The following is a 288,358-nucleotide window of genomic DNA, read 5'->3' as shown; positions in this document are numbered from 1 at the left end:
TCCGAGTGAGCAGAGCACCCATCACTTGAGTACTCCTCACTTAAAGAAAAAAAAAAAAATCAGTCTGAAAAAGCCCTTAACATGTCTTCAAAGGGATTCAGCTTTTGTATAATCTAAAATATGTGAATTCAGGGATTGTCAGTAATAAAATACAAGTGGAAACATCTTTATTTAAAACATTGTATGTACATTAATGTCAATTCAAGCCTAAAATGTTGAGCATTTCTTGGAATATGGTTTGGGATTTGAGAGGCACAAAGGTACCTGCAAGATGACTTTGGTGTTGTTATAAATAGAAGTAAAATAACAGTTGCATCTTCAGTTATAATGAATCTTATATTGTGGCTTCAAAGCTGCAAAAGAGAATGGATGCCAAAATCTGTCTTTCATTAACATATGCCTTAAATGACAGGGAAGAGGTGTTGAAGACAAAATTACTTTTTCCTCCGAGTATGAATCAGCAACATGCAGTAACAAGTAATAATAGTTCTGTGTATGAGTGCAGGCAGAGGGTAAGAAAAACAGCATCAAATTGAAAATGCAAGTGCACCTGCTGGAGAGGCCCAGGAGGCTGCAGAACACAGCTCCCCAGAGCACCATTCTGAAGTGTCTCAGAGCACAGTGACCCTAACACTGGCAAGCCAGGTTGGCATGAGATGGATGGAGCACAGTAAAACCTGCAGGTGGTCAAAGAGAGCCCCCCGCCTCTTCCCCTGGAACTACAAGGCACCACTACTTGTTCAAGAGCTTGAAACAGCTGCTTTGGATTCTCTAGTGCATGTGGTTTCACAACCACTTAACCTTTAGTAAGGAACAGCTAGAGGCAGGTGAATGAATAAAAATACATGTTAACATTTCATAAGGAGAAAAAAAATCAATACTTTAGGAGCACATGGACTTCAGAGAGTCACAAAAAGCGTCCAGTTAGCTGTGTCCCTGGCTTCCCAGGGATTTGCATCTTTATCTTTGATTTTCTCCAGCAGGTAGGCACCAAGTTGAGCCTGGGCCCCAGAAAATACATGTTTTTCTATCAGATGTTGCCTATCAAATGAAGTGAGCCATTGATTGCCTCCTTAAAAGCCCAAGCACCATCTCTCCTACTTGGGCTGATGGGTTTGGTCCAGGAAAACTGTAAGTTTTGTTAGGCTTATACAAGTTTTTTGGCAGTTTTTTCAATCCATTGCTCCCTTATGTGACACTTCCTAGCTCCTTGCACAAAGAGCAGAAATGAATTTTCTTTCTCTGTTAATCTTTATGTATTGATTATTGGTTGTTTCAGAATCATTGAGGAATGGCAATCACACTTCAAGTCTTTCAGCCTTTTTCATTGGGAAAAAGAGCCAAAACTGTGTGACTTCATAAAATTAATGATGAGATGCCTTTGAGGTTTTTTGGGGTTTTTGTTGTTGTTCTGTTTTGTTTTAATGCTATGTACTTACCACAGTCAACGCTATGCAATTGCTGCCTCATTTCTCTTACCTGTCTCCCAAGGGTGACTTATCTTCCTCCTGAGGCTATCCTACCGAACAGAATGTTTGGCGTAAAGAATGTGATAGCTCTCCATACATCTTTAGTTATGCCCCAGTCCCTCAGGTAACTGAGACCGAGTCCCCTCAAGCAGCACTTGGAACTCACACTGAAAAGCACCTGAAAGAGAATGGCTGAAATTGCCAGCATCACATGCTGCATTGAAGCAAGGAAATTTCTGTCTCCAAGGATAATTGCTTTTTTCATTGCTCATACTTCTTCCTTCACAGCCCTCATTTATTTTAATGTATATATTCCACTTTGACTCTCTAGAAGATATTTTTAAAGTTTTTAAAAGATCCAAATGAAGGATGCAATTCGAGATCCAGAAAAGCATTTATTCTATTTATCCTTTCCCTGAATATATTCTTAATCAACCAGTCTTTCTGAGTGTCTCTTCATTTGCAGCTTTGTTTCCTAATAGAACACTTGGGCTCTGGAGATTAGTGAGACAAAGCTTCATTATAACCATCCTTGTTTTACTCCCATGTCTTATATGGTTTCTCATCCTAACTCACTCTCCAGGTGCTTCTTTCTCTTGCCAAATAGTGCAAGGAAATACTTTTGCAGATCTTTTGTTTACTTTAGAAAAAACACTGATCCAGTCTTTCCCATTCGGGAGTGCTGCTCATTTCCTGACTGGCCTTTAAAGTTTGGCTCAGTAGCAACTTGGAGATTTGTTTTCTACCCAGAGTGGAAGGATCCTGGTGCCCAGCAGCCCCATGCTGGAATGGGAATTAAGTTCTGCTCATTCCCTGGATACATAAGCTGATGTTTTCCTCATAGATTTTACCCCCATTCCTCAAAGTTTTAATGTTTATAGTCATTTAGCTCTGACTTTTTAAAAGGCATTTTAATAGGGTTGTCTCTCCTCCAAGTGCACGCAGAAGCTGATCATGTACACAGGGAAACTTTCAAGAATAATGAATTCCCTGTTTGCTGGTTTTTACCTACAATACAGTGTGCTGCACAACATTTGCCCCTGCTCTGGTTCCATCGCCAGTTGCCTGGGCTGGTATAGAAGGACCTGCAACACCAGAGGAATTTGGCTTGGGCTGCCTCACTTTCTGGGTCCCCAAGACTGCTAAGTTAATGAAGCTTTGGTTATTATCCAGTTGGACATTTTCTTTTAATGTTTATTTATTTCAAGAGCGAGTGAGCAGGGGAGGAGCAGAGAGAGGGAGAGAGAGAATCCCAAGCAGGCTCCATGCTCAGTGAAGAACAAGACGTGGGGCTTGAACTCACAAACTGTAAGATTATGTATGACCTGAGCCAAAACCAAGAGTCGGCCACTCACCCAACGGAGCCACCCAGGTGCCTCTGGACATTTTCTTATTTCAAGTTTTATGCTTTTTTTTTTTTTTTTTTTTTTTTTTTTGGTGCTTTCTTCTCTTTGGCACATTTACATTAAATCTTATTCTACTTATGCAACTGTATCTATACTTAATTATGTTTATATATGAATATAAGTTACTTTTGGTTCATCCTACCTTGGGGAATTTATTTATAGTTCTATGAGGTCAGTAACTTTCCAAAGCGACCACTTTCCAAACCTGAAGCCTATGCTTTTCTATATTAATGCATTTTTACATTAAAATATGTTTGGACTAGCAAAGTTGAATGATAAAAATAGAAAACACTGACAAAGAACTACATCAAGGGGGTGGGTACTGTCTTTTCTTTTTTTAAGTGTATTTATTTATTTTGAGAGCGAGCACAAGCATGGAAGGGGCAGAGAGAGAAGGACAGAGACAGAGAATCCCAAGCAGGCTCCAGGCTGTCATCGCAGAGCCCGATGTGGGGCTCAAACTCATGAACCATGAGCCAAAACCAAGAGTCAGACACTTGGACTAAGCCACTCAGGCACCCCTAAGGACTTAATCTGTAATACAAAGTAATAAGGCCATAATTGGGGGGTGGGGAAAAGAAATACAAAGCCATGAGCATAAATAGGGTCTAGTTGACAGAGTCAATATGGTGACAAGGAATCTAGGGTCAGTCATTTCTTAACCTCAGCCAGGCGTAGCTAGTCATCACTAGGAAGGGCTACCAGAAGAAGCAAGCCACACTCTGGCTTAAAGAAAGTAGGCAGTGTTCACAGGCAGATTAACCAAATACTGCTCCAGTGACCCAAAGAAAAATGCAAGGTCAGAGAAAATTATAGCAAGAGTGACTTGTAACTGAATCTCAGAGAAATGGACTGTAAACTTAAATGCCCCCTGGCCTAGCTCAGAAAGAGCCAAAAAAGAGCCCTAAGTTGGCCTTGGAAATGGAAAGGCTGGAGAGGCCATGAGCTTTTTTCTGTTTACCTGAATTATACCATAGAAACAGCTAGTAAGACATTTTGTTCTTGATACCTTTTGGAAGAGCAAAGACTCCCTTTTATCTGATTCTTCCTTTTGATTCCAGGACCCTTATGTTTTCCATCATGATGTGTCACAAAGTATGAGTTTATTGATCTTCAAAAACCTGGAAAGATGGGACACAGCTTTAGGAGAAACACACCCAGAGAAGTGCAGGCAGAAGGGGACGTTGACTGAGCCAGAAGATTGCCCTCATTCACCAGTATGACAGAGGAAGATACAGATTACATATGATCTTCTGACCCTCTGCGAGAAGATTAATGGAAGGCACGTGAAGAATGCAGGCCAGCATAGCCTAGAGAGACAAGGCCTCAATGTATAGTCACCACCATTTAGTTAGGTTTGAGAGAAGCCCCCAAAATATCTCTGTGTTCCTGCCCAAACTTCAAACCAGCTGAGAGAAGCTGATACTGGAGAAAAATGGCCCAGGGTACATGGGAAAAATTGGCTTCCTACTACTCAATCCAAGAATCAAGACCCACAGATTGACTGTGCTCATGGGGGTCTGCCCCTGTACAGCCTCTTACAGAGTAGCCAGTTTCCGAGAGAGAGAGAGGAGGAGGACTAGGTTAAGCATGCCTAATTCGTTTCCCAAATTCACCTGTATAAGGTACTCTACCTCTCTCAGGAATGAAGAAAGCAGGATTAAAGAAACCAGGTGGGTCCCTCCACATGGCAAGAAACAACAGGAGTGGGCATTACCTGAAATGTTTAGAAGTGCCTAGTAAACCTATGCCACATCTACTGAGGCTAGAGCAATGTGGAGTGGACTCTACTATGCCCTTTGTGACTTGCTGAGTAGTAGGCTTAGAGAGCTACACCTTCACTAGTTGTTCAGCATTTACCTATAATCCTGCGGCAGTGGACGAGGTCTATGAGCACCTGCCTTGGTGATAGATGGAATCTTCAGGGTATGCACTGACACATGTAGACGGTTGGAATGCTGGGAACTAAAAATGAGTTTCCAAAGGTATTACCAGTGAATTATTCTGGGAACCCTACTACACTTAAATCTTTACTAGACTGCTAAATAAATGGTCAGGAGATCTAACAACTCTGCCAAGCACCGCTTCTATATTGACTTGCAAAACAAATAACTGGCTCTAACCCAGCACTTCTCAAACTATCTGAGGTAAAGGATGAGTTGTTGCCTTTTGTTTTGTTTTGCCTATTTGCAACTTGTCATAGACCAATACTTTTCAAAGATAAATTACTAGGAAAAAAAAAAAGACGTCCTCCAGTTCCTGGCATTGTGTTTCCTAGTCTCTGCCCTCTCCCCAGCAATCTCTCCTTATTATCTCCCAGGCAGCCAGTGTATACCAGCTACATGTCAAGCGCTGCTCTAGTGTTTGGAAATAAAGGGATGAACAGGAAAAAATAAAGATAGGTAATATACAAGTCCAAGATTTTTATTAGATTCAACAGACGTAAATTTATTCAGTTTCTCTACTTACCTTGACACAGGCTGGCAATAAAACAGACTAGCATCTGCCCACAGCCCACACCTTGAGCTGCCCTACTCTAGACCACGGGAGACGACTAAACCCACATCACAGTATTTGTTCTGCTTCACCTCCTGAACCCTGTGTCCCTTCACCTTTGGGTGTATGGCACCAGGACCCGGCTTGTGCACCTAGAAAATGTGTAGTTCAGGTGCTCAGTGCTGTTGCCTGGTATGCTTTTTACACACTTGGTTGATTTAAGCACCCAAAACCACACCACACCATCCAGCTCTCACCAGGATTTCTGGTGATTATTGTTCCTTTTACTTGTTCATTTTTTAAAAAATAGCTTTTTGTGAATATGTGAATAGGTGCTTAATAGTTTCTATCCCGATTTAAAATGGAAGGGAGAGGATTCTATTATTCTTGTGTTGAAGTCAAAACTTGTGATTTTTTTTCCCCCACTGAATGGTGTTTTAAAGACAGAGTTGATGCCAAACTCAAAGAACGTGGGGAACTTGGGGAAGGCCAGAGATAGATAAGATTATTAATAGTTTATTTATAAGGCTGTGTTTAGAAGCTAAAGAAAATGTTTATTTGTCCTAGAAGAAGAGCACACTAGACGATGAGAATGATAGTTCCCAGGGAGGAACAGGTAAAAACGGTTCTCAGAGAAGAAACACAGAACCTATCTGGGTATCTTAGCCTCAGTGTCCTAAACTATAAATTGGAGACAATATTGCTTACCTGAAGATTGTTGCAAATACAAAATACAAAGCACATCAAATGTAAGGCATGGTGCCTGGAGATGATTGGTGCTTAGTAAGTGATAATTATTAATCTATCACTAATAGTTTTTTTTTTTTTTTTAACAAAGGATGGTGATCAAGTCTTTGTCTCTTTTGGGGAGAGGAGGAGAAATGGACTCTTTCTGCAATATAAATAAGTTAGCCATAAGAAACTGTTCCTAACTATGAAGAGTTGAGTTTTTTATTTCAGAAAGTCATTTCTGTTTCCTTGGCTTAGATTCAATTCCGTTCAAACATTTACTAAGCACCCACTGTGTTCCAGAAACTGTGTTGGACACTGACAATACTAGGGTAAATAAGTCCTGGGCCCTTGCTTCTTAGATGCCTGCAACTTAGGCCGGATGCCCATTCGTCTGAGATGTGACAACTATCTCTCATGTAAATTGCCTAGCTCCAGGCACCTACTTAAACCTCTTGGCTCCACTGGCCAGCACTGCCACAGTCTACCCTACTGTACCATATCAGTTGGCATCCTCATGTTTGAGACCCTTTCCAAGGCCCTCCATGAACAAATCTAGTCGTGTGATACCTAGTGAAAGACAAACAAAGCATGTGAAAAAAAGTCCTCAAGATGTAGCCCCTGTACCATATACCCTCTGTTGTCCAAGATCACTTTTAATAATACTACCCATAACTCTACACAGACCACCTTCTTCACAGCATTTAGGGCTTCCACTCACAGTATCTCTCAGCACCATTCAGCATCACCACAATCCATCTAACTGGTCATGACTGAGATGATATCTGGGCTGCCTTCAAGAGATCTACAAGACTCTCCCTAATAGTGCTACAAAGCCCCACTCTTTGCACGTACACCATTCACCTGATCATCCAAGCAGGGAACCCGGTCTGGCTTACCTTTGGTCACATTTATCACCTGAGTCTCACATAAACTCAAAAATTAGCCCCTGTGGAGCCCAGAAATAAACCTTGCATATATATGATCAAATGATTTTTTTAAAGGGTGCCAACACCATTCAATAGGGAAAGGACAATCTTCTCAATAAATTATGTTGGGAAAACTGAATATCCACTTGCAAAAGGATTAAGTTGGACCCTTCATTTGTAAAACATAGAAAAATGAACTCAAAATGGATTTAAAAAAAACTTAATGTAAGCCCTAATACTATAAAACTCTTAGAAGAAAACAAGAGAAAAGCTTCATAACACAAGTTTTACAGTGATTACTTGGAAAATGACACCAAAAGCACAAACAACAAAAGAATCTTTTTGTAATCCAAAAAGATCAACTGGGCTACATCAAAATAAAAAAATCTGTACATCAAAGGACACACTCAACATAGTGAAAGGGTGATCCACAGAATGGGAGAAAATGTTCACAAATTATGTATTTGATAAGGGGTTGATATCCAGAATATATAAAGAACTCCTACAACTCAACAACAAAAACCAAAACTACCCTATTATAAAATAAGCAGAGGACTTAAATAGACATTTCTTTGGAGAAGGCACTCAGATGGCAGGTAGGTGTTGGACATCACTAATTAAAAAAGCAGTGGGATGGCACCTCACACCTATTAGGATGAAGACCACCAAGAAGCAGAAAATAAATGTTGGCAAGGATATGGAGAAATTAGAATGCTTATACACTATTGATGGGAAGGTAAAATGGTGCAGCACTTATGGAAACATTATGGTGGATGGTGGTGTCTCAAAAAATTAAAGATAGAATTACCATATGACCAGAAATCCCACCTCTTGTTATATACCCAAAATAATTGAAAGCAGGGACCCAAAAAGATATTTGTACATCCATGTGTATAGCAGCATTATTTGCAAAAGATGGAAACAACCCAAGTGTCCATCAACAGATGAATGGGTAAACAAAACATGATATATACACACAAAGGAATATTATTAAGCCTTAGGAAGAAGGGTGTCTCATTCAGTTGAGAGTCTGACTCTTGATTTCGGCTCAGGTCACGATATAAGTGTCATAGGATCTTGCCCCACTTCAGGCTCCATGAGTATGGAGCCTGCTGAAGATTCTTTTTCTCTCTCCCTCTGTCCTTCTCCCCTGTTCATGTTCTCTCTCTCAAATTAAAAAAAAAAAAAATTAACAATTAAAAAAAATTCTGACACATGCTACAACATGGGTGAACCTTGAGGGCATTATGCTAAGTAAAATCGGCCAATCACGAAAGGACAAATATGGTATGATTCCACCCCACCTCCATTTGAGGTACCTGGAATGGTCAAATTCATAGAGACAGAAAGTCGAATTGTGGTTGCAAGGGACTGGGAAAATGGGGAGTTAGCATTTAATGGTTAAGTCGTAGTTTTGCAAGATGAAAAGAGTTCTGTGGATGGCTGGTAGTGATGGTAACACAACAGCGTGAATGAATGCACTTAATATCACTGAGCTACATACTAAAAATGTTTAAGATGGTAAATTTTGTGTTAGGTATATTTTACCACAATTTTTAAAAAGGAAAAAGAAAATCAGCCCTTATGTTCAGCTCAGCCTTCCCAAATCTTGAACTTGCCGCCTTCTGGCTCTAGCTCTTGGCCCTTCCCACCTGCTTTCCACACACACCACCCTGCCTCCTGCTATTCCTCACTATGCCCGCCCGCTTGGACTTGGCCTGGCAGTTTCCGTACACATTCATTGCCCGGTCCAGGAGAGAGGACTTGAGGACGGGAGATGCTGGGCTTCCCCCACTGCATGACTTTCTCATAAGCTTCCACCCCTAAGTATGGATCATCAAAACCCTTTACCAAGCAAACATGGGAACCTTTCAGGCCTTCCACAAATCCTCATGGTTGGAAGTGACGGTTAAGTGGAGAGGGCCTGAAGCAAAGCTGTTAACATTTGACTTCCCCACACAGCGTGCTGGCATGACATAAAAGAACTCCAGCATTTGTTGAGGGCCTTTGTTTGGAATTTTAGGCACTACGTTTCTTCCAACCTCCAGCCTCCTGCCTTCTGACCAGAGTATTCATTTTCCTTTTTCTGACCTTGCATCTCCCTTCAGAGTTCACACTTATCTTTTTTTTAATAGAAGTGTTTATTTATTTATTTTGAAAGAGCGTGGGGGAGGGGCAGAAACATAGGGAGAGAGAGAATGCCGAGGAGGCTCTGTGCTGATGAGGGGCTCGATCTCACAAAATCAAGACTCGGATGCTTAGCCAACTGAGCCATCCAGGCACCCCTCATTCTTTTGCATTTTTGAGAGAGAGAGAAAGTGCATTTGCACATGTGCTAGGTGGGGAGAGGGAGAGAGAGAATCCCAGGCAGGCTCCATGCTTAGTGTCAGATCCTATGACCCTGAAATCATGACCTGAGCCAAAAACAACAGTCTGACACTCAACCGACTGAGCCACCCGGGCACCCCTGTTTTGCCCTTTTTTTTTTTAAGTTTATTTATTTTGAGAGAGAGAGAGACAGCCGCACACAGGAAGGGCAGAGAGAGAGAGAATCCCAAGCAGGCTCTGCACTGTCAGCACAGAGCCTGACGTGGGGCTTGAATTCACAAACTGTGAGATCATGACCTGAGCTAAAATCAAGAGTCAGATGCTCAACCAACTGAGCCATTCAAGCACCCCAGTGTTCTAGAAAATTTCTATCTGCTCCCATTGGAGCAAATTGATCTCTACCTTAGCTGTTCATTAGAAATATCTGGGAGCTCTTAAAATTACTGATCCCAAGGTTCCACCACCAGATTCTGATTTCATGCATCTGCATTGATTCGTTGTTGTGGGTTTTTTGAAAGATTTTATTTTTTTAATGTTTATTTTATTTTTGACAGAGAAGGAGACTGAGTGGGGGAGGGGCAGAGAAAGAGGGGAACAGAGGATCCAAAGTAGGCTCCTGCCGACAGCAGAGAGCCAGATGTGGGGCTTGAACTCACGAACTGAGAGATCATGACCTGAGCTGAAGTCGTACACTTAACCAACTAAGCCACCCAGGCACCCCAAAAGATTTCATTTTTAAGTAATCTCTGCACCTAATGTGGGGTTCCAACTCATAACCCAGAGATCAAGAGTTACTCACTCTACTGACTGAGCCAGCCAGGCAACCTGGATGGTTGTTTTTTATTCTCTCAGAGATTTTGTTATTTAGCCAGAGTTGAGAACCACTGGGTTAGAGTGTAACTGAAAGAAAAATATCCCAGAGAATTCCATGAATTTTCAACTGGCTTAGAGTTGTAAAAAAGCAAAGTAAAATTGTTAAATTTGAATAGATTTCTTAACATAAATATGTGAATATTAACTTGAAACTACAGATTGTATGTATAAGCAGTTTCTCCTTAAAAGTCTTCCTCTCTTGAGGCGCCTGGGTAGCTCAGTCGGTTGGGCATCTGACTCCGGCTCAGGTCATGATCTCACAGTTCGTAAGTTCAAGCCCCACATCCGGTTCTGTGCTGACAGCTCAGAGCCTTGGAGCCTGCTTCAGATTTTGTGTCTCCTCTGGCCCTCTCTTGCTCATGCTCTCTCTCTCTCAAAAGTAAATAAACATTAAAAAAAAAAAAAGTTCCTTTTTTGGGGGTCCTGGGTGGCTCAAGTTGGTTAAGCATCTGATTCTTGATTTCAGCTCAGGTCATGATCTCCAGGTGTTGAGATCAAGCTAAGAGTCCAGCTCCACACTCAGCATGGAGCCTGCTTGGAATTCTCTCTCTGCCCCTTCCCTGCTCGAACATGCACAGGCTCTTTCTTTTTTTCTCTCTCTCTAGCTCTCAAAATAAATACTAAAAAAAAAAAAAAAAAGTCTTCCTTTCTTATTCCTTAGTTTTCTCTATTTTCTCTTTCCTTAGACCTTAAAGGGGTCTCAACAGCTCTCTTAACCTCTGTTAAATGGCATCCAGGGTTTTCCACCAAACTCAGTGAGAAGGCCTCCCTCCAGTCCCAGTCCCCAAAGCCAGTGCTGGTTCCTACTGCTGCTGAGGCTCAGGGACAGGGTACTGGTGGGAGCAGCCATCACTGTCACTGGCGTTATTGGGTCGATGCCCCAGAGCTCACTGTGCTATAAGCCAGTCCATCTAAACAGGTTTGAATCCCATTAGTGAACACACCGTAGCCTCAAGATTTCCTTTCCCAATCGGCCTTGTGGGCTTCGTATAAACCACAGAGGCCGCTTTTAGGCAAATAAGCTTGAGCAATGGAAGGTAGCAAGGGCCACAGCAACCCCCTGGCTGACTACAGACAAGCCCATCAGGGGACCCACCCCAAAGTATCCATAGGCCCTACCTGCCAATGGGCTACTTACAACCAGGTACAGTTACCAAAAAAGGGGAAGATTCCATTTGTCCCTATACCTCCTCATCTTCCACCTCTAAAAACAGCCCCCGCCCAGGGCTCCTTGTCGATAGCCTCTCCTCTGTTGGCCTGCCCACCACTCCTTGCGGTGCGTTCAATAAACTTCCATCTCCTTTGTTTCACCTCAGATGAATTCTTTCACCGCCTGCACCACCAGCTTCCACCCAATCACCGCCCCACATTTGGCAGCCCCCATCCAAATGATACCACGTAAACCACATCCCATTTAGATACCTCGTAAACCACACCCACCCCCAAACTAGAACAACTTTAGTATCCCCCACACCAGTCTGCAACTTCCAAATTTTCTTTAGGCTTTTCCCGTGTTTATTGTTTTCCACGTGCCCTTTCAAAGAGCTCAGCCAAAATCTATCATAATCTAAATGGGTTTAAGAGTAAAAAGCTTCACCTGACAGATGGGTCGCTTCCTGAAGACATACTTTCCTTCTGTGGTCGCAGGTGAGTAGATGAGGGCCTCTCAGCAAGTCTTAGTAAACATTTATATATTCACTCATATTCTTCATTTCCATCCCAGAAACTAGTTTTGAAGAGGTTTGGATAGATTTTTTTAGTCAGTGTTGAAAAAAAAACTTTGTTTTAATGTTTGAAAGTGAAATTCAATTTAATTGATTTATCAATCTCAATTGAATTCCTGCTGTTACCATCACAAGAGAATGACTAGCAGCTTTCCCATTGTTACTGAAATACTCATCTTCTTTATAAATATTTTGACATTTTTTAAATGCCAAAAATATGCATGATGTGTACTGTATAGTCAAGAATTAGACAGGGATCTTGCTTTGGCATAAAGCTTGTTTTAGGTGGGGAAAGGAAGCAGCTGATAGTGTAGTAAGAAAGTAAAGTTAGATAAAAATCGTCTTTTTTTTATTGACATGATATATTTCAAGATAGGGTACTCACAATTTAATTCTCATTGAAAATTGTACCCTAAATATACACAAGGCTGATTTGCATTTTTGGGTTGTAAGTTCTGGCTCCAAATTCAATATGTGTCATTGAGTAAGTCAGTCTTTTCCTGCCTCAGAATATTTAGCTGCAAAATTAGGAAGTTGTACCAAGAGTTTGATAAGGTCCCTTCCAGCTCTAAAAGTCAATGATTCTTTGAATTCTCAGCTAAATTATGCATTATCAAAGGGCAAAAACATCATCTTTTATTTTTTCCCAACTTTGGGCTTTGCCAACATATGGAAAACAACAGAAATAAAGGCAATTAAAATTAGATTAAAAAATGGATCTAAGAGGCGCCAGGGTGGCTCAGTGGGTTGGGCATCCAACTTCATCTCAGGTCATGATCTTATGGTTTCTGGGTTTGAGCCCTACATCAAGCCTGGAGCCTGCTTTGGATTCTGTGCCTCCCTCTCCCTCTGCCCCTCCCCTACTTATACTCTCTCTCTCTTTCAAAAATAAATAAACATGATTAAATGGATTTAAGGTGCCATCCTAACATCTTAATTATTATCATTTTATGTTCCATTCTGGTCCTTGAACATATGTATACATAATTTTACATAGTTGTAACCATAAAATAGGTAAAATTTTATATCTGGCTCACTTTATTTGATATTACATAACATTTTTATTTTACCATTATGGCTCATAATTATAGTTTAAATGGCTGCATAATATCCCATTTCATTAATGTACCATAGTTTACCTAAGTTATTTCTTGTATTTGGACATTTAGATTGCTTTCAATATTTGATAACCGAGAATGCTGCAGCAAACTTTCTATGCGCATGACTGTCATTTGAATAACTTTCTAAGAATAAATTTTTAGGTGTATCATAACTGAGTTAGGGAGCCTCTTTATGGTTGTTTGAAAGTGTTGACAAATGGCTTTCCTAAAAGCTTGCACTGATTTACATGGTTGCCACCATATCTGAGAGTGACAGCTTAACCACAGCCTCACCAAAAATGAGGTATGAAATTACACTTAATGTCTTAATGCACATTTCTCTGATTACTGGAAATCTTGAATATTTTTCCATTTGTGATCGCAGTTTATCTTCTGTGAATTGTCCCATTTTTCCTTCTGCCATCTATCTGGCTGTGTAACGATGGGTGAGTCACTCAACCTGTCTGTGGCTCCATTTTCTCATCCGTACACAGGATAATAATAGTACCTGCCTATAGAGTTGTTGTAAGGATTAAATAGATATTTTTTTATTTTTTTTTAACGTTTATTTATTTTTGAGACAGAGAGAGACAGAGCATGAACGGGGGAGGGGCAGAGAGAGAGGGAGACACAGAATCGGAAGCAGGCTCCAGGTTCTGAGCCATCAGCCCAGAGCCCGACGCGGGGCTCGAACTCACGGACCGCGAGATCGTGACCTGAGCTGAAGTCGGCCGCTTAACCGACTGAGCCACCCAGGCGCCCCAGGATTAAATAGATTTCTAAATGTAAAGCATGTAGAACAGGATCTGGCACATGGAAAATCTTCAAAAAATGTTGGTATTAGCGTTAGTAGCATCGATATTAGTTATACAATAGGATAGTGGTGGTTTTCTTTACAGTTTATATGATTTCTTCTAGTTCTTGTATAAATACATACATATCTTTGATTAACTTTTATAAAAGAGCTCTTTATATAATATAGATGTGATCCCTTTGGTCTGCTGGGTTTGGTGAAGTATTTAATCCCAGATCATTGTTTCAATTTCCATATTAGTTTTGGGTGTGTGTGTACATAGGCACGCATGAGCATATGAGTATGTGTTTTCTCAGAAGTCCAGAAACACAGTGTCTATGCAAAAGGGGCAGCTCAAAACAAAAATGTTGGCCGTGGCCAGTTCTCAGAAGGGCACGCCCAGCTCTGCGGAAGAAATGGTTCAACCAAGTCATTTAGAAAAATAACAAATAAACAAAAGCAAAAGCAAAAGCAAACCGCACACATACACTCACCCACAAAACCCAAACCAAAAACAAACCATGTACCTACACGCACATTACAAACAAACAAAACGGTGGCTGTTTTAAGCCAGAAAAATGAAAGGGAGGCAGATGTAAACCATGGAAATTTCTCTTTAAGAGTAATTGATTCTTTGTGTGCAACTGTGCCCCGATTCCTGGCATGCTGAGGTCTAACTTAGACCACTGAAAAGAAAAACAAAAAGGTGGCATCAATAAACTGCCTTTGGGGGGCGCCTGGCTGGTTCCGTCAGAAGAGCATGCGGCTCTTAATCTCAGGGTCATGAGCTGGAGCCCCACACTGGGTGTAGAGATTACTTAAAATGAAGGACATTTTAAATAAATTGCCTTTGGGCGTAAAAGAACATCTTAGATTCTACAACATCATGGATGGAAGAGATCCTTAGGGAGGGAAGGAAGCAAAGCTCAGAATGGCAGAGTTAGTGATGCTCAAGACAAAAGTTAATCATCTATACAATGAGCAAATTGAAGGAAAAGGATAAAGAGCAATAAAAAAAAAAAATGTATATGAGTAATGGGAAGACTGAAGAAGTCCGCTGCCCAGATGAGGATTGGAAACTGTTTAAACTGGATATTACAGTATGTGTTTTGGCTCTGAGAAAACAGAAGTTGAACTTTTGAGTGGTAATCAAGGACTTGGTCTCAAAGTATTTGCAAATAGTGCTGGTATGGAGAACAGATGCTGACATTATTGCCAATGGGAATCGCAATATGATAGTTGGAGTGAGAGACCGAAAGAAACCACAGGGAATTTTTGTGGAAAGCTCAGCACTGAAAATGATTTATGGTTGATTTAAGGAGACAAGGAAAATAAGGCTACAGTGTATACCATCTGACTGTGGCAGACAAAGGATGTAAACAGCTGTAGCTTTCCAACCTCCTGGAAATCAGAGCTCTGCTCATACAGAAAGGCGCCAGAATGTTTGTCTGAGTTAAGTGCATACTTCTTTTTTAGTATCTAAGAATAGTGCCTCATCCTCCTTTTCTCTCCTGTTACTGTTTGGGTATCCTTCAAAAATCAACCTATTAAGCTGATATCACCAGCTTTTAAGCACTATGGAGTCACCTAAAGAGATCAGTAGGTACTTTACTTCCTAAAGAGCATCAGATGCTTCCTGAGGAGCATCATTTCCTACTATACTAAAGAGGAACTTCACTTGAGGCCCTGGGTTTGAAAGGTGGGAGCTCTATTTTGTTAATGTTATATGTGTGAAATGCTTTTATGCTAGGAAACAGAAGTCAGGGGATTCAGGAGAGTCAGATGAATCTTCCAAAGATATCTAACAACGTAAGTGGAGAAGGTAACGTGAGGCACGAAAGATGTGACCATTCCTTTGATGTCATTTAAGTTATATTCTCCGTTCAAAGGGCAGAGAACCACCAGTGTCTCTCAGACAAGAGATAAGAACTTCTTGAGCTGTCCTATAGGGAATCTGTGTTTTGAAATGGGAAGACGGACATAGACAGTAGAATTTTCATGTAAGAGAGACAGACTTTGGGAAGGTCACTTTTGGTCCTTAAATCCTCAGAACCACTAGAGAAACGAGGAGAAACATGCGTTCTCCTCACACATGTCTCACCAGCCCTTCAAAAACTCCTCATTCCAGAGCCTGTGCTGAGTCTGTGGAGATCTACCCAAATCCGGACCAGAATAACAAGGGAGACCCAAGGGTACCCTAGGTGGTCAGGATACCCATCTTTGGTGTAGAGGCAAAGAAGAGTTGACACAGCTAGAGAAGATGGAAAGGCAAGGATTCTTCCTCTGCTTGTATTGCCCTCTTCACTCTCATTTTCTTGGTGGAACCCTAATCAGCATGCAGGATCCACTCGTATTACAATTGTCTCCTCTCTCAGCACCACTGGTGTTTAGAAAGAGCTCTACTTCCATAGGATCTTGTTCATAGCACTAATTAAGCATTTACTACACTGTTTGGGGGTGATTTGCTTGTCCGTCATTCTTACTGGACCATCAACTCTGTGATATAGGGACAGTATCCTTCATCTCTATATATCGAGCCCTGACACGGTATCTAGAACTGGGGCTATTGAGCATTTGAAATGTGACTAGTTCAAATTGAGACAAGCTTTGAGTGTAAAATACAGAGTTTGACATAGCAATAAGAGAATGTAAAATATGTCATTGATAAAGTTTTATATTGATCACATTAATTAATTATACATTAAAATGATAAATACTTTGGATACACTGAGTTAAACCTTTTAAAATTCATTTTATCTTTTTTTTTTTTTTACTTACTAGAAAGTTTAAAATTATATATGTGACGCCCTTTATGTTTTTTATTGGAAAGGACTGGTTTCGAACATCGTGGAGGCTTGTCCAAGTCGGTGTCTTAGCAACAAAAAGAAAATCTACTCGGTTTAGACTTTGAAGAAATTTTAACAAAGGGAGGATTTATAGAAGTAGGGGCAGGAAATCCACAAAAGATGCTGAAGCATCAAGAGACTAGCAACAGAGGGGAGCAGTTAACACTCAGCCTAAATAAGGGAAGGAGATGATGTCACCAGAGCTGGTGAGCACTACAGGCACGTTAGAGGATCAGCTAGCAGGAGCTCTACTTATAGAGGGAGCCAGTCACCGCCAGAACTGTGGAGCCAAGCAGGGAGACCACCTGCCTTTCATCTTCTTCTGCACTCCACTGGCCGTGGAGAATCAAAAGCCAGAGGGCAAAGGATCCTGAATGATGCCGTCCTTAGAGGTCACCTCTCACCTTCCAGGGCACTAAGCAGTGTGGAGCAGAGTAGAGAATTGATCAGAGCAAGAAGGGGGCAGGAGATGAAGAATAACCAGCATAGGGCTCAGTAAATGTTGAATGACTGAATGAAACAAAACCAGCCAGTGGGAGAGAATGGCGGACAGTGATAATATTTTCCCACCTGGGATCTTTTTGCAACGGTGCTTTTCATACGATTCTGTGACACTGAGAGTTTAGTGAAATTATTTCAGGACTTCACAGACATTTCTTCCTGTGATTTTACATATCTATATATCTATATCTATATATTGTTTGAATATCTTAAATGTATCATTAATTAGGAAGATTTAGGTCTGCATTAGTCTTTTACGAAAATTCAGGTCTACACGTGTCCACTTACATAAAATTGTACACATTACTATGCCAGTGTAGCACATGTGCAGAGCTCAGTGAAATGCCAAGTTTCAGGCAGGTGTATCTGCCCATGTTCTCATGTCTAGTCATGTTATATCATTTTATATCATGTTTCTGTAAATATGATATATTTATCAAAGAATTACACAATTGCAGGGCCACCTGGGTAGCTCAGTCGGTTAAGTGGCCGACTTCGGCTCAGGTCATGATCTCATGGCTTCTGAGTTCCAGCCCCTGGTCGGGCTCTGTGCTGACCGCTGGGAGCCTGGAGCCTGCTTCAGATTCTGTGTGTCCCTCTCTCTGCCCCTCCCCCACTCTCACTCTGTCTCTCTCTCTCTCTCTCTCTCTCTCTTAAAATAAACAAACAAACATATATACATTAAAAAAAAAGAATTACACAATTACAAATATTGTTAGGAATTCCATTTGAAATGCACTTCTGGCCATTTGTGCATCCCATTCCCTATTCCTGGAAGGTTATTCCTTCAGTTCTCAGCAACGTTGAGATTAGGATATTTCTGGTCCTTTTCATCCTTTTTTCCTTTAGCTCTCTCAAATGTTTCCTCCTCAGGAAAGGATTCCTTAATCACCTAATATTTTAATTAGTTCCCCCTCCCCTCCATTCTCTATTTCAGCCCTGTTTTATTGTTCACATAGTACTTTTCACAATGTGTAACTGTTTTGTTTCATTTCCTCCTCATTTGGTTTTTGTGTGATTCCTTAGCAAAAATTTAAATCTCATCACTGCTAGGACGGGGTTCCTCCTTAGCATGAGTGGGGCTCTACTGTAGAGACATTTACCTATATTAATCCATCTGCTCATAAAATCCTTGTGAGGGTCCTTCTGAACCCCCTTTTAGAGATGAAGACACTGAGAGAGAGAGATGAGTAATCTAATGAAGGTCACGTAGCCATTACATGGGAGAACCAGGAGTCAAGACCAGAAATCTGGCTCCAGTTCTTCTACTCAGTGGGAACCCAGAGGTACAGCAGCACAGTTGATATTACAAGCTTCAGATTTCAGGGCCCAAACTGACGACAATAATACTGGCTGGGGTGCCTGGGTGGCTCCGTCGGTTAAGCATCCAACCCTGGCTTTCAGCTCAGGTCATGATCTCATGGTTTCATGAGTTCAAGCCCTGCGTCCAGCTCTGTGCAGACATGGAGAAGCCTGCTTGGGATTCTCTCTCTCTCTCTCTCTCTCTCTCTCTCTCTCTGCCCCTCCCCCACTTGTGCTGTCTCTGTCTCTCTCAAAATAAATAAGTAAAATAATACTGGCTAACATTTATTGAAAGCTTACTGTGGCACTTTCAATGGTGTTTCAGTGGTGTTACTATAGTGTTTTATAGGAATTCTTATTATTATTACAATAACCTTATAAGATAGGTACTACTATTATCCCCATTCTATAAAGGAGGAAATCGAAACCTAAGGAGATTAAGTACCTTTCCAAGGCTCATGCAGCCAAAAAATGGCAGAATAGGAATTTGAACCTAAGCTTGGAATCCTGCCTGGAATCCTGCCCAGAATCCTGATTCTGCCATGTGCCCCACCTCACCGTGTCTGGTACCATGTGTAATTGGGCATATATTTCTCAGCTGTACTTTGGAAGAATATGTACTTGCTGAGCTCATATGTGTTCTCCGGATGGAGAGCTGGAGGGCAGGTTTATATAGACGAGTTCATTCTGAGCAGAGGTCACCAGGAAACTTTGTGTTTAATCTGTGTCTTCATGTCCTCTCCAAATTGTGTTCATCTTGGGCTCCCCAAACTGATGTTTAACATTATCATTTCCCTATGGAAAATCTGGGAGACTCATAAATGTGTGGAAATTAAACAACCTGTGCCTAAATAACCAATAGGTCACGGAAGAAATGAGAAATAAGATGATGAAAATGAGGATACAGTATCCCAAAACTTAGGAGATGCAATTAGAGCCTCCTATGAACACATGTGCATGTTTATTTCTATCTTCTTCATTTGATTCACATTATTATTATTGTTATTATTTTATTTATTTATTTTAGAGAGATTAAGAACATGAACAGGGGAGAGGGGCAGAGGGAGAGAGAGAGAGAGAGAGAGAGAGAGAGAGAGAGAGAGAGTCTTAAGCAGGCTCCACACTCAGCACAGAGCCTGACTCAGGGCTCAATCCCACGATTGATCATGATCTGAGCTGAATCAAGAGTTGGATGCTTGGGGAGCACCTGGGTGGCTCAGTCAGTTAAGTGTCCAACTCTTGATTTTGGCTCAGGTCATGATCTTACAGTTTGTGAGATCCAGCCTTTTGTCAGGCTCTTCACTGCCAGCACAGAGCCTACTTAGGATTCTCTCTCTCTCTGTCCCTCCCCTACTTGTTCTCTCTCTCTCAAAATAAATAAGCATTAAAAAAAAAAAAAGAAGAGTTGGACAGTCAACCAACTGAGCCACCCAGGTGCCCCTTGATTCACTTTCTTATCTATTTAACCAACACTTACTGAAGGTCAATTCTGGGCCGGGTGCGGTGCTTAGGTTTGGGGATACGACAACCAGAACACCATCACAGCTCCATAGGGATTAGCTAGGCAGATAGAGTACATAAACTGATGACACCAATTGGTTAAACCTTGCTTACACTGGGATTCTAAATTTTTTTTTTCTAACGTTTTATTTATTTTTGAGACAGGGAGAGACAGAGCATGAACAGGGGAGGGTCAGAGAGAGGGAGACAGAGAATCTGAAACAGGCTCCAGGCCCTGAGCTGTCAGCACAGAGCCCGACGCGGGGCTCGAACTCACGGACTGAGAGATCATGACCTGAGCCGAAGTCGGCCACTTAACCAACTGAGCCACCCAGGCGCCCCGCTTACACTGGGATTCTAATCAGCAAGACTGGAAAAAGGGTGCTATTCTTTTGGTCTGTTACTATCTGATTTTGTCTTTTATTTTACTCTCCTCCAGCTTTCCTTCTCTCTGGGGGACTACCTTTTCTAGCTGTCTTGTGTCCACTTTTTTCCCCTGTGTGTTATTATTTATAAATAATTACAGCTAATTCAAGATGATCTCTTGTGGATTTTGTGCAATTAATGTTTGAACCCAAATAGTGGAATCTGGATTTAAACTTCCCCTCCAGATTCCCACCTCCTGCCCCCAGCTAATGAATACTCAGGGATTAGTTGTAACATTAGCCTGAGGAAAGTTGAATTAGACAATCATTAGTTCTTCACTCTTCCCTATTCCCCCCTATGGGCCACAAAATTTAGGATCTCTTCCAAAGCCACATAGAAATTTATATATATATAAAATCTTTTTTTGGTATTTTCTTAGTTCTCTGCTCCACTTCCACTGACACACATATTTACAAATAGATGTCTTCTGACTTCTTTTCTGCTGTCCCTAGAGTTATGGAATGTTGTTTTGAAATTCTGCTTTGGGTTTTTGTAGCCCAATTTATATCTCCAATTCCTTGCATACTGCCTGGTACATAATAGATGTCCAATAAGTATATGTGAAAATAAATCCAAAGTGAAAAAAAGAGAAAAAAAATCAGTATATCATTTTTGCATGAACAGTGTTGCTGTATTTAAATTGAGGGGGTTACGTATAGGTTTTATTCCTAAATTACCTGGTCCTCAAGAATAGGGACGAGTCTTGGGGCACCTGGGTGGTTCAGTGGGTTAAGCGCCCAACTGCGGCTCAGGTCATGATCTCCCGGTTTGTGAGTTTGAGCCCTGCATCGGGCTCTGTGCTGAGAGAGCAGAGCCCACTTCAGATCCTCTGTCTCCCCGTCTCTCTGTCCCTCCCCTGCTCATGTGCTCTCTCTCCTTCTCAAAAATAAATAAACGTTAAGACAAAAAAAAAAAAAAAAAAAAGAATAGGGACTGGTCTTTGTTCTTCTTTGTATCATCTGCTACCTCGTGCCTAACACAATATCTGGTACAGAACAGATCTTAATTTATATTGTTGAATAAAGAATGAATAAATATCATTAAATAAATATCAGTAAATATCTGTGGATGATATAGATGAGGATTTATATTAATAATATTACCTGGAATATTCCCTGGAACAAGGTATAAGTAACCTAGGTAAATAAACTATAAATAGTATTAGAAGAATGTCTATGGAGATGAGACTACATTGGTGTAACTCCTGCTCTGGGAACCCATCCCTTAGAATGGGTGTGCCTACTTCTGTTTCTTTTCCTCCCAAAGAAACTGGAGCCGAACTTCGGAGATGGCTTTGCACATGAAATGGGAGTACAAGAGTGTGAACATGTGGCTGTGGGGTTTTTGTTAATGTAGTCATTTCCTTCCAAACACTTGAAAAATATTTTTCTTTTGTATTTTCCATCCTATTGCCATTGCCTCTGTGCTTTCTCCTCATTTTACATTTAAATTCTGTAAACTGTCCAGTTAATGTGGACATGCATAATAAGTGGGCCCAGATCTTATTCTAAATGGAAGCCAGAACCAGCGTCCAGACACTAGGAAAGCATAATTATCCCAAGAACAGAGTTAGGTTTTCTGGAAGGGCTTTTATCAGTGTGTGTGGAGCCCCAGATGAATGTTTCAGCATTAGACAAGGAAAAAGATTTATGAAATACATATGTCCTCTTTCCTGGGGAGGAAAAAAAACCTCTTTTGCAAAAAGACTTAGGGTGTGAGTCCCTTCTGACCCTTAAGGGAAAGAAAGAAAATTATATCAAATCTATGCATGCTAAAATAATATTCACTCAAAATAGGGAATGATTGATTTTTTCCATATGTTCTTATCCTATTTCAATTTAAATTAATTTTGCAGGAGTCATTAACCATCTCTGCAAAATATGCTGGGTTTGCTTCTGATGCTGGCTTTGGCACACCTGCAGCCAGTGCGTGTCTTTATGGTTAATGTGTAGGAACCAAAATTAATTTCAGTGAAACAGCCAAATGGTCCTCCGGAGTCCTTGCTCATATGTCTGGTTAGTATTCACCGGGGGCAGAAAACAGCCTGACAAGGGTGATAGAAATGTTTCAAAGGATCTTTTCTAAGTTCTCTCACTATCTTTTTTTTTTATTTGCAGGTGCAAAAATTCCATTTGTAATTCTTTAATTCCAAGGGCAATGGGTGTCTTGGGGTCTCAGAATTCAGGACAAGTGGCCAGCTGGGACACGATATTATGTTTGCAAGTCATGGCAGGTGCAGAAGGAGGGCAAGCAGTTAAGAGTTTGGCCCACTCGCCTCTTTTTCTCTTTTTGTGCTTCCTTTTACTCTTTTAGGCGGGTGTACAATTACACGAGCTGAATTCGTTATCTCCCAAAGCTGTGCTGTTGTACATCCAGGAAAAGGACTTGATTACTCAACCCATGTTTCCAGGAGCCTTATTTGGGTTCTTTTGTGCAGCAGAAGCAAAAGTGCTGAGTGCACCCTCTATTTGTTTTGCGATTTGCCTGCTGGGCACATTACTTGCTATCACTCTGGTTTCAATAGATGGTCTTTCCACTGAGGTTTTAGCATGTCTATATTTAGAAAACAATAAAAGATGTATAAGATGGAAAAATTAGAGGAGAGCAAAAGTGCACGGAGGAGGAGCGAGAAGGGCAAGAGCTAGTCACAGATCCTTTTCAATGATAAGAGATGCCCCTGGCACCCAGGCTTGATTTCTTTCTTGCATTGCCAAGTATTTCACTGTACAATGCGGAGTTATTAAGTGCGGAGATGAGGAATGGAACAATAGCCAAAGAAAACATGGATCCACTACTCCATGGCGTCCTCAGAGTTAGCTTTGCCAGGGCATACGACAGAAACGGTGTGAGAATACAGGGGCCGATGCGCCAGCTACAAATGGTATGTCTGTGTGCTATGATAACCACGTATATAATCTCCCCTTTTGTGCCTTTGTCAGCACATGAGCTTCTGAGGAGGCCAATGACTTCCTTCCCCACCAGGAGTAGTTTGTATGGTTCTTCTGCAAGCTGTGGCGAGAAACTTCAGTTTGGGGATTCCAGAGATGAATGTAACCAGAATATGCTCTGGTTTGTCTCCCTGGAGTCTGATGCTTTGATAAGATTAATGGGCAAAATACTTGGAGATTAAAACAAGAAGGAGAAGAAGAAGAAAAGAGGAAAGATAAACAAAGCAAGGAAGAAATGACATTGAGATGAGCTATTGCCTTGACTGTAGCTATAAAAACCTCATTGTTCATTATATCAGATAATAATAGATTTATTTGGTTGTCTGTGGGCTTGATATATGTTTGCCTATTTTTACATGGCCTCTTTAATGCTATATGGAATATTGTACACATTTACTTATTTATGTATATATTTACTTACTGACTTTATACTATACCCAGCATTGGGTCATACCCAGTTGGGCACTTAACAAATAGATATAGGAGTTGCCATAGCCTCTAACTTACATTAACAGTAGGATACGCATAGACATTTTCTTTGGTGTTGAAAATAAAATGAAAGAAAGAGAAGACAGTTGGTAAAGCACCCAGCTCTTGATTTTCACTCAGGTCATGATCTCATGGTTTGTGAGTTTAAGCCCCGCATCAGGCTCTGTGCTGACAGCATGGAGCCTGCTTGGGACTCTCTCTCTCTCTCTCTCTCTCTCTCTGACCCTCCCCTGCTATCGTGCTTGCACTCTCTCTCTCAAAAGAAATAAATAGTTTAAAAAAGAGTAGAAAAAAGTTATTTGGCCAAAACATATATATAAGAGCTGTGTATAACCTTAAGATGTTTAATTGAATACACATCTCTTCCTTGACAAGTTCAAGGCCCACGACTATTTAAAATGATATGATTGGGACACCTGGCTGGCTCAGTAAGTAGAGCATGGGACTCTTGATCTTAGGGTTGTGAGTTCAAGCCCCACGCTGGGTGTAGAGATTACTTAAAATCTTGAGAAAAAATAATGTTATGATTAAGAGGAAAAAACAATCGCATGATGAAGTAGCTACTGTCGGGTTGCAGCTGCCTGGTTGGACATCACCACAAGACTTAGCCCTATCTGAAAACATCAGATTCTGGTATAATCAAAAGTAACCCTAAAATTGCCACCCATCTACTGGGGAACATCACTTTCTTCCAACATTAGGATGCCTGTTGGTGTTTTAGGCAGAAAGTCTTGGATGTACCTCTAGGCCAGGCTCCCTGGATTTTCCTGGGGAAAGGAAGTGGACCACAACCTGCCCCTGCCTTATGGCCTCTCTGTGGAATGGCCAACAGGAAATACTGCTAGGAAACCGGACCCTTGAGTCCTAGTGCTGGCCCAGCCACCCTTGTGAGCTGGAAGCAAATTAACTTCATCTCCCATAACCGCAGTTCCTCATGGGTGTGAAAAGATGTACTACTTTCTCTGGATGATTCAAAAGACCATTTTCCGGGGTAGCAGGCAATGTTATGGAAAGAGCGGAAAGCTTTGGAGTCATCCAACCTCAACATTTCCTCAACAGATATTTATTTAGCATCTACTCTATGCCACGTACTATTCTAGGCAGTAGAGAGGCACTTGGTGTGGAGGGGATCACTATTAGTCTGTCATTGGCAAATCATTTAGCTCATCTCAGCTTATTTTTTCCAGCTATAAAGTGGGAATTATCATAATTCAAGATCTGTTAGCATTTGACACAATGGTATGTAAATCACTTATTATACAGTAGGGGTTCAATTAACGCTATGTAAATAATATTATATAACATGTGGGAAAATGCTTTTATGCTTGCATAATGCTATCCAGATATGTGAATTAGTTTTTCATCTCTTCTCTGTACCGTATGGCTTTAAAGCCACAGACCATCACAAAATTATACCATAGAGTTCATAACTTCCCTTTATTTCTTTAAAAGGGACTTCATTTATTAAAGAAATGCTTTTTGAGTACCTACTATGTATTAAATACCAGGCTGGCGCTAGGGATATAGAAATAAATGAGACTCTCCAGGCCTTACTTAGGATCATAACAATAAATACTTGGATTTCAGCAGGGTTCTTGCTTTGGAGGGCTTATTCTTCTAGAGTTTATGTTGGCTCTTTACTGTTTAGAAAAAAGAAAACAGCCCTTGGCAAGTGAGTTAAGCTAAAGTTTTACTAGAGAGACTGAAAGCTCTTTCTATAAGACCCCTGGCAATTTCACTCTATTCAAGATGAAACAGACAATAGAGGACATGTTTCCTGTAGCTGCCCCAGCGGTAAATGGTCCATCTATCAATATCCTTTACAACAAGAGAAAATCGATCAAATTATTTACTGTAGCCAGCCATGTGGCCAGTGTTGTTACAGATATTTCAGAGGATATAAATAAAAGAGGATATTGAGGGGATAGAGATCAGTGTAAGATGTGACACCAGCCCTGGAGGCAAGAGGTGGAATCATTTGTTAATTTACTCATTCACTCATTCAAGAAAAATCTGTTTAGTAATCATGGCCTTGAAGGAATTGCACTGAGTCCTGGGTCTACAAATGAGAGAACCAACAAAGCAGAAGAATATTTACTGAACATCTATTACGTACCAGACACGATCTATCACTTTACCTACATCATCTCAATTTATTCTCTCATCAACCCTAAAAATTAAGTTGTAATCTTTGACCTCAAAGAGTTAGCTGGGGTATGACAGGACAGAAAACAACCATACACAGTGTGAGAAGCAATGTCAGGAAGGAACAGGCCCAGGGCTGGTAAGCTCAGTACAGGGGGGAATAGTTTAGGTGTCCTGAAAGAGTGGGTGCAGAGGTGACGGCATTCTAGTTTTAAAGCAGAAATCAAAGACGTCAAAGAGATACTACTGAGCAGGCAGGGATACAGACAACAGACAGACAGACAGGGGTTGATAGCATGGACTATAAGTGCTGCAGAAGCTAGGGAAACTCCAGGCTCTCAGAGCACCGAGTTAGCCCTCCCTTCCTATGGGTTCACCTAGAGTTGTTGCCTCAACTGAGAAAATTGATTTCCCTGAGAGAATGATGCTGGGACACAGATTTCTAGCCCAATTCATGGTGCACATGGGGCCTTTTTTGTAATTCATGCTCCATTTTGTGAAGGAAGTAGGTCTCTTCTGCTCTGTGCTCTGTTTTAGAGTCAGGAACTGATCTTTGCGCCGATGCCATGCTGGATCGTGATTTATTTTATGTTGACGACACTTAGAAATAAGAAATGGGAAGCAAACTGATCTTCTCTATGTCCCACTCTTTGGTTTTGATGGATAAAATGGCCTTCTTTAAGCTTTTCTTCTTTTAGTTGGAAGGTATTATAAGACACAAGTTAAATGCTGAAGTGTGGAGCCAGGTAGACCTAAGTTCAAATCCTATTATCTGCCCCTTATTAGCCGGGTGATGTTGGACATGGAATCTCTTCCACTTTGGATCACAAGATCGAATCAAACTCTGAGAAGTGGAGATACAGTTCTAAATTTGGAGCCCACCAAAGAAAAATTCAAAGAGAGCTCCTTTATCCTTCTATGAATAAATAGGTGCAACTCAGTGGCCACACCTGCAGCATTAAAGCCATCGAGAAAGAGAAAAAGCAGCCAGAGGCTGGTCTCTAACTAGTTTGCTCTAAATACCTGATCCTCAAGAAAATTGTTAGGGTTTTTTGCAATAAGTAGTGTCTTCGGGTCCTGCTGAGTCTTGGAGGGCTGTGATTATATTCAGAAAATAGTCTTTATTGAAATAACTGAACGAGTAAATAGGTAGGAGGCTAGAACTTTTAACCTGCAATAATAATAATAATAATAATAATAATAATAACAGATTAATCTGAGGGTGCTTACTATACACCGGGCATTGTGTTAAGCACTTTATTATGAGTTAACTAATTTAGTCTTACAATTACCCTATATGTAGGTGCTATCTTTCATATCTATTTTAAGGTAAGGAAATTGAGGCACAGAAAGGGACAGTGGCTTGCCTGCCTGGCAGAACCAGGATTTACATTCATAGATGGGCTTCAAGGCCCATGTAATGAACCACTCTCCAGCCCTATAAGCCAACTTCTTTAAAAATAATTATAATAATAACATTGTATGTGTTCTAATTATAAAAGTAAGTCATGGTAGAAAATTTTGAGAACAGAGGAGTAAAGAAGCCAAAATTATTCATATTTTTATCACCCAGGGATAAGGTTTATTAATATTTGGGTCTATTTCCTTTAAGAAATTAAATTACATATATAATACTCATTTCAAATAGCATAATGCTGCATATAAATTTTTAAATTTAATGTTAAAATTTGAGCATCTTCCCATGTTACTAAATGTTCTTAGGAACATAGATGCCTGCAAATATTCCAATTATCTGGAGGTATCATGATTTACTTTTAAAATCTCATACCACTGGACCGTTAGGTTGTTTCCAATGTTCCTGGGACTTCTCTGAGACTTCTCTGTTGGTTTGTTAAGGATTCCTTAGCCTCACATTTTCAAGAGCTGCCTGGGCTATTGGATGAGCAGCTTATCTTCCAATGAAGGGAATGTGCTCACATACTTCTCCCAGGTAAGAACGTCCTTGAACCATTGAAAACAGGTGAGAATTGAGAGCATCCAAATTCTCAATAAGAGTCCAGAATTTCATTCAATTAAAAAAACACTCTGTGTAATTTCTTCCTAGTTTTGGAAATAAAACATATATCTTTTGAAGAAAGTAGAATGTGCACATGAGTAAACAAGGAAGAAAAGATCTAAAATCTCACCACTCGGTTTGATGAATATTTCTCTTTCTGCACTATACACTATCTTGTAACCTGCTTATTTTATTAAGTAGCATATTACATTTTTCATAATGTATACATATATGAAGTCATCACGATGTACACTTTAAATATCTTACAATTTGATTTGTGAATAATACCTCAATAAAGCTGGAAAAAACAAACAGCTACCAAATAGTAACTGCTTTCTTCTCAAACCTCGTCCAACCCAGAGGGCTGATCCCTACAGAAAATCACTTTTTTTTTTTTTTTTAATTTTTTTTTCAACGTTTATTTATTTTTGGGACAGAGAGAGACAGAGCATGAACGGGGGAGGGGCAGAGAGAGAGGGAGACACAGAATCAGAAACAGGCTCCAGGCTCCGAGCCATCAGCCCAGAGCCCGACGCGGGGCTCGAACTCACGGACCGCGAGATCGTGACCTGGCTGAAGTCGGACGCTTAACCGACTGCGCCACCCAGGCACCCCAGAAAATCACTTTTTAACTCATTTATTTTTATATAAATTTGAAGCCTTTTTTTTCTCCTTCTTCATTTTGCCAAACCTACCATGAAGCAGTACTTTTAGAGTGCTCTACTTTTAGAGTGGGGCCCCTACCATCAAGGAGTCAGCCTTCTGCTTGCGGAAGTAAGACCCACATTCTCGGAAAACAGACAAAAAGATAAGGCTATAAAAAAGTGATCTAAAGTGGTGCTTCCAATGAGGACATATGTGGGAATAAGGAAAATACAGATCATTTTACAAATCCAGACCCTCTCTCTATCTTTTTGAGAAAGAGAGGGCACAAGTGAGCAAGGGGCAGAGAGAGAAAGAATCCCAGGAGGGGCAGAGGGAGAGAGAGAGAGAGAGAAAAGTGGGGCTCACCCCAAATGAGACTTGAGCTTACCCCAAATGGGACTCATGCTCACCCCTAGTGGGGCTCCTGCTCACCCCAAGCAGGGCTCGAGCTTATCCAATATGGGTCTCAAACTCACAAACTGTGAGATCACGACCTGAGCCAAAGTCAGATGCTTAACAACTGAGCCACCCAGGCACCCTTCCTCTATCCTATCTTTAACCCAGAATATTGTGTCCAATTTTCCCCTCCATCTTTCCATTGCCTCAAGTTGCTTGAAAAAGAGTGTAGTTAGCTGTGCCATGTACAATCCCCCTGACCAAATGTCTGCCTCTAGTTTTTTAAAGAGATATTTCTACCTCCCTTTCTTAATTTATTCAAGAAAGAAAGAAAGAAAGAAAGAGCGTTTGTACTAGAAATTAAGCCTATGTTTAGTTTTTAAATGAGTTGAAATCAATGAAGAAAGGACTCTGAGCTGCCCCAGTTTTCCCACACAGACTTTATTAAAAGGGAGAACACTTTATTTTTTATTTATTAAAAGAGACTTTATTCCCAGAGGAACTGTGAGCCTAGGGATCACTAAGGGTATGAAGTGGTAAAAAGATCATATGAAATGTAGTCATCTTACTTTGTGATAAAACTCATGCTGAAAGAGCTTAGAAATGGCTTTTTTGGTAAGCTGACAGAATAAGCAAGCAGATTTATTTAAAATTCCTATATCTCTTGCTATTTCATAGCTTCAGGTCATTCCCATAGCATCACTCTGAACTCACTTTTATTGTAATTATTTACCATAACCTGTTATGTTTACTTTAAATAATCAATTATATTTTAAAGAGATGTTTAAAAAGAACAGCCGGAAACAGTCTTTTATATCCTCCCATAGAGTTACCATTACTGGTGGTCTTGTTTCCTTTGTGCAATCCTGATTTTCAACTGGTATAATTTTCCTTCTTCCTGAATGTCCTTTAGCATTTCTTGTAGTACAGATCCACTGGTGCAAATCTTTTCAGCTTTTGTATACCTGAAGAAATCTTTATTTGTCCTTTCACTTTGAAAGTTGTTTTCAGTGGGTATAAAATTCTAGGATGACAGGGTTTTTTTGTTTGCTTTTTGGTCGTTTTTTGTTTTCTTTCAGTACTTTTTTTTATAAATTTATTTATTTTGAGAGAGAAAGAGAGGGTGCATGTGCATGCAAGGGAGGGAAGGGCAGAGAGAGAGGAAGAGAGAGAGAATCCCAAGCAGGCTCCATGCTGTCAGCACAGAGCCTGACTCAGGGCTCGATTTCACAAACTGTGAGATCATGACCTGAGCCAAAATCAAAAGTCCTATGCTTAATGGACTGAGCCACCCAGGAGCCCCCTGTCAGTACTTTAAACATGTTGCTTCATTGTCTTCTTGTTTGCATTTTTTCAGACAAGAACTTTACTGGTTTACTGTCATTCTTATCTTTGTTTTTCTGGCAGTTTCTAAGATTTTTCTCTTTTTGCTGGTTTTGAACAAGTTGATTCAGATGTGTACTTTGGTGTACTTCTCTCTTGTTTCTTACACTTGGGTTTGTTGAGCTTCTTAGATCTATGGGTTTAGGATTTTCATTAAATTTGGAAAGTTTTCAGCCATTATTTCTTCAAAATGTCTTGTATTCCCATCTCTTTTTCTCTGTCTCTTTTTTTTAAGTTTATTTATTTACTTTGAGAGAGAGAGAGAGAGAGGAGAGCACAAGTGGGGGAGGGGCAGATAAAGAGGAAGAAAGAGAACCCCAAGCAGGATCCGTGCTGTCAGCACAGAGCCCAATGTGGGGCTGGATCTCATGAACCGTGAAATCATGACCTGAGTCAAAATCAAGAGTCAGACACTTAACCAACTGAGCCACCCAGGCGCCCCACCCATCTCTTTCTTCTGTTATTGCCTGAATTGTCCCTTCAAAATTCATATGAAGCTCTAACTCCGATGTGACTGTATTTGGAAATAGGGCATTTAGGAAGATAATTAAGGTTAAGTGATGTCATAAGGGTGAGGCCATAGCATGTGTCCTTGTAGGAAGAGGAAGAGACACCAGAGATCAATCTCTCTCCACATGCATGCACAGAGGAAAGTCCAAGTGAGGACACAGTAAGAAGGCAGCTGTCTACAAGCCAAAAAAAGATCTCACTAGAAACCAACCCTGAAGGCACCATGCTCTTAGACTTCCTGCCTCCAGAGCTGTGAGAAAATAAGTTTCTGTGGTTTAAGCCCCCAATCTATGGTATTTTGTTATAACTATAGAAGACTAATATAATAGTATAAAAAGTTCTCATATTAACCATGGCACTCACTCCCACCTGACATCCAGTTTCCCCTATTATAAACATCTTACATCAGTATGGTATTTTTGTTATAATTAATGAACCAATATTGATACAATATTGATATATTATTATCAGCTAAAGTTTATTCAGATTCCTTTAACCTTCCCATAATATACTTTTTTTTCAGGATTCTCCTAGTATATCAAATTAAATTTATTTGTTATGTCTCCTTAGGCTCCTCTTGGCTGACAGTTTTTAGAATTTCCTTGTTTTGGATGACCTTTGAGGTTTTCAGAGACACTGGTTAAGTTATAACAGGATGCTCCTTTATTAGATTTCCTGACTTTTTAAATGATTAGATTAGGATTTTGAGTTTGGCCATACAAATACCAATACCCTTGGGGCGCCTGGGTGGTGCAGTCGGTTAGGCGTCCGACTTCAGCCAGGTCACGATCTCACGGTCCGTGAGTTCGAGCCCCGCGTCGGGCTCTGGGCTGATGGCTCAGAGCCTGGAGCCTGTTTCCGATTCTGTGTCTCCCTCTCTCTCTGCCCCTCGCCCGTTCATGCTCTGTCTCTCTCGGACCCAAAAATAAATAAACGTTGAAAAAAAAATTAAAAAACAAACAAACAAACAACAAAAAAAAAAACAAATACCAATACCCTTATGAGCATTCTTCTTGATGACCAGTGTAGCACAAGATTTGTCCACTCAGGGTCCACTCAGGGTGCTGGGAACATACATTATTCCAGGCCCTGTGTGAAGTCTGATGATTGTGTGCTCCTTTCCAGTGGGTCTTTTCCCTTATTTGGGTACATTCTTCATTCACATGTCCAGTTAGTTCTTGCCTGAAGACTAAAAAGGAACCACAGTTTTCTGAAGCCCTTGCTCTCTCTCTCTCTGTGCAGCTCTCTCTTCTCTGGCCCTACCCTGTGAATTCTGTATACCTTGGTTCCTCCAAATCCACAACCCTGGCTACTCAACTCAGGGAGATTTCTGGGCTCTGTTTGGGATTTTCCTCCCTGTGCTATAGCCTGGAAACTCTGTAGGCATTAAACTAGCTATCGTAGGGCTCACCTCATCTATTTCTTTTCTCTGAGGGATTATTGTCCTAGGTTTTGAGTGTCCGGTATCTAAAAACCATTGCTTCACATTTTGACTTGTTTCTTAATTTTATTTTAGAGAGAAAAAGCGGGGGGGCAGGGGAAGGGGCAGAGGGAGGAGGGAGAGAGAGAAAGAATTCCAAGCAGACTCCATGCTCAGCATGGAACCTGACATAGGACTGACTCCCATGACCCCAGGATCATGACCTGAGCCAAAACCAAGAGTCGGATGCTCAACTGACTGAGCCACGCAGGTGCCCCTTAATTTTTCTTTTTAATGGAATGCTTCGTGAATTTGGGTGTCATCCCTGCAAATGCGGCCATGCTAATCTTCTCTGTATCATTCCAATTTTTGTGTATGTGCTGCTGAAGCAAACACTTGCTTCTCAATTTTAAGTGGAGAGTAAATCCAGTTTCCCAGTATTATGGCCACACACTGAAGTCAGAATTACATTTTTGTTTTATCATAGTAAAATATGCATATCATAAAACTTACATTTAACTGTTTCAAGTGTACAGTTCAGTGGCATTAAGTAAATCTACATTGTTGTGCCACCATCACCATCATCCTCCTCCACAACTTTTCCATCATCCCAAACTGAAATCCAGTACCCATCAAACAGTAACTCCCATTTCCCCTTCTCCTCAGTCCTTGAAAACTACTGTTCTGCTCTCTGTCTCCATGAATTTGACTATTCTAGGTACCTCATGTATGTAGAATCATATATGTATCCTATTGTGCCTGACTTATTTCACTTAGCGTCATAGCCTCAAGCCTCATCCGTGTTGTAGCACGTGTCAGAATATCTGTCTTCTTGAAGGCTGAATAATATTCCATTGTAGGTATATGTCACATTTTGATTATCCCTTCACCTATCAATGGACATTTAAATGTTTCCACCTTTTGTCTATGATTAGTGCTGCTCTGAATATTGGTATATGTTATGGACTAAATTGTGTCTCCATAAAATTCATGTTAAAGCTCTGGCCTGCATTATGGTTATATTTAGAGATAGAGCCTTTAGCGAGATAATTAAAGTTAAATGACATCATAAGTGTGGGACCCTAATCTGATACGACTGACGTCCTTAAGAGAAGAGCAAAGACACCAGAGATTGATTTGTCTGCATGCACAGGGAAGAGGCTAGGTGAGGACACAAGAAGGCAGCTGTCTACAAGCTAGGAAGACAGACCTCATCAGAAACACACCCTGATACCACATTGGTCTTGGACTTCTCCAAAACTGTGAGAAAATAAATTTATGTTGTGTAAGGCACCCAGTCTGTGGTATTTTTTATGGCAGTTTGAACTAATACTGTATAAAGATATCTGTTCGAGTCCCTGCTTTCAGTTCCAGAAGTGGAACTTCTTTGAATTTTTTGAGGAACTTCTCTACTGTTTTCTGCTGTGCATAATTACTTGTTAATCATCTATTTCTCTGCCAGAAAGTAAGATCTGGGAAGGCAGATTAAATATCTTGTAAACCTTGTACGTAGAACTTTGTAAATGCTCAATAAATATATGTTAACTTCATGAGTGAACACATGAGTTTTTGCAGCTGAAAATTAATTATTAGTAGTAATAACTATTAGAGGCAGCGTTATATTGCAGAAAAAGCACGAAACTAGAATTTTAGTCATGCCTTGGCTACCAACTTACTTGTGACCTTGGATAAAGTATTAAATCTCTTGGGGCCTCAGTGTCCTCATCTGAAGATGAAAGAGTTGTATTGAATGATTTCAAGGTCCTTTCAGCACTCATATGTCTTGGTTCTCTGGTTCTCAGTGCTGGGATACCTAGTGTCACTAGCTGTGCCTCCTTGCAAATACTGCTGCTTGCTAAGTTGCCTGCTGTTAGGGCTTAGGCAAAGCAGGGAACCAGGTTAAGGTCCCTGGTGAGCTGAACTGGGTTGGCTGTTTCCCAGAATTACCAATGGTTGAGAACACACCAAAGATTAGGTCGTTAAAAGCAATACCAGTCACCAAAACTAAAAGTCAGGTACAAAGGCCTGTAGTAGGAGCCAACCATACCAGGAAGAGGTCAGGAAACGGGCTGCAAAGCTAGACTGCACAGCTGAATGGTGGTTGGCTTCATGACGGTGGCTATGGATAGTGCTGGGTCTCCAGCGTTCTGTGACAGGATTCTTTGTGTCTCTGTCTTTCAGGATTTTAATTAGGGTGTTAATTGCTACTTTTTCTACCACTTAGGCTAGAGACGAATGGAAATAAAAACTTCAAAAAGAACTAGGCCTTGGGGCACCTGTGTGGCTCAGTTGGTTAAATGTCCAACTCTTGATTTCGGCTCAGATCATAATCTCACGGTTCATGAGTTCACGCCCTGAGTCAGTCTCTGTGCTGACAGCAAGGAATCTCTGTCTCTGTCTCCCTCTCTCTCTGCTCCTCCCCCACATATGCATGTTTTTTCTCTCTCTCTCTCTCTCTTTCAAAAATAAATAAATTAACACTAAAAAAAGAACTAGACCATAATTTCTCTATGAAATATTTAAAAAATTAAATGTAAAATGCATTTAAGTTAGGGTAAAATGTAAACATTGGTGAATTTAAATAAAGAGTATTTAGGAGTTCCTTGTATTTTTTCTTTCAGCTTTTCTGTAAGTTTGAAATTATGTAAAACTTAAAAGCTACCAAGAAAAAGAGAAAAAATGTATTTTAAGGAGATTAAGAGAAAACCCAGAAGAGGACACACAGGAGCTTGCCTACCTAAGTGTCCTTTATCTCCCTCCCTTCCTAGAGTATAGTCTACTTTTCCTGTAAGCATTAGAGCTGCCATAATTTAAATCCATCCCCACGGTGGGGAATATTTACTTCAGTCTGGAAGCATTTTATATGGGAATTTACCTACAGCTCCTTTAGAACTGATTTTGTATGCATAGATGAACTGCTTCAAGGGCAAAGCATCCAAATCATCTTTTTATAGAGGTCTTTCGACATTGTTCCTAAGTCTACATCAAAGTATCAGTGTGTTAATATATAGAACTCTAATTTGACATTAGAAATTCAAGAAGCCACAATTTTATTTATTTATTTTGAGAGAGAGAGAGTGCAAGCATGAGTGTGGAGGGGTGGGTGTCAGAGAGAGGAAGAGGGAGAATCCCAAGTAGGCTCCACATTGTCAGCATGGAGCCCAGTGCAGGGCTCAAACCCACAAACCTTGAGATCATGACCTGACCTGAAACCAAGTCAAATGCTTAACCAAGTAGTCACCCAGGCGCCCCAAGTAGCTGCAATTTTAGGTTTACCAACTTATCAGAAATCCTCTGGTTTTTGGCTAACCTACATCATTCTTTTGGAAGAAAGTATTTCTAAAACATAAATCTGATAAAGCTCTTATATCCAAAAGAACTCTTAAACCTCAGTACCAAGGAGATAACCTGATTTATTTTTTAAGACAAAAGATTTGAGGGGCGCCTGGGTGGCTCAGCTGGTTGAGCTTCTGACTCTTGGTTCCAGCTCAGGTCATGATCTCATAATTTGTGAGATTGAGCCCCACGTCAGGCTCTGTGCTGATGCTCTGAGCTGTACCCTACTCCCTCTCTCTGAAAATAAATAAATAGATATTATTAAAAAATACATAAAATAAAGGCAAAAGATTTGAGGACATGTCACCAAAGAAGAACATAGCAAGTGCATAAAAAGATGTTTAATATCATTAGTCATTAGGGAAGTGCAAATTAAAATGGCAATAAAATACCACTACACAGGCAGTAAAATGGCTAAAATTCAAAAACACTGACAATACCAAGTGTTGACAAGAATGTGGAACAGACACAATGTTTGTACATTGCCAGTGGGAATGCAAAATTGTGCATCCACTATAGAAAACAATGTGGCTATTTCTTATAAAATGAAACATGCACTTACCATACGATCCAGCAGTCTCACTAGTAGACAGTCACCCAAGAGAAATGAAAATATACTTCACTCGTACTTGAATATTCCTAACAACTTTATTGATAATCGTCAAAAACTGGAATCACCTGAATGTTCACCAACTGATGACTGAATAGACAATGTCTGCCATGTCCATACAGTGGAATACTCCTTAGCAATAAAAAGGAACATACTACTCATATACACAACACCATGGATGAATCCGAAAGTCTTATGCTAAGTAAAAGAAGGCAGAAATGAAAGACCACACAGTGTGTGATTTCGTTTATGTAACATACTGGAAAAGTCAAACTAGAGTTACTGAAAGCAGATTAGTGGTTCCTTGGTGCCAAAGATAGGAAGAGAATTGCAAAGGGGCAGAAGGGAATCTTTTAGTTTGACAGAAATGTTCTATACCATAACTGTGAAGGCTGTTAAGCAAATATACGCACTTATGAGAATTCATTAATTGTACACTTAACTTTTGTGAATTTTACTGTAGTCAGTTATTGCTCAATATTGCTGATTAAAAAAAAAAACTTTAAAATTAAGTTATTCTTTTTATTGCCCCAATATTTTTATCCTAGTGGGTATCTGATATTAGGACCACAGTAACTGCTATTGGAAATTAATAATAAACAGCATCAATGGGCAAATGTTTAGCATAGGATGCTTAGAATGACCTAAACTACCAGCTTCACATTTTTCAGGATAAATTAAAAATAAGAGAGAGGGGGTGGTTAACATAATGGAATTTGCTTTGACAGAAGGCTGCTATGGTGTTTTATTTGATGTGAAATGGAAAGGTGACAAATATGGGGATCATTTTAGTTCAGATGTATCAAATATCCTTATTATTCTAGAGCAAATATTAGTGGATTGAATGAATCTCAAGCTGTAGACACTTCTCAGGTCTATTTTTAAACTCAAACTGGCTCTTTCCCAGAAAGAAGAGAAACAAAAATTTACTGGCAGTAAAGCCTTTACCTTTTTTCATTGAATTTTCTGAGGAGATTTAAAAAAAAAAGCTTCTGAAAAATCAGAACAGATGGAACATTATGAAGAGCACTGCAAAACAGAATACTTTTCAGAGTACTTCGGAGAAAATAAAGTACTCAAAAAGACCTTGTCTTTTTAGAAAATCAGTTGACTAGAGACAAAGTATCAGATGTAGTAAATATTTGTCTTTCTTTGAAGGAACTGAAAACAATAAAAGCCCAGTCACATTAAATTGTTCTCAAGGTTGGTCTATAAGGCACCCGTCCAAAGGATTTCCATCTGAAAAGGATTTGTAGAATTCTTCTTAGAAATAAGATAGTTGAATAGTTTGGGTAAAGCCTGAGAGAACTGATAAAAATGTTGCTCAGTAACATTCACTCTCTCTTTTTCCTTACCATAACACTATCCCTTACCATAAAACTTTTCCCTATCAGAAAAGTTAAATTTTAAACTTTCCAAGGGGAAAACGTAGCAGAGAAAATCCCATACATAGCAGCCATGCTTTGCGCTCATAAAAGTTTCACTATCTCCACTTGTAGACAGTTGAATTGGTATTAGAGTAAGTTGCCTGGCTCTTCGCAACAGGTAAAGGATGAGAAGTGGCTTATACAAGGGCTGAGGGACAGTGTGGAGAGTTCCAGGTGTTAAATCTATTTTCCAGTTCACCAGAACTCATTCATCGCAGACATCGCTACCAAACCATTGGGAATGAGACAGTGTAAGGGAACATGTTAACAGCAGCCAGTGAAATAGACCAAAAAACTGTCAGTCCCAGGAAATGTACTAGAGAGGAGAATCGCAAATGCAGCAGTGAATCTTTGCCAAACAGATACAGTTGGTTTGTTGGTTTTTTTTTTTTTTAAACATCACACTTGACAAATCCACCCTGAGTTTCAAAGGGAAGAAGACAAATAAGCTTCCATTTTGTTATCAGTAAAGGTAGCAAGTTGTAAAAAGCTTAAATGCTGTTTTAAGAATAAACTATAGAGAGAACATGGCAAGCTATCATAAAGTAAGAAAAAAATAAAGAAAAAGAAGTGCAGTGAAAACAATAAAAACAAAACTTTCCTTGAAGGGAAACTGGCAATACATTTCCTTGGCTGAACACCCAGTGTGAATAAAAGAGAAAAAAAATAACATCTTGATAAGGCCAAATGAAAGGGTAAACCAACCTTCAGTACTGATGAGATTGTCAAGAAGCCTGTAGGGGCACCTGGGTGGCTCAGTCGGTTGAGCGTCCAACTTCAGCTCAGGTCATGATCTTGTGGTCCATGAATTTGAGCCCCGCAACGGGTTCTGTGCCAACAAATCAGAGCCTGGAGCCTGCTTTGGATTCTGTGTCTTCTCTCTCTGTACCTCCCCTGCTCATGCTCTTTCTCTCTCAAAAATAAATAAACATTAAAAAAAAAAAAGCCTTTAGATGAGTGATTTGGAGTGCTGGTCTTTTGACACCTGAAGGTGTTTACTAAGTTTAAGGAAATACCCAAAGTCTCAAAAAATGCTTTCGAAATTACTTCATTCTGATTCTCTTTTGTTTGAGAAAATCAAATAGATGCCGATAGCTCTTAGATGAGCAGGGATTAAAAGCATAAATGAGGTGTTGTAATGAGCTCAAAGTATTTGGAAACCATTGTGTCTGTGTTTTTGAATGATTGGAATTGCAAGATGTTTACAAAGATGATGATCTAAAAGCAGATGGTCAGGCCTGGCCTCAAATGGCTGCCTGAATGAAAATGAGGATGTTAGGAACCCATTAAGGACCTCTCTGAGCTCCAGAAACCAGCATGGTTTAATGTCACTGCCTCTAAGAGAGAGCAGGTAACCTATTGCTTTGATCATTTGATAAGCATACCTCCTCCAGGGACAGAGTGTGATCCAAGATGGCAGGTCCATTCTAGGTCCTGGATCTGATGTCTAGAATCTCAAGAAGCCTGGGAATCTTAAGAAGGCTGGGGAATGGACCTGGGATCTCATGGGGGAAGGACTTCTTAAGGAAACTGTTTTTCTTCTTGGCTAAAAAGGCACTCAGGAGGAAGTGTGTCTTCTTTTGCTGCCATTGGATAAATAGATATCATTCATCCATTCATCCATCCACCCATCCATCCGTCATCTATCTATTTATTATATTCAACAAATATTTTCTCAGTATCTACTATGTGCCAGGCACTGTGGGTGCTGAAGATAGAACAGTTAAAGAGACCTTCATGGAGTTTACATTCTAATGGAGAAGTCCCAAAATAAACAAGAACACAAATAAATATTATACTTAAATATTGTAAATGAGCCCTGAGGAAAATAAACAGGGTGATAAGAGAGTGAACAAAAAGGTCACTAAAGTGAATAAAATTCACTATAATTAGTGGTTAGGTCACATAGAGCCAAGTCTTGATGGATGAGAAGGAGCTAGCCATATGTAAACAACACCAGGGAAGCAAAGAATGTCTCAGGCAGAGGTAACAGCAAGTACAAAGGCCATAAAGTAGAAAAGAAGGAGCATACATCTGGTGTAGTATGATGAGTCAAGGGAAGAGTGACATTAGATGAGGTTGGAGAGACAAGAAGTTAAGATCTTATTCTGAGTGCACTGGGAAATTGATGGCTTTCAAGCAAGAGAAAAAAATTTGACATTTTAGTAAGATCACTTTGTGATATTGGAAAGTGTATTGGAATGGAACAAAATGGAAGCAGGGAGACCAGTTAGGAGGTGCAAGGGAATGGTAACTTGTATGAGGGATAGATAGATATATCCCACTAAGAAGCAGGATCTACATCCCTTTCTCCTGAGTTTGGGCAGGCTTGTGACTACTTCTACCAATAGAGTAACACTGGAGTTGACCCTGGGACTTCTGCCTTTAGACCACAGAAGGCCATACCTTCTCTGCGGGAACTTTGCTTGATCCACCATGTCAGAAGTCCACCTATCCTGAGGCTTCCCTAGGCTATGAAGGAGCCTGGGCACATAAATCGTCCCTGTGTAAATTTTCTGGTCAACAGCCCCAGCTGAGGTCCTAGTCGACAGCCAGCATCAACGGTCAGATGTGTGATAGAAGATGTCTCCAGATAACTCTAGCCCCTCATTATTAGGTCACCCCCCAGTCCTGGAGTCTCTCCAGCTGAAGACCCAAGATATCTTGATGCAGAGATAAATCATTCCCGATATGCCCTGTCTGAATTCCTGACCTATTAAGATTTGAAGTGGTTTGTCACACAGCAAATAGTAACTGGACCACTAGAAGAGGAACATCTTTGAAGGGAGAAATGAAGAGATGCCAGTGAAAACTGAGGGCATAAAAGTGAAGCAATTGAGTAGAGAGATCAAGTAGTTTGTTGGACACATGAGCGTAAGCAGACAACTGAGCCGGAGACATGCTAATCGGCAAACAGCATATGGATCCTATCTACTTTCCTGGGACTGGGTGAGTTCACTCAGGGCAGGGGGTAAGCAGAGTTTAGTTCAAAACCTCATTCTGAAGAAGGTCAGTATTTAGGTAGGTAAGAGGAGAAAGAGTCAGAAAAGGGAACTGAGACCGAGTGAGTGCCCAGTGAGGCAAGAAAAAACCTGAGAGGATGGTTTGTCACAAAAGAAGAGAGAGAAAATTATTTCCAGAATGAGGAGACAGCCAACTTTGTGGAAAACTTTTGAGAGTCAAAAAGATTAAAGTGGCCAATAGATCTGGCAGCAAAGAGATCACTTGTGACCTTGAAAAAGAGCAATTTCAGTGGGGGAGAGGGGGTGGGGATGGGTCAGAAACATAATGGGGTTTTGATCTGTCAAGAAATGAAGACCAGTACATTATTTCAGAAAAAGTTAGATCAGCATGCCATATGCAGCTGGCTTGAGTGCTCCCCAAACTACACAATTTACCTGCGAGGAGAATAGCATCATGTGGTAAACAACACGAATTTCTGGCATCAGAACCAGGTTGAAGTAGCCGTAGGCAAATTATTTAAACCTGTACAGAATGGGCGGAGGTGGTGCAAGGAAGGTGGTAAGGGGTGAGGCCAGGCTGGTGAGAAGGAATAGGAGGATGCAGAGCCTCCTTTGTCGTGCAGAGAAGTTTAGATCTTATCCTGAAGGGATAAGGAGCCACTGAAGGCAGAAGGAAGTGACAAAACCATTCTTAGGCATGGAAGGTGGACTGAGTTTCCCCAGTTTTGTAAAATGCCTTGGCCTTTGCACTTAAAATAAAAGGTATCTCTCTAAAAAAAATAAAAAAAATTAAAAATGGTGTCTCTGACCAATGCTTGGGAGGACATGTGCTATAATTTGTTTTTCCAACTGTGACACCGGACTCTCTTCATTTTTGTAGGGCGGAACTCATGGACCAACTGATCCAGAAAGAGACTATGTGAGAGGAAAGACTAATTTAACTTTCTATCCTTTCCATGGAGGATAATGTCAATGCCATGTGAAGTAGTGATCAAAGAGCAATGTTTATAGCAGCACTCTCAACAATAGCCAAATTATGGAAAGAGCCTAAATGTCCATCAACTGATGAATGGATAAAGAAATTGTGGTTTATATACACAATGGAGTACTACGTGGCAATGAGAAAGAATGAAATATGGCCCTTTGTAGCAACGTGGATGGAACTGGAGAGTGTGATGCTAAGTGAAATAAGCCATACAGAGAAAGACAGATACCATTGTGTTCACTCTTATGTGGATCCTGAGAAACTTAACAGGAACCCATGGGGGAGGGGTAGGAAAAAAAAAAAGAGGTTAGGGTGGGAGAGAGCCAAAGCATAAGAGACTCTTAAAAACTGAGAACAGGGGCGCCTGGGTGGCTCAGTCAGTTGAGCGTCCGACTTCAGCTCAGGTCACGATCTCTCGGTCCGTGAGTTCGAGCCCCACGTCAGGCTCTGGGCTGATGGCTCAGAGCCTGGAGCCTGCTTCCAATTCTGTGTCTCCCTCTCTCTGCCCCTCCCCCGTTCATGCTCTGTCTCTCTCTGTCTCAAAAATAAATAAACGTTAAAAAAAAATTAAAAAAAAAACCAAAAAACTGAGAACAAACTGAGGGCTGATGGGGGGTGGGAGGCAGGGGAGGATGGGTGATGGGTATTGAGGAGGGCACCTGTTGGGATGAGAACTGGGTGTTGTATGGAAACCAATTTGACAATAAGTTTCATATATTTAAAAAAAAAAGAGCATGTAGCAAAATAAAAACAAAAACAAAAAAGTAGGCAAAGAGTATTAAAGAGATGTGATACATTTAATAGTGATATGAGAGGATAGTATTACCTAGATTTTATGACATGTGGTATTTATAGTTTTATAGATTTGTGATTTGATATGCTTTCTTTCTCATCTTAAACTCTACATTTTTTTTTTTGTATCAATGATTTTGCCTTCTTTTTCTTAAAGGTTTTAAAAATTGAGTATGCCTTAGACACAAAATCACACAAAACCTGTATAAACCATTGAGTACTGCATTATCCTTTATTGGTTTCCCTAAACCTGCTTGCAATTTTGTAAATACTTATTTTATTCAACTCTACGGTGACTTCCCCGTTTGAGCATGTCATCTGTTTGCAGTACCATGGCTCTTCATGTTAGTCATAATCTTTGTCCATTATTTATACATTATATATATTTGTCAAGAAATTGACAACCATAAAAAGGATATAGGAGATATCTGTATATCTACCTAGTGCTCTGTGTGCTCTGCGTATGTGTGTGTATACACGTATGCACACAATGTATACATCAATATCCGGTACAGATTATGTATAGATTAAGTCATTGTTAACAAGGCTCCATGGAAGAGACAGGAGAACAAGGGACAGAGATTAGATGAGAAACTACTTTCATTGTAGTCTCCTTTTTTATTGTTGAATATTTTTCACATTTGTGTATTTATTTCTCAATTGAATTACGTTTTGGGTTCGTTTCTGTTCAAACTAATTCACTAGGTACTTTTCGAAGGGGAACAAAATGTAGAGTTGAGTTTTACTGAAGGTTGAACAATATGGTTTATTTTAATGTTTTATGTCCATCCACAGTTTTCCTGTACTCAGTAGATTTCTGGGACTGATGACTAGGCCTTAAAGAATGGAATAGCTTAATGTTGCCCATCAAGTAACAGAGATAAAAGTAACACTTTTCACTTTATTCCGATCTTACCATCTTACCTTTGAAAATATTCTCTGAGGTGCTTCCTCTGAGGAGAACTTACATTACTGAAATAATATTTTTATTTTTATTCATTTTTGAGGCTCTCCCTAGAGTTCCATAGTCATTTTCAGGCATAATACGAAATCCCCACACTACTTTTCACACATATCCCCAGCCATGGAACTGACCCTCAGTTCTGTAGTCTCATGAAGCAAGAACCCATATCCTGGGGGCCTGGGCATGCAAAATGCATCCCAGCCCCATCCAGCTGATTGGGACCAAAGCCCAATTCCCTGTCAGGAAAACTTGCCAGGAGTAGGGTCTGCAGTCCTGACTCCCCTTCGAGGATCCCTCTGACACACTCCACATGGGCAGAAGACTAGAAAACATGCTAGAATCATCCTGAAGGAATAGAGTTTGTTGGGTGGGGAGTCCTTTGGACACCCACACATCACATTGCAGAGTAGTCTGCCTATTGACATGCTGAGATAGAGATCCTGGAGACTGGGAAGCAGCTGAGGCTTGGGAAATTTTGCTAAGCAAGGGAGGAAAGGGCCACCCCTTGCTATGCAGACATATCCCCACAAATCCAGAAAAGAAAGAATGGAGAAGTATGGCCTATAAAGTTGAACCTGTCTGCTTTTTTTTTTTTTTTTTTTTTTTTTGATCCTTACTATCTTCTGCTAGCAATTTATCTGCTCCAGTCACTGAATGCCTCAGGAAAGCTAATGATCTGTGGAATATGGTAGATGATGGTACTTTGAATGTTTCTTCCCTACACGAATGATTTCATCATGGCCGGGGAAGTATGCAACCATGTGACTTCACCCCACCCCACCCCCACCAACCAAAATACTTTCCATTCTCCCCATGCCTCAAATTCTCTTAATAAGACAAAGCCTTTTATTCCATAGTTAGAGATAAGGCAAACTACCCTAGGAGGTAGAGCATATTGGCTTAAATACACAGAAAAGGTTGTTAAGGGATCCCCTCAGGAAAATCTCCACCATGGGGCCTGAAGACCCTCTGACACCTCATTGTACAAATTCTTTCTTCTCTTGGAAAGCAGATGGAATTAACAGGCTGTGACATTTGTCTATTGTTCTCAAGCAAGGCACATATGAATCTTTTTGTCCTTTCTCACAAGATAGGCTTTATATCTGCATCAAGGGACAAGAACATCTACAAATATACTACTTTGTTTAGGAATGATGTTCACTCTTTATGTTTCTATAAAATAAAACAAAGAAACCTGCCTGCAGTGACTTGAATGAGATAAGAGAATTGTGATCGGAAGACCCTAAGAGACCTTAATTTCTGCCTTGAAGAGAGAAATACAAAAGCTCAACACTATGGCCCCCCACCCCTTCCTATCACCTTGGATGGCTTGTAGAGACATGGCTGTAAGAGAACAGACAAAACTCCACAAAAGAACTACCAGTTTGGGGCTTGAACCATTATGATGATTAAAAATCCCAGCTTCAAAGAGCTAAGAGGTCAAACACGGTATGGGCAATGCCTAACACTGATTTTTTCATAACTGATATTTATTATTTTTATACTTCATTTTTTATTAGGTATAGTTGACATAAAATAAATAACATATGCTTGATGTGCACAATTTGACATGAATACACCCATGAAATCATCACCACAATCAAGATAGTTTAAATATCCATAACCTCCAAAAGTTTCCTCATGCTCTTTTGTGATCTCTTCCTCTTGTACCTTCCCATCTCCTCATCCACCAGGAAACCACTGATCTACATTAGTTTGAATTTAGTATGAATTTTCTAGAATGTTATATAAGTGAACTCATACATTAGTATGAATTTTCTAGAATGTTATATAAGTGAACTCATACAGTATGTAGTCTTTTTTGTCTGGTTCTTTTGCTCAGCATAATTATTTGGGGATTCATCCATGTGTCAATAGTAGATTCCTTTTTATTGCCAGGGAGTATTCCATTGGGTACATATACCACAGTTTAGCCACTCATCTATAGATGGACATTTGGGTTGTTTTCAGTTTGGAGTCATTACACATGAAGATGCTATTAACATTCATGCATACATTTTTGTGGATGTATGTTTTGTTTTCTCTTTGGTAAATACCTAGGAATGAATGTCTGGATCATATGGTAGGTGTATGTTCAACTTTTTAGGATCTGACAAACTGTTTTCCAAAGTGGTTGTACGATTTTATTTTCCCACCAACACTTGGTATGGTCAGTCTTTCTAATTTTAGCCATTCAGTAAGTGTATACTGATATTTAATTGTGTTTTTTAAATGTTTTATTTACTTTTGAGAGAGAGAGAAAGAGCAAAAGCAGGGGAGGGGGGGATAGAGAGGATCAGAAGAGAATCAGAAGTGGGTTCTGCCCTGACAGCAGTGAGCCGGATGTGGGACTCGAGCTCATGAAACATGAGATCATGAACTGAGCCAAAGTCAGATACTCAACTGACTGAGTCACCCAGGTATCCCTAAATGTGGTTTTAATTAGAATTTTCCTAATAACTAATGATGCTGACTGTCTGTTCATATGCTTATTTGCCATCCATGTCTTTTCAAATCTGTTGCCCATTTTTTTTTAATTGGGTTATTTTCTTATTGTTGAGCTTTGAAGTCTTTTTAAAAATATATTCTAGATGCAAGTCCTTTATCAGATATAAGCCTTGCAAATCCCATTTGCAAGACTCTATTTCCGAATAAGGATAATAAACCAGTATTGGGTTTCATTGATTTTCTATTTCATTGATTTCCACTCTTATCTTCATTATTCCCATTTTTCTTCCTGCTTTGAGTTTCATTTGCTCTTCTTTTCCTAGTTTCTCTTTTTAAATTTTTAAAAAAATTTTTTAATTGTTTATTTTTGAGAGACAGAGAGACAAAGCGCAAGCAAGGGAAGGGCAGAGAGAGAGGGAGACACAGAATCCAAAGGAGGCTCCAGGCTCTGAGCCCCATTCTTTTCCTAGTTTCTTAAGGTGGAAAGTGAAGTTATTAATTTGGGTCTTTTTTTTCTCTTCTAATATAGGCATTTGGATCCATAAATTGTCTTCTAAGTACATCTTTAACAGCACTGTACAAATTTTGATGTGTTGTATTTACATCCAAGTCAAAATGCTAATTTCTCTTTTGACTCTTTTTTTTTCTGACCCATGGGTTACTTAGAGGTGGTTATTTAATTTCCAGATATTTGGGAACTTTTTGATTTCTACTATAATTTCCCTGTGGTCAGAGAAAATATATTTAAATTATTAAATTCATTGAGACCTGTTATATAGATGTATACCGAGGTCTTTCTTGGTAAATATTTTGTATGAAATTAAAAAGAATGTTATTTTGCTGATGGTTGTTGAACCAGTTAAGTCTTGGATGCTAGTATTGCTCTATCAATTATTGAAAGGATACTATCGAAATCTCTGGACGTAATTGTTGATTTCTCCTCGCAGCTCATCATTTTGGTCTGTTGATGAATTGATCCCTTTATCATTATGAAATAATCTTTATCTTTGGCAATATTCTTTGTTCTGAAATTTTCTTTTACATTTATTTATACAGGCTCTCCAGCTTTTTTTCACTAGGGCTAATAAGGTATATACTTTCCCCTCCTTTTTCTTTTAACCTATTTGTGTCCATTATATGTAATATGGATTCCTTTTAGGCAGCATAAAGGAAGGTCTTGCCTTTTTATCCAACCTGACAATCTCTGACTTTTCATTAGGGTGTTTAGTCCATCATATTTAATGTGATTATTGCCTGGTTAGGTTTAAATCTATCATTGCGCCACTTGTTTTCTATTTGACCCCTATATTCTTTTTTTTTTTTTTTTTTTTAATTTTTTTTTTTTCAACGTTTATTTATTTTTGGGACAGAGAGAGACAGAGGATGAACGGGGAAGGGGCAGAGAGAGAGGGAGACACAGAATCGGAAACAGGCTCCAGGCTCTGAGCCATCAGCCCAGAGCCCGACGCGGGGCTAGAACTCACGGACCGCGAGATCGTGACCTGGCTGAAGTCGGACGCTTAACCGACTGCGCCACCCAGGCGCCTCTGACCCCTATATTCTTGATTCCTCTTTTTTTTGGTCTCCTTTTGGATTGAGTGTATTTTGATTTCATTTTATCTCCTTTGTTGACTTATTAGCTATAACTTTTTGTTTTGTTATTTTAGTGGCTGTTTTAGGGCTGTCAGCATGTGTTTAACGTATCTCAGTCTTCTTTTCTTAAAGTTTTATTTTAATTCCACTTAGTTAACATACAGTGTTATATTAATTTCAGATATATGTTATAGTGATTCAGAACTTCTATACAATACCTATTGCTCATCACAACTAATACACTCCTTAATCCCCTTCACCTATTTCACCCATCCCCCACCCACCACCCGTCCAGCCAACATCTGTTTGTTCTCTATAGTTAAGAATCTGTTTTTTGTTTTTATTTATTTATTTATTTATTTATTTATTTATTGAGAGAGAGCAGGGAAGGGGCAGAGGGAGAGGGAGAGAGAGAATCTTGAGAAGGCTCCACACCCAGCACAGAGCCCAACTCGGGGCTTGATCTCATGACCCTGGGATTATGACCTGAGCTGCAATCAAGAGTTGGATACAGCCGGTTGAACATCTGACTTTGGCTCAGGTCATGATCTTGTGGTTCGTGGGTTTGAGCCCCACACTGGGCTCACTGCTGTCAGCCTATCCCTTTCTCTCTGCCGCTCTCCATTTGTACTTTCCCCCAGATAAATAAGTATTTAAAAAAAAAAGTGTTGGACATTTAACTAACTGAGCCACGCAGGCATCCCAAGAGTCTGTTTTATGGTCTCTCTTTTTTTTCCCTTGTTCATGTTTTGTTTCTTAAATTCCACATATGAGTGAAATCATATGGTGTTTGTCTTTCTCTGACTGACTTATTTCATTTATTATACTCTCTAGCCCCATCCATATCACTGCAAATAGCAAGATTTCATTCTTTTTTATGGCTGAATAATATTCCATATATATGACATCCATCCATCCATATCCATCATGATATGATGAATATCTATTCATCAACCAATGGACACTTGGTCCATATCTTGGCTACTGTAAATAATGGTGCTATAAACATAGGAGTGCATGTCTCCCTTTGAAATAGTGTTTTTATATTCTTTGGGTAAATAGCTAGAAGTGTGATTGCTGGATTGTTGGGAAGTTCTATTTTTAACTTTTTTGAGGAACCTCCATACTGTTTTCCACAGTGGCTGCACCAGTTTACATTCCCACCAACAGTGCAAGAGAATTCCTTTTTCTCCAGTTCCTCACCAACAACTGTTGTTTTTTGTGTTGTTGATTTTAGCCATTTTGAAAGATAGGAGGTGTATCACAGTTGACTTTCAAGTGATGTTATACCACTTCACATATGCTTTAAGAATTTTATAATGGTATACTTCCAAGTCTCCCTCCCAACACTTATGCTATTGTTTTCATGTTTTACACATGCATATGTTATAATTCCCCACAATACACTGAATTATTTTTGTCTTTTAAAGATATTCAAATCATTAAAAAATAATCTTATGGGGCACCTTGCTGGCTCAGTACGTACAGCATGCAACTCTTGATCTTGGGGTCCTGAGTTCAAGCTCCATGCTGAACATTGAGCTTACTAAAAAAAAAAAAAAATGCAAATTTTACATATCTGCTCATGTAGTTGCCATTTTTGTTGCTCTGCATTCTTATGTATGTCCATAATTCCGTTTGATGTTATTTTCCCTCTGCCTGAATGGTTTCCTTTAAAATTTATTATAGTGATAATTTATTGTCCATTAGTGATAAAGTCTTTCAGTTTTTGTATATATGAACAAGTGTTTGTTCTACTTTCCTCTTTGAAAAATATTTTCCCTGGGTATAAATGTCTAAGTCATGGTTTAGTGGGTTTTTTTCCACAGTTTAAAGATTTTGCTCCACTATCTTATCCTTGTATTGTTTCCCATGAGGTTTCTGTCATTCTTCTCTTTGAGTTTATTTTTTTTTTAAGTTTTATTTATTTATTTTGAGAGAGAGAGAGTGGGGGAGGGGAAGAGAGAGAAGGAGAGAGTGAGAATCTCAGTCAGGCTTTGTGCTATCAGCATAGAGCCTGATGTGGGGCTTGATCTCATGAACCATGAGATCATGACCTGACCTGAAATCAAGAGTTGGACGCTTAACCAGCTGAGCCACCCAGGCACCCCATCTTTGAGTTTCTATATAAAATGTATCTTTTCCTCTCTGGCTGCTATTAAGATTTTCTTTTTGTTGCTAATTTTGAGCAATTTGGTTCTGAGGTGTCTTCGTGTAGTTTTCTTCATGTTTCTTGGGCTTAGAATTCAATGAATTTCTTGGATCTACTGGGTTTATAGTTTTTGAATAAACTGGAATATTTTCTGCTATCATTTCTTCAAATAGTTTTTCTGTCCCTCCCCCACTTGGGAACACTGATTACAGGTATACGAGGAAGCTTGAAGTTGTCTCACTGATTCTCTTGCCACTTTTTTTAATAATCCTCTTTTCTCTGTTTCGTTTCTATTGCTGTGTCTCAAGTTCATTAATCTTTTCTTCTGCCACTAATCCCATCAGTGTAATTTTCATCTCAGATATTATAGTCTTTATCTCTAGAAATTTCATTTTCCCCCCATGTATCTGCTTAACTTCTTGAACATCTGGAATATAATAATAACTGTTTTAATGTCCTTATCACTAATTCCTATATCTGTGTCAATTTTGTATCAGTTTCAATTGGTTGATTTTTCTCCTTATCAGGGGCTGTATTTTCCTGCTTCTTTGTATGCCTAGTAGGTTTTAACTATTTAACAACAGATGCAAATATTGTGATTTTTACTCTATTAGGTGCTGGATATTTTTGTATTCTTATAAATATTTTTGAGCTTTGTCCTGGGATACAGTTAAATTACTTGGAAACAGATTCAACATTTTTTATCTTGCTTTTAAGTTTTGTTAGGTGAGACCAGTTCCCCACTAAGACCTTACTGCATACTCTCCTAAATGCCCTGTGAACTTTGAGGTTTACCAGTATAGCTGGTGGGAGCAGGCAGTATTCCTGAGCCTGTGTTACCAATTGGCACTGTTCTTTCAAATCATTAAGACTGCTCTTTCTCCGGCCTGGGACACTTCTCTTGCTCATCTGGGCTGACAAGTACTCTGCTTAGTGCTCGAGTGGTGCTCTTTGCAGATTGCCAGAGTCCTCTGGCTGTGGAGCTCTTTCGTCCCTGGAATACTAGACTTCTTGATCACCCAGGACTCTCAGCTGGCCATCCTCAACACCAAGAGTGGGCCAGAGTCCTCCCAGGGCCCCCTTCCTGCACTGTTACCTAGAAACTCTCCCAAGGCAGTAAGCTAGGTAGATTATAGGGCTCATCTTGTATCTTACAATGCCTGACGTCCAGTTTTTGAAACCTACTGTTTTATATATTTCATGTGGGGTTTTGTGGTTTGAGGTTTTGTTTGTTGTCATCGTTGCTGTTGTTTTTGTTTTGGTGGAGGGGTAGATTTGGTTGTTCTGGGCACAAAGGCAAAGCTGGTCTGTTAGTTACCCTACCTTGGCTAAAAGTGGAAACTCACCTGACATGGGATTTTAAAGAGGTCCTCTGATTTTTTTTCCCTTTCTAGTTATTCCCAAATGTCCATGTTGTTTTGATCAAAAAGAATCAAAGTAAATTCTGGCCCAGAATGAGGGGGAAAATCCTAATTCCAAAGTGGGAAAGACTGATAGCAGCTCATCTCCGGTGAAGAGAATTTAGAAAGGACAGGAAGGAGAGACAACAAGCGTGTCATGCCACTGCTGAGGGGTTCCTAATCACCGAGTCCCCATTTCATTCCATTTCTCATTTTGTCAAGAGCAATCTCTGGATCCACGAAGACTTGTCCTATCGGGATGCCACATGGGGATACTTCCCAAAGAGAGCAGGAACTCATTGAAGAGGTAACAATTGTCAGGGGAAATGACAAGGGAAGCGAGTGAAGGGAAGCAATGTGAAGGGAAGGGAAACAAGTCATTTTAACACTATGTGCTGCTATTGGATAGTATCATAAGGTATTTAGGGGATTCCCCGCATTATGAGTTCCCTACACCCCTCATTGCAAAAACCAGACACTTGTCTCAGCCTCCCTTGCAGCTGTGGGCAACATAGACATGTGATCTGGAATACACTAATCAGATCTACCCGTACCAGACTTTAAATATTTATTTATTTAAAGCTTGTTTGTTTGTTCATTTATTTAAGTAATCTCCACACCCAGGGGCGCCTGGGTGGCTCAGTCGGAGGAGCGTCTGACTTCGGCTCACGTCATGATCTCACAGCTCGTGGGTTCGAGCCCCGTGTCGGGCTCTGTGCTGACAGCTCAGAACCTGGAGCCCGCTTGGGATTCTGTGTCTCCCTCTCTTTCTGCCCCTAACCCACTCGCATTCTGTCTCGGTCTCTCTCAAAAATAAATAAACATTAAAAAAAAAAAAAAGTAATCTCCACACCCAATGTGGGGCTCAGACTCATGACTCCAAGATCAAGAGTCACATGTTCCTCTGACTTAGCCAGCCAGGTACCCCCACTCACACCAGACTTTAAATCAAATGTCTGTGGGCCAGTAGCAGGCACTGGCTGCATCTGTTTTGATGAGGTGCTAAGAGCAACATTCCAGTTCGCAGAGGCGGTGCTGCCGAGGATCCTAGAGTTCTGTCCAGTGCCTGGGTTTGGAAGTATTAGCAGTACCTTGGGGTGGTGGAAATGGAGTCTCCCTGAACAAGTTTACAGTGTGATTTTGTGAATTTCCTGGCTGTGTTGACACCAACAGTGTGTAGCATGATACTCTGGCCCTCTTGGACAATCCGTGTGTGTCCTGGTATCATTTAATACAGGGATTAGCAAAAACTTTTCTGTAAAGGGATAGTTTACAGAATGGGCTATGGACTGAATTATGTCTCCCCACCCCCAAATTCATATGTTGAGGCCCTAACCCCCAATGTGATGATATTTCAAATTGGGAATTGGGGAGGTAATTATGTTTAGATGAGGTGGTGAGAGTGGGGCCCATATCAGTGCCCTTATAATCAGAGACAGCAGAGAGCTTGCTCTTTTTTTCTTTCTTTCTATGCGTGGACCAGCAAGAAGGCAGCCATCTACAATCCAAGGAGAAAGCACGCCTCAGAAACCAACCGTGCTGGCACCTTGATCTTGGACTTCTAGTGTCCAGAATGTGAGGAGATAAATTCCTGTTATTAAGACAGTCAGTCTGTGGTATTTTGTTATGGCAGCCAAACTGGCTAAGACATTAGTAAATATTTTGGGCTTTATGGGACATACAGTCTTCGTCACAACTATTCAGCTTTGCCACGATAGCATGAGAGCAGCTATAGATACACAAATGAGTGTGGCTGTTTTCCAGTAACAATTTCCTTGTGGCATTAAAGTTTGAATTTCATATCATTTTCACGGGTCATGAAATACTCTTCAAAAATTTTTTAATTATTCTTGGTTTGCGGGCCATACGGAAAGAAATGGCACGTCACGTTTGTTGACCTCTGTAAAAACATTCCTTTTCCGCTTAAACAACCTACCATTAGTTTCTCATTTGCAACTGAGAACACTGACTAATACATTTAGTCTATGCTTGCTTTAAGAGAAGCTTATTCTGAAGCCACTGAGATAGACAAATACCCACTCTGCTTTTCTTCAGCTGCCAAAGAAGAATTTTCTACATAAACCTCCGTAGGTCACCTGCTGCAATTTTTAGCAACCCATAGACTCCTTGCACTGTCTAATATATTTCCAGAGTCTCCTCATGAGGAAGGATTTTAAATAGCTTTTTGTTTCCCTCTCCTATAGATTACTCTGCTCTGGAGAGCCCTCGCTCATCTGAGTGAGCTATTTCTTTCGTTGTCACCTGAACCACATGACTGTGGATAGACAGAGCTCAGCAGCCATAGCCGTAGCTCAGCCTTTCTGTAGCTGACAGGAAAGATATGTGAAATAAGACATACAGAGATGGCAATAAAACAAAGTAGGCTGCAAGATGAAAGCAGGTCATTCCCTGGACTCGTTTGTAAGGTGGATTTAGGAAACTGTACCACGCCATTCTGGAAGCCCAACTGACCAAAGTCATTGACATTTAGTCCTTTTTTTTTTTTTTCCAGGCACCTCACTACAAAACCCAGACTCTGTTTGCATTTTCAAATAGAGTAACTTGTCTAATAAAAATATGACGCTTAGCAACAGAAATGGATTACAACTATATTTAGCTAGACCAAAGCTGTATAAAAATCTACTGGACAGTATGATTGACACAATTGGCAATTCCTCTTGTCCTTTACTGACAAGTATCGCCTGGTTCATATTCTGATGTGAGAAGAGTCTCATCAGTCTGGGGTGATTTGATTTGTCAGGGGAACAATGAGAAGACAAAGGCTCAGACAAAAAAGCCTCTCCCTGCCTTCTCCTCGGGTGCAGGTCTGGAATTTATAGACTTCCTGCCTGCATTAGGGACTCTCTCTACCTTTGAATATTAGATCTTCAATTTTACTTTCTAAATTACAATAATTAAGTAATCAGGAGAGAAATCAAGTCAGTGTTATTTGGGGGCCTGGAAAAAAGTACCAAAGCGTGGGAGAAAGAGTAGGCCTTCCCTAACATTTAACATGAGAAGTCATGTTAATAGCATGTACCCTTGATGTGACCGGATGAGAATTTCACTTTACCTCTGTGGTCTTCCTCCCCCAAACCCATAACCCCAGTCTCATCGTGAGAGAAACATGAGACAAATCTCACTCAAGGAACATTCTATGAAATACCTGACCAGTACTCCTCAAAAGGTGATCAAAAGCAAGGAAAGGGTGAGGGACTCTCAGAGCCAAGAGCCTAAGGAGACATGACAATTAAGTATGTGGTGTCCTAGATGGGATCCTAGAACAGGAAAAAGGACATTAGGGAAAAACTGAGGAAGTCTGAGTAAACTATGGACTTTAGTTCACAATAATATGTCAATATTGGGTCATTAATTGTAACAAATGTACTAACATAAAATGTTAGCACGAGGAGAAACTATGCCGGGGGGGGGGGGGGGGGTGGGATATGGGAACTCTTAGTACCTTCTTCACAACAATTCTGTACATGTAAAACTGTTCTAAAATAAAAAGCTTATTCAAAAGAAAACAGTAGGCTTTCCCTTTCGCCAGACTTCTTCCCGGGCCCTGCAGCCACAAGCAGAGACAGCAGTTGTATTGACGTGGCGTTCAATCTGCCGTTCATCATCTGCAGCTAGATAATAGACGATATAAATGAGCAGCCGTACATTTTTAAACTACATCTAGACAAAAACCGGAATTAGAGCAGTGTACACAAAAGAATAACTTCCCAAACCATTTTGTTATGTGTCAGTGTGAATAGAACATCATCTGTGAGAAACTCCAAGATGGAATCCGACCTTTTATTTTTAACACAACAGCTGAACTCTCAGTGGTTGTCTGCAATAACTACAACCATTGCCTGTAGACAGCACCTCTTCCAAATTAAGGAACGTTCCTTGAAATTCTCATTAAATGCACATTACCGTTTGGGGGTTGATATCCTGGGAGCGATGAGTGTTCACGTTACCCTGTACAGAGTTGAGTTTTATATAAAGCAGAAGCATTAGGTGGGAACCGAAATGTATTCTTCAGAGTAGGTTTGTTTTAAATATGTTATGCGGTACAGATATCTCCTTTGGGAATTGTGCGAGAGAAAATTCTGATTGCTACTCCATGGCTGTGTTTTTTAGAAGTGATTGCTCCACTTAACATAACTTTACAGAGGGTCATTCTTAAACAGAGAGAACTGATGATTGATTATCTTGAGACTGTCCTCCACCAATTGGTCACAGTCTGCATCACCCGGCCGCAGAGAAAGGAGGAATCTCTGGATTTGCCTCTTTAGTGGCAAAATGAGTGAGGGACTTGCAATCCCCTTTCTGCTGCCTTCGGGTCCTGGTTTCAGAGTTTGGGGGCTGCCTTGACAGAAGGAGCTACCTCAAGTTATCAGCTACCTCCAGATATGCTGATCTTCATCTTTCTGCTCTTTATATGAATTGAGTTCTGATACTGCACCTTTCTCTTTGCTTTTCTTTTGCTTTCACAATAAAGATTATGAAAGTGGGGTGCTTGGGTGATTCAGTCAGTTCAGTGTCGGACTTCGGCTCAGGTCATGACCTGAGTTTGTGAGTTGTGAGTTTGTGAGTTGGGGTCCCGCATTGGGTTCTGCACTGACAGCACGGGTACTCAATCTCTCCCCCTCTCTCTGCCCCTCTCCCACCTGCACTTTCTCTCTCTCTCAAAATAAATAAAAACTTTTAAAAAAGATTATGAAAGAAAGAAAGAAAGAAAGAAAGAAAGAAAGAAAGAAAGAAAGAGAAAAGAGGATCTAAGACTGGATTTCAGCATTCTCAGGTTTGCTATTAAATGGGCTTTTTTACTTGGGCAGAGCACTTGATTCTCTGTGCCTCAGTTTCCAAAGCTGTAAAGTTGCATTCACAATATGTGCCCCAATTAGTCACCATGAGGGTCAATGATCATAATAGATGTTGCCATTTTTTTTAAGGTTAAAATTCAGGACAAAGTTATATTTAAATACAGGAAAACCTTGGTTTGTGAGCATTATCCATTCCAGAAACATGCTTATAATCCAAAGCACTTGTGTATCATAGTGAATTTCAAGACCCATTGGCTCAGTTGTGATCACGTGCCTTTGGCATCATGTACTAGTGGTTATTGCAAGGCATCACTTGTTTACCAAGTTAAAATTTATCAGAAATGTTTGCTTGTCTTTCAGAACATTCGCAGAACAAGTTACTCTCAATCCAAGGTTCTACTGTACTTAAAGAGACTACTCAAAATTTCAAAGTGCCCTTCAAGCCCGCTAAAATAACAATTTACTTGTGACCAAGCTGCCAGAGCTGCAATTTGGTCACACATGTCACACGACAGAAATTAATTCTGGCTGATTTAAGCAAAAAACAATTTGTTTTTTTAAGAAAGCGCGACAGAAAAAAGTAATTGGAAACAATTTTGAGTAACTCCTACAATTTCCAGGCTTGAAAAATGGGTAAGAACAAGGAGGGCACAAAGCAGCCGGGACCGTGGCCAAAACCATGTCACCCAACACTGCCCCCGTCTCGGTGGTGCTGTAACCAAACTAACGTGGGTTGGCTCCTTGGTGAGTCAGAAACTGTACCAGGTTGAGCTGTGACACAAAGAAAACTTGTATTGAAAACAATAAGGAGATCACAGAGAATGGCTTCCAAAGCCATGACTCCCTGAGAGAGGGTGAGTGGATGAGTTGCTTTTGTTTAGGGTTAAGGCAAATATTTTATTTATTTATTTATTTATACTTTTTATTTATTTATTTTTGAGAGAGAGAGAGAGAGGGAGGGGCAGAGAGAGAGGGAGACAGAGAATCCCAAGCAGACTCCACACTGTCAGTGCAGAGCCTGATGTTGGACTCAAACCCATGAAGCACAAGATCACGACTGGAGCTGAAATCAAGAGACGGAGCCACTCAGGCACCCCAGGGCGACTATTTAGATAGGGAAGTCTTGTCATCCTATGTGGAGGCAGGCATAATGTCGCATATGCACCTTAAGGAAATATGCCTCTGTACATACATTGTATGTTATGTAAATGAGGCTTGTGCTCCTCCTTGGGCAGAGATTTTAGTACTATAATCAGGTAAAGGTAATTCAAGGGCATCCCAGAGGTCACTTCGTGGTCTATCTGCACAGGCACTAGTTTAGGCACCCATCTGGGAGGTCTAGGCCGGCCAGAGATTTTTGTTAGAGCACTTGCCATCATCTGGGGGTGGTTTCGGGTTTCATTTGCCTGAGTTAAAGAGGAAAGTGGGAAAGAAGAGTTTAGGGGAAAATGTAAGACAAAGGTTAGCAAGTACAAGCAGGTGGATTGTAAAAGCCAGGTCTTGGGGTCTAGGTGGTGACACTGTCACTCTCTAACCCCCAACACACACACACACACACACACACACACACACACACACACACACAAAGATTCTCTGCAATATGTATGTTCTCCACCACTGATTCAAAGTATAAGGTATTTCTCATTGGCTTTGCCCACTTTGTGACACAGTCTTCCGGTATGGAAGCTGGGACGTGAGCATCTGGAATTTTCTGCCTCTAAAGTGAGAAGTAGGCACTGTTTCCCTCTAAGACTCACAAAAGGACATTCAATCCCCAAATATAGGAGGGGGTGTCCGATGCTGAGTAGCACCCTAACGATAGTAAATATCTCCTATGTAGAGTCTTTAAGGAGGATTGACTACCTAGTGTTGGACAAACTACAAGCAGACATCCGAAGGATCGGCTTCTAACCTGGGTATGTTCCCAGTGTGCCTATCTGTGAGCCCTTATCCTTTACGTAGCCTATTTTTATTTTCATTTTTATTAGCTTTACTTTTCTCCAACTTTGGACTTGTCTGACTCCCAACAAGGTCACAACTGTTTGCCCCCATAAGTCACAAGTTAGGGCACAACCCAGAATTGAGACTATAAAAGAAACAATAAGCTACACAGCAATATAGACCTTTAATGTATTCCATAATATTAGCACATAGCTCATTTTTCAGCTAGAATATAAATGGCCCAAATAATTAGGATGGGGTATAATTTTATATGAACTTTTAACATTATTTTTTCAAACTTTGGAAATGTTTGTTATTTTCATGATCAGAAATGTTCCCTAAGCAGTTTGTGAAGGCATTTTCCTGATGGTGCCTACGAGTGCCAATTAAATTTTTTAAAGTTTGTTTTCACATTTTTATTTGACGAATATAAAATGTAAGCCCTAATCTGATGATGAGAAACAATTTATCATATCAAAGTTTTTAAAGAACTTTTCCCCAAATTATGGTTATGCTCACCAGGGCGATGAGACTAAGTGACTAGAGGAATATTCAGAATCAAGGCAGCAGGGAACTGGAAAAACTTCTTATCCCCCAGTGGATTTGCCAGCCCTCTCTTTGCTTTTACGTAGCAAGAAGAGACCATGAGGTATGTGTTACAAAAGTTATTTTCAGAGCTATTGGGATGTAATCACTTCACTATTTTCAACCAGAGGAACCTATTATTACTTTTACCACATTGAAACAAACGTTTAAGAGGAAAGCTCAGACAGTCCCTGACTTAGAATAATGAACTCAGAGTGCTTCCTTCCTCCTTCCCCACTCGTGTGTAGTTACTTCCCTTTGACAGGCAGCACACAGATGACTTCTCTCACTTATTCACTCTTCAAGTGCTTACTAAGGACCTATTTTGTGCCTGGCACTGTGCTAGGCAGAGGAGAATTTGATATGAAGCCCAAAAAGCTTGATCTTCAGGGACTTGCTATTTCATGTGGGACCTAGCAATATATTCATGTGGTCATAGGTTTTTACAGAATTTGCAAAAGTGAAATATTTTAACCACAATTGATTAGGGCTGTTATCTCTTCCAAGTCTGACATACCCTCTATCACAATTTTCCCTTTTGTCTGGTGGCCTTGGATAAAGTCCGTGGTCACTTTAAGGACCCATCTAAGGGAAGTTAAGTTAGGAATACATTTCGTTTGGGTTCAGTGGGATATGTTTATGTGGTTGGCAGTCATTTCTGTGAATAGTTCAGTTGTTGCTGGCCATCCCAGCTCAGGAATGCCTTGTAGGAATACTCCTACCTTTCACTATGCCAACTCACCATTGTTGTGACGTGAAGGTGCGGGGCCATTGATGATACATCCACTGGTAAATGAGAGTATGGTCAATTCAAACAATATTTAAGATTAGTCAGTATACAGGGTGCCTGGGTGGCTCAGTCAGTTAAGCGTCTGACTCTTGATTTCAGCTCAGATCGTGATCTCATGATTCTTAGGTTCGAGCCACTCATTGGGCTCTGTGCTGACAGATGACAGCGTAGAGCTTGCTTGGTGTTCTGTCTCCCTCTCTCTCTGCCCCTCCCCTGCTTGCTCTCTAAGTCTGTCTCAAAATGAAAATAGACTTTAAAAAACAAAAAAGATTAGTGACTGCAAAACAAAACTTGAAGTGCCCTGAAATATCAGCCTATATATGAGAGAAACCTGGTTAAGAGGTTTTCCCAAAGTAGACAACATTCCTAGAAATGTACATGACTTGTCAGTAGTGAGTTGGGAAACTGAAAGATACTTTTTTAAACAACCAGTAATAGAGGGGTGCCTGGGTGGCTCAGTCAGTTAAGCATCCAGCTTCAACTCAGGTCATGATCTCATGTTGGTGGGTTCAAGCGTCATGTCAGGCTCTGTGCTGACAGCTCAGAGCCTGGAGCCTGCTTCAGATTCTGTGTCTCCCTCTCTCTCTGCCCCTTGCCCACTCATACTCTCTCTCTCTCTCTCAAAAATAAGGAAATGTTAAAAAAAATTTTAATAATAAAATAAAATAAAATTACCAGTAATAGAAACTTATTGATCAACTATTTTGGAGAAAAGCATGAACTATCTTTCTAATCCCTATAGAAAATGAACTTCTAACTTGGTGTCATACGTTGCAATCAAAAAGTATGAATCAAAAAAGTAGGAAAAAATATTATAGAGCAGTCAGGCAGTAATGAAAATATTTCATTTTTATAAATTTTGTGGTAATTTATCAGCTCTTAATATTTGTAATTTGTTGTGATTTCTTCCCACCGAATTTTGCATTCTTTTGAAAACCCTCCCCTCCCCAAACCATGTAAGCCTTAAGCCACAGAACTCAGATTTGCCCCTGATGTGTGGCTTTTGGAACACAGATGCATGAAGGCCCAACTGACTCATCCAAGTGCTCACCTGTCAGTAGGTCAGATAAAGAAACAAGCAGTTTGATACAGTGTTATAAGTGCTGCAATGTAGCATCATCTGACCAACTGGGAAACAATGGAGTGGTTTATAAACAAGGGAAATTGATTTATCACAGTTCTGGAGGCTGGAAGTCTGGGGTCAGGGCACCAGCACCAAGTTCTGGTGAGAACCCTCTTCCAGGATGCAGACTTCGGACTTCTCTTTGTATCCCCACATGGCTAAAAGAGACTAAAAGAGGCTAAAAGGGACTCTGGTCCCTTCATCCTCTTAAAAGACACTAATCCCATTCATGAGGGTAGCACCCTCGTGACCTAATTATCTCCCAAAGACCCCATTTCCATTTCCAAATACCATCACACTGGGGGTTAGGACTTCAATGTATGAATTTCTCATGGGCGCAAACATTTATCCCATAATAGATCCTAACCTTGCATACACCATGTGTGTTTTTTTCAGACACCAACCATGTGGTTTCTTTCACAACAAATGCCTTATTCCAACACCAGTTCTCCAATTTTCTCACACCAATTGAGGGTCCTGAAATTCTATTCAATTCCATCACCACCTAGAGGGCTGGGCCCCACAAGACTACATGCTTCAAATGTCAGTCAAACGTCCTAGATCCTTAGGCTACGTGCACTCCTGTCCAACTTGGCTACGAATTTAGGGGCTTCCATGACCCTCCTTCAGGTGTAATAATTCTCTAGCACAATTCATAGAACCTAGAAAAGAGCTTTACTTATGTTTACCGGTGTATTATAAAGCATCCAACTCAGGAATGGCCATGTGTGGGAGATACTGGAGGTGGGAGTGGGTGTCAGTGCCAAGCCCCCATGCCATCCTTCCCGGCACATTGATGTCACTGACCCAAAAGCTCTCTGAATCTCATTGTTCAAGAGTTTTTATTGAAGTTTCATTAAGTAGACATGACTGATGAAATCAGTGGCCATTGGTGATTGAACTCCATCTCCTCTCCACCACCCCCTCACTGGAAAAGGAAACTGAAAATTCCAAGGCTGTAATCACCTGTTTGGTCGTTCTGGTGACCAGCCCCCATACTGAAACTATCTACGGGCCCCACCTTGGGTCATTTCACTAGCATATATGTTGATATCTTTGAAAGTGGCTCCTTAGGACCAAAAAAAGACACTCCAATCACTCAGGAAATTCCAAGCATTTTAAGAGATCTGTAGCAGGAACTGGGGGCAAAGACCAAATATATATGTTTATTTTACCTCAATCTAACACCATTAATTTCAGATATAACGCTAGGAAATTAGACAATAAAACAAACTTTCCTAAACCATGTACCCAAAACTCTCCCCCAAATATTCCCCAAAGTTACCTTCCCAAGAAGCTTTCTCAAAATCCCTAGAAATTGTTTACAGTTTCTTGGCTCAAGGTGTAATGATCCTTCCATTTTTGCTTTGCCACAGTAAAAATAAGGAACAAATTATGAAAAATATTAAAAAAGACTTTTTATAGTGTGTTCGTATGTTCTTATCATGAAAATGGAAGTTGTGTGTGATGAATTAGTATTTGGATTACATATATTTTTGAAAACTATACACTATTCAGCATTAAATACATGATTTATGGACTGTGGAGTATAAGGTTGCTATTCTATATTTGTAAAACAGAAGAGATGGAGTCTCTGGTTGATTTTTAAAATTCCTTCCAGCTTCTCACTTCTTTCATTGTAATGAATTCCTAGCATTCATTAAATCATGGGCTCCAGGCCCTTCGTCAGATGCTTCATCGCCTTCCTATGGCCTCCAAGGGGAAAATCAGATTCAGCTTACATCATTTTTATCGATAGCATCATTTTTAAGCAGATAAATCAAGTGAGGTGTATGGACCCACCCCTATACCTTTATCATGCATAACTTATTTTTAAATGGTTCTATTCTGTTAAGAAGTGTTTAAAGTATTTTTATTGGGCAAAAAAGTCTCTTTGAAGATGCAGGTTGGCAACCGCAGATTGTCAGACTGCAGGATTTAGCAAAGAAGTCACTTAAGCTAATTGAGAAGTAATAGAAGAGGAAGTTAATTAAGTGAATTAGTAACTTGGTTACTAGAGTAAATTTTTCCTGGTTTAAAGGAAACAAACTGGTTAGACACACTTTGGACAGTGGTAGAAGAAAAAAAACAAGGAGAGTGAAGGTGTTCAGAACATGCCATCCCAAAATATACCACTCTGGCATATGGATTATTTTGAGCAGAAGGGAATCAAGACCCAGAAGTCTCAGGAGAAGCTTTTTATCTCCCTCTTAACTGCCTAAAAGTAGTTAGATTTGTTGGATAGATCTACATTTATAAAAGAAAGTTCCACTAGAAAGGGTACCTGGACCAAGGGAGTGAGCTACTACCAGAGAGAACTTGCTTCACCAGAGAGAATTATCTGCATAACAAGGTATCTGTTATTTACCAGGCACCTAGAAAACCCAAACCCTTCTCTTTAGCTGAGCTTCCTTTGGTATACAAGTCTCAGTCACCTGGCTGCCTGCTGAGTCGCAGATCTTTGTGAAGCTCCCATGCCCATAATTAAGAAAAATTTTCCCCTTCTGTTAATCTGTTTTATGTCAACTTAATTCTTAGACCAGCCACAGAACCTAGAAGTGTAGAAGGGAAACATTTTCCTCGCCTATAAGAACATGATTTTTTTTTTTCTAAACAGGAACAAGAAGGGGTAAGGAAAGAAGACATAAGAGCAACAGTGATGTCATTAAAGACATGGAAAACTTACTATTCAAAATTCTGAATTAACATACACAAAAGGAGACACCCCGTAACGTCTACTATGACTTGTAAATTCATACTATGACTTCATTCATAGCATGCCATAGGCCTGGAAGCTTTAAAACTGAGGGTGGAGGGGGAAAGGAAGGTTTTCTGAAAAGCGGAAGAGAAAAATCAAGATTTTGTTAAGGAGTGGCTGTTAATGCTGTAGTTAGTAACAATGATTTGTATCTAAATCTGCTTGACTACCTTTAAAGTTTGCTTGATTTTGTAGAGCATCTGAAATATGCTTACAAATTTGTAATCAGTGTTTCAGTTTAGTAAAGTGTTTAAGAAAAAAAATCTTCAAAGACAAGACTGGATTTGATTTAATATAGGCAACCCAAATCCTCAGAGTCTCAGTTGCTTCCTTTATAAGCGCCATAATAATTGATACTGGGTGGCTGAGAAGATTAAATTATGAAAGCCTTGATGATGGCTGGTCAGTCAGATACCCAAAAAAGAATCGGTTAATGCTGGAGCCTTTGAGTTGATAAACATCATCAAGCAGCTCTCTGTAAGACTGATGTTAGAGGATAGCGGTCCCTTTGTCCCATCAAGTGCCATGGACTCATAGACAGTCTAGAGGTCACCTCATCCATTCTTCCCACCAAAGTAAGAACCTGTTTTACAATGTCTATTACTTGTGCTTGAACCTGTCTACTTTGGAGAAGTCACTACTTAGTACAGTAGCCTATCTTGTTTTAGAGTAACACTATTTGGAAATTTTACCTTATATTCAGCCAAAACCTGCCCTTCACTTCTACCCTTGGGTCTTTGTTCTGCAAGTCCCTTCCTTATTTCAATCTGCAGATAGGCCCTGCCCCCCCCCCCACCATAGGCCCCCTCTTTTCTAATCTCTCTTCCTAGAGCCAGTCCCACTGCTGCATTTTGGTGTCCATGAATAGAAGGAAAAGCCTCACAGAGAGAGCACTTCTGACCATAGCAATTTGAAGAGAGGATCTTTTGCAAATCCTTGTTTAGGGTCAGGATGGAGGGCATAATTTAAATTCACACAATGACTGTTCACTGTATCAATCATCTGTTACATAGTAAAATCAGAACAGAGCATCTCCCTCCTCTAAGAAAATGTCAGCCAAAGAGGATAGCGACTCCTGTTGCCACTGACCCAGCCTTCATTATAGAAATCGAAGAATCATGGGTTCTTCAGTCAAGTAGAGCCTAATCAGGAGCATGGGAAAATAGAGCAGAAACTGGCCACTTGGTTACTGAGGGAATGACAAGACACTTGATGAATGGGGCCTATAGTATCTCTCTGTCTCTTTATCTGCCTGTCTCTCCTCTCTCCTCTAGCCTCTCTTTGTTTTACCCACTCTTTTGGTAGAGGAAAGTGTCAAGAGCCCATGAGGGTTTGAGTTTGCAAATAATTTAGCCTTGTCTTCTTTTATAACCTCTGGTGGTTGTATTTTCCAGGGTCTCATTTTAATAATAATTGCTACTGAAGGGAAGCAGAATTTTGTCACCCCCAAATACGTCTCTTTGGCATATTGATTATTTTAAGCTCTTTTTTTTTTTTTTAATAATGGATATGGGAGAAGCTCTAAAAACCAAGTAGAAGTCACCCTTTTGTAAAAGACATTTACACGTATAAGGAGCTCTCCATTTGTAAGGATGTCTTCCTTGCTGTACTAGCAAGAGGCGAATGACCAAATCTCAAGAAACTCTTATCAGTGGAGACGGCACGGGGACAAATCTGCAGAGCAACCATACCCTTGTTTACTGTGCCTTCCTGGTCACCTCCCATAAGTGGCTCCTCAACTCCATCATCTTTCTTTCTTCTTCAGCTGAAGATGGTATTTAAGGTGATGGCCTGGGCCACTTCAGAGAGTTACTCAGTTTTCTTGAGTCTCTCTCCCATGTTTATGGGGAGTACGTGTGTTATTAAACTTTTGTTTGTTTTTCTCCTGTTAATCTGACTTTTTATTACTGGGATGTCTCAGCCCAGAATCTGGAAGGGTAGAGCAAAAATTCTTTTTCCTCCCCCACACTACTTACTATGAGGCATGGAATTGTTCTAAGCAATTGAGCATATCAACTCCCTCAATCCTCATACCAACCATTTAGGGAGATACTATTATCATCAGTTTATAGATGAAAGAAATAGGGAAGGGAATGGTTAAGTATCCTGCATAGCTAGTAAAAGGCCAAATGAAGATTCAAACTCAGTCTACCCAACTCCAGATCCTGCACTCTGTCCATTACATAGTGTTAAAGAAAAAAAAAAAAAAAAAGATTCAACTGAGTAAATTTGAAGATCTAATTGTTTTATTCAACAGTTCACAAGTTATCAATTTCCCATCTAGCAGATAGAAAGGAGTTCCAAGGAGTTGTACAAAATTCCTATAGACTTTTATATGCAGAAGAAGACAGGGCAAGGAAGTTACTGTAGCAAACAGTGGATTATTTCAGGCAAGGTCACCTTCCTTTGGGGGGAAGAAAGCAGTCTATCAGGTAAATTACTTCACCAGTGCTGACCAGGTAATTCCAGGTTAAGATTATTCCTAGGAGAGGCTGAAACTGCAATTAGGTTAGATATTAAGTCTTGGTTTGTTGATGGGGCGAGCTTAGCACCAGTGACTCCATTTTGGACCTGTTGTCTTTTTTTAAATAATTACTCCCTTTTCATCAGACTCTCAGCTTAATTGAGAGATGTGATCAAAATTTAAGGCATCAGCACTACTCCCAGCTACCACTCTGAAGTTTTTGCAGTTTTTGCTGATACTCTGTGTGGTGTTCACAGGTCATGACTTCACATTCACTTGTGTTTTTTTGTTTTTTTGTTTTTTTTTTAAGTCAGGGGTTCTCTTCATTTCTTTTCTGATGTTCCAGTCTTAGGGAGATCATTTGCTTGGTGGTTAGCAGCTGCAAACATACATTTAAAACTTCTGAGAAAATACAGCTTACCAGAGGATCTACGATGATTATTATAAGCAGGATAATTCACAATGTCTAGAGGATACTTCAAAGTCATGGTCCCAAGACTCAAATCAATCAAAACTCAAATGAGTCAGGGACGCCTGGCTGGCTCAGTCAGTGAAGCATGAGACTCTTGATCTCAGGGTCGTAAGTTTGAGCCCCACATTGGGTGTAGAGATTACTTAAAAATAAAAATAATCTTTAAAGAAAAATCAAATAGGTCAAAGAAAGACCTTGTTGGAAGAGTCACCTTTTTAAGCCATGTGGCTTGCTCAGTGATCTTATACAACTGAGGCTCAACTTCCCCAGAAGTGTTAATCCAGCAGTAGAAAGTAGTGCTGATCACATCACAGACACCCTCTTCTTGGCTAAAAGAAAATCAAGGCTTATCCTATCATCCGGAACAACTTTGGGCAGAGAGTCTGAGGATTTTTATCGGGCAGCTATTACTTTAGTAGCAGATTCTGCACTATCTTCAAAAGTTAAGGAGGGGTTCCTGATCATTGCCTCATATACATTTGTTCTTAACAAAAGATATAGGGCCCTGGCAAAGGAGATAAGTCCTGAATCATGAGGGTTTCCTGCTAGGTCTTTTCTAACCTGACAGTGTCAATTCAGGGGACTTGACAAAAGAACTGTCTTTGTGTGTGAATAGTTAGGAGCACAGTTAGGTTACCTAGGAGGCATTGCCCACTTATGCACCAGCCATCTAGTCATTTACAGGCCCAAGGAGAATGATAACCACCACAGGCAAAGATAAATCCTGTCAGAGCACAAATCACTCCCACTAAGGTGACATTTTTTTTTTTAATTTTTTTTTCAACATTTATTTATTTTTGGGACAGAGAGAGACAGAGCATGAACAGGGGAGGGGCAGAGACAGAGGGAGACACAGAATCGGAAACAGGCTCCAGGCTCTGAGCCATCAGCCCAGAGCCTGACGCGGGGCTCGAACTCACGGACCGCGAGATCGTGACCTGGCTGAAGTCGGACGCTGAACTGACTGCGCCACCCAGGCGCCCCAAGGTGACATTGTTAATGGAAAGATCAGAGTTTCTGAAGACAAATCCAGCAGTCTGGGGGTTACCTCCCTTAGCAATGGTCTGGGAGATACAGATGATGGTATTATCTTTCCAGGCCAATGCCAGAGTAAAGGGAGGAAAGAGAAGAAGAGACGGTTTATGTTTAGTTAGGGTATAAAGTCTTGCCCCAGCACCCTGTGTAGAAGCGGGCTACATTGATGTCACTTACTTCTCTTCCTAGTCAATGTGATTCAGAGTTCTCCAGTGTCTGCACAGGACTAGATGTTGGGTGGAGCTTTTTTTAGCTGTGAGATGTGTACCCAAGGTTCAAGTCCCTGAAGTTGGCTGCTATCTGGCTAGTGAAGACACCTGATACAGTCCTGTCCCAGGAGATTCAAAGGCCGTCATTGTTTGTAGTAATTCCAAATTGGAAGGATAGGGGAAAATTGCAGTTTGGAGAAATGTAGCTAGATATTTGAGGAAACTAAAAGTTAGGATCCAGTCCATTTTACATGCAGAAAACAAAACCTCAAAGACAATTAACAGAACTAAAATCTGATATCCACAAGTATTTATTATAGTTTCTACTGAAACATAATTATTCCCTCTAAAACCACCCTCATTTCTACCAGAGATAGCCAAATTAGGACAAATTTGTTTACAAAATAAACTTGTCCTGGTTATTTAAGTAAGTGCAACAAGAATAGTGATTGGCCGTATAGACTTATTTATTTGTTTTTAAGTAGTCTCTATACCCAACATGGGGCTTGAACTCACGACCCTAAGATCAAGAATCACATGCTCTACCAACTAAGCCAGCCAGGCACTCCCATATAGATTCTTTTAAATATGCTTTGCTGGAACTTTTTATAAGGAATCTCAAAATTGGTCTTTTAAAAGCCTCTTGAGGCTAGGAAGCCAAGCCACAGACTTGTTATCAGATTTTGCCTGCAATACCTATAGTTTGAGTGAATTCCTCTCTTGCCAAGATCTCCTAAATATCCTGGGGTTCTTGTATCTGTCAGGAAGTGACCTTCCTTTTCTTTTCTTTTTTTTTTAAATTAATTTGTTTATTTTGAGAGAGAGAGAGAGATAGCACGAGTGGGGGAGGGGCAGAGAGAGAGGGAGAGAGAAAGAGAGAATCCCAAGCAGACTTTGCACTGTTAGCTCAGATCCCCTTGCAGGGCTCAAGCTCATGAACTGTGAGATCATTACCTGAGCTGAAATCAAGAGTTGGACGCTTAATTGACTGAGCCACCCAGGTGCCCCAGGAAGTGACCTTTCTTACTCACCTGGTAAAGCTGTCAGGAACCCTCTAAGCAAGATACCAGGATGTTTTACCAAGAGGCTTTATTGACTCCATAAAGTCAACCTTAGTTTATTTAAATCGTTTGGTCATATCTGATTTTATGTACATCATTTTCAAATATGACATTCCATCAAAAGCCTTAGTAATATAACCAATGTTTCCAACTGTGTCCCATTACAAGAAGAACAGATTCTTATTGATTTATGCAAATAACTATATTGACATGAAAAATAGGAATACTCATTAAGATCTTAGTTTCCAAATTCTGGAGGGATCAGGTGTGGAGAAAAAGTAAATGTTTCATTTTTGTTCACAAAGGTATACTTTATCAAATTGCTGTAGGTCACAGACAGGTTAAGAGAAAGAGAAAAACGTTTCCTGAAATCTGGAAAAACAAAACATTAAAGGACCAGTGGTGCGTCAAACGAAAAGTCATAACAAATTACAATCATCCTCATCAGTTCATTCAATCCCATGTTATTAACTCTTGTTCTCCGTTGGCAGTTTTATGAATCAAGTTTTCCCTTAGAGTTCTATAACTTCTTATTCAGCTCAGTGGTATGATCTTAAAATTATAAGAAGTGTGTAATTTGTCAGAGTCCTTTCTATGAATCTATCTGAAGATGAAACACATCTGCAAAAACATCACACTAAAACAAGTAGCTTCTATAAATGACAAAGATTTAAAAATGGTCACAGTTAAAGATCTGATTAGAGTTCATTATAACACAATTGACAGAGGCATTTGGTTATTTCTGTGTCATAAAACATTACAAGATACTACTAAAATTATGGCTAAAAACATTATACCAGGACATATCAGATTTCTAGAGTTTCATACAATTTCTGGGACACTTATATATCTACACAAATATAATCTAAAGGTTAGCATTATTTAATTGACAGTGCTTTTTATGTAATTTAACATATCAACTAGGCCAGTTTGTTTAGCACCTCTCTCTCTTTTTGCTTTTGGAGAGAGAAACTGCATTCATGAGCAGGAGAGATGGAAGGGCAAAGGGCAAGAGAGAGAGAATCTGAAGTAGGCTACACACCCAGCACGGAGCACAGAGCCCAACACAGGGCTCAATCTCATGACCATGAGATCATCACCTGAGCCGAAATCAAGAGTCTGGCACTTAATCGACTGAGCCACCCAGGCACCCAAACACCTCTCTTTTATAAAGAGGGAGAACACATCTTTTGAGATGTTCCAGGACCCTCTTTAAAATCCCATTTAGTTTGAGGTCAAAAAGACTTCATTTAGAATTTGAATTTGGGAACTTTGTCCAAAATATCAAAAGGTTTTGGACATATGACTAATTAGGATTGCAAATCATTATGAAACAATATTTAATCATCTATTTGACCAAAGTGACAATAAAAGGTTTCAAAGGCAAATAAAGAAGGTTACATAGTTGTGAGCAAAACACATCGGACCTGATAAAGTATAGGAAATTATTTGACAAAACACAAAATCTTTGTTTTCTAGGCAAATTACTTAAAAGGCAAAGAAAAACCTTTCACAATCTCTTATTAGGAACAGCTCAGTAGTCAGAAAAACAAAAAACAAAAAAACAAAACAGAAAAAACCCCCAATCCTTTTAGCAGATTAAAGAAAATCAAGTTTTAGGGGGATCTGGCTGGCTCAGTTGGAGCAGCATGCAATTCTTGATCTGAGGGTTGTGAGTTCAAGCCCCACATTGGGCATAGAGATTACTTAAAAATAAAATCTAAAAAGAAAGAAGAAAGAAAGAGGGAGGTAGGGAGGGAGGAAGAAAGAAAATCAAGTTTTAGTTTTGTGTAAGTACACTATTAATATTAAAGCTTATATTTTAAGCCCTTATAATAAAAATTCCAGTTTTATCCAACTTGGCTACACAAGGTAAAATTCTCTCTCTTCCCAATTTTCTTTTTTTCAACGTTTTTTTTTTTTTTATATTTATTTTTGGGACAGAGAGAGACAGAGCATGAACGGGGGAGGGGCAGAGAGAGAGGGAGACACAGAATCGGAAACAGGCTCCAGGCTCTGAGCCATCAGCTTAGAGCCTGACGCGGGGCACGAACCCACGGACCGCAAGATCGTGACCTGGCTGAAGTCGGACGCCCAACCGACTGCGCCACCCAGGCGCCCCTCTCTTCCCAATTTTCTATACCATTTTGTATTTTATTCTTCTCCTTCCTGTTCTGAAACAACCAGTTTTACTTTAGGACAAATTTACATTTTTCCCCTTGGCAAAACACGTCTCCGTTTCTCATCCCTTCATTTACTGAAAACACACATCCTTGCACATATAGAGATATTTACCCTAATACTTCTAGTAGCCTTAGTTGCATATCCTAGAATTTTTAACCCCTAAAAACTTTATTTTCTAGTGGAAATTAAGAAGAAAACAACTGTGAGCTAGCTCTTACATTAGCTGTCTGTGGATTGGCAGACTTGTACATTCTTTTTATAATTTTAAAAATGCATACTTTCTCTTGGGGCGCCTGGGTGGCGCAGTCGGTTGAGCGTCCGACTTCAGCCAGGTCACGATCTCGCGGTCCGTGAGTTCAAGCCCCGCGTCGGGCTCTGGGCTGATGGCTCAGAGCCTGGAGCCTGTTTCCGATTCTGTGTCTCCCTCTCTCTCTGCCCCTCGCCCGTTCATGCTCTGTCTCTCTCTGTCCCAAAAATAAATAAAAAAAAAAAAATGCATACTTTCTCATAGTACCTTTTCCAGTATTCATATATTAGACATGTTTCCTAATACACATTATTTTTAGTTTTCTCTGTGGAAGAAAACCAAAATAGAAAACCTATGTTCAGTAATTAAGGTTTCAGTATTTTATCTTATTTGGAAATTATGTAGATATTTAATAGCTCTCTGTCATTTAATTTAACTTAGAAAACTTTAAAGTTTTAGGTTACAAAAAGATTTGGGAACTTTTTAAAAGTACACCTATCATAAAGACCAAGTTGTTTTTCTTGCTGTCAAATTTCATAAAAGGGATAACATGAACTTATTTGACTTATAAATTCCAGGTAGGATAAACATTGTATGTCTGCATTACATTCAATGTTAGTGATTCTAAAGACATTTCTATTTTAATTAAACCAACAAATTAAAAACAAAATTTTTTAACTTTATTTATTTACTTTGAGAGAAAGAGAGAGCAATCAGGGGAGGGGCAAATACAGAGGAAGAGAGAGAATCCCAAGCAGGCTCTGCCCTGCCAGCACAGAGCCTGATGCAGGGTTCAAACCCACGAACCTCAAGATCATGACCTGAGCCAAAACCAAGAGTCAGACACTGAACCAGCTAAACCACCCAGGCACCCCCCAACAAATTTAAATTAGCCTGAATGCCAAATATTTCCAATATCACATGAACCTGAAAAGCATTTGGGTGACTTTCTATTATATTTTTGAGAATTTTATGAATATTCAATTATATAAGTGCTTAGTTTTCTTTAAGCCAATTAAATAGAACTCTTTTACAAATTAATTTTAACAACACAATCCCTAGTAGAAAATCCCACACACTTACAACACTTATATAGAGATACATGTAAACACACACATAAAAACAGAGACCTTATAGTTTTCATTTTGAAGTTCTAGCCATAAGACATGTATGATCATGCAAAACTCATTAGCTTAAAAAAAGAACAGTTAGGGGGCGCCTGGGTGGCTCAGTCAGTTGGGCGTCCGACTTCAGCTCAGGTCATGATCTCACAGCTGGTGGATTCGAGCCCCACATGGGGCTCTGTGCTGACGGCTCAGAGCCTGGAGCCTGCTTAGGATTCTGTATCTCCCTCTCTTTCTCTGCCCTTTCCCCACTCACTCTCTGTTTCTCCATCTCTTAAAGATCAATAAACATTAAAGAAATTAAAAAAAAAAAAAAAAAAAAGAACAGTGAGAATAAATTAACCTGCTCTGATGGCTAAAACTTTTTCTATTATATGAAGAATCTTCAGATTCTTCATTTATATAACCTTCCCCTGTTGTTTTTCTTCTAATAAGAATTATCTCTCTGAAGTTGGTATTTCAAAGAGATGACCTGGATAACAGTTACTGGAGAAGACCAGGCAGAACATTCACATCTCAAAGGCACAGGGAAAGAAAGCCAGTTCCTTGAGGAAGGATTTTTGTTTCCTAAGGCCAGAATTTTTACCATACTCGCAAGCCTTTTGAGATAAGTGGCGGAGGTTTTGGCATTGGTAAAGAAGATAGGTAGACTTTAAATTATGTCTGCAGCTGAACTGTTGGTTTTGCAAAGATTTGTAAGTTGAGGAGAGTTGCTTTCTGTTCCTCCAGGAATTGGGTTTCGATTTAAATCACATCACAGGTTGATCCACCCATCTGATTACATTATCCTCAATTTGCTTCTTTGTATCAGAGAGACGATTTCCAACTAAGATGGAAATCAAAAGACTTCTGTGTTCTGTATTTAGAGCTATTTGTCTTTGAAATGTTTTAGCAAATTCTTCCATAAAGGCTTCAGGTTTTCTCTCTCTCTGGGTACATGGTTTCAATTTAGCTTATGGGAGAAAACCTTAAAAAAATTCCTATCAGGTTCTGATATTTTTGATATTTAACTATTTTAAATATTTTTTCTTTTGCCAATTGACACAATATCAAGGTTTCACAGCAGGGACTGCTGGAGAGACACTGCAGGAAAAAGTTGTTTTCCCTCCTAGTCCCTCTGTGCCTTGCAGCAGGCTCCTGGAGTATATATAGGTGGTAACTCTGGCAACCAGCAATACGGGAGTTTTCTCCAGAACTAGACCACTGCAGGGTCAGGTGTCAGCAATACCCCACCCCACTCATGTGGTTCTGTAGTGGAATGCTTCCAGCGAGATACCTCTTCCTTCACAACTTTTCTTAGCAGGGTGTATTTCCAGGAAGTTGCACTAACATAGCACTACAGAGACTTCTCTGCCTTCCAGTGAGCTGCCTGTCCCTCCCACTCCAACAAGGTCTGGCTCTAAACCTAGAAAGACTGGGAGATGCTTCCACAGTTACTCTATTTCAGCCGTAGGGTAGGGGCTGCTCCATTGTAGCTGCTATTCCTGTGTTACTTAGAGCTCCCTTTACTTCTTACTATCCATTCCCTCATTATTCTGATTCTCTGTTATGGTTAATATTTCTTTATATTAAACTTCCTCTGTTCAAATTACTATTTGGCATCTACCTCCTGATTGAATCTTGATGGATACAGTTCCTCTATTGTACAATGGATCCTCCTCAACTGTAGTTTAGCTAACTATACTTTAGGTAATTAAAGACTCTGTTTAATCAGGACTCTTCTTGTTGCAGTTAAGAGAAATCTAATTCAAATTAGCTTAAACAAAAAAGAATTCATTGGTTCAAATCACCAAGTCTTAAAAGGGGCAGAAATGAGGGGTTCAAGGAATTAAATGCTACTATATATCTGTTTCTGTCCTTTCTTTCTCCCTTTCTCCATTCCATATCTTGCTTCTGTTTTTTGTTTTTTGTTTTTTTTCCTTTTTCTTCTGCATATTCTCTCATTGTTTCAGGCCAGCTACAACTATGCATCCAGAATTATGGCTGCATTTGTGTGTAGGCTTTATAATTCTGTTTGAATCCTACCCCAACTCTCAAAAAATGATTATTTTCTTTCATCTCCAGTTAGATAAATCTTTAGAAGGACACTTGACCTAGTCTGGGCCATGCGCCCATCACAGACCAATCACTGTGGCCAGAGAGATGAATATATTTGACCATCCTGAATCAGATGCTCAGCTCTATGGTTAGGGAAGGAGGTATAGTGATTAGCAATGCAAAAGATTCACTTGTTTGGAGTGGTGAAAATTTTGATTTTCAAAAAAAAAAAATGTGGAGATGCTTTTTGAGCAGAAAAAACTAAATACTATTTTAAGATATAGGCTCAAGCTTCATGAACTAAAAAAGATAAAATATTTGTGGCCAAAACCAAAATGTCATTCATAGCGCTTTGGTAGTTAAATAGTGATACTCCTCCTCCTTCAAACAATTGACCAAGCTAATAATTGTTAGCACATTTCCCTTGTCTAACAGGACTTAAGTGTTACAAATACTGTTAGTTGCCTATCAACAGCCAGTTCATCCCATATTGCTTACCAACAGAACTGTGATTTGGTTCACCCTTATCATGGCCATGTGCTCAGTGAAGGAGCCCTTCTCTAGCTCCAAAGAGTAAGTCACCATTAGGAAGATTCATTGTGGAAATTCCACTTTTCTTGCCATTGATTGTTCAGGAATGAATGTATGAGGTAATACTAGCAAACAAGACTTGAAAGAAAATTTTCTGTGACAGGGTCTGGGAGAGACTTTTCTGTGATTATGAGGGAAAACTGCCACTTTTGATCTCTCAACATAGCAGCCATCTTGGAACCATGATAAGAAAAACACGAGGGCAAAACCGAACACATTGGAGATGGGAACAAGAAAACATGGAAAGAGCCATGTTTTTCATGGAAAAAGTCTGTGATGGCACTACTGGACTCTTAAATTAACCAACCATTCTATCTCCAGAATGCCTACATGGAAAAATTAAATCCTTACTGTTTAAGCCACTTTTAGTTGGGTTTTCTATTATATACAGCCAAAAACCATTAGAATTAAAATCCAGGACATCATTTATCATCAACTTTACATCAGGAAATATCATATTTACTTGCAAAATCATATCCCTTTGTCTTATGAAGAAATAAGAATGAGAATATTAGGGGTAATCAGCTAGAGTATCTCTGCTTTCAGAATCACCCACTATCATTGGGTTAACTGCCACACACAATTTGATATCTGCACAGATCCAATCAATATAAGGCAGATGTGCTTCTCTTTAAAAATGGACATAGGCTTCAAAAGACAAAGAAAAAAGTTCACCTTTCAAAGCAATGTCATTTGCCAGAGAGACAGTCATAGATGTTGGAAAACCATTATGCCTTCACAGTCCACGTGGGCATTCTCTCATTTGGAATGCCATCTAGTGAACTCGTCCAAACATACTCAACAGGTAAATCTATCTGTGAGGAATGCATTCAACTGACATGCAGCTATTTGGTTTCTCTCAAAAGGAATAAATATATATGTATATAAATAATATATAAATAAATATATAGATATATAAATATTTATTATATATTTAATGTATAAATATATATATTTAACATATAATATATAAATATATAAATTATATATATATATACACACACCCCGCACTGATATCTTCCTTTTATAGTTTTCTCTATACTACACGTTTTAGCCCTTAAATGTATTCTGATTCTTTAGTTTTCACCTTTTAAACATGTCTCTTCCTGTTATAAAGATTACAATTTCCTAGGAAGTAGCATAGCAGGGAAAGTAGGTGCTTTGGTCTCAGAATCGTAACTTAAAATCTCACTTCTTTCAATTATAGTCTTTGTAATTTTGGGCAAGTTACTTAACTTCTTTTACTTTTTTAAGATTTTATTTTTAGTTTTAGTTTTTAAAGGTTATTTATTTTGAGAGAGAGAGAGTGCACACACACGTGAGTGGGGGAGGGGTAGAGAGAGAGGAAGAGAGAGAATCCCAAGCAGGCTCTGCACTGTCAGCACAGAGCCTGTTGCAGAGCTCAAACTCATGAACCGTGAGATCATAACCTGAGCCAAAATCAAGAGTCAGACACTTAACTGACTGAGCCACCCAGGCACCCCAAGATTTTATTTAAAATTTTTTTTAATGTTTATTTATTTTTGAGAGAGACAGAGACAGAATGTTAGTGGGTTAGGGGCAGAGCGAGAGGGAGACACAGAATCTGAAGCAGGCTCCAGGCTTTGAGCTGTCAGCACAGAGCCCAACACGGGGCTCGAACTCATGAGCTGTGAGATCATGACCTGAGCTGAAGTCCGATGCTCAACCGACTGAGCCACCCAGGTGCTCCCCAAGATTTTTTTTTAAATAATCTCTGCACCCAGTGTGGGACTCAGACTCAGGATCAAGAGTCACACATTCTACCAAATGAGCCAGCCAGGTACCCCAAGTTACCTAACTTCTGAGCCTCAGTTCCTCCTCTGTGAAATGTGAATAATAACATGTTCTTTAACAATAGCATTACTTACTTTTATGCATTTTTGTCTATATTTTTAAATTACAGTGATATTAAGTCAGATGGGGATTTTGTGTGAAAGAGAATACTATTTTCTTGATTCTCAATGCCAAGTTCTCAGTGGAAAGCAGCTGACTCTTCATTGCTTCTTCATGATCTCACATAAGAGTAAAGATGATTCCAGATTCATCAATATTGACAACAGCTGATGAAGCACCTTTTTCCACTAGAAACACATAGAAATGCTGGAGAGAAATATTACTAAGTTGTCGTTTAATGGAAGAAATGAATAAAGAAAAAAGTGTGAGAAAATGAACTACTGGGACCTCATCAAGATAAAAAGCTTCTGCACAGCGAAGGAAACAATCAGCAAAACTAAAAGGCAGCTGACAGAATGGGAGAAGATATTTGCAAATGACATATCAGATAAAGGGTTACTATCCAAAATCTATAAAGAACTTATCAAACTCAACACCCAAAAAACAAATAATCCAGTGAAGAAATGGGCAAAAGACATGATGTCTCCAAAGAAGACATCCAGATGGCCAACCGACACATGAAAAAATGCTTAACATCACTCATCATCAGGGAAATACAAATCAAAACCTTACACCTGTCAGAATGGCTAACATTAACAGCTCAGGCAACAACAGATGTTGGCAAGAATGCAGAGAAAGGGGATCTCTTGCACTGCTGGTGGGAATGCAAACTGGTGCAGACACTCTGGAAAACAGTATGGAGGTTCCTCAAAAAATTAAAAATAGAACTACCCTATGACCTACTAGGTATTTATCTAAGGGATACAGCTGTGCTGCTCTGAAGGGACACATGCACCCCATGTTTATAGTAGCAATATCAACAATAGCCAAAGTATGGAAAGAGCCCAAAAGTCTATTGATGGATGAATGGATAAAGAAGATGTGGTATATATATATGTACAATGGAGTATCACTCAGCAATCAAAAAGAATGAAATCTTGCCATTTGCAATGACGTGGATGGAACTAGAGGGTATTATACTAAGCGAAATTAGTCAGAGAAAGACAAATATCATATGACTTCACTCATATGAGGACTTTAAGATGCAGAACGGATGAACATAAGGGAAGGGAAGCGAAAATAATATAAAAACAGGGAGGGGGACAAAACATAAGAGACTCATAAATATGGAGAACAAACAGAGGGTTACTGGAGGGATTATGGGAGGGGGGATGGGCTAAATGGGTAAGGGGCATTAAGGAATCTTAGCGTGCACTACACGCGAACTAATTTTGGATGTAAATTAAAAACATAAAATTTAAAAAAAAGTGTGAGAAGAAAACAATTAAGTCTGGAAATGAAGCAAAAACTCAAAGCTAGAGTAGTAAGATCCAAAAGTTGCCAGTTGCTCAGGGTAAGACCAAACCAGGATATTGGCCCTAGGGTATAAGTGCTGAGTGATCTTGGGACCCTATAAGATTTCCAAATAGGAATCTACCTAGAAACATCATGATGGAATATTAGAACACTAAAGACAAGGGGAAACATCTTTAAAAACAAGGAGGATGGAAAGACAGGTTGCTGACACTGAATCAGCAATTGGATAGACAACACAATAGAGATCAGAGGCAAAAGCAATGAATGTTGTAAAAGCACTAAGAGAAAGTAACTACCATTTTCATATATACCTGATAACCAAGCCAAAATATAAGTAGTAAAAACGAACAGGATCACAAGAAAATTCTACAAATCTGAAATCGTAGTGGAAAATTTTAATACATCTATCCAAAACTAATAAGTCAAATAGTCAAAAAAATCAGTAAGCCTCTAGAAGACTTGAACCACAAAATTATCAGCTTCATACAAAAACAGTACTCTATCATCAAAATTATAATATGCCCATTATTTTCAAACACACATAAACTCTTTCAAAAACAAATCATATATTAGACCATAAAAGAAGAGAAATCCCCAAAAATGGATATATTTTCCATGAAAAGAATGTAATAAAATTCAAAGTGAATTGTTAAAAAGATGGTAAATAATGAATGAACAAAAGCCTCATGTATTATAGTAAATAAAAAGTACATTTTAAAATAACTTACTTTTCAACAAAAAAATTAAGATAGAAATAAAAAAATATGTAGAACTAAATGACAATGAAACTATTACTTATTAAAATTTGGGTACACCTGGGAGAGTATAGCCTTAAATATATGTGTATAAGATAACAGAAATATTAAAATCTTTGACTCCATGTTCAGTTCAATAAGTTGGAAAAAGAGAAGCAGAGTAAATTCAAAGGTATCAAGAAGAAATTTTTTAAAAAGTAGAATTCATAAAATAAAAAATGAAAAAAATTGTATTTTGAAAGACTAATAAAATAAAGAAATGTTTAGTGATAACACTAAAAATATCCAAGGGTACAATAATGTTATTAAGAGTGAATAGAGCTTATAATTGCAGAGAAAGAAGAAAATTTTAAAGCCACAAGAAATTAGTCAAGTCATATAAAATTGCCAATATTCAAACTTTTGACCTTATAAAACCACAATTTCATGTTGTTATAAACAACCTTAAGGCCAAATATTTGAAATCATAAATTGGATAATTTTCTAGACAAATGTAAATGACTGAAGTCAACTAAAAAAGGAAATTTAAAAATTTTAGTATACTTATAATCATTAAAGAAATTGAAATATAGTGAAAAAAAAATCTATCCCCCAAACAGAATGAGGCCCAGACAGTTTATAACCTAATGTTAGCAAACCTTTAAGAAACAACACCTAATATTTACCTATTCTCTTCAACGGAATAGAAATATAAATGGGGGGGGGGGGACTATTGGTTCCACTTCAGGGTATTCACCCTAAAAAAAATTCTCACACGAGTATATATATATATATATATATGGGTAGGAAAAGGGCGCCTGGATAGCTCAGTCAGTTAAGCCACCCAACTTTGGCTCAGGTCATGATCTCACAGTTTGTGGGTTTAAGCCCCACATCGGACTTTGTGCTGACAGCTCAGAACCTGGAGCCTGCTTCAGATTCTGTGTCTCCCTCTCTCTCTGCCCCTCCCCTGCTCATTCTCTGTCTCAAAAATAAATAAGTGTTAAAAAGAAAAAAATTTTTTGAAGGATAGGAAGATACATCCTGGGATGATCATGGCCATAAAGTTTATAATACCCCAAACCATAAAAGACTAAATCTCTTTGAACTGAAGACTGGATAAATAAATTGTGGGATATTCATACCATAGTCAAAATAGATAAATCAAACTACATGTATCAGCATAAATAAATCTTAAAATATTAAGGTTCAGTGAAAAGACAAGTTGCAAAAGAAAATGTACTGTGTGATATCATTTACAGAAATCTTTTAGTCTAATAAAGGTAGTGTCTATATAAACAACTGCATATTCTTTGTGCATACAAAGGTAGTAAAAATACTAGAATGTACATGGCAGTGATGCTTAGGATAGCTGTTACATCTGGGGATGAAGCAAAATAGATAGAAGGATTTTGGGGAGGGAATTTCAATGATATCTGCACCTTTTAATATGTAAGGGTTAAAGTAAATAGTTGTACTGGGTTGAATGGTGGCCTCCATAAGAATATGTTCCATCAAAAGCCCGTGAATATCACCCTATTTGGTAAAAGAGTCTTTGCAGATGTAATTAAGTTAAGGATCTACAGATGAGATCATCCTGAATCAGGGTGGGTCCTAAATCAATGACAACTATCCTTCCAAAGAGGAGAGAAGGGGAAAAAATACACAGAGGAATGCCAAGCATTGCTGGCAGCCACCAGAAGCTAGGAGAGAGGGATGGAGACGATTCTTCCTCAAAACCTCCAGAAGGAATCAATCATGGTGACATCTTGATTTTGGACTTCTGGCAATTAGAACTTTGACAGAATAAATTTTTGTTGTTTTAAGCCATCAAGTTTGTGGTAATGTGTTATGGCAGCCCTAGGAAATTAATGTACTGGTGCAAAAAGTCAAAATATGTCACTTGAAGTTTTATGGGTATTATTCTCTGTATTTTTCTATATAGTACAAATAACTCATCATTTAAAAGTGTATATTTGCTATATATATAGGAAGGGGAGGTCCACTGAGCCTATGATAAAATGCTCTTTCATGTCTCTCAGCTGCTTCTGACTCCAGATATACTTGCAGACTTGATAGTGAAGAATAAAGTCAGTCCTCTGCTTCATTTCTCCTTTGCCTGATTCCAGCCATTTGACCAAAAAAGTTTTTATAGTCCTTGATTTTGGTGTTCTCCATAGAATAATTTAAAAATTCTTGCATCAAGCCCAGAACCAACATTTTTGAGAATGATTACACAAAGTCTTTCATTATTTCTCTATTATGTATGCAAATCAATGAAGTGCTAATGTGTTTTGTGTCAGTTAATGGATAAAGAGTTGGATGGTGAGCTTTTGGAAGCATATAATAATTTTTCATATTAATTATTATAAAAACAATCAAACTTTATCAGCCTTTAGTACTGTTAAGTTGCATTTTCCTAGAACACAAATTTGACCTGCAACATGAACTACTAAACAGAGGTGGCACTTTACTAACATGGGTGGAACCTAAGGAAAGGCAAGAAGAACATCAAAGCCTTTTGCACTGTAGAATGGGCAGCTTTATGTACAGTCAGAAAGCCTCTTTCTCTCTCTAGCTCATCAATCGACTTCCTCCACTAGCTAACTCATCATGCTTCTGATCCAAGATGGCACCGGATACCTGTTGAGGTACAATTTTAGAAAACATTTAGAGTTGTCTGTATTCTCAGGTGGAAACAATTAACTGAACCAGGAGCAGTTTCATTACTATGAAAGTAATTCTTTTAATGCTGCCCCCTCCAACTTAGTTATGCAAACAACTAAGGGCAGAAACAGGACTAATACTAGCACTGATATAATCAGATTTCAAGTTCATTATTTTTGAGGTTTGATGGGTGCATCCTTTTGTACCAAGAAAGCCCCTAAGAGTCTTGGGGGAAGTCCCCACAGAGGGGATGTTGGGAAAGAACATGTGAGAATTTAAGTAACTCTTTGGAAAAATGAAAGATTTAAGACCATATTTTTCCTTAAGCTGGGAAAGTGTGTCTTACAAGTAACACATATGCTATTTCAGCTCAAAAATCTACCACTGAGTAGAACTTCCTTCTGTGTCTCATATTTAAATTCTCAAGGGACTAGATATAATTACCTTGCCCAGGTCAGGTGTCTGTTTTTGGCCTATACAGCTAGGACCTCAGAAGGATGAAGGCCAGTCAAAAGGGGTAAGAAGGGAGGTATTGAGACAAAGGTCAATATAGACATAAGAAAAGACACAAGCAATGTTTCTTAGAAGAGCACAGACTTTGGGTCAGAAAGATATGAGCTTAAATGCAGGAGAGGTCACTTATAAGCTAAATCACCTGAGGATTTCAACTCCCTCATCTATAATTTGGGCATAATAAATATGTAAATAATAAATATCACAACTAATAAAATAGTTGTTAATATTAAATAAGGTAAAGTTACAAAATGGCTTGTGCAGTTTTTGGTGTATACTATTCTCAGGAAAAGGTCAATGTTATTCATAACTCTACTAACAAGAGTTACGTGTTCTTCCAAGGTGCCTTGTATACTCCAGGGTATTATTCTCCAAGGTTTGTAAATGGCTTTGAGATTCTTTGGGAAAATGTACTATACTGGGAAGAAATTTTATTTGAAATTTTATTATTTGTTTTGTGTTTCTGGTTCAATGACTAGGTCATAGAGATAAGACCAAGGAAGACTATAGTATTTTTTTCTGGCTCTTTGTCCTGTGATAGTGAGAGCATTAGTCAAAACTCTTATGGTGGCAAATGAAAAAAAAATCCACTGGCTTAAACCATAAAAGGAAATTTACTGACTCATGTAAATGAAACAGTCTAAGGCATGGTGGCTTCAAGATTATTTGGATCCATGTACACAAAAAATGAAGCCAGGAATCTCTTGGTTCTGCTTTCCTCAGTAGGTCTGCATTGTCTGACAGGCTCTCCTGAAGTGGCAGCCAAGATTCCAAAAACAACTTCAGGCTTTCATTCTATCTTAAGAGTTCTAGCACAAAACTGGAATAAGACTCTCATTGGTCCAAGCTGGATCACATGTCCATCTCAATGAATTATGAGGGCAAGAGATATATTATTCTGACTGGCAAGGTTTGGGTCATACACTCATCACTTAGAGCCTGGGGATGGGAGTGGGGATCAGCTCTACCTGAAGCACATGGAGGGTTGGTAGGGACCCTCAAAGTATTGTACATTTTTACTAAAAGAAAGAGGATGGGGATGGTATGTGGGAGAAGAAAACAAACAGTCCTTTACAGAAGGATCTGCAGGTGTAGAGGAAAATTAGGACAAAATGACTACCCTCTGGTTTTCTGCTGCTACAAAATAATTATAGGGGCACCTGACTGGCTTAGTCAGTTGAGCATCCGAATCTTGTTTTCGGCTCACGTCATGATCTCACGGTTCATGAGTTCAAGTCCCGCATTGGGATCTGAGCTGACAGTGCAAGGCCTGCTTGGGGTTCTCTCTCTTTCTCTCTCTGTGCCCCTCCCCTGCTTGCTCTCTCTGGCTTTCTCAAAATAAATAAATTAATTTTTAAAAAATTTTAAAAAACAAACAAAATCCCTAAGTAATTATAGATCTATGTCACCATGTCGACTGAAATATATTTTCTAACCTATTTGAGAGAAATTCTGTAAGTATGACCAATAATGTATTCCTGGATGAGAAAAATGAGGCCAACTTTATGAAGATTGACTTATCGGAAGTTGCAGGTAAATTACTTTACATAAGAGTCGTTCACTCTTATCTAGATGACTTGTGTGTGACCACTATCCTAACCAGCTCATCCTATAACAAAGGAAATTGCCATCTGTCACTTTGCTTCTATGAAATATTTCTGGAGGTGGCTTGCCAACTTCAGCCAGAATTATAGAACTAATGAGTTTTTAGCTACCATATGCACAGAGTGTAATAATAGCAGGTTCTAGGCAAATGTTGTCTACTTGCTTCTGGGAGTGCTTTCCCTCCATGATAGGAGCAGATGCCCAAGGCTCTATTAAGAATTCTGTTTTCTTCATAAATCTGTACAGTGACATGGAGTCCTCATATTCTAGTGAAGTGACTTTTATATGGAAAACATACCCTTGTTACTCTGTTTCTCTTGGGGTTTTAACCTCTGTTGTATAGAGACTGACCCTCATTGTATCCGAATCAAATACCAGATGCCTTCTAGAAAATTTGGCCAGTTTTAAATCTCTAATAGGTCTTCTGCTCTGTTGATATCTTACTGATTTATGTGAAAGCGAACAAGATATTAATTTTCTAGGATTTCTTGCCACTTATATGAAAATGACTGTTTGTACCTAGCCCAGTGCCTTGTGCATAATTACTATAACAGATTAGGTTAGATTCTGTGGTTGCAACAAATGACCCCAAATTTCAATGGCCTATAATAACAAAAGCTTATCTCTTATTCTCACTGTATGTTCCAACATGCTCTATAGATTACCAGGCAATTTATTTCCTTGGGGCTCCAGGATGTGGGACCCCACCAAGGGAAATCCATAAGTACTCACAGGAGACTACTGGGGAAGGGTAAGTGTGAATGAGTGGGTGAATGTCTTGTAAGTTTATAAATTAGGATGCTTTATTTTTAAAAACTACCAGAAAACCCAGCTTTTTCCACTGACAGTGCCTAGAAACAGTGATACCCTGTATGTACATAAGCAGTTTTATACATGCATATATACATAGGGATTTTTGTCATTGTTTTATAAAAATGAGACCATATTACATATACTTTTCTTTTGCTCTCAACATCTTTAATAAATTTACTTTCAGAAAAATCATTTCATTCTTTGTCTTTGGACAAACCTTTTTTAAAGTACCTTTATAAGCTTTCGTTAGATATTAATGTCTAAAACGTGTTCAGAGGGCTTTTTCTACAGTCTGACAGTGGTGTCCTCTCAATTATCCAAGCCCTCATGATCAAGTTTGGGGTTGTACTTCTCCCTCCTGCTGTCTGCTTTTCATACCTTTCTCCGTTTATTAGTACGTCCACCAGAGGGGGGCAAGAAAATGGAAAAGAGGTGAAGCATTGCTCAAAAATAGATCAGTGGAACAAGAGGGCCCAGAAACAAAATCTTAACACAGGCATTTTTACTTGTGTTGGGCATGGTTGGAAGACACTTTGGTGGCTAATGTTTATTAAGTCATCGGTGGATTTGAAAGGAGGAATGGAATTCACTGCCTATTCTTGATTTTTAAAACTTGGTGTGCCATTTCTAGGTAATTGTGGCAAAGAGTGGTCCTTTAGTAAATGTTAGAAGAATTCAATCAACAAACATTTATTAAGCACCTACAATGCACTGGGAATCATGCCAGGCAGGCTCTGAATGAATGAACAACTCAGATGTTTGCCTTTTGTCCTACCGAGTGGATCTGCTCTTCTGTAACATTCCTGTGAAAGTTAGGAGGGAGACATGGGGAAAATGGAGAAAACAAATGCATCCATTCTGGATTAGTTTCCTAGGGCTGCCATAACAAGCTACCCAAATCTGGGTGTCTTAAAATGATAAATGTTTGTCTCCATAGTTCTGGAGGTTAGATGTTAAAAATCCGGGTGTCGGGGCAAGGCCACATTCCCTCGGAACTCTAAAGGAGAATCCTGTCTTGCCTCTTCCTGGCTTCTGATGGTTTGTGATAGTCTTTGGCATTCCTTGGCTTGTAACTGCCTAACCCCACTATCTACCTCTGTAGTCGCTTGGTGTTATCTCTGTGTGTCTCTGTCTTGACATGGCCTTCTTAAAAGGACACTACTCATATTGGATTAAGGGCCCACTCTACTTCAGTATGAAGGAACTAATTATATCTGCCATTACCCTATTTCTAAAGAAGTTCACATCCTGGAATACCGAGGGTTAAGACTTCAACATATCTTTTTGGCAGGGGTGGGGCGGGGCACAATTCAACCCTTAACAGATTCTTATTATCAAATGGTTCAATAAAACATTTGAACTATGGATTTAATTATTTTAGAAGGTTGTTGTTCCCTGTCTGGAAAAAAAAAAAAAAAAAAGGCAGCATAGAATGCAACTGTGAGGCCAGAGTTGGTTTTAATTCGATTTTTACTTCTTACTAACATGTGACCTTGGACAAATTAATTAATTCCTTGTGACTTAGTTTATTTGTCTGAAAAATGGAAATAGTAATAGTATTTATGGGACTATTGTAAGGATTAGATGAATTAATGCAAGGCAAGTCCTTATGATAACTTGACACATATTAGCTTTTGTATTAAAAATAAGCAACCATACACTGACTATTCTTATTTTTTTATAGCTTTTATTTTTTTCTTTTCTTTTCTTTTATTATATTTATTTGAGAGAGAATGCATCAGAGTTGGGGGAGGGACAGAGAGAGAGGGAGAGAGAGACTCTTAAGCAGACTCCACTCCCAATGCAGAGCCTGAGTGGGGTTTGATCCCAAGGCCGTGGGACCATGACCCGAGCTGAAATCTAGAGTCAGACACTCAATCAACTGAGTCACCCAGGCGCCCCTGAAGATTTTATTTTTAAGTAATCTCTACACCCAGCATGGGGCTCAAATTTATAACCCCAGGATCAACAGTCCCATGCTCTACTGACTGAGCCAGTCAGGTACACCGAACTGACTATTCTTATCATTAATTCCCACTAGAAAGGTGTGGTGTTGGGTATGTTGTAAAAAGGCCTAGGAGAATAAAGCATTCCACTGTATGAATGCACCTATCAGAGCTTCCTTCTAAGAGAAACTGGACCTGGAGTGAGGGGCAGGGACCCAATGTACTCCTCACTCCCAATGCTGCCAAGTGATCACTCCTGACTGCTTGCAGACCATAAAGCCGATAGACTTCTGACAGTCCTGGAGAAGCATTTCTCCTTTCTTTTGGACAGTCAGCCTCTGAAGAACAATTGATTGAAATGTTTCCACAGAAAATACATCACTGTTAGGAAAGCCTACATACATATAATTTAAATTTTCTTCGTTTCCTTTGGGATTCCTTTGTTTCCTTTAAGATGACCTGAGGGCAATACTTCACTGTGGTACCTGTCTTGGACATTCTTAAAAGCAAATTGCAACATTTGCTGGGCCTGGCATGACCTCCCTCCAGCCCCAGAAAAGTCAGAATGTAGATCTGATCTCCTTCAAGAGATGCCTGAGGTGAATAAAAGATTCTCATCACGACTGACGAGACTTGTAGGAGAGCACACTGTTCTGTATTCATGCAGGAAACTAAACCACACTGTGCCACCCCTGGTCCCTAGGACACTGAGTGTTAGAGTCTTCAGGTGGGTGGGGTGGAGGGGATCCCGGGAAGAATTGAAAGAGGATATGATTGTAGCAGGAGCCAGGCATCAATTATTGAACTCATTGTCTTGCTTCACTTAAACATCATAAAATTTTTTAGATGGAAGGTCCTTGAGAGGTCGCTAACTCAGCAGTTGAGCCAAAAATGTAGAAAGTAATATATTATAAGTGAGTGCAGTTTGTGAATGACTGACTTGGTGGATTACTATATTCTTGTGGATTCAAAGTTCTTCTTCTACATTCGTTCTTTTTTTTTAATGTTTATTTATTTTTGAAAGAGAGAGCACAATCAGGAGAGGAGCAGAGAGAGGGAGACAGAGAATCTGAAGCAGGCAACTGAGCCACCCAGGCACCCTTCCCATGATAGTTCTTTAAGTATGGTTCCAGGACCACCAGCAGCAGCTGCATTTGATCATTTGCATTTAACAGAAATGCAAATTTTCAAGTCCAATCCCAGACCTACCGAATCAGGGGCAATGTGTGATCACAAAGTGCTGGAGTTTATTCTGATGCCCACTCCAGTGTGAGAACCATTGTTAAAGCAGCATTAATTTCATTCACCTGGCACCCAGATGTGCTCTATCAAGGGAGAGCGAAAGGGATGAAGAAATATGCTACATCTACTGTCTAGGGAATGGGGCATAGAGAGATATGCATGTGCACATGTAATGCCCATGTTAAAAAAATATATTCATGACACTTGCTAAAAGGAAGATTTTACTCCCGGAGACTACCACAATGGGGTTTATAACAGGGAATAAAAATCTGGCTCAACTCTGAATACAAGGACAAGTGGAGATTTATAGCCAAAGAGCAGAGTGGGGATCAGCATATGGAAAATTACTAAGATAAAACATCAAAGCTAATGGGATTCTTGCTAGACTGACTGAACAAGATTCTTGCTGAAGGCAGGCCAGAGCGATAAGATATGGAAGGAGGGAAATGAAGAATTTGATCAGATATCAAGGGGGGGGGGGGAGGGAGGATTTTCCATTAAATTGACCCAACAGGATTCTTGCTAAAACTGGACTAATGGCTCAAGGACAGAGCCCAAGGTCAGGGCCTTGAGAGTTTAGAGGAGCCAGAATAGAATTAGGTCAAGGAGAAAGTCTTTGTCACTCATTAGGATAAAAAGTGACCACTACAGGGAAGCAAAATTTACCACCCCAAAAATATATCTCTTTGGCATATGGCTTATTTCGGGCTGATTATTTTTAAGAAAAACAAGGCTCAAGAAGAACCTTTAACCTTCCCGTAGCTGCCTAAAAGGTTTAGGGGGAGGATCTGCTCCCAGAAGGAAGCTATCACCATACATGCGACAGTATAATATGAACTAGGTGTGGTAGAGAGGAATTTAACAAAATTTTTTCATACAAATTCCTGTGTCCTCTTGTGTCCATATAGTCCAGCGAACATTTACCAATTATTTACTCTTTTTCCTCTTCCTGTGAATTGCATTTCTTCCTTTTGAAGTCCCAGACCCTACCCCCTTCTCCTTAGTTCGAGATGACTTACATACCTTGTTTTGCCTGTCTTTGGGATCTCTCATGTTTATGTGGATTCTTGGGAAGTATGTAATTAAATTTGCTTTACTCCTGCTAATCTGTCTTATGTCATTTTAAGCATTCAACAGCCAAAAGAACTAAGAGGGAAGGAAGAAATTTTTCCCTCCCCAACACCTCTCTTGACCCCATTTTACAGATAAGGAGCCTGAGGCGCAAAAGGATTAAAGGACTTACCCATACCACATGGACACGACAGTGCTGACATGAGGCCCTGGTCTGCTCACAGACCACCAGCTTAGAATGTTCTAAAACCACAACCACAGAGTCTGGAAGAGGATGATGGCTGCTGGAGGCAGGATGCAAACCCTTTCTCAAGAGGGATATGGTCCAGTCCAGAGCTTAGACTTGGAATTCAACCATTAGCAAAATCTTTTGGAGTAAAAAAAATTTTTTAAGTGAAAATTTTTCATTTCGCTGAGTACAATTTTAGAAAGTAGCATCTGCTATGACCATAATTTCATAAAAGAAGTGTCATTTTTACACCAAAATAAAATATTAGGTATAATCTTTTTTCAAGTTTATTGATTTATTTTTGAGAGAGAGAGAGAATGAACCTGAGTGGGGCAGAGGCAGGGAGAGAAGGAGAGAGAGAATCTCAAGCAGGCTCCATGCCATCAGCACAGAGCCCGATGTGGGGCTCAATTTCATGAACCATGAGATCATGACCTGAGCTGAAATCATGAGTCAGATGTTTAACCAACTGAGCCACCCAGGCACCCTTGTGTATCTTAAAATAAAAGATAGATCTTTTAAAACACTAAATAAATTTGGCTGTTTTTTCTGGAAAAAATGGTTTTTTACTGTGTGTTTTTCTCTTATTCCCCCCAAAAGCAGGAAAACTTTGTGAACAAATGCTCACAGGAGGCTCAAATGCTCTGCCTTAGAAACTAACAGGGGCCTTGACTACCTGCCTCACCATGCAAGGTGCCATCACCAAGTGGGCATTTGATAAATGTTTTTTGATGATAAAAGTGATGAGGACAGAATGGATTTATAATATTTATTACAGTTGGGAAACTACATGCTAGAAGAACAGAGGACTTAAATTGCTTTTCCAAGGTCACATAACCAGTTATAAAAAGAGCTGGTGCTGGAATTGAAATCGTCTATCTCCTGGTTCCAAATCCTTCACCTTTAGACCACACTGATGTTGATAAAGGAAGTCTAATAGGATGTCTCTTATGTGCTTGAGGCAACATATTAACTTACCCAGGCAAGAACGATATGATAAAATCAAACGTCAGGACTTATTACAAGATATAAAGATAATATCAACCCAAGAGATCTCAGGAAATTTGGGGATTCTAGGTTCAAGTGGCAAAAAGGCAGCATAAGGAAAGGAGGACTGGAGTTTGCAGGAGGGAGCCAGAAATGTTTTGCATGATAAAATGCAACCTCTGGCGTGGCCAGGCTGCACTTATGCAGATACCAATCAATTTCTGGAGTTCCAAACTGGCAAGTCTTGTTAGACAGGCTTTAAACCAAGAGGAAAGGGGGAAAGAGCATCCATTTAACTCATATATCACCAGATATATTTGTGATGTGGAATACTGGACTAAGAGTGGTCAGTGGATAACAGTATTGAAAATTTAAACTTCGGTGTGCACATCAGCAAAATATCTTTATTTGTTATACATCTGTGTTAAAATATGGGGTAACCACACCGTGGCATCTTAAATGAGTTTAACTACGCGAAAAAAGGAAGAGGAAGTGAATTTGCCATGACAAACAGTTTGAAATAATCTGTGGTGAACACCAAAAGGCTTCTTACAACCAAAATCTGTTACAGAAAATGAGCCAGGTAAGAAATAAAACAATACTTTAAATTTCTGTTGCACAAAAGGTTCTGTGACAGTATGTGCCGTGTTGCAGGCGCTGACAATTGTGTAAGATTTGAATTCTCTGGATTGTTGAACATCTGTCTTCAGAGCACTTTTTGGTTTCTAAGAATGTAACATGGGGCAGGAAGTAGAGAAATCAACCAGAAGTAAGGTTTTCATGAGCCCAAAGGAGGTCACCGCAAAGATCTTATGAGATAGACTTGTCTTTAGAAGTGCCTTTGGGACTGTCTGGTCATAACTGCTCTCCCGGGTATGCGCAGCTGTATATATCTGCTGGGTGAAGTTACTCAACAGCCTCTGGGATGCATTCAGGTTCAAATGCAGCTTCCTTTCTCCTGCTGGTAAGTCAGAAAAACTATTTCCTGTTAGCAGGTCCTAGCTTCCCTCTTTACATCTCACAGCATTGTCAGTGAATTAACCTTGCCCTCGCTTAATTAGCCAGCAAGTTCTTCCTTGTAAAGCATCCTAGGTTTAGTCACTAGATGGTTCTGATATAAGGATGTTGCAATACAATGGAAGAAATTTGAAAGTCCAAACTATCCCTGAGCTTTAACACTGCCCTTTCGGTTTCGTTTGTTTTGTTTTGCTTTGCTCTTTTTGCATAGGGAGACTGTCTTTGCTGATGTGGTGTTCAGACCATTAGACAGGCTCATTATGGAGATTTTTCTGATTATTTCTGGGATTGAAATATCTGCCTGTCCCACATACTTTCCTAGGTGTGGTCTCTGGGAGAACTGGTGTTAAAGCTGGAAAAACAGCAGTCACAATGAGGTCTGGGAGGTGGCGAGAGGGATGGAGTGGAGCAGCCCAGCCAGGACTGTTCCACACAAAGGGAACAATATTGACCATGAAGGTATGGGTGGCGTTATAACCGTATTCCTTCTTCAGGGGAGCACTATAAATATACCACACTCAAGCACAGCTTTATTCATCTAAGAATAATCAATTGGTTCACAGATCATGGCAGTGGAAAGATATTCAAATTCAGAAGAGCCATAATAGAACTATTTAATACAAAGAAAATGAAAAGAAATGCAAATTAGGGCACAATATCATATTTTGACTTAAGTAGCTAGTAGAAGGCACGAAACAGGCATCATCATACGTCACCAATGGGTACAAGCTCCTAAACCTTTTGAGAATGTGGATCACAGTGTATTAGTTTGCTAGGGCTGCTATAGCAAAGTACCACAGACCAGGTATCTTAAACCAACAGAAATTTATTTTTTCATAATTGTGGAGGCTAGAAGTCTAAGATCAAGGTGTATGTAGGTAAGGTTGGTTTCTTCTGAGGCCTCTTGCCTTGGCTTATAGATGCTCATCTTGTCTGTCTTCACATGGTCTTCCCTTTGTATATATCTGTGTCCAAATGTTCTCTTCTTGTCAGGGCATCAGGCATATTGGATTAGGGCCCACTCTAACGACCTCATTTTAACTTAGTTAGCTCTTTGAAGAGCCTGCCTCCAAATATAGTCACATTCTGAGGTCCTGGGGGTTAGGACTTCAACAAATGGACTTAAAAAGGGACACTTGACTGACTTTTTAGGAAGCTATACTAAAGAAGTAAGTATAATTCCTCAAATTATAGGATATATATTACTTTCTTATAACCTGCATTTCTTACTCATTACATATTTTTAATACTTCTCTACATATTGAAACACCTATAACATCAATTTTATTTTATTTTTTTTATAATTTTTTTTTAACATTTATTTATTTTTGAGACAGAGAGAGACAGAGCATGAACGGGGGAGGGTCAGAGAGAGAGAGGGAGACACAGAATCCGAAGCAGGCTCCAGGCTCTGAGCTGTCAGCACAGAGCCTGACACAGGGCTTGAACTCAGGAACCGCGAGATCATGACCTGAGCCGAAGTCGGACGCCCAACCGACTGAGCCACCCAGGCGCCCCTATAACATCAATTTTAAATCATTATCTAGTATTCTGTCATACAAACACATTGTCATTTAGTTAACAATTCTTCTATTTTTAATTTAATTTTTTGAATAAGAAATACATGCATACAGTTGCAAATCAAAACAGTATAGAAAGGGTAAACACTAAGAAGTCTCACTCCCATCCTATCCCTCTTTCCTCATAAATAACTCCTTTTATTGGTTTCTTGTGTCTCCTTCCAGTGTTTTCTTATGCAAATAAAAAAGCAAATGCAAATATACATTCGTATTTCCCCTGCTTTCTTACACAACAGAGAACACACTGTTTACACTTCTCTGCACCTTTTTTTTTTTTACTTAATATATTTCTAGACCGTGTCCATTATCAGTACTGCAAGAGCATCCTCATTCTCTCCTACAGCCACAAAACATACAATTGTGTGAATGAACCATAGTTTATTTAACCAGTGTCCTCTGCGGAAGGTTATTTCTCATCTTTTTCTATTACATGAAGAGGGACAAAGAATAAACTTATACATATGTCATTTCCTACAATTACAGGTGTATTGCTAAGATAAATCCCTAGGAGCGGGATTGCTGAGTCAAAATGCCTTTGTAGTTTTGATAGACACCGCCTTGTTGCCCTGCATAGGGGCTGCGCCATTTTGTGAGCAGCGACTAATTTTTCACAGCCTCCCTAGTAGGATGAGCTACAAACTTTTGGATGTTGATCAATATCAAATGCCTCATTTTTGAACATTTAAGTTGCTTCCACTTTCACTACACTTAACAACACTATGATTAATATCCTTATAGCTTTACCTTGGCTCATGTTTTAATTATTCCCTTAAAATAAATTTCTCAAAGTTGATTATGTTGTTCCAGGAGTATCTGCATTTTTAGAGCTTTTTAACTGTACTTAATTGGGGGATTCTTGAAGTCTCCTGGGCTTTCAAGCATGAAGAGGAGCACTCTACCCTCCTGCAACGTAATTAATGCGCTAAGCTTATATAGCTAATAAACAAAACTTAGAAAATCAGTTTTCTTTAAGCATTTAAACATGATTTTAAATTTAATTAATCGAAATCTCTTGAATGGTTTAAAATTTAATTACAAATTTAATATAAAGAATTGTTTAGAATATTTCAAATGCTTTAAACAGCAGTGATAAAACTTACATTTACAATTTTAAAACAGCAATACCCTGAATTCAGTTCGTTTTTATTTTATTATTATTTTTGTTTGTTTAAACTTTTTTTTAACGTTTATTTATTTTTGAGAGAGAGAGAGAGAGAGAACATAGGAGCAGGGAAGGGGCAGAGAGGGGCAGGGGAGGGAGACAGAGAATCTGAAGCAGGCTCTGTACCGTATGCTGTGGGGCCTGAACCCATGAACCATGAGATCATGGCTTCAGTCAAAGTCCAACGCTCAACCGTCTGAGCTACCCAGGTGCCCCTTTATTATTATTTTTTAAAAGATTTTATTTTTAAGTAATCTTTACACCCAGTGTGGAGCTCAAACTCAACAACCCCGAGATCAAGAGTCATATGATCTACTGACTGAGCCAGCCAGGTGTCCTTAATTCATTTAAAAAAATTATTTGTATACTTATTTTTACACCTTCCTAAGGTTGCAACAGTAGCAATTTCTATACTTTCCTGGGATTATACTTTTCTGGTAATTTTCTGAGAGACAAAATTTTAAAAAAGACAGACAGACAGAAAGAAAATAGACTGCTTCAGACTAGGTTAGAGAGCCTGAATTGTCAATTTCATTGACTTGTAGTTTTATCTTCTAAGGTCATTCAAACCTAAATCATCTGTCATCTGAATACTCCCCCTCCCTCTGCCCTTTTTTTTTTTTTTTAAATAGGCTTTCTTTTTTAGAGCAGTTTTAAATTCACAGCAAAATTGAGTGGTAAGTACAGAGAATTCCTATATTCTCCCTGCCCTCACTCACACACAGCCTCCCCCACTATCAACATCCCCCACCAGACAGGTGCATTTGTTGCAACTGAACCCACGCTGACACATCGTTATGACCTAAAGTCCATAGTTTACCTTAACTCACCAAAAGTTCACTTTTGGAGTTGTACGTTCTGTGGGTTTGGACAAATGAATGGCATGTATCCGTCATTATAGTATCATACAGAGTAGTTTCACTGCTCTAAAAATCCTCTATGTTCTGATTGTTCATCCTCCCGTCCCACCTAAGCCCTGACAAACACTGATCTTTTCTTACTATCTCCACAGTTTTGTCTTTCCCAGAGTGACATATGGTTGAAATCATACAGTATGTAGCATTTTCAGACTTGCTTCCTTTAATAATTTGCACTTAAAGTTCCTCAGTGTCTTTTATGGTCTGAGCTCACTTCTTTTTGGTGCTGAATAATATTCCATTGTTTGGATGGACCACAGCTTATTTGTCTGTTCAGCTACTAAAAGACATCTTGGTTGCTTCCAAGTTTTGGCAACTCTAACTAAAGCTACTGTGATATCAGTGTGCAGATTTTTGTGCAGACAGACATTTTCAGTTCATTTGGATAAATACCAAGGGGCATGTAAGAGTATGTTTAATTTTGTAAAAAACCTATAACTGTCTTTCAAAGTGGCTGTATCATTTTGCATTTCCACCAGCAATGGATGAGGGTTCCTATTCTCCACATCCTCACCAATATACGATGTTGTCAGTGTTTTGGATTCGGGCCATTCTCATGGGGGTGTAGTAATATCTCATTGTTGTTTTAATTTGCAATTCCCTAATGAAATATGATGTCGAACATTTTTTCATATGATTATTTGCCATCCGTATGTCTTCTTTGGTAAGATAAGCCCCTTTTTAATAGTTAGATTTTAATCATATCAAGGGAACTTTTCATGTCCACACTTTCGTATAGATTTTAGTTTCTTGTAAGATGATCTCTTTTCCTGAAATAATGTATTCTTTTTTGTTTGCTTGGTCAGCATTATATAAACCAGTAACATGTCCCTGTTAAGTATTAAGTTCTGGTCTTCTAGCACTATAGGGAAACTTACTAGGCCTTGTAAGTAATAAGCCCTTTATAGGTTCATCTCCATGGGGACAAGGATAGAGATTATACTGCCTCCCTCCCTCTTCCGAGCATGTAGCTAATCCATCATCTTTCCACCCTCTCATGGACCCCCTTCTCCTACTTCTTCCTATCTTTGGTAGAGTTTCTACTTTTTTCATTTTATTTGGCTATCTCACAGCTCCATGACTTTCCTTTTTCCTTCTTAATCAAATAGAGAAAATATGTACCATATTTTATCAAATATAAGATGGTATCATCAGCTGTGTCATTATTTTATATACCTCTAAGAAAGAAAAATCTTATTAAACTATACACAATGCCTTAACAATAGTCTGGGATGACTTAGGAACTAGTTAAACTACCCTCTCAACACTCTGAAATTCTTTTATTTCTTACAAGGGATTTGGCAATAGTTCCTGCCTTCAGTTATAGTTCTTGGTGTGTGATAAGAATCTTTTTGTATGTATCTTAGTAACAAAATATAACCAGCTCCATCTATTTGTGGGCATTTTTCTTTCTCAGTTTCCATAAAGTACTTGGTTGTTTCATTGAACAAAAATATGAAAAATATGTTGCCATTCCTCTGAAGATGAAGTCCTCACTAATATCAAATGCACATTCCATTGCTCTGTTTCACTGCCTTTCTATGTACACAATACCTCATTTCAACAAATGCCAAAATTACAGAAGAAACTTTTTTTACACATTTCAAATGACAGTTAAATTCAACCTGTAAAATACCAACAATGTACGTTACTTAGTGAAAGTGAAAACATCATGAACAGCTGTGACCAAGTATGAACACGCAGCTCTTCACCAACAGCAATTTATAAAGCCATTCACAGTAGAAGCACAGTTTTAGAGATGTTAAAAATGTAAAAAAATAAAGGGGGGGGAGGGGCACCCGGGTAGCTCAGCTGATTGAGCATCTGACTCTTGGTTTTGGTTCAGGTCACCATCCCAGAGTTATGGGATTGAGCCCCACGTCAGGCTCTGTGCTTGAGCATGAAGTCTGCTTAAGATTCTTTCTCTCTTAGGGTGCCTGGGTGGCTTAGTAGGTTAAACATCTGACTTCGGCTTGGGTCATGATCTCACAGTTCATGGGTTCAAACCCCGTGTTGGCCTCTGTGCTGACAGCTCAGAGCCTGGATCCTGCTTAAGATTCTGTGTCTCCCTCTCTCTCTCTCTGCCTCTTCCCTGCTTCTGCTTTCTCTCTCTCTCAAAAATGAATAAATATTTTTTTAAAAAAAGGATTTTCTCTCTCCCTCTGCTCCTCTCCCCTGCACACTCTCTCTCTAAAAAAAAAAAAAAGTTATCTTAGAATCAATAACTATGTATCTATAACTCATTAATTGTCATTTTCCATTAGAAAAAGCATAACACCCATAAATGTCAACATTCCCCTATTTATTAAAAATACACTTTAGGGGCACCTGGGTGGCTCAGTGGGTTAAGCATCTGACTCTTAATTTTGCCTCAGGTCATGATCTCATGGTTCGTGAGTTGGAGCCCCACATCGGGCTCTGTGCTGACAGCTCAGAGCCTGGAGCCTGCTTTGGATTCTGTCTCCCTCTCTCTCTGCCCTTCCCCCACTTGGGTTCTCTCTCTCTCTCAAAAATAAATTATCAGTAAAAAAAATTTTTTTTTAAATACACTTTAGAAAATTAAGCATAGGGGCTCCTGGGTGGCTCAGTTGGTTGAGCATCTGACTCTTAATTTTGCCTCGGTCATGATCCCAGGGTTGTGGGATCAGGCCCCACATCAGGCTCCATGCTGAACTCAGCGTGGAGCCTGCCTTGGGTTCTCTCCCCACCTCTGCCCCTCTCCCCTGCTCATGCTCACTTGCTCTCTCTCTCTGTCTCCCAAAAAATTAAGCATATTCTACTGCATTTGCCTTATTTAGGTTACAACTTTCATTTTATATAATATATGTAGACTTTTCCTTTTTTGTGTATCATTAAAGATTCATGGGTTTTCACAGATGAAACTCATTTAGTTGGCTATATCTTGTTTTCTTTAGGTTGGCTTCATCATCCTTTTGACATTGCCCTGATATTTTATAAACATCCTTGCTTTCTGAAAACATTAAGATATATTAAGCCTATCTTGATTTTTCTCTCTATTGTAGGATGTGAAATTAGATACTTTTAATGGCTGCTAGAATTAAAGACCAAAATCTGGGCATAACCTAGGGGTAACAAATTAGATTCCATGCCTGGTGTATCCAGGACATTGACTATGCCAGGCCACTTTGATAGCAGAGCTGGAAAAAATTATTTCTCTTTGATAATCTTGAGTTGACATTTATTTCTCCACTTTAACAGTAACATTCCAATCTAACTTTAAGTCCTCTAAGTTCTGACCCAATAAAGAATTTTTTTAAGTTTATGTATTTATTTTTGTTTGAGAGAGAGAAAGAGAGAGAGTACGCTTGTGTATGAGTTGGGGAAGAGTAGAGAGAGAGGGACAGAGAGAATCCCAAGCAGGCTCAGCATGGAGTCTGATGTGGGCCTTGATCTCACAACTGTGAGATCATGACATGAGCCAATATCAAGAGTTGGTTGTTTAATCGACTGAGCTACCCAGGCACCCTGCCCGCCCATATAGAAATTTTGAATTTGTTTTCTATACAACATACTACTTAAGTATTTAACCCCTCACTTAACCATAGTTTTATCATCCCCTCTCTTATTGTTTTTTTTTTTTAAGATTTTTTTTTAAAAGAGATCTCTCCACCCAACATGGGACTCGAATCCACAACCTCTGACCAAAAGTCACATGCTTCACTGACTGAGCCAGCCAAGCACCCCTCATATCCTTTCTTATAATCCTTATATATTTCATCATTCACCAATCTGTAGTACCTCATTTGACACTGCTAAATTTCCTTCAAGAAATTTCTACACTCATGCTCATACCGGCATTACTCACAACAGCCAAAAGGTGGAAGTAACCCAAATGTCTGTTGACTGGTGATTGGCTAAACAAAATGTGGTACATACATAACATAATAGATTATTCTAATTTGAAAGGAAGGAAATTCTGACAACATCTGTGCTGCAACATAGATGAAATAAGCTAGTTGCACAAAAGACAAATGCTGTATTATTCAACTTATATGAGTTACCTAGAGTAGTCAAATTCATAGAGACAGAAAGTAGAACGGTGGTTGCCAGGGCTGGGCATGGGGGAATGCGGAGTTGTTTAATGGGTATAGAGTTTCAGTTTTGGAAGATGAAAAGCGTCTGGAGATTGGTTACACAGCAATGTGAATGTACTTAACCCTACTTAACTCTGGTTAAGATAGCAAATCTTATGTAGAGTGTATTTTCCCACAGGTAAAAACAAAATTTTATTCCTACTTTCATCAGTAGGGTATAGGAGTATTTATTTCTCCTAAAATTACTTCTATAATGAAAACAGCAACTAGTTTTATTTTTCAAAGTTTAATGAAGTTGATTGGAAGAATTAACCATCCTTAACAATATACGAATATTGTTAAGCACTTCTTGTAAATTTTGCGATGGAGAGTGAAAACATCCTTTAAGAATGGGTTCTTAACTTGAGGGTCCATGGATTTTTAGATCTATCACCAGGTTGCAGAACCCCTGAGCTTGTGTGCCAAATCACATGGGTGTCCATATGTGTTTCCCACCCCCTGAGAGAGAATCTATCGTTTACATCAAATTCACAAAAATCTGTGTGACTCTAAAAGGAGCTTAATCCTATTGTTCTACAGAAATAGAAATCTTCAAAAGTGCCAGAATTGAGATTTGAAAATAATTTAAAATGCTACCAAAATAGACCAGATGTAGCAATCTAACAGGTAAACACAAAATTCTGCTTTTATGTTCAAAAAATTAATTTCTCAAGTGGAACCCCAGCTTAATCTCACTTCACGTGAAAACATCTGGGGAAGTAAGAGCAATCTTCTTTATCTCAGCCGCACATCAGAATTATCCGCAGCTCTATCCAAACATATAGATGCCTGGGCTACTGCGCTGAAGACTTTAATTCAGTAGGTCTGTGATAGGCCTTAGCATCTGTATTTTTCTGAAGTTCAACAGTTGTTGCTAATGAACCCTTGTCCTGGGTTAAGCACTGTGGTTTTAGACAACTTAAAATTGAATCCCCACTCCCATGTCACTAGCTGGGGGACTCTGCTAGCATTAGATGATTCATCTATAAAATGGGAGTAAAACTGTCCCCGATTTCATCATGTTATGATGAAGGTAAATGAGTTAATGTCTTAATGGGGCTTCCACATTTAGCAAATAAATATAGAAGACACACAGTTAAATTTAAATTTTATTTTATGTTTTCATTGAAATTTTAGATAATTTTTTCGTATAAGTATAATCATGTAATATTTAGGACATACACTAAAAAAATAGTTCATTGTTTATCTGACCTCAAATTTAACTGAGTATTTTGTATTTTGTCTGGCAATCCTATGTCTTACGCATGGTGGGAACTCAAAAAATGTTAACGAAACCCAATAACAGTCCAAAACTGTAGCTTCTACATGAGCCCTGAGTGTGAGGCAAGTTGTTTAAATGCTTGAATAGTTGGCTAACTATCTGGCTATAAGTAGTTTTAGGCTAAATTAATGGTGAAGTCCAGCCAAGGGAAATGAGTTTCATCTCCCTTTCCTGTGGTTTGAGTAAGCTGGAGTAAAATTCGGGAAGACTTGAGCAGAAAAGATGAGTTCAGGGTGATGGAAAAACTCCCTTTAAGAACCACTTAGATTTCTTCAGAGTTGTACCAAGGTAAAGATGAGAACCAAAGTAGAAGATTGACCTCGAAGTGGCTGTTAGGCAACTGTGAGGAAAATTCTCAAGAGCTAGACCAGTCTATACATCCAGTAAGCTAAAATCTAAAGAGCAGTTGAGTTTCTCACCAACTGTAGCTGGGTGACTCCTGTCAAAAGTGTCACAAAGGTCAGGGCGCCTGGGTGGCTCAGTTGGTAAAGCTTCCTACTTCAGCTCAGGTCATGACCTCACTCTCTGGGAGTTTGAACCCCATTGGGCTCTGTGCTGACAGCTCAGAGCCTGGAGCCTTCTGCAGATTCTATGTCTCCCTCTCTCTCTTCCCCTCTTTCTCTCTCTCAAATGAATAAACATTAAAAAAAATTTTTTTTTAAGTGTCACAAAGGTAAAAAAAAAAAAACAAAAAAAGTGTCACAAAGGTGATTTCCTAATTGAATGGTTGTATATATGGCCCAGTTGTCCTCCCAAATGCTCCAAAATAAGGTCAGGCAGAGTTAGTGTTGATAATGTGACTCTTACCAAATAATGACTCTTCATCCAGGAATTTCGAAGGATGTTCAGTGATTGATGATGAAATATTATATGTATATGTGTAAACAGTGAGATGGCAATTAAGTCACAATTAACAAGCATTGGTAAAGTGAATTTAAAACAAATCACTTGGGGCACCCGGGTGGCTCAGTCAGTTGAGCGTTGGCTTCTGCTTAGGTCATGATCTCTCAATCTGAGTTCGAGCCCCGTGTCGGGCTCTGTGCTGACAGCTCAGAGCCTGGAGCCTGCTTTGGATCTGTGTCTCCCTCTCTCTCTGCCCCTCCCCCACTCATGCTCTGTCTCTCTCTGTCTCAGAAATAAATAAACATTAAAAAAATTTTTAATAAAAAAATAAAAAATAAATAAAATGAATCACAAACTTACTCTATAAATGTGCAGGCTTTTGTGATGAAATTAGGATGAGGAACACAGATAATATAAGACAGGTCTTAGTCAAGTGCCTTATGTGACTTAGAAGCAATTTTCAAATTTCAAATAAAAGACAATATAAACTGAAACTGATTGATCCTACTATATTTCTGATACTAATCAGTACCCGATATGAATCTCCCAAATAGTTTCGATTTTGTCCAATTTAGCTCGACTGAATTTTAAAATTTCTAAGATCAAGCCTACCTTTATGGATCCCAATACATCACACCAGGATTGTAAAATGTGGGCTATGTAAGTCATCCTAAGGGAATGCAGAGAAAAGAATCATGGCTTCCACGTAGTCATGTGATAAAGGTATGTTCAAATCATTATTGTTGCACAGACCAAAATTTAAAACTCCTTTATGTGATAGTATCACTCAGTTGAAATTTAACTACCCAGCATGCAGGATGGCAAAAGAAACAGCTGAAGGATGCACTGAAGCATTTTAAGTAATATAATGTTACTGTGCAATGCTGAGAAATAGCAACTCTGATGGGAGGGGAAGTGAAAACCTCACTATTTCTATTTCTATTGTGTTTTCCAAAGAAGGGGTATGCTTATTTGCCTATTTCAATGGGGTTTTATTTTCTAATAGCACTGGTCCTCTCAATGAGGAGAAAAGCTCTTGCCACATTGGCCCTCTTTCCAGTCTTTCACATTTATATTAGTGGCTCCCATGTTTTTAGGAAAAGGGAGTCCAGGAGCCACTATCGTAAGCTGTGTCAAAGGTGTTCCATCTACTTGGCAGTTACTAATTATTCACTGTGCAATAGTGTTCTTCTCCCTTAGACTTTTTCTATTTAGAATATCAACAAGGGGTGCCTGGGTTGCTCCGTTGGTTAAGTGTCCGACTCTTGACTTCGGCTCAGGTCATGATCCCACGCTTCGTGAGATCGAGCCCTGCATTGGGCTCTGCGCTGACAGCAAAGAGCCTGCTTAGGATTCTCTCTCTCCCTCTCTCTCTTTGCCCTTTCCCCACATGTTCTCTCTCTCTCAAATAAATAAACTTAAAAAAAAAAAAGAAAATGTTTTAGGAAGATAAAATATCAACAGAATTGCAGGTTACTTGTTCACTGTAGTCTGTACATGAAGACACAAAAAATATGAAACTTCAAATTCCATGATTTCTACTGTGTAGAACATTTTCAAGAGATTAGGCTCTAAAATTTACAGGTTCTGTTTTGAATTTGCAAGATAATCCTTCCTCATGACTGAAAAATACTTCCCCAACAAAGAGGACCACTAGATCTGCTGTTTTAGCTATGCCCCACTCCCAAAACAAACATACAGGAAAACCCACTGGCTGAGTGATCCTTTGAATTTCCAAGGGACTCTGGGCTTTAGATATCAAGGCTCAGAAAGACTCAATATTCCTGGGGCTTTTAGATTTCAGAGTGACCCTGGCATGATTTTGTGGGCTAGCCTAGAAAACTAACCTAAAAGACACACATACACATTGCTAATAAAATACTACTTCTTTTTTTAAAAAAATTTTTTTTCAACATTTATTTATTTTTGGGACAGAGAGAGACAGAGCATGAACGGGGGAGGGGCAGAGAGAGAGGGAGACACAGAATCGGAAACAGGCTCCAGGCTCTGAGCCATCAGCCCAGAGCCTGACGCGGGGCTCGAACTCACCGACCGCGAGATCGTGACCTGGCTGAAGTCGGACACTTAACCGATTGCACCACCCAGGCGCCCCTAAAATACTACTTCTAAGATAAACAAATAATAGTTACAGATGCCCTTTTAGAAAATAATCTTTTCATTATTTTGGAAAAAGAATTTAGGGACATGGCCCTTTCATTAGAAATTTACTGGGTGAACAGGACTTGAGGTTTATTTTTTAGTAACTTGTGTTACATATTACCAAAAATGTTGATTCTGGCGATATCAGAGCCATGCTTTATTCATTTTAATCTATTAAAACAAAGCACTGAAATATGGAAATGTGCTATAAATTTGTGTTAACATTGATCAGTAGGTAAATAGAGAGGAAAGACTTTAAGTTAAAATCAGTAAAGAACAGGGGTGCCTGGGTGGCTCAGTCAGTGAAGTGTCCAACTCTGGCTCAGGTCATGATCTCACAGTTTGTGAGTTCGAGCCCCGTGTCAGGCTCTGTGCTGACAGCTTGGAGCCTGGAGCCTGCTTTGGATTCTCTGTCTCCCTATCTCTCTGCCCCTCCCCCACTTGTGCTCTGTCTCTATCAAAAATAAATTAATGTAAAAAAAAATTTTTAAAAATCCGTAAAGAACTGAAATAAGCAAATATTTGCTTTTTTTGGATTGAAGAATAAATTTATTATGGTCAGATTTTTCTGGTCATGCACGGTTTTGAAGGCCATTTGTAATCACCTGTCATTTCTATCCCTCAGTCAATCAGACCTACTTCTGATGCATCTTTGGATACTGGTCTAACTTCCCAATCTCATCACCGCCAACCCAACCACCAACTCTATCCAGCCCAGCTGCTCTCACAACCTGCTCATTCAATAGTTATAATGGCCCTTTTATACATCCTATCCAAACCCACTCCACTCCTCTACTTTGGCACACTCATTCTAGGATTTTTCCACTGTAGTTTTAAATGTGCACACTTTTACATTGAAAATTATTCTTCTCATCCATAAGATGCAAATATTTTACATATTTTTTGCAGTTGAGATATTGGGGCTCTATGGATCCATTGTTTTCTTAACTGGTGCCTGTGAGTAGAAAAGTTTCATGCTTTAATTAATTGAACTAACACATTTGTAGCACATTAATTGAGCCTGTGCATTTATATCACACGTTAGATATGCACATCAAATACATTCATAATGTATTTCCAGTTGGCTAGCCTACATCCTTTGCCTTTCTCTCTGTCTCTCTTTTTTTCTTTTTGTACTTGTTTATCCCTGGTAACTATAGAACATAGATGAATACTTTCTTTAGGTAAACTTTTGGACGTGAGCTGTGATTTAAGAGGGGAAAGACCATCTCCCCTATGTAAGTTGCTTATGTAAACATTTATTGACCATCTGCTCTGGGCCAGGTGGCATGCTAAGTATTAAGGATACCTAGCCCTAACGGGCACATAATGTCTATTCTATCTACAAGAAACTTTGCGCAGTGGGTCTCATAACTTAGCATTCTTAGGAGTCATGTGAGGGTTACTAGTTGAAATGCGGATTCTGGATTTCTCACCTACCCCTATTTTTAAACTTTGGGGTGGGGCCCAGGAATCTGTATTTTATTTTATTTTTTTATTTATTTTATTTTTTTAGGAATCTATATTTTAGTAAGTGATTCTGATGTGCACAGTCCATTGCTAACACTTAAAAAAATTTTTTTTAATGTCTGTTTATTTTTGAGAGAGAGCTAAAGAGCATGAATGGGGGAGGGGCAGAGGGAGAGGGAGACACAGAATCCCAAGCAGGCTCCAGGCTCCAAGCTGTCAGCACAGAGCCTGATGAGGGCCCAAACCCATGAACTGTGAGATTATGACCTGTGCCGAAGTCGGACATTCAACCGACTGAGCCACCCAGGCACCCCTGCATTGAAAACACTTTTAAAACACAACACTAAATTCTATTGAATGTTTAAGGAAAATGCTATTTCAAGGAAGATGTTATTTAACCAGTTTCCTTTTCCATAATTTTTTTCATCATTTTTTTAAAATAAGAAATCTCATATTCTGACATTACCAGTTAAGAATAAGAAGATTTAGGGGCTGTGCTGGCAGCTCAGAGCCTGGAGCCTACTTCAGATTCTGTGTCTCCCTCTCTCTCTGCTCCTCCCTTACTCATGCTCTGTCCCTCAAAAATAAACATTAAAAAAATATATATTTAAAGTATAAATACTTTACTAGAAGCCTAGAAATTTATCCTGTATTTTCCCCCCAGCATTAACCCATAAAATTAAATACCTTGTAACACTGTTACAACAATGTTATCACTCTGTAAAAGTTTAGCTTTCAAAGTTTACTACTCTGAGTCTGCTTTTTCTTTGTAGACACTTTTCCTGCAAGTAGGGTCTCCTGCTTCAAGGAGAGGAACATTTAGTGTTTCTAGTCCAACTAAAGGCCTAAATTATGATTTGCTTGAGATGTGGCTGCTAGCCATATGTGCTCTACTTGGAAAGAGATTGTTTTTAGGGGCCTACTTATTTATTTTTTTAATGCTTCAGGAGTTTATTTCAGTTTGTCTCACCAAAACCAGAAAATCTGGAGAAAGTAGAATTTGGTAATTCAAAATTTCCTTAATGATTTAAGAAAGTAGAGAAGCAATGACATTTACATATATTATGCAATTTAGGGTGGAAAATGTTGATATGACTACATCCTGACATTAAAAAAAATACTTTTGACAGTGTTTTCTAATTACCAACAGTGATGGCTGTGTAGAATTTGGTAGTTTTCTTTTAAAATTGGTATTTTGAGTTTGATCAGGCAAAGGCCCCACTCCCAGCCGGACCCCCACTCACCCCCCCCCCCATCTTAAACCTTCTTTTCCAAATCACTGTGAAGTCTCTCCTACAGCCAGGCTGACATCAGCCTCCAGACTACTTTTGTACCTTTTTTGCATTTCAACTGCAAGTTATTTAGGCTTTTAGAGCTGCTTAAAGGGATGCCCTTGCTCACCCTACTGAGAGGAAATCCATTGTCCTAACTTCTCTACCAACTGTATCCATGCAGCTAAGGATGTATATATATACCTACATATAAATTGACAGTTACTTGGCTGCCATATATATGATTATATATGATATTGCTGTATATTTGTCAATTTTTGACAGCATTAAAAAAAATCTGTGTGATTTTTTAAATTTACATCCAAGTTAGTTAGCAAATAATGCAACAATGATTTCAAGAGTATATTCCTTAATGCCCTTTACCCATTTAGCCCCCCCCCACAACCCCTTCAGTAACCCTCTGTTTGTTCTCCATATTTAAGAGTCTCTTATGTTTTTGTCCCCCTCCCTGTTTTTAAATTATTTTTGCTTCCCTTCCCTTACGTTCATCTGTTTTGTCTCTTAAAGTCCTCATATGAGTGAAGTCATATGATATTTGTCTTTGTGTGATATTTTTTAATAAGCAGGAGACAATTACCCACATTACATTTAAATAAAATAAAACAGGGGCGCCTGGGTGGCTCAGTCGGTTAAATGACTGACTTTGGCTCAGGTCATGATCTTGCATTTTGAGAGTTCCAGCCCGGTATCAGGTTCTGCCCTGACAGCTCAGATCCTGGAGCCTGCTTTGGATTCTGTGTCTCCCTCTCTCTGCCCCTCCCCCACCTCCACTTGTGCTCTGTCTCTCTCTCTCTCTCTCTCTCTCTCTCTCAAAATTAAAAAAATGTAAATAAAATAAACAATCCCACCATGTCTCTCTTAAAATAGCTACAATGCCTTTGATCTAATTGGAATCTTAACAGAAAATCTTATAAGAGCAATCATTTTGTTTATTTAAAAAAATTTTTTTTATGTTTTTATTTTATTTTGAGAGACAGAGAGAGACAGAGTGTGAGTGGGGGAGGGGCAGAAAGACAAGGAGACTCAGAATCCAAAGCAGGCTCCCGGCTTCCGGCTTCCAACTCTGAGCTATCAGCACAAAGCCTGATGCAGGGCTCCAACTCAAGAACCTCGAGATCATGACCTGAGCCAAAGTCTGATGGTTAACTGACTGAGTCACCCAGGCATCCCCCTCCCTGCCCCCACCACTTCTAATTTTTATTCAAATTTTACTGAACTTTTCTTTCATCTACAAAAATTACTCTACTCCATAATAAAGACTGTGAAACTCAAAGTTAAATAATAAGTTATCAACTTTGCTTCATGTGTGAAAAAAAAAATTACAGGATTTCATAAGATTTCTTTACATACTCCTCTTCTTCAGTTAACTTACTTCTGCAAGTATGGATGATTACAGCACAGGTCCCCATGAAAGATTGCAGCACTAGGCTGCTATATATAGCTGTGCAGGTTGTACAGTTCACAATCTGCACAATTGTATGGGACAGCTCTGATTTCAGAGGCTTATCTTCCTACATTTCCTGGGCTTTGTGTTTGCAGTCTAATAAGAATAGAAACCAAAGAAGGGCACCTGGGTGGCTCAGTCGGTTAAGCGTCCGACTTCAGCTCAGGTCACGATCTCGCGGTGCGTGAGTTTGAGCCCCATGTCGGGCTCCAGGTTGATGGCTCAGAGCCTGGAGCCTGCTTCCGATTTTGTGTCTCCCTCTCTCTCTGCCCCTCCCCCGTTCATGCTCTGTCTCTCACTGTCTCAAAAATAAATACACTAAAAAAAAAAAAAAAAAAAAAAAAAAAGCTGCTGAGGATTCAACTCAGTTTAAAAAAAAAAAAAAAAGAATAGAAACCAAAGAAATATATTTCGTCAATAGAAAGCTCCAGTTATGCCCTCCATGCAGTGGCATATAAGCCATTTGCTTTCAACACAAGAGGTTAAAAAAAAGATCCAAATATGTCAAGACCAGGACAATTGCATTATTAAAGCAATAAATAAATAATAAAAGCAAATAGAAAGCTCAAAGTCGTTGAGCTCGGAGTCATGGAGATGTATCTTGTGTCATTTAAGATACAAGATTTATGAAGTCATGATGGTAGTGATTCCACTCCTCCTAAAGTAGGCCTTTCATTCTCCCTTAGGATTTATATATATTTTTAAAGACTATTTTTTAAGTTTATTTATTTATTTTGAGAGAGACAGAGACAGAGACAGAGAGCATGCATGTGTGCACATGGGAAGGGCAGAGAGACAGGGAGAGAGAGAATCCCAAGCAGGTTCTGTGCTGTCAGTGTGGAGCCCTACACAAGGCTTGAACTCAAAAATGATGAAATCACGAACTGAGCCAAAATTAAGAGTCAGTCTCTTGGGGTGCCTAGGTGGCTCAATCCAGTTAAGCATCCGACTATTGATTTGGGCTGGGGTCATGATCTCGGGTTTGTGGGTTCATGCCCCCACCTCAGGCTCTGCACTGACAGCATGGAGCCTGCTTGGGATTTTCTCTCTCTGTCCCTCCTCTCTCTCCCTCTCTTTCCCTCAAAATAAAAAAATGCACTAAAAAAAAAAGAGTTGGTCACTTAACCAACTGAGGCACCCAGGCGCCCCTAGGATTGATATTTCTAAGCATGGCCGCTAACTTCAGGCACTTGATTTATCTTAGCACATGGATGAGGTCACAAATTCCCTTTGATCAAATGCTTGTTGTCAGTACTGTACAAATTTATACCTGAGCAGAATGTTTTGAAATGTAAACGTAAATAAGATTTCTTATAGCAATCCAAAAGCAACCCAAACTAGCTTTATTAGTAACCAAGGAAAATTAGCAGGCTTTTATACCGTAATCATTACACGGATTCTATAACTAAAAACTAACAAGTGCATGTGTTTAAGTATTTTTTTTTAATTTTTTTTTAACGTTTATTTATTTTTGAGACAGAGCATGAATGGGGGAGGGTCAGAGAGAGAGGGAGACACAGAATCTGAAACAGGCTCCAGGCTCTGAGCTGTCAGCACAGAGCCCAACGCGGGGCTCGAACTCACGGACCGCGAGATCGTGACCTGAGCCCAAGTCGGACGCTTAACCGACTGAGCCACCCAGGTGCCCCTAAGTATTATTGATGCAATAGGTGACTGATTCCAAATCTGAGAATAATAATATGGAAACATAATCAAGTAACAACATCCTCCATTACAATCTTCTCTTTTGTGAACAGGTTCAAGACCTGCCTTATGAATGGCTAGAAAAACAGTCAGCATCATGTTGGAATTTGAAATGTGTACAGATGGTCCTCTAACATTGTCTTAAACTATTTCTGCCCTTTGGGCCATGGCACCCTAAAGTCCATTATTACAAGATTGGTTTCTTTTGTTATCAAGAGCTCTTTAAAGTCCAAATGCCCTTTGGAGACTTGCCATTTGTGGTATGAACATAACAATAATATGAATTAAATATTTGTACATCCACTTTGAGCAAAAATTCTGAAGATGTATTCTAGGGTAAATAGGATTCTGTGATTAAATTAGATTGGGAAAATGTGGAATCAAAGTCAGTCCCCTTGCACTTTTCAAAGCTCTGAAGATGCTAGTGCATTGGGAATCTTCAGAGAACATTCTAATGGGCAGCATGCCTACAATGTATTTTACCAAAGAAGGAGAAATTTGTGAGATTGATGTTTTACTGGACATCCTTAGGGAGGGGTGTTGACCTTGCCGGGTAAACCCCTTCTAACATCCAAGCAGAAAGAATGTTAATATGGGTACATGATAAATGGAGTTCTTAAGGATACAGTGGGAGGAGTAAGGGAATTAACAGCTCAATTTCCTTTTGCTTCGTCCTGTGGCCCTCTCTTGGCTGCTGTGGGATACCTGACAGTGACCTTCACCTAAGAAGACCAAGTGAATTCAGGGTACAGCTCCGGCGAAAGGACACTTCACATGGGCATCTGCAGCCAGCTTTGATTCTGACTTGACGGTAGATTGTTACCTTTACATGTAAAGGTGAATCTGGAAGCCTTCAAGATTACTTCTCACTGGGGGACTCACAGGGTTCCTGAGGCTCAAGGGCAGATCCAGGTTCCATGAGGCTTGAAAGTTACTCAGTTTGTAGTAACTTGTTAAAGGAAACTTGTTCACAGAAAGAATACAAAATTAGGGACAAAAGTGACTATTTAAAATGAGGAAAGAAATTAAAACAAATTGGATTTTTTAAACTGACAAACTCCATGAATATCACAATATCTAGGGAAAACAACACAAGTTTGATTTCCTGCCTGACACACTTCAATTTTTAATATATAATTTTTTAATTTTTAAAATTTTATTTATTTACTTATTTATTTATTTTTGCTGCATGCTTGTTGTTTGCCTCTTCCTAGGAAGGTTTCAAAGATTTTGTGTAGACTAGAAAGATAATAGAGGCTTTCCTCTAGCAAGCTTGAAATGTGTTACTGAAAATTTAGAAAAGTTTCTCTCTTTTTTTTGACACTTTAAAATTTATTTTTGAGAGAGAGAGAGAGCGCACGTGTGCACACGCGAGTAGGGGAGGGGCAGAAGGAGAGAGACACGGAATGTGAAGCAGGCTCCAGGCTCTGAGCTGTCAGTGCAGAGCCCAGTGCGGTGCTCTAACCCATGAACTGAGAGATCATGACCCGAGCCGAAGTCAGACGCTTAACCGACTGAGCCACCCAGGTGCCCCTAAAAAAGTTTCTTTCGCCAGCATATCTTATCAGAAATGTCATGTAAAATTTTAGGACTATTGTCAAATTTGGGGAACTTTTACCTAGTTTCTTTCATATATGAGAGCATCTCAAGTCTTCTTGTCAGTAGTCACTGACTAATTGACTACTCTTCGGTTGAAGACACTCACTGACAGTTTGTCCCCAATGTCCTTTTGTAGTGGCTTATTAACTAGCTTTATGTTGAGCCCTGTACCTTCACATCATGGTGCCAGGTGAATTAGCACAGTGGGCCGCAGGAGTATTCCTGGAAACAATTCCTATGCTGGCAATGACTCAACTATACACAGAACCTACTTAATGTGTGAGTCTCCTTGATATATCCCATTAAATTCAAATGGAATGTGTCCTCAATTTAGCTCTGACTTAGCTTCGTTCCCCAAATGCCCGTGGCCATTCCAACAACACTCACCTGTCACAAGGGTGGGAAAGTCAGAGTGGGAAGAACATAGATATTAATTAATTGCCATTAAAATATCTTAAGGTGAAAAATCTACCAAAATATATGACGTTGTGAACACATGTTTCCCAGGGCCTTGGAGGGGGTCCATATAAGTGAAGGAACTGAAGTATCAGCTTCATCAGCATCAGGGGCAATTTCCTTGTGAAGTTCATACCCTTTCAAGATCAAGTGCCTCTGAATTAGATCTTCAATACTGCACTAACTTGAACAGTCTGCTATGCATATATCCTATAGAAACCAAGAGTATGGCAATGTTCCAGGAAACAAAACAGTTCACAACTTTCCTTACAGCTTGAGGTGGCCATGTGAGACAAGCTTTGGTCAAGGAGGCATTAGTGAAATGTCACTAAATGGAGGTTTCTGAAAAATCTCTTCCAGGTTTTAGTGAGCACATGCCTTTTGCCCTTTGTTTGGAATTCAGCTGCAATGCCAGCGGTGGAGCAGCCATATTGTGACCACAAAATGACATGAGGGCAAAAAACCATATGCAAAGATAGAGATGCAGGGGCTCCTGGGTGGCTCACTTGGTTAAGCATTGACTTTTGGTCTCGGCTCAGTTCATGATCTCATGGTTTGTAAGTTCAAGCCCCAAGTCCGGCTCCACAGCTGGCAATGTGGAGCCTGCTTGGGATACTCTCACTGTCTCTCTCTGCCTCTCCCCTGCTTGTGCTGACTTTGTCTCTCTCAAAATAAATAAATAAACTAAAAAGAGAGAGAGAGAGATACAGAAAGATAGAAGGGAAGGCTTCTGACCTGATGTCACTGTCAACCCTCACACTCCTTGTTACCTGAAAAAAACTTGTTATGTTTTTCTGTTTTTTGCTGCTGAAAACAATTGTAAATTGAAACACTTCCCATGGTAGTGATTTTGAAATTAAGGATCCAGGAGACAGAATTTCTTTTGCAACTCTCTGTGGGACTTTGAACATTTAAAAAATTTGTCAGCCTATGCAATGAATAATGCACATTGTTTTCACAAGTCTTTCCCATATTTCTCATTGACATTTTAAAATCAAGAAATATCTGAAGTCTTAAAATTATGGTACTGTCAATGTTTGAGTTTATTTTTAAATTTTATTTAAATTCCCTTACTATTTTCTGGTTGCATGGAAATTTCACTTAGGACGTGGTATATTGATTTAAAATGGTTTTCATGATCCCTGGTTGACTTATATATTTCATATATCTTTATTTTGTCCTTTTGGAAAATGGAAATAATTACTTGTTCTTATGAAACCCAAATGATATAAATGAGTTGTAATTTCTCTATATGCCTTTGGTAGTTATTCAACATTACTCCTATGAGATATTTTGCTTGGTTCCTAATGTGCATATGAGGATCCTGTAAAATAAGATTTTAAGTATGTCCAGGATTATTGCTTAAGCTAATGGACTTTGGATTTTCCAGGGTAGCACTTGAGAACTGATCTTATTTTTGCTGAGAGCCTATCAGATATTCTTCACCCAGATCAGACTTGAGGGATAAACGAATTTCATTTGACCTTTGTACCAGGCTTAAGTGCTCCTTATAATTCAGTGATATCTGCTTTTATATTTCATGTCATGTTCATGGGTTCCTGTTTCTCGTCCCTCCCATGACTTTGCAATTCAGTACAGAGTTTATAATCTGTCACGCAGTTGCCCCTCAACGTGAAGTTTCCTTTTGTTGTAGATATGCTACTCTATTCTTTTATTCATAAATGATTAAATCTCTACTTATAGTAAATTACTTATTCATCCATTCATTTATTCAACAAATATTTAAAGAGTGCCATGATATAACAGATATAGTTCTAGGTGTCGGGAATACAGTTCAAATAAAGCTGACAAGGATATTGCTCTTATGAAGTTGACATTCTAGCAAAAGCAGACAATAAACCATGCTGTTTTATGGCAAGGAATGGACCTAGGGAATGGTGGAAACAGGTTTCCTAAAAATCATAATCAGAAAAACCCAGAATCCAGCAGCCCGGAAAATATCTCCCTTTACTGAAATGGTCTTGTGCCCCCTTCTCCTTAAAATTCTCTCTTGCCCTTCAACTTATGGCACTGGCACAAACCGTAAGTGCTCACTAATGGCTTAGAGTCATGAATAAATTTAGGAAGGACTTGTGAAATACTGTAGATTAAAAAAAATTTTTTTAATGTTTATTTCTGAGACAGAGCATGAGTGGGGGAGGGGCAGAGAGAGAGGGAGACAACAGAATCTGAAGCAGGCTCCAGGCTCTGAGCTGTCAGCACCGAGCCTGACATGGGGCTCCAACCCACAACCATGAGATATGACCCGAGCCAAAGCCAGATGCTTAACCGACTGAGCCACCTAGGCGCCCCAAAGCTGGAAGGGAATTTAGAGATAATATGGAAGCCATATTATCTGGGATCCACCTGGATTATCAGTTTAAACAATTCGCCCTTGGACCCTGATGGAATGGAATATCAGGTGTACATATCCAGGCCAGGATGTCTTTCTTTGGTGGTGCCAAATTGAGAAGGTTTCTACAGATGGATGCCAAAATATGAAGGAGACGCCTTGACATGGGTGGATTGATAGAAAAAAATACTAAAGATGAACTTTCATTTATTATTGTTATTTTATTATTTCATTTATTTATTTATTTATTTTGCTATTTTGCTATTTCTATTAGAAAAGTTTACTTGGACCAAAACAAGAAAAAGAAATATCTGGATTTAATGACCTTACTCTCTTATCATTTGTCTTTCAACAATTATATAATACAGAAATATAGAAGTAACTATGAGTGGTGATTACAAAGTAATCTGATTATTTAAACCCATATAACCTACACATTATGACAAGGTGTTCTGTGCCCATTACTTTGTAGTTTCCATTCAGAGTGACTTTTAGTGCTGGGTTTCTCCTAGCCAATGAGAAATCAGAGATAAATAAAGTCAGTTTCTTAATGGGGTCAGGATAATTCTTTGTGGTACAAGACCGTCCTGCACAATGTAGGATAGTCAGCATCTCTGGCTTGTAGACACTAAATGACAGGGGCATCTCTCTCCCGTCATTATGACAATCAAAAATTTTCCCAAACACCCCTGCCAGGGAAGGGGGCTGCATTGTCCTCCTGATTGAAAACCACTGGTAATGGGGAAAAAAATAAGTAAACACATTACTTCCACATGACACGATACGTGCTTGGCTAAATGTTTGTGTTCATTGCTATGGGAGCACAGAGTGGGGGCACCTAACCAAGTCTGGTGGTTCTCACAGGCATTTAAATCAGGGTTCTTCCTATCAAAATAATCCAGTAATACCATTCCTATTCAAAATATTTTAGAAATTCTTTTCTGGATTACTTTTAGAGCCTGAGTCATGTTCTTTTGAATTTGTTCAACATAGGAAACTTTCTTCCTTTGGAAACATCCCAAAGTTGCTTGTAGCCAAGTCTTGTGAATAAGACAAGCGAACAAGCTGGACAATATTATTTTTAGTTAAAAACAGTTTCACGGAACACAAAATTATGAGCTGACACTTAGTGGTTATTGAATAATGAAGAGCACTTAGCCCAGGTTTTAATAAGAGGTACCCCTGATTTCACTATTTTTCATATTCTTATTATTACAAGATTTTAGCACTCTGTTAAGCATTGGGGATACATAAATGAAAGACAATTCCTGCCTTTAAGGAGTTCACTATCTAGTGAGGAAGGTAGACAAGCAAACCAACAATTGCAATTGCAAAATGTGTAAGTGCAGGCTAGAAGAGATATATTTGTGCTGCTCTGGGAGGGTAGAGGGGCACTAGCTCAGTCTACCAGTGAAGAACGCAGAAAGTTTGCCGAGGGAATTTGATGCTCTAGCTGAGTTTTGAATGTACAGTGCTAATTAGCTTGGAGGAGGAATGGAAGGTATTCTATGAAGAAGCAGCAACATATCCAAAGATACAAAGTTTTCAATTAGCAATAATCGTGCCTCAGATAAACCTCATTGGCTACGATACTGCCACTGTGCAAAGCTCCAAAGACGCAAAGTGTGGTGCACTCTGTGAGCTTCACGTTCTTTGATGTCTGGAGCAGAGGGGTTGGGATGACCCTGTGAGATGGGCAACATCCTTCATCGTACCATTTTTATGTACCTTATCAGAGAATTTGGACTTCGGCTGAAGATGAAGGATGGCCATGAAGGACCTGAAGGGTAGAAATCTGATGATATTTGCATTAAAAAAAAATTTTTTTTAATATTTACTGTTGAGAAAGAGACAGCATGAGCAGGGGAGGGGCAGAGAGAGAGGGAGACACAGAATCTGAAGCAGGCTCCAGGCTCCCAGCTATCAGCATGGAGCCCAATGAGGGGCTCGAACTCACAAACCACGAGGTCATGACCTGAGCTGAAGTTGGCCACTTAATCAACTGAGCCACCCACGTGCCCTAATACTTGCATTTTAAATCATGCTAGTAATATAATGGAAAATGAACTGGAGGAGGGTGAAACTGGAGATAGACTGTTATTAAGATTTGAGGAAAGAGGAATGATGAGGTCTTAAATAAAGAGATAGGAGTGGGGATTAAAAGGAGAGGAAGGATTCAAGACATAAAAAAAATATAAAGTAACAGTAACTAAAACAATATGGTTCTGGATCAGGAAAAAAGATTCATTCTGACCAGTTGATCAGAATAGGGAGTTCAGAAACCAACATGTGCATGGGAATTATTTATGCAATAAATCTGTCATTTTAATTTAGTAAGAACAGGATGGAATATTTCATGAAAGGTGTTGGTGAGAGGGGTATATTAAGTTTCTAATTAATAAGTTACCAAAAACCTGGTCCCTCAAACAATAAGAATTCATTATCTTACAGTTCTATAGGTCAGAAGTCCGACATAGGTGTCAGTGAGCTAAAATCGGTGTCAGCAGGACTGCTTTCCTTTCTGGAAGGCTATAGATAAGAATCTGTTTCCTTGCCTTTTCCAGTCCTAAGTGCCACCCTTATTCCTTGGTTCTTGGCCTCCTCTTCCATCTCCAAAGCCAGCAGCATTGTATTTCTGTAAGCATTCTTCTATAGTCATGTTTCCCTCTGACCATAGCCATGAAAAATTCTGCTTTTAAGTATTCCTGTTATTAGATTGGGCCCATCCAGATAATTCAGGGTAATCTCCTCATTCCAAATTCCATAACCTTAATCACATCTGTAAAATCTCTTTTGCCATGTAAGGTAACATTTAAAGGTGCTGGGGTTTAGGGTGTCACCCTTTTTTATGGACCATTATTCTGCCTATCACAGGTGAAGAAGATGCCAATTTAGATCCCTACCTTACGCCATAAACAAAGAATAAATTATTTATGGATTAAAGATCTAAACATAAAAACAAACAAAACTACCAAAACTATATAGAAAACTATATAGGAGGATATCTTTAAGCAGAAAACCTTCCTGGATAGGGTAAGAAACCCAGTGGTCATAAATAAATTTATGAAACAGACTTGACCTAATAAATATTCAAAACATCTGTACGATAAAAATCACCACAAAACCTACAAAGTTAAGAGACAAGCATCAGACTGGAAAAAATACTTGCAACATATATAACAGACAAAGATAATATTCATATAGTATGTAAAGATTACTTCCAAACCAATAAGGATAAAGCCCAACCTTACAGAAAAATGAGCAAAGGATAAAACAGATGATTTAAAGAAGAAATAAAAATAATCAATAAACAAAGAAGGAAGGGAAAGCAAAACTCCTATAGTTACTAGAAAATATTATTTAGGAATTTCTATATATGCACTAAATCGTTAAAGAAAGCAAGAAATAATAAAATACATTCAGGATAGTGTTTCCTGGACAGAGGGGTGAGGTAGAGAGGAACATGCTGGGAACTTTAATATTATTGATGTCCTATTTCGCAAATTGAGTGGTAAATTCATAGATACTCATTTTTATTTTTAATTTAAACTCATTTTTTTAATTTAAACTCATTTTACTTTAAACCCATTTTTTATGTATATGTATCCAATGGTTCGTGATTTTAAAAATGGAAAATCAGGTTGTTTGTTTTGTTTACTTTTATTTTGAAACAATCTCAAACTTACAGAAAAGTTGCAAGAATTGTGCAAAGAATTCCCATATATCTTTTGCTCAGAGAACCTATTCAAGTTTGGCAATGTCTCAATGATATTCTTTATAGCAAAAGGATCAACTCCAGGTTTATGTGTTTGTGACATTAGGATTTATAATAAAAAATGTATATCTAGTCTTCATCCCTTTTTTTTTTTTTTTGGCCCAGAGATCCTAAAACCCTTGGAATTTCCTAAGTCATAAGAGTGACAAAGGTGTATTGGTATTCATTACAAACTGCTTTCAACCCCAGGTGACTTGGAAAGCCCCTAAGGATGGGGGCTGGTTGCCAGGGGGAACCAACCAGGCAATTAGGAGGTTGGAAAGTTCAGTCCCACCCTTCTGACCTCTTGCTGGGAGAGGGGCGGGAGGTTGAATCAATTGCCAATGGCCAATGATTTCATTAATCATGCCCAGATAATGAAACCTCCATAAAAACCTCAAGGTTGGAGTTCAGTTGGTGAATGCATGGAGTTGAGGGGATAGTAGTACACCTAGAGAGCATGGAAGCTTCTCACCTCTTACCACATACCTTGCATATGCATCTCTTCCGTGTGGCTGTTATCCTTTTATAATAAACTAGTAAACACAAGTAAATGTTCCTATGAGTTCTGTGAACTGCTCTAGGAAAGTAATTGTTCCTGGGGGGGGTTATCGGAATCTCTGATTTATAGCCAGTTGGTCAGAAGTACAGGTAACAACCCCGACTTGTGATTGGCATTTGAATTGGGTAGACGAGATGGATGGGGTGCCTGGGTGGCTCAGTCGGTTAAGTGTCTGATTCTTGATTTCAGCTCAGGTCATGATCTCACGGTTCATGAATTCCAGCCCCACGTTGGGCTCTGTGCTGACAGTGCAGAGCCTTCTTGGGATTGTCTTTCTCCCTCTTTCTCTGTCCCTCCCTATTTCTTTCTCTCTATTTCTCTCAAAATAAATAAAAATAAACTTAAAAAAAAAAAAAGAGTGAAATTTCCCCATAGCCCTATCCCCAGATATATCCATTAGTAACATTAATCTTTGATAGTCTGAGGATTTTTTTCTCTAGATGTTTAGGTGTATGAGGGAGAAGACAATGGTTGGATTGATCCAGAGTGGGTTCTGTGAATAATCTTTCAAAAAAATTATGACGTTGCTTGTCTTGGCAAGAGTGGAGTTGAAGGGATGGGTTGTGGGATCTGGCTGGACAACGTAGGAAGTGAAGCCAGAGGCAGCTGACTGATCAGGAAGAAATGGAAAGAGGTGAGGACCTAGAACCTTGAAGTTAACCATGTTGCTAACATGGTGGAGGATCAGCTCTGGAGACATATGAAGACTTTAGAGCACTTGGGTTCAAGCATTGGCTCAGCTTTTGACTTTGGATTTCTCAGCTGCTCATTAATTTTTCAGAGCCTTTATATTTACACCTCATTGCTTAAGCACACAGAATGATTCATACTAGTTGAAGTCAAGAAACAAATCAACATTGCCTTCACTTGTGAATCTGACAATTTAGGGGTCTTGGTGACGTTACAATTTTACACCACCAACTTTGATGTTTTATTTCCAGTTCATAAAAGAAACACCATATTTTGTTTCAGCTACTATTTTCCTTAATGAGACAGTAATTTTTCTGGCTTCTGTTGAAAGATCAGAACAAATGGCAGACCTTTACTGTTTTTGTTCGCAATCCAAACAGAAACTCTCTTGTGCTCCAGGTTTCTTACAGAATGAATCTATTCCTTGATCTAAATATAATTTCTCAGTCATCATTATCAGAGTTAATCATCCCTGAACTTTTCAACGTTTTCATTAGGCCTATAGTTTTATATATGTCATGAGAGGCATCTTCTCTAGCTTTGGACTTTGGGTTAAAGTCAAAAATACTTCTTCTTACCATTGTTTTTATGCCCACATAGTCTTTCTAATATGTCAAGTGACTCATTTGCAAAATTTACATGACGGAAAACTGGGTTTCAAGTCTTTGTCTAAATAACAGTCACTCATCTTCAAGCCAGTGTAGAACAGCCTTGTGTACTACTGAAGCAACAAGTTAAAACATGTTGCAATCTTCTCAGCCCACACTGTTCCTCCTCTGTTTCCAGGAATCATAAGAGAAAACAATTGGTCTCCTTAGTTTGCAGCACTACTATGTTGCTAATCTGTGATTTCAATTATCCATGCTCAAGACGAAAGGTATTAATATGGATACAACGGCTAATGATGCGCTGGGGCTTTCTTTCTCATCAGCTCAGCATTTTAATTTCTAGGACAAACACCACTTACTAACACACTGGGACCTGGAAGGTGGATGCGTTTTCCTGCCTTCTCAGATGACTGTTCTTTAATGGCTCCTTAAAAAATTCCTCGTTTGTGAATAATGAAGTTGATGTATAAAGCAAACACTGTGTGCTTGATTGTCAAACCAAAAACTACTTCATCGTCTCCTCCTCCTCCTTTTTTTTCTTGTAAAAGGAATAGAAGGGGCTAGCTGCTTAAATGTCAGACTCACGGCCGCAGAGCCTGGCCATGTTTCAAAGCCTCTGAAAGACGTCTAGAGGACGAGTTGGGGGCAGTGGAGGAAACCACACCTTCTCTAACCTTTTCTCCCTCTTAGCTAGGATTCCAACTCATGTCTGTCTGATTCTCTTAACTGCTAGATTATGAAAAATTAGGTCTTTGAAATGAGAGCGAGGAAGAAAAAAAATGCCATCATGTATATTCATTTGGTTTGGGAATAAAAGGGTGCCCTATAATTTAGAATAAGAGACAGGGATGACTCATTACAACTCTGAAGGTTATTAAGGAAATGAATAAATCGGTCACACCACTACAACTCTGCTTGTCATCACAGCAGCATTGCCAATTTCCCTATACAGTTGGTAATTGCTATTCCATATCTTCTTACATGGAATATAAGACCCATTCTGGTGTAACGATAAATATTAGAATAGTCTCAAATCCATCTTTAGATGAAGCTATAAAAAGCTGTAACTAGAGCAGGTGCAAACTACCTCAGAACCTTGGAAGGAGTCATTCAATATTACAGCACTGAAAATCCACGGAATTATCCAATGTAATAAAAAGTATATATAAAATTTGATAATCGTCAGTGTAAAAAGTCCATAATACTTGAAAATTAAGACTGTTTTGATAATGTTTAGTTAAACCCATACCCCAAACCAGGCAAGTGATACAAAGCTGAAACCCACTTGATATTTCTTCAGCTTAATAAGTCTATAAATGTTTAACAAAAAGAATAAAAGCAATATGCATTACAACAGCTTTGTTTGACTCCACTTGGACAAGTAAGATCTTTGGTTTCTTGGTAGTTTTCCTTATAAAGCTGACTGATTCTCAATCCATTTCAGCTAATGGTTTACTTAAATATGTCTTGGTTACTATGATTGTCAGCCTTGGAGTTCACTGTTTTTTGCCTATTCTAGAGCTTCTGTTACTGCTGTTGTCACAAAGTTTGCCTGTACCCAAGCCTTCTCTTATGTTTCTTCTTTAAAGAAGAAGAAAGATGGTCACGAAGTAAAAAAGGGTGAGAAGCTAAAGAGCACACGCCCCTTCAGCTCCTGTCTGTAATCGAAAGCTCCATCACATTTCATCCAGAAATTAAGAAGCATAGTCTTTGGAAATGGAAATAAATAAAAGTCAGTGTGCAGAACAGTTGAGAGCAAGGACCTTGGCCTCAAGGAAGACCTGGGTCCCTATTCTGGTTTCTTTTCTTTTTCTTTTTCTTTTTTAAACACATTTAAAAAATGTTTATTTATTTATTTTGAGAGACAGAGAGAGAGAGAGAAAGTGCTAGCAGGGGAGGGGCAGAGACAGAGGGAGCAAGAGAGAATCCCAAGCAGGCTCCACGCCGAGCATAGAGTCCGATGCAGTACTCGATCTTACGACCTTGAGATCATGACCCCAGCCAAATCAAGAGTCAGTCGGGGACACTTAACCTGACGGAGCTGCCCCTCTGGTTTCTTCCCTTATCTCTGCATGACTTTCGACAAGTTCTGCAATCCCTCCAAGCCTCTGTTTTCTCATTTGTAAAGTAAGGATTACAATAGTACCTATCACGTAGAGTTTATTGATAGGATCCAATTAGATAATGCATGTAAACACTACACGGTGCCTGGCATATGGCAAGCATTAAAACATGCTAGCTAATAAAACATTGGTGCTATTAATATAAAAATATTTTTGGTTTAAAAATGCCCTATGCCCTTGGGAGGAGATGCTCCCATATCCTTTTGGGGATATCTTTATTCAGAAATGACATGGAGCCCAAAAAGTGCTGTACTTACATCACTTTATTAGTTGAGAAGAGACAGGTTTTGGACACAACTTTCTCCAGTATCTTTGATACTTCTTTTTCTTTGATGACCAGTTCTGTTTCAAATTTGATGTCTCTCTCTAGTGACTCTCCCTCTACCCTCAAGACCACCTAGGGTCTGCCTGCCAAGGGATCCCACAATAGTGTTTGAGGTAAACCCAGGGCTTTTTGTCCCCTTCACACCAACAAAAATCTCCTTTTTCTATGGTACATTTCTTCTATGTATATGGGAACCCGGATATAATTTTTGGGGCCCAGGCATATTAACATTTTTTTAAGTTTATTTATTTATTATGAAAGAGAGTGAGTGCAGGCAGAAAGAGAGAATCCCAAGCACCCAAGACTCGAACCCACAAACTGTGAGATCATGACCTGAGCTGAAATCAAGAGTCAGACACTTACCCTACTGAGACACCCAGGCACCCCATATTTATTCTAATTGTTTATATGTTTATTCAGTGTTCCCAACCCATTATGTTATTTATTGAGTGCCTACCACCATATTTCATTGAGCCTAAAATGCATTGACTCTTGGTGGACATGGGGGCGTTGGATGAAGGGGGTCACACGTGCAAACTTTGCATTATAAGATAAATAAGTACTGAAGATGTACTAAGAGCATGGTGACCTAGTAACACTGCTGTATCGTATGTATGAAAGTTGCTAACAGGGCAGATCCTAAAGTTCTCATCACACGGAAAAACTTTTTTTTTCCTTTCCTTTCCTTTCCTTTCCTCTCTTTCCTTTCCTTCTTTCTTTCTTTCTTTTTCTTTGTAGGTATACGGAGTGATGTAAGTTAACTAAACTTACTGTGGTAATCATTTCACAATATATGTAATTCACTATGCAGTATACCTTAAACTTATACAGTGCTACATGTCAATTATATCACAATAAAATTAAAAGGGAAAAAAGTAAAATATGTCGACTATAACATACACTTTTATTTTCTATTATACAAACAAAGAAAAAGAAACACAGCTAATTTCGCTATATCGTGCCATTAATTGTAAGAGGCATCCCAGTTTCAGATATGTTAAATGTAACAACAGATATTGATTTAGATGCTGGGAAACCAGATGTAAACAAATAAAAGTCAGCCCTCCGGGACCTTGCATTCTAGAGTGAAAAATACAGAATATTCACAAAGAAAGAATATCTATATGTACTATAATTTCAGGTGGTGAAGAAGAACTCTGAAGAAAAATACAGCTGGTCAGAGGGAGAACTGTACTATAGATAGAGTGGTTGAGGGAGGCTTTACTGAGGAGGGAGCATTTGTGCATAGACCTGAATGAAGTGAGGAAATAGGCCATGTTAAGTTTTGGTGGAGGAGCTTTCCGGGCAGAGGAAACAAAGGGCAAAGTCCTGAAGTGAGGGACGCCTGGCTGTCTCAGTTGGCAAAGCATGCACTCTTGATCAGACCCCACACTGAAGGGTAGAATTTACTTAAACAAAACAAAAACAAAAACAAAAACAAAGGTCCTAGTTGGGAGTGTGCTTGCTCTGTTTAAGGAAGAACTTTGAGAAGGCCAATGTCGTGTGCAGCAGAGTAAGCAAGGCACAGGGGGGCAAGAGGAGGGCTGGAGATCTAGACAGGGCCAGGTCATTTGTAGACTAAATCTGGAAGCATGAAGATAGCTACTGAAGGGTTTTAAGCAAGGGTTTAAGCATGATTGGGGCGCCTAGGTGGCTCAGTCGGTTGAGCATCCAGCTTTAGCTCAGGTCATGATCTCACTGCTCATGAGTTCAAGCTCCACGTTGGGCTCTGTGCTGACAGCTCGGAGCCTGGAGCCTGCTTCGGATTCTGTGTCTCTCTCTGCCTCTGCCCCTCCCCAACTCCTGTTGTGTCTCTGTCTCTCTCTCTCTCAAAAGTAAATAAACATTAAAAATTTTTAAATAGAATGATATGATCAACTTTATAATTGTTGAGATCTCTCTGGCTGCTGTGTGGGAAATGAAAGGTAGGAATCCAGGAGTGGAAGGAAGGATGATTACCTGTGAGAGATGATGATAGCCTAGGCTAGGGCAGTAGCTTTGGAGGAGAGGAGAAATGGTAAAATTTAGAAGATACTTTCCATGTGCAGCAGATCAGGACTGAATTATATGGAAAGTGAAGAGAGTGTGGAATCAAAAATTATTCCCAGAGTTTCGGTGTGAGCAACTACTAAGTTGTGGGACCATTTATAGAATGTGAAGATTTGGGGGGCAAAAATCAAGAGTTTAGTTTTGGATATGCTAATTATTAGGCCAAAAGAAGTTGATGAGAATTAGTTGGATATTTGAGGTTGAAGTTCAAAGAAAGGTCATGGCTGGGGACATATATTTTCAACTAATTTGCATGAAGATGGTATTTAAACATACCCAATATGATCCTCAACACTGGATTTGATATGCTTTAAAAAGTTTCTCTTGGGGTGCTTGGTGGCTCAGTTGGTTAAGTGCCTGACTCTTGATTTCGGCTCAGGTCAAGATCTCACAGTCGTGAGATCCAGCCCGGCCATGGGCTCTGCCCTGGGTGTGGATCTTTTTTAAGATTTTCTCGTTCTGCCCCCCTCTCACTTTCACTCTCTCTCTCTCTCTCTCTCTCTCTCAAAAACAAAAAAACAAACAAAATGGTTCTCTGGAGGCTCAAATGTATAGCCAGGCTCAAGAACCAAGACCAAACGAAAGGAGGTAGCTGACAGTAGGAAGAGAAGGGATGAGACAAGAAGAGAAGGGAATCAAGGAACTAATCGTTGGTGGACTCCAACATTTAGTGGATCAGAAGAGGAGGCAGAGCAACAGGATTGACAGATCAAAAGAAGCTTGAGGCAGGAAGGAAACTAGGATGGTGTCCTAGAGGTCCAATAAAGACAGAGGTTCAAGGAGGAGGGAGTAATCAGCTGAGTCAAATACTGCTAGAAGTACTAGTAAGATAAGGGCTGAGAGTTAACTGTTAATTAGGCATGATGATTGTATTACAAACAGAAAGGAGATAACGAATGCTCTTCCAGTCTTTCTTCATTGTATATATACATATTAGACAGAATTGGGAATCATGAGATGTTTGATAAATCAAAAACAATTGAAGACGGTAAAGATCACATTACTGGAAATTATATTCTAAATATACTCCTTTTTTCTTTAAGATGGTGAATCTAAATAAATAAATAGCCACAAAAAGTATGAGTATTTGAGAAAAAGCAAAAAACTATTATTCACATTCTATTGGAATAACACAGCCACCATTAATTGGTCGTTCACTTTTATTCAGTGAATTCCTACTTGGCAGCAGACTCTGCTGGGGACACAGAAATAAACACAACAAAAATCTTTGCCCTCAAGTAATTCAGGGGCTAGTAGAAGAGATGAATACTTTACAAAAACATTACAAAACTAGGGGAGCCTGGATGGCTCAGTCGGTTGAGCATTCGACTTTGGCTCAGGTCATGATATTGAGGTTCATGAGTTTGAGCCCCACATCGGGCTCTGTGCTGACAGCTCAGAGTCTGGAGCCTGTTTCAGATTCTGTGTCTCCCCCTCTCTCTGCCCCTCCCCTGCTCTCTCTGTGTCTCTCTCTCTCTCTCTCAAAACTAAATAAACATTTAAAAAAAGAATTTAAAAAAGCAATAAGTGATCTGATAAGGGTTATATTCGGTATACTGAGGGAGCAGAGAAGCTAGAGAACTTAACACTGGGTATTAAATGATAATTATGAAGAGTACCTTGGCAAACTGGAAAATTGCTCATGTTTTAATTTTAGTGAGAAAAACGAGATGGAAAATTGGGCATAGCCCATGATTCCAACCATGTAAAAATGTGATTCCTAAAGGTTTCCCAGTCAAGGTAAGTTTTGAATTGAGTCTTAGATGATGGGCCAGGCAAATGAGGTCAGGAAAAGTTGGGGTGGAGGGTGGCGGGAAGAGAGTTCTGAGCTGGGAAAAGGCAAGAGAAGGGAAACACAGTATAACTTGTTTGGCCACTGTAATAACTTTGGTGTGGCTGGAGTGTGGGCTTCTCATGAGGGAGTAACCAGGAATAAAACTGGAAAGACAGGCAGATGATGACAAGATAAAAAAGATAAAAAGAATCACATTGACTATATTAGAGAGTTTGAGCTTTATCCAATCACTTAGGAGTAGCCACAGAAGAATTTTAAAGTGGAAAAGCAGACTCAGAGTTGGTATTACAAATAGAACCACAGCAGCTGGACTGAAAAGGGCTGAAACTCATGATGGGAAGACTAGTTTGAAAGCTTTTGCAATCATTTAGGTGGGAAATGATAAAGGCAATGGCAGAAGGTTGGATGGATGGATAGATGGATGGATGGGATGAATTCAAAGGGCTCTTGAGGAGACAGTGTGGACTTAGGGAATGGTAAAGGGATGGGGATGTGGGGTGGGAGGGAGTAGGGCAAACAAGGTTGACTCTCAGATCTTTCATTTGGATAAGTGAATCCCTGTCCCTGTTCTTACTCCTGGCTGCCTTTCTTCCCAAGATAACAAACATAGGACAAAGAAATTGAGGGACTCATGGAACTCCAATCCTAGAGCTTAGGAGAGATGTGTGAGCTGGAGATACAGACTGAAGAGTCATCATTACATATGTGATTCTTGGAGTTACACGAGTGGATGAGACTAGGCAGGGAAGTTGTACATGTATCATTTGTGTGCTTTCTAGTTATTTTCTTCTAACACATCTTCAATTATAATAATTGGGTATATACAATTTTCATTTTCCTTTTTTCACCTGACATTATACCAAAAGCTTTTGTCATGTTTCACGAGAGTTTTCAAAGCAGTCATAACTGTGGCTGAATAAAAATATACCAAGAGGATATGCTATATAGTTGACTTTAGCTCTGTGATAGACATTTTTATTCCTAGTTTCCCCTCCCTCCCCCCACCCCCCACATTTTGGATTTTTTTTCTTAGGAAAGATTCTCAGAAATGAGAATATATTTGTGTGTTATATAGTTAATGTGTGTTGTATATGTATATCCAAATTACTTTCCAAAATGGTTGTACCAGTTTATCCTTGATTCCAACAATGTATAAAAATAAAAGTTTAGGGAAGCCTGGATGGCTCAGTCAGTGGAGCATGTGATCTCGGAGTTGTAGGTTCAAGACCCACGTTGGGTGTAGAGATCACTTAAAAATAAAATCTCCCCTCCCCCCAAATAAGGCAAGTTGAACTAGGTACTTGCCATAATTTGATATTATACATTTGTGGCATGCATATATTGTCATTATATAGGTTTTACATTTTATTGAAGTAAAATATATGTGCACCAAAATGTACAAATCCAAGTGCACAGTTTGATGAATTTTCAAAGTGAACACACTATGTAACCTGACCCTAAATCAAGAAACAGAACATTACCAGTATCTCAGAAGTCTCCCTCACACACCCCCAAGGTAAACCACTGTCTTGAATTTTAACACCATAGAATGGTTTACCAGTTTTTGAACTTTACATGAATGGAATCACGTAGTATGTAATTTTTCTTGTCTATCTTCTTTTGTTCAGCATTATGTTTATACAGTTCATCCATGTCCCTGTCGGTAGTCGTTCGTTAATTCTCATTTCTGTAGTAGAGCATTCCATTGTGTGAGTGTTCTATAATATATTTACTCTGGTGGACATTTGGGTAGTTTCTGGTCTGGGGCTACTATCAGCAGTGCTGCTTTATGAAATTCTTGTAGATGTCTTTTGATGCATCTATGTATGCATTTCTGTTGGGAGTATACCTAGGAATAGAACTGATGGATAATGTTTAGCTTTGGTAGTTATACAGCCCTCAGTTTTCTGAGGGTATCACTTTTCATTCCCACCAGCGTATGGGAGTTCCCAACGCTCCATGTACTAGCTGACATTTTGTCTTTTTCACTCTAGCCTTTCTGGTGAGTGGTATTTCATTTGGCTTTAATTTGCATTTCTTCATTAACCAAACATGTTTAGCATCTTTTCATGTTTTTTGGCCGTTTGGGTGTTCTCTTTTGTGAAGTAATTGTTCAAGTTTTTTGGTCCACTTTTCTACTATATTGTTTGTCTTTTCCTTATTGATTTGTAGGACACTTTTGTTGTTGTTGTTGTTTTACATATTCTGAATATAAGTCCTTTACAGATATATGTATTACGAGTGTATTTTCCTACTCTATGTTTGCTTTCATTACCTTAAATTGAGTCTTTTGGTGATCAAGAGTCTTTGGGTGATTATATTAATATAGTTTAATCTGTCAAATTTGTTCATTATGGTCAGCGCATGTTATGTCCTATTTAAGAAACCTTTGCCTACCTGTAGGTCATAAAGAGACTTCCCTATGTTCTTTTTTTAAAGATTTATTTTTTATTCTCATATTTAGATCTACAATCCATCTGGAATATATTTCTCATGTGGGTATCTATTTGACAGACTAATTTATTGAAAAGATTGTCTTTTCCCCCAATGCACTGGGTATTAGTACTTAAAGTTGTTTGTTGTTGTTGTTGTTGTTTCCAGTTTAACATATGGAAAGTGGTACCTCATCATTTAATTTGAATTTCTTTTTTTTTTTAATTTTTTATTTATTTAAAAAAAATTTTTTAATGTTTTATTTATTTTTGAGACAGAGAGAGACAGAGCATAAGCAGGGGAGGGGCAGAGAGAGAGGGAGACACAGAATCCAAAGCAGGCTCCAGGCTCTGAGCTGTCAGCACAGAGCCAGACGCAGGGCTTGAACTCACAAACTGAGAGATCGTGACCTGAGCTGAAGTCGGAGGCTTAACCGACTGAGCCACCCAAGCACCCCATAATTTCAATTTCTTGATTATTTGGGCCATTTGCCATTTCTCTATTGTATTAATTAAGACAGGACAGGCTATAAATAACAAATAAAGCACCCAATTTCAGAGGGTTAAAAAAAATCGGATTTTTTTTTTCTGCATGCAAAGTCCAGTGCCAGTGTGCATAAGGCAGCTGGGATCCTTGTAGCGACTGGGAGACCCAGGTTACTTGCATCTTGTGGCTTCACATTATTGTGTGGCATTTGTAATCCCTGTTAAAGGAGGGGAGTGTGCCGGTGGCACACAGACTCTCAGATCCCTGGCCTGGATGGGACACGCCTGATTTTTGCTCCAGTTCTATTGTCTATACCTGGTAACATGGACGCCTCTCACTGCAAGTAACCTGGGAATGGTTTTCCCTTGTGCTCAGGGTGGAGAGGAAAACCAGATACCAGAGAGGTGGTGTTTCGACTACATTCCCATAATTAACTAATCCTATTTTCCACTTTGTGAATTGCTGGTGTCTATTGCAAGCACAAGGGGTATCTAATGTTTGTATTAAATCAAAATAACCTTTAAAATTTCTTGCCTTGAATTCTATTTTAACTTACTAATGCTATCTCTAATATAGTGCAAGCTTGCTTACTACATTTGTACCCATCCTGTCTTTTCTAGTCTTTTTGTGTTATTTCATTTAGATGTATTTTTTATAAGCAGCAAAGTATTGGATTTTAATTTTTAACACAATCTGAGAATCTTTTTCTATTAACAGAGAAACTAAATTTAATAACTAAACTTACAGGGCTTAGTCTCACTATTGCCATGTTTCTGTGCCTCTGTTTTCATGTATGCATGCTATTTCTTTTCCGTTTTGTCATTTGCTCTGCGGACCTGGTTTTGTTTGCTTTTATTTTCTACTGTGATTTTAGACGGTCGGCATTCCTCTGGTTCTGCTGGTGGGTTCCTCAGAGGTTTACACAAATACTTTTAAAATCTACATTTGTTTAATTGTATCCACGAAAAGTCAAACAATAGTCCTTGGAAGCTCTATGGAGAAGGAGGTACCAAACATTTTTTCCCCCATCTCCTGGTAATACTTCCTTTCGTTGCTCTTTATTAATCTAATCTGGGTTAGTAAATCCAATCATTTGAAAATATACAGGTTTTTTTTCCCATAAAGTAATTGTTATTCCTACAAAACATTTGGATAATATCCAATAGTACAAAGGCCAGCAACAAGATCTGCCATCATTTTACACATTGAGAAAAACCCTGTTAATATTTTAGTATATTTCCTTTCAATTTTTTTTACCATATACATTTTATATGATTGAGACTATATTGTATGTATAATTTTTATATTCTGTGCTAGTCACTGTAATGCTCTTATAAGCAAATCAGTTGTTTTTGGTTATTGTAAAATCTTCACAATCGTTTTAATGACCTTACTATATTCTATAAAGTAGATGAGCCATAAGTTATTACCATACCCTTATTATTGTCCATTTAGGATATTTTCAATTTTTTATTGTTATAAATAATGTTGAAAGATTGTCTTTGTGAGAAAGAGAAAAAAATCACATTGTTTTTCTAATTTAGGATTATTTTCTTACAATACATTCCCAAGATGAAATCAGTGGGTCAAAGGAATAATTTTTTTTAAAAGATTTTTTTAAATGTTTATTTATTTTTGGGAGAGAGAGAGACAGTGCAAGTGGGGTGGCAGAGAGAGAGGGAGACCCTGACGCAGGGCTAGAACCCACAAACTGAGATCATGACCTGAGCTGAAGTCGGACGCTTAACCAACTGAGCCATCCAGGAACCCCAAAAAGAATCTTGATGCATATAGCTAAATTGCTTCCCAGAAGAAATCCCTTCATTATAAAGAAAATCTCAATGTAATTACATTTTACATAGTTCAATTAGGCTTAGCACCACCAATTCTTCTCTCATTATTAGTGTTTATATTAACTATGTCTGCAGCTAAAGTCTGTTTTAGATATCTCTGCCAATTATTTCCAACCCTTATCTTCCAAATCATGAGTTCTTTTTATGATGCAGTGATTCATGATTTTATGATTCATCAAATTGTGTCAATTTATGGGAGAATGTTCCTGTATGCTTTTTTGTTGATTACCAATAAAAATAATGCTTTGACTTAATTAGAAGGTTTCTCTTCTGCATGTTGAGTAATAGATGACTTAGTTTCAGTGGAGAAAATTACTTTTGTTACCAGTGTCCCTTTTCTCTCCCAACCCATCTCAACCCATAGAGCAAAGAGAATGCTAAATTAAAGATCCAGTTCTAGGAGGGATTGGAAAGTGTGTTGTGGCCTCTAAACAAAGCAAAAAAAAAAAAAAAAAAAAAAAAAAAGGGAGGGGGATAAAAGCAAAGATTGAACTAAAAGTTTAAGACTGTATGAAACTGAAAATATCTTCAGTTTGTTTATGGAATAGATCTGGGTTCTGATGGTTAAATTTTGAATCTTGAAAAGGAAAGAATAATTAGATCGTTTTTTGATACACTTCAAGGCCCAGCTAGAATTGCTCCTTTTTTAGGGAGCCTCAAATGTGATCTCTCCTGCCTCTAAATTCTCCCACTTACCTATACTTTACCCTTGGTATGAATCATTTTTACTTGGGATGGTAGTCATTTGCCTGACTATTCTTTGCTGTCGCCACTAAGCTCCATGTCTGATTCACCTCTATACTCCCACAGCACCTGACACATTGCTTTACCCAGGGTAGGTGCTCGATAAGTATTTCCTGAAACAAATGTTTATCAGTCCATAACTATTTTTACCAGTGAATATACAGGTCATCAAGTGTTCCCAAACAACTTTCTTTACAAAGTGCCCAAGATGAACAATAGTGAAGTAGCAGATATTTCCTTGAGGATTTTCTCATAGTGGCTCTAACCAACTGAGCCACCCAGGTGCCCCATTGAGTACCTGACTCTTGATTTTGCTCAGGTCACCATCCCAGGGTCGTGGGATGGAGCCCTATATCAGTTTCTGTGCTGAACTTGGAGCCTGCTTGGGATTCTCTCTCTCTCCTTCTCCCCCTCTCCCACTCACACACTCTGTCTCTCTCAAGATAAATAAACTTAAAAAACAAAGCAAAAAAAACCCTCCTTTTCATTTTCTCATTAAACAACAGTTTATTTGCCCTTAAATGTGTGTTTATATGCGTTGTGTATATTCACTTACAATTACAAGTGCCAGGGTTTTGGGGTTTTTTTCATTTTTTCCTAATTTTTTATTGTTTATTTATTTTTAATGTTTATTTATTTTTGATTATTTGTTATTTATTTTTTATTTTTCATTATTTATTTTTGTGTGTTTGTGAGCAGGGGAGGGGCAGAGAGAGTGAGACAGAGAACCCCGAGCAGGCCTCATGCTGTCAGCATAGAGCCTGATGTGGGGTTTGAACTCATGAACTGTGAGATCATGACCTGAGCTGAAATCTAGTCGGACACTTAATGGGGTGCCTGGGTAGCTCTGTCAGTTAAGCGTCTGACTTTGGCTCAGGTCGTGATCTCATGGTTTTTATGTTCCAGCCCCAAGTTGGGCTCTGTGCTGACAGCTCAGAGCCAGGATTCTGCTTCGGATTCTGTGTCTCCCTCTCTCAGCCCCTCCCCGGCTTGCACTCTGTCTCTCTCTCTCAAAAATAAATATACATTTTAAAAAATGTAAAAAAAAAAAAAGAGTCAGATGCTTAATCGACTGAGCCACCTAGGTGTCCCTCTAACTTTTTATTATAAGTGTACTGTTTGATGACTTTTCACAAACTGTTTAACACATGCTTCTAAACAGCACCTGGCTTAAGGAACAGAATATTACTTGCATCTCAGAAAGCCTCTATTTGCTTTATGGTGGCATTTTTTACTTCTTTTTGGAGGGGAAAGAAATTCTCATCAATATTTGACATTTCTATAGGGGTACTTGACTGGCTTAGTCAGAAGAGCATGTGACTCTTGATCTTGGAGTGGTGAGTTTGAGCCCCACGTTAGGGGTAGAGATTACTTAAATAAATTAAAATTAAAAAAAAAAACCTTGACATTTCTATAAGTGTTTCAAAGTTTCTAAATATGTATGAGGTTATAGACATCTCTACTTATTTTTGTCATGTATCTAATTAAGAAAGATTTAGCACTTTATATTCCTTGGAAAAGCATTAAGTGATTTTGTAAATCTGGTTTAAAAAAAATCTTTATTAGTATATTTTTTGAGAGAGAGAGAGAGCAGGGGAGAGGCAGAGAAAGGGGGAGAGAGAGAATCCCAAGCAGGCTCCACACTGTCAGCGCAGAAGCCCGATGTGGGGCTCAAACTCACGAACAGTGAGATCATGACCTGAGCCAAAATCAAAAGTCAGATGATTAACCAACTGAGCCACCCAGGCACCTGATTTTGTAAATCTTAAACCTGTGTATTTGGAAAGATACTGTCAAAAAGTCAAGAGTGTTTGATGTTAATTTTTATAAAAACCACCATCACTTTCTGTGCCTACAAAAAATTTCATATTGCAGAAACAAAGTTCAGTGTAAGGTGTTGAAAATCTTTGATCTTCCCTCTAATGTGATAAATTTATATTTCAATGTAATCAGTGAAACAGAATGAGTGAAGTAGAACACTAGATTACTTGGTTTTATATGTTTTCTTAACCACTTTCCTAAGTAGGCTTAGTTAAGAGATACACTGTTGATTTTAAATCTGCTGTTTGAGTACTGTTTGCTTGTTGTACTTTGTTTTTGTAAACATGTTGTAATACTCATGTCCTTGGCGACAGCCTCTAGTGCACTCTGGGGAGGTAATATTGTTCTGAAGTTGATTATGGTTTTTTAACCTCAGGCAACATGAATCAGTTTTGAAAATCCAGTAATTCCAGTTTTGTTACATATAGATCAATCCCTCTCCCCCATAAGTTGATAAACCTGAAGGAAGCCGTTTCCAATGCTGGAGAGAGCAGAGGAAGTGTGACCTAGCATATAATGCACAAAACCCTGGAACAATCTCTACAGGGATGTGGAAACCAAAATATTCAAGCAGGCTTTGTGAATTGTGCAGGGCAGTTAGGACACAGCAAAATGAGAATTCTTCATAGTCCAATGTGATGGAGTCATCTGTCTAAGCATCTACCAAAAAGACTATGGAGGTGGCATATTGCAATGGTAGGACAGGCATCTTTAGAGCTCCCGTCTGTGTGCCTACGTTTGGACAAAGAAGGAAATCAAATCTGGGGATGAGTCCAAGCAGAGGAGACAGGGTGGGCATCTAAGTTCAGTCTGATGAGAAGGCAAAGCTTTCTTCATTTCTTAAACATTTGTAAGATAATATTTCATACATATAAGAGTAGATCACATACATGCATAGCTTAAGTAAAAAGAATAAGACAAACATACCTCTGTACCTCCACCCAACTTAACACGTAGCACATTTATTGATGCTTATCTATCAAGCCCCTGTCTGTTCTCCATGAGTACATCACCCCTTTTCCTTGGCAGAAGTAACCACTCTGATGTTGGCTTTTCATTCCCTTTTCTTTTCTCTTCCTAGTTTTGCCATATATACATTCCTAAACAATATCTCATTTAGTTGGAATGTTTATACATGGAGTCAAACTGACTTCATCATTCTTTAATTTGTTCTTTTAAATCAGCATTATACTTGTGAGCATTTTATTTTTTTATTATTTTTTTAATGTTTATTTATTTTTGAGAGAGACAGACAGAGCACAAGCATGGGAGGGGGCAGAGAGATAGGCAGACACAGAATCCAAAACAGTCTGCAGGCTCTGAGCTGTTAGCACAGAGCCCAACGTGGGGCTTGAACCCACAAACTGTGCGATCATGACCTGAGCCAAAGTCGGATGCCTTAACCGACTGAGCCACCCAGGCGCCTTGCTTGTGAGCATTTTAACTGTTGAATAATCTCCTATTGTGTGAAGATACATATTTTTTTAATTTATTTATCCATTCTGTCGACGGACATCTGGGTGGTTTCCGGTTTTGGGCTGCTATGGACATTCTTGTTCTTATGTCCTATTGCACACAAGCAAGAATTCCTCTAGGATATATTCTTTGGAATGGAATTTTCAGGTCATAGAATTCAACTTTACTAGGAAGTACTCGTTAACTACTCTCTGCTTAGTTCAAAAGGGCCAGATTTAATAAATAAAAATACAGCATGCTCAGTTTGATTTGAATTTCACATGAACAACCAATACTTTTTTAATGTTAGTATGGTCCATGAAAAAATTATATTTCATCTGGCAACCCTAACAAGGTCAGTAAACTTTACCGAATCACAAACATTGGCCAATGAAATATGAGGGGGTGGTGGAATATTTGGTCCTTTTTCCCTCTGCTAGAGCGGCCAACCCAGTTGTTAGCTCAGGGGGCTCAAATGCTTGCTAACCAACTATATGGGTAACTAATTGGCTCAATCAATGTGCATACGGCATCAACTCAATGCCAGGCAGGTGCTAGATGCTGGGACTATAACTGTAAACATGAAAGACAAGGTCCTTGTCCTCTCTAGGCTTTTAGCCAAGGTGGGGAAACAGAACAGTAAAGAAATGATGTATGCACTATGGGAGCAGCGGTATGCTAGTGAGGAAGCCCTGATTTGTAGCCTTAGATGCCTTTGGGGTTGTAAATACTCTTTACCATGGCTGACTTCAAGCTACCAGTGTGACATCACTGAACTCTGAGTTGGGGAGAGATGTACCCAATCTGTTCTCTGGGCAATATGAACGGGCTCCGACACCACACTGTATGGGGAATACTCAGGGCACTTTTTCCATTCTGTAGGCTCTTTTCTGGTTGGTTTGGGGAAAAGGAACTTGGGCATTAAGTATTTCCTCAACTTTGGAAGGGATCAAATAATAAATATAAAATGCATTTATTATATCTATAGTCTTGTCTGCTTTGTAACTATTTTTACTATGGCATATAGAGTCTAATAAATGTAGTTCTAAATTATGATTAGTATATAGATGGGAGCTAAGATATCCCCTTTGGTATATGACCTATCAGGAGACCCTCCTGCATTGCTCCCTCACTTGTATCCCGGCTAATCCTCATCATTCATTTATCCCATAAATGTTGACAGAGTGTCTGTGCCAGGCACTGTACTAAAGCTTTGAGTCTGGCTTCATGGAGCACTCAATTCACAGAAAGAACACTTTCCCCAGCTCATCCTGATTCTTTCTAGGCAGGTTTACTGCCTTCTCACTTATTCAGTTCACTCCTGTGTTCTCATGCTGGCTTTCCCTCTGGGCATATTTTCCCAAGGAAGCTTGCCAAAACTCCCCTTTCAATGATCCTTTCTTGCTTTTCCAGAGATTTCTCCATCCCCAGAGTGGCAGGCGTTCCTTTCTGTCCAAATCTGGACTTTCCTGACTTTTCTGTACCTTTTCCTATTGTGTAAATTGTCACTCTAGCCATCCTATCTATCTCTATCAAATAATTTTTGAATGCCTCTGTACTAGCTGATGTGCAAGATGCAGGGGAGCCTCTACTCACCCTCTACGTTTTCATTATCATAATCATTTTATAAAACCATCTATTTGTATAATTTTTATGCTTTACTTAAAAAAATAAAATGATTTATTGTACCAAATTTGGAAATCATAAAGGAGAAAGAATAATTATCTAATGTCACAATCCGAGACTAGCAATTAGGAACTATTTGGGGTGCACCCTTGCAGTCATTTGTTATGCATACTTACAAACTGGAATCATACCCACCTTTTCACTTACTACAGTGTGAAAATTTTATCATCTTTTTCAGTATTCTTTCAAAATCTGATTTTAAATGATGACATGATATTCCATTTTCAGGCTACGCCACGGTTTAGTTAACTCTACCGCTGGCAGCAGCCTCTTTACAAGTAAGTTAGCGTTGATCATCTTTAATGTAAACTACAGGAATGCAGGAATCAATCATTTTATTGTCCTTCCTAGGCAGCGCTTGTAACAATATATCTACATTGAATTATGTATATGCTGTGATCCTCTATTTACCATTTAAAATAAAAGGAGCAGGTCAGCATAAAATGTAACCTAGGTTGGTATAAAGATAACTGGAAGCTGTGGAGAAGGTTGGAAGATAACCCACCATCAAATCTCTTTGGTTGGGTTGTGTTTACTACAGGAGAGGAGCTAAGCTCTGTAAGAAGTCTTGGCATTGGTAGGAGATTTAGAGACCACCTAGTGGCGCTAACCTTTTTCACAGGTGAGGAAATTAAATCAAGAGGGATTGTTATCTGCTGAGACTAATACCCAAGTATCTTGACTTCCTCTGTCCTATTCTCTTTTCATCATACTCAGCTGACTAAGCTTTTTTTTTTTTTTTTTTTTTTTTTTTTGAGAGAGAGAGGGAGAAAGCATGAGCTGGGTGGGGAGGGGTAGGGGAAGAGGAAGAGAGAGAATCTTAAGCAGCCTCCACACCTAGTGCAGAGCCCCATGTGGGGCTCCATCTCACGATCCTGCCATCATGACTTAAGCCAAAATCAAGAGTCAGGCACTTACCCGACTGAGTCACCCTAGTGCCCCAAGCTTACTCTTAAATTACAGAAAGAGCATATATTTACCTACATGTCCTTACAGGAACTCTGTTTCCCCCTTAGAGTGCATGTACTTTGGTATAAAAGTCTAATAATGGTAAGGTCCTAGATACATATCCAAGAAAAAGGAAAACATATGTCCACACACAGACTTCTACACAAACCAATGATCATAGTAGCATTATTTGTAATGGTCTCAATGTGGAAACAATCCCAATGTTCATTAACAGGTTAATGGATAAACAGGGTTCTATTCATACAATGGGCTACTCTGGCAACAACACAAAAATATTAAGTGCAACAATGTAGAGTAAACTCAATTATGTTGAGAAAAAGAAGCTGGATGAGTACAAACTATATGATTCCATTTATCCAAAATTCTGGAAAATGCAAACTAAGTGACAGCAGATCTGTGGTGACTTGGGGATGCAGTTGGGAGTACAAAAGGAGTATCAAAGGTAGAGGAAACTTTGGAGACTGATGGATATATTCATTATCTTGATTATAGAAATGGTTTCACGGTTGTATACACATCAAAACCTAGACTGTATACTTTAAATATGTGCAGTTTATTGTACATCAGCTATACTTCAAAAAGTTGTTTAATTTGTGAGATCCACCTCTTAAGTCTGAAATGCAGAACATGACTAAGAACTCACTGAAGAATCTGAAATATAAGAAAACTAAAATTACTTCTGGTGATAACTGACAACCAAGGCTCTATTCTAGTATGATAGTTTATCTGAACATAACATTACTATGAGAAATGCAAAGTCATAAAAATAAAAAATAGAAATGACATTTTTGTCCCCCTGGTAATCATACCATTTCCTCATGCCTGTACAGTTGCTTTATATCATAATCTTTTTAGTGTTCTAGTCAATTTGGTTTCTTAAAGGGAGCAATAACCTTGTTGTTTTTCCTGAGCTATTACACAGCTACTTTATGTACAAGATGCCCAATCCGTGGTGTGTCTTCTGTGTGTGTGGGTGGGAAGGTATGGAGAAGGCTACACTGTATCTATACATTTTGGGAAATGCTGTAACTTGCTTTGGGATTTTCTAGCCGTAACTCAGCGGCGGCATGAAAACAAGTTGGAACTTTCTAGAAACCATACTCTCCTACAAGATGAGCACTGGATAGTTTCCCTAAATATGTGAATTCATTAATCAAGTTTTTTTCTATCCAGATTATCCACTTACTGTCTTAAAACAAAGAACTGTACACCACACATAGAGTGCACAACACCGGTAAAGATTCTTTTTAGAAAACATTCATAAAGTTTTATTTTCGCCCTCCCCCGCCCCCAACTTATTTTCGTAGCTCTTCTATTCGGTAATCACTACAATTCTGCAGACGGGGAGACGCACGCAGGTTTTTTCGCACACTACAAAGGGGAAAGAAAGAAGCAACTCTTAACTTTTCAGTTCCATTTTGAGAAATGATCACATCGAACTCCTGAGAAGGACAGCCCAGCGAGAGCAGAAGCATTTCTCCCCAGGCTGGGTGTGGGTCGGGAGCCAGGCGCGCTTCCGCGGGAGGGAGGGGGAGTCAGGTGGCAACGGAGCGGGAGCCAGTGCCGGCGGGGGAGCGTGCGGGGTGCGCCTCCCTCCGGCCGGCGCGGGGAGGCCGCCCCCGCGCTCTCGAGTCAGCCGGCCCGGGGCTCCCGCGCCGCGCTGAGATCCGCGGGTGCGCCAGGGGCGCCCGGCACCCGCGTCTCCTCCCTCACGCGCTCGCTCCCTCTCCACCCCCCCCCCCGCCCCCAACCCCTGGCAGGTCCCTCCCCCATGCCTGCTCCCGCGGCCGCCGCCGCCGCCGCCGCCGCTACCGGAGGCACAGGAGCCTCGCGATAGTGTTTGCACAGGCGGCGCGTGACGCCGCCGCCGCCTGTAACTGATGCAGAGGTTACCCCGCCGCCTCAGCCGCCACCCACCGCCCGCCGCCGCCGCCACCCAGGCGACGCCGGGGGCCGACGCACTGCAGAGGTGCCGGCAGGTTCCGCTCGCGGAAGTCTCCTCGGCCGGCGCAGCCCGCGCTCCGCCTGCACTCCGCCGGGCGCCCCCTCGACGCCTCCGCCGCCGCGCTCCTTCCCTCCGCCTCTTCCCCGGCGCGCCCGCCTGCTCCCTCGCTTCTCCCCCTTTTCCTCCTCCCCGTCCCCTCTCCTCCCCTCACCTCTTCCCTTCCTACCTCCCCCCTTCTCGGTTTCCTCCCCCATCCCCTTGACTCTCCCCTCCCTGCCCTCGCTCCCTCGCTCGCCCTCAGCGCGGCCCCCGCCATGACGGAGGCGGGTGCCGGTGCCGTTGCCGCCGCTGCCGTCGCAGGGGGGGAGTCGGGTTCCCAGAAAGTAGCTTGATGAGTGTCCAAAGTAGCAGTGGAAGTTTGGAGGGGCCGCCATCTTGGTCCCAGCTCTCCACGTCTCCAACCCCGGGCTCGGCGGCGGCGGCCAGGTCCCTGCTGAATCACACGCCGCCATCCGGGAGGCCCAGGGAAGGTAAGCGCCGTCGCGCCCGCGCCCGCTCGCGGGCCTCGTCTCTCGCGCCGCGGCCCCCGCGCCCCCCGGGTCTCCTCCGCCGACCCCGGGGTGGGGGATGGTGACGAGGTGGACGCGAGGCCGCCCGGCTCCGGGGAGGTAGTGCGTTGGCTGTGGGTGGTGGTTCGCGGGTGGCGGCGGAGACGGACGAGGGGGTGCGCGCTGGAGGGGACGGGGCGAGGCGCGCAGACTCGCATGGGGTTCCTAAGAGCCCGTGCTGCTAGGGTGGGAAGCCTCCCCCCGGACGCCAGCCCCTTTCTGCTCCATTTGCTAGTACACTCAGTACTCTTAACCTCCTGGCCTCCGGTCTCTGGTGGGTTTTCCCTCCCGTTGAAGCATTCATCCTCGAGCCCCCTCCCCTTCCCTCTCGCACTCCTCCCATAGAGGCGGTCCCCGCTCTGCGAGCTTTGCAGCCCGGGACCTGGAGGATGCCCCTCGCTAGCAGGGTCCCTGCCCTTTGGGGGAGAGTCGCTTAAATTATCAGAGACGACTTTGATCCCCTGCCTGGCCCCTTAGAGCAATTTAAACGGCAGACTGACTCGTGGGCAGGCTTTTGAAACCACCCTCTCCAGATGGTTGCAACTTTCTCTCCTTCGCCATCACCCACTGCGTGTTGGTGCGTTATCTCTCTTGTGCAAGTAGGCTACTGTTCCCTGACAGGGTCGTGGGTTTTTGTGGGAAATATCGGCGTAAAGGTTACTGCAAACACGCACCAAATCGGTTACAATTGTTTTCTAAGTTTTCTGGTTTCTTGCATGCAAGTGTGCTGCCACCAGATGTAGCAGTTACACAGCTAGTAAAGACACAGGAGTGCTTTTGACCAAGATTTCAACTTGCTGTATTTAACTTTAAGTATACGACATAAAATGAAATTTGGAAGAAGAGGCATTTATGGGGGAGGAAGAAATGCGCATGGAATCACGTTTAACGCTCTTTTGTCTGGGAAAACGTTTAGCGGTATTCATCAGCAGTTGGTAAATGGGTTGTTCACTCCCAGTTGTGTCACACAAGGAGACTGTAACCACATTTTCAATAAATGTCTGGAAGTCCAATAGTCTTGTGAATCCTTAAAGGAAACCAGGAGCCTTGGTTTATGTAGGTATTGGTGAGGTTAATTTATTTTGAAAATATCTGTCAATATTTACTACCCAGCCTTGACAATTGTTAATCAAGTGTTTTGTGCCCTGAATCTAGTGGTTCAGGCATAGCATTCTTTGTCATCTTGTTCCTGTGAGCATGTGTGAAAGTGACAATAGGCTCAAAGATTGGCATGAATTTGCTCCAGAAAATTCATGGAAAGGTTTGATTTATGGCATCCATTAAGCATGCTGAGTACATTGAGAGACATTTTCCCCTTTTCCACCTTACCCCCAACACTGAGTTCTGATTATTAGAAGATAAAAGTTTATTTATTGACTAATTCAAATTTAGTGCATCTGGCGATTTTTCTTTTTGCACTTGAAAATTTGTAAATGAATGTTCCAAATTCTATTTTGTAAATAGAGCAGTTGGTGCTTTTAGTATGCTTTTATTTTTATCTGTAGTTTCATTAAGATACTTAATGATAGTGTTATCAGTAATAGTGTAATGAGTGATAGTAAATGATGGTCTTGGGAAAGACTGTCTTTTTAAAAGGCTATACCTTTTTATCATTCATTTATTTCTCAAGTATGTATTGAGCCATTTCACTGAGCCAAGACGTAGTGTTGAATTGTTCATCTGTAACATCAATTATCAGTATTAGTAATTTAGGGGCTACAAAGTCTAGATTGTGAGTTTCTGAGGTTACTTTAACTCTAGTTAAAAAAACTTCTATGTCATTCTGCAATTTTCCTGATGTTTGAAAATCCTGAGGGGTTAGAATAATTTAGCTTGAGCTTCCAAATAACTAGAATTCTTTGTAGCAGTTTGGATTACAGTAGGCTTTTATGTAAACTAAATTAGTGAATCTTTTGTTTATTAATAAAATAACAAGACATGCTTTTGTGAACATTTATATTTCATCAAGTACTTCTGTGGCCACAGTGGTATATTTCTTTTTGACCAACCAGCATGTAAGTTAAAACTGTGTTAATTTTCTCTAGGGTTCTATGTATTTATTCTGAAGCTATTGTCTTTCGGATATCATTAATGCTAATAGGAATTGCATATATGAAACCTTAGACATAATGATGGAGACATTTACTTTTGAGTGAGATCCCAGTGTTCATTTTAACAAGCGTTTAACATCTCTTGTGGATATACATGTTAGTATATTGTATAAGTTGATGTAAGTTGAGGGAGTTTTGGACTTAGGGTGACTGTTAGTAAGAACCGTTAATATTAGTAGAACTTGAATATATGCATCTGGGGCACCTGGGTGGCTCAGTCGGTTAAGTGGCTGACTTCGGTTCACATCATGACCTCACGGTTTGTGGGTTCGAGCCCCACGTAAGGCTCTTGCTGTCAGCACAGAGCCTGCTTGGGATCCTCTGTCTCCCTCCCTCTCTGCCCCTCCCCTGTTCTTGCTCTCTCTCTTTCTCTGTCTCTAAAAAGTAAACATTTAAGAAAGAAAAGGATGTATGGATCAAGGTGAAAACAAACTTTGTTTCTGAAGAATTGAAGCAATTTCATGCAACATAATAGAAAAATTTAAACTCAAAAGATACATGGATGTATGTGTACAAAGTTACGTGAGGAACTCCTTCATGGAGTTCAAAAACATGGGCTGTTTTTGAAGATGGGTCAGAACTGTAAAAATGGATTATTTTGAAGTTTTGATATATTTGAAACCACAAATTTAATATTATACTGTGATTGTTTTCAATGCTCTATATTTTGGCTTTCTTCTTTCCTTTTTCACTCTATTCTCATATTAATATAGTTTTACTTGATTACAAATAAAATACACCTTTAAATATTATAAGAATTAGGGATTTGTTGGAATTTAGTAATTTGTGTGATAGAGGATAGACCACTTCTATTCCTAAGAGCCCCAAGGCTTTTCCTTTATCAGTCTTGAAGTTCCCTGAGAGGTGTCAGCAGTTTTCACTCTGGATTTCATGTTGGATCTTATAAACCTGTGGTCTCTATTCCATTTTTTAAAAGTTTATTGATGTATTTTGAGAGAGAGAGAATGAGCTGGGAGGGGTGGGGGTAGGAGGACAGGGAATCTGAAGCAGACTCTGTGCTGACAGCAAAGAGTCCAGTGCGGGGCTCGAACTCATGAACCGTGAGATCATGACCTGAGCCAAAGTCAGAGGCTTAATTGACTGAGCCACCCAGGTGCCCCAATCTTTATCCCATTTTATCTTCTAATAATCCTGTGGTTAAGGAAATGAGAAGAAATTAAGTGCATTTCCAAATAAAGGTTAGTTTTGCTTTACTGAGGCCTAGGAACCTAGTGTCATATTGGCTAGAAGAACAGATGGAATTTTTCTTGCCTATCAGTACATGGGTACTTTTGAATAAGTTATTGCTAAGAATCAAATGATTATACAGAAGACTTGGATTTTCTTTCTGTTCCATCTTACTAGATATGAATAATTTGCTTTATTTTTATGTAAACAGTGAAAGTAGTTTGGTTAAAAAGATAATACCACAGTGTAATTAAACTGTTGCTCATTTTATTTTCATATTTACAGACTGCATCCCTTAGAAAGAAGAATTAAAGTATTTGACTCTGGATGATTAATACCTGTAGGGAGATGTTAAAAATAAAGGTGTACCAGATGGCCATTTAATTGCTTGTAGTCACTAGCTGGAGGACAGGGTTGTATGTTGAAGGGTTTTAGCTTAGGAATAGATATGTAGTTGGTGCCTTCTTTACAGAGGCACATTTATGAATTAGAGGAGAGAGAAAAGAGAGCATCCCAGGATAGTTAGAGGTCTGGGAATCTGCCCTTGGGAAATACTTTCTTTGGTTTCAGGAACCCTTTGCTGTCTTAAAAATTACTGAGAACTCTAAGGAGATTTTATGTGGGATATGCCTATCAATATTTACTGTTTTAGAAACAATTTCAAAAGTACTAACTTATCTAAAAATAGTAAACTGATTACTTGGTAACGTTTTTAAATGAAGAAAAAGTATTGTAAAACAAAAACTTGAGTGAGAGTGGTGGCATTGTTTCATAGTTTTACATCACTTTAATTTCTGGCTTATTAGGAGACAGCTGCATTTTGCTTCTGCTTTCAGTCTGTTATGATTTATTTTGATTGAGGTATTGTGAAGAAAATCCAGCTTCATATAGATAGGTAATTAGAAAAGATGATGTATTTTAATAGTCTTTTTAAAGAAATTGTGTTTATTCTTCTTTGATATTACACCAAAATTTGACAAGTGGCAGGTTTTTTTAAAACGTTACTACAGTATGGAAGTACACCGTATTTCCGAAATGTCTCCAGAACCCACAAGAAATCTGTGGACTATACATTTATAGCCCAAAGAAGAGACCACTGAAATGGTGGGAAGCATGATAGCTGTCTTGTATTTCAAAAATGTAAATAGCAGAGTGAGTAGATTCATTCTGCTATTCTAGAATGTAGACCAGCAGGTGAAAGTTAGGCATAGATTGAATTCAGTATAATTTTTTGGCAAGGATGTTAGTAAGAACTGTATAGCCGCTAGACTTGTCCAACAGTGGAAAAAACTGCTCTTGGAAGTATTTAGCAATAAGAATTTAAAGCAGTCTACAGGGACATTTTTGGGCGAGGCAGAGATAAATTCTGTTGATTCTTATTTTGAGTGCTATTGGATTAAGTGACTTCAGGTCCCATCCAATTTAAAAATATAAACATTCTGTGATTCTTTGAAAATCACTTAATTCTATAGTTAAACTGTACTTATATGTGTGTGAATGATTTGAATATTCTCTTCAGTCACTGGTATGAAACTCTTGTTGACTTTATTTTGTGTTTTTATTGTGCTTTTCCTCTGAGTATTTTCTTGTATTTTCTGGAATCAACGCTATTAGTCTTCCTGAAATCTTGCTAAATTCCCTGTGAAATATAATAAGCTTTGAGGGCATTTTAGGGAATCAGATGCTGCTTATGATACAGTTTAGTAGAGTTTGTAATATATTCAGGCACAGAATTTTAGAATACTGTGGGGGCTGATTTTCAATTTTGAAAGAGAAACTCTCACCGGTCTTTATAGTCTTATTTGTAATTGTTTATGTGATTTCAGAAGGAATATGCTTAATCTGTTCTAATGGTTTTAAAGCTAGAGAGTCTGAAAAGAAGATACATGAAAGAAAAGTGTTGAAATTGATTACTCTTGAATTTAAAAATGCCTATTAAATATAACCAGGACATAAAGTAAAATGAAGAATTTTAATTCTCCTCGTATTCAGAGAATTATGCATGTAATACTTACCATTACCTGTAACAATTCATATTTTAATTTTATAAGGAACATAATCTCTTTTATGAGTTGGATTGAAAAGTTAGATTTTAGGGAACTTAAGCATAAATTCCCATAACTTCGTTGAAGTTCAACTGAAGTGTAGTAAGTGACACACAGCTCGAGACTTCATGAACTTGCTGCAGTTGGATTTAGAGCTGTTTTTATAGAAGAGTCATAGGAATAAATCGTTTAGTTTCATAAAACGCTTCATGCTTGTTAATCATTTCCAAAAATCTAAGAAAAATTTAGAAGAATAGTGTTACGAAGTAAGAGAAGCAGTATGGTACAGATGAGAAAGTACATTGATCGTAATTGAAATCCAAGTGTAGTCCCTGCTTTGCCGTTAACTAGCTGTGTAACCTTGGGCAAGTTGCTTATCTCTCTGCTTCAGTTTCATAAAATGAGAATTGTAGAGCTGAAAGGGACCTTGGAAGCAATTGAGTCCAAACCTCTCATTTTACAGATGAGGAAACTTAGATAATTTACCCAGGCTTTTATTGTGAGAGACCTGGGACCAAAATTCACTCTTCTGACTTTCAACTTAGTGCTTTTTCCATTATACTTTGTGGCTTCTTTTCATCTGTAAAATGAGGGGGTTTGGATTCGAGGCTCTCAGAGGTCTTGACCAGCTCAAAAATATTACTCTTTTGACATTTGTCCTAATATAACTTATTGGAGGAAAGTTTGGTAGCTTTTATTTATTGGTGAAAGAGATGTTTCTTGAAGAAGCAGTGTGACTTTTTCAAGGTTATGTTTGGGTTTGTTAAGGGAAGATATCACCTTCATTATTATGGAAAAAATTTTCAAGTTTATGAGCTTGGTAAGTAGTGTGCTGAGTGATCTTGTTTTTAATGATCTACTTTCTAAAACACTGTTATGAATATATTAAAAACAATGTTAGTTACATAAATAACAGTGTGGTACTCTGAAGTGAAGTAGCTAGGTTCTGGAGTGTTTCCCCCGAGTTAGGATTGTCATTATTTAATAGCACGTCCGTTGTGCTGCCTTATATCACAGTTTTATTTGTGTTGCCTGCTAGATGGAGAGGTCTTGAATTCAGAGATTGTGTTTTGTTCATTTCTGTATTCTTAGTGCATACCAGGATGTCCTCTGTATTGGCACCCAACACAAAGTTTTGTTGAAAGACTGTTAAGTCTTCTTAAAAATTGAGTGATTATGTATCTTAAGGTGCACATATTTTCAGACCCAGGAAGATGCTTATGTTAGTAATTCTTAGGTTATATTTTAGAGAGTGATATTATGGATAGCACCAACAATAATAGCCACAATTTATTGTTTGCATATATTCATTTAATTCTCGTAACTTTGTGAGGTGTATGCAACTTTCATTCTCATTTTACAGATGAGGAAACTGAAGCACAAGAGAAGTGAAGAAACTTGTGTGATGCAGCAGTGAATGCTAGGGCTGAAATTTGAGCAAAGTCTGCATTTTAATGTAGTGTCTACATTTTAGGTAACATATCACGAGGATATGTTACCTAAGATACAGAAATTTGGTTTTGGTTACTTTCTTAGTTATTTTTCCTTCACAGATTTTAATTTACTAATCTTTTAGGCCCATTCAGTTTACCTATAAACTTGTGTTAGTTTTTTTTTTTTTTTTGCATGAGTTTTTTTTTAATGTTTTATTTATTTTTGAAAAAAAAGATAGAGTGTGAGTGGGGGAGGGGCAGAGAGAGAGAGAGAATCTGAAGCAGGCTCCAGGCTCTGAGCTGTCAGCACAGAGCCCGAAGCGGGGCTCAGACTCACAAACCGCGAGATCATGACCTGAGCCGAAGTTGGACGCTCAACCAACTGAGCCACCCAGTGCCCCTTTGCATGAGTTTTTATACACGTATGAAGATAAGATTAAAAAATGACACATATAATAAATCCCAAACCAAACAACCCAATTTAGAAAGTTATGCCAGCTGTGCAAATCTTACATTTCGTTTTTTCAGATATGTTTAGTTCTTTCATGGGAAATGTTAGAGGTACACTAGTGAAAAACCTTATTTTTATGTTTAATAATCTAAATTGGAATGCCATTTATCTTCCCATTTGGCCTCATAAGCCCACCACAGCCGTAACAAATAAACATTAGGGTTGGAACAAAGAATTTCCTACTGAGTACAGGAGGCTTTATAACCTGGTACATAAGGTTCTGAACAAAGTTGAGGTGCTTTGAGGCTTGAAGCAAGAGGCTTGAAGCTATGGCTTGTCTATAAGAAGCATTTTTTAAAGTGTTTAGTTTTAATTACTTTATTGCTTACAAAAAAAATCTCTTGATAATATGTATTATTTAGTAAATCTAACGAGAGAGAATTTGACTAGGTTAATAGGAATTCAAAGCATGATGAGGAAAGACAGAGCTGATCCAGGGGGTAGGTTATGAAGCTTAAATCTTTTTTTTTTTTTTTTTTTAACTTTTAAAGTTTCTTTTTTGGGGGGAGAGGGGAGGGACAGAGAAAGAGGGAGAAAGAGTATCCCATACAGGTTCCATGCCCTCAGCGTAGAGCCTGATACAGGGCTTGAGCTCACAAACTGGGTGATCATGACATGAGCCGAAATCGAGTTGGATGCTTAACCACTGAGCTGCCCAGGCGCCCTGAAACTTAAATCTTCTCCTGTGGCTTCATTATTAGTTCTGAAATGTTGGGACTGCCAAGAAGACAAGTTATACCCATATTTAAGCAAAAATGTGTATATTCTACAAAGATGCATTACAAAGCCAAATATGAGTGACTTCTGGGATAACATTTGTTCTTCTTCACTGGTCACACTCCTAACTTTGTGCCTTCCTTGGAAACTGATTCAGCTGGAGGTAATGACAAACTTTTTCTAGATTTAAATTCTTGAGCTTTATTGTTAATAGTATCACTAGTTTTCTTAAATGTGATACATTGTGTGATTTTATGATTGACACTTGACACTGTGTATGTGCTTCCCATCTGATGATAAAATATTGTGACATTTGTGAAGGTCATAGGGATTTGTATGAGGCCAGTCAGATTCCTCCTGTCTCTCATAAGATCTGAGGCATGTTCCACTTTTTTTTCTCTTTGGATAAATAGTTTAAAATACAGTTTTTCCTTTTTTCTGTGCACACGTTTTTAAAAATATGGTAATTATATGATTTAGTCAACTTAGTATGTTACTTGTTTTACTTATGTATCTTACTTACTTATTTTTTAATGTTTATTTTTTGAGAGAGACACACAGAGTTCGAGCAGAGGAGAGGCAGAGAGAGAGGGAGACACAGAATCTGAAGCAGGCTCCAGGCTCTGAGCTCTCAGCACAGAGCCCCATGCAGGGCTTGAATGCACTAACCATGAGATCATGACCTGCGCGGAAGTCAGATGCTTAACCGACTGAGCCACCCAGGCGCCCCTCATTTATTTAAAATATTAATATACTTATTAATGGTAGGCCCTATTCTAGGTACTTTGTAAATAGTAACTCATTTACTTGTAACAATCATACGAAGTAAGTTCTGTTATATCCCTGTTTTACAGATGAGAAAATTGAGGCCCAGAGAGGTTAAGTAACTTACTGAAGAACGCATAGAGAACATGTAGCAGAGCCAGGACTCAGACTAGGCTCCTGATTGCATGCTCTTACAGTTACCCTATTTTGTCAACAGTATTCCATTGGATGAATGTACTATAATTTACTAACTTAAGCATTCTTCTTTAGGTAGTGTTTTAGTCATGGTTCTGTTGCTTACCTGTGATAAAAACTTAACATATGCCTGGTAAATTAAACAAAAGAAATGTATTGGTTTATGTAACTGGGAATTGTATGTGTGGAAGAGGCTGGAATGGCTTTGGAAATAGCTTAGATTCAAGATTTCACATAATGGCATTGAGTCTCTGTTTCCATTTCTGGATTCTTATAGCCTCTTTTTGGAACTTCGAGACACGTACCTTTTAGAGTAGCAACCACAATTGAAAGATAGCTTCCCTTTCCTGATGTCCACATGTCAGTCAGTTTTGGGTTGCTGCTTTTTTTTTTTTTTTTTTTTTTTAATTTTAGAGAGGGAGATTGAGAGAGTGGGCGTGAGGGGCAGAAGGAGAGAGGGAGAGAATCTTAAGCAGGCTCCATGCTCAGTGCAGAGCCTGACATGGGGCTTGATCCCATGACCCTGGGATCATGATCTGAGCTGAAATCAAGAGTTGAATGCTCAACCAACGGAGCCATCCCTACACCCGTGATGCTGATGTTTCTAATTGTCAGTTTCTTAACCAGTCACTGGGACCTGGGAGATGAAGTTCTGCAAGGTAACTAGCTGCTGTGGGTAGGATGAGTTGGGGAACCCACAGAAAATCATGATTGATAATCCCCTTAAGATCACACAGGTTAGTTGAGTGGTAGTTCTCCTGAGAAAGGGATTATGGTGAACAAAAACAACTACGGTAGTTATTTAGGTTATTTTTTTCTTTTTATTTATTTTTAATTTAAATTTTATTGTTTTGGCTATTATGTAGTGGTATAATGAATAAAAGCTTTTTTTTTCTTCTTTTTTTTTTTTTCTTAAAGACAGTTTTCAGTGGAATTGTCAGGGCAAAAAATATGACAATTTTAGGACTTCTGATGAGTGTTGTCAAATATTGTATGAAGGATTGTACTGAGTTCATGTATCTGCAGTGCATGAGATGGGCATGTATTTTTGAAGCAGATGAGGTTCAACTCATCCTATGAAGTACTGGGCTTAAATATTATTAACACAGTGCTTTGCACTTAATTGAAAGGTTGCAAACCTGACAAGGAACATGTATCTAATCGAGTTTGTCAAATGCTTTGTTATATTTTTTCTGGGCATCTCTTACTCTATTTAAAAACTTTTTGTTTTATACTTTTAAACATTTTAATAAACTTTTATGCTTTTATACAGTAAAAACCTAAGGCTAGTAAGTGGCAGTATCCTGCAAGCTCTTGGCTCCTACTCCTCTTTCTGTCTAGTGTCTCCTATTTCTTTGACCTTGTTGACAGCATTGTCCTTAGTTTTTGGATATTGATACCATATGTAAAAAGCATTATGATGTAGTAAGTTAGTGTAACATAAGTAATAGTTATAAGCATGCAATTGTCAGACCTGGGTTCCCGTTTGAATTTTGTCACTTAAACTGTGGTTACTTAACCTCTCAGTGCCTCACCTATAGATTTTCTTGATTGTAGGTTGGGATACTAGTGGTAACTACTTCACAAGGTTGTGAGAATTAAATGAGAAATTCGTGGCACATTAAGCAGTCATTATATGTTAAATATTACTATTATATATAGATATAATGATGCTTTAGAATTTAATTTTTTTCTTTATTCAAATGGCAAGAATGGGGTGTCTGAGTGGCTCAGTCGGTTTAGCGTCCAACTCTTGCTTTTGACTCAGGTCATGATCTCACAGTTATTGGTTCAAGCCCCACATCCAGCTCTGCTCTGACAGCACGGAGACTTCTTGGGATTCTCTCTCTCCCTCTCTGTCTCTGCCCCTTCCCTGCTTGTGCTCTCTCTCCCTCTCCCTCTCCCTCAAGATAAATAAGTAAACTTAAAAATATATATAAATGGCAAGAATAAGAAACAAGTACTATCTGGATAGAGGTCCCTTGTTGCTGGAGCACATTTAATTGACATGGATTGTCTCCCTGGGCTGTTGAAGAATTCTAGTAAAGTTGTGTCTGACAGAGGCAGATTTCGAATGTTGTTCAAAATTGCTACTTTCATTATTTTAGTTCTTGTAATTTTCTGTGGCTTGAGAATTGATCAAATTTATGAGACATGTTTATAACATTTAAGCAAGCATCAAGCAGTATATATTTGGATTAGCAGTGTTTATGATTCATCTTGTTTTTCATATTGCTTTCGATATGCAGAAATATACTTGAAAGCACTGCATTGAAAATTGTAAAAGTGCCTTGTATTGTGTTTTTTCATGTGTTCTTATGTGTATACCAAGGAGATTGCTTTATGTGCAGTAGGTGCTTAACAATGTGTGTTTATTGGTGGGTGTGTAGGCAGTGTAGTCCAGGGGTTAGGATTGTGGGATACTATAGATAGACCTGGGTTTATATCCATTCTCTGTCACTTCTGAGCTGTGTGACCTTGGTTAAGTTACTTGCTGCTGCTGCTGTTAGTGTTTGTGTATGTATGTTCATGCAATGGTCAATTTTTTCTTTTGAGGTGAAAGGCAAGGATAAAAAAACCAGCTCATATTAGAGAGTCATTGAAAACTAATGTTTAGGTTACATTCCCTCATCTCTACATGTTCTTGTATTGTAGGTTTCATAATTATACTTTAATTATATTAAATGTATAATATAATTACATAAATGTATTTAATTAATGTATACTAACATAACTTAGTTGGTATGTACACCAAAACTTAATCATAATTGTTATTTCACTGTATAATATTTAACATTTATTATGCATACAATAATATTTCTTCCTTTGAATTGCTTCTTTAGTGTATATTTGAAGGATTTGGTTTATTGGGTAGAAGGAGACAAATATTAAGCGTCATATATTTTATTGTGTATTATTATTTCTTCCCAGTGGGATAACTAGGATTTTAAAGTCTGTTATTGCTTCTCAGCTATGAATCAATTGTCATAGCTTTAGAGTTTTATAGAAACCTTATTGATGTAGTTTGTTTATTTACTCAGCAAGTATTTTTGGACCTAGAGCCTAGTACTGGGAAAACAAAGATACATAATAGAGTCCCTGCCTCTTAGGAGCTTGGTCACAATCTGATGGGGAAGACTATAATTCATAACATGTAATTCGTACTTTTACAAAATATACTTTTATTTATTTTAAAAAAAAAATTTTTTTTTCAACGTTTATTTATTTTTGGGACAGAGAGAGACAGAGCTTGAACGGGGGAGGGGCAGAGAGAGAGGGAGACACAGAATCAGAAACGGGCTCCAGGCTCCGAGCCATCAGCCCAGAGCCTGACGCAGGGCTCGAACTCCCGGACCGCGAGATCGGGACCTGGCTGAAGTCGGACGCTTAACCGACTGCACCACCCAGGCGCCCCCAAAATATACTTTTAAAAAAACACGCTGTGGATCAAGTAAAACAGTCTCTGTGTTACTAGGTTTCAACTTACGATATAAAAAGAAGAACTGTGATGTAGTTGCAGCATATACTATATCAAGGTATTTGTCATTTGGTTGCTAGAAAAAAAAACTTAAGCAAATAAGATTTCCTATTAGAAGGATATACAGCTGGGTATATCTTAGAATGCAGACCTCAGGGGGACTGAAATAGAAACTGGACATTCAGGAATCAAGGCAGCACTATTCTCCTGTGGATCATAGAGCAACCCTTTGCAGCTGTGAAGGAAAGTTCTCTAAGAAAGAAAAGTAGCAAGTGAGGGAATTGTATTTCTCTCATAGAGGTATGAACAAAGTGCTCCCTAGAGAAGGGAATTACAGTTATGTCTTGATTGCTAGTGAGAGTGAACTTAATATTTTTCAAAATTTTCTTAATCTTTATTTTTGAGAGAGAGAGAGAGAGAGAGACAGCATGAGTGGGAGAGGGGCAGAGAGAGAGGAGGCAAGGGAGACATAGAATCTGAAGCAGGTTCCAGGCTCTGAGCTGTCAGCACAGAGCCCATTGTGGGGCTCCAACTCATGAACTTCAAGATCATGACGTGAACTGAAGTCAGACGCGTAACCGACTGAGCCACCCAGGCGCCCCTTGAACTTAGTATTTGTATCAAGAGCCCATTGCTGATCTTTCTTGATATCTTTTACCTTAGGCATTAGAATATATGGTAGTGATGTCAGTCCTTGTTATATTTGATGGGACCATTTTCTCCATTTTTTTCTTTCTATATATTTGTAAATTTTCCATTATATAAAGTTTTATACTTTTTTTTTTTAATTTTTTTTTTCAACGTTTATTTTTGGGACAGAGAGAGACAGAGCATGAACGGGGGAGGGGCAGAGAGAGGGAGACACAGAATCGGAAGCAGGCTCCAGGCTCTGAGCCATCAGCCCAGAGCCTGACGTGGGGCTCGAACTCACGGACCGCGAGATCGTGACCTGGCTGAAGTCGGACGCTTAACCGACTGCGCCACCCAGGCGCCCCTAAAGTTTTATACTTTTATTAAATTCAACACAAGTATTTTCTTGTGATATTGCCCTTTAAAGTTCAAGTACTCTAATTTTGCTGTGATGCAGCTGATTTTTTAAATTTTGTATATTGCTTTATCTTATTGAAGCATAAGACGTATAAAAAATGCCCACAAATATATTTTAGCTTAGTGAATTATTATAAACCATGATCTGTGTAACTACTACTACTACTCAGTCAACAGAACATTCAGGGGCGCCTGGGTGGCTCAGACGTCAGACTTTAGCTCAGGTCATGATCTCGTCGTTCATGAGTTCTAGCCCTGCATCGGGCTCTGTGCTGACAGCTCAGAGCCTGGAGACTGCTTCGGATTTTGTGTTTCTTCCTCTCCCTCTGCCCCTCCCCCACTAGTGTTCTGTCTCTCTCTCTCTGTCAAAAATAAATAAAAACATTAAAAAAAAAAAAGAAACAGAACATTCAGAAGCCCTCTTCCTTCTCCCATCAGTCACTACCTTCTCTCTTCTTCCCACAGAAATCACTATTCTGACTTGGTTATGCCTGTTTTGAGCTTTGTATAGATAGATTCACACAGTATATACGTTGTTTTTTGATATCCATGTTAATTCCTGTAACTGTAGTTCATTTTCATTGCTCTGTAACGTTACTTTGTGTGCCTGTATCACAGTTTATATAATCTGTTGATGGATGTTTAGATTGTTTCCACTTCTTGACTATTACTAATAATGCTGTATGAACATGTTTATACCTGTCTCTGCGTGTACTATTAATATCTATTGAGTATATACCTAACAGTAAATTACTGGCTTATAGGATATTTATTTGCCTTTAGTAGATCCTACTGGTTTCCCAAAGTGGCTGTAACAATTTATATTCCCATGAACAATTTATGAGAATTCCTATTGTTCCACGTCTTATTAGTATTATTTATTTTTGCTAATCTGATGGGTGTGAGGTGGTTTTATGGTTCTAATTTTCATTTCCTTGATGAGCTAACCATTTTTGCATAAGTTTATTGGCTTTTGGGTGTGTAACATATGTTAAGTGTTCAAATCTTGGAGAATGTTGATGTGTGCATTAGGAGAATATGTGTTCTGTTGTTGGAGTATCCTCTACATGCCTGTTAGGTCTTGTTGGTTTATAGTATTTAAGCTTTCTCTTTCCTTATTAATTTCTGTCTAGTTCTACTATTGAAAATGGAGTATTAAAGTCTTCTAACTATTGTAGGATTGTCTGTTTCTTCCTTTGATTCTGCCAGTTTTGCTTCATGTATTTTGAAGCTCTGCTATATGGTGCAGACATATGTATAATTTTTATCTCCTGATGGTTTGACCCTTTAATTGTTATAAAATGTTCCTCTTCACCTCTAGAAATGTTTTAAACGCTGTCTGATAGTAGTATATCTACTCCAGTTTTTTAATCGTTGCTATTTGCATCGTGTCTTTCCATCCACTTACTTTCAGCCTATTTGTGTCTGTGAATCTAAAGTGTGACAGCATTTAGTCGGATCTTGTCCTTTTTTAATCCAGTCTTAGAGTCTTTGCCTCTTTTTTTTTTTTTACATTTATTTATTTATTTTTGAGAGACAGAGGGAGACAGAGCACAAGTGGGAGGGGGGCAGAGAGAGAAGGAGACACAGAATCCGAAGCAGGCTCCATGCTCTGAGCTGTCAGCACAGAGCCCGACGCAGGGCTTATACCCACAAACCGCGAGATCATGACCTGAGCCAAAGTCGGATGCTCAACTGACTGAGCCACCCAGGCGCCCCCAGTCTTTGCCTCTTGATAATGATATTGGTACGGTTGGATTTACATCTGCCATTTGCTTTTTGTTTTCTGTGGGTCTCTTTTTGTCTTTCTGTGCCTTCTTTACTGCATTCTTTTGCATTATTTTCTAGTGTAACATTTTAATTCCTTTAATGATTTAAAATTTTTTTTTGAGTTATTTTCTTAGTGATTGCTTGAGGGGATACATTACACAGCTTGTCAAAATCTACTTCAGATTTATAATTCTGGTGATACATAGAAGCTTTATTTCTATTTAGTTCTACTCCATCCTTTTCTTTAAATCACATTGCTATGTTACAAACTAAAAAACGCCTTATTATAATTATTTCATATAACTTCTGTCTTTTAAAGAAACTGATAAAGGAAAACATGTACATATAATAGTTTTTTACTAACTTTCTTATTTATCATTTCAGTTCTCTTCATTTCTTTCTGTAGATTTGGTTTACTATCTAATGTCATTTCCTTACTCCAATAAAGTTTGTCTCCACCTGCCTCCTTTATGCTATTATTAGCAGATGTCCCATTTCTAAATGTTTTAGGCCTAATGACAGAATTATATGCATGTTGTATGTGGTTACTTTTTTAAGTTGGTTAAGAGAATTAAGGAGAAATATGCAATTATGCTGCCTTTGCTGACACTCAGGTTCTCTCATGTAGACTCAGATTATGTTATGGTGTAGCCAGAAGAACTGATTCTTTTGCCAGCTCCAATCAGCTCTTCAGCCCCTCTAGTGGATTTTTCATTTTAGTTACTGTACATTTCACCTCTAGAGTTTTAATTTAATTATTTTGTATTCATTGGCATTCTCTTCTATTTGAAGAGATACTGTCATAATAACCTTTCTTTAATTCTTTAAACATGGTTTTCATGGTTTCTTTTAGTTCTTTGAACATATTTATAATAGCTGCTTTGAACTCTGCTGAATCCAACATCTGGGCCCTCTCAAAGGCATGTGCATAGTCTTCTTGACCACCAGAGATGACTGTGGTTTTGACCCTGTTCTTTTTGTCTTTCCCTGATTTTCCATTAAGCATTTGGCTGGTCTGCTTCTACTGCCATCACACTCAGCTGTCAGCCTCCATTAATTGCTAGCTGATTGCTCTGTTGCTTTCATCAACTTCCCGGAGCATAAATTGCTCCACAGTCTGATTGCATTAAGTCAGGTTTCTACAGAAGCTTAAGGGTTGCCAGTCTTTGAGACTTGTGCTTGCTTTGGGAGGTAACTGCATTTCTCACAGTTTGCATCATTCTCACGGTTAAACTTCTAGATGGTCTGTAGCTTTGCTTGTTGCTACTTCTGTCATGGAACTACAATCCTCTTTTTAGTTGTTTACCTCCAAAATCTTCATAGTTTTGGAAAATTCCCTTAGGAATGAACTTCCCTATGATCTGCCAAATAAAGTCTGTTTCCTTAGGTGGAGAACAGAGCTCTCAGTTCTTACAGCCTGTTTTTTCCTCCTGGGAAGAATCTCTGCCTTGCTTCAGTGGAGTTAGGGATAGAGAAAAGAGATAACTTCTCTTAAACTGACACCCAGCTGTAGGAGTAGGGTCCTGGATGAGGATGTTAATCAGTATTCTCAGCTTGCTCCTCCTGGCAAAGAAGTTTTGCTTATGAGTGAGCAATTGTGACACAGTATTTTTGGAGTAGAGCTTCTGCTGTATTAGTGGGAATTGGTTGGGAAGAGGGACCCATTAGTTTTCTCATCCATGCCTGCCTGACATAGTTTCTGCAACATGGAGCTGGGGGTGGGGATGGGGTGTGTGGTGGGAGATGCCAGCATCCTTCTCCTCCAGGGTGAAATTATACTCCTGGACTGGGGTAGCGGAGCTCATGCAGAACCCATCTGGTATAGTTGTGACGTGTGAATGGGAGTGACTTGTGGCTCAGATGAGGTGCTGTTCTCATCTTAGTTTGGTATATTTTCTTGAATTTGTGTTTCTCCATTTGCTGTATACCCTTAGGACAATCTCCAGAAACATTAAATGGTTGGTTGGTGGGTGTAAAAACAAAAAAACAAAGCAGGTTAAAAAAAAAAGTTTCACCAGTTAAATGGTTGTTTCACTGGAGGGATGGGAGGGATAGTCTACTGAGCTTCTTACGCCACTATTCCTAAAGTTGTCCCACTCTGCAATATTGTCTTTCAGAAACTTCGTTGTTATGCTTTTCTTTCTGTTTCTTTTTTATTGTTATTTTGTTAATGTTTGTTTATTTTTGAAGGAGAGAGAGGGAGAAGCAGAGCGGGAGCTGGGGGAGGGGTGGGCAGAGAGAGAGGGAGACACAACCTGAAGCAGGCTCTGGGCTCTGAGCTGTCAGCACAGAACGCGATGCAGGCTTGAACTCAAGATGAGCTGTGAGGTCCTGACCTGAGCCGAAGTCGAATGCTTAACTGACTGAACCACCCTGGCACCCCTGTTATGCTTTTCATATGCTTTTCTTTCTGAAGTTGGTTTTTTCTGTGTGGTGTGATGTAGTAGTAAGTGTCATTTCCATATGGCTGTTCTGATATCCGTTTACTGAAATGGACTCTTCTTTCCCACTGTTTTGCAGTGCCCCCCTTTTTTTATGAATCAAGTGTTTGTACCCAGGAACATGTCTGTTTCTCGGCCGTGCATTCTGTATCATTTGTCTATTCTTGTGCCAATGAAGTTTAGGGGTGATGGTGGGGTTTGTAGCTGACGGCCAAGAAAGAATTCTTGAAGACGTCTTTGGTGCAAAAAGGTGATTTTACTAAAGCATGGGGACAAGACCTGTGGGCAGAAAGAGCTGCACTTTAAGTGTGGGGGTGACCATTTTATGGAGTTGGAGGAGAGAGAGTTCCTGAAGGGATTATCATATGCTGAAGAGTCACGAAGTATTGGAGGCCTAGCTGCTGTCAAGCTAAGGTTGTTTTTCCCTCTGGCAAAGCATTAACATGAAGACCATAGGGAGTCCTGGACTTTCTCAGCTGTTGATGAGGTTGCCTTTTTCTGGTAAACAGGTGGAGACTCTTTACCAGTTTAACCATTTGTTTTTTGTCCTTTCTTGTTTTTGGGTAGCCTGGAGTGTCCAAAGAATATCGCACATATCCCACCTGGGGTGTGTGTGGGTGTGGGTGTGTGTGTGTGTGTGTGTGTGTGTGCGTGTGTGCTAGTTCGTATTTTGCCCTCAGCCTGCCTTATGCTCCCTCATCAATACCGTTTTAATTACCAGCTTGATATCCAGTAAATATAATTACCTTGATATCCATTAAAACAAACTATCCTGCCTTTTGATAAGTGGAATTCTAAAGATGTTCTCCCAAGATTTCTTTTCTCCAGTTATTCAATTCAATACTAATCTACAGTAGTGCTCTGAAGGGTTTTGCAGGTGTAATTAACGTTATTGGCAACAAACCTTAAAATAGTGAGATTACCTTGGATTATTTTGGTGGGACCAGTTTAACCACTCAGGCCCCTTAAATACAAAAGAGGCTGAAGGGAAGAAGGCAGAAGAGAGATGGGGCATCAAGAGAGATCAGAGGAATTTGGCTCAGAAACATGAAAAGGACTTGGCCTGCTGTTGCTGCCTTGAAAAGAGGGCCATGAGGCACAGAATATTCTTGTATATAGAATAGCTTGTATTCTAGAAGCTCTCGCTTGACCGACAGGAAGGAAATGGAGACCTTTGTCCTATAATTGCTTGGAACTGAATTTTGCCAGCATCTTAAATGAACCTGGAAATAGATTCTCTCTCCTAGAGTGTCTAGACAGAGACATAGCTTATCTGATATCTTGATTTCATCCTTGTGAGAGTCTAAGCAGAGAACCCCCTGAGCCATGCTGTGCTGAGAGTCTTGACCCACAGAAACTGGAGATAATACATGTGTTTTTTCAAGCTGCTAAGTTTATGGTAACTTGTTAGAGCAGTAATAGAAAATTAATACACATTCTATTGATTTTCTGTTGATTTTCTTCAAGATTGCCTTGGCTGTTTCTGGATACATTCTACAAACCAAACCAAAACCAATCTATGAGGGTTTGAGATTGCGCTGGATCTGTTGATTTTATCTTTACAATAATGTTTTATCTTTACAATAATGTTCCAGTCCATGTAGATAGTATAAATTCATCATTTCAATATTTTTATACTTTTCTCTGTAATGATCTTGCATAATTTTATTACACTTCTTGGTGTTTTATTTTTATCTTCTGATATTGTAAATAGTATCTTTTTTTTTTTTTTTTTTAATTTTTTATATTAGGCTTCATGCCCAGTGTGGAGCCCAATGCAGGGCTATAGATCAAGACCTGAGCTGAGATCAAGAGTTGGACATTTGGGGCACCTGGGTGGCTTAGTGGGTTAAGCATCAGACTCTTGATTTCAGTCCAGGTCATGATCTCATGGTTGTGAGAGCTCAGTGTTGTGCTCTGCGCTGGGCATGGAGCCTGCTTGTTATTCTCTCTCCCTCTCCCTCCCTCTCCCTCCCTCTCCCTCCCTCCCTCTCCCTCCCTCTCCCTCCCTCTCCCTCCCTCCCTCTCCCTCCCTCTCCCTCCCTCCCTCTCCCTCCCTCTCTCTCCCTCTCTCTCCCTCTCTCCCCGCCTCCTGCCCCATCCCTGCTCTTGCATGCTCATGCTCGCGCTCTCTCTCTCTCTAAAAAAAAAAAAAAAAAAAAGTTTAACTGACGGAGCCACCCAGGTGCCCCAAATAGCATCTTTTAAACTTTTATTTTCTGTTTATTGCTGATATGTAGAAGTTCATTTAATTTTTGCCTATTGTCTTGGTAACCAGCAACCTTGCTTTAATTCTGATAATTTATCTCAACTAGATTGATTTTCTATAAGCATATGGCTTATGAGTGATAAAGTAATATCATCTTTACCAGTCCTAATACTTTTTGGGTTTTTTTTTTTTTAACCTTGTTGCAGTGACTATATCTGCCAGTACAGTGTTGAATAGATTGGTTATAGTGGGAATTCTTGGGTTGCTCCTAATTTTAGAAGTAGAGAGAGAATGAGTACTTGACAAGTTTTCCTTTTTCTGATCAAGGGAGTTCCTTTCTATTACTGGTTTGTTTTTGTTTAAAGCATGAATAGATACTGCGTTTTGTCAAAAGCTTTTTCTGCATCTATTTAGGTAATCATTTTAACTTTTCAGCAGTTTTTTTTTTTTTTTTAAAGTGGGGAGTTATTTTAATTCCCTTAATTATTAAACCAACCTTGTATTCCTGGACTAAATCCAATTTAACTGTGAGTTATTATTTTTTATGTGAATTATTTAAACCAATTTTTCGTTTAGTATTTTTGCACCTATGTACACGAATGAGATAGGTCTGAAACTTTCCTTTCTTATAATTTTCTTGTCGGATTTTGTACCAAGGTAACACCCATCTTCATAAAAATGAATTGGGAAGTGCTTTTTCTTTTACCACTATTTTAAGAATTTGTGTAAGAAGGGTATTAAAGCTTCTTTAAATATTTGGTAGAAAGTCACTGAGGAAGCTTTCTAGGCCTGGAGTTTTCTCTGGAGAAGTTGTAAATAATGACTTCAGTTTCTATAATGTCATAGTACTCTTTAGAGTTTCAGTTTTCATATCAGTTTTGGTAAATTGTATTTTCTAGTATTGCCTACATTTTATTTAAAATTTCAAATGTGTATGCATAAAATTGTAAATAGTATTCCCTTGTGATCTTTCTGTGTTTAATATCTATAATGATGTCTTCTTTTCATTCCAGATAGTTACTGTGTCCTGTCTCTTTTTTTCTTGATCTCTCTTACTAGGTTATTCATCTTCTCCTGGAGCCAACTTTTAGCATTCATCCTTTCTCTTTAATGTTTGTTTTCTGTTTGATTGATTTCTATTCTGATTTTTGTTTCTTTTTTTGACTTTCTTTGGGCTTAATTTGCTGTTCTTTTTCTAGATTTCTGTGACAAATGCTTAGTTCTTGGATTTTTACCCCTCCTCCCCACCTCCCAGGTGTTTGAGGTTATCAAGTTACCTAAGCATGGGTTTGGCTTTTGTTCTCTGATTTTTTTTTTTTTTTTGCCTTCTCTCCAAAATTGAGATGAAATTCACATAACGTACAATTAACCATTTTATTTATTTTTTATTTTTAAGTTTTTAAAAAAAGTTTATTTTTGAGAGAGAGAGACATCGCAAGCAGGGGAGGGTCAGAGAGAGAGGGAGACACAGAATCTGATGCAGTCTCTAGGCTCTGAGCTGTCAGCACAGAGCCTGATGCTGGGCTGGAACTCATGAGCATTGAGATCATGACCTGAGCCGAAATCAGATGCTTAACCACAGAGCCAGCTGGCTGTCCCCAAAATTAACCATTTTAATTTACTCCCCCAGGTTTTGATATATGTTATGTATGTATGTGTATGTATTTCATTCAGCTGAAAACATTCTACAGTTTCCATCATTTCTCTTGATCCTTGGATTATTCAGAAATGCAGTTGATCCTTGAACTATGTAGGGGTTTGGGGAACCAACCCCTGATACAGTTGAAAATCTGCCTATAACTTTTGACTCCCCAGAAACTTAATTACTGATAGCTTACTGTTGGCTGGAAGCCTTACCAATAACATAAATAGTTGATTAGCACATATTTTGTAGAAGTATTATATACTTTAAGTAGCTTTTTCTGGTTTCTGACCTAGCTCTACTGTAGTCAGAACTAAATTTGTAAGATTTCAGTTCTTTAAAATTTGAGACTTGCTTTATGACCTATGGTCTTGGTAAATATTCCTTGTATAGGAGCTCCCAAAATTTTGGAGGCTATAGTTGTTAGATGCGGTAAAATATGTGTATCAGTTAAGTCAAATTTGTTTCTTTTTAAAATTATTATTACTTGTTTTGATTGCTTGCTCTTATTAAGGACAGGTTTATTTTATTTTTAAAAACATTTTTTTTAAAGCTTTATTTACTTTGAGAGAGAGTGAGCATTTATTTATTTTGAGAGAGAGGCTCTGTGCTTGTGCCCAGCCTGACTCTGGGCTTGATCATGACCTGAGCTGAAATGAAGAGTCAGATTCTTAACCAACTGAGCCACCCAGGCACCCCCAGAACAGGTTTAAAGTGAGTGTAAAGGTTTAAAATGTCCCAAAATGATTGTAGATTTGTCTCTCTGTATAGTTTGTCATTTTTTGTATTATGTATTTATATATTTTTTTGTTACAGATGTTTACAAATTAAGGATTTTTTTTATGTCCCTGGTGAATCATATCTTTTATCATCATGAAATATTTCTCTTTATCTCGTTTTTTTTTTTTTAATTTTTTTTTTTAATGTTTATTTATTTTTGAGACAGAAAGAGACAGAGCATGCACAGGGGATGGTCAGAGAGAGAGGGAGACACAGAATCCGAAGCAGGCTCCAGGCTCTGAGCTGTCAGCACAAAGCCCGACGCGGGGCTCGAACTCATGGACCGTGAGATCATGACCTGAGCCGAAGTCGGATGCTTAACTGACTGAGCCACCCAGGCGCCCCTCTCTTTATCTCTTGTAATGTGTTTTGCCTAGTGTATTTTATGTAGTGTATTTTATCCAGTGTTAAGACAGATAACACTAGCTTTCAGTTACTGAATGTTTGAATGGTAAATCTTTTTCCATGCTTTTACTTGCAATTTATTTATATTTTAGCTGTCTCTTGCAAGTAGCATACATTCTTTAAAAAATAACTAGTTTGATTTGGCCATGTTTGTTTTAATTGTAATGTTGGGTAAATTTACATTTAATATACTTACTGATATATTTGGGTTTAAATTGATATATTTAATTCTGTTTATTACTTGTTTGTTTGAACTTTCTTTTGGATTGTTATTATTTTTAATTTCAGACAGTTCCCCACAGGTGGCTTAATGGTTATATCCTAATTTTTTTTATTTATTTTTTTCTTAAAAATTTTTTTTACATTTATTTATTTTTGAGAGACAGAGTGAGACAAAGTGAGAGTGGGGGAGGGTCAGAGAGAGAGGGAGACACAGAATCCGAAACAGGCTCCAGGATCTGAGCTGTCAGCACAGAGCCCGACGTGGGGCTTGAACCCACAGACTGTGAGATCATGACCTGAGCCAAAGTCAGATGCTCAACTGACTGAGCCACCCAGGCGCCCCTATCCTAATTTTTTTTTTTTTTTAGTGGCTATCCCAGAAATTAAAATATACCTACTTGGGGCACCTGGGTGGCTCAGTCAGTTAAGTGTCCAACTTTGGTTCAGGTCGTGAACTCACGGTTTGTGGGTTCAAGCCCCCCTCATTGGGGCTCTGTACTGGCAGTATGGAGCCTGCTTGGGATTCTCTCTCCCTCTCTCTCTGCTCCCCCCCCCCCCCCCGGCTTGTACTCTCTCTCTCTCAAAAATTAAAATAAACTTGGGGCGCCTGGGTGGCGCAGTCGGTTAAGCGTCCGACTTCAGCCGGGTCACGATCTCACGGTCCGTGAGTTCGAGCCCCGCATCAGGCTCTGGGCTGATGGCTCAGAGCCTGGGGCCTGTTTCCGATTCTGTGTCTCCCTCTCTCTCTGCCCCTCCCCCGTTCATGCTCTGTCTCTCTCTGTCCCAAAAATAAATAAATGTTGAAAAAAAAATTAAAAAAAAAATTAAAATAAACTTAACATATATACATACCTCCTTGAGTTAGTAAAGTGCAGTGTAAGTATTTTTTCCTTTTCCTGGTCAATGCAACAACTTTGGAAAAATGAATTGTACATTTCCCTCTTCTGAATTATATACTATTATTACTGCATAGTTTGGTTCTACATGTATTTTAGCCATCCATAAGATATTAGTGTTTTATATAGTGATGTTGCATTTACTTTTTTTTTTTAGGCTGAGTTGATTTTCTGTTTGCCTGAAGAATGCTCTTTAGTGTTTACTCTATTTGGGCTTATCTGGTGTGGAATTCTCTGTTACTGTTTATCCCATAAGTCTTTTCCCCATCTTTATTCTTGAAAAGTTTTTGTTTTGACAGGACATCAAATCTAGATAGGTAGTTCTTTTCATTCATTCAGCTCATTGTGTGTTATCCAGTCGAGACCTGATTTCCATTGTTTTGTTCTAAAGTCAGCTATCAGTCTTATTGTTGCTCCTTTGATGGTAATCTAGTTTGCAGCTTCTGGTTGCTTTCCAGGTTTTGGGGGGACCGGGTGGTATTTTTGGCTTTAGGCAGTTTTACCATGATGTGTCTAGGTATGCTTTTCTTTTCATCTACTTGGTGTGTGTAGGACTTCTTAGATCTGTGACTTGTGGCTGTACTATCCAGTGCGCCACTACCTATATGTGGTTATTTATTTATTTTTTTTTTTTTTAAACTTTTTTTTTTTTTTAACGTTTATTTATTTTTGAGACAGAGAGAGACAAAGCATGAACGGGGGAGGGTCAGAGAGAGGGAGACACAGAATCTGAAACAGGCTCCAGGCTCTGAGCTGTCAGCACAGAGCCCAACACGGGGCTGGAACTCACGGACTGCGAGATCATGACCTGAGCTGAAGTTGGCTGCTTAACCGACTGAGCCACCCAGGCGCCCCTATATGTGGCTATTTAAATGATAAATGATCATTTAAGAAGTTAGAAATTAAGTTCCTCTCTTTTCAAGTACTCAGTAGCTATATGTAGTTGTTGGCTGCCTTACTGGCAGATGGAAAACCTTTTCTGATGAGGTTTGGGGGTGTTGGTGGGGTGGGAGTGTAGAGATGACCTGTCTTTGGTGCAAAAAGGTAATTTACTAAAGCATGGGGACAGGAGCCTGGGCAGAAAGAGCTGCACTGGTTTGTGAAGAGTGACTGCTTATATACTGTGGATTTGGGGGAGATAAAGTCAAGAGGAAATTTCTTTTTTTTTTTTTCAATATATGAAATTTATTGTCAAATTGGTTTCCATACAACACTCAGTGCTCATCCCAAAAGTTGCCCTCCTCAATACCCGTCACCCACCCTCCCCTCCCTCCCACCCCCCAAGAGGAAATTTCTTGAAAGGATTTCCATATGCTAAAGAGGACTTAACAGATTACTGGAGGCCTAGCTAATAAGGTTGTTTTTCCCTCTAGCAAAGCATTATAATTAAGGTAGTAGAGAGTTCTTGGAGATGAGGCCATTGATAGATACGTGTAAACTGATGGAACTTCTATCAGTTTAACCAATTGTTTTCTGTCCTTTCCCTTGTTCTTGGGCAGCCAGGAGTACCTGAGGAATATCACACATATCCCATTTTTAGTGGGGGAGGGGAGTGGTTTGTGGGGTGTCAGCTTGCCTTATGCTCCCTCATCACATCACTGCAGAATATTTTGTTGGACAGCATGGTTGAGGGCTTTTATAAGTTTTGGGAAATTTTTAGCCCATACCATTTCAAATAGTTCTTCTGCCCTGTCATCTTCTCTCCTTCTGGAACTGTAGTTATACATGGATTAGATTTTCTTACTGTGTGCCTTATGTTTCTTATGCCTTTTTCTGTATTTCATCTTTTTATTCCTAATGTACATTTTAAAAGGTATATTTTTCTGGGGTGCCTGGGTGGCTTAGTTGAGCGTCCGACTTCGGCTCAGGTCATGATCTCACGGTTTGTGTGTTCGAGCCCTGCGTTGGGCTGTGTGCTGACAGCTTGGAGCCTGAAGCCTGTTTCAGATTCTGTGTTTCCCTCTCTCTCTGCTCCTCCCCCACTTTCACTCTGTGTCTCTCTCTCTCAAGAATAAATAAGCATTAAAAAAAAAACAAAAGGTATATTTTTCTGAGATACCTTCTATCTCATTAATTCTCTAAGCTATGTTTAATGTGTGTCAAACTCATCTGCTGAGTTCTTAACTTAGGTCCTTTTACTGTTCTAGAAATCAGTTTGGTTCTCTTTTTAGTTTCAGGTTCTCTGTCAAAGTTCTCAGTCTTTTCAGTGTAATTATTTGGAAGTCTGTGTCTGGTAACTTTATTATCTAGATCCCTTTGAGTCTTATTCCATGTTTTATTTGCTTTTCAGTCATGTGTTATTTTCTTGGGTTTCTTTTTTGTTGTTTTATTTTTTAATTGCATTCGGGACATTTTTAATGAAAAACCATAGAGATAATTTGGGGCCTAGAATAATGGCAGTCTTCTATGACAGAGGATTTACATTAATTTTGGCAGAAATACAGGGGCACTGTAAAATCTCAGATTCTCTTGATCTACTTTTAAGGATTGAGATTAGAAGCTCTGCTTTAATCCTATTCACTTTTGCTCCAAGATTGGGATCCCAGTGCAGTGTTTGGGGGAGGCTCTGGATTTCATCTTTTTTTTTTTTTTTTTTTTTGCCTGGCTGGCCCAGTGATATTGCCAAAGTTTTGCTTAGCATCTCAGCTTCTAAGTCACTAGTTCTAGAATCAGCAGATGCTTCTACAGGTAGGGGAAGCTTGGTATATCAGACTCCACTCTCTGGAGTTTCTTTTCTTGAACTTTGGCCCCATGATTCTTCATTACCTGATATCTCTTAGTAGACTTAAAAAAAAAAAAAAAAAAAGAATTAGTCCAACTTTTCAAGTTTCCTGAGCCAGAAGATTGGTCTGATTTACCTAATCACCATTACTAGAAGTAGAAACTTCTTGTTTGCTCTTATTTATTTTTTTAAGTGTATTTATTTTAAGAGAGAGTGTTTGCCATGTGAGTGGGTGAGGGGCAGAGAGAAGGAAAGAAGAGAATCCCAAGCAGGCTCCACACTCCTTGCAGAGCCCAATGCAGGGCTCAACCTGGGGCTGAAACTCACAGACTGTGAGTTCATGCATGACCTGAGTGATAAAGTTGGAAGCTCAATTGACTGAGCTACCCAGGTGCCCCTGCTTTTATTTTTAATATTTCAATTGGCTTGAAAATTTTGGGTGAATCTGAAATATTTTTCATCCTCTCAGTAGTAATAATGAATGTATAGTTAAGTAAATGATATCTGCGACTACTTTTTCGTTTTACTATGACAGGACAATCTATTGATGAACAAATCCTACCTCTCCAATGCAGCTTTCTCTCTCTCTCTGTCTCCCTCTGTCTCTCTCTCTTTTTAATGTTTATTTATTTTTGAGGGAGAGACAGTGTGAGTGGGGGAGGTTAGAGAGAGAGAGAGACACACACAGAATCTGAAGCACGCTCCAGGCTCTGAGCTGCCAGCACACAGCCAGACTCAGGGCTCGAGCCCATGAACCCTAAGATTATGACCTAAGCTGAAGTTGGGCACTTAACTGACGAGCCATCCAGGTGCGCCCCCCCCCCCCCATCATTGTTTTTAAAGTACATGAACAGCAATTTGGGAAGATGAAGTACATATAATATGACTAAAAAAGACACAGGATTGATTTTATGCATCATATAGAATTATTCGTGTGAGCACAGTCTTCTTTTAGGCCCAGTGACTTACAATACTGCTGATTGTATAAGTGATCCATGGTATGAATGAGTTTTTAAATGTCTAAAAGGTCAGTGAAACCAGTTTTTCCTCATCCTTTGTACTTGTTTGTATATTGAACTGGGCTTTATTTTGTACCTATTCTTCCTTCCTGCTACCCCATACTGTTTGCTAATGATAATGGAACCATTGCCCATAAAATAGGTAACTGGGCCTTAGTGTTTATTGTCAGGTGACTAGATAAGTGAGACTGCAGGAAGAAACTCACTATTGTCACTAAAACACGCCAAATTCAGTGTCTTCAAAAAGGAACTCGTGATCTGTTTCCCCAAACCAGTTCCGTTTATAGTTACTTACTGTTACTGCCAATTATCCATGTGTAAACCAGAAACATTCCCCTTTCCCTTACTTTTCACATTCAGTCTACTACCAAGTCCTGTTTTTTTTTTTTTCATCTCCTGGGTACCTTTCTGATCTGTGACAGTAGTTCAGTCTAGTGCCTCTTACCTGGATCACTATAGTGGACTCCTAACTGGTGTCCGTGAATCCACCCTGGAATCTCTAATTAGGAAGAAACATAGAAACTGTAATACTTTCCAAGTGACAGTATTTAATATTCTACCTGACTAAAGTAATTTTTTTATTATGTTGATTTTCTTATTGAGTTATGTGAAACTGTAGTTCTTTGGCTTTCTAAATAAGGTGTCTTCATGTTACTGTCTGTTATATGCCAGGAGGAGTATTGCATTTGTCTTCATGCCAGTAGGTTACATGGTTGTTTTCATTTTATGAATGAGGAAACTGAGGCTGAGAATTACTGAAGCAGTAGAGCTGAAATACCAATTTGGTTGTTCTTTTAGACCAGGTTTCTTAAGTTTGAAATTTTGGGGATGCCTGAGAATATCTATTTATTCATTCAAGAAATATTTATTGAGAATCTCTATGTGGTAGGGCATTCTTTTAGGCACCTTGATATTTTAGTAAACAAACTCCCCCAAGTTCCTATTTTTTTGGAACATATCTTCTAGTAAGAGGAGATATGCCAGCTCGTTGATAAAGCTGCAGACTCAGAATGACTGTTTGCCAGGGAGTTTCAGAACTACAGTGTTTCCCTGTCTTGGCAGGGGAAGGGAGATTTGTGAAATTTAACTTTACTTGGGGTTCTCCATAACTTCAAATGGCGGGGTAGTCTCTAGTTTTTACTTAGGGCTATGAACATGGTGTCAGCCTGTTTTAGAGTGGTCAAGTAGGCTGAAGGGGTTTCACATACTATGTCAGGTGTCCCCAAGGCCACTTCTATTTCAGAGATTAGTTAGAAAGGCTAGTGGGCTCAGCATATAGTTGTACTCATCTTTGATGTGCATTATAATAACATAGTGAAGATACATAGCTGGATCTTAAGGGAAAATACATAGGCAGGAGTACAGGAATCCATATGGAGGCTTCCTTAAGTTCTCTCCCTCACTGGAGGGGGCACGCAGAGTACACACTCTTCCCCCATGAGAGTGCAGCAACAAGTGTGCAGTGTGCCTATCTGGGGAAGTTCACTAGAGACTCCACTTTCAAGGTTTTTATTGGGGATACCTTCTTCCTACCATATACCAACCACATTGTTTCCACGACCAGTTCAGGCACTGGTCAGGCACATAATTCCTATCAATTATGGAAAGGTAGGAATTTCTTTGCAGCAGGCCTTTCTAAAGATCGCATCCTTATGCTTGGTTAACTCATTTCTGCAGTTACCTTTTGACTCTGGATGGAGATTGCTGAGGTGGATCTGGGAGAGATAAATGAATACTTACATAGTAGTTTTCCTACTACGCCTTGGGTGTCATTGTTTTAAGGAAATAATTCTAATCCAAACAAAGCATTTTAGGTAGAAGGATGTTTGTTGCAGCACTGTTTTCAATAGCAAGAAATTAGAAAACGTTTGAATCACCAGTGGTAGAGAAATAATTAAATATATTACTGTACATCCATTTAATGGAATGTTAGGTAGTCATGAAATAATGTTCATGAAAACATGTCATAATGTGGAAAATTGCTTTTGTAAGAACAGCAGATACAAAATAGTAATTAGTGTAGAATCTTGACAGTGATGGCTACCAGATTCTGCTTTTAGTTCTGAAATTTGTGAAGAGAAGATAAATTCCTTCATAGGAATGCAGGAAAATATAAAAAATGGTTAATTTTTTGTTATGGAAACATCTTTTAATTTATCGAAGTAGGATGAATATTGCAATGAACCTTAACATACCCATCACACAGTTTGACAATCATCAGTTTTAATACAAAAGTTTAAGTTGCTTGTAGGAAATTTAAATAAATTTCATTAAAATATGTATACTGCATAGGGTAGTAGCATTAATATGCAGTAAAATTAAATACATAAATTTATAATTTATCTGAAGCTTTTTTATGGCAAAGAACTGCCACTGCCATTTTCATTATTAATGTTATTAATTGGGTTTATTTGGGGGAAAGATTTTTCAAAAACAAAATAGTTTTTTGGTGGTTGGGGGTGGGGGTTGGGATAACTCTGTGATTTTCTAGATATATGACTATAGATAAGGAAAATCAAACCCAAACTGAGAATTGAATGGGTGGAGGCTATAGAAGTGTCTCATTTAGCAGCACTTCAAAAATGATAATTTTATTATATCATTACTTTTAGGGTCTTTTGCAAATGGTTGATATTATGAACGTGGAAACATTTTTGAATGCCAGGGGCTACTATGAAGTATAATGTTAGTTGTTGGATTAAAGTATATAGAAAAAAGACTGGGAGAAAATAAACATGAATGGTGTTGACTTTGGTTATCTTTGGGTAGTAGGATTATGGGTGGGAATTTTAGGCTCCAATTTATTTACATTTTTGTGTTTTTCTTTATTGTTGGTAATTTGGGGTTCGTGACCAGTGGTAAAAAAGGAAAGGAGTGAAATTGCTTCTTGTCCTTATTTTATAAAGATAATGTCCTTTTTTTCATAAGGCAGATAGCTTGATATTGGGAAATGTTAAGTCAGAAAATTGGTATAATAGAAAGAAAACTTGGTATAAGTCAGAGGTTTTAAATGTATAGATTTGCTGGAACATTATGGTGTAAAATTTGAGGGCCAAAGCTTCAGATAAATTATAAACTTACATATTTATTTAATTTCATTGCATATTAATGCTACCTTGTAAGCCTTATACTTAATAAGGCTTTGCATGTATCACTCTGTTTTGGCAGCTTTGAGATAATACACAAGTAAAAGATGTATGAGAATGATGTGACCCATAGTTTCTTTGAATCACTGAAAACTGAAAAATGGCAGTCATAATCATTTGTAAAGATACGAGGGGATTGATTATACTTTAGGCCATTCAGGTCATCGAGTACATAGGTTGAACCGTATGAACCCATTTTGTAGATTAAAAATGTTTCGATACTGCTGCATATGGTTCAGTCTGTCAAAAATTATAATTTCTCATCCTTCGTTAAAACTGATTTTCTTAGTTTACATATTTATCTGGAATTGCAGGTTGGTGTTTCTATTAAGGTTGCAGGTAATAGGAAATATTACTAAAATTTAAAAATTTTGTTTGTTGGGTGGTTTGGTCTTTGGAAATGTGTCTTTCTAGAGGCACGTTATGATCTTAATGGGTTTATACACACATTTATGTATCTGGCACCTAAACTGTTGGCATACTCTGGAGTTGTATAGCAATTTAGAGTTGGGAATGATGGCTAAGTGTGTTTTTATTTTCATTGAGCAGGATAATTTATGTTAAACATGTCTGTGTGGGCATTGAGAGCAGGTAGGGTTCCTAGGCAGAGTGGTTTGTTTTGTTGGGAATCTTTTGGGTTTATTAATTTAAAGACTTTAGTATTTTTTTTCTTTATTTGAAAACTTAGGCTAGAGAAATTGAAAGTGAGTAAATTAGAATACTCCACTGTTTGTTAATATTCTTCTGTTGCTTTCTCTTCTCACATGACTTAACTTGGTGTGTGGTTTTGGGCAAGTTGCTTACTTTTCTAGGACTCAGTTATAGTTAAGTAAAAATTGTGGAGGCTTTATATTCCAGGAACCTGCTACAAGGCTTATAAGTATCATCTCATTTAATTTGCATAAGAATTCTGTGAAGTAGGCTGTGTTATTACCAGGATTTTAGGACAGAGCTGGGATTTGAACTCAGTCTGATTAAACCCATGTTCTTAACCCTAAAGCTGTATTGCTACAATAAATTTCCACAGAAATCCATTTTAGGAGTCTTGTTGAGGATATGATAGAGATGATGTTGGTAAAATAATACTTATGTTGAAATCACTGTGTAAACATTAAGATATTTTATCCTTATTCATTATAATACATTGTTTTAAGAAGTGTTTTAATGCGTAGGTAGTGCTCAACTTGGACTTCTTATGTAGAGTGAATGCAACTTCCTTCCTTGTCAGAGATTTATTTCCCTGATGCACATGGACCATATGAAGTAACTTTCAGTAGCCCTTCTTTCACTCTGCCTTGTTGGGATAGAACAGACCACAAAGGAGTAGTGTGGGGCAGTAAATCATCACTGTCCTTTTGAAGGTATATCAAAATGGTTACCTCTGAGGAGTGGGATTTTGGGAGACGGGGAGTATTGGGCCTTTCAGTTTTAGTTTTCTGTATCATTTCATCCAGCAAGTATTACATTAATAATGGGAAAAGGCATGAAACTAAAAAAGATTCTTTTTTTTTTTTTTTTAATTTTATTTTCAACGTTTTTTTATTTATTTTTGGGACAGAGCGAGACAGAGCATGAACGGGGGAGGGGCAGAGAGAGAGGGAGACACAGAATCGGAAACAGGCTCCAGGCTCTGAGCCATCAGCCCAGAGCCCGACGCGGGGCTCGAACTCCCGGACCGCGAGATCGTGACCCGGCTGAAGTCGGACGCTTAACCGACTGCGCCACCCAGGCGCCCCTAAAAAAGATTCTTAAGTAATTAGTACTTAGGTTGGGGATAGGATACCAGTTTACTTTGTGGTAGTAAGAAGAAAGTGAACTAGGTCAAGTCTCAGCCAAATGCCTATTTTGGAGATTTCTCAGAAAACATTCCTTTTTACATGAGCAAGCACATGCGTTCTGTCTCTTTCTCTCCCCCCTCTTCCTTTCCCTTTCTATCTCTCTCTCTCTCACACACACACACCACACATACCATACTCTTACTGCTCTTTTGGGATAGGGGTGCTTAGCTGAGTGGGTTTAAGTTCTAACAAAAGGTAATATGACTTATCTCTCAGCGTCTCAATGTTATCTTTAAAATGAGAACTATATGTTAAAATAGAGAAATAGCCTACTATAAAAATACATTTATGTGTCTGTGTATATATACACACATTTATATGTATATGCATGTGTGTACATGAGAGAGATTGGTTTTAAAAACAGCAAGTAATTATAAACATGAAGGTAGAAGAATAGGAGTTATATTACTTTGACATTAACAGAAGAAATTCAGGCACTGAAGTACATGTCGTTTTACATACCAGAAATTCTAACCTCAGGGAGAAAGCTAGAAGGGAGCGCGCGCGTGTGTGTGTGTGTGTGTGTGTGTGTGTGTGTGTGTGTGTGTAAAATAGGTCAATCTTCAGTAAGCAGTTGTATTGTAGCATACATATATGCTCACACTTTATTGAATACTAAGTGACAGATTTAGTTTAAAACTCTGCATATACACTTGTTTTACTCTAACAACTAACAGTTACATTTATTATCCATTTTACATATAAAAAAAGTTAAAATATGGTTAAGGAACTTGGCCATATTTATACAACCTGTCTGTGTGTTCATTTTTGTTGGGGAAAAAAAAGCTGTCAGACATTATTTTTAAAAAATCTTTATTGATTTATTTTGAGAGAGTGTGCGTGCGTGCACATGTAAGTGGGGGAGGAGCAGAGAGAGAAGGAGAGAGAGAATCCAAAGCAGCCTCTGCACTATCAGAGTAGAGAGGCTCGAAGTCACAAAACATGAGATCATGACCTGAGCCGAAATCGAGAGTCAGATGCTTAACCGACAGAGCTACCCAGGCTCCCTGTTTTTTTAATTTGTAAGAGTAAAATTGAAATTAAATTATTACTCGTTTTCTAAGGTCGTGATAGGATAGAGAAGCAAAAACTAGAACTCTCTGCTTTACCCCTGATGTAATCTATATTTCCTTTTCTGAATAATTTGGTCTCAGTATGTCTGAATTCTTTGCTGTAAGGGTTACAACAAAACTGTTTAAAATGACTAAGTATCTTAAAGATAATTTGAGGTATTAATCTGACTTGGAGTGTGATTCTAGATCAACTTGTCTTCTCTTTAACCACAGGCTTGTATAATTAAATGTGTGCTCTAGATTGAGGAACTTGACTTTCTATGCTTACTCTTTAAGTCATTCTACATGAAATATTTGGTGTGAGTATATTTATGTATATGTGTACAGTACATATGTATTTGTGTAGGTAGATGGATAAATGTATATGGCTCAGAAATAGTTTCATGAAACAGAATAAAATACAAAAACAGACCCATGGTTATGTGAGAATATGATAGATGACCAGAAAAATATTTCAAATCACTGGGAGAGGTTGCATTTCTGAGAAGTTGTGTAACATTTTCTTTTGGAAAAAATTCTAGTGATAGACAATTAAACTCTAAATGGATTAAAATTTCAAATGCTAATATTTAAAATCATTAGAAAAAATGTGGGAGATGTTTTTATTAGATTCATGGGGGGAAATGGTTATGGAGGAAATTGGGCTACTTTTATGATAGCTATTTAACATGTTGATTTAACTACCAAAAAATTAGAATATTTAGTTTTATTTATTTGTTTATTTGATTTTTTTAAATGTTTATTTGTTTTTGAGAGGGAGAGAGAGACCGAGCTTGAGAGGGAGAGACAGAGCCTGAGTGTGGGGGACAGGAGGGAGCAGAGAGAGAGAGGGGGACACGGAATCTGAAGCAGTCTCTAGGCTCTGAGCTGTCAGCACAGAGCCCGACATGGGGCTCAAACTCACAAACCACGAGATCATGACCTGAGCCAAAGTCAGTCGCTTAACCAGTGGAGCCATGCAGGTGCCCCAGGATATTTGGTTTTAAATTGGAAATCAAGCCATGGAATAAATGTTGAAATGCGATATACTCAACAAAAATTATAGCTATGTTCACTAAATATGTGATAGAAAATACTGTATATGAAAATAGATATATTCTATCAACCATGTTAAAATGGTATTTAGGGGCACCTGGGTGGTTGGTAAGAGTCTGACTTTTGATTTGGGCTCAGTCACGATCTCAGTGTTCCTGAGTTAGAGCCTTGCATCGGGCTCTGCGTTGACAGTGTGGAGCCTGCTTGGGATGCTGTCTCCCCTTCTTTATTTCTCCCCTGCACATACATGTACGCACGCTTGCACTCTCTCAGAAAGAAAGAAATAAACATTAAAAAAAAAATGAAACAGATGTTTAAAGACAAGAGTTGGAGGTAATTCTGGAGTGTTGAACAGTGTAGATTTCTTTAATTCTTTTTGTGTCCTAAATTTTCAAATGCATTAAAAAACTAATGAAAAGGAATGATTTAAATGGAATATTTTATCTTGTGAAAATAATTTCTAACTTTATCATAATGTTTCTGTTTTTAATCAGAGTTCTTTGCCTTATCAGGCATAATGTGAAAAGTATTAATAGAACAAAGACCTTAACTGTTCTGTATAAATCAGCTTATCAGATGAAATATAAAAAGTGACAATTAAAATCTGGAATGAATTAAAATATTTTCAGACTTCAGGAAGTTTTAAATTTAAAAATGTGAGGCAATGGCTCAGTAGCAGCTGAATCTATTAGGAAGGTCTAAGTGAACAAACTCATTTCCTTTACTTTTTAGTAACTAGTATTAACCTTTTGAAAACATGCTTTCTAGATACCGTGATTTTGTTTTGACTATCTGCCAAGGAAGATGAAGTCTTAAGGTAATTAAAAATGATACAATGAAAGGTAGATTCCTTGTTATAAAAAAGGTGATAGAATTATAAAGTAATGCTGACTAACCAGAACTAATACTGTGTCCAAATACCTCCTTTTTTTTAGACTGGTCACCTTGGGAGACTATAGTTTTATAAAAAGTAAAATTTATTGAGTGAGTGTGTGTGTGTGTGTGTGTGTGAGAGAGAGAGAGAGAGAGAGAGAGAGAGAGAGAAATGTTTATTAGAAGGGGCCATGACAAACTGTGTAAAATTGTGGCTTTCATTTATGTTTCCCTAAAATTTTTCTTTATAGAATGGGATGTGATTTCTAATTCAGGTAGTGATATCTTGTTATGTTTTTTATGTGAAATTTTGGGTTTATAATAAATTTTATTGAGTAGTAAGAATAGTAGCATAATTATGAGTCATATGGTTCTATTTAGAGACAGGTATTCTTTAAGGATGGTATGGTCTTTATAGTGGCTTTTGTTTCTTTTTCAAAAGTATAAACATTTATCATATAATAAAGAGTTTAATGGATTATAGTGAAATTACATATTCTTCAGAAAATCGCACCTCTTGTAATTAGGACCAAATTTTTGGATAAGTGTCAGAAGTGATAGTTTGAGTCCATAAAAGATTAAAATCTTTGAAATGTACTTGCTATAACAAGTCTGCAAACTGCCTATTTTTGCATGGTTAAAAAAATTGAAAGAATAATACTTTGTGACATGTGAAATTCAAATTTTAGTGTCCATAAATAAAGTTTTATTGGAACACAGCTGTTTTTGCATTTTAATGGCAGAGCTGAGTAGTTGTGACAGAGACCCTGTATGGCATTCTCAGCACTTCATACAGCTCTTGGTGCACTACAAATTTCAGTGCTGCAGTTATAACTTGATGGTGTTTTGAGTGCCATGTGTATTGCCAGCCTGCGATATTTCTTTTATTTTTTTTATACCAGTGCATATCTATCATGTCAAAACAAGAAAAGAAAGAAAAATGGACTATGAGTGGCATACTTTTAAGGCACAGTGGAGTGTGTATTATTTTGTTGAATCAGAGAGCAAAACATTTTTTTTTTTATTATGCAGTGACACTGTAGCTGTTAGAGAAGAATATATGTTGACATTATTAGACTAAGCATACACCACACTTCTCAACTCTCCATTTTCTCTCTTTATTTCTATATTTCTTTTTTTCAACCCTCAATTTTCTTAAAGTAACAGTCAATTTAAAATGGAATATCTTATCACAGCATAATTTCTTCATAAAAATAAAAATTGAAAATGAGACTGCCACCAAAATAAGTTTCCAAGTGGTTCATTTGTTAGCCAAGCAAGGAAAGCCATTTACTGATGGTGAGTTAATTAAATTGTGTTTGATTGTAGCAAAGAAATGTGTCGGGGGAGGGGGGGAGGGGGCGGACAAAAACTTGTTTTAGACCATAGATTTTTTTGGGCAAGAACACTTGATTTAAGAATTGACGACATTTGAAGTAACATTAATAGTGTATTAAAAAAACAAGGCAAGTGGGGCACCTGGGTGGCTCATTTGGTTAAGTGTCCGACTTCAGCTCAGGTCATGATCTCATGGTTTGTGGGTTCAAGCCCCGCATCGGGCTCTGTGCCGACAGCTCAGAACCTGGAGCCTGCTTCAGATTCTGTGTCTTTTTCCCGCTCATGCTCTGTCTCTCTCTCTCTCTCTCTCTCTCTCTCTCTCTCTCAAAAATAAACATTAAAAAAACAACAACAACAAGGCAAGTAATTTATAATGGTTTTCCTTGGCTCTTAATGAGTGAACAGATGTTATTGAGACTATTCAGTTGTTGTTTATTCAAGGTGTCCATGCCAGATTTGAAGTGGCAGAACAGTTAACCTCTGAATAGTCTGTGTGGAGAGCAACTACAGACGAGAATATTTGAAGTTGAGAAAACACTTAAGTACGATCTGAAGTGGAATCCGCTAAGATGTGCTACAACTGATGGTGGTAAAAATATGTGTGGAACAGAAAAAGGCTTAGTTGGACAACTTTACAAGGCTTGTACAAATGTGAGAGGTTCAAAGCTATGGTTATTTGTTGTGTTATTTATCAGTAGGTACTTTGCAGAAAATAATTTGAATTCATTCTGTGTTCTTGAATCAGTTTGTCAGTGGTGAACTTCATTTGCTCTCATGGATTTAACTAGCATCAGCTGCCTGAATTTTTGTTAGACATAGAGAAGCTGAATATCTTGACTGGCTTATTAGCAGTGGTAAATTTTTTTGCAATTTTTTGAGTTTAGGACGGAGATTGAAATTTTTCTGAATGAAGCAGATGGCCTTTAACCACTAGTCAAATACTGATTGGCTTTGAAATTAGCTTTTTCTGGAGATTTGGAAATATTTTTAAATAAATCAGACCTAAAATTATGAGGCAAAATAGTGCTTTCATGTGAAATTTAGCTGCAGTAAAGTCATTTCAGTGGGAACTGATGTTTGAAATCACAAGTAACATCAAGCTGCTTTATACATTTCTTATACTGTCAAAGTGAGATCTTCATTCCCATATGAATTTGCATGAATATATTTTTCATCATAAAATACATCTCCAGCAGCATTTTTCAGACATTGATGTAAGTGCAAAGAAAGTTTCCATATCTCAAAATCCATTTAATTGTGCATTTGAGGAACTTCTACCTAACCTTCAATTGGAAATGATTAATCTGTAGTGTAATAACACATTGAAAGGTAAATATCAAAGGAAGAATCCAAGAGACTTCTGTAGCTGCCTTCAAAGTAATGAATATACTCAATTAAAATCATATGCTTGTGGGTTGATTTCAGTATTTAGCAGTACCTATGCATCAAAACAACAACAACAACAACAACAACAACAACAAAACAGTTCAAAGATAAACACAAAACCTGATAAACATTATCAGTTGAGTATTTGCAATAAATTTTGATGATTGGAAACTCAAATTAAGTAAAATGTTACCACTCCCCAATTCCATTATTTTTCATTCACTGACTTCTATTTTATAACATTAAAAAGTATCATACTGTTATTATTATATCCTGAATTTATCAGTAAAAAGTTTGTAGTAAGTTTTTCTCTCTCATGTAAGTATCTACATGATTTTGCCTATTGGCCTGCAAAGACTGAAATACTTATGATTGGGCCCTTTTCAGAAAAGTTTGAGAACCCAGATTCTAAAGTAGTGCTTCTCAAACATGAGTGCACATAATAATTACCTCAGGGTCTTGTTAAAATGCAGATTCTGATTTGGTAGGTTTGGTATGGGACCTAAGATATTGCATTTCTTATAAGCATCTGAGGTGAGAATAGATGCTACTGGTCATTGACTGCATTTTGGGAAGCAAGGCTTTAGTATTCAAGGTTACATTTTTATTTAGATAAGTACACTAATATTTCTTATGCATCTATTATTTGTTATGAATTATACCAGGGGTTCTTGCATATATTGCTATTAAAATGTCATAAAAACTTGTTAGATGGTGTTAAAGACTATAATGAGGTTGGGACCCCTAGTAAGGAGTTTTGGTTAGAAACTAGTTGTTTGTTTGTTTGCTTTTCCTTGAGTGTATAGCTTCCTGTAGGACCTCATGGGGGAAGTGTTGAGGTCTAGAGGAAGCTATATATCTAAGAAACAAAAACAGTCGGAAACAAAATACATTATTAGTTGGTCAGGGTCAAAGCAGGGACTTAGGTTCTCATCTTCCTTGCTAAATTTCAGTGGGCCATCAACCCATTACTAAGCCAAAGAGTAGAAATAGTATATAGCACATAAATGTTTTGCAAATATTTTCTTCCTGTCTCTTGCTTGCCTTTTAATTTTTATGTTAAAATTTGAAGTCCTTTTTATTTATTTTTAAAAAATTATTTGTAAGAATTGTGATAAGGTGTACATAATATAATATTTACCATTTTAACCATTTTTTAGGTGTACAGCTCAGTGTCATTAAGTACATTCACGTTGTACCATCATCACCAACATCCATCTCCAGAACTTTTCTGTCTTCCCTAGTTGAAACTCTGTATCCATTGATCACTTAACTCCTCATTCCACCATGGCCCTCTCCCTCTGGCAACCACCATCTGCTTTCTGTGTCTGTGAATGTTACTATTTAGGAACCTCATATAAATGGAATTACATAGTATTTGTCCTTTTGTGTTTGGCTTATTTCACTTAGCATAATGTCTTCAAAGTTTATCTGTGTTGTGACCTCTGTCAAATTTTTCTTCATTTTTAATGCTGAATAATCCATTCTTTGCATATACTACATTTTGTTTATCCATTCATTCATCAGTGGACATGAAGGTTGCATCTACTTTTTGGCTGTCGTGAATAATGCTGCTATGAACACTGATGTACAAAGATCTATTCCAGTTCTTGCTTTCACTTTTGTTGGGTGTATATATACTCAGAAGTGGATTTTCTGGATCATATGGTAATTCTATGTTTAATTTTTTAAGGAACTGCTATATGGTTTTCCATAGTGGCCGCACCAGTTTATATTCCCACTAGCCGTGCACAAGGGTTCAAATTTCTCCATATCCTTTGTAATGCTTGCTATTTTCTGTTTTATCGTAATAAGCATCCTAATGCATGTGAAGTGATACTTCATTGTGGTTTTGATTTGCCTTTCCCTAATGATTGATATTGAACCACTTTTCGTGTACTTACTGGCCAGTTGTATTTCTTTGAAGAAATGTTTATTCATATCCTCTGCCCATTTTTAAAATTGGGTTGTTTGTTGTTGGGCTGTTTGTTTTTTGTTGAGTTGTAAGATTTATTTCTGGATATTAGTCCTTTATGAGGTATATGATTTGCAGATAATTTTCTCCCATTCTGTTGGTTGTTTTTTTGGCTTTTTTGATAGTGTCCTTTGATACACAAAAGTTTTTAATTTTGATGAATTACAACTTACATATTTTTTCTTTTGTTGCCTGTGCTTTTGGTTTCGTATCTGAGAAATCACTGACAAATCCAAGATCATGGTGCTTTCCCCTGTTTTCTACTAAGAATCTATAGTTTTGGGTCTGTATATGCAAATGTGAGATCCCTTGGATATCAAGAAGGAATAGGATGAAAAGCAAAAATTGAAGGCTTTAGCTTTTTAAACATAGTTACCTTTTTGAGTTGAAAGAAAGAAGAGTGGGCAGGAAAGATATATTTAGGTACAGAGATGCAAGTAAACATGGTAGGATAGTCCTTATCCATCTAGTCTTATGGCCAGATAAAGATGAAAGGTAAGGAAAGGAATTTTAAAAGATAAGATCTATAGGAATAATTGTTAGCCTTTAAGATAGAGGAATGCCAGAGTATGTGGAAGGGGTCTAGAGTAGTTTGAAAATGTCCACATGTGATTTGGGATTCTGATAGTATTTTCCTTGTTCCTTTTGAGAACCACTCATTTAATATTAGTTCTAAGGTTTTATCAGTAGAGAATTGACAGACATAAATAAAAGAATTTTACAAGTTTAATTACACTTTAGTTAGAGTTTGTGGTGCTTTAGTCTACATACTAACAATTGCATGAGGATGTTAATTTTTCCCCCTTAATTCTCCAGTGATTGTTTAGTATAGATGTTACTTCAATGATCTTTTTAATATATGTATGTTTTTCATGTAGTTGATAGAAACTGAAAACTATCCAATGTCCAAAAAATCTTTGCGATGTGACAGTCAAAAGAATTCTTCCCGGTTGAAAATATAGTCAGGTATAAGGTATATATAAACAAAATAATTACTAATGTTACTTAGTGTCAATTCTGTATAAGCTAAGAATAGGGAGATTTTACTAGGAGGGTGGTGTTTTCAGACTGTGGACCCATGGTCCATTAATGGCTCATGAAATCAATTTAATAGCTCACAACCAGTGTTTTCTCTTTTCTAATAGACAAATAGAAAATAATCGAGTGCACTGCATGTGGTAAGAAGTATTTGTAGAATTTTTTAAAAAGTGTATTTATTTATTTATTTTGAGAGAGAGAGAGAGAGAGAGAGAGAGAGAGAGAGAGAATATGAATGAATCCCAAGCAGGTGCCACGCTGTCAGTACAGAGCCTGACGTGGGGCTCGATCTCACGAACTGTGAGAGCATGACCTGAGCTGAGATTGAGTCAGACACTTAACCAACTGAGCTGAGATTGAGTCAGACACTTAACCAAAAGGCACCCCCGGAATTTTTCAATATATGTATGTATATGTCTGTGTACTGATGTGTGGAAAATATATTTCTAACTGTGGATTGCAGTCAAAATTGTTGGAAATCCACTGTAGATTGTTTTGTTAAATGAGTGTGGGACAGGACAAAAATTTTAAAGTCTCTCTCATCTGTTTGTAGAATTGATTCATTAAGTTTATATTGACATCTCAACTAACCGTGTCTATGTATTTGTGTTTGTGTGTATATGAAGATATATATGTGTATGTTTTTTTTTTGTTTTTTGTTTTTCCTAATAGTTGCAATGGATGAGCTTCATAGTCTGGATCCAAGAAGGCAAGAATTATTGGAAGCTAGATTTACAGGAGTTGCAAGTGGGAGCACTGGAAGCACTGGCAGTTGCAGTGTTGGAGCAAAAGTGAGTAAGATTGTAATCTTCATTTGACATTCTTTCCTTGTATTAAATGGTCTAAAATATATTTTGTAAAGGATCCCTACATATGTGCTTAAAAGCAAATTATTACTTACTGTAATTTTTATAATGTATAGGGAAAAAGTATTTATAAATCTGATTTTTAATACAGCATAACATGCTTTGGGGGCATTATGTTATATATATATATAATATATATGTGTATACATAATATATATGTGTTAATATATATACGTTAATATATGTTGTTATAGCTTAATAGGTTTCAGGAGTAAAAATGAGTTTAGTAGATTGTAGTTCTTTTCTCCCATTATATAATTTTTATTTTTCCTGTCCTTTATCTCTTCCTTGCCCCTGTCACCCTTGTTCCTATCTGTATATGTTCTTATTTGTACAGCAGATAATACAAATAAGTGTATCTGGGGACGCCTGGGTGGCTTAGTCAGTTAAGCATCTACCTTCGGCTCAGGTCACAACTTGCAGTCTGTGAGTTTGAGCCCTGCGTCAGGCTCTGTGCTGACAGCTCAAAGCCTGGAGCCTGCTTCAAATTCTGTGTCTCCCTCTCTCTCTCTGTCCCTTCCCCACTTGTGTGTTCTTTCTCTCTCTCTCTCTCTCAAAAATAAACATTAAAAAAAAATTAAGTGTATCTGTTCGGCCTTCCAGTGATAGACATCAGGTTGTCTTCAGCTCCCCATTACCTCACACGGTAGTAACTTTAATGTACTTGTTCTCTTATGGACCTTTCTGATCATTTATTGAGGTTATGTTCCCAGGAGCAGAACTGCTCTGTCATAGGGTATGTATAGAGTTAAGTTGAATAAATAGTATAAGATTGCTATTCAGAGCAGTTGTATACAACTAATCTGTACTTTCAACAGAATGCATGAGCATTTATATAACCCTACATCTCAGAAACATTTGGCATTATCTGGATTCTTCATTTTTGATAGTGTTTAACAGGTATCTCAATAGTATCTCATTTTTTCACTCATACCACCAGTTATTTTGAACATTTCTTTTATATGCTTGTTGGCTTTTTGGGAGTCTCTTATAAATTGTTCCAATAAGGATTAGTGATTACTTTTTCAAACTGAACTGATTTTCCCATGTTCTTTGTATATTCTACATAGCAATTCCACGTTAGTTGTATACAGTGCAGATAACATTTCCCATTTTGTCATGTCTATCAACTTTGTTCATGGTATCCAGCATTGTACAGGATCATTGTAGAGGATTCTTTAATTTTGTTATAATCAAACTTACCAATTTTTTTTTTGCCTTAGAGCCTATAACTGTAAAGTTTTAAATAGCTGTTGGTATACTACGAAACATAGTCCTCATCATGAACCATCTGGTCAAATAGGTGTTTTTGCTATTTTTACATTTTAAGTTATTTTGCTATTAATTTATAGCAGGAATAAAAGTATAATGAAAAACAACTTTATTAGAAATTTCAGTAAGAATTTAAACATACTAAAAAGCTCTTTGTGTCAAGTAAATCTTGGTGCACAAGCAGCACAGGCATCATAAAGGATGAAGGATATTGTCATGCATCCTTTGAGCATGAAGTGGTCCACGTTCCTGTAGAAGAATATTATATGATGAAATTCTTCAGTTAAATGACTGATGAAAATTCTGTTTCCTTTTTTTCCTTAGAAATGTGTTATCTGATTCATTGATTATTGAATTTGGGAAAATTCATCTCGGGTAATAACATTCAATGACTGAGATTTTATATGGTCATTGCCATCAGTTTTAGAATCTAGAGGTGTTATCTCTTTGTTTTCTGATTTGTCTTATAATTAATTATAAAATGTCTTCTGTCATTTTCTTCTCTTGACCATCTTGGGTGGAAGATGAAAATTTCTTGATTCTCCACTGGAGTCAGTGCAATCTAAAATCAGTCTGCAGTGATGTCTCCAGTCTTTCATACGTTCTTGGAAGATGGTGCAGTACTTTGGGCAAGACAAGAAGATAACTGAAAGATGATAATTTATTTCACTATTGCGTCACTCTTTTAGGTCATTAACTCTGTATTGTTTTTCTATTTCTACCGTAAAAAATTACCAGAGTTGCTTAAAACAACAGACATTTATCTTCTTAAAAGTTGTGAAGGTCAGAAGTCTGACATTGGTCTCATAGGGTTAGAATCAAGGTGTGTGGAGGACTGGATTCCTTCTGTGGAGGCTCTAGGTGGGGATAATTTTCGCTGCCTTTTCTAGCTTCTAGAGCCTGCCTAAATTTCTTGGCTGGTGGTCTCCTTCCTCCGTCTTCAAAGCCAGCAGTCATACATCTCTCTCACTGTTCTTTGGAAGTCACATCTCCCTCTGATCAGTCTTGAAAGGTTCTTCACTTAAGTATTCATGTGATTAGAATTGGGCTCATGCCCATGTGGATAGTCTGGCGTAATTTCCCCAATTCAAAGTTCTTACCCTTACATGTACAAAGTCCTTTTTGCCATATAAGGTAACATTCACAGGTTGTAGGGATTAGGGTGTGAGCATCATTGGAGGTTCATTATTCTGCCTATCGTATCATCATTCTATTTTTTTAATGATTTTTGGTTGTTTCAGCATAGTTGGGAATAATTGATGAACAATGGTGAGTAATGATGAAGTAATTCGAGGATGATGTAATAACAAAATATAGGAAAAATTAGATCCATAAGATCACATAATGTATTTTAAATTTGTGACAAGGTCCATTGGATGTTTGGTGATTAATGACCAGATAGAATGCATTTTATTCTATTAAAAATAAATTTTATTTTTATGCTTTGGATGAGCTCTGAGAAAGAATAAAAGTCCCAAAGTACCAATTTTTACAAATAGCTAGAACTACTCAAAAAAAGCTCAAACACTGAAATTGGGTCCAGTGGACCATGAAGTATTTTAAGAGTTAAATACATCTTCCCCACCCCTGGGCTACAAAGATAATTCTACAGATTCTTCTGTTAATTTTATAGTTTTACTGTCATATTTGCACTTTAGGCCCTATCTTTTATATAGTATTGATAGGGCCCAGTTTTATTTTTCACCATCTAGTGAACCAGTTTTCTCCACAAGACTTCTTAAATCATCCGTATTTTTCCATTGATTGGTGATGCCACCGTTATCGTGTATGTTAAGTTGCCATGTCTTTAGGTGAATCTGTCTGAGGTTTCTCTTACATTCTAGTGGTCTGTGTTCCTGTCCCAGTATCACATTAAAAAAAAATACTGTTGTATTTTTGTATGGTTTTTTTTTATATGGTAAAGCAAGTCTCTTCTTTAATCTTCTTTTCTAAGGTTGAGTTAGTTATTTATGGATCTTTATTCCCTCATAAAAAATTTGAGTATCTCTTCACTTGCTTGTTAACATTTGGGAATTTTTATATAATGGTTTATTTGTATTTTTATCCTTAAAAGATTCAAGTAGAATTCTTATTTTGAATACATTGAATTTATAGATTAATTGAGGGAGGAAAGAGAAGGAGAAAGAGTAAAGAGAAAGAGGGAGAGAGAGAATCCTAAGAGGGCTCTGCACTGTCAGCGTGGAGCCCATTGGGGGCCTCAAACTTAGGAATTGTGAGATCATGACCTGAGCTGAAGTTGGATTGATTAACCAACTGAGCCACCCAGGTGACCTTGGAGGTTTTTGAGTTTTATAGTTTGGTCTTGTACGTAGCAGTCTTGTTGTTGTTTGTTTGTTTGTTTGTTTGTTTGTTTTTGGTTGTAACAGTGTGTTGATTCTCTAACAAATAATATTCTTTCAAAAATCATTTTATTTCTTACACCTCATATATGTATTTTTTCTTTTTATTGGTCAGGGCCTTCAGAAATGGAAATCCTCTATATTGTTTTGAGTGGTATTTATACCACATAAGCAGCTGTCAAATCTGAAAGGAGGGAAAAGCTTTATTTGTAATTTTCAAAATATTGTAAGCAACCCAAATGTTCCTCATCTAAGAAATGGATTAAAAAGTGTGATATATATATTTGTACAATGGAATACTATTTAGCAGTTGATGACGACCTGCAACAACATGGATGAATCTCAAATGGATGCATTATGCTGACTTTTAAAAGAAGCCAGATTCAAAAGGCTACATATTATAATGCTTATTCTACTTTTTTTTTTTTTTTTTTTTAAGTAAGCTCTATCCCCAATGTGGGGCTCACACTCACAATCCCAAGATGAAGAGTCACATGCTCCAACTACTGAGCTAGCCAGGTGCCCCACCTTTATTTCCTTTTTAACACAAGGATTATTAATGTGGGATGTTTTAAGCTATTCTTTTGTTGCGGATTTCTAATTTATTGCATTACATTTTGAAAATACAGTTTGTATGACATTAATTTTTGAAGTGCGCCCTATTTTATAAACACTTCATATCTAATAACTCTTAATTTTATTTGTTCAGATCTTAGATATTTCCTTGTATTGTCAGCTTGACCTTTTCCCTGAGTGGTGTATTAAAATCATTAGCCGTATAAGGAATATAGTCAGTGGTATTGTAATAGCATTGTATGGTGACAGATGGCAGCTACACTTGTGGTGACCATAGCGTAACATATAGAGTTGTCCAATCCTATGTTGTACACCTGAAACTGATGTAACATTGTGTGTCAACTGCACTTCAATAAAAAAAAAAGATCATTAACTGTGATTATTGATTTATGTATTTCAGCTTGCAGTTTATCAACATTTGCTTAATATTTTGAGGCTATATTTTTACATGCATACATCTTATTCTGTTCTTTTTATAACTAATTATTTTTTCCTTAATTATTTGTTTTTTTCAAATCTTACTATTTTCGGCCTTCTTTTGGTTCATTTTTGTCTTAGATATATGGGTATATGTTTTTCTATTTTATTTTTACTCGTTTTAATTGTATTTCTTTTAGACCACATGTCTTTTTTTTTTTTTTTTTTTAATGTTTGTTTAGTTTTGATAGCAGGGAAGGGGAAGAGAGAGAGGGAGACACAGAACTGAAACAGGCTCCAGGCTCTGAGCTGTCAGCACAGAGTCCAATGCGGGGCTTGGACTCATGATCCGTGAGATCATGACTTGAGCTGAAGTCAGACACTTAACCATCCAGGCACCCCAACTGCATGTCTTTTTTGATAGAATATTAGTGTTTTTACCTGTTAAATGGTGGGTTTAGTCCATTATATTTATTGTAACTATTGTTATTTTCTGACTTGGCTCTGCTATCTATTGTCCAGTGTCTTCTAATTATACTTTACTTTTATTTCCTTCTATCCCTTGCTTTCCATTGGACAGATGGAGTTTTTCCTGATGTTTCCAGATTACATGTTCTATTTTTAGTATTATGATGATACTCTATACTCATGTGTATATTTATACTAATTATATTGTTTATATTAATTATATTTATACTCAAACTGATATTTGTGTATTCCTGCAGGATTTCCCACCCAGCCCCTATTTTTTAAATAACTTTTCACTTTGAAAAAATATTATGCCTATAGAAAATTGAAAATACCGTACAAATAATACTTGCATATTCTTTACCCAGATTTAAGAGATGTAATCATTTTTGTGAAATTTTGCTCGTGTGTACACAAGCCCCTACCATCTTTCTCTAATATCACTGTGGTCTCTTCAGTGAATGTGAAAGGACTTTTCTCTGAGGGAGCTGTGCTTCATTTCGGTGGGGAATGGTACTTAGGAACCAAGCTAGGTATGCTTGTTGTTATGTGGTAGTCTTTTGGAAGAATGTCAGCTAATGTAGAAGGAATGTGGAATCAGGAAGTCAACATTCAGTATTCCCTAACGTAATTATTATTTAAGGCAAGGATTATCAGTGGATGTTAAAATCATTTAGTGAAATGTTTCAGAGACTAGTGTATTTTCAGGGTCTCAAATTTCACCCTATAGATGAGTTATTTATTACAGAAGAGAAAATGGGTATTTAAAATGGAGAGATTTGTTAGTCACCACCATAATCAAGGTCAAATTTTTTATTGGTAGTGACACAGACAGTCTGACGTTAATTAGGTGCACTCTGAGGAGATGCAACAAGAGGAAGCCCTATAGTTTTCATAGTGGAATTTTCTTTCTCCACAGTGGAAAAATTTTATTTGAATTTAGTCATGATAAAATACTCCTGCAACATCCTGCTGGACAACTGGCCTGGACTCTTCAAAGTATTCAGTCCCATGAAGAATGAAGAGATGTGGAGGAACTGTTCTGTCTAGATTGATTGAAGTGAAAGAGACATAGCCAGATGCAGTCTGTGAATCTGTGAATCCCAATTGGCTACTGAATTGGGAGAAAAATAGTTATAAAGAATGTTTTTTGAGACAGCTCAGGAAATTTGAGTATGGGTTCTGTGTTGGATGATGAATTAATGTTGGCTTACTGTTCTTTGTGAGTAGCCTTCCATTTTTAAAATATCCATTTAAATTTAAAAACAAATATAGATGAAGCTACAGAATGTAAAATACTGTTGATCAATGACTGTTACAATGATTTTATACAAATTGCTGGTGATAATGTGCCTGTGAAATGCAGTATTGTTGGGTAGGCAATTTTAATAATGGTAAACCAGGAGTTGATAATGTGGAAGTAAAAGCACAAGGATCACAATTCTGATAGTGATGGTGCTCTGGGAGAGGAGGAATGGGAGAAAGGTAAGAAAGTTGTTTAAGAGTATGGAGTAATCATAAATTTGTCTATATTGAGGTATGTTTGCTTAAAAGTAGGAAAGTAATAAGTATAGGCAAAAGAGATACTGTAAATAGAACTTTTAAATTACTGTGACAGGGTGTAGAAGGTGGAATAAAAAGAAATAATCCAATAAAAGTGAGGGAGAGAGAGAAAAGAGACAAAAAATTCTATTTTAAGCTATTACATAATGTGGAAAGCATAAAGCCAAGTATATATTATCACAACAAATGAGACTCCATCTATAGACTGTTGACAAGAAGCATTTCCCAAAAATGACAAAGATTGGAAATAACTGAAAAGAAGATATTTCAGATAATCATGGAGAACAATTAAATATAAATTTGAGATCAGTTTCTCCCCAACTCGGAGCCTTCCAGAGACTACCCATCACATTTAAAATAAAATTAAATGTCTTCATCACACTGTAAGAAGACCTTCTGATCTAACTTTAGACTAAATACCTTATTCAACTAACAGCCATTCCACCATGCCCACATTGTTATATTTGCCACTTGTCTCAGACATACTTCTCCCATCCGTCGTTCAGATGTTTGCTCAGGTGTCACCTCTTCAAAGAGGCTTTCTCTGTCTGCTCTATGTAAGAAGATAGCTATATCACTCTCCCCCTTTCTCCACCTAATTTCTAATTTTCTGTTTCCTTACATACTACTAGATATTTGTTTATTGTTTGTTTCCTTTCTTGTACAGTGTTAAACTCCATAAGCCTTGGAGTTAAGTCTTTTTTTTTTTTTCATTGCTATATTTCTAGCATCAGCAATAGTACTAAGCCTATTCTTCAGGAACAAAAGCCTGAATGGTACAAAGATAGATACTCTTTAAGGACTAATAATCCATAAGGAAGATATGACAATTATAAACTTTCACATGTCATACAGTTCTAAAAATACATGGTGAATCTATTAAAGTGTAATTATAGTGAAGGATTTTAATTCTTTTAAATTTTAAATTCTTTGAAATTTTGACTGTTCAGTTATATTTATATATATGTACATATATATGTATAGATGCGTATATGTATATATATATATATACACGTGCATGTGTGTGTGTATATACACATATATATATAACAGTAGGCTATACAGGATTTGCAGTTTGCACAATATAATCTATATGCTTGATTTGATAATGAACACACATACAATAGTCCTCTTTATTTGAGGATTTTGTAATTGCAAATTCACCTACTTGCTAAAATTTATTTGTAACCTCAAAATCAAAACTCAGATTGCTTTTGCCAATCATTCAAGGACCTGTGCATGTGCAGTGTTGGAAAATTTGAGCTGCCTGAGGCTGAACAAAACAACACTCCGTGTTTCAGCTCTCATACTTTAAACAAGTGTTCTTTTCACAGTTTACTCAGTGCCATGTTTTCACTTTTTTGTGCTTTTTATTGGTAATTTTGCTGTTTAAAATGGCCCCCAGGGGTAGTATTGCTGAGTTGCTATCTAGTGTTCTAAGCACAAGAAGGCTGTGATATGCCCTAGGGACAAAATACATGTGTTATTATGTAAGCTTTGTTCAAGCATGAGTTATAGTACTGTTAGCTGTGAATTCAGTGTGAATGAATCAACAATATATATTAAATAAGGCATCTTAAAACAGAAACACACTTTTATACAAAACAAGATTATGTATTAATTAACAAAAAATGTGATGAGAAGCTTGCAGGACCCTAACTGTGTATTTCCCCAAGTGGCGATGATTCAGCATTCACTTAATTCAGTGTTCACAGCTAATACAAAAATTGACTGTAGAGAGAGAGAACTTTTATTCCATCATGTTCTACTTCTTTTATCTTAGCCCAAGCCTGCTTCACCTGCTTATTTTACTTGTCCCAGATCCTTATGGCATGAGTTTGTGACTCTGTTGTAGGGTTACAAATAGAAGGTAAAGGTAAACGTTATGGACTGATGTAAAAGTTATTGTGTGGCTGTCATGTCAGGAAAAGGAGCTAAATATAAAGATTTATTTTCTTATATGGTGAGGAGTCACACATGGTTTAAAGAACTTAAAAATTGTGTATATTTAAGGGTAAGGTAACCATTTGAAAAATGTAAAATAAAAAATGCAAATATATCAGGAAGAAGGGGAAGCTGTGGTGCCAGTGAACTAAATTCTTCATCATTCATGGCAGAGTCAATAAAGGACTTATTGAAATAGAGGTACATACAGTAGAATACTCTGCCCCTGTTTGAAAGAAAGAAATTAGCAAAAGAAAAAAGGAATGAAGAATTTATTATATGTTGATTAGGAATTTCCCAGTCTCTATTAAGACAAAAGAAAGAAGTGCAGGATAGTCTGCATAATGTTATTTTTTGTATGAGAAGGAAGGAACCAAGTTTGTATGTTTGATTTGTTAGTGTAGACAGATAACCTCTAGAAAGATAATAAAGTAAAGTAGCCTGTTTGTATTGCTTATTCAAAAATTGCATTAAAAATAGTTTTTAAAAAAATGGTTGCCTCAGTATTGGGACTAGCATGGGAAGGAGAAATTTATGTTTCGGTAATGAAATTTTTTTCCATGTGCCTGTGTTGTTTTTATATTTTAAAAAATACCTCATGAGTGTTTGCCCCACCAAATCTGCTTTGAAGGCTTTGAAAGTCTGAGTGTGTGCTTGCCATGTGTGTATAACTATGTATCTGAGTGTATAAGTGATTATATACTAGGTTTTACCAAGCTTTCTTCCTCCTCCTGTGTTCCTTTCTCCTCAATAATTTGAAACTTTTATAAAATCTTTTTGTATTGAGATATAATTCACATACCATAAAATTGACCCATTTTAAAGTGTACATTTCAGGGGATTTCAGTATATCACAATTATGTGGCTATCACCACTCTCTAATTTGAGAATATTTTTATCACCCAAAAAAGAAACCCCCTACACGTTAGCGGCAGTTCCCCATTCTGCTCTCCTACCCTACACTTTAGCCCCTGGCAACCATTAGTCTTACCGGTCTCTATGGGTTTGCCTCTTCTGAACATTTCATACAAATGGATTCATACAAATACAGCATTTTGTGTCTACTTTCTGTCTCTATGGACTTGCCTATTCTGAACATTTCTATAAAGGGAAATATGCAATATGTACCATTTTGTGTGTGTTTTTTTTTTCACCTAGCATAATGTTTTCACAGTTCATGAATATTATAGCATATATTAGTACTTAATTCCTTTTTATGACTAAATATTCCATTGTATTGATGTATTAAGTTTTGTTTATCCGTTCATCAGTTGTTGGATACTTGACTTGTTTCTATTTTTTGATGTGAATAGTCTTTGAATTAACACTGGTACAACTGCTTTGAAAACTCTGGTACAGGTTTTCTTCAGGTTTTTTAGGTGTATATCAAGGAGTGGAATTAAGTCACTGTGATAGTAGCATGGGAAAAGAAAAATAGACTAATGGAACAGAATGGAGTCCAGCAACAGATCCATTTATATATAGTAACTAGATATATGATAAAGGTAGTTCCACAGTGCAGTGGGGAAAGGGATAGTCTTTTATAATAGATGATGGATCAGTTGAATATACATATGGGGAAAAATGATTCTTGACCCTCAACTCTTACCATCATACAAAAATCAGTAATAGGTGACTTGAAGATCTAAATATGAAAGGTAAAACAATAAATATTTAATAAGAATGACAGATTTCATAAGTATACCACAAAAGGCACTAACCATAAAGTGAAAAGATTTAATAAATGTAACTATGTTTAAATGACACCAGTAAGATGAGTGAAGAGGCAAGTCATAGAAGATTCATACTGAGAATTATGTGAAGAATTCCTACAAACCAAGAAGAAAAAGACATGTAATCCATGGTCAGAATTGCCAAAGCCAAATTGTTCTACCCGACCTGTAATGAAAAGTAGTAGAACTATGTACTGTTCTTCCAACCCTATATTCATTCTTCACAGAAGTGATCCTTATCTTACAGCTTTTTATCGCAGGTTTTATTTGTATTTCTAAGTAAGGTTATATAATAAATATAGGTTCTTTGTTCTTGGTTCTTTGTCTTTTTCAGTTTTAGGTATTTAATACTTCCCTATTTTGAGGGAGGGAGAGCAGGCATGAGTCGGGGGAGGGGCAGAGAGAATCCCACGCAGGCTCTGCCCTGACAGCACAGAACCCAGTGCGGAGCCCCATCTCACAAACGGTGAGATCATGACCTGAGTGGAAATCAAGAGTTGGACGCTTTAACAGACTGAACCACCCAGGCATGCCTATTGACTTCGTATCATAGAAGATGAGGCATTAACTCTTTTAAATGACCCAACCCTCTACCTCTATAAAAATATTCACATTTCCCTGACTCCATCCTAACTTAGATAGACAGTACTGCAATTTTGGGATTGATTGTTATTTCATTATTTACAGTATGACTGTGTAAATTTTATTCACAGCTGTGAAGGCTCCATGATTACATTTCTTCTTTTATACAATTTTCTGTTTTCACCGGAGTTAATAGTTGATTTATATCTTTAGTTTTTTAGTATTTAGTGGAAGCATCCAAATACTCTCCAGCAGAGGTGTGCAGATCTCTCATTATTTTCACATACAAGTTTTTGTTATTATTTTTTTATTTAGACATCCTCCCTGAAATTTTGTAGATCTTTTGTTAAGATAGTTGCTCTCTCTTTCTGCTGGATGCCTGTCATCCTGGAATCTACCTTCTTGACCATCGTGGGAATTCCATTTGTGTCTGTCCTGTGAGCTCTGCTTTCTGTATGCCATCTCTTCATCTTTCTTGGTTTACTCCTTTGCTTTGGTGGAACAGATTCTCTAGTTATTTCCTGAGGAAAGGTAAATGAGTAGGCAGATTTTTGAAACCTTGCATATTCTCTTCTTCCCTTTGGTTGTTTGCACGTAGAATTCTAGGTTGGAAATCATTTTATTAGAATTTTGAAGGTATTGTTCCATTGCCTTCTAGCTTCCAGTGTTACTGCTGAGCATTCCAATGCCATTCTGATTCCTGATCCTTTGTAAGTAACCTGTTTATTTCCCCCTAAACGCTTTTAGGATCTTGTCTTTAATCCCTGGCATTTAACATATTTTATTACAATATGTTTTGGTGTGGCTCTTCCTTGAGCCAGGTGCTTGGTCAAAAGTATGTCCTTCAATGCAGAAATTCATGTTTTCCAGTTCTAGAAAAATTTCTTGAATTATTTCTTTGATAATTTCAGCTCCTTGATTTTCTTGTCCTTTTATCTGGAACTCACATCATTTGAACCAGGACCTCTTGGATAGATTCTCTAGTTTTCTTTTTTTTTTTTTTTTTTTTTTTAATTTTTTTTTTCAACGTTTATTTATTTTTGGGACAGAGAGAGACAGAGCATGAACGGGCGAGGGGCAGAGAGAGAGGGAGACACAGAATCGGAAACAGGCTCCAGGCTCTGAGCCATCAGCCCAGAGCCCGACGCGGGGCTCGAACTCACGGACCGCGAGATCGTGACCTGGCTGAAGTCGGACGCTTAACCGACTGCGCCACCCAGGCGCCCCTAGTTTTCTTTTTTCTTTGAATTTTTTTGGTCTTTTTCTGGGAGGATTGCTTCAGCTTTGTCTTTGAATCCATCCATTTTTTTCTTTCATTTTTAGCTATAGTATTTTCTTTTGCCAGGAGGGTTTTTTTTTTTTTTTTTTTTTTCATTTTTAGTTTGCTATCCTAGGATATTTAATAGTGGTATTATTTTTGTGTGAAGTTTATTTCTTTATTTCTTACCAGTTTCTTTATATTTTTTGTTTGTATCTCTTCACATATCTGGTGATACTGGGCTTTGTTCATGTACATGCTTTAGACACTGAAGCACATTTTATTTTTTAATGTTTATTTATTTTTGAGAGAGAGACAGAGCATGAACAGGGGAGGGGCAGAGAGAGGTAGGAGACATAGAATCAGAAGCAGGATCCAGGCTCTGAACTGTCAGCACAGAGCCCCACATGGGGCTAGAACTCATGAACTGCAAGATCATGACCTGAGCCAAAGTAGGGAGACCTCCCTGAGTAGGGAGGGTTTATTGACCAATAGGTTTTGTAGCAGGATGACATGATTGGGTCATTTTTCTGAGAGATTTTTAATTCTTCATATCTATAGGTCTTATATCTTGAGATGCTGTTTTTTTAGAGAGAAAGTCTATAGTCTTCTATCTGTGGAGTGTAAGTTTGGTTGCTAACTTTATAGAATTGAGCATGGAAAGAGGGCTAAGGTTCTCTTCAGTTAGTGTGTAGACTTGCTTTTTTTTTTTTTTTTTTTTTTCAACGTTTATTTATTTTTGGGACAGAGAGAGACAGAGCATGAACGGGGGAGGGGCAGAGAGAGAGGGAGACACAGAATCGGAAACAGGCTCCAGGCTCTGAGCCATCAGCCCAGAGCCTGACGCGGGGCTCGAACTCCCGGACCGCGAGATCGTGACCTGGCTGAAGTCGGACGCTTAACCGATTGCGCCACCCAGGCGCCCCTAGACTTGCTTTTTTTTTTATTTTTTTATTTTTTTAAAATTTTTTTTTTCAACGTTTATTTATTTTTGGGACAGAGAGAGACAGAGCATGAACGGGGGAGGGGCAGAGAGAGAGGGAGACACAGAATCGGAAACAGACTCCAGGTTCTGAGCCATCAGCCCAGAGCCTGACGCGGGGCTCGAACTCACGGACCGCGAGATCGTGACCTGGCTGAAGTCGGACGCTTAACCGACTGCGCCACCCAGGCGCCCCTAGACTTGCTTTTAATACCTTCTAGTGCCTCAGGTGTACCGGATGTGCCTAAATCCATAGTTCTGGCTCATCATTTCCAGAGATTAAATCTGGCTTGCAGTATTTATGATGACGAGATAGTAGTCATACCCTTTTTTGTCCATATGTATACAATATATTAGCTTTCTCTGGCTGCTTTCAACATTTTTTTCTTTCTCTTTATATATATATTTTAGGATTTTATTTTTAAGTAATCTCTGCATCTTAATATGGGGCTCAAACTCACAACCCTGAAATCAAGAGTGGCACACTGCACCAACTGAGCCAGCCAGTGCCCCAAGATTTTTTTCTTTTTAAAAATTTTTAGTGGATTAATTTTTTATTGAGGTGTAATTGACATATCACATTATGTTAGTTTCATGCACACAACATACTTGTATATATATTATATATCTATATAATATATGTATCATGTTTGTATATATCACAAAATGATCATTGCGGTAAATCTAGTGAAAATATCACCACACAGTTACAATTCTTTTTTGGTGATGAGAACTTTTTAGAATTAATCTCTTAGCATTTTTCAAATATGGAATACAGTATTATTAACTATAGTCCCCATACTGTTCATCCCAGCACTTACTTATTTTATAACTGGAAATTTGTATCTTTTGACTTGTTTATCCATTTCACCCACCCCCATCCCCTGCCTCTGGGAACCACTAATCTATTCTCTGTGTCTGTGTGCTTGGGTTTTAGGGGGTTTTGTTTATTTTTTTAAATTCCACATATAAGTGAGATCATAAACTTTGGTCTGCCTTTGACTTATTTCACTTAGCATATGCCCTGAAGGGTCCATCCATGTTGTTGTGAATGGCAAGATTTCTCTCCTTTTTTTTAATGGCTGAGTATATTCCCTTGTGTATATATACACCATATTTGCTTTATCCAGGCTTCCATTGATGGACACTTTGGTTGCTTCCATGTCTTGGCTATTGTAAATAATGCTGTAGCGGACATGGGGTGCAGATAATTCTTCTTTTTTTTTTTTAACTAAAGTTTTTATTCAAATTCCAGTTAGTTAGCATACAGTGTAATGTTAGTTTTAGGTGTACAATTTGGTGATTTAACACTCCATACAACACCCAGTGCTCATCACAAGCACACTTTTTTTTTTTTTTTTTTAATTTAAATCCAAGTTAGTTAATATGGTTTCAGTAATAATGACTTCAGGAATAGAATTTAGTGATTGGTCACTTATGTGTCACATCCAGTGCTAATCCCAACAAGTGTCCTCCTTAATGCCCCTTGCCCATTCCTCCAGCCAACACCCTTCCAGCAACCCTCAGTTTATTCTGTGTAATTTAAGAGTGTCTTATGGTTTATCTCCCTATTTTACATTTTTTGCTTCCCTTCCCTTATGTTCATCTGTTTTGTATCTTAAATTCCATACATGAGTGAAGTCATATATTTGTCTTTCTTTGACAAATAATACATTAGCATAATACACTTTAATTCCATTCTTGCAAATGGCAAGAATTGGTCACTGAGTAATATTCCATTGTATATATGTCACATTTTCTTTATCCATTCATCATTCAATGGACATTTGGGCTCTTTCCATACTTTGGCTGTTGTCAGAATTACTGCTATAAACATTGGGGTGCATGTGCCCCTTCGAAACAGCACACCTGTATCCTTTGGTAAATACCTAGTAGTGCAATTGCTGGGTTGTAAAATAACTCTTTTTAATTTTTTGAGGAACCTCCATACTGTTTTTCCAGAGTGGCTGCTTCGGTTTGCAGTTCCACCAGCAGTGCAAAAGGGTTCCTCTTTCTCTGCATCCTCGCCAACATCTGTTGTTGCCAGAGCTGTTAATGTTAGCCATCCTGACAGGTGTGAGGTGGTATCTTATTGTAGTTTTGTTTGGTGTTTCCCTGATGATAAGTGATGTTGAGCATCTTTTCATGTGTCTGTTAGCCATCTGGATGTCTTCTTTGGAAAAGTGTCTATTCATGTCTTTTGCCCATTTCTTCACTGGATTATTTGTTTTCTTTGGGTGTTGAATTTGATAAGTTCTTTATAGATTTGGATACTAACCCTTTATCTTACATGTCATTTACAAATACCTTCTCTCAGTCTGTTGGTTGCTTTTCAGTTTTGCTGATCAGATAACTTTTTGCATTAGTGTTTGATTTTCACTGGATGAATACCCAGAAGTGGAATTGCTGGATTGTATGGTAATTATATATATATATATATATATATATATATATATATATATATTTATATTTTTTTTTTTTAAGTTTATTTATTTATTTTGAGAGAGAGAGTGAGTGGGCAGATGTGAGCAGGGGAGGGGCAGAGAGAGAAGAGGAGAGAGAGAATCCCAAGCATGCCCTGTGTTGTCAGTGTAGAGCCCAACATAGGGCTCAGTCCCATGAACTGTAAGATCATGATCTGAGTCAAAATCAAGAGCTGGGAGCTTAATTGACTAAGCCACCCAGGTGCCCCTGGTAATTGTATTTTTTAATATTTTTGAGGAACCTCCATACTTGTCTTTTTTTTTTTTTCCTTAAGTTTATTTAAGTGATCTCTGTACCCAGCGAACTCTTAACCCTGAGATCTTGAGCTGCATGCTCCACTGACTGAGTCATCCAGTTACCTTACTCCATACTATTTTCCATAGTGGCTGTACTAGTTTATGTTCCTCTCCTCTTTCATTCTTGATTTTATTTATTTGGGTCCTTTCCTTTTTCTTTTTGATCAAACTGGCCAGTGGTTTATCAATTTTGTTAATTCTTTCAAAGAACCAGCTTCTGGTTTCATTGATCTGTTCTACTGGGTTTTTTTGGTTTCGATAGCATTAATTTCTGCTCTCATCTTTATTATTTCCTGTCTTCTGCTGGTTTTGAGTTTTATTTCCTGTTCTTTTTACAGCTCTTTAAGGCATAAGGTTAGGTTGTGTACCTGAGATCTTTCTTCCTTCTTTAGGAAGGCCTGGATTGCTATATATTTCCCTCTTATGACCGCCTTTGCTGCGTCCCAGAGGTTTTGGGTGGTGGTGTTATCATTTTCATTGGCATCCATGAACTTTTTAATTTCCTCTTTAACTTCTTGATTAGCCCATTCATTCATTTTTTTTTTTAATGTTTTTTAAATTTATTTTTGAGACAGAGACAGAGCATGAGCAGGGGAGGGGCAGAGAGAGGGGGAGACACTGAATCTGAAGCAGGCTCCAGGCTCTGAGCTGTCAGCACAGAGCCTGACGCGGGGCTCGAACTCATGACCTGAGCCAAAGTCGGACGCTCAACGACTGAGCCACCCAGGCGCCCCGCCCATTCATTCTTTAGTAGGATGTTCTTTAGTCTCCAAGTATTTGTTACCTTTCCAAATTTTTTCTTGTGGTTGATTTTGAATTTCATAGTGTTGTGGTCTGAAAATATGCACGGTATGATCTCGATCTTTCTGTACTTGTTGAGAGATGATTTGTGTCCCAGTATGTGGTCTGTTGTGGAGAACATTCCATGTGCGCTGGAGAAGAATGTATATTCTGCTGCTTTAGGATGAAATGTTCTGAATTGTACTAGTTTACGTTCCTACCAACAGTGCCCAAGGGTTCCCTTTTCTCCACATCTTTGCCAACATGTTATTTCTTGTCTTTTTGGTAATAGCCATCCTAATAGGTGTGAGGTGATATCTTACTGTGGTAAGATTTTTTTCTTTAGTTTTGGTTTTCAGTAGTTTGACTATAATGTACATAGTTATGGTTTTCTTTGTATTTCTGTTTGGAGAAATCAGTGAGCTGCTTCAATCTGTACATTTATGTCTTTCACCAAATTTTGGAATTTTCTGGCTGTTCTTCACATATTTTTTCTGCCCCTTTTCCTCTCCTATGACTCCAAGTAAATTTTTGTTAGACTGCTTCAGTGTCCAAGAGCCAACTCTTTTTAAATATTTTTTTCTCTCTATAGTTTGAGTAATTTTTTTATCTTTTCAGTACTTTCTCCATTTTGCTATTAAGCCCATTCATTGAATTTTTTATTTTAGAGAGTGAATTTTTCAGTTATGGAATTTCCATTTGGTTCTTTTTTATATTTCTCTGCTTAAAGTTCTAATTGGTTCATTTATTCCAAGCATATTTTCCTTTGTCATCTTGAGCATACTTATAGTAGCTGCTTTGAGATTGTTGCTAATTTCAGTATCTGGGTTACTTGTGGTTGGTCTCTATTGATTGTCTTTTCTCTTGAGTATGTATCACATTTTCTTGTTTCTTTTTATGTTTAAGAATTTTGTATTATATCCTTCCAAGTGTAAATGATACATTATAGTGACTGTGGGGTTTGGTGTCTTCTTCTGGAGAAAGTTGATTTTTTGGTCATTATTTGTGTTAACAAGCAGTTACTTTGGCTGGACTAAACTCCAGGCTGTCTCTCCCCACAGGAGACAGTGGCTGACTATTCTGTTTAGTTGTTGTAGCCTTATTTGGACTGCTTAGAGTCTGTTTCACCCATGTATATATTAGTGACCAGCCATAGACATGGGTAGAGTTAATATGTAGAATATGGGATTCTGTTTTGTGGTTATTTCTCCTCCAGCGTATGCCCTCTCACTTTCCAGCTGTTGCAGTAGCTCCAACCTCTGGTTTTTCAGGCCGGTAAGACTGCATATTTTGATCCAAGTTCCAGCTGTTCTGTGCTGTTCAGACTAGGACCTTTCTTCAGGTGAAAGCTGTAGAAATAGGAAACCTACCCAGTTCTATTCCTTTCTTCCAGATATTATATCCTATATAGATTCTGCCTACTTTTGGTTGCTCAGATACCTTCAGGTAGTTGTTTTTTATTTTTTTTCCAGAATATATAGTTATCTGAGGGAATGTTGGTATGATGAGATACTCTATTACTTGTTACAGAATCTCCATTATATTTTTTTGTTGTTTGTTGTAAAAGTTAAAAACACCTTATGAATTTATACTTCCAATTCAAATCGGAACTTACAAGGTTTTTACTTAACATCTCTATTTTCTTTCTTCTGCACTAAAAGTTGTGGTTCTCAAGGACATAAAGCAGATGATAGAATTAGAAGGTCACATAGTTATTCACTCCTTTCCATATCTTACACATAGCAGTCTTAAAATAATAGTTGTATTATCATCGTGACCAAAGAGATTACCAAAAACCGTTACCATCTTTGCTTGTGCTTTCCATACTCTTCCGTCTCCTATTTTAAAACAGTATTTTATTATTAACAACTTGACATGCTTTAGCCATTATATTTTATGCTCTCTTCCTTGTACTTCTCCTTTAATCTTTGTCAACAAGTAAATAATGTTGCTTGCCATTAGTTTTTAGGTTGAAATTCTGTTCATTTTGGTTATCTAATACTTGTTCTCTAGATTCTTTTGGAACGCTCATGGGAGCAGTATTGATTCCCGACATTTTGATAACAGTTTATCAGTGCCTTCTATGTGTTAAAAATCAATTTAAAAATTTAAGTTTATTTATTTTGAGAGAGAGAGAGAGAGAGAGAGCGAGCATGAGCAGGGGAGGGGCAGAGAGAGAGAGAAAATCCCAAGCAGGCTCCACCCTGCCAGCACAGAGCCCAATGACGGGCTCAAACTCATGAACTGTGAGATCATGACCTGAGCCGAAATCAAGAATCAGATGTTTAATTGACTGAGCCACCCACGCGTCCCCAAAATCCATTTTACTGAATATAAAACTCTTCATTTATATTTTCTTGAATATCTTAAGTATGTTACTCCATTTTCTTTTAGCATATAGTGTTTCCTTAGAAAAATTTGATATTGGCTTTCTGGGTTGGTATTCTTAGGTGTACAGTGTGCTTTTCTGTTGGTAGTTTCCTTTTTTTTTTTTTTTAATTTTCAAGGAGATTTTCTTGAATTATACTTTTTACTATTTGTTTTCTTCTGGTATTATTCTTTAAAGACTTATTTTACCTGAATGTTGAATTTTTATTGCTTCATTAGTTGTTGCCTTCTCAGTCCTTTTTATCCCTTCATTTGAATTTCAGAAATGTTTCTCCTTTTTACCTTCTAGTTCTCTTGAAGCATTACATGTATGTATTTTCTCTTACGTTCATTCAGGCTTAATCTTCATTTCTGAAACTTTTTTTTCTTATTTCTGATATTTTCCTGATTTCTGTTAACCTTAAATCTCAGTTTTTTGAAACCAGCTTTATGTTCTTTCATGTCTTGAGTCATTTTTGTAATGTTTTTTAGCTCATTTTGAAATAGTAGGTATAGTTTTCATACTCTTTTGTGGATATGTATTCCTGGTATGGTTTTATTATCAGGATGTTATCCCATGTTTCCTTTTTCTTTTTCTTCTTTTTCTTATGATAACTTCATGGGATTGACCTACATCATTTTCGGTTGTTTACATTTTTGTGGTTTAGAATGGCTTTTCTTACAGAGCTCTCTCTGCTATTGTTTTTGGGCACTCTTCAAAAGTGTGGCATCTGCTTTCTGAAATTTCTAGGCTTTGCTCCCTTCCTCACTTTTATCTGAATATTCTTTTTCCTTTATCTTCATTGTACCTTTTGTGCTCAATTTTGATTCTGCACCCAGTAGTTTATCCTCATTGTGATACCCTTTTGAGGGATGTGTTAAGAGTTCGTAGCTAGAGGCTAGATTGCTCCAACTTCTTCACACTTCACCATGGTCCTCCCATACTTAATCTCTGTTGGAAAGGACAGAAACCCTTCCAATGACAGCCATTGTACTTAAATTGCTGTTTTCAGAGTCTCTTTTCTCAGATCTGTCATTGTTTCCTTTTGCTTCCTCTCCTGTGATGCATTTCCTGTGGTTATTGGTGATTTGTCCCTACCTTCTCTTTTGGGGGAATTCATGGAGATTCCTTGTCAGCCAGTTTTGTTGTAAATGTTGTCTGTGGGTTTTGGGTTTATATTTTTATCTGAGGATTTGGGGATATTCAAAAACATGGTACAGCCTCCATTGTTTCTGAATCTAATTTATCACTTCTTAATGGCTGTTTATGGTGTTTAATAATCTTGCTCTAATTATACCTTCTTCCAAATAGTGCTTGAATCTTAATCACTTTCACTGCTGGTTTGTGTTGAAAACAGCCTTTACATTGTCCAGCATAGTACTAGACATGTATGCAAGGACTCAAGAGTCATCAGTTTAGAAGTTAGCCTAAGAGTAATTGTAGGCCAACTTCCAACCTTTTAACAGGATTAGCTCCTACTCTTAACAAATTGGAGAAAAACAGGGATATCAACTGGCCTGCCTGTACACATAGGTTATTCATGCATCATCTTTGATAAATATGCCATAGTCTGTCACCCTCTGATCTGAACACTCCTGGAAGACACTGATCTAAAGCTGATGGTCTAAAAAAGTCTACAAAATAGTGAGCATCATAGAAACATATTGGAAACATAGCAAATGTCATCCCGTCACTGTTTAAAAATATTATAATGGAGGGGCGCCAGTGTGGCTCAGTCGGTTGAGCATCTGACTTCAGCTCAGGTCATGATCTTGCAGTTTGTGAATTCAAGCCCCGAGTTGGGCTCTGTGCTGACAACTCAAAGCCTGGAGCCTGTTTTGGATTCTGTGTCTCCCTCTGTGCCCCTTCCCTGCTCTCTCTCTCTCTCTCTGTCTCTCTCAAAAATAAACATTTAAAAAATTTTAAAAATACATTATAAAGGAGGGGTGCCTGCGTGGCTCAGTTGGTTAAACGTCCAACTTCGGCTCAGGTCACGATCAGGTCATGGTTTGTGGGATCAAGCCTTGCATTGGTCTATGTGCTGACAGCGTGGAGTCTGCTTGGGATTCTCTCTCCCTCTCTCCCTGCCCCTCCCCTACTCTCTCAAAATAAATAAATAAACTTAAAAAAGTATTACTAAAGGAAATGTAGAAACTCTTGGTTGAAGCAATTAATTGTAAACACCACTGCACTCGGACCAGCCTGGTTGAAGCAATTAAAATGGTAAAGAAATTTTGGGAAGAAATTTTCTTAAAAGACTAAACCAAAACAAACAAAACCCCAGGGATTGCCTGGTTTGTTTTATATAAAAAAAGGCAAAGGGGTGTGGATGGTATATAATGGAATTTGATGAGACTCTGAAGGAAATTAAGGAGCACAAATAATACTTTTTTTTTTTAAGGAAGCATCATTTTTTATATGTTGGGTACTAATTTTAGGGATCTTGTTATCCTAGTAATAGCCCAGTTCCTTTGTTCTTGAATTTGGTATTCTAAAAAGTCAGCTAAAACAAGTCAGTTCCTGAAATACAGATCTTTATTGACTTGATAAAACTTTCCAAGATATTTATAGTGTTAAGAAGTTGATATTTCTCATTTTTACTTCATTTAACTTCCTTGCTTAAAGGAATCATACTTTATTTTCACTTATGAAGATAGTTTACCTTTTGTAGTATGTTTCATTTAAAATTATTCCTAATTTTTACCTTTTTAAAAATCTTTAACAGGCCTCAACAAATAATGAAAGTTCTAATCACAGTTTTGGAAGCTTGGGATCTTTAAGTGACAAAGAATCTGAGGTAAGTAACTTCATTTTAAATATGGTGCTATTAAAGTAAAAGCTGGAATCACCTTTTTTCTTTTAATAGTTCCCCCCCCCCCCCATCTTTGTGCTAATAAGCATTAATGCTAAAGTTTCTGATGGGAGCATTTTTGTTCTGCCTTATGAAGCACAGTATTCAGACTGAAGACTATTTGGCATTAGTAAGAAAATATAGTTTCTTTGGTTATGTAGCATATACATTAGTGTTATAAGTGTTCTTAATGGAAGACAGTCACTGGCCATTTATAATTCTAGTAGATGAAAGTGGTTTTTGAACTATGTACTACAGTTTTCCACTGTTTTTTGTTATACTCCCCTCTTAGTTTGGTTCTGAGTAAGGGTTTGTGTACTGAGATGTAGATACACATATTTTTTCTCTTTTGGAAATTTCTTGCGGAATTTCATGCTGTTGTTTTTCACTTTTCATATTTAAAACTACCTGGAAAATCCTCTCCCCTCCCATCCACTTACTGACCCCACTAAGAAAATATGTGGGATTTTATAAGTAGGCATTTGGATCCATGGTGTTGTTAACAAGGGGCATGATGTACTTAATAGCATCTTTTTGACATATGTAGATAGGAAGTTCTTTGGGTTTTAGCATTCACTTGCTGATGCAACAACATCACTTTTTGTGGATACAACCTCTGCTCAGATTATAGCATTGTGTTACTTTTCAGCGCGCGCGCGCGTGTATGTGTGTGTGCATGTGTGTATGTGTGTTTGTGTTTTCCTTTCAATGTTAACTTATTTCTCTTTGATCCATTTTAGTCTTTTTCCTACTTGGGCTAGTGTAGATATATCTCTTTGATAATATCAGTAGGTCATTAGCATTTAGTAACTCTTAGCTATTTGGTTTTGGTGTTCATGGAAAGAGAATGTCAAAGGTGGCATCTTTTAAAGTCCTGTGTTATTGAAAACATCTAGGACTCTCTAGGTAGACAATTTTGTGCAGTTCTATGCAGGCACCCTGACACTCCAGAGGAGTGTGGCATAGGGTTTTCACTCATCAGGCTTTCCCTTCCACAGAGACAACTGGCAGGCAGCTGAAAGGACTGTGCAAGTGACGGGACTTTATCTGCAGTAGGTTCCCTTGAGGTAAGCGTTAGTAGCCCCTGTAGCACCAGATTATCGCAGTTTAGTTTGTTCTCAAATTAGCACATTTACATTAAGTCCTTACAAAGTGTAGGTTTAGATTTAGTCAGAGTACAGCTTTTCAGAAGCTACATCAAGAATGTTTTCACTTTATATCTCCTGGACTTTGGAACATTTCTTGATATTTCCAGATTTTGGTCTATTTAGTAATTTCACATGTCTTTTCTTTCATAGGCTGTTATGTTATGAAGGGTAATAAAATAGTTTTAGATATTTCCCTTTTCTCTTCACCAAATCTGATATTTTTGAGAGATTTTTTTAATAGCAAAACTTACTAATTAGATCACCTAAAGTAGTTATATGTTTCCATGTCCTTTATAGGTACCCATGCTCCCAATATAAGCCATAGATAGAGTATTTCAATTCTTTCAAAAGAATGAGTCTATAAGAAAGTACCACTTCCCTTTAAAGAACTCTAAGAGTTGCTTTTGGCTGTATTTGTAGTTAAAATTTTTTCTTTTAAGACCATAGTGTAATTTACAGTGAAGTACAATTTGGCTAACCATTGCATATACTTAGCTTAATTTGTATAGAAAATTTGACATTTGGGGAAGGAATAGAAAATCTTAAAATTTTGGAGCTTTTGCTGTTCTGTGTTCTGTATCTGGAATTTTTAAAAATTAATCATTAAGTCAAGTGGCACAGTATTGGAAAGGTCTAGAGCTTACACTTTTTCCTTAAGATTTGAAGAAGGAATTTTTTTTGTCTTATCATTTAGGAAGCTACTTATCTGGAAAATGGTTTCCAGGTTTTATTTCTATATTAAGATACTTTAATTAATGAATTTCCTTGGGATGAAATTTTACACGCTTCAAAATACAGGTATTTGTAGGTCTTTAAATGAAGTTTTTGGGAGTAAACAATTGTAGGGTGGAGTACTGCTTTTTTTTTTTTTCCTGATACACCTCGTAGTAAAGTTTATGTAGTATTTCATTGTCTTCTGGTGTCATTTTATTTTTTTTGGTAATCCATCCCTTGATCCATTACGTTTTCTTAAATAATAGTTTTTGTTTTTATGAACAATCAATACTAGAAGTTTATTTGAAAAAAAAAAAATAGCAGTTCTCTGCCACCCACCTCTACCCTACCGCATCCTCAATTCTTTTAGCCCTTCTTCCTGTTACTTATTTCCACATTTTATTTATGCATATTAATATATATCCTGAGCTTTTGTTTCTTCAGTTGGGCTCTTTCCTCCTACCCAGTACTCTTTTCAGACACCCAGAACCCTTCTGTTTTCCATCCTTGTACTGTTAAAACTGAAAGCATCTGATATTCACTGTTAGGCTGATTTGAATCTACTTCAACTGAAATTTTTCATTTCAGCTCAGATGTGAATCACTTCATACATAGATTTGCTTTTTGTTACTAAATGTAGAATTTAGAACAGAGATTTTTCCCTTTGTTAATGAAATTGCCTAGTAGATAGGAAGTAGATTGGTCTTGTTTTTGCTTCATTTTTTTTTTTTTACATCATTCTAGGTCTGTTTGATAGGCTCCAAAAATTTGTTGTGTTTTCAGTAAGCATTTATTACATATCTGTTATCTTCTAGCCTCTGTGTCCAAGCACAGAGAATATAAAAGATGGATACGATACAATCCCTGTGTTCACATGAGATCATTGTCTAGTAGAACAGACTACTTCATAAACAGTGTAGATTATAGAAGTACAAGGTGGTATGGGAGCAAAGAGCAAGAACCCTCCAATTCCATCTGCCTGCAGGGGAGAAGAGGGGAGAAAAGAGAAGTCTTCCTTTAAATTTTTTTTTTTCAACGTTTATTTATTTTTGGGACAGAGAGAGACAGAGCATGAACGGGGGAGGGGCAGAGAGAGAGGGAGACACAGAATCGGAAACAGGCTCCAGGCTCCGAGCCATCAGCCCAGAGCCCGACGCAGGGCTCGAACTCACGGACCGCGAGATCGTGACCTGGCTGAAGTCGGACGCTTAACCGACTGTGCCACCCAGGCGCCCCAGAGAAGTTTTCCTTTAAAGAAGAGATGGTGATTGAGTTGTTAGAAAGGCTATGAATTCATCCCAGAACACAAGGGCAAAGTATGAGAAGGCAGGCAAAGAGACTATGATACGCTTTTTGCTTTTGCCTGGAAGCATGGCAAATAGTTTTGTTCAAGACGTGGTGTAGTGGTTCTCAACCCCAACTGCACTTTAGATCACCCAAGAAGCTTAAAAAACATAATCTGCCTGTGTGATTCACCTGGTTTGCAGACTTCTGGTGTAGGTAGGATATGCAAGGATGGTGAAAGATTGGTAGGAATCAGGGTTTGAAAGCCCTTGTTCTTTGTACTAAGGAATTTGGACTTTGGTCTAGATAATGGCGAGCCATTTAAGCAGGAGAAACAAAACGCAAAGTAGAGATGAGGAAGGCTCCCCCAGGTGGCAGTACAGAGAATAGAGTTGGGAGAGAGGAGAAACCTAAGTTGGGAAGATCATTTAGTTAAGGAATACTGCCACCTTTACGAAACTGCTCACCTCAACAGTTTAATAGTAGGAGGGAAAAAAGTGAGCAGGGTGCTAATTAAAGTGTTCTCAAGTTTACCTTTTGGGTTCTGCCTTCTTCAGATTTTCTAACTTTGGTTATTGATATTATCACCATCCAGGCTTATGCTTCTCAAATTTTAGTGTGCACGTGAATTACCAACGGTTCCTTGTGCCTTTAGGTCTGGAGTGGGGGTTTGCATTTCTAACAAGCTCTCACATTCTACTAGATTATAAAAGTAGAATCAGTAGGGTTTGATGACTGAATGAGGGTAAAGAAGGAAAGGGAAGAACCTAGGGTTGTTTAAAGTTATCTGGCTCTAGGTGAATGTTAGTGCCTTTGATGAAGATAGATAACACAGAAGGAAGATACATAGATTTGGCCTAGAAGGTAATGAATTAAATTCTGGACAACAGTGAGTTTGAATATCTGTGAACTGACCAAACGAAGATGGTACTTCAGTTAGGTGGTAGGAGCTATCTGGAGCTCAGGAAAAGAGGTCAGGTTAGAGATGAAGACTCAGAGGAATTTTTGGTGTGGGTGTTAAATCCTTGAGTGTTAAAGGATTCCTGGGTGGGGGATGAGGAAGGGGGTGTCTCTGAGACTCTTTCAGAGGGTTCTGAAGGTCAGAACAATTTGTATAGTAATGCTAAGACATTATTTGCCTTTTTTACAATAATGCTAAGACATGTTTGGCTTTTTAACTTTCATTTTCTCATGAATTTACAGTGTGAAAATTTCTAGTGTGTAATGACACATGATGACATCATCACTCTGATGACTTGTATATTCTGGTGTCTCAAAACTTTTTTAGTTTTAACTTCTAGAATAGTAAATATTGATAATTACAGCCCACATAAATAAGAGCTCTTGGGGTCCTCAGTACTTTTAATAGTTTGTGGAGGAGTCCTGAGACCCAAAAGTTTAAAAACTGCTTCTGTAGCTGAACTCATCTTGATAGTGTTTGTAATGCTAGGAAATGTTAGCAGGTGAGATAGGTATGCTAGAGAAAGAATAGTAGTCTGGTAAGCAAGTAGACAGTGGGAAGAAAAAGAGGAGAAAGTGGAGAAGAATAATAAGGAGAATTAAATGTCACAGAAGTCAGTTAGGATAATGACTGTAAAAAGTGACTAAGAATTGTCACTTAGGCTTAGTTTTAGTAGACTAATGGTAACAAGATGCCAGATTATAGTCTGTTAAGGAGACATTGGATAGTGAGGAAATAGTGACAGCAAATATTGACTACTCTTGGCAGAATCTTGATGATAAAGGAAGGGAGACGGTATCTAGAGTCTTAACAGGCTTGACATATTATGTGTTAGGGAAGGGCTCATAGCAGAGCTGTGACAGTGGGACAAGAAAAGTGCTGTAAAGAGAGAAAATAGAATCAAACTTAAACTTTTTTTTTGAGGTGGTATGAAATGCCAAGATCCAGACCCTGGTTTGATTGGGTTCATTGTAGATAGAATTGACTGGGTACATCCTTTCCCCTGATGGGCAAACTTCCAACCAAAAGACCTTTCTCATACTTCACAGTGAGATAGAGGTTATCAGCTGAAGGAGAGAATCATGAATGGGTTGTGGGTGTGAGAATGATAAAAATTTTATGGGACGGACCAGAAAAGGAGTTTGTAGGGAATGGAGGGAGATGGCCGTTCATCTTATTTTAAATGTTTTAGAATGCCTCAAGGAGTTAGAAACAGTATATACGTGCGTTGTCTGCTGGATGAGAGTCCAGATTATTTTATGAGGATAAGAGATTGGAGCCCATATTCTTTGGTTATCAGTGTTTTCTAAGTTTTAAAATCTGCCTTTATTCACCTGTTTGCAGTTCTTCTTGAAGGACCCTTCTCTAACTAAGCACAAAGACCTTTGCTACTTTCTATAAATTCTTTGCAGTTGCTGTCCCCACCCAGCCTTACCCCAGATCCTAAGATAAATTATGTATTGTATAGTTCATTTGGAATTTATAGTGAATACTAATAACATAATTCTTCTCCCTCCCTCTCCTCTTGGATGTCCTAGAATATATTTTATATTTCTCTGCCTTACTTTATTTCTTACTAAGGTTGAAATATTTGTGACTGAATATAAATATAATTGAATTATGTTGTCTTTAATAATATTGGAGAAGCACGCTGTAAGTCTGTTTATACCTGTGTGCTTACATTCAACATGTTACATTATAATGTTAGTAAAGCAAACACACATGTCAAATTGCTTTATTTTTGCCTGAATTTAATCTTTAATATTCATCTTTTATAGTACTTCTATATAACCTGAATCAAAGTTAATCATTTTAAAATAAATTATTTCTCTTTTCTAGAACCGAATGTTTCTTTCCCCTCCTCTTGAGGAAGGTTAATCCTTTAACTCTCTGTGCGCTGGCATTGAATTACTGTTTATTTTTGGTCCAACTGAATTTGATTTCTGAGTTATTTAGGATTAAGGATTTTAAGTTATATGGAAGCCAGGACAGCTGTTGCATCTAGACATTTAAACTTACATGCGTTTTTAGAATTGTAATGATTGTAATGAAAGATAAATATGATCTGGTGCCTTGATTGTCTTAATTTACCTCTAATGTTGATTAATGAAGGTCATTTTATGAAAGTTCTGATTAGCTTTGTCATTTGAATTAAGTTTGTAGAAGTCTTGAAACTTAAATGAGATTTTTTTCTCATTCGAGTTGAAGTGATAGCATTAAAGATACTTTAAAACATTAATGGCTTGTTTTGTTCTTTTTTAAAAAGAATTTTCAAAGGACCACATTATGTGTGGTTTCTTATTTTCATATCTTGGAGGAAATAGAAGTTGACACTAGGGAATTAGACCTAAAGCTAACTTGAACCTGGCTTTAGCAGGGTATTATTTCCATTTCTAGAGCTAGGGATATTGTGTATTGAGTTCTTTAATAGGTTATTTTTAATGTAAAATCTCCTTTGTTGAAGACGGTATTTTAAAATTCCATGTGTAACTTATACATATGTATGAATTATTTAAATGGGTTATCTTCTTATATTAGTTAACTGGCTAGATTAGGAGAGTGGTGAGAGTATTTCCTGTTTTTACTTTTTTTTATTCATACCCATCTCTACTTTTCATATTTCTTTTTTGCCCTCTTAATAGTGTTTGGCTTAAATGTTTCTGCAGTGAATGCTTAGGTATCCTAGGTTGATTGGAAATTATGATTCTCTTTGAAAAGACAGATAATACTGGCCTTAAATTTTATTTTATTATTTTAATATAATTTACTGACCAATTAGTGTCCATACAACACCCAGTGCTCATCCCAACAGGTGCCCTCCTCAGTGCCCATCACCCACTTTCCCCTCTCCCCTACCCCCCATCAACCCTCAGTTTGTTCTCAGTATCCAAGAGTCTCTTATGGTTTGCCTCCCTCCCTCTCTGTAACTTTTCTTTCCCCCTTTCCCTCCCCCATGGTCTTCTGTTAAGTTTCTCAAAATCCACCTATGAGTGAAAACATATGGTATCTGTCTTTCTCTGACTTATTTCACTTAGCATAATACCTTCCATTTCCATCCATGTTGCTGCAAATACTGGCCTTAAATTTTGGGTTTTAGGTTGAGTTAAAAAAAAATCATTAAAGTTTTACTTGTCTATATATATTTTTTATAACCCAGAGAATTTTTTAATGTCTTAGTCTGAACACCTAGTAAGAAAGAAGAAAACTTGAAAAATGAATTTAGTTGTGTGTAGTTAAGTATCACTGAAAGTTATATTTTCATGCCTATTCCTCCCTTTGGTGAATTACCTTGTTTTTCACTTTATTCTGTTTAAATCTGTTAGCTCCTCAAGATTGTTAGACACCTAGTTTAGTACCTTCATCAATTTTAAGAAATATTCTTTGTATCCATTTTATTTTCTAAAATGTTTCAGTCTGATAAATAATTTTTGTGGTGTTCTACTTGATTGGGTTCCTCTGTCTTTTCTTGTCTTTGTGCTAGTAATATTTTGTCATTACTTCTTACTATGTTAGGAGGGCCAAGCCAAAACCACTGTATATAACAGTGTTGCTATATACAGTATGTAATGTCATCTTGAAGGGGAGAGTACTCTGTGTGCATGCAAACTGGTGTATTTTATAACACTAATAAAGACATTTTCTCAGTAGAAGAGTAAGTTTGTTTTTTTTCTTTCCCTTATAAGACTAATAATCATACTTCTAAATTACAAGATTTAAAGTTCCTGTGAAATTCCTGGAATTTCTTTGTAAAATTTCCTTTTATTTAAAAAGAAAACTATATTTAATTATACTACTATCCATTAAAGGATATGCTTTTATAGGAGCTATATTCAGCTAAAAGTTAGTGTTTGGCCCTAAAATATGTTATATGACAGGATTCACAGCAAAGGAAGTGGATCTATCCAGTTGAATACGTATGTCCTTAGTCTCCTGGAAGGAAAAGTTGAAATCAAATGTGGGTTTGATACTGTCACTGTGCCTCTTTTTCCATAAAGTTAGAGGACTGTATGTGTCGAAATCATCTGAGAAGCTTTTTCAGAGGAAAAGTATTCAGGCTCCTTGCTTGGAAATTCTTATATACTCTGTCTAGATAATCTTTCAGTTTCTTATAAATCATGAAATCTTGAAATAATGATTCTGTAACCCTTTTATTTTGGAAGCAAATAAACAGCTAGCTGTTAAATGTTTCCCTTTGTACAAGTGCATTTAGCGTCAGTGATTGGTTGGTCTTTGGACAAGAAAGTTCTAAGCTGATTGATGCAAATAAGATTGGAAGAGAAAAATGCCAAGTCATTCTAAGACTGAAGACATACTTTAAAGTGGAACCTGGCCTAGTGCTTGACCATAGCATATGCTCAGTGAATATTTTTTGAATGAATAAATTTAACACCACTCTAGTTGTACCGTACTATACAGGTAGCTTTTGCGTCAACAACTACAGGTGGTTCTTACATATTCATCTCTTAACTTTATTGACATTTGGGGGTGGAGAATTCCTGGGCTAGGGGTAGGGTTGTCTTGTGCAATGCAGGTTGTTCATCAGCATTTCTGCCTAACATTCTAGATCTCCGTAGCCCCTCTCTCCTCCTCCACAACTGCCCTCCCTTGTGGCAACCAAAAATATCCCCAGGTATTGCCAGAAATCCTCTCGTTGAGTACCACCCTATTAATGAAGGAGAGAGAATAGTTTTAGCATGTTACCTGTGGAGCTAGATTACAACTCTGTAAGTTTCGCATCTCCTAAGTAAGAAAACAGAAGTCCAGAGAGGTTAATTAATTTGCCCACAGATAGTAAGTTAACAGTCAAAATTCTAGTACCTAAGTATCTGTTTTATTTCAAAGTGATACTCTCAACTACTGTGTGTACCCTCCCTCTGTATAACTAAGATAATGTATAACTCATTAGTTAGATAAATGATCCTAGCTAGTCTTTTGAAGAAAAAAAAAAGATATTCTTTTTTGGCAATATTTAGATTTAAAATGATTTATAATAACATCAGATTTGCCAGTCCAAGGTATGCCTGGACTAAAAGCATTTCACAAATGTTTTTATCTGATAAATACTGCTTTTAGTCTGGATTTTAAGGGCAGTCAGCACAAGCTGACATTACTGAGAAATTCGGTTTCAGTGTGTTATACTACAGTAGAGTTTTAAAAATATTAGATGTATTTTTATGTCAGCAGCACACAGTATTATGATTAATTCTCATTTTCTAAAATAAGTGAGTAACCATGACAACCCATTGGACTTATATCCTAATGAGTTTTCTGCTATAGCTATATGTCACAATTTTGGTCTTTAATTTTTAATAGAAGAATATATTAAGAATAATTTCTTAATTTTAGACAATTTCCAGTATGGAATATGCAGGTCTTATTATTATATACATAGATTATTGCTAATCCTGGATACATCGGCATCACTTTCGGAGCTCTTTAAAAGTAAGGATTCCTTTGGTCTCTCTCCAGAGATGGTTAAATTTGGAATGGGGACTTGAGCATGAGCTTACATAAAAGCATTAAGTGGTTATGATGTATAGTAACATTGAAAATCAGGGCTAATGGTTGAATGATAGAATGATTTCTTTCTACAACACACTCACTTTTTTGGGTTATAAATGGAGTATTGCTATAGAGAATAACAATGGAATACCACCTTTTTTTTTTTTTTTTAAACATATCAGGTAGACAGATATTTAACGATTGGTGGGCATTCTCACAGTGTTATTGAAAGTGTAGATTGGCATTGCCTCTGAAAATGCACTTTGGCAATATGTTTAAAATTATTAGTGTGCATATTCTGTGTCACAAAACTTACACGTAAAAGTGTCTATCCCAAAGAAATTGTTTAAGGATCTGGGGATTCACGTTCAAGGAAATGTCTGTAGGGCTATTATACAGGAGTATGTTACTCCATCATGAGTGTCACACCGGGAGAAAAGTTGTGAAATCACTGCTCTAAATTTTACTATTGTAAGCACTCTCAAAATGCCAACATTTCCAGAATAACTTATCTTGAAAATTTGCTTTTTCCTCCCACGGCGTTTGCTCTATATGGCTGTTTTATTCTGATTGTATGATTTGAAAACTTACAAGATCATATGAATAGGGGAGAAAGTCCAACTTTATTTTAATTTTTAGTCTATATTATTCAACAAATAAAGCCTTTAAAAGGAAAGCCAGAGAAGGGAAAATGCCAAGAAATAGTTATGCTATGTAAATTGTAAGAAAATGGGAGATAAAATTGCATTTCATCAATATTGAAGACTTGGTATGCTCCTTTAAACATATGTGAATGCAAATTAAAATGGGTCCAGATGATAGGAGCTTAAAAAGTCAGACTGTGAGAATGGCGAGCTAAGGTAGTTTTTAAAAAATTGACAGTAAGATTGCTTTAGTATTATAGTTCTTTTAGGTGCTAATGCGGTTGTAGGTACTGTATATTTGTGAGCAGAGTAAAAATCTTCAGGCTTTTAAAAATGTTATGAGCTGGCACAGATTAAGTTACCTATAGAGAGCACACATTTTGGGGCGCCTGGGTGACTCAATCGGTTAAACGCCTGACTTCAGCTCAGATCATGATGTCATGGTTTCTGAGTTAAGCCTCACATCGTGCTCTGTGCTGACAGCTCAGAGCCTGGAGGCTACTTCAGATTCAGTGTCTCCCTCTGTCTCTGCCCCTCCCCCGCTTGCACTCTGTCTCTGTCTCACTGTCTTTTTCTCTCTCTCTCTCTCTCTCTCAAAAATAAGTAAACATTAAAAAAAAAAAAAAAGAGTACACATTTTAGTTGGGCAGTTACCCAAGTTTATCTTCTTGGCTCTCTACCATCTTTGATAGTACATATTATTAAATAATAAAGGCAGTACAGCAGAAAATAGGCTACACTCAAAATTGCTGACATGTTGATTGGAATAACTTCAGACAGCAAGGAAGTGCTTTTATTTGATGATAGGATCCCCAAAATGATGTATATATAAACTTTTTATACTAAATATTGAAATCAGTAGTATAACATCGATCTTCTTTTAGGTGTCAAAGATTCAAGCAAATATTTCCAGATAATAATATTAAAGTTTTGACTCTTGGGCAGAGTCAGACTGTGAATTTCAGGTCCTGCCAGCTCAAAATCATCCTTGTGTTAGGATGTACATATTTCATGGTAGTTTTATCTAAATGTAAATTTGATGCAAAGCAGCAAGGAAATTTTTACAATAGAATTTTAGTTTTCTTATAGTGCATTATTCTAACCAAATCTTTATAGCAAAAAGTTGGAAGGAACAGTATCTTGTACATTTGATATTCTTGAATAGAACATCTATTTTACATTGACTATTTTTATAAAGCTCCAGATTTTCCTTTCTAGTTCAGTGCTGTTTTGATATATGCCATTAAAGTAACAGACTTCTCCAGCATTTTTCTGTCTTACATCTAGTTTAACAAATTTTGCCTAGAAATGTGGAATAAAATTGAACATTGGTATTACCAGCTTCAGGCAAAAAGATTTGTCATGCCATTTGTTCAAAGTACAGTGACCTTAAATTTGATACCTAAGTAACTCTGTGAATCATTTGAATAGCCAGTGAGTTGTATTTTTGAAACCTATCTTAAGCTAAATGAATTGATTGGAAAACATTCATTCTGACAAGTCTAAGGATTGAATATTCTGTTATAGATATTATTTAATAATAGAGTAACTTTTCTTTTAGATTTAAAGTATTTTCTCATTTAACAGGAAAATGTTAAATATATCTGTGTCGGTTAACTGTAGTAATTTTATTAGAGATGATGATACCTGATTTTTTGTTGTTGTCTAGTCAGGGCTGATGAGTTCTGCTTAAGGTGGAGGCGAAGAATAAATTTTAATATCCACTCTTCTTTTGTTGATGTTAGAATGGTATCTTTTCACATAATGTTAAAATTTCCTGTAATGCATTTGTGCCAATAATTTTAAATATCTCTAGTTGGAGGCTGATAGAGGTGGTTATCTGTTTTCATGACACAATCCATACTGATTTATCTGCCTCCTTCTGTGACAGTGTTAAGATTCTAGCTTTCTTATATTTTGTCTTAATTGCATTGAAGAAACACACATGTATTTTTATCTTAAAAATACGTCAAGGAGCCAGATAAAACAAGATCCCGTAGTAGAAATGAAAACCTTTTTTTAATAATCACTGGCTTAAATTCCAAGTAAAATGGAAGCATTAGTTCAATTATGTCACAGTCACCTCTTAAATCCTTTAGATTTGTCTTTGTTTTTTGAACATACTTTCAACTGCTAGGAAGTACTGTGTTAAATTCTCACTAATATCTTAGAACATTTAAATGCCAGAGTAATCATTCAGGTTTTGGTATGATTACAAATTAGCACTTATGAAGCTAAACTGATTTTTTAAATAGTACCAGTCTCTCCTTTCATCATTTTCTCCTAACCACTGTTCTGTTGTATGTGATAATTCTTTGACTTTTTATAATTGCTGTAATCTTTCCATCTTTGCTTTAAAGCAAAATGACATTATTTTGCCTTCTATATTTATTTTGCCTTTGTTATTGTGGTCAAGTGTAATGCAACAGTTGAGAAAAAAACAGAAGAAAAGAATGAAATAACAGCATCCACGAGAGCAATAGCAAGCTTGGAATTATTTTATATAAAATGCTTGACATGAGCAAATTTTATGCCTCGTGCAAATACAAAGCTGGCGTGGTTGATGTCCCTTGGATTTTCTTGGAAATCACTGGTCAAGATTGATGGTTTTTCAAATCTTTTTTAAGCCATAGAACTCTTTCTTCAAAGTAAGTCAAATATAGAATTTCGAGTGTTAAAATAAGAAATGCAGTGTTTGCAAGCACAGAAGTGGAGGTGGGGTAGGATGTGTCTCTGATAAGCTAGAGCCTTAGCTCAGCCACCTGCTTCTTTCTTCCCTTCTCTCTCCTCTTTAACTAAACTTTTGAGGCACAACCTCCTTTCTCTTAAGGTATCTCTGGAGTACTGTCTGAAAAATTGCAGATAGCATTCTGAATTCTTCACTGATGAGCCATTTTAGACCCATTAAATATTTGCCAAATTTCCACATATCCTAAATTCCCACGTTTCTAAATTCCCAGATAAATCCATATAGAAATGAGTGATTCAGGAGAATTGGCAGCAGTAGCCTTCACTGAGAATTATTGTTTTGTTTAAGTGTTATTGAGATTATTTAAATTTAAAACCACATAACTAATGCACATTGTCCTGAAGGTTAGTGATACAACACTTAGGGCCTAACTGCCAGTTCTGTGGCTTGTAATTGAGAACAGAGTTGAATGGGACCTTAGAGAGGAAACCACTTATTTTGCAAGCAAGCCCTACAAGTTACTTGTAAGCTATAAGGGCAGAATCTGCTAATCATTTAACAGGTGGCACATGATTGAACTTTAGAAATATGAAAGTACACGGATATTTGTAATAATAGGATAGGTACTCAGATAAGAAAATTTATTGGGTACTTACTGACATTTATAGAGTATGTATCTGTTCCAGATGCTGTATCAAGTGTGTTTCTGGTATGTTTCTCATTTAATCCCCACAATCCTATACCTGTATTATCACATTTAAAATTGATGGGAATAGGGTGCCTGGCTGCCTCAGTCAGTAGAGCATGTGACTCTTGATCCCAGCATCCTGAGTTTAAGCCTCACACTGGGCATAGAGATTATGTAAAAAAAATTTGATGAGAAAATCTGAGTCAGGTTAATAAGTAACATGCTAAGAGTTATGGTAAATAATGGATCCAGAGTTTGATTCTTAGTCCCAGTCTTTTTCTTCAGAGAGCCATGGTACTTGCTCTTTAGAAAATTACAGTTCATTTGGGCTGACAGAACAAGCCTAAAATAATCTGGGGTGAGAGTGAGGAATGAGGTGGTCATACTACAGCATCGGTGAAAAAAGATAAAGGTTCATAGGAAGGGACAAAATGGTGTGTTTGTAATGGAAACATTTACTTGATAGGCAAATTTAGTTATATCTAGGTTTTCCTTTCTCATTTTTTATTTTGCTTAACTTTTCAATTTTTTATTACCTATTTGCAACCTCTTACCCCACATTAGTCATGTTAGTCTTAAAATTAATTTTACTTCCTTAGTTCTTTAGTCATCCTTTTCCCCCCTTCTTCCTCAAATTCTTTTCTGGTGTAAACAAGGTAAACCCGTTCCTTTTGTGTGTGTGTGTGTTTTAACTGTAATAATTATTCATTTGGGTTTTTTTTTTTAAGTTTATTTTATGTAAATTTTTATGTTTATTTTTTATTTTTGAGAGAGAGACAGACCATCAATGGGAGAGGGCAGAGAGAGAGGGAGACACAGAATCAGAAGCAGGCTCCAGGCTCTGAGCTGTCAGCATAGGGCCGAATTCAAATCAGGGCTCCATCTCACAAACCATGGGATCAAGACTCAGATACTCCATGGACTGAGCCACCCAGGTGTCCCATCATTCATTGTTAACAGTTTTTAACAAAATGACATTTCCCTCAAAGGACTGTCCCACTTTTCCATTCCATCAAACTTAAAATTTAGGTAGGGAAATGTTGCCTCAGAGAAAAGAAGTTTTTACTAAGTAATCTGTAGGTCTTAAAAAAAAAAAAAAAGACCTTCAGTATCTTCAAGTATATATCCAGTTAAGTGTTTAATAAATGATATTCCAAATAAGTTTGAGAATTTCTATATACACTGTAACTTTCCATCCCAGTCCCTTTTTGGAGATCACTAGTGAATGTTAGCATTTTAATGGTTCCTAGAAGCTTTGTGGTAAATAAATCTAACTTTGTTTACCCCAGTTGAACCACCCCACGGTCTTCTGCTTTTAAAATGTAGCCTCTCATCTAACTGGTCCAGTGTTACCTGCAATGTATTTTAGAAAATAATGTGGAACCATTTAGATAGACAGTGTTTCCAGTATAACTTTTAGAATTGTATTATTCTGTGTGGATTCTTTGTTGTTTATCAAAAGTTAGCTAGTCAAGACTTAAAATGGAATTCAGATGGGATCCTGTCATGCTTAAAAATTAGTATAACATTGGGGTGCCTGGGTGGCTTAGTTGGTTGAGCATCCGACTTCGCGTTGGGTCATGATCTCACAGTTCATGAGTTTCAGCCCCACATTGGGCTCTGTGTTGACAACTCAGAGCCTGGAGCCTGCTTTGGATTCTGTGTTTCCTCCCACTCATGCCGTGTGTGTGTGTGTGTGTGTGTGTGTGTGTGTGCGCGCGCATGTGTATCTCAAAAATTAATAAACATTAAAAAAAATTAGTGTAACGTTAAACTTGTGAAAAACCGTATATTCTTGATTTTAAATTATATTTTTTACATAGATTAAGTTGGGAAGGATATGAATAAATATTATTTGCGAATCAGTTCTTTTTTTGTTTAAGATAGATTTTAGGGTTGTTTATAAAAATGTTAACCTAGAATTTTTAATTTAGTGTTATTTTGAAGAAAATAGAAGATTGGTTATTGTTTGTCTGAGTTTGATAACTAAACTCTGAACTACTTACCCTAAATTGTTGGTACATCAGTCTGCCTTCTGAATAGATTGCAAGTTAGAGTGGATTTCTTTAAGATATCTGGTTTGTGTTGTGAAAACATATAGGCAGTTTATTGATAGACATAATGAATTTTATTTACAAACTTGATAAAATTTTGAAGTTTTTTTGTATAGTTGATTCATTCAGTTCTGGATATAGGGTAGGTAACATGTCACATAGAGAATAAAAGACCATTCCGGCCTTGAAAGTACAGAGTTGAATTTGATTTCCATCCTGGTTACCTTGAATAAGTTATTTAAGATTCATGTATTTATCAAGTGATAACTGTATGCAGGAATGGGAGAATGGGAAGGTGAGGTGGGAAGATGGTGTCACTCCTGTTTTAAAGAATTCAGATTCTAAACATTCACTTCATCCTCTCAGAATCTGTTATCTTGTTGATAAAAATGAGGGTAAGAAAACTTAAAATCTCTGTGATAATACTGAAGAGGAATCATAGATGCTCAACACGAGTTAGGTTATGTGTTGTCATTCATACTGTTTAATCATAGACTATTCATACAACAAAATATGGAATATGTTCCTTCCTTGTTTGGGGACTACATTGCCTTTAGAGATTTATTTTAAGTTGCCTCGATGTTTCATTCATTCAGACATTCTTTGTTCTGGCACCAGACGTACTTGCCAAGCTTCTAGAATTTGAGGGCCTTGTGCCATTGCCTTGTGCTTTTGCTCTTAGTTTTAATCTTTAAGCACAACAACAGTCTGTCAACACTCCATGAAAATTACTTGTCATTTTAGCCTGATGAAAATACTAATTTGGGAATAAGCCATCATCCAGGATGGGGTGTCTGCAGACTTTTTCTGTAAAGGGCCAGATATTTTAGGCTCTGTAGACCATAGAGTCTCTGTAGGAACTAACTCTGCTGTTGTAGTCTGAAAGCAACCATAGATAGTACATAAATGAATGAGTGTGGCTGTGTTCCAATAAAACTTTATTTATGGACACTCAAATTTGAATTTCTTAAAATTTTCATATCATAGTATTTTAATTATTAAATTTTTGGTTATTTAAAAAAAAGTAAAAGTTAGGCTTAGGTTGGGCCTTACAAAAACAGGTGGCTGGCCAGATTTGGCCAGTGGGTTGTAGTTTGCTGTCCCCTAATTTAGGGCACAATCTACAAATTTGCTCTAATTGTTGTTACATAATAATTGTTAAACATTTAGGTGAATGGTCCTTTTTAGTAGGGATTGTATATATATCAGAGTTTAAGTTTGCTCTTTTCTTTTTCATCCGAGTTTACTTTTATAGACTAAATATGTGTGAATAATAGAACGCTAATAGGAAAAACATAAGTTTTTATTCTTTATTTTTGTTGTTTTTTACCCAATCCAGTTAAGAATGCGAAGAACTTTCATTTTTCTTTAAAGATGTTAAAGAACAGCCTTTAAAAAGGCTAATTACTCTCAGATTTTCACCCACCTCAAATCAGATTCTGTAAATGTGAATTTCACGTAATATGTGTAAGTCTTCTGTACTTTGAATTTTAAAAGCTTACACAGTAGAAAATTTTATCTTTTAATAAATTGTGTAAAAGTAACTTCATTTATATCACATGAACACTATTGAACAAAACCGTTTTTATTTTGAAAATGAAAATAATTTGTATAGTGACTAATAATTTTGTATGTAAAAAGTATGTTTTTAAATTCTGTAAACTTGCTTTCTGTAGACACCAGAGAAGAAACAATCGGAATCATCTAGAGGAAGAAAGAGAAAATCAGAAAACCAGAATGAAAGTAGTCAGGGTAAGTGAAACAAAATCTCCTTTCAGAGCCAAATGACCATTTACAATTAATTATTCTGATTTTTTATTCAGTAGTTTAACTGTACAAGTAATACTGTGTTTTTGTAATTTCTGTAGCTATTATGTAACTTATGCATTACTAATAGTTTAGAAATGTACTTCTATAAGAAATAATAATATGAAATTGGAATCTTTTTTGTAGCACAGATAGTGTATGGTTACTATTTTTAGGCTTTTTGACATTTCCCTTATTTTTTTTATTTGAGAATTAAAAAGGCAAGTATCATGTCCAAACCTTATCTTATCCCTTTCATTTTTCTTTCTTTATCTGAATTATGGTATTGAAGTGGCTTCTTGTCTTCGAATAAGAACATTAGATGTCACTTTAAAGTGCAAGTACCCAAAGCTTGCTTTGGTTATTAAAGACTTTATATAAAGACTTTTATTAAAGCACCAACTTTTTCTTTCCAAACTTGTTTGTTCTTCATTCTTTGTTGCATACCTACCCTTTGTGATATAGGCTAAGAAGTTGGTTTTCATTAGACTACACAACTCTTGTAATGGACAACAAAATAGTGTTGTCCTTTAATTTGGCTACTCAAAATTAAATACAATAAATTGGTTCTTCAATCACATGTAATGACTTTATACATATATTACATGTTTTAGAGCCACTTACTTTAGCTGTAAAGACTTAAGGCCACGAACATGTGGTAATCTAGTATTTACATGTGGCACTGGCATCAAGAAATGTACTTGAAGCAACTGTCTGTGTGGAAGGAAGGAGTTAAACCACTCTAGCATCTTTCTGTAGACGTGTGGTACTTTGTATCTCAGTCTGCTCTGAGCTTGTTTTTGGTCTTGGTGTAGTTCCACCAGCTTGTGATTAGTGGACTTGGGAGTTTGATTTAGTGTAAAGATACATTAGTTATGATAGTTTCAACTCTAGTTTTAAAAACTCACTTAAAAGCAGGTCCCAAATTAGGGTGGGACTTCTGGGGTGGTTGATCCAACCCAGATCCTATGTTTTTAAGAATCCATGTTTATTTCTTTGTGGTCTGCTATCCACAGAATTGTCTGGTTTCCTTACGGTTTTAGAATGGTTGCCAATTTTGATTGGATTTACTTGCTTCAGCTTTCACACTTGTATTTGCTTTAGAGAGAGTTGGCTTTCTATGTTTTTCCCCTTTCTTTGAACGTTAGCTTCTTCAAGTCCAGAGCAAACTTCTCTTATAATCTGGTCAGCCAGAATTGGATCATGAGTCCATTCCAAACCCAGTTATGTCCATAGACATACTATTGCCCTTACAAAAATCAGGTCCATCTCTGAAATTGAAAGTGGGTAAAATTCCTTTTAGAAATGAAGGCTTTGTGGAGAGGGGACGATACCTGAACAAAATTGGATTTCTGATCAGTAGTGGGGGGGGAAATTAGGATGGAGGCCAGACAGGAGTCAGCTTCTTCTGAAATTACATGTGCTATGTAGGGGAGGGAATGTTAACAGAGCAAAATTTGTGTTCAGTTAGGGAAAAAGGATTAGGGAAATAGCTTCTGGATAGATAACCAAAAATGTCTCTGTCTTCATCAAAGGATAGCACCTTCAGAATCTGCAGGAAAGTTGTTATAGGCAGAAGGAAAATTCCTTGGGTTATACAGGCATACCTTAGAGATACTTCAGGTTTGGTTCTAGACCATCACAATAAAGCAAATATCACAGTAAACAAGTTAAATGAATTTTTTGGATTCTCAGGGTATATAAAAGTATATTTATACTATACCATAGTCTATTAAGCATGCAATAGCATTATGTCTAAAAAGCATCATGCATTTCTTAATTTAAAAACATTGCTAAAAAATGCTGTCATCTGAGCTTTCAGTGAGTTGTAATCACTGATAACAGTGATTATTTGCCATAACAAATATAATAATAATGAAAAAGCTTGAAATATTGCAAGAATTACCAAAGTGTGACACAGAGACATAAAGTGAACAAATGCTATCTATTGGAAAAACAGTGCCTATAGACTTGCTCAGTGCAAGGTTGCCATAGACCCTTCAATTTGTGTTTAAACACACACACACACACACACACACACACACACACACACACACACACACAAGCACGGTATCAGTGAAGTGCAATGAAACAAGGTATGCCTGTAAAACCTTTCACATTCCTTTCCGACCTCTAAATAAATCTGTATAAAACTATTGTTCAAACTTTCTAGGTAGCGTTTATAGTTGTGAGTACTTAGTTTTTCTTGTTAAACAAAAGAATTTAAGGTTGTTAGGTCACGTGGGTGGCTCAGTCAGTTGAGCATTTGACTTCAGCTCAGGTCATGATATCACGGTTTGTTGAGTTTGAGCCCCACAATGGACTCTCTGCTGTCAGCTTAGAGCCCGCTTCGGATCCTTTGTCCCCCTCTCTCTCTGCTCCTCTCCAATGCTCGCTCGCTCTCTCTCTCTCTCAAAAATAAATACACATTAAAAAATAAAAAAGAATTTAAGGTTGCTGAACTTTAAAATCTTATTGATTGATTGATTGATTGATTGATTTGTTTATGAGGGAGAGAGGGAAAAAGAGAGAGAGAGGGAGAGAGGGAAAAAGAGAGAGAGAGAGAGATCAAGCCAGGGAGAGGGAAGAAGGAAAGAGAGAATCTTAAGTAGATTCTATGCTTAGTGTGGAGCCTGATGCAGGGCTTGATCTCACGACCCTGGGATCATGACCTGAGCCAAAATCATGAGTTGAATGCTCAACTGACTGAGCCACCCAGGCACCCCTTAAAATGTAACCTTTGTTCATCTCAGTAGTGCCTGGCACATAGTAACCACTTCAAATATTTGTTATATAAATAAAATAAATGAATAAATTAATATAAGTCAGTGTTAAATTGATAAATGTGTGTGTTTATATTATCCGAAGCTTTTGACTTCATGGTGTCATCAGGTTTTATTTGTATTGAAGAAATCCTGTATTCTGTATAGTTCCAATGAAGGGTGGGTGCCTCTTATCCAAAAAAGTATCTTTAAACACAGTATTTCTTAGCACCTTCTTAATTCAATATTTTTTTTTTATTTTAAGTTTTTATTTAAATTCTAATTAGTTAACATATATATTAAAATTGATTTCAGGTGTCGAATTTAGTGATTCATCACTTACATATAACAGCCCAGTACTCTTCACAAGTGCCCTCCTTAATCCCCATCACCCATTTAGCCTATCCCCTGCCCTTAATTCAGGATTTATAAAATTGATTCTTTTTAGAGCAAAACTTTTAATCAAAGAACTGTGATATGTAATGATTTGGACCACTTTATCAATATGGTCATAAGAGCAATATTTAAAATCTAGTTTATTAAAAAACATCCTCTAGGGGCACCTAGCTGGCTCAGTTGATTAAGGGTCCAACTCTTGATTTCAGTTCTTGATCTCATGGTTGGTGAGATCAAGCCTCACATCAGGCTCTGCACTGACAGCATGGAACCAGCTTTGGAGTTTCAGCCCCCCCTCTTTCTCTCCGCCACGCCCCTGCATGTGTGCACGCTCTTTCTCTCTCTCTCAAAATAAACTTAAAGAAAAACACACAGGAGTGCCTGGGGTGGCTCAGTTATTTAAGCATCTGACTCTTGGTTTTGGCTTAGTCATGATCTCATGTGTTGTAAGATTGAGCTCCGCGTCTGGCATTGCACTGACAATGCAGAGCCTGCTTGAGATTTTCTCTCTCCCTGTCTTTCTGCCCCTTCCCTGCTTGTGTGCAAACACACTCTTTCTCTCTCTCTCTCTCTGAAAATAAATAAACTTAAAAAAAAAAAAAAAGAAGAACATCCTGTTGATTTGATTTGGGGATACTTTTTTTTTTTCAAGTTTATTTTGTTTATTGAGAGAGACAGAGGGTGTGTGAGCAGGCAGAGAGAGAATCTCACGCAGGCTCCACACTGCCAGTGGGAAGTCTGATGCGGGCTTGAACCAGTAAACGGTGAGATCGTGACCTTAGCCGAAATCAAGAAGCTGGATGTTTAACCGACTGAGCCACCCACCCACCCCGGGAATACTTTTTTTAGAAAATCCAAACTTTTACAAAATAACGTTCATATTAAAGCTTGTTATTGTCAGTTTGTTATGGTTTTGTGTTAACCAAAGCTTTTATATTATTTACAGGTATGAATTGGTTTGTTAGTTATACAGTTGCGACCTGGTTTTTTTTTTTAATTCATTGATTTGCTTTTATGAAATTAGCAGTCATTAAGCAATATGAATAATGTAGTTTTAAAAACAAAATCCTTTAATGTCATTTATATATGTGGTTCTCCAGTAATTGAGACTTTAAAAATTGACATGTTTCTATTGAAATGTCATTTGATTTTTGGATTTCTGAAGTTGGCATCTTACCCTCTGAGGATTCTTAATATAATTCTTTCAATGTCTATCACTACCCAACTAAAATATCATGTTCTTTTTATTAAGCAGATGATTTTTATGTGTATTAGCAAAATCAAGTTTGACACATTCTTTTTCTGATATAGTATGATAGGTAGTCATGACCAGATCTGTAACAGTTTTTTACTTTTATATTCTAGGAAAAAGTATTGGGGGGCGTGGCCACAAAATTAGCGACTATTTTGAAGTAAGTTTATTGATAAATACCTCCAGTTCTTAATATTATTTTGGTATGGGCTGAAATAATTTCTTTGAAGTACAAGTTCAACATTTGATTATCTTTGTGATTAGAGCAGAGTGTCAGTACTATGTAATGTCCTGTCTTCCTAGGAACATTAAAATTTACTTTTATATTCATATATTCTTGTTGTAATTTTCAAAGTACTTCCTCACATACTTGCTTATATAACAGCCCAGGAGATAGGCACAGGAGATATTAGGGTTTCTATATTACAGATGAGGAAACTGAGGACCAGACATGTAAAGTAGCCTATTTAAAGTCAAATTCTAAATGGAAGTGCAAAGAGAGAACTTGAATAACCTCTAGTTTAGAATTGTTTCTGCTGTCAGTGCAGCCTTTATGGCACCATAGCAACATTTGAGCCCTGTAGATGGAAGTTAAATAATAGAAATGTGAATCTAAGAGCCCCTGAAAATAATAAATGTGATAAATTTAGATTCTTACCCAGTTTAGAATATTACCTTATTCTTTTACACAGAAATACTTTTGGCTACCAGTTTTACATTACAGTACATTAATATGATTGTTAAAACAACAAACATGATCTACTCAGTTGAAAAATGCTTATATTTACTTGAGTGTGAGAGCAGAATTTGCCAGTTAGGGGAAGGGCTGCATTAAAAGCTTTTTTTTTTTTTTTTTTTTTTTTTAACCATCCATTGTGTTTCTTAATTGGATTTACAGAATCTAAGGTAAAACTATTGCTGACCACGGTCTTGTATTGCTAACCTAGTGCTCTTTAGTTAAGGTCAGTCCCTCAGTGTTAATAAGAATCTTTGCCAAAGGTTGGATCAATTCAAATCAACAAATTTCGAGTCTGTTGAATATTCCTCATGTGCCACTAGTTCTGCTAGTCACTGTAGAGTAAAAAATAAATCAGACCAAGTCCCTAGGTTGCTGGAAGACATGCTAGGAGGTCCCCATCTCTGCTCTTCTCCTAAAACCCTGAGAGGAATCCAGTAGCAGTTTTCTCTTCCCATTCTTGGTAGAGAAGTGAGAAAGGCAGCTGTGGAATAGATTTGGAGGCTTCTCTTCATAGGCACCTAAGTCATGCACTGTAATTCATCTCATGCATGAAAGAAAGGATTGATTTTTATTAGATTTTGTGCTGTTAAACAGAAGAGACTTTGTCTGTGTAACTTTTTATATTAAGTGCTACAAACATTTGGATTTTTAACAGATCTAGAGAATGTTGATTCTGTTTTAAGATGGCTTATTACATTCACTAACTTCTACTTGTAAATATGTTAATTTGGGGGTGTTAGGGATTATACCCATTCAACAAACATTTATAAGGAACTATTAAAATTTGAAGGAAAAATAGTATATGTTCATTGTTGGGGAGGGGGGGAATTTTTGAGTCTGCTGCAGTAACAAATTAAAACCAGAATGTTAAAAAAAAATAAGGGTCTTTGCTAAACATAGTCTTTTCATATTCTTGTGATCAGTATTCTCTCTTTAGTCTTTTAGGACTTGGCTGTAACTAACCTTAGTTTTGCTTTTTCTTGACCCATTTAAATCACTACTGAATTTAATTTAAAAGACAATATATTTAAATTAATTATTAATATCATGTCTAAAATAACATCTGTCTAAACCTATTTTCATAAAGTGTCTTCTTTTTTTTCTTAGTACCAAGGTGGGAATGGCTCAAGTCCAGTAAGAGGCATACCTCCTGCGATCCGTTCTCCTCAAAATTCGCATTCACATTCCACTCCTTCCTCATCTGTAAGTTTTGACATGTGTAGGGAGTCTTAAATCTACTAACATATGTATGTATGTATACTGAATATCTTTTCATTGAGAACTTCTATATATATTTATTTGTATTTATCTTCTAAGAAAATTATTTTGTGAGGTAGGTTAAATTCTTTTTAATGATTTGATGCTGTTAGAACGTTATTTCTCAAAGTGAGATCCTTAAGTTAAAGATTTCCTGAATTGATTATATCCAAGAAGTAATGTTTCTATAAAAGAATGCTGTCAAACTTAGGGGACTACAATGAATACTCTTGTATTGGTCCATATTCAGTTACTGATTTCTAATTTCTAATTCTCTTAGAAATTAAATTTCTTAACCACTAAAGTGATAGCATGATTCCTTTCTAGACAAAGGTAGGCAGCCTTTAGCCTTGGACCATTTTATTTCAGCATAGGAGAAGAATCTTGGATCTAAAAATTATCTTACAACTTCTTGGTTTGTTTCTAGTGTATTTAAGTCCTAGTCCTTTTTATATGCATTGTTTTGCATATTGGATTTCATTTTTCCTTATCTTTCATTATATGAAAGTTTAATGTCTAACCAGAAAAGCAGTGTTGGCTCTCAGTAATTTAAAAATGAATTGAAGGTTTTTTAAAATCAAAGTATCTCTTATTTATTCAAATACCTTGTTTTTATTTCCAGTGTTCCCTTCTGGTCCTTGCTGGTAGACATATAATTAGTTGTATCTTACTTATTTTGTACCTTGGACACATTATATTGTAATATGCAAAATAAACTATAAGACTCAATAATTTTGAGTCGTAGTGATAGCAGTGATACAATGATATCTGTTTTCAATGATGTGTTTTAAAACTAGTCACTAGATAAACCATGAAACTCAACAGTAAATTGATATTATACTATATATGGGCATGCATTATTGTCCCTATTGATAAGAATTCTATATTAAGATCTTCTCAGTTTTACTTTTTGAGCCATCGTCATCTGTTTTTAATATTTTTGTTTTGAAATAATGTATTTGGCCTTGTTTAACAGATTGAAAGCATTAAAATGTTTTTGATGGTTCTAGGATATAAGCTTCTTGAGGGCAGGGAGTATATGGTTGTCTCTTTCATTGCACCTTTATGTAAGGGAGGGTACTCTAAAAATGAATGCTAACTGAATAAACAGTGATAAAAAGTTTTAAAAAGTCAATTATGTTTTAATTCAGTTATTATCCTGATAAAAACATAGGAGGTGTTAAGTAGTTGTTGCTGAGGAGAAGCCTATTTTCTTCTTGCTAATGTAAAAATTTTAATATTTTTTTTTAAGGTTCGACCGAATAGCCCTTCTCCTACTGCATTAGCTTTTGGGGACCACCCTATTTTACAACCAAAGCAGTTATCCTTTAAAATTACTCAGGTAAATAGTAATTGAAATTTCTTTGTGTGATTTGTAAGAAACTAGTGACTTATAAGAAACTTAGTATAATGTAGAAACTAGTGGACATAGTCATAAAGTAAAATTATACATCAAGAAAGCTAATTACTAGACAAAAAAGTAGTTTGTAGGGGGTGAGAAATTGAAACACCCAGTTTAGTATCAGCTTGTCCTTTGTTACATGCTGGTTAAATATGTAGATGTTTTGGGGCACCTGGGTGGCTCAGTCGGTTAAGTGTCTGACTCTTGATTTTAGTTCAGGTACATGATCTCATGGTTTGTGAGTTTGCGGTGCTGGCAGTGCGGAGCCTGCTTGGGATTCTTTCTCTCTCTCTCCCCCTCTCTCTCTGCCTCTCCCCTGCGCGCGTGCTCTCTCTCTCTCTCGCTCTCTCTTTCTCTCTCTCAAGATAAATAAACATTAAAAACTTTTTAAAAATATCTAGATGTTTAAGCATATTAAATAGAACAACCATAACATGTCAATTTTGTTTACTGATTTTTTTTTTTTGAACATACCATCCAAATAAATATAATCATCGTCTTCCTGAAGCTATTACATTTGTCATACGTGGACATAAAAGGTGTTCATTTTGGGTGTATGTATTTATATACATACATATATATGTATGTATATAAATTTATATATATATGTATAAATTTATATAATTTATATATAAATTTATAAAAATTATACATATATGATAAATAAATAAATATATAATAAATTAATAAATATATAATAAATTTATACATAAATTTATATATGTGCTATATACTTAAAATATTTGAAAATTGAATATTAGATATCTTTTATGCTTATTTGGTTTTATGAATTTTGATTACTAAGTTTTTCATTTTAACTTTTTACGTATGACAGTTTGGGGATGATACTGTCTCAAACCACAGGGATTTGAAGAGTAGATGTTTTTGCTTAGCCATCTTTATTACCCAATTTATTGCCATTAGACTTTTCTGTTAGGTCATGTGCAAATTGTTGCACATGCATCAAAACTTCAGGCTATTCATTGCTTTCAGTCAATGAATAGTTCATGAAAGTTTTTGCCATGTTCAAAAGTCAGCTAGAGTTGATAGCACAAAGCAGTGGTTATATTGAATTTTAATGAAGAACGTAACAATATTCTAAAACTTTTAGTAATCAGTCTTTTAAATATTTGTAACCTTGTAGAAGTTATACTTCTGAAGATATTAAAACTTAAAACTGTACTAAGACTTTTGGGATAACTTTTATGAACACAAACTCAAATATTTTCTTTGCTTTTTAGAATCAGAGTAAAATCTAGTTTATATTTGCATGCAGTGATATATATAATGAAGATAATCAAATAGTTTTCTTTCATTTAGACTGATCTCACAATGCTGAAATTAGCAGCATTAGAAAGTAATAAAAACCAGGACCTGGAAAAGAAGGAGGGTCGTATAGATGACTTGCTCAGGGTAAGTAATAAGTCATAGAGGGAAAATTGAGTGAATTATTTGGCAATAGTAAAAGTTGAGGAAATACTTAGCAACGTAAAAAAAATTCTATAGCTGAGAAGAATAAGCTTTTTCTGGTAGTTTTAAGTACATGAAAATAACTATTTTAAAGTGCAAATTATTAGTTCTTTAAATGTGAATTGAGAAACAGTTGGAGAAATAGAGGGAAGTTTATAAAATTTATTTTTATTTGATCAACTATCATAAGACAGATAGCCATTTTGTGTTAGTTTTAAGGGTGTAATTGATTTTGTCTTAAACCCTCTGATATTTGGTATTATATAAGATGAAGTAACTGCTGCAATCCTGTGAAATTTTTAATGGAAACCTTGCAAAAAGACACATCAGAAAGTATTATAATGTGAGTAAGGTATGAAGCAGTGGTTCTCACTCCATGATGCTCATTAGAATTACCAAATGGGAAAGGTGGGAGGCACTTTATAAAGGTGGCCATGCCTAAACTCCAACCTGAGGGGTTCTGATTAAGTTGATGTGAGGTCAGGGGTTCGGCATTGGTAGTTTTAAAAACTCCTCCAGATAATTATAATTTAAGCCAGCATTAAGAACTGGTGGTATAGAAACTCAGTGAAATCAACACCTGTGGTCTTAACCATAATGATCTATACGTTTGAAACTCCCAGCTTGCCTTTTCCTGATCCTATCCCAGTCACTTCTCACATCCCTTTACCATTACCTACTAAGTTTTGTATTTATTATGCCTTTGTGTTTCTTTATGGTTTTATCACATGTATCTATACATTCTTAACAACATATTTCAGGGTTTTTTTGAACTTTGCATAAAATTACGCTGAGGACACCTGGGTGGCTCAGTTGGTTGAGCGTCCGACTTCAGCTCAGGTCATTGTCTCATGGCTCATGGGTTCGAGTCCCGCGTTGGGTTGTGTGCTGACAGCTCAGAGCCTGGAGCCTGCTTCGGATTCTGTGTCTCCCTCCCTCTCTCTGCCATTCTCCCATTTGCTCCGTCTCTCTCACAAATATAAATAAAAACATTTTAAAAAAATTACGCTGTATGTACCCTTTTGCCCTGCTTGTTTTCACTAAACATTAAATGTGGAATTGTCATGTACTTTGTTTCATGTTATATAGTAAGGTTTTATATGAATATACCATAATACATCTTTTTGCTGTTGGTAGACATTTTGTTTCTACTTTTTTGCTAATACGAATGGTCCTGCTAACAACATTCTAATACATGTCTTCTAGCGCAAATGTGGAAAAATTTGTCTTACGTTATATGCTTAAGAGAGATGTGGCCAGAGTACATGGCATGCGCATCTTCAATTTTGCTTTATAATGATGCCAAATTTTTCCCAAAGTGGTTGGATTAGTTTACACTCCTACTGGCAGTGGGCAAGAAATAATCTTGGTGCTTATTATCTTTGTCAAGGCTTATTATAATCAGATATAAGAAATTTTTTTGGCCAATTTGATAGAGGGAAACAAGGTGTCTTTTATTGTGCATTCTCTTTTATCATCTTTTAAAATATTTATTAACTGTTTCTTCTGTGAAATAACTGATGTTTTTTGCTCATTTTTTCTTAGTGGGTTGCTATCTTTTTTTTATTGATGTCAGTTTCTTGTTGTTCATATATATTGATTTTCTCCCAGTGTGCAAATTGCCTCTTTATTTCTTCATGCTGTCTTTTGATGATTAGATGCATTTAAAAATTTTATATGATTAAGTACATCTTTTTGTTTGTAGTTTATGTTTGTACCAAGTTATTATCAAAGGTATACCGAAAGAACTAATTTTTTTTTTTAATTTCTAATATCATAAAGATATCCCTCTATATTTTCTTTTAAAACCTTTGTAGTCTGGGTTTTCAAGACAAGTTGTTAATCTCACTGGAATTTGTTTTTCGGTATGGTGTAAATAAGGTTTCATTTTATTTTCTTTCTATATAGATAATCAGTTGCCCAGCTCATTTAATTGAAACTCCACTCTTTCCTGCCAGTTCCGTCATGTAATCTATGTTCCATATACAAGTGGATCTATTTCTGTATTCTCTGCTGTGTTCCATGTTCTGTTTGTGTATTCCTACACTGGTATAGCATCTTTTATCATTTAGCAATTGCCTTTGTTAGTACCAGAGAACATAAACAGCAATAGTTTAAATGAGATACAATATTAGTTTTTGAGAGGAGAACAGAACTGGTTCTGTCATCACAGAACTGGTGATGTCTTCATAGTGTCTTATGGGATCTTGACTCCTTCAGTTTTTTATTCCTTTATCCTTAGTGTATGGCTTTTATCTTGAAGGTCATATCAAGGTGTAAAATATTTATTAGAGTCTCATAGTTACGATAGGTTAGCTAGGTACATATCAATCCAGAATAAAACGTAAGCTTTCGTTGCTAATAAAGAAAGAGAAAATGGATTTGGGTGATCATAATTGCTGTAGCTTTATATTAAATCTTGATTTGTGATTGAAGAAATATCCTTTCTTTTTCGCTATTTTTGGCCTTTTGTAGTTTTAGAGAAATGTTAGAATCAAATTTTGAACACACACACACACACACACACACACACACACACACACCACAGTTTGTTTGAATTGTGCCTAATGAGGAGGGTTTCTTGGTACTGACTTCCATTTGTGTTCCTCTGAGAATCTCTTTATTTTACCCTTTTCCTTGAAAAATAATTTTATTAGGTATATAATTTCAGATTGGTAGCTCTTTTCTCCTAGCATCTTCGATATATTATGTCTTTTGGCTTCTACCATGATTGGCCTAGAACTGTGGTTCTCAAAGTATGATTCCCAGACCAGAAGCATCAGCATCCTGTGGAATTTATTAGAAATAATTTTCAGGGGTGCCTGGGTGGCTCAGTCGGTTGAGCGTCTGGCTTCGGCTCAGGTCGTGATCTCACAGCTCATGAGTTCGAGCCCCGCGTCGGGCTCTGTGCTGACAGCTCGGAGCCTGGAGCCTGCTTCAAATTCTGTGCCTCCCTTTCTCTCTGCCCCAAACCACTCGCATTCTGTCTCTGTCTCTTTCAAAAATAAATAAGCATTAAAAAAAATTTTTTAAAGAAAGAAATAATTTTCAGACCCTACTCCAGACTGACTTATATAGAAACTTGGGGAGTGTGTCCCACCCAGCAGTCTGTATTCTAACAAGCCCTCCAGGTTATTCTGTCGTTATCCTAGACTAATCTGACTCATCTCCTGAGTTTATATAAAGGCTTTTGCATGAGCATATGGCTGCCTAGAAAGTCAGCAAAATGGGTATCTTATTGCCAAGAAAGATGGTGGAAATAGTTAGCTATTGGGTAGGCATCAGTAGTGTCAGCCCCAAGTTTAATGGAGAAAACAGTTTTATCAGTTACAAAAGATGGAAGAGAACTTACATTCATTTTTAAGTGTTATTCATTTTATATACATATATTTAGTTATTTTTAGCTAAGTGAGATAGATAGTATTGCCCCTATTTTAGAAATACAAAAGAAATAAACTAAGGTTCAGGTAACTGACTGAACTTAGCCAAGGTTATATACCTTAGGATGTGGATTTGAACCATGGAATATGGATACAAATTCCATGTACTTTTCACTGCACAGTTAAGCAACATTTAACGGTATTATGCCACAATAAGTAGATGTTGAAAAAAAAATTTTTAGTATCATACTCAAATCCTTAATTAACCCTTTCTTTTTATATACTTTATTCAGAATGTTAAAAATATTCATCAGTGTCTCATATACACAAATTCTAGACCTTTTCCATTTTCTCCTTATTTTGTAGGCTAATTGTGATCTCAGACGGCAAATAGATGAACAACAAAAATTACTTGAAAAATACAAAGAACGATTAAATAAGTGCATATCAATGAGCAAAAAACTGCTTATTGAAAAGGTAGGTGATTTGTTTCCTTTTCATTCCGCTTGACCCCTTTTTTGCCTTGTACAGTTTTAAATTTTAAATAAATAAAATTGATGATATTTTCCTTCTCCTTCCAGAGTACGCAAGAAAAACTGTCAAGCCGAGAGAAGAGTATGCAAGACAGATTACGCCTTGGGCACTTCACAACAGTTAGACATGGTGCTTCATTTACTGAACAATGGACAGATGGTTTTGCGTTTCAGAATCTCGTGAAGTTAGTCATTCTTACATTTTAAATAATGTAGTGTTCCTTTGAGTTTTTATTACTTGCAAAGATTGTACATTTGGAATTGTGTTCTACATCTACTCCTTACTATTTGAAATCACAGAATTTAGTACATTTGAAAGGAACATAAAACACAAGTATTACAATTTCAGCTTTAGCAAATTTCTTGATTAGTTAGCATTCATCCATACAGCATGATGTATTATTCTAAACATGACTTTCCAAAATATAAACTGACCTTCCAGCTTTATAGATGATTTGGGAGGGAACTGTAATTGTCATTGGAAGATTTACATCTATATGTATACATATCTTGGGATTTGCCTACTTAGCTTTTTCCCCCCATTCTCCAATCCTTACTTTAGTCTTAGTATTCAGCCCTTGTCTGCTCTCTGTTCCTATGGAAAAGACAAGAACTTTTTCTGTTCTGTTTTAGATACAATAATTCTAAATCAGTTGAACTGAACATGTGGCTTTAGTGTTTCTGAGGTAAACTTTAAAACAGAGAAGTTATTGAGTTTAGATGATTGACTCTGTTAAGAAGCCAAGACCTATGCTGCCCCCCCCCTTTTTTTTTTGCCGGAAAAAATTTAAAACCTGCAAAGCAGGAGTAGTGGCAGCATCTACATCAGATTTCCTAGAACTCGTTCAGTTATGTGCAAAATGGAGGCAAAGCTGTATCTCCCGTATTATATAAACATCGCTGTTTTAAACACTGGTTCCCAGGACTTAGCACAGAATGGCCTTCTCTATCTCAGTTGATTTCTTCAGCTTTTGTTCAGCACCAGCTGTGCTGGGTGAAAGGTGTACCATAATGAAGGATGTTGTTCTTGTGATGCTAGAGATTTTGGCTTTTAATTCTGTGGATAATATGGAGCTATTAAAGGTTTGTCTGTAGTGTGTGTGGTCAGAATTGAGTTTTAGAAAGATAACTCATGATAATATGGGAATGTTGGAAAGAAGATAAATTGTTGACAGCTAAGATGGGAAGAGGTCTCCAAATGAAAGATGATTAGGTTTGAGCTAAAATATTGACAGTGAAACTAGAGATACGTTTGAGGTAGAAACCATGATTTTTGAGTATTTTAAAAGCAAGAACCTCAGCTGCTAAACCCAGACCTACAGTTGTCCTGGTAATGAATAAAATAAGTTACAGTGTATAACCTTAAATATAAATCTAAAACACAAGCTCTGTTAGTAGTTAAAATTTCTTCACTGAGCTATCAAAAAAGAGCAAAATTGGGGCTTCCGGGTTGGTGAACACGTGGAAGTCTGGGGAGAGTGGTGCAAATGGAGAGGGCGTTGGAAGCTCTGTGCCCTTCCCTTGTGCCTTGCCCTATGCACCTCTTCAGTCTGGCTGTTCTTGCTTTGTGCCTTTTTATGATAAGTAAGTAATCTAGTTTTTAAAAAATTACTTGCATTTCTTGAATTGAGGGCCTACTGTGTATTTTTATACATACCTTATATCAAGTTACTTATCAGTGTGTATCAAGTAGTTTATCAGTGATAGAACCCAAAGTAGTTGACAGATAAGAGAAATAAATATTAGTAATGTTAAATTAATCTCTAAAATGTGTAGTCATTCCTGAATAATCAGATATTTGCTATATATTCATTCCAGTAATTCTTTACTTTCCGTTAGGATTTTGATCAGTAGGGTTATTGCTGTTTATTTTCATTTATAACATCTTGATTGTGTTCTTTTTTTTTTTTTTATATATATATGAAATTTATTGTCAAATTGGTTTCCATACAACACCCAGTGCTCATCCCAAAAGGTGCCCTCCTCAATACCCATCACCCACCCTCTCCTCCCTCCCACCCCCCATCAACCCTCAGTTTGTTCTCAGTTCTCAACAGTCTCTTATGCTTTGGCTCTCTCCCACTCTAACCTCTTTTTTTTTTTTTTTCCTTCCCCTCCCCCATGGGTTCCTGTTAAGTTTCTCAGGATCCACATAAGAGTGAAACCATATGGTATCTGTCTTTCTCTGTATGGCTTATTTCACTTAGCATCACACTCTCCAGTTCCATCCACGTTGCTACAAAAGGCCATATTTCATTTTTTCTCATTGCCACATAGTACTCCATTGTGTATATAAACCACAATTTCTTTATCCATTCATCAGTTGATGGACATTTAGGCTCTTTCCATAATTTGGCTATTGTTGAGAGTGCTGCTATGAACATTGGGGTACAAGTGCCCCTATGCATCAGTACTCCTGTGTCCCTTGGATAAATTCCTAGCAGTGCTATTGCTGGGTCATAGGGTAGGTCTATTTTTAATTTTCTGAGGAACCTCCACACTGCTTTCCAGAGCGGCTGCACCAATTTGCATTCCCACCAACAGTGCAAGAGGGTTCCCGTTTCTCCACATCCTCTCCAGCATCTATAGTCTCCTGATTTGTTCATTTTGGCCACTCTGACTGGCGTGAGGTGATACCTGAGTGTGGTTTTGATTTGTATTTCCCTGATAAGGAGCGACGCTGAACATCTTTTCATGTGCCTGTTGGCCATCCGCATGTCTTCTTTAGAGAAGTGTCTATTCATGTTTTCTGCCCATTTCTTCACTGGGTTATTTGCTTTTCGGGTGTGGAGTTTGGTGAGCTCTTTATAGATTTTGGATACTAGCCCTTTGTCCGATATGTCATTTGCAAATATCTTTTCCCATTCCGTGGGTTGCCTTTTAGTTTTGTTGGTTGTTTCCTTTGCTGTGCAGAAGCTTTTTATCTTCATAAGGTCCCAGTAATTCACTTTTGCTTTTAATTCCCTTGCCTTTGGGGATGTGTCGAGTAAGAGATTGCTACGGCTGAGGTCAGAGAGGTCTTTTTCTGCTTTCTCCTCTAAGGTTTTGATGGTTTCCTGTCTCACATTCAGGTCCTTTATCCATTTTGAGTTTATTTTTGTGAATGGTGTGAGAAAGTGGTCTAGTTTCAACCTTCTGCATGTTGCTGTCCAGTTCTCCCAGCACCATTTGTTAAAGAGACTGTCTTTTTTCCATTGGATGTTCTTTCCTGCTTTGTCAAAGATGAGTTGGCCATACGTTTGTGGGTCTAGTTCTGGGGTTTCTGTTCTATTCCATTGGTCTATGTGTCTGTTTTTGTGCCATTGATTGTGTTCTAAAGTAGCTTTAAAAGTTAACTTTTTAAATAAGTTATTCCTACTTCCAAATGGAAACTGGATTAAAGTCCTGTTCTAGCTTTGCTATTCTTGAATTTTCTCCACCCTTTTACTCTTCTCTGTGGGTGGTTAGTGATTCTTTCATTCTGGTCATATTCTACTACCATCTGGCTAGAACCATAGGAAAAGGCAGTGTGCATGAAGTCAGTTTTGCATCAGCAGAGTAGAAGTTCTGTAGTTCTGGTTTGAGTGGGGGTGGGGAGCCAAGGAATTGAAACATTTGTCTTGTTTTAAATCTTAGTCTTATAACCATGTAGCGTTTTTAAAACTTTTTCTTAGCGTGTTGAGGTGACCTAAAAGGGAACCGGTTACTTTGAGAACAAGTTTGCCTGGGCGGCTCTGTCAGTTAAGCATCCAACTTTGGCTCAGCTCTTGATCTCACGGTTCATGGGTTCAAGCCCTGCGTTTTGGGCTCTGCTGACAGCTCAGAGCCTGGAGCCTGCTTCGGTTTCTGTGTTTCCCTCTTTCTCTGCCCCTCCCCCATCTCAAAAATAAACGTTAAAAAAAAAAAGCTTCACTGTTAACCTACTCTTGCTCTGGTCAGATTGCTGAAATCTCTAACATGTGTTTTTATAGTAGACATGATATTTAGTAGTTTTTTACAATTAGTAAGCTTTAGATTCTTGAATGGGAAACAGTAATATTTATTTACTTTTATTAATTGCTCATTCTTTAAAGCCATGCTAATTTTTGTTTCCTTCAGGTAGTGAAAATTTCCTCTTTCTTCATAAATGTCTTAAACTGTGTGTGTCGGGGCGGGGTGGGGGGCAGAGAGAAAGAGAGAGCAGTCGTGGGTGTGCATGTGGGGAGAGGGAGAGAGAGACTCTCAAGCAGGCGCCATGCTCAGCGCAGAGCCCGATGCAGGGCTTCATCCCACAACCCTGGGATCATGACCTGAGCAGAAATCAAGCATCAGATAGTCAGATGCTTAATTGACTGAGCCACCCAGGCTCACCTCTTCTTAAATTTCTCATATTCAGATCAATTTTTGTTTCAAGATAGCACTTGCACATTCCCCAAATCTTCTTAACAGAGATAAAGTTAGAAAATAACACTTTATTAAATTAATATTTGTGGAATGCAAACTGGTGCAGCCACTCTGGAAAACAGTATGGAGTTTCCTCAAGAAATTAAAAATAGAACCACCCTACGACCCAGCAATTGCACAACTAGGTGTTTATCCAGGGGATGCAGGTGTGCTGTTTCGAAGGGACACGTGCACCCCAGTGTATATAGCAGTGCTATTGACAATAGCCAAAGTATGGAAAGAGCCCAAATGTCCATCAACGGATGATGGCAATAAAAAAGAATGAAATCTTGCCATTTGCAACTAGGTGGATGGAACTAGAGGGTATTGTGCGACATTAGTCAGAAAAGACAAGTATATGGCTTCATTCATATGAGGACTTTAAGATACAAAACAGATGAATATAAGGGAAGGGAAGCAAAAATAATATAAAAACAGGGAGGGGGACAAAACATAAGAGACTCTTAAATACAGAGAACAAACAGGGTTGCTGGAGGGGTTGGGGGGGGGGATGGGCTAAATTATGGATAAGGGGCATTAAGGAATCTACTCCTGATATCATTGTTGCACCGTGTGCTAACATAGATGTAAATTATAAAAAAATAAATACATTATGGAAAATAAATAATATTACACATTTAAAAAATTCATATTTGGGGCGCCTGGGTGGTGCAGTCGGTTGGGCGTCCGACTTCAGCTCAGGCCACAATCTCGCGGTCCGTGAGTTCGAGCCCCGCGTCGGGCGCTGGGCTGATGGCTCAGAGCCTGGAGCCTGTTTCCGATTCTGTGTCTCCCTCTCTCTCTGCCCCTCCCCCGTTCGTGCTCTGTCTCTCTCTGTCCCAAAAATAAATAAACGTTGGAAAAAAAAATTGATATTTGTCTTTTGTAAGTTTTTCTACAAACAGTAAGTGATCAGATGCATGTTTAAAATATACTCCGTGCTTACCTCTGTTCTTTTTTTAATAGCCCATTTATGTCATTCAGCAAATATTTACTGAATACCTAGTATGTGCTGATTATTGTGGTCGCACCAGAGATACATACAATAGGGTAGAAAATAGATGCAGTCTCTGTTCTCATGGAGTAATGTAGTCTAACTAGAGACATTCTAATCAAATGTCTGTAGGATTGATGCTTATTAGAAAGAAGGAAGCGGAGATCTACAAGCTACCATGAGATTATATATGGCAACACAGCTTTCCCTAGTTCACGGGATTTAGGAAATTTAGAAATGAATGCTTCAAATTAGACCTAGAAAGTGAGTACAAGTTAGTTCAGAAAGGTGGAACCATAATTTATGTTTATGTTATATGATTTGTTAAATGATTTTTTCATGTTTATTAACGTATTTTCATCTTTTAACTGTGAAGAGTAAACAAAAAGTAAATACGGTTTTTTACATTTATTTTTATACAGGCAACAAGAATGGGTGAATCAGCAAAGGGAAGATATTGAAAGGCAAAGGAAACTTCTAGCCAAGCGCAAACCTCCCACAGCTAATAATTCTCAGGCACCCTCTACCAATTCTGAACCAAAACAAAGGAAAAACAAAGCAGTCAATGGAGCAGAGAATGATCCCTTTGTTAGACCAAATTTACCACAACTGTAAGCCTCCATTTTAACTTTTTTTTTAATTGTTGCCAATGAGCATGAATGTTTGTGATAGATGTTATTTGTAGTTAAACTAATACTTAAATACTAAAAGTAGTTATGGCCAGGAATGAAGGCAGTATTGAAATTTATGACTAAATTAATAATCTCCAGATATCTGAATTCTGCCTTTGTAAGTGGAGATTTATTAATCCTCTTTTAAAGTAGAGATTTAGGTAGCTAAGAGGAAACTGGAATCCACTCTTTCTTCATGTCTGAATGATAGAGTCAGTTATCAGTTTTGATTATTTCAATTCAGTGTTTCCATTAATGTTCCTTTTTCTGAGAAAATGTTAAGTAATATAACTGACGTATTTTTTTAACCTGTGAAAGCAATACGTTGGTAAGTTGTAGGTATTGTTTATTCCCTTCCTGCTTTTACTTATTTTCTGAATTTTCTGCATTAATGATGAATTTATAGTTCAAGGGACAAAGACATTTTTAAATCATTAAATGCTTATGATAGAAAACTGGGAAAATATGAAAACATAATAAAACAATATAGACCATGATCCCATCCCACAGAGAAGACCATTTTTAAAACGGTCTTCTATAATTTTTCTATAATTTCTATATTTCTATATAGAAATTTCTATAATTTTTCTGTTCTGCAGGAACTTAAGTTTATGAGTAGAAAATACACACCCACCCATCCCCGTTTGATATTTTTCTGTGGATGTATTCTTTCTCTCCTTTGTTGGAAGGTCGTGTTTCACTTATGCTTTGATTCCCATCCCTGGCCACATGAGGGAGCTCTTCTATCTGATACTCCTTTATCTTACATCGTTGACTTTGTTCTTTACTGATTCCTTCCTTTTAGAAAACAAAATGAAACAAAAAACTCTGCTGCCATTATATATCTCTACCCTCGTCTCCATATTCTGTCATCATTATTAACCAGGTTTCCCAAAAGACTTACTTGGGCCAGTCTCTTCTGCCTCAACTTCTCTTTTGTCCTTTCTTAAGTGAAATTGCCTTTTAAACATTATCTTTTTGATGCTCAGTGTCCTAGACATTTGAGTCTTTAACTTGGCAACGTTGAATATTGTTGACTTCTTATTTTTTCCCAGTTCTCTTTCTTGCCTATTTCTTTTGAAATACCTTGTTATCCTAATTTTCATTTTAACTCTTCTGGCTCATCTTCTCAGTCTCTTCTGTGGACATTATTTACTCTACCAGTTTGTAAAATGTAGGTGTTTTAAGGATCTGTCTTGGCCATCTTACTTCCTCCCCTACATATTCTTGAAAACTAGCTACTCTTAGAATTTCAGTTACCACATACATGCTACTGACATCCAAGATTTGATCTCCAGTACACTTTTCTCTTGAGTATTAAATATTTGTATCTCAGTTTTGAATGTCATATCCTTGCATAGTTGATATTGGTACTTCAGTGCTTCACAGGAACCTCTAATGCAGCCTTTTCAAAACCATATTTACTAAAAACACAAAACATTTATTGTTATTCCCATTCTAGTCTGTCTGTTTCTGTCTACACACACACATCCACATCCACACCCCTTGCCTTTTCCTGTGTTCTGTTAGTAAATTGTATTAACATTCTCTAAGTTTCACATGCCAAATTTTGATTATCATCCTTAATATTATAGATCAAGATTCCATTTATTTTTCTTTATTATTTTTCATCAAAAATAGGTGATAATTTTTCAAATTCCATCTCAAAATCTACCTCCATCTTCAAGCCTTTCCTGATTGGGGGGCAGCAGAGGGCTTTTGTAAATTGGAATTGAAACGTTCAGCTATTGATATTTTTTTAAATTTAGCAAACGGTTAACTTTTTGTAAATCAGTAAATTTGTTGCTTGATAAAAGGTAGTGGGTAGAAAAGTGGTTATATAGAATACAGTATGTGTTAGCTTTAACCCCACTCCTGTAAGACACTAGTCCTTCCAGATCTCAATTATATCCACCTATGCAAGTCCCCACTGACACCATTCTAACTCAGGTTAGTCATCTCTTACTTGGGTTATTTTTTACCCCTACCTCTCCTTTCAACATTGGTCCAGCAATCCAATTCGTTTTCATTTTGCAATCAGAATCATTTTTGCAAAATACGATCCTTTCGTTCTCTTCCTTATCACCCTAACATAGCTTTCTGTTACTTGAATGATAAAATCCAAAAGTCCCAAGATGACTATTTAAAAAAATTTTTTTTAAGTTTATTTATTTATTTTGAGAAAGAGAGAGCATAAACAGGGGAGGGGCAGAGGGAGAGAATCCCAGGCAGGCCCCACACTGTCAGCATGGAGCCTGATGTGGGGCTCCATCCCACAAACTGTGAGATCATGACCTGAGCCAAAATCGAGAGTTGGATGCTTAACCACCCGAGCCACCGGGCTAAGATGGATGCGTCACCGCCCTAAGAGGACTTCTTCAGAGCACTTTTCCATTGGATATTCTCTCCTGCTTTGTTGAAGATCAGTTGGCCATAATTTTGTGGGTCCATTTCTGGGTTCTCTGTTCTGTTTCATTGATCTGAATGTCTGTTTTTGTGCCACAGAGCACCTTGATCTGGCATCTTCTGACCACTCTAGCCTCATCTTTTGTCGTTAACTGTTGCCTACCCTTCACTGCCGACTTTCAAACTCCAAACCATTCTTTTAATTTCTGTTCGTTTAAATCCCATGCCTAGGTATTTCCTCCTAAAAGCTTTTCCTTGATCCCTGAAGAATAGGAGTTAATGATCACTGTAAGGTAAAGTGATAGTGCCCTCTGTCTCTTCAGTCACAGCATCACCATTCACTCAGTTAATGACACTAGAAATATTGTAGATGTTTCCCTTTGCCTCATTCTCTGTGTCTGTTTCTATGGCGTCTTGGTATTTGTCCATCATTGCCACCATCTTAGTATTGAACCTCATCTCTTTTTTTTTTAACCTAGATTACTGTTAAAATTGATTCTCTTCATGTCAGTTTCACCTTTAACCTCCTTCACTGGCTTTAACATAAAATTCACCCTCATGAAGGACTCTTTGTAGGCCTTCTTATTTTTCTCATTTTTCTCTTTCACTTCACTCCCAATATCTGCCTTCTGCATCTTACGTTAAACTCTTTTAGTTCTCTAAATGGGTTGAGCTTTCTTGTTTCTGTGCCTTCGTACATCTTGTTCTTTCCTTTTCTTCACCTGTCTCATTTCCTATCCATCCTTTAAGGCTTGGCTCACATACCACTTTCAATAGGAAGCCACCTCTGACGTTTTTTCTTCCCATTGTCTCTCCCCTCAGATTAGGTGCCCATAGCCTTTTATACGTGCCTGTGTATATACTGTAGCATTTATCTCACGTTTTTAGCTCTATATTCCCAATATGTAGCACAGTTTCCTGGCATATGGAAAGTGGTCAGTAAATGATAAATTCCAGTACATAAGCATTGGGTTGAATTTCATTTTCTCCTCAGTAGACCATTTTTCTGGTTTGTTACAGGTGTTTTGCTTACTACTTGTCTTCCAAGGTGCTGATAGCCCTAACTGTAGTTTAATAATCATAGAGTTATCTCATTTCCACCACACTTTATTGTATATGTTGACTGAGAACTAACCCTGAAGTTATACTGCTCTGTGTTCTTGGAATGGCAAATGAAGTGATACTACATAGTAGTTTTATTGCATGTTTATATAAATGCAGCTTTAAATGGGGAAAAGAAGCCGTAGAAGGACGTTGATTCATATATTATTATACTTTGATTTTGGTGGCTATACTCTGCAACTGCCTTTTTTTGTTGTTGTTTTTTGTTTTGTTTTTTTTTTTTTTTGAGAGAGAGAGAGAGAGAGAGAGAGAGAGAGAAAGAAAGAGAATCCCAAGCAGGCTCTGCACTGTCAGTGTGGAGCCTGACTTGTGACTCAGTCTGACAACCGTGAGATAATGACCTGAGCCAAAATCAAGAGTCAGACGCTCAACCGACTCAGTCACCCAGATGCCCAAGTCTTTGCAACTGTCTTCTAAAAATTCCTTTTAAATCACTGTTTAGTGGTAACTAGAACATCTAGTGTGTTTGTAAAACATCTGGTATAATTAGCATAGAGACTTTGAATCTTTAATTATTTTTCTTTTTTAAATTTTTTTAATGTTTATTTATTTTGGAGAGAGACCAAGTGTGAGCAGGGGAGGGCCAGAGAGAGACAGAGAACCTGAAGTAGGCTCCAGGCTCTGTGCTGACAGTGCGGGGCTCAAACTCACAAACTGTGAGATCATGACCTGAGCTGAAGTCAGATGCTCAATTGACTGAATCACCCAGGTGCCCCTAATTATTTTTCTGTCAAGAAGTTAATCTAGAAAAAGAAGTTACCTACTATGTAGTGGTTAGGACTTTAACTTCTGTAGATGGTCAGATGTGGTTATTTTTTGTAAGCTACATTTTTTGAGCCTACATTTCTTCACTTTTAAAAGTACCTACATCATAGTGTTGAGAAGATGATATGAGGTAATACATGTAAATGTAAAGTACTTGCATGGTTCCTGGCTCTTTACGGATTTTTATCTACCAGCAAGATTCAGTCAGGTGTTTTAGGTAGTAGTTTCTAATTTTAGTCACAAAGACTTCTATTATTCAGAGTAGTTTGCATAAGATAGTATTATCTATGGATGTGTAAATGACCCCTGGGTTAATTAATGACCTTTGTAATTAATTTTAATTAAGATTTGGCCTCATGTTAAATATATTTTCAATATCCTGATTTTATTTATGCATTTCATGTTTCACAGAGGATGATTGCAAAGTAAACAGTAATATTTTACCTTATATTTTATATTAATGAAGTTTTAGAGGTTACTGTGTTTTCTCATGAAAGCTTTAATTTTAGCTCAAGATTATATTTTATGTAGCATAAAGTTATTTAATGGATTACTTGTCTTCTATAAATAACATAATAGACTTTTCTTAATAAGATTTATTTTTAGAACAGTTTTAGTGTACAGCAAAATTGAGCAGACAGTAGAAGAGTTCTCATCTACTCCTTGTCCCCACATATAACCTTCCCCACTATCAGTACCCTCCACTAGAGTGGGACATTTGTTACAGTTGATGAACCTCCATTGACACATCATTGTCACCCAGAGTGTACAGTGTACATTAAAGTTCACCTTTGGTAGTTTACATTTTATTGGCTTTGATAAATATTTAATTGATTTTTTAAAAAATCATGCCTGAAAAATCTTTCATTGGAGCATTTTAATCTATTTTCATTTCATCCGTTATTTATTAGGGCTTAAATCTGGTCTTTATTTGTACTGTTGATTTATCCTGCCTCATCCCTGACCCATTTTTTTTTTCTTTTTATTGGATTGCTCAGTTTTTGTTTACTAGACAAGTCACCTGACCATAGAAAAACCATCTTGAATGGAGCAGAAGCTATATTTGAAGATTAGATAATTGAGAATATTTTAAAACAGATTAACAAAATCAATCTGTAGATTTATAGAGGCCAAAGAATTCCAAGTAGGATGAATAAAAAGAAATACTCACCTAGGAACATCATAATGAAATTTCAGAAAAAGCAAGGCAAAGAAGAAAAATTCTTAAAAGTAGCCAAAGGATGAAAAAAAGATATTGGGACTATAAGTTAAGACAAAAATATTCCAGGTAAATGCTGTGTATGAGACTCAGTAAAATTTTAAGGCAAAAAAAGTACGAAGAAATAGTGGTTATTTCAGAACTATAAATAAAGTTCAAATCACCAGGAACATACAGTAATTCTAAATTTGCATGCATGTAATAATATGACCTCAAGATAAATAAAAAATTGTACTTTCAGGAGATATAAACAGATCCACAAATCATAATAGATTTCAGCATACAACATTTTATAGTAATTGAACATACAGATAAAATTTTAATGTTTGTTTATTTTTGAGAGAGAGACAATGCGAGTTGGGGAGGGGCAGAGAGAGAAGGGGACACAAAATCTGAAGCAGGCTGCAAGCTCTGAGCTGTCAGCACAGAGCCCTACATAGGGCTCGAACTCCCAAACCGTGAGATCATGACCTGAGCTGAAGTTGGATGCTTAACCGACTAAGCCACCCAGGTGCCCCGAACATATAGATAAAATTAAAAAAACAAAACAAAAAACAGTGTAGGTATAGAAAATTTCAGTGAGACTGACAAATTTGACACTTGCAGAATATCTCCTAACACCTGCAGAATGTGTCATCTTCTTTTTTAAGCACGGACTTTTATAGGAATTTACCATGTTAGGTCATAAAGTTAAGTTTCAACAAATTTCAAAAGACTGAAAGAGTTTGTATAAGACTGGGCATTGTTTCTTCCTTAAATGTTTGGTAGAACTCCTGGGTGAAACTTAAAGGATTAGAATCATAGAATATGACCTCTGATCACAGTGGAATGAAACTAGAAATCAGTAACAAAAAAGGTATTGAAAAAATTTTCAATGGAAATGAGAAAAATATTTTTGGATGAGTGATAGTGAAAGTGCTGTGTGGCTAAATTTGTGAGATAAATCTGACACCGTATCTGGGGGACATTAATAGCTTCATGTACATATATATGAAAAGCAGAAAAACTCAAACTTTATAAATTAAGCATCCATTTCAGTAAGTTAGAAGATGAGCAATAGACTTAACCAAAGAAAAGGGGAAAAGATAAGAGCAGAAATTAACAATACAGGAAATATATACAATACAGAGAATCAACCAATCCAAAAAAAATGTGTTTTTTCCCCCTAAAAGCTAAACTAATAAAATTGAGAAAGAGAGAAGACAACCATTATCAGGAATGAAAAAAGGAATATTACTACGGAGTCTACAGATATTTAAAGGAAAACAAAATACATATTATAAATGGCTTAAGGGGTCCCTGCATGGCTCAGTTGGTTAAACATCTGACCCTTGATTTCAGCTCAGGTCATGATCTCATGGTTCCTGAGATGGAGACTCTGGCTCTGCCCTGACAGTGCAGAGCCTGCTTGGGATTCTCTCTCTCCCTCTTTCTCTGCCCTCCCTCACTCATGCTTGCTCTCTCTCAAAATAAATAAATAAACATTAAAAAAATAAATAAATGGCTTAAATTTGAAATTTTTTGTGAAATGGGTTAATTTCTAGAAAAATCTAACTTAACAAAGTTGACATTGGAAGAAACAAAAGTCTAAATAGTTGTATAACTATTAAAGAAATTGAATCTGTAATTAAAAAGGTACAGATGACTTCATTTATGAATTGTAAACTCCAGGTACAGAGACTTCATTTATGAATTGTAACATCCATTTAAGGAAGAAATAGTGCCACTCTTTTTAAAACTTTTTTTAAAGAATAGTTAAGTCAGAAATACTTCCAGATTATTTTATGAGACCAGCATAATCTAGATGTCAAAATTTAATAAGGATGACACAAACAAGGAAAGTTACAGCCTAATCTCATTTATAAAGCCAAATGTAAAAATCTTAAATAAAATATAAGCAACCCAACATATAATAATGTAAAAATGATAGTTTATCTTCACCAAGTTTGGTTTATTTTAGGTATGCAAGGTTGGTTTAACATTAAAAAAAAAAATCAGTGTGATTTTTCCATGTATTAATTCGTCAAGACCAAGTTGGATTTATTTTAGGTATGTAAGGTTGGTTTAACATTAAAAAAAAAATTTTTTTTTAACATTAAAAAAAATTATGTAATTTTCCATATAAGGGGAAAGATCATATGATAGTCTTAACAGATGCCAAAACAAAAAACATCAGACAGAATTCAGCATTAATCTTTGATTAAAACTCTTAGGAATCAGTAGAAAAACTTCCTTAATCTACATACACTATACATTCATTTTTTTTTTTTTTTTTTTTTGGCATGCATATCTACATGCTGTGCTCTTGAGCTACAATGGCCTTATATACCGTTTCTTTTTCCTGGCTTCCTTCTGCTCATCCTCTTTAATCAAGCCCAGATGTTCCCTCTTCTGTGTCTTTTCCTAGTTTCCTTTAGATAAAAAATTTTTGTCTTTGTTCTGTGTACTCATAGCTGTATTATCCAGGATAATCACTTTATGTTAAGGTCAGCTAATTAGCAACCTTATCCCATTTAATCTTTTGCCCTGTTAGGTAACATGTCCACAAATTCCAAAGATCAGGATGTATTAACTTTGGAAGCAGTTATTCTGCCTATCAGTCTTTACTCTGACCCAAGATTCGTATCTTACATGTAAAATATATTCATCCTATTCCAACATCCCCAAAAGAATCAACCCCACTACAGCATCAACTCAGCATTCAAAAATCTCATCTAAATTTCATCATCTCAAATGTTCTGAATCTCATTATCGAAATCAGGTATGGGTGAGAATCTGTATAATCCACTCCAAAACACAATTCCTCTTAATCTGTGAACCTCAAGAAGCGGTCATCTCTTCTCAAAATAACTCCCTATTTTAAGGTCAACTCATTCACTATCTTAATTCTCCTTTGCTGTATAATTTAACATATTCACATGTCCCAGGGATTAGAACATAGACATCATTGGAGGGCCATTATTCTGCATACCACATTAGCACTTGGTATAAGTTATTCTCAGTTCAACTGTTAATTGCATTGAGAACATTTGGGCTCTTCGGAGGCAGACTAGTTTCATCCTTCCCACACACCTCCATTCTTTTTCACAATGATGCTTTTTTAAAAATATTGTGGTGAAATTCACATAAGTTAACCATTTAGTGTACAGTTCAGTGGCATTAAGTGCGTTTACAATGTATGCAACCCTTTTAGTTTCAAAACTTTATTAACTTGGAACACCTCATACCCATTAAATAATCATTAATTCCCATTAATTCCTCTTTGTTCCTTCCCTCATTTTCTGGTAACAGTTTTCTCTATGTGTTTGCCTTTTCTGGAGAGTTCACTGTCTTTCAGTTAGCATAATGTATTCAGGGTGTGTCCATGTTGTAGCATGTATCAGTACTTCATTCTTTTTTATGTCTGACTGTATCCCATTGTATGTATATGCATGTACATGCGCACTTTGTTTATCCATTCATCTATTATGAACATTTAGATTGTTTCCACCTTTTGGCTGTTATGAGTAATGTTGACATAAACATTTATGTACAAGTGTCTGTGTAGACATATGTTTTCATTTCTTTTGAGTATATACCTAGGAGTGGAATTGCAGCATTATATGGTAATTCTATGTTTAAATTTTTGAAGAATTGCTAAACTTTTTCACATCTGCAATATTTTACATTGCCACCAGCAATAAACAAGAGTTCCTATTTCTTTGCGTCTTTGGCAACACTTTTTATTTTCCTTTTTTTTTCCCCCCTCTTTTGGAGAGAGAGAGCAAGGGAGGAGCAGAGAGAGAGGGAGAGAGAAAATCCCCAACAGGCTCCATGCTGTCATTGAGGAGACTGGTGCAGGGCTCGAGCCCACAAACCAAGATCATGACCTGAGCCTAAATCAAGAATCAGAGGCTTATCCAACTGAGTCACCCAGGTGCCCCTATTTTCCATTTTTAAATTACAGTCACCCTAGTGTCCATAAAAGGTCATCTTATTGTGGTTTCGATTTATATTCCTGAGTGGCTAATTATGTTCAATGTCTTTTAATGGGCTTGCTGGTCTTTATATAGGTATCTAGGTCTTTTGCTCAGTTTTTAATCAAGCTGTTTGTCTTTTTGTTGTTGAGTTATAAGAGTTCTTTATATATTCTGAATACGACATCTTATCAGATATATGATATGTAGATATCTTCTCCCATTCTGTAAGTTGTCTTGCTTTCTTGATAATGTCCTTTTATTTTAATTTTTATGGCTTAAGTTTATTGTTTTGTTTTTCGCTCATGCTTTTGGTATCAAATCCATGGTCATAAAGATTTACCCCTGTGCTGTCTTCTGATAGTTTTCTAGTAGTCCTTATATGTAAATTATGGATTCCTTTTTGGTTAATTTTTTATATAGAGTGAGGCAGGAGTCCAACTTCATTCTTTTGCATGTGGTTATCTAGTTGTCCCAGCACCATTTGTTGAAGAGACCATTCTTTCCCCCATTGAAAGGTCTCGGTACCCTTGTCAGAAATCAACTGGCGATGGTTATTTGGGTTTATTTCTGCACTCCGTTCTATACCTTTGGTCAATGTCTGTCTTTATGGTAGCACCACACTATTTTAATGACCATAACTTTGTAGTAGAAAGTTTTGAAATAGGTAGTGGGAGTCCTATAACTTGGTTCTTTTTCAATATTGTTTTTTCTATTTGAGCCTCCTTTGCAATTTTGTATGAATTTGAGAATTAGCTTTTCTATTTCAGCAAAATGAGCCATTTGTATTTTGATCAGGATTATACTGAATATATGGATCACTTTGGAGAGGATTGTCTCTTAACAATGTTAAGTCTGCTAATCCATGAACATAGAAGTCATTTTATTTAATTCGTTTTCATTAATTTCCTTAGCACTGTTTACTAGTTTTTAGTGTACAAGTCACTTCCTGGGTTAAATTTGTTTTTAGGTATTTTATTATTTTGGATTCTATTATAAATGGAAATGTATTCTTAATATCCTTTTTAGACTGTTTGTTGCTGATGTGTAGAAACACAACTTATTTTTGTGGGTTGATCTTGTATCGTGCAACTTTGCTGAATTTATTAGCTCTCGTGGTTTTTTCTTGTTCGTTCTTCAAGATTTTCTACATCTAGAGTTATGTCATCTGCAAATAAAGATAGTTTTACTTCTTTTCTAATTCTCATGCATTATGTTACATTTTTGTTTTTTTTCCTTAACTCCTCTGGTAGAACTTTCTAGTACAATATTGAATAGCAATGGTGAAAGCATCATTGTCTTCTTCCTCACCTTAAGGGGGAAGCTTTCAGTCTTTCACCACTGAGTATGATGTTAGTTGTGGGTTTTTAATAAATTCCCTGTATCATGTTGAGGAACTTCTGTTCCTAGTTTTTTGAGGGGCTTTTCAAAGGCAGACTAGTCTTGGGGTTCCTGGGTGGCTCAGTTGGTTAAGTGTCCAACTCTTGATTTGGTTCAGGTCATGATCTCATGGTTCATGGGATCGAGCCTCGCATGGGCACTGATCCTGCTTGGGATTCTGTGTCTCCCTCTCTCTCTGCTCTTCCTCCGTGCTCACATGTGTGCACACGTTCTCTCTGTCTCCGTCTCATAAATAAACTTAAAAAAAAAAAAAAGACAAACTAGTCTCATGTCTCACCTTCCTCCATTTAAAAAATCTAATCCTCGGGGCGCCTGGGTGGCTCAGTCGGTTGAGCGTCCGACTTCGGCTCAGGTCATGATCTCATGGTCCGTGAGTTCCAGCCCCGCGTTGGGCTCTGTGCTGATGGCTCAGAGCCTGGAGCCTGTTTCAGATTCTGTGTCTCCCTCTCTCTCTGACCCTCCCCCATTCATGCTCTGTCTCTCTCTGTCTCAAAAATAAATAAACGTTAAAAAAAAAAATTAAAAAAAAAATCTAATCCTCAATGCAGGGCTCATAACCTGTTAGTAAATTATGCAAATAAATGGGCTTGCCTTTTTTTTTTTCTTCAATGCCTGTAACAGTCTTCTTTACCATAGCTTGCATTCTTTAACTTTGAGACTTAAGGTTAATTTCCTTCTTAAACAGGATGTCTTTGAAGAATTGATTATCAGGTATTCCCTTTTTTCCTGTTATTTGTTCTAGTTCTAGTTCTATTACAGTCATCTCACATTTCTATCAAACTATTGTAAAACAGCTCTTTGAATTAGAAATAAAATTCTCATCCATTTAGGGGCACCTGGGTGGCTCAGTCGGTTGAGCATCCGACTTCGGCTCAGGTTATGGTCTCCTGGTTCGTGAGTTCAAGCCCTGTGTCGAGCTTGCTGCTTTCGTCACAGAGCCCACTTCGGATCCTCTGTCCCCTGCCTCTCTGCCCCTCCCCCACTCATGCTGTCACAAAAATAAAAATTAAAAAAACATTAAGAAAATGCTCATCCATTTAGACTCATTATGAAAGATTATCAAGAGTTAAGTCTTATTTTAAATTTCTTGGCTTTTAAAATAAAGTTTTATATAAACCTACTCTAGGAGCTTTTAGCATGCCCCTAAATAAACACATATACGTATATTTGAACATAATAAAATATTAATCATTCAGGCAATAATATCAGGTATGACTCATACAGGGAGGAGTTGGACTTTATCTTCTCATTATCTGTGAATAAAAGATTTGCTAAATAACCTAACCAACAGACTTGCTTAAGAGTGTGAATTTTTTTAGGATCTTTAAAAACACATCATAAAAATAATTATGTAGCCATTAAAATTAACATTATTCTAGCTTACCTCTTCTCATTCTATGTATTAAAATCACATTTTATCTAAAAACATTTTGCCTTACTGGAAGTAGACAACAGAGATATCTAAAAAGTTCTAATACGTCAAGTACCTCCTGATAGAGAAATGTAAGAAATGTCTCTTTTGCATTTTATTTAGTGAGACAAGACCCTGGAATAGGAATTATCAAATGGAGATCTGTGAACCCCCCGATTTATGTATATGTGATATTTTCTGGAGAGAGTGTTTATAAATTTCCTTAGATTATTTTTAGATATCCACGATCATAAAGTGGTAAGAATCACTGTCTAGAAAGTCAGTAGCCTAGTATTTAGTGCTTTCTATAGAATTTGCTTATTAATGCATCAAAACCAAGCAGAGAAAAATTGGTAAATTTATATATTTTGCTGTTTATTTGAAGCTTAGTTAGTAGTTATAGTAGTAGTCATTAAAATGCAGGAAGTAAATAGCTAAATTCTCCTGCTGATGAAAGTTACCATTAAGCTTTAGTGAGAATTGTATGTGTTTAACACATACAATAAAGACCTATGAAATGTGAGACCTATGAAATAATGCTCTAAGGTCCAAGTTTTTAAATCAGTGAAGAATTATTACTAAGTAAATGTGGGGAGGGAGTATTTGTATGCATTTGCTTTAGCTATGGGGATGTGGATGATTTGAACCACAACACAAAGCATATTAACAACTGGAACTGAGTGCTTTTGAAAGCAAGTATGTATTACATTATGCTATAAGATTAACCAGACAGTATTCAACAAACTAAATCATCGTGGAGCTAATTGAGATTAATTCATTATTGACTCACAAGAATAGTAGCTATTGAAAACTACACCAACTAAAGACAACAAAATATCCTTACCTCCAAATTACAGAAATTCTCAGCCATTTATACATGTAAAGGCTTTGCAAGTTTGCATAAGAGCCAAACTTCTTAGTAGAAAACAGTTTCAAAAATTATGGGAAATTCAAATTGTACCAAATTTTCACTGGTGGTATATATGCCTATCCAAAAACCATTCACCAAAAATTCTTACAGCTTTTCTTTATTGGATTAGTAGAGATTTTTACCAATTTTTGTTTCCAAATCCTTTCCTTTAACATCACCTTTCCCTCTTCTCCCTCTTTCAATCCATCTGTATTCACACTGCAACACTTATTTCTCTAAATTTGCTTTAAGCATCTGCTGCAACTATCCACTGTTGTTATATTTGGTATAACAAAATCCAGCAGTTGTGTTAACCTAAGACTGATTTAATTTTAAATGTTTATTTTTTCACTCTTAAGATATTTCTAGTGGGATACTAACTGAATTTCTTGGAGGGTTTTGTTTGTTTCCTTTGAATGCCCTTTCTTTAGAATTAGTGAATTTAACTAACATCTAGCTAAAGGAGAGTAGCATTTATATTAAATGTTGCTGAGGGACCTGAATGAAAAACATAAATAAATCATACCTAGGTTAGGAGCTTCACCAAGTACCCCCAGAACACATAAGTAAACGAACGGGCCCTGAGTATGATGGATAAAAGCAATTCTTTCAGTTTTGGGGTATGAAATGGAAGTTGTTTTATTGTAGAGTGGTTTTTCTTCTTTTACTTTATCAGAAAACAGAATCATTTTTCCTTAGGAAATGTTATGTATGTCTTACTATAGACCTACATAATAAGCTAGTTATTTTTCAGTGTTCTATAGGAATGTTTGAAATTAACAATAAAATAACCATAAAGTACTTTTCAGGATTTAAATTCTTATGTCTATTTATATTTTATTAAGAATTTGATGCTTTGACTATAGTATTAGCATTCTTTTTTCTCACTAACACATGGAAGCAGAAAATAGAAAAATGTCTTAGTTTTTTCTTTTTTTTTTTTTTTTTTAAACCAGTACTCAACTGGATGGACTGTGCAGTAATTTTCTAATGCTCTTAGAATAAAATGAAATTCATTCCTTGGTCTGGAAGTCCATTGTAAGCTGGCCCCTGCTTACCTCTCCTACTTCTCACAGCCTCTTTGACTGTTTTGATGCTTACTTTTTTTTTTTTTTTCTCTTCTTACAGTATGCCACCCTGTGTCCATGTTAGCATCCTTGCACTTGCACTTGTCCTATATCTAGGACATATTCCCCCAGGTTCTCTTGTAGTTTTCTTTTTGACTTTTAGGTCAAGACCGCCTCCCTAATACTCACTGCAAATAGTGTAATATAGTCAGTCATTATCAACCACCCTTTTTGTTTTCTTCATAGTATTTACTGCTATTTGGGATTATTTTATTTCTTTTTTAAGTTGTTTTCTGCCTCCTTATCCCCACTAGAGTGTAAGTTCAAACTAAGATGAAAGGAGAAAATGTCTTTTCCATTGTATCCTTAGGATTGAAATTCTAGAACATCACCTGATACATAGCACTCATTAAATAGTTGCAGAATTTATCAATTAGGTGTTCCATCTATAAGTGTTAGAAATATTTTGAAGAATATTTTAAAGGACTTCTGGCTTATATTCTGGACTGAAAGTTGTCAACATTTTAGCATTTTGAGAAACATTAATCTTCTTTTGCTGGTTATTAATAAGAAGTAATAAGTATTCATCTTAATATCTAGAATTACAATTTCATTTTTGACAGGTTGACTTTGGCAGAATATCATGAACAGGAAGAAATTTTCAAACTTAGACTAGGACATCTCAAAAAGGTATGTGAAGCATATGCTGGAATTTTAGTTTGTTACCAGAGGTCATGGAGAGTTGTTACTGTAAGTCTCTCGTTGGAGAAGTCAGCTTAGAGAGAAAATACCCAAAGCTCAGACAGAAAAAAAGAGGGGCATTAAAGTTGTCCTTTTAAGTTGAATATGTTAAAATAACATGCCTTTTACCTTGTGGCAGCTTACAAACATTGAGATGCTGATAATACCGTGTCCCTGTAGTGGAGAAGTGACTCCTGGCCAGACTTTCAGGGTCTTAAGATTACTGTGTTTAAGTACTATTTTTGTAAAAATGCTTCATTTTTAAGATGAAATGTAAATTTCCATATTGTTTGTGTCCATTTATAATAAACTGAAATAATTATAAATTAATAACAAACTTGGTTCTTTGGCTTAAGTTTTAAGCTATCAAATGCTTGAGTAAATGTTTCAACTAAAATATGTACATTGGCAAATTTAGAAGAGCCTTAATCATTAATAATAGTATAAAGTGATATAATTTATTAAAATGTTGCTACGTGTTATTATAGTAAAATTTTTTAAATGTATAGCTTTGTACTGATTTGTAAACTACGAAATTGTAATCAGTTCATTGTTTTTACAGTTTTTTAGTTCAAACTATTTCAAATAAATAATAGATTTTCCCACTCAAAATGAACTTAATGACAGATGTAAAATTCTTTTTCTTTGACCAAATTTTTTAATTCTGCTTTTTGCTTGTCACATCATTTACATATTTTTTTTAATAGGCTGAATAATTGCTAAAAGTGAGTTAGTGAACTAATCAAAGATAGCTTCTGTGAAGTTGTCTTCCTGTGAGGTAGGACAGAGAAACCCATTCTGGTAGCAGCTGCCATCATACTATGTACTGTTTTGTTTTTGGAATGCCATCAACCTGCTTTCAGACCCCTGCCATTACAGAGAATAGAAAAAGATACATAAATGTGTCCACATATATGTGTAATTTGCATTAGCGTTTTTAACTATGCTGTATCTGTCTATGCCCCTACTCAGAAAAGTTTCAACCCCAAATACTTTAACAGTAGATTGTGAAATGATTTATTCTGGTCTTTTTTTTTTTCTTCTTAAAGTGTATTTTCTTCTGTTGTAATTATTGACTATTTTTCCTGCTCTTTGGGTTACAGTAGACAACTTCAGTCTATTCTCTGTAACAGATGGAGTTGTAATGAGACTGTTGGGGGATTTTGTAATACAGAATTAGTATAAGTATTGTGTGCCCACCTAAGCAGTTGTCATAATGAATTCATAGAGACCTATGCTTGATGTCCCCTATAAAGATTTATCAATTATTTTCAAACCAGCCTTTCATGATAATGGAACACTTTAACTGGAGGGTTATTATTTTTACATATAATAAAATAGTTCATTTTAAATTATTCTAATAATGAGATTGTACATGTGTATCTTATTTTATGAAAACCTGTTACATAAAATCTGAAATTACAAAGCAGTTATATTAGAAATCGGCTATTTGTATTACAAAAAATACTTTGCTTTTTGAAAAGCTTCAGAGAAGGGTTGGTTTTGGTCTTGGTTGGTTGTGTTTGGTTGACTTTAAAGCTTTCCTGGTACTTTGAAAATATTTGGTTTCTCTGAAACACTTCTGTAAGTATTCTTAAGGGAGGTATACTTACACATCTAGACACTATCTAAATAGTTGCAAACTGTTGTAAAATACTACCCTTTCTCTTCTAACCTCCATATTAGCCTCTTTCCCTGTGTTTGACTTCTCCATGTTTTGTATTACTCATTCTTTCTGATAACTGTCCCCTCCGTAATCATTTTCCTGCTTTATTTTTTCAGCTTTTATCATATTTACTGAGCAGCTCTAGATTTCTAACTTTATCTTCTTAGCCATTTTACAACAGTACTTTTCTTTGACCAACATCATGGAATATTTTGGGAGAGTGGATAAACTACTAATGCTGAAATATGCTTTCATGTCTTGAATTCTCGCATTTTCTTCTAAGAGGCTATTTTGGGTGAGAAGAATGTATGAATGCATTATAAAGAAAGTTGTTGGTAGTACATACAGAGAACAGAATTGAGTAAGTAGTGTCATCTTAGAGCACAAGTCAACAAGAGTTGCCTGCCTACCACTTGGATATAAATTTTGAGTTGCACAATTAAATAATAAGCATTAAGTCACATGTTTTAAAAAGTTATTTGGCATTCCAAAGCACAACTGGAAAATAGGCCATTAAAACAGGTCATTCTGTTTTCTAAAAAAGTAGATTGGACACTTTTAATACACAGAGAACAAGCTTCAGTTAAGAGAAAAGATGTTATGACCTCTGTTTTAGCAGTTCCCTTCGCTCCTGGGTTTATTAAGCTGACATGAACTGTACCCAAGTTGTAACTACCATATGGTTTCTACCATAGGCTGGATCTGATCTGTGTATATTTGAGATCCTTGTAACCTGCACAGGAATTAACCTATAGTATGCCAGCTTACGGTTTAGATTTAGAGCCTGACATACTCTTGCTTTCATTCTGTCTTTAAGCCGAAGCAGGCTCTTAAAGTTCAGTCAAATTACTAGATTAAATTTGTGGGCACCGAAAGAGAAACTTATTTTATTGAGGAGGCCCATGTTATTTGGACATACGGGACTAGAAGACCTACTTACTTTTTTTTGAAATGAATAATTTATGATGTGCATTGTATTTTGTAAAGATCATCATAATAATTGTGAATAGGTAAACTGAAATATGAAAAAGTATATTTACCATTGAATAAATCATAAAGTTCAGTTCACATTCTGTGCTGTTCTGCGGGGTTAGAAATATAATAAATCCAAAGCTGTGAAAGTGATAGAGTAAGGAATGAAAGGTAAGCAGAAGTCTCCAAAAGTAAGTCCATGGCTAACAAATAGATATTTCTGGGGCTTAGGGGCTTATTAGTTTTTTCTTCTGAGATTAGGAAAATTGCTGTGCAGCACCTTTTTTTAAATATATATCAAGAATTCTTCAATATTTTCAGTTTTTCTCACTTTATGAAATCATTGCTCACTCATTCACTAAGTGACTTATTTCCACACTCCGCCTGAAACAGGCATGATTCGTTTCCCCATTTCAGAAGAACTACATGATAACTACACTTGATGGATTTTGAAGTTTTAACCATTCTAGAGTGAATATTAATGTTAACTTTTTGAATGCCGGGATCTTCTATGTTTTGTAGAAATTAATAAAAGCTAGTAACTGGCAAAGCCAAACATGAACCTTTTTCCACTCCCATTTCAATGGCAATACCTATACACTTATTCCTACAATTTTTTTGTTGTAGTTAGGATAGCAAGTTGATTCTTTGTATTCAGAAGAATTAATTCACTTGTAGCTCTCTTTGCATCTGTCTTAGAATAGTGCTGATGTTGGCTTTTTGTTTTTTCAGATACATGCTTCATTTTCATTGCAGATAAAGGAGAGCAGTATAGTTTTTCACCCACGGATACCCTTTCCCTCACGTATTACTTTCCTTGGGTAATGTTAGTGATGATTATATCAGCTACAGTATTTCTTATTAGCTGATACATTTGCTTTTCACTCTAAATTTATTTTTAAAGGTCAACTGAAAAGCACATTTTTAATAAAAAGTATAAATACTCTAACATAATCTTACCTTTTATGTAGCTTAAGGATTTAACAGAAAAGAACTATATAATAAAATACATGGAGACTATGCAAATTATACCCAAAACAGTTTTTAAAAAATGACCTTTCACTGGTAGTAATTATGTGCAAATTTACCCAGTTATCACTTACTAAAAGCTAGTAGTTGCAATAGGAATAATTTACTATCTTTAAGAAGTTGGTTCTTTGAAGCAAGACTACTAACTGTCCCATTTTATGTACCTGTACCACATGTGGAATATGGATTTAAGGAAACTAACAGACTGTATGTCAGTTAGCTTTTATGGTTAATCCTGTTTTGATACCAGTCTTTGATAAATCCTAGTTATGGGAAAGCAGTTTATCTTTTTGATTTGAGGAGTTCTGCAAGATTGTTGTTTGTATTCAGATAATTCTGGAATTGAAGAAAACTACATGGATATGCTTTTCTAGGATTGTTACTAAATTAACACAAATATATATATTTTTTAAATTTTTTTTTAGTTTATTTTTTTAGAGAGAAAGTGAGTAGGGGAAGGGTGGAGAGGGAGGGAGAGAGAATCCTAAGCAGGCTCTGCCCTGTCAGCACAGAGCCCAATGCAGGGCTCGAACTCACGAACTGTGAAATCATGACCTGAGTGAAAATCAAGAACCAGATGCTTAATCGACTGAGCCACCCAGGTGCCCCTAACACAAATATATTTTTTAAAAATCCCTGAAAAACCATCATCCTTGTAATAGATTCTCTCTGTAGTCATACTGTTATTTAAATGATCCTAGTTACCCATCATGGCATCCCAAAATGATGAGGAAATAAGAATTTTGAAGGTTATTAGAACTAATAACTATGTCTTGCCCCTGCTGTTACTTAAGTTTGTGATGTGAACAGCGTGCATATGTTGCTTTTTATTTTTTAGTCTTTAAGTTTTGTCCTCTTCTATATTTAAAATACTTGATTAACTAAAGAAAATAATACATATAGGAAATTTGACATCTCAGTATGGAATATTAAATAATGTTAGTAGGGATTGGCCTTAATATATGTGTTTTGGGTTGTGTGTGTGAGAGGGAGAGTAAGAGTGAGAGTGAGAGAGAGAGAGAGAGAGAGAGAGAGAGAGAGAGATTTATAAGCCCTGAATATAAGTGCTGGAAGTTTATTTTGAAAAATATAACCAATTTGTAATTTGAAACAGGCTTAGTCAAGAATCCTCAGCACCAACACAAATGTATCTTTGCAGACCGAAGGAATCAGCTAAACAATTTGCAGTCATCTCAATCTCTACTAAAACAAAAATCACATCCAACATGCCACCTGACACCATTTCTTTCTCTCTCTCTCTTTTGCTCCTTGCGATGTGGCATTCATCTCTCCTTGTGCCTCCGTTCTGAAGAGATAACAGTATAGCAACAACTCTGCCATTGAAATCCTGTTCTCTGACCGATATTGGCACCTGCAAAGAGAAACAACCAGTAACAGGCAGCAGCAGCATCAGTATTAATCTTCCATGATGAAATCTTTACAGGTCAAGAACAAGCACACAGCTCTTTTCTCACTCCTTCACAGTGGACCATGCATCTAGTTGAAATGGAAGACAATGGATTGTCTACAAGCCTTTTGAACAGTGGAGAATACAGGGCATTGGTTTTAGGTGAATTGACCCCCAAATATTCTTGAAGTTTGATATCTCCTTTGGTCTTTCTAGAATACCATTGTCATCTGATTTATCAAATCCTTAGTATAACCACAAAGAATAAATTTGCATACGTGACATTTCTTGTCACTTTAGGTTTGAATAAAAATATGAAAAAAACAGTATAATTCTAGAGGACTTAATTTCTAAATCTGTGTGTTCCCCTTTATATTCATGGCCATGACTAGAAGAAATCTCTTGGGAATTCTTCTCTCAAAGCCAACCACATTGTACATTATATTTCTCTAGAACATAAGAGGCTACTTGTATATACAGGCAGTAGTTTTAAGTGGAAGTCTGATGAAAATGCACTATAGTAGAAAAAGTCATGATTAAGCCCATGAAGAATGTCATGAGGTTCTTGACTTCTTGGCATGTGTGGGCAAGAAAAGTGCCAAGAGGAGTGTTAGATTTCTAAACTTGACATTTTGTCCTTACTACTGCTTCCCTTTTAAGAACAAGTGGTAGTCTATAACAGATGACTGTGACCGTGCCGAGAGATCATGGAACTGGCTGTCAATAGGAGAACTCCCAGTGTTCGTATTTTATCTCTTGCGCTTACTATGAAACCATAAACATTCCTTGCCCTATGTTTCCACATTTGCAGTCATTTATCTTAACTTGGTAGTAGATGTTCAGTTACCAAAATGAAACTTTAGAGGTGAAATGTGTTTTGCTTCTGTAATGTTTAATATTAATCCAGTTGTTTTATAAGCAATGGAATCTTTTTAATTTTGGAAAGAATTTTAGAAGTCATGTTAGCAATTGGTCAGAGCAGAGTTTAATTCAGATTTGTAAATTCAGTCTAAAGATCACTGTTTCACAAAAAAAGAAAAACAATTGCTTGACCACTGGCCCTTCCCAATGAGAACTATAGCTCCATGCAATTTACGATAGACCCTTGAACAATGCAGGGGTTATGGGCACCAATCCCCCTTTACCCCCATGTGCACAAAAATCTGCATAGAACTTTTGCTTCCCCAAAACCTAACTATACTAATAGCCTACTGTTAACCAGAAGCTTTACCAATAACATAAGCAGTCAACTAACACAAATTTTCTGTTATATATAATACTGTATTCTTACAATAAAATGAGCTAGAGGTATGAATCCACCCATATCCTGAAAAAGGTTAAAAGGAAGCCTGCAGTGGGGAGAAGGGCTACAATGTGTTGTAGTAGGGCATGGTGCCTGTACATGCTGTGGCATGCTGTCAGCACTTTGGTTTGTGTTGAACATCAAGGAATTTCACTCCTAGCCTAATACAGCAGCTGTAATTGCTTTCTTAAGAAATGTACTAAATATTTAAATTTTGCCGATCAGTTGAATTGTTATATTTATTTGCTTCTGGGAAGGGTTTTATTTTGTTTTGTTTAAATAGAATGGAGGAACTAATGGAATCAAACCCTGCCTGTTTCAACAGTTATTCTCAGGGGTTTTAATGTATGTATTTATGCATTTGAAGAGAGAATAAAAAAACCACCCCAATCGCCATACCCCACACCGTCCCCCTAAAAAAGAAGGAAATGAAGTGCAGAGAAAGGAAAACATTAAGGTTCTAAAATAATTATGTAAGGCAGTGAAATACACCTGAGGGAGATAGAGTATTCTCCCATCAGTAATAGCCAGCTCCGTGATTGGGAATAGGAGTGAAGGGATTTATGTAGTTAGGAAAGAAACCTTCCACTCCCCAAGGAATTTCGTAATTTTTGTCCCTTCTCCTCCTACCCCAGTCCTCCATCTATACAATATACTCAAGCAAAAATAGGATTATGGGCAATAGTTTCAAAACCAATCTCTATAAATTCAGATTTGCTTTATCTGCATGGTTTTTTGGTTTGTTGGTTGGTTCGTATTTCCAATGGTTCTTATCTCTCACATCCATAGGTAGGATATTTGAAAGCATGTAATAGACATAATCTGGGAACACACAATAGGGATAAAGTTGAAGTAAACTGGTAATGATTTTCTTCTTAATTCTTTTTTCTGCACTGCCCTTTCTTTCCATTAGCTTTTAATAGTGCCTTTTGTTAATTTCTCCTTTCCCTTTCTTGGTGATAAACTTTTAGAATGACATAGTTTATGACATTAAAAATTTGAGGACCTGCAGATACTAACTTTTGAGGGATTAATATTTGTTCATATTACTGAAATGAATTTGGAGTTAAACTTTTTGAAATCTCATTCTGAACTTGTTTTCCTAGACCAAGCAACGTTTATAGTGCTGTTGAATAGACTGTTGGAAGTGATATGCTTTTTTCTCTCCTACAATCTTCATAATACACTATGCAGAATTTCTTTTTTACCAACCCTCTTGGAATATAGGCAAGTTGAGAATGATACATTAAAATCCTTTCTATCTTATCTTCCTTTATAGAAAAGCAGCACTTCGAAAAGAGGTTTTTTGTGTGTATAACATGTAACATATTCAAGATTTGTTAAAGAAATATAAACTCAGGTGTTTAATTTTTTCAGGAAATGTATCAGTTTTACCTGTGATAATGCATTTTATAACTCTTAAAGCTTTATAGCTTTAATGCCTACATACCCCACCTTTCAGTAATTGCTCTTTTAAAAATTGCCATTATGGGAAATGCTCAGAATTTCACCTAGCAGTTTTCACCTGGCATTTTGCAGAGATTGTCTAGTACCGTGACTGACTTGGCTTAGAGTGTTGAGCCAAGAGGACATTAAGTTGCAAGAAAAGACTTTGATTACAAATAGAAAGCATTTCTGTGTCAAACTTCTGCTGAGAGACAAATGTTTTTGGTTGAGTTGCTGTGAAATTTACCTTCCACGTAAAAATTTAAAAGCTATAAATTTTGGAAGGTGTGTTTCACAGGTTACTTAAACAGTAAGGCAATATTGAGATCTGTTGTTGTATACTTGTATGACTTGGTTTTTAATTCAGAATATTAAGAGCTTATTTTAAGATACTGTTAAAATAGCTGTAGAAATACTGTTAAATTGTCCATTGCTACAGCTTTCTGTTTCAACAGAAAAGAGCCATGTCCTTTTAAAACTGTATGTGATCACCAAATCTACCTCTCTCTCTAAAACAGTCTCTTCTTACCCATGTCCCTTCTGTACCATAATTGCCTACAGAGACCAGTTCCTTTCCAGAGATGCTATTTCTTTGTATCTTCTAGATAACTGCTCAGCTAGTAGATGACTCCGGAATTTTTACTTGGTATTCTTATTAAGCATGAGCTATCTGTTTGGATTATCTCTCTTATATTTTAGTAAGTTGCCTAGTTTTGCCATGGTTTGAGGATTCTGTTCTGTAATGAACTCAGGTTAGTTGTGAGCCTGGGTCATACTTGCTTCTCCTGAACCCTCTGAAAATGATTAGTTCTGAGGATGGCCCAGAGATTAATGTTGATCTCAAGCAAGGAGAGTGTAGTCTGTAGGATAGATCTGCACTAAATATAAATTATTTATATTTGGAAATGATCTGCACTAAATAGAAGTTAGTTGATGAGACTACTGTATTCTAGACTGTTGTACCCTGGGGCCATACCAAAATTGGGTCTTGCCTCTTTATATAAGGAAAGGGTACTAGGTAGTATTGCCCTAACATTTGCCCAGAAGTATGTGTATTAATCTGCTTGGGCTGTAATGACAAAATACCATAGACTGGGTGTCTTAAAATTTTTCTCACAGTTCTAGAAGCTGGAAATCCAAGATTAGGGTCCAGCAGGTTCATTTCCTTGTGAGGATCTATCTCTTCCTGGTTTTAGATGGCTGTCTTCTCAAGTCCTCACCTGTCTTATTCTCTGCTCTCACAAAGAGGGGACAGGATGGGGAGGATAGATGTCTCTCCCTTCCTCCTTATAAAGCCACTAATCCCATCATGTGGGACCCACCTTCATGACCTAATCTAATTCTAATTACTTCCCAAAGCCTCCATCTCCAGATACCATCACATTGGGGTTTAGGGCTTAAACATAGGAATTTTGGGGGGGGACACAAACCTTTAGTCCATAACAGTATATATCCTTTGTTCAGTGGGGTTTAAGAGAAATTATTTATAAGAGTTGCAGAATTATCTCCCCCCCAGAAGTATGTCACTTTGGTTTAAGGTCCAAGATACTGTGGAATAAATAGTAAATTAGAATATGGGAGCTGTAAATATATTTCACTGACTATAGAGGATTTATATTTATCTGTATGTAAGACTTGGTTATAATTCCTTCCCTTGACATTTCCTCTTAAATACATAGGATCTAGCTTTTTTTTTTTTTTTTTAGTGCTTCTGGCATCATTTTGTTTTTTCCTGTAAACTTTATAATTCAAACCAAATGCAGCTTGCCTGTGCTTTTTGTATTGTAAGATTTTATGGGACATATTTGTCTTGTTTTATAGAGGATAAAAAAGTTTACTTAACTGACACGGATAGACATTTTACCTTCTTTAATAAGTATTTTGTGATCTTGGTTACTGCCATTGGATAAACCTCTGAAGATTAACAAAAAATATTAAGCACATGTAACTATGTGTCAACAATCTAGTTGGATCTCATAATTACATATTTATTGATTCAGTAAGATTTAGTTTCTGTAAATTCACTTTTGAAATAGTATCCCCTTACCACAATTTCAAATAAAAGTTAAAACAATTTTTTCAGCTGGTATCCTAATAGGCATTTCATGGTTTTATCAGATATTTAAAAATCCACCAGCCTACCAAGTGTTTAGTAGTTTCCTGCATGTGTAAGAATCAAATTAATGGCAAGTTTTAAGACAGCAAATGTTAGTAATATGAAAGGAAAAGGTTGCCACTTTCTATGTTCTGTGCTAGAAATGAATTTGAATTTTTTCATACTCCCCAACATTTTCTACAGCCAGTTCCTTACTGTACTTCATATGACTAAATTAAGACAACTGTGATTTGAGTATCGTTCCAGAAGTTTTTCATCTATTTCATGTCCTTATAATGAGTCTTCAATTATTTAATTCCCTAGACTATTACCTTTCTTTTTTTCATTGAAATAAGGAATATTTGTGACTGAAGCTGTATTAAGTGCATTAGTTTCAGTTAAATTAAGACAGTCTCTTTAGTGTGTCTATTTTCTAAAGATCTCCAAAATTCTAGGAAGGCTGATCTTCATTTAAATTTATTTGTAAACGTTCTATTTGTCATCTAATTTTTACTTTATATTAAATATCTCTGTAACAAGTAGTGGTTGAGTTTTATTTTAAAACATTAAAAAAAATAACCTCAAGGGTCAAGTGGAATACAAACAACATACTTAGATTTAGTTTTTTTAATCTGTGAACATTTTTCTTTATCTTAATTAGAATCTTCTTTTCAGTTTAAGCCTTAGATAAAGGTGTTATAGACTTTATATCTCTATTATTTGCTTTGGAATGAAATGATATTTATATTTTCATAGTAAACTTGAAAATTGCTTTTTAGATAAAGGATTTTTAAAATCAGAAGATAAATCATTAAAAGAAAATGAGCTAATATAATACAGAAATATTTAAGTGTAATACTAAAAAACAACCTCTATTCCATGTGGTATAGATTTATAATGATAGCAGATACACATTTAGGCCAAAGCAATTTGTATTTGTTTATTTCCTCAACAAACACTAATTCAAAAATACTATAAAATTGGGCATTTCTAGAATTTTCCACCGAAATTTGATATATTCTTATCTGTCCCTTACGTAGTATTCAAATTTATATTGACAAAGAGATATGTAAGATCGGTGATTGTTTATTTGGGATCTTATTTTTTTTAATGTTCTCAAAATTGTATATTTTGAGACATGAAAAATATTTTCAAAAATTTTATATCAAATGTGAAAGAAAATTTCATTAGGATTTGCCTCTATCTGCTCTAATAACTGAGGATCTGCCACAGCTATCCGTGTAGTTTTTATTTTAGTCTCTTTATGATTACAGAGAGATTTACTTGAGTGGTCAGATTGTATGTGTGTGCATGTTTGTGTATATCAAACACTATAAGGCCTAGAAATAATCAGTGGTTCTGTCTTCTTCCTTTTTTTAACTATTGTAAAATACCTTCATTTCATTTGTTTTGTATTGCTAAATTATTCCCTCTTAAATTAAAATCAGGATGTATCAGAAATAAAGCTCTCATTTTGTGTTATAAGTCAGTTTCAGACTACCTTGCAGTCATTTTCAGTTTAGATGTTATAAAAATAGATTTCTTGTAGTACAGAATAAAACTCAGCATCTCATTAGGTATAGATTTTTATGTGGAGGATGGTTTCTTGAAATAGGCTTTTGCCTTATCTCTTTCCATCTTTCAGGCATTGAAAGTGCACTTTGGTCTTTTAACTCAGTGGTACTTTATAATATACTATTCTTCCCGTCATTGTAAAAAATTGATGCATGGGTAAAAATATCTTTTTTATATTGCAAATAAATTGAGCTTGTTATAGTCCCCTCTCTTCATTTTCAGGAAGAGGCAGAAATCCAGGCAGAACTTGAACGTTTGGAAAGAGTCAGAAATCTTCACATTCGAGAGCTCAAAAGAATAAATAATGAAGATAATTCACAGTAAGTCATTATTCATATTTTACAGTTTTACATGATAAAAGTTTTTTTCTTCCCTGTGAAGAGCATAAACACAATATTTCCTTATTGGGTAGCTTCTCATCACACTTAGAAAATGATCCAGAGTCCTTCCCATGGCTCAGAAGGCCTTGTATGATCTTTTCTCTGGCCACCTCACCACTCATCTCTCTCATCCTCCCCTTATTTATATGTTGTAGATAAGCTGGCCCCCTCAAACATGTCTAGCACATTCCCACCTCAAGGCCTTTATGCTTGCCATTTTCTCTGCCTGAAATGTTGTTCTTCTGAATATCTAAGTGGCTTACTCCTTATTGCACTCCAAATGACCATTAGAGAGGCTGTCCCTAGGCCACCCTCTAAAATAGCAGTCTTTGACTCACTCCATTCCCTCTCTCAGTATCATTACCTTGCTTTATTTTTTCATAGCATCTATCACTACCTGGAATTACAGATTTATTTTTCAGTTCTTGTCTATCTCCTCCAATTAGAACATAAGCTACATGAGAGCCGAGGCTTAGTTTTGTTCTTGCTGTATCCCCAGAGTCTAGACCAGTACCTGGCACATGATAGGCACAAAATAAATGTTTGTTGACTGAATACCAAAGTTAGTATTACAGTAGTGAAGGAGAAATTATTTCAACCAACGGGACTTCAGTAAGCCGTGTTTTCATCATTATGCAAAAACTGTAGAAGAAACAGAAAAGAAGTTTCAAGGTATAGCCTCTGTCCTTAATCCCTGCTTATCAGAATGAGTGCCATAGATACTAAATGCTAAAGAAATTCAAAAGAAGAGGAGATGACTGGTGGGAACTTTATGAAGAAGATAGAAATTAAGCAAGGCACTACTTGGATTTAACTGATGTACAGGAAAGGAAGGGTGGTCTTTTTATCCTTTATCTGTGAGATTTGTCATGTCATTTAAAGCTTCATGACTTAATTTGAATCTCAGAATTGGAAATGGCCAATTTCTCTTGTAAACTATAAATAATCTTGCTTACAAGAAGGCCTATCCATGATTATTGTATTTGTACAATTCATAAATACACAGATCATTCTTCTGTATAAGGTGAACGAAATGATATAGTTATGGAATAACCTAAAATGTACCAGATGAAAATTCTAATAAAGCAGGTAGGACAAAACTAATTTACAGTTGGTTGTTCTGAAAATTATGTTCAAACTTATTTATGGATATGACTTAGTCCACTTGATGAAAATCAAGTGAATTGTTACAGCTTTACCAAGCAGAGGGGTGCCTGGCTGGCTTGGTGGGTAGAGTGTGTGACTCTCAATCTTGGGTCGTGAGTTTGAGCCCACACTGGGGGTAGAGTTTACTTAAACAGAAAAAAAAAAAAAAAAAACAAGTAGAATCTCTTTTATTAACAAGTTCTTCAAGGAAAAAAAAAATTGTCAAAGTTATATTCAGTTGATTTTGAACAAAATATAATGTATTTGCACCTGGAGTTAATAAAGCTATCATTGTTCAAAACAGATGAACATAAGGGAAGGGAAACAAAAATAATATAAAAACAGGGAGGGGGACAAAACAGAAGAGACTCATAAATATGGAGAACAAACTGAGGGTTGCTAGAGGGGTTGTGGGAGGGGGGATGGGCTATATGGGGAAGGGGCATTAAGGAATCTTCTCCTGAAATCATTGTTGCACTATATGCTAACTAATTTGGATGTAAATTTTAAAAAATAATATTAAAAAATTTAAATAAAAAAAAATAGAGCTGTCATTGTTTTTGTTTTGTTTTGTTTTCTTGATGTCAAGGGCACACATTTTGGAATCACATTTTTCTGCTAAGTGCAGTCATGTATTAACTGTTGGTTGACCTGAGCAAGTTGGTTAACCTTTCTGTGTGGTGGTGTCCTCATCTGTAAAATAAGAGATGGTAGCAAGTCCTGCTTTAGAAGGGGTTGGCTGAGAAATAATTGAGTTAATACATGTGAATGCTTAATATATAGCAGAAGCAATAAGTGTTAAGTAGTAATAAGAGTAGTATTATCTGTGAGTGATTTTTAAGTTTCGTTTTAAAGCTTCCTTTTTTTAATTGGGAATTGAAATTTTATTTATACAAGTCCAAAGGGTAAAATTTAATCACGTATGAAGGCCAACTTATAAATACAATTATTTTTAATCATATGTCAATACTGTAAAATCTGGATTAACCATCCTCTCAATATAAAAGTATATTTCTACAAGGGAAATAATTTCTTCTGAGTAGTTACAGGATTTCATAAAGATCTTGGAAATAAGATAGTTGAGAAGTCTTTATCAGAGTGCTATAATTTTGGTTGTTGAACTTGAATATTCAGCTGTAAATGTTCAGCTTAGTGAACACCAGAGTTAAGATGGAAAGTAGTCATGCAAGTAGAGAAAGAAAAGCAGTATAGAATGGAATTAGAAATTAATAGTGGAGTAACTGAGAACAATAACTCAGAGTAGTAGAAGAGAGAGTGGAACTTTATTGTGGAAGAAATCTTTTTTGTGTGTGTTTTTTGCATGCCTAAGTGTCTTTTTCTCCCACCTTTAAGGTTCAAAGATCACCCAACGTTAAATGAAAGATATTTATTACTTCATCTGCTTGGTAGAGGTGGCTTTAGTGAAGTGTATAAGGTAATGTAAATTTTTTTCTTTTCTTCACACTAATAGAGCAAAGATACAGGGGTACATGGTTAAAGAGGTATTTGTCTTGGGGTGCCTGCATGGCTCAGTTGGTTAAGCATCCAACTCCTGATTTAGGCTAGGTCATGATCTCATGATATGTGAGTTCAAGCCCCATGTCAGGCTCCATGCTGGTAGCACGGAGCATGTGTGGGATTCTCTTGCTCTCTCTCTCTGCCTCTCCCCTGCTCATGTTCTCTCTCTCTCTCTCTCTCTCTCTCAAAATAAATAAACTTAAAAAAAGAGAGAGGTACTTGTCTTTTATTGATTGATTTTTATGTTTCAGCTCTCATTACAAAATAGTCTGGTGGCTTATGTTGTCTTGTCTCAAGAATCTGGACACTATCCTTGTGTCATGCTAATATCTGACACCTAGTTATCAGTAGCCAATCTGATAACAGTCATTAGAATCAAGAGTGGCAGGTAGCCATCTAATATAGTACATTTATGGAAAGATTGTACCCTTTAAACATGTGTCACAAGTATTACATGTCCTAAATTTACCCAAATTTCTACCTATTTTAAGGCCAGTGTTTCTTAAATGCATCTGTGTAAATGTAGAAAAAGTTTTAGTCACCATGTTTAGTGTTTTGTATCTTAACCTTTTTTCACTTTACATTGTATCTTTCTGCCCAACCTTTAAAATTCTGTAGTTCCTAAGGTCTTTTATCATTCTGTATACTCCTTTTCAAATACAGGTTTCCCCAGCTATCTAAAATAGAGCATTACTGTGAAACCTTTCATAAGCCAAAAGTGGCGTAAAGGGAAGCGTATCTCCTGCTTTCTGAAGTTTTGTCAGGCTTCTTCACTTTTTACAAAAGACCTATATTAGAGGGGGTGCCTGGGTGGCTCAGTTGGTTAAGAGTCCAACTTTGGCTCAGGTCATGATCTCACAGTTTGATCCCCTCATCAGGCTCTGTGTTGACAGCTCAGAACCTGGAGCCTGCTTCGGAGTCTGTGTCTTTCTCGCTCTCTGTGTGCTCGGTCTCTCTCAAAAATAAACAAACATTTAAAAAAAAAAAAAAAAAAAAGAGCTATATTAGTGCCTGTGCTCCCTAACTGAAAGAAATCCAGAGAGGATTTTTCACTCTTACAAAAAAAGCCATTACTGGGGGCACCTGAATGGCTCAGTCAGTTGAGCGTCCATCTTTGGCTCAGGTCATGATCTCATGGTTCACAAGTTCAAGCCCCACGTCGGGCTCTGTGTTGCCAGCTCAGAGCCTGGAGCCTGCTTTGGATTCTGTGTCTCCCTCTCTTTCTGCCCCCTCCTCTGCTTGTGCTTTCTCTCTCTCTCTCTCTCTCTCTCTCTCAATAAATGGAATGAATGAATGAATGCCATTACTGTATCAGTGTACGTATAGCCATTCTACACCTTCCTTCTGAGCTCCATACCTGTTGGTGTACATAACTTAGTCTGTTTGCCTCACTTGGATGCTTCATATGGACTGAAAACTTAGGTCTGAAATAGAAGTTACCTTCCTGTTCTCCAAAACCTTTTTCTTCTAACACTGCTCCCCACTTCAGTACATAGCGTTACCATTCATCTGCCCAGATGAAAAACACAGGAGCCATTCTTCATTCCAACTCTCCCTTAACTCCCTTCCCTCCACATAAAACCAGTCCCTGCTGCCTACTGCTACTAATGTCATTAAGCTCTCAAATCCAGCAATGACCCTTGTCCTCTCTTAGCCCAAGGTCTCCTTGTCTCTTACTTGCATTGCTGCCTGAGCCTCGTACTTAATCACCTTCTTTGGGGCACTGAGTTTCTCCAATTTTTGATGTATATACTGTAGCTAGAGTGGCCTTTTTATAAAACGCAATCTGATCATCTCACTCTCCTGCTTATAAGCCCCAGGGGCTTCCCATCTGCTCATTGCTAGGATGAAGTCATATTGAAGGTTGTACTCACCTTAAATTTCGATTCTTACAGAAGGCTTCCCAGTTGATCTGCCTTGTATAGTTCTTTGTTCACACTTTGTGCTTTGTTATGTATTGGTATAGTCAGTGGTTAAGAGCTTGGGTTCTGAAGCCAGACAGGCTGGATTTGAATCCTGACTAGTTCTGACTCCTATTTACTAACTGTATATACTTGGCCTTATGACACCAACTCTGCTTCAGTCTTCATCTGTGAATAATAACAGTACCTACATCATAGAATCGTTGTAATGATTAAATGAGCTATCACAGGGAAATCACATAGAATATTAGTGTTTAGCAAATGTAAGCTCATCAGATTATTATTAGAAATCCTCTCTGTTCAGTGAGACAAGGACCGTGCCTTCTTGGTTTACTGAGGACAAACCTAGATTCTAGTTCTTACTCTGGGAAATAATATGGGATTTGGATTCAAAAAACTTCAGTTCTGATCTTAGTTCAACTATGAGTCATTTTGTTTTTGTTTTGCTAAGTTGGATGAGCATTAAGACTCGTGGGCCCAACTTTCCTCACCCATCAGGAGTGATCTGTGAGCTCTCTCTCAATTCCTGGTTCTCTGATTCTAACAATAGTTCATCCTCAAGCACTTAATGGTTCAAGTAGGCTTACCCAGGCCACAAAGTAGAAAAGAAGATCATAGTAGCTCACTCTGGATCTAAAAATCACCAAAGTACAGTTAGTACTAGCTCAGCCTTAGAGTTGCCCAATTTTTGAGCCTGCTAACACCTTTCATGACAACCTTCTGCCACTGCCCTACAGTATTTGCACTGTTTTTAATGCCACAGGTGGGGGCTAAAAGGGGTTTTTCTTTTTGAGGAAAAGACTTCTATAGCAAATAGAAAATGCAGATTGGGCCTAATAACTTGAATCTTCAATACTGATCTAAATACTAAACACCACTCTTTCCAACCCATTCAAAAAGCCTTTTCATGGGGCGCCTGGGTGGCGCAGTCGGTTAAGCGTCCGACTTCAGCCAGGTCACGATCTCACGGTCCGTGAGTTCGAGCCCCGCGTCGGGCTCTGGGCTGATGGCTCAGAGCCTGGAGCCTGTTTCCGATTCTGTGTCTCCCTCTCTCTCTGCCCCTCGCCCGTTCATGCTCTGTCTCTCTCTAACCCAAAAATAAATAAACGTTGAAAAAAAAAAAAATTCAAAAAGCCTTTTCATGGTAGCCAGGTCCACTGGGAAAGAAGCAGACTGTAAATCAAAAAATACAGACTTTTTTTATCTATACCAAGGTGGAAAATACTGAATCAGTTGCTCAGTAATTACCACATTAGCCTATGGGAAGGGTATACTATACTCCCCTAATCTTGAGAGAAAGATGTATCATATAGAAGTCAAATATATATTGATAACTTTTATTAGTGTACTTAAAATTTTATTCTCTTCTATTATCCTTTATGCTTTTTTGCATTCTTTCACATGAGCTTCTTTTACTTTTATCCTTTTCTATTTCTTTAAACTTTTAATATTGTAATTAGTTCATGTTTAACATTTTATATGCTCTACCCTATTTAATCCTCTCAACAACCCAAACTTTACAAATGAGACTAAGGCTAAGAAGGTATTAGCACAAAGTTCTATAGTTGATGAGTTCTTTTTTTTTTTTTTAATGCTTATTTTTGAGAGAAAGAATGTGGGCAGGAGAGGCAGAGAGAGAAGAGAGAGAATCCGAAACAGGCTCCAGGCTCTGAGCTGTCAGCACAGAACCCGATGTGGGGCTCGAACTCATGGACTGTGAGATCATGACCTGAGCTAAAGTCAGACACTTAACCCGCTGAGCCACCAGGTGCCCCGTATAGTTGATGAGTTCTGCCTCCAAAGTGGATATTCTTAACTACTGCATCCTATATTATTTCTGATCTCAGGCTTATGTGACAAGCAGTTTGTGTTTCCTGTTTATTTTCAGGTTAAGTTGATGGGGGTGTGGGGAGTAGGGACTGGGGACCTTCATTCTTATAAATATGTACCTTTTAAGTGCTTATTTATTTATGTATTTTACATTGATTTATTTTTGATAGAGACAGAGCACAAGTGGAGGAGGAGCAGAGAGAGAAAGAGACACAGAATTCGAAGCAGGCTCCAAGCTGTCAGCACAGAGCTCGATGTGGGGCTCGAATTCACAAACCGCGAGATCATGATCCGAGCCGAAGTTGGGTGCCCAACCAACTGAGCCACCCAGGCGCCCTTAAGTGTTTTTTTTTTTTTGTTTTGTTTTGTTTTTTTTAAGGGATACCTTCAGGGGCACCCAGGTGGCTCAGTCGGTTAAGTGCTTGACTTCAGCTCAGGTCATGATCTCGTGGTTTGTGAGTTCAAGCCCCACATCAGGCTCTGTGCTGACAGCTCGGAGCCTGGAGCCTGCCTCTGATTCTGTGACTCCCTCTGTCTCTGCACCTCCCACGCTCACTGTCTGTCTCTCTCAAAAATGAATATTTTTAAAAAAGTTTTTAATAAAGGGACACCTTTATGTATAAATCACAACAGAACCTAAATTAGTAGATCTCTCTTTGATGACATTCAAGTGTGTTTTTTTTTTTAATTTATAAATTACCCAAGACCTTAAAAGAATACTAATCATTCTTAATTTTTTTATGTAAGAATTAGGCTGATGATTTGAACAAACCAGTATAAGAACCTTTTTTTTAAGACAACCAGTGAAAATTGAAGACAAGTTGGGTATTAGAAGAGATTTTAAGAAATTATTCATGTAGTTAGATGTGATAAAATGATATGTGGTATGGTTATGGTTATGTTTGAACAGTTTCATAATCAAAGTTTATAATTTTTTAAACAGTTGGAAATTGTTAGGAACCTGTTTATTTTTTTTATTTTTATTTTTTTTTTTAATTTTTTTTTTCAACGTTTATTTATTTTTGGGACAGAGAGAGACAGAGCATGAACGGGGGAGGGGCAGAGAGAGAGGGAGACACAGAATCGGAAACAGGCTCCAGGCTCTGAGCCATCAGCCCAGAGCCTGACGCGGGGCTCGAACTCACGGACCGCAAGATCGTGACCTGGCTGAAGTCGGACGCTTAACCGACTGCGCCACCCAGGCGCCCTGGAACCTGTTTATTTTTAAAGAAGTGGGGAGTTGCTAGAAAAAGGTAGAGGAAAAAGGTTTGCTTTGTCCGGCCCATAAAAAACACACTATAGCCATCTGTTCTGTTGGCTGCTTACTGCTACTGCCAGTAGAGAGGAGCCAGATTCATGTGTAAAGAAAGAAAACAATAACTTTGTTTTATCTTGATTCAATATATTGGTACTTACGAACTTGAATATGAAAATTCACATTAAAGTTTTCTCTGATGTAGTATGATGGAATTTGTATCTTTTTTCCAGTAATAAATGTGTCATAGAACTATATATAATCATAGTTCAAAAACTGTAGTGTACGTTCTAATTCCATATTACTGCAAAAATCATCACCAAAAAATTTGTAAAAATCTCTTCAGCTATTCAGTTGATCTTTGGTCCTAACTTTACTATGCCTTGAATTCTAGGCTTTTGACCTTTATGAACAAAGATATGCTGCTGTGAAGATCCATCAGCTTAATAAAAGCTGGAGGGATGAGAAGAAGGAAAACTACCACAAGTAAATATTAATACTTTCTGGTTTGTATCAAGTGAAAGTACATTTAATAGTCATGGAGAATGAATATACTCTCTTTTCTCATAGACATGCCTGCAGAGAATATAGAATACATAAAGAACTGGATCACCCTAGGATAGTTAAACTCTATGATTATTTCTCCTTGGATACAGATACGTAAGTGAATATAAGGATTTAGTTGTTTTTATTTTTTTTTATTTAAAAAAATTTTTTTTTTCTCAACGTTTTTTATTTATTTTTGGGACAGAGAAAGACAGAGCATGAACGGGGGAGGGGCAGAGAGAGAGGGAGACACAGAATCGGAAACAGGCTCCAGGCTCTGAGCCATCAGCCCAGAGCCTGACGCGGGGCTCGAACTCACGGACTGCGAGATCGTGACCTGGCTGAAGTCGGACGCTTAACCGACAGTGCCACCCCGGCGCCCCAAGGATTTAGTTTTTAAGAGAAACTGTTTGCTTTTTTGCTTTCCCTATTCTGTTATGATATACACTTCATTTCTCCACTGTGATAATTATTGGGTGATATTTTAAGTCTAATTTTTTTTCTCTTCATTGTAGGTTTTGTACAGTGTTAGAATACTGTGAAGGCAATGACTTGGATTTCTATCTGAAGCAACATAAATTAATGTCAGAGAAGGAAGCTAGGTCTATTGTAATGCAAATTGTAAATGCACTAAGATATCTCAATGAAATCAAACCCCCTATTATACATTATGATCTTAAGCCAGGTAATTAATAAAATTTGTCAAAATAATTATATTTTTTTAAACTTTAAAGACTGTGGTTTTTATTTATTAAGTTATCTGCAAATATGCTTTGTGGTTTAGCTTTTTACAAAAAACTCCATGGAATACTAGAAGAATTTAAAATGTTTATTGTGTTACCACACTTTAAAATTATAATTTGTTTACATTTTTAACTATGTATTTTTAAATATCTGTTTGTTGCCCACAAGTCAGCATCTATGTGTCATTGAAGAAAAAAAAAAACCTTATATTTTGTTCTTAGGAAACATTCTTCTGGTAGATGGCACAGCATGTGGAGAAATCAAAATCACTGATTTTGGTCTATCTAAGATTATGGATGATGATAGCTATGGTGTAGATGGAATGGATCTAACTTCTCAAGGGGCAGGCACTTACTGGTAAATGTATAATTTATCTTGAATTGAAATTGTGTAGACTACTTTTTGTGAGAGTTTAGTTTTTATGTTCATGTATTTTGGAGGTTACTGTGGTGAGGGGGTACTAATGCGAAGTTTGAGTCAAGAGGGAGATTCCTGTCATCAGCCTTCTTTTCTCATCTGCCCTTAACTATAAATATGAGGTAAGTGAAGGGAGAATGACTTGGCATCAGTGAGTGACTTCAGGATCTACCAGCCAGAAACGCCTCACATAGAAAATTACAGATTTTCTTTCTGTATATTCAAGTGATGTTTATCATGAGTAAAAATACTTACGTGAATATAACAACATAACTATTACAAGCAATAGTCATAAGCATGAAGCCCTCATTGTAGAAGTTTTTGGTTTTTGTTGAAGATGAAGATTGCATTGATCTTACAATGGGAAAGAAGTTTAGCATATTCTTGGTCTTTGGACTTGACTCTCAGAAATCCCTTTTAATAACTTCATATGTATAAACTCTGGATAGAACTATAGATTCATAGATCTAAGTCTAAATGAGTGTCATTCCCTTCAGAGTACCAAGGTGTTGACAAAAATCACTTCTCAGTGAATTTTCAAACTTCTGGTCAAATGCACCAAAGTGGAGAACATAAGACTATAAGATTTCAAAACAAACTTAGTTTAGCAAAAGGAGTAAAATTTTAATTGGAGACAGAACTGTACACAACTTCATTGAACAGGATGGAGACTAGTTTCTAGAACAGTCTTCACACAGCCTGGGCACATAATAACCAGTTCCACAGGATGCCGCCGGTCTGTGTGAACTTGACTTTCCCTATATTCTTCTAAAACCATTTTACTCTCAAATTCTGCTTGTACCATTTTCTAGGAATATGAGTAAGATAGTAGGTCATGGATTTTTCTTCCATATTTAAAGAAAATTATCAAATTAGTAACCCCCTAAAAGTTAGTATCCTCAATCAGCAGTCTTTAGAGTTGCAGCATCGAGTCTCCTTTATAGAACCCTGGATTCTATGGATGACAGCTTGACGTAGTAGATTTAGACAGTTCTAAATAATAGATCATCCTTCCTCTGCAGAGTTTCCTGCTATGTTGTTTCCCTCGCACTCCGGCTTTGCTAGTGGAGGTCTGGGCAAGGAGATTTACCTCTGACAGGAGGGCTGGAGTATTTCCATGTAGTAACCTGGAATGTATTTCCCATAGAAACGTTTTTAAAAATGGTTTTAAGTTTCTTAGCTGTGTGTTTGGTAAACTGCGATGTTCTCTACAGTCTTTTACAATACATATATATAGTACTTTCGCAAATTACATCTCATCCCCAGAAATGTATAAACTATTTGTCAGTTACCAGTTAGAAGAAAATCAGTTTTATCTCCCCTTTCCTCTCAGGCCTCAAATGCAATTTTTCACTAAGTCCTCGTGGTCATTTCTCTCCAGCTTTGGGTCTCTCTCCCTACAATTTCTCTCTTTGGTTCTACACTTTTGCCTCAAGAGACAGTGCAGCATAGTGTGTACAAGCCATTCTTGTTTCATAAATATACACAAAATCCATATTTTTATCATAAAACAAGTCTGGCTTTTTACTTGATTTGGGGGGTAGAAAAGGATTTACATTCCAAATAAATTATTGGTCATTTTTGTTGGTTCTTTTTCAAAAAGTTTTTTTTTTTTAAGAAATCTATCCATTTCTGCTGAAATGTAAATGATTTTATCATAGTATAAAACTAAAGGAAAAAAAAAAACTCCTTTCCAGGATTTTTTAAGTTTATCTAAATTTTAAGGTGGGAGATGCTTGCATCCCTGGTTGATTTTTTTACTTATAATCTAAGGTGTGACAAATTTATTTTTACTTTTCCTTTATATAAAATTATGAACTTAAAAATAGAAAATAGTATTTTTGAATTCTTAACATATTTCAGATGCTGCTGTGTTCAAAAACTACACATTGAATAATAAGAGCTCCTTGAGCTCTGCTCACAGTTTAGTGGGATTTTAGTTTAATGCCATAATAGAGGTACCATAACATCTGCTGGTTACGTAGGGAGGGAGCAAAGCTCAGCCTGGAGGAAACAGAGAAGGCTTATGAAGGTCCAGTGGCTTTTAAAAGAGAGAAGGTACTCACCAAATGGAGTGGTCAGGGAAGGCATTAGAGATTCATATTAAGCATAGGAAGGTGGTGGGTAGTGGGGGTGGATGCAGCAGAGGGCATTGTTGGGGAACCAAGTGAATTGTTTTTGCCTAGCCAGTTGGAGGAGGTGTGGGAATGAAGGAGAAGAGGGAGTGCAGATTTTGGAAATTTAAGTTGCTTCTAGATTAGGATGGGTCTGTGTGTACCAACAAGAGCTAGGAGGTCTTAATCTGGTGGTTCATGATGTTGCAGTTTTTTTTATTTATTTATTTTTTTTATTTTTTTTTATTTTTTTAAATTTTTTTTTTTCAACGTTTATTTATATTTTTGGGACAGAGAGAGACAGAGCATGAACGGGGGAGGGGCAGAGAGAGAGGGAGACACAGAATCGGAAACAGGCTCCAGGCTCTGAGCCATCAGCCCAGAGCCCGACGCGGGGCTCGAACTCACGGACTGCGAGATCGTGACCTGGCTGAAGTCGGACGCTTAACCGACTGCGCCACCCAGGCGCCCCTGTTGCAGTTTTTTAAACAGAAGAACCAAGTGGTCAGATAGGTGCTTTAGGAAGAGAATTGTCTACGGTTTGAACTCAGGTGAAAGGGCATGGGAGAGCATTTATTATTGCTTGCTCAAATTAGAACATTGTAATTTCTAATGATTATATATATATTGTCTACAGAAATGAAAGATTTGTTAGTATGTATAATACGTATACATAATATGTGTATATTGCAGACTTCATCACAAAGTTGTAGGTTTTGACTCTAGAGTCAGATAACACAAGGATGTAAATGCTTCAAAAGTTTTGGTCATTTTCATTGATAAAAGTCCTAAGGTTTTATGTATAGATGACAGGAGTGTTCTGGGTATTCTAAATGTACACTGAGAAGGCTTTAAGTTACAGATTCTTAACAGTATCCTTTCCTGTTTTCTACCCTCCCCACCCCACCCCCCAAAAAAACTATAGGTATTTACCTCCTGAGTGTTTTGTGGTTGGAAAAGAACCACCAAAGATTTCCAACAAGGTTGATGTATGGTCAGTTGGAGTCATCTTCTTTCAGTGTCTTTATGGTAGAAAGGTAAGTTAAAGTATGCAGGATTCTGCTGTGTGGAGATAAGTTGAATTTCCTTTTTAAATGCAAAGTTTAACTTCAAGTCAGTGTAGACCCTTCTAAGGAAAGCCAGGCAGCTTACTTAAGTTGCTTTTGGCATCCCTACCCACCCCCCCTTTTTTTTTTTTAAAGTAAAAGAAGCTATCTGTTAATAGTGCTAACATTTTCTGCTATTTAGGGATATTGGAAAGTGGAAAACACTTTTCATTCTCCATTCTCTCTATTTGCTCACATTGTCTCCCCTCCTCCTACTCAGTTTAGCTTTCTCAGGGAAACTTCATCAAACTTAGCCTTAATTCTTTCCAAACCTCTCTTTATATTGAAGTCAGAACTGTGAGCTGCCACAGACACTTTCCCATCCCTGAGTTGTCATTAAAGGGAGTGTATTGTGATCAGGTATTTTATTCTTTGGAATTTTCACAGACATTTTCACTGCTTCTTACTCCTCTAATCGTATTTCAATTTTTTGACCAGTCATAATTTTGATTTCTTTTTATATTTTTATCTTGATTATATTGTAACAGCATTATTTTCTGTGCTTATTCACAACGTTTAAGCTATGTGGAGGATTGATTAGATGGGTTTACTCAGCCTGCTCTCAGAACCTTGTTTTAAGAAAATGCATCCCAAGTTCCAAATAACTGAGGACAGGATTTTTTAGAATACAAATCATTTGTATCTTGGGGATTCACTGATAATTACTCTTAGAAATTTCTCACAAAATATTTAAACATTTTATTTTTTTTTTTTTTAAGCCATTTGGTCACAATCAATCTCAACAAGACATTCTTCAAGAAAATACAATATTAAAAGCCACAGAAGTCCAGTTCCCTGTAAAACCAGTTGTAAGCAGTGAAGCAAAGGTATTAAATTTATGTAAATAGGTTTTGTGAAGTAATTCTTTTCATAAATTGTGCTTAAAACAAAGTACAATTGACTTTTGAACCACACAGGTCTACTTAATGTGGATTTTCTTCAGTAAACAGTACAATACTATAAATGTATTTTATGATTTTAACATTTTCTTTTCTCTAATTTTTTATTGACAGAATACAGCATTTAATATGTATAACCTACAGCATATATATTACTCAACTGTTTGTTGTTGGTAAGGCTTCCAGTCAACACTAGACTATTTGTAGTTACATTTTTGGGCATTTAAGTTATATTTGGATTTTCAGTTGTGCCCCTAACCCCCACATTGTTCAAGGGTCAACTGTACTTACAAGTAAAGTAAAAGGGATCACTACCACAGTGAAATCTGTCCCGTTGGGACTGGTTATTTGCTCTGGAAAATTGTTTCTTCGGTCTTTGGTTTTGATAGTTTTCAAGACCCAAATACAGTCCCTGATTCTTTGATCACACCAGCTTGCTTTGTGGAGAGCAAGGGAAAATCACAAACTTATGTTAATACTGAAGTATTTTAAGTGTATAAGAAGTAATAAAAGTAGTAATAACTACCATTTATTTAGTGCTTGTGTGCCAAGCATTGTGTTGATACTTTATCTATTAACAACCTTATGAGGTGTAGATCAGTTTCTTGTTATTCCCATTGTATAAAGTAGGAGGCCAGCTAAGCCATCATAGAAGTACTTTGCCCAGAAGCAAACTAGCTAGTAAGTAGGAGAGCTGTGGACCAAAGTATTCACTTACGCTAGACTCCAGAATTCACTGTTGACCGTATGCCACCCTACAGTAGCTGTGGAAAAAGCCTGACCTCTTCATCACCTGTGCTTCCATGTAGCGGTCTGTGAATCTGTAATAGTGGCTTCCTGTAGTTCTAATCCATATGTCTGTGTGGTAACACAGAATAGCCATTTCTAATTAATAGAATGTTTACGGTACTTACATCTTCCCACCTTCATCCTGTTGGCCTTTCACATTTGTATTTTCACTCCTGCTTTGTTATCCTTCTCACAAAGCTCATTTCTCTGTGAGCCCTGTTGGCATCTTTTCCTTTTTAAAACCTATGAAATTGCTGAGAAAAAAAACACATGAAGTTCCCATTTTTTCTGGTGTGAGTAGTCTAGGCTATAAGGATAATTCATAAACAGGCATTATATAGTTTCTTAGAATATAGATAAAATACTGCTAGATGTTACCATTCATTGAGTGACCTTCATAACTGAAGATGTACTTACTAGGGTTTTTTTGTACTCTGTGCTTTTTGGAACCGTCTTGTATTTCATTTTGTCTGTTACATCTTAACTGGTGCTTTAGCAAGTTATTTGGATGACTCTTAGAAGATAATTCATTATCTTCTAGATATAAGAACATCACGTATTTTTCATAAGGTAAATATGTCTCCTTTTGTTGGCATCTAAATTCTGCCTTCATGAGAACAGAAACTAAATGAATCAACCGGCAGAAGTGACCAGGCATGAATGTAGTGTGCCAAAAAGAAGTCCCATTTGACAATCCCTGAGTCTAGCCTTAGGCTCTTCCTAGGCTCCCCCACCTCAGATCTGGGATGGGGAAGATCACATTGTTTTTTGTGGGGTTTTGCATGTGTTCTTTTTCAGATCTCATCCTTACAGAGTACACCTTTACCAAGTACCTCCACTGACCTGGTGTGGGCATCTGAAGTACATTTTCTCCTTGTAGACTTCCTAACCTTGCTGTCAGCAGCTTTTCATCTTCTAAAACTCTGCCTTGAACATATCAGTCACTCTTGATATTTTTTTCTCCATGTTGGGTTTCAGTGACCACTCAGAAAATGATTAAGACCTAAGGATTCGGAAAAAATTTTAGTAAATATTAGCTAATACCCAAGGTATAATGATGAGAAAAGCTAGGTTTTGTTTTTAAAGAAAAAAAATTACTTATAATGAATTTCAAACTGAGAAGGTGCAGAATACTTTTTAAGGTGATTAAGCTTTGATTTTAAAGTTATGTCTCTTACTTGTAGTTTCCCTACAAATGCTTTAATTCATGAATGTATCTGGAAGTTGGGAATTTCAAGACAAGCTGCTAAAGTTATTTCTAGTGTCAGGATTAAAAGGAAACAATCAGTTATCCCTTGAGAATGTTTTATCTGTTGCAAAAATTGGATGAATCTCTCAAATATAGTACTGAGTGAAAGAAGCCAGGCAAAAGAGAACATAAGCTATAATTCCACTTAAATAAAGTTCAGAACAACCAAAACTCAGCTACAGTATTAGAAGTCAGGAAACAGATTATTGTGGACAGAGCCAGTGCCTGGAAAGGGGCACGAAGAGACTAGAGGTTCTGGTAAAGTTCTTTTTCTTGTTCTGGTTGCCAGTTACGTAGATTTGCTTTGTGCTATACACTCAGGATTTGTGTACTGTCTTGTAAATGTTAGATTTCTTTAAAAAATAAGAGGCCATTTTGAAGGACAATATATAAAACCAGTTTGAGAAGGAAAAACAGATACGGATTATATTCCATTAGTTTTTTCAAAAGTATACTGATACATGATATTAACCTAAGAAACAAACCCCAATAGAAGTATCACTTCAGCATTCCCTTCATCTAAAGAAAGATGTTTAAAAAGGAAAGAAATATAACAAGCGGCATCATACCCTGTGGCCAGAATAAACTGACAGTAAAATGGAAGGAGGGTGAGAGGAGTCTTTCAGCAGAAGAAAAATTCTAGGAGTTTACAATTGTATAAGGAAAAATGCAGCAGCTTTCCATATTCAACATAGTATTTGGAAGTTCTTGCCAGAGCAAGTAGGCAAGAAACAGAAATAAAAGGCATCCAATTTGGAAAGGAAGAAGTAAAAAGGTCACTATTTGCAGATGACAATATATATATAGAAAACTCTAAATAGACTGCACCCAAAACTAATAAAAAAATTCAGTAAAGTTGCAGGATATAAAGATCAGTACGCAAAAATCTATTGGATTTCTGTACACTAGTAACAGAAATTAAGAGAACTGTCCCATTTACAGTTGCATCAAAAAGAAAATTAGGAATAAATTTAGCCAAGGAATTGAAGGATGTGTATGCTGAAAACTTATAAAACATTGATGAAAGGAATTGAAAACAATACAGATAAATGGAAAGATACTCTGTGCTCATGAATTAGAATATTAAAAAGTCCTTACTACCCAAAGCAATCTGAAAACTGAATGTACTCCCTATGAAAATTCCAATGGCATTTTTCACACAATCCACACAATAGATTCCACAATCCTAAAATTTGTACGGAACCACAGAAGAACCCTGGATAGCCAAAGAACAAAGCTGAAGGCATTAAACTGCTTGGTTTTGAACTATATTTCAAAGCTGTAGCAATCAAAACAGTATGATATTGGCATAAAAAAGGGAAAAATCAGTGGAACAGAATAGAGAGCCCAGAAGTAAACCCATGCATAGATGATTAATTTATGACAAAAGAGCCAAGACTATACAGTAGAGAAAGGACAGTTTCTTCAATAAATGATATTGTGAGAAGTGGACCACTGTCTTACACCATACACGAGAATAAACTAAAAATGGATGAGAGTCTCGAGTGGAAGAAAACACGGCCAGTAAGCTCCTTGACATCAGCCGTGGTGAGGATTTGTGGATCTGACACCAAAAGCAAAGGCAGCAAAAGCAAAAATAGACAAGTGGGAGTACATCAAATGAAAAACCTTCTACATAGCAAAGGATTTGACAAAATGAAAAGGCAGCCTACCAAATGGGAGAAAATATTTGCAAATCATAGCTGATATGGGGTGAATATCCAAAATATGTACAGAGCTTATACAACTCAATAGCAGAAAATAATCTGATTGCCCTGAGCAGAGTATCTGAATAGACACTTTTCCAAAGAAGACATATAGCTAACAGATACACAGAAAGGTGCTCATCATCACTAATCAGGGAAGTGCAGATCAAAACCACAGTGAGATATCCCGTCATACCTGTTATAATGGCTGTTAGAAAGGCAAGAAACAAGTATTGGCAAGGATGTGGAGAACAGGGAACCCTTGTGCACAGTTTGGTGGGAATGTAAATTGGTATGGCCACTGTGGAAAATAGTATGGAGTTTTATCAAAAAATTAAAAATAGAATTTCCATGTGATCACGTAATTCTACTTCTGGGTATTTATCCACAGAAAAGGAAAACACAAATTGGAAAATACACCTGCACCTCTGTGTTCACTGCAGCATTATTTACAGTAGCCAAGACATGAAAACAACATAGTGGCTGAACATGTGTGTATGTATATGTATATATGCGTGTATATGTATATATACATGCACACACACACATTTACAGGATATTACTCAGCCATGAGAAGGAAGGAAGATCTCACCAGTTGCAACAACATGGATGGACCTTAAATGCATTATGCTAAATAAGTGAGATAAGTCAGAGAAAGACAAATACCATCTAATCGCACTTGTATATGGAAAAAAAATCCAAGCTCATGGATACAAAGAACAGACTGGTGGGAAGCAGGGAGTAGGGGGTGAGCAGAATAAGCGATAAGGGTAGGGTCAAAGCTTCCAGTTACAGAATAAGTCATGGGGATTCACTCATATGAGGAATTTAAGATACAAAACAGAAGATAAAGGCACCTGAGTGGCTCAGTCAGTTAAGTGACTGACTTCCGCTCAGGTCACGATCTCACGGTTCATGAGTTTGAGCCCCGATTCAGGCTCTGTGCTGACAGCTCAGAGCCTGGAGCCCCCTTTAGATTCTGTGTCTCCCTCTCTCTCTTCCCCTCCCCATTCATGCTCTCTCAAAAATAAAATGTTAAAAATTTTTTTAAAGATACAAAACAGATGAACATAAGGGAAGGGAAGCAAAAATGAGAGGGGACAGCATAAGAGACTCTTAAATATAGAGAACAAAGGGTTGGTTGTGGGAGGGTGGATGGGCTAAATGGGTAAGGGGCATTAAGGAATCTACTTCTGAAATCATTGTTGCACTATATGTTAACTCATTTGGATGTAAATTAAAAAATTAAGTCATGGGGATGTAATGTACAGTATAGTGACTATAATTAATAACACTATATATTTGAAAGTTGCTATGAGAATAGATTTTAAGTTTATCAAATGAAAGAAAAATGGGCTCCTGGGCGGCCCAGTCAGTTAAGCATCCATCTCTTGATTTCAGCTCAGGTCATGATCTCAGCGTTTATGAAGTGAAGCTCTGCATCAGGCTCCGTGCTGACAGTGTGGAGCCTGCTTGGTATTCTCTCTCTCCCTTTCTCTCTGCCACCCCCCCACCCCCAACTCATGCTGGCTTGCTCACTCTCACTCTCTGAAAGTAAATAAACTTAAAGAACAGTTGTAACTTTGGTGATGGATGTTAACTAGTTAACATTGTGCTGGTCATTTTGCAATATACAAATATCGAATTATTAGGTTGCACACTTAAAACTAATGTTATAGATCAGTCAGTTATGCTTCAGTTTTTAAAAATAATTGTCATCCAGCAATTCCACTTTTAGGTATATGCCCCCCCTCCCCCAAAGGCAAGGATCAAATAGATATTTATATACCATTGCTCACAGCAGCATTATTCACAGTAGTCAAAAGGAAGAAACAATGCAAATGTCAGTCAACAGATAAATGGATAAATACAATGTGGTAATTGCATGGAATGGAGTATTCAGCCTTAAAAAGAAATGAAATTCTGATGCATGTTACAACATGGAGAACTCTTAAGCGTTATGGTAAGGGAAATAAGCCTTACACAAAAGGACAAATCTTACTCTACTTGTAGAATAGTGGTTACCAAGTGCTGGGGGAAGGAGGAGTGGGGAGTTCTTGTTTAATGGATACAGAATTTTGACTTCTGCTTTGGATGTTGGATAAGTTTTCGATGATGAAAATGTTCTGGACATGGTCAATCTTGATGTTTCACAACATGAATGTACTTAAAATGCCACTGAATTAACTACATATCCAAAAGGGATTAAAATGCTAATTTTTGTTCTAGCTGTAAATTTTTTTAAAAATGAGATGCATCTTTCCAACAGGAAGTTTAAACGGTAGCAATTATCATTTAGACTAAAGTGAACCACTAAGGATGAATTGAGTTGAATTTGAAGAATTTTATTGCTACAGAATTTTAAAGATTTGAATACTAATGAAATGAAATATATTTATTAAATGTGTTCATCCTTCTGTAGGATGATTAGAAGGGGCAAAAATTGGGGCACCTGGGTGGCTCAGTCAGTTGAGTGTCCATGATCTCACAATTCTTTAGCTCGAGCCCCACATCAGGCTTACTACTGTCAGCACGGAGCCCATTTCAGATCCTCTGCCCCCCTCTCTCTGCCCCTCCCCCCAAAATACATTTTTTTAAAAACAAAAATTTTAACTTCTGAATTTTTTTTTTTTTTAAGGCCTTTATAAGACGCTGTTTGGCCTACCGAAAAGAAGATCGGTTTGATGTGCACCAACTGGCAAATGACCCATACCTTCTCCCGCACATGAGAAGATCAAATTCTTCAGGAAACTTACACATGGCTGGCCTCACAGCATCCCCCACACCCCCTTCTTCAAGCATAATTACTTACTGATTTTCCTCCAAAATTGGCATGGTATCTTTGAATTGCTTCCAGATACACACTTGAGTTTGAGAGCATTTGATTGTTTTTGTTTCCTTTTTCACACAGACATGGTTGTTTGTGAACTGAAGTTCTTCATAGCGTCATTTGTATGAGAGTGGATCATGGACAATGAATAAAGTGTACACTTTGTAACCTTAAGCAGTGAAAGATGACTGCCTGTTGCACAGGAACAGGAATACCATACTAAGGAGAAAAATCGTTTGGGGGAACACTGTAAATAACGTTTATAATACTTAAATACATTTGGTTGTTACTAGAGAGTTCTAATATGAAGGGTAGTTTTTCATTATTTAAAAACACACGGAAAAAATATTTCTAACACAAGAACTATAGTGCCTGGATACATTCTTCAGCATTCAGCAGTTAACCTGCTGAAACCAAAGTAAGAACTGAATGGCAGTGACAGTTGTGTTTTGTAGTAGTAGAATGTGAGAGTTAGCATCTTTGGACAAAGTTAGACTTTGTCACTTGCCTATTCTGGCTTTTACCAAGTTGTACCTCGGAGTCACATGTCCGTTCCCCACCCCACACACACTAGTCATGTTAACGGGAGAGCTGTTATTTCTAGATACTTTACACCTTTGACAAAATGAGCTGCTTGTTTTGAAATCAGTTGAATTCGCTAAATTGCATTATCTCTGGTGTTTTCAACATGTTAGAATTAAGATTATTTTCCCTTTATTACCAGGCCTTGTTCATAAACAAGTGATAGTATGTGACCAAATGTGGACCAGACCAGTTCTATGCAGGATAATGATAAAGTTCCCTTCTAGCTCTATTGTAAATTGTTGTACAGATGTTGTATTTCAATTACCAAGTTTCAGCAGCTTATTCTTGTACAAATGTTTAAAAATACGGCTTTTCTAATTGGATATTGTATTTTTTTTAAGTCTTCTTGAAGGCGCTTTAATTGCTGCTAAATGACGTTGCTTCTTTGCTAAAAAATTTAATGACCTCTTTAAAGGTGCAAGTTGACTGTACATCATAGAGAGATATTAAAGGTTGGCATTCATTAACAATCAAGGCATGTAAAAAATGATCCTTCTTGGACATATTAGGGTTCACTAAATCAGTTTCTTGGGTTCTAGGGCTGTGGAGCACATAGATACTAGATTTATAAATTGTTCATGTTTATCCTACATTTCTAGAAGGTTCTTATCAGCAAGGTGGGATGATGGTCCCATAAACAAGTTTCTTGTGGTTTGTACAGATTTGTTAAAATGTGAACATTTTCTAACTGCCTTGTATGGTAGAAACCATTATTTTTCAGGATGTTGTATTTTACTCCTGTAAGAATTACTTGTCACATTCATAATGCTGATACTTACATGTAAGTTGTCCATGTTGCGGAAAAAGGAGGTGATACCACAGATTCTCCTTAATATTGTACAGTTAAACTGTGGCTCTGATTTCTCATGTTGCAAGCCATTTTGTTTTTTCATTGTACATATAGACACATTGTCTCTTTAAGATGCTGCTGAAATTGTAGAGAATGTAGCCAAAACAGTAATAAACAGTGACAATTAAAATTTAAGGACTATGAAAATTACATTTGAAGGGAGCTTTCAAGACTTAGGATATTAATAACTGACTTGGCTCCTTAAGAATCAGCTCAGTAAATTCTTTAAGTATACTTCAAGTATCAAGTGCTTCAAGCTGTTTAAGCAAATCTAATAATCATTATCAAGGCTAGTCCTGGGTAAGTAACATTTAGCACCATGAGGAGTGGCCTAA

The 288,358-nt window shown here is 37.6% G+C and overlaps 1 protein-coding gene, 1 non-coding gene and 1 pseudogene across 3 annotated transcripts; 1 reads left to right on the top strand and 2 right to left on the bottom strand.

Moving 5' to 3' along the window:
- Window positions 1-32,663: 32,663 nt before the first annotated feature.
- LOC112849082 (U6 spliceosomal RNA) lies at window positions 32,664-32,771 on the bottom strand. The gene has a single exon (XR_003222527.2). It is a non-coding gene; the product is annotated as a U6 spliceosomal RNA (small nuclear RNA).
- Window positions 32,772-90,466: 57,695 nt separating this feature from the next.
- Window positions 90,467-288,158, top strand: TLK1 (tousled like kinase 1). 2 transcript variants are annotated; one of them, XM_086718881.1, is made up of 21 exons: window positions 90,467-90,485; window positions 180,771-180,889; window positions 202,773-202,844; window positions 220,259-220,334; window positions 224,912-224,958; window positions 226,645-226,740; window positions 228,047-228,136; window positions 229,517-229,609; window positions 233,413-233,523; window positions 233,628-233,764; window positions 239,397-239,585; window positions 254,526-254,592; window positions 266,360-266,457; window positions 269,017-269,098; window positions 274,583-274,674; window positions 274,759-274,848; window positions 275,250-275,419; window positions 275,700-275,835; window positions 278,935-279,046; window positions 279,835-279,942; window positions 286,397-288,158. In XM_086718881.1, exons 2-21 carry the CDS (start codon window positions 180,776-180,778, stop codon window positions 286,571-286,573), a joined length of 2,157 nt encoding a protein of 718 aa, XP_086575007.1. In that variant the 5' UTR covers window positions 90,467-90,485; window positions 180,771-180,775; the 3' UTR covers window positions 286,574-288,158. The 2 variants fall into 2 exon arrangements, with proteins under 2 accessions (XP_086575007.1, XP_086575006.1); XM_086718880.1 differs by lacking the exon at window positions 90,467-90,485 and adding an exon at window positions 138,010-138,722.
- LOC112848999 (U4 spliceosomal RNA) lies at window positions 114,399-114,504 on the bottom strand (annotated as a pseudogene).
- Window positions 288,159-288,358: the final 200 nt, after the last annotated feature.

The sequence above is a fragment of the Puma concolor genome, chromosome C1, assembly GCF_028749965.1.
Source record: "Puma concolor isolate L17-30 chromosome C1, mPumCon1.1.hap2, whole genome shotgun sequence".
Lineage (NCBI taxonomy): Eukaryota > Metazoa > Chordata > Mammalia > Carnivora > Felidae > Puma > Puma concolor.
This window is presented reverse-complemented; position numbering and strand designations above follow the sequence as displayed.

Excerpts from the sequence above, each read along its gene's own strand:
- TLK1 (XM_086718880.1), top strand. The coding sequence starts at position 138,584 with ATGAGTGTCCAAAGTAGCAGTGGAAGTTTGGAGGGGCCGCCATCTTGG. Across the intron at positions 224,959-226,644 it reads AAATTAGCGACTATTTTGAA|TACCAAGGTGGGAATGGCTC; the intron begins GTAAGTTTATTG and ends TTTTTTTCTTAG. Across the intron at positions 229,610-233,412 it reads GTATAGATGACTTGCTCAGG|GCTAATTGTGATCTCAGACG; the intron begins GTAAGTAATAAG and ends CTTATTTTGTAG.